The 270,932-nt window shown below is 40.1% G+C and overlaps 5 protein-coding genes and 1 long non-coding RNA gene across 15 annotated transcripts; 3 read left to right on the top strand and 3 right to left on the bottom strand.

Moving 5' to 3' along the window:
• Positions 1-3,820: 3,820 nt before the first annotated feature.
• On the top strand, positions 3,821-34,625 carry shmt2 (serine hydroxymethyltransferase 2 (mitochondrial)). The gene is made up of 12 exons (XM_074642407.1): positions 3,821-3,984; positions 16,753-16,944; positions 19,992-20,071; positions 21,634-21,834; positions 22,046-22,127; positions 24,316-24,438; positions 27,119-27,258; positions 27,812-27,974; positions 29,166-29,265; positions 31,007-31,162; positions 32,540-32,647; positions 32,881-34,625. The coding sequence occupies exons 1-12, from the start codon at positions 3,952-3,954 to the stop codon at positions 33,006-33,008; spliced, it is 1,506 nt and encodes a 501-aa protein (XP_074498508.1). The 5' UTR covers positions 3,821-3,951; the 3' UTR covers positions 33,009-34,625.
• Positions 34,626-36,789: 2,164 nt separating this feature from the next.
• Positions 36,790-47,898, top strand: LOC141771825 (uncharacterized). Its single transcript, XR_012594796.1, has 5 exons — positions 36,790-36,884; positions 37,055-37,170; positions 38,375-38,444; positions 44,952-45,038; positions 47,236-47,898. It is a non-coding gene; the product is annotated as an uncharacterized LOC141771825 (long non-coding RNA).
• A 1,871-nt stretch (positions 47,899-49,769) lies between these two features.
• On the bottom strand, positions 49,770-58,548 carry LOC141771809 (cytochrome c oxidase subunit NDUFA4). The gene is made up of 4 exons (XM_074642406.1): positions 58,286-58,548; positions 54,742-54,827; positions 51,047-51,110; positions 49,770-50,008 (listed from the first exon to the last, which is right to left on the bottom strand). The coding sequence occupies exons 1-4, from the start codon at positions 58,325-58,327 to the stop codon at positions 49,952-49,954; spliced, it is 249 nt and encodes an 82-aa protein (XP_074498507.1). The 5' UTR covers positions 58,328-58,548; the 3' UTR covers positions 49,770-49,951.
• Positions 58,549-79,503: 20,955 nt separating this feature from the next.
• On the bottom strand, positions 79,504-92,381 carry fam210b (family with sequence similarity 210 member B). Its single transcript, XM_074642404.1, has 3 exons — positions 91,725-92,381; positions 83,738-83,937; positions 79,504-80,565 (listed from the first exon to the last, which is right to left on the bottom strand). Exons 1-3 carry the CDS (start codon positions 92,208-92,210, stop codon positions 80,349-80,351), a joined length of 903 nt encoding a protein of 300 aa, XP_074498505.1. The 5' UTR covers positions 92,211-92,381; the 3' UTR covers positions 79,504-80,348.
• Positions 92,382-101,511: 9,130 nt separating this feature from the next.
• Positions 101,512-209,898, bottom strand: ppp1r16b (protein phosphatase 1, regulatory subunit 16B). 4 transcript variants are annotated; one of them, XM_074642385.1, is made up of 11 exons: positions 209,724-209,898; positions 175,638-176,063; positions 141,246-141,316; positions 127,174-127,319; positions 124,245-124,348; positions 116,800-116,924; positions 109,652-109,777; positions 109,492-109,567; positions 108,521-108,650; positions 107,941-108,088; positions 101,512-105,218 (listed from the first exon to the last, which is right to left on the bottom strand). In XM_074642385.1, exons 2-11 carry the CDS (start codon positions 175,999-176,001, stop codon positions 104,739-104,741), a joined length of 1,770 nt encoding a protein of 589 aa, XP_074498486.1. In that variant the 5' UTR covers positions 176,002-176,063; positions 209,724-209,898; the 3' UTR covers positions 101,512-104,738. The 4 variants fall into 4 exon arrangements, with proteins under 4 accessions (XP_074498486.1, XP_074498494.1, XP_074498501.1 ...); XM_074642393.1 differs by having other exon boundaries at positions 107,950-108,088; XM_074642400.1 differs by lacking the exon at positions 209,724-209,898 and adding an exon at positions 178,006-178,271.
• Positions 209,899-228,559: 18,661 nt separating this feature from the next.
• Positions 228,560-258,193, top strand: arhgap40 (Rho GTPase activating protein 40). Of its 7 annotated transcripts, XM_074642336.1 has the most exons (16): positions 228,560-228,733; positions 231,370-231,509; positions 242,047-242,279; positions 244,296-244,516; positions 245,136-245,214; positions 246,320-246,468; positions 247,253-247,418; positions 248,010-248,101; positions 248,641-248,718; positions 250,891-251,050; positions 251,705-251,787; positions 253,316-253,522; positions 253,746-253,889; positions 254,123-254,274; positions 254,639-254,694; positions 255,316-258,193. In XM_074642336.1, the coding sequence occupies exons 2-16, from the start codon at positions 231,466-231,468 to the stop codon at positions 255,420-255,422; spliced, it is 1,971 nt and encodes a 656-aa protein (XP_074498437.1). In that variant the 5' UTR covers positions 228,560-228,733; positions 231,370-231,465; the 3' UTR covers positions 255,423-258,193. The 7 variants fall into 7 exon arrangements, with proteins under 7 accessions (XP_074498437.1, XP_074498455.1, XP_074498445.1 ...); XM_074642354.1 differs by lacking the exon at positions 228,560-228,733 and having other exon boundaries at positions 231,366-231,505; XM_074642344.1 differs by lacking the exon at positions 228,560-228,733 and having other exon boundaries at positions 231,380-231,516.
• Positions 258,194-270,932: the final 12,739 nt, after the last annotated feature.

Genomic DNA, 270,932 nt, shown 5'->3' with positions numbered 1-270,932 from the left:
TGATGGAGTCGCTGCAACCCAGATTCTCTGGAGCTCCTCTCTTTGTGACACAGATTCTCTACGGTGGGTTGGTGAAGAATCACCGGACTAGTTGTTGTGGACGGATCCTCATGTACTCCTTAGTGTGTGGTCCTACATGTGATTGCATGTGTGTGTGAGTGTGTGATTCTGATTATCTGTATGCCTACAGTATGTGTGTTTGTCCAGGTATATTTCCTAGAATTAAAAAAACAACAACTAATAAACAATGAATTATAGTTATTATAGTAAGTGAATGACTTCATTAAAGGTCCCATATTATAAAAAAGTCAGATTTTCATGTTTTTTTATTTTAAAGCAGGCTTAAGTCCTATATAAATACTGTGAAAGTATCGAAACACTCAATCCACAGGGAAATACACACAGCCCGTATTCAGAAACTGCATTTGAAACAAGCCGTCCATTTGTGATGTCACAAATATACAATATTTAAACCCTTTACACAGATAAAACATAACCATTCTAAATGTGTCCCAGTTTATTCCTGGTTGCAGTGTATGTGAATGTCAGCAGCTGACAGGAAGTAAACATGGACCCAAGCTGGTACCTATAGCAACGCAATTCTGTTGCAATTTCGTCGCTATTCCGTTGAAATGCGCTGAAACCGAGCGTTTCAGACAGAGGGTAAATACAGGCATATTCAAGCCGACAGTATGAGAACAATTTTTTTTTTGAACATTACAGCATGTAAACATGTTCTAGTAGAAACACAAAATACAAGTATGATCCTGAAAATGAGCATGATATGGGACCTTTAAAGATTGTAATACTTCACAACAACACCGCTTCACTTGACACATTGATCATGTGGTACCTGTACATATGCAACAGTTAGTTGACTATACCAACTTAGATAGTGGAGCATAATGAGAGCAGCATTTTTGAGATACTGGGCCTAATAAGTTAAAATGGGTCCAAAATTGTTTTGAACAAAATTCAGATTTCAGATATGTTTGGAGAAAAAAAAAAACACACTGAAAATTATTAGTAAATTTATACAAACATGCTGACACTGTGGGCTGCACAGCAAGGGGGTCGCAGGTTCAAATCCAGCTTCGGGCCCTTCTGTGTGGAGTTTGCATGTTCTCCATGTGTTAGCGTGGGTTTTCTCCGGGTTCTCTGGTTTCCTCCCACAGTCCAAAGACATGCAGGTTAATTGTTGACTCTAAATTGCCCGTAGGTGTGAATGTGAATGGTTGTCTGTCTCTATGTGTCTGTGTACTGGGATAGTCTGGCAACCTTTGCCCAGTGTCAGCTGGGATCGGCTCCAGCCCCCCCTCCCCGCGACCCCGAATGGGATAAGCAGTTACAGATAATGAATGGATGAATGTTTTAATGACTTTATTATAAAGTTGACAGTAGATAGCTGACAGGAAAGGAGGGGAGGAGAGAGATGGGGAACAACACGCAACAAAGGGCCGTTCATGGTCGGCACCTTAATCCCTATAGGCCACCAAGGTGCTCCATTTATTTCTACTGTGGTGCTTTGCATTCATTGGGCAGATGGCAAAAAGCACCATGCACTAGAAACGAGTTTGAGCAGAGGACTTGACAAACAGAGTCAAACATGCAAAGTCACTTATTTTCAATAAATATGAATATGAGTGACTTTGCATGCATCAACTTGACTTGTGTCATGGTGTTTTGGGAAGCAGAGGGACACAGAAAGCATCCAAACTCCACTAGGAAGCACCAGGGTCTGAGATTCAAGCCGGGAAGCTCCTTGCTGTGCAAAAGTGAGTCAATTAAAATTGACTACTAAGCAGAGTAATCCGTAATCTCTTTCCTCTTTATTTACCTGCAACCTGGCTATTCAAGTGCAGTGGCATATGTCCATGAACAATTAATTAAACATCTAAATGCTGAACATGTTTATCTAAACATACTGTATATCAACAATGATGAAACAATTGCTTATAAGCAAGCAAGATAAAGGTTTTGCTTGAAATATTTTAGCTTTATCAAAGTTGAGAAGTGTGGTGTGCATTCACAACTGTCACGGGTGTAGACTTGCACATAATTAAAAATAAAGAAATGTATTGATATAAATAAATAATGGATGATAAATAATGTGTAGCCTCACAAAAAAAGTGAAAACTGCTTTCACTCAGTGTCGTCTGTAACAGACTCAGTCACCCTGTGAGCATGAAAATGAAATGAGTTGATAGAAGATGAATCAGTAAAATCAGTGGTGGAAAGTAACTAAGTACATTTACTGAAGTACTGCACTTACAAATTTGAGGTACTTGTACTTTATTTGAGTATTTCCATTTCCTGCTACTTTATAGGCTATATTTATACTCTTAAGAGGCAAATGTACTTTTTACTCCACAACATGTATTTGATAACTTTAGTTACTAGTTACTTTGCAGGTTCAGATTAATAATACCAAATATAATCAACAAATAAATGATGTATTATTGATAAGACTTTATTGATCCTCTGGGGAAAAGTAACAAGCTATACTCAGCAGTATAAAGTATTAAAAGTAGCTTAACCTTTATCAGCTACATCATTAAAGTAATGTGTGCAATAATAATGAAAATACATTATTGTGCAACATTATTCTGAAATGGACCATCCTTTACAAGTGTGTGATCCTTCGTTCCTGCAGCTGTCAGACTCCACAACCAGCACTGCTCCCAGTAGACCACTTACACACCAAAAAACTGATAATAATCTGATATTTTCAGGTGGAATTTAATTCATTCATTCATTCATTCATTCATTCAGTCATTCATTCATTCATTCATTTATCCATTCTCACTGTGCAATATCATTTTCCACTTGTGCAATTCTGTTAATAGTCTGTTTTTTGCACTATCCCCTTTGCTGCTGTACACTGCAAATTTCCCCACTGCTGACTAATAAAGGAATATCTTATCTTATCTTATCTTCCTCATAATGAGTACTTTTACTTTTGGTACTTTAATTAGGCTATATCTTGACACTAATACTTTACTTTAACTTTGTGTAAGTACAATTTTGAATTCAGGACTTTTACTTGTAGTATTTTTTTCACACTGGTGGTATTTTAGATTACTTCTACCTCTATTGGAGTTAATGAATGACAGATACAGTTGTAGGCCTAGGTCAGGGGTCTGCAACCTGCAACTACGGAGCCACATGCGGCTATTTAGCCCATCTCCAGTGGCTCCCTGTGGATTTTTAAAAAATGGAAATGAATTTTTTGTTTACATTTTCATTTTCATTCATCATTCTTGTAGGTCTATGGTACGACGGTACGACGGAGTATTAGGGCCACATTGAGGAAAAACAATAAATCTTAGATTTCGAGAATAAAGTCATAAGATTTACGAGAATAAAGTCATAGGTTTACGAGAAGAAAGTTGTAATTGTAATTTTAAGTGTTATTTTCTCTTTTTTCTCATAAAGTTATGACTTTATTCTCATAATATTACAACTTTTTTCTTGTAAAGTTATGACTTTATTCTTGTAATATTACAACTTTTTTTTTTTCATGTATAAAGTTATGATTTTATTTTGGAAATCTCATATGTTTTTTCCCACAATGTGGCCCTGATACTCCATCATACATTTGCACCTTGACCCTCAATGCACTAGACTTATATACTATATACTTAGATTATAAACTGTGTTTCCTTCATCAAAATGCTCAAATGTTTTGGGGCTCCAGACAAATTTTTTTTCTTTTTTTTTTGCCTAAAACTGCTCTTTTGATAGTAAAGGTTGCTGACCCCTGCTGTAGTCACACTGCTGTTTTAAACAAGGGGCCTACAACTCCCAGCAGCCCTTGCGGCAGGATAAACGTAACCATCCGTTGCCAACAACTTCAGCCAGCCTCTCTGGAGCCTGTCAGCGGTGAGTCTCCTGCTGGCCGAGCTGCGACTGCTTCTTCTTCCTCTTCCTCTGGTCCTGACTACTGGAAACATGCTGTCCTTCGCTCTCAGACAACTCACACGGGTACGTGAATCATAAAGTGATGTTAACGTGTCATTGTTTCTTATTTGAGTTGTTGTAACTCAGCTGTGTGGTTGAACTGTGTAGCTAGCTTAACGCCACTAACGACACTACAGTAGCTAGTAGGGGGTTTACATTACACACCTGTGCTTTAACAAGTCACCTAAAAGAAGAATATCTTCTGCAGGTAACTGCCAGCTATCGTTTCTGTCCTGTTCCTGTTGTGTATTGGACATATCTGTTGTTAGTTAGCTGATATAAGCTAGCAGGCTGTCAGTGTTACATAGCTGCAGCTGAGTCCACGTGATGATGCAACAGAGACTGCTCAGTTTCATCATGTGGGAGGACAACACTGATCATCACCAAAAGCTCTACATTTATACACCTCTCTTGGGTTATTTAGTTATGGTAACCTCATGACATGTTCTACAATTAATCCGCATTACACACGCCTTTTTTTTTGTTTGATTTGTTTTACTTAAAGGGTTTTTTATGAAGCCTCAGTCATGGTAACTTAGTGCATATAATAGATAGATAGATAGATAGATACAGTACATAGATAGATAGATAGATGGATAGATAGATAGATAGATAGATAGATAGATAGATAGATAGTAACTCCCGAGGGAAATTCGAGTTTCCAACATCACAGTTCCATAGTGCCAAACATGTTAATAAAAACAGTAAAAAAGTTAGTAGTGCAGAGTAAGAAGTACAAAAAAATATACCAGATATAAAAATACAAGGAGATGAAGAAAACTGTTAAAACTGAATATAGTGCGGGCTAACATCTGTGAAACAGGACTATTAAAAAAAGTGAATATAATAAAAATTAGTATAGTGCATTATTATGCAAGAGAGGGTCAGCTCAGCAGACAATGATATAAGACCCCCCCCTCCCCCCAATAACGTTCAAAGTGCAAAATGAGGATGATACATACAGCAGGAGCACTTAGAAAATATTAACCTCCTGCTTTGAGATAATTATGTAACAGATAAGGCTGTGTTTTTGTCAAATCAATAGTCATTGTTCAGCAGATTCTTGACAGCTGAAGTGTTTATTACTTTAGGTTAGCTTTGTACGCTTAATATTCCTGATATGGATATTATCTTAATGTATATGCTTAATCTAAGCTCAAAGGTCCACTTACCCTATACACTCCTGTTTATAAGGTAGCTAAACCTAATGATAAAACTCATATTTAATCTACTCTAGTTGATATAAATGGGTTGGGCAAAAGTGTTTGAAACACCTTTCAGTATAATGCATAACAATTCAACAGCGCCACAATCTGCAGCCACGAGAATGACCATAAAGTTGAATGAACACCTCTCTAAACCAGGTCCAACAACATCTGATTAAAATATGACCTTATACTTAAATGAACACCTTTGACACAGTCTTCATAATTTATCTTTAACATTACAGATGTGCAGAACAGAACTACGTTACAGTGTACAGTGGATTCATTATTTTTTTTTATACATATCTTTTTTTTAATTGGAAGAACGTTGCAAGGCATATAAATCACATATCAAATGAGTAGTCATTTTTTTTCATCCATTTGTCCGTCCCACCGCCAAAAGTAAGACAAATAAATGAAATAACCAATATCACACTAATAGCTAAAATAAATAAAGTACATTTTAAAAAAAACAATCAAAAAGAAAATAAATAAGGAGGCTCAGTTGCCACAACCACGCAGAGATTCAATATGGTTTAGGACAGGTTTCCAAGGCTTTTCAAAACAATTAAGGGAACCCTTAAGGGGTAATCGAAGTTTCTCCAAACCAATGGACAGAAACGGATCTTTCACCCACCTATTGAGAGTCAGAGGTAGAAGATGTTTCCATCTAAAAATAATAAGTTGCCTTGTCAACAAGGGACTGGTATCGTAGCAGTATTATATGCTACGTTAAGTGTTGAAGATCTCGGACCAAAATGTCATAACATACATTTTATTTATTATTATTATTATTATTATTATTATTATTATTATTATTATTATATGTTTTTAAAATCTTATTCCCTGTTAAGGTATTTGTAGACCCCCTTGATAAATACATTTTGAATGACAAATTGTTTGCCCAGTGATCTCATTTCAAAGTTATATGAAGTTTAATAGTCTGACAGTGTTTTTATTAAACAAGTTACTTGATTAGTCGAGACATCGGGGTGATGGAGGTGTTGGAAAAAACAAGTTGGTTGAGGGCTATTAATATCCTAATTTTGAACTTTATGAAGTGACCCATTTTGGAGATGGTGCGAATTTCATGTAGCTTCTCTGAAACAACTAGGCTATGCCAAGTTTGTGCCAAAATCTTGTGGCATGTGTTCAGACCTAGTTTTATAAGTCACTGCCGGTGTGTTTGAAGTCTCCCATTAAACCGACTGACTCACATGCTTGCATGCTTTTCCTATTGGTGGTAATTGGTTAAATGTGCATCTTCATTGAATTTGAAAAGGACTCACAAGACTCTTATTTCTTTTTTTGTTAAGACATACAGTGTCCTCACAGGATCTCTCTGTGAGAGAGAGATTTCAGGCCTTGTGCAGTTATTTCTTATTGCTGTTGACATACATTTTTTATGAGGACAGTTTTAGGATTGGTGTAAAGATGAGGGAAACCCAACTTTTGTGACTTGTATCATAAAGGAGTAGTTAATCTCTTGCTGTGGATAGTATTATCTGTGGAAAGTCGACTGCTTTGTTCATTATGGGGTTGTTGGCTCTTAAATAGGCCAGCTGCTGCAGGTAATGGAGTCCAAAGATTCCAGTTTGTCAATTTAAGAATTAAATAATCTCCAATCCCATTATGAAAAACCTTTCTGCCAGTACAGGAGGCCAAAAAAGCAAGGCTCTCTGCTAATGAGAGCATTTATTATAGATTGATCTTTATAGATTTTCATCTACTTTTCCATAAGCCTTTTTTTTATTTTATTTTATTTTATTTAGCATTTTTAGGCTGTGTTTCTAGTGCAGCTAATTTATGATGATGATTAATTTGTTCAATTTGAATCTTTGAATTCAACATATAAAGATCACTTCTCACCAAATAAAGAGGTGTTCAAGCTTGGGTTCACTGTATAATGGTGGGGAAACAATTCAGCTTTAAACTTTTTGAAGAACTTTTGAGTTCAAAATGACACAAATTTAAATTGTAAAGCTAGACCTAAGGCTAGACCTGTTACAACTAGATAGTTTGGAAATTCAACATGCCAATGATGTAACCAGCAAACTCGCATCCATTTACACTGAAAGAGAGAAACTCAAGAAAACTATTAACCTATCTACTCAGTTATCTTCTGGTTTTTCAGAAGTATCAATGCTGAACAAAACTTTTTTATCTGTGAAATTTCCCTCCTAAACAATTTATACTACTTTATACTACGTATCTTTAGTTATGTTGTGTACTCAAGTCAGTAACTTAGGGTTAGAGTTAAATATGATTGAAAATGTATAAATAATACTTATTAGTCAAAATCAATACTAAAAGTACACTTTTTCCGTGCTGCTGTATACTGACAGATTATAGATTTGTTTTGCAGGGCTTTGTTTTTAGTTGGTGAGAAGACTTGCTGCCCTTTTGCGGTTTGGTCAAAGAATGTATATTGCTAAGAAGTGAATGTCAGTTGTTCGTTCCATTGCAACGTCAGCGCCCAGCAGCAGAGCTACGCTTATGCCATTTTGGACTAAAAGCGATTACCGGACATCAGCAAAATGTCCGCCTACGAAGTGCTGTACAAAATTAAAACAAAATTATTTCTATTCTATTGTCATACTTTTAATGTTTCTATAGAAATTTTCTGTGTTGAACAATACAAATATTATAAATATGCATACTACTATAACTATTTACTTACTTACTTATTTATTTAACTTTTTTTGCCCAGCGGCTTCCCAGAGGAGCATAAAGTGAGCGATGGACATAAATGGATGTACATGAATAAAAAAATCCATCACACAGATTTCAAGAGCAATCTCAAACTTTTTCATGTCAAGGATTTCCAAAATATATGTACAATAGACCACAGACCATGGATGTATAAGAGGTTCAGCCCTGTGGGTTTCCCGTGCGCGATAGGAAATAGCCTTCAACTACATTCAATTCTGTTGATGTCATGCTACTAGCACTGCTAGCTACTGGCCGATAGCTGGTTGTTTGGGAACAGAGACGTTAATACATCCACCACGGTACAGGCTTACAGCATACAGCTCATGGGTGTATTATAAGATAATAAAAGTGATGAATTACATCCAATATATCCATAATTACAGTGGCATACAGCTGGCAGAACTGGATATGTCATATGAGCGTGCAGGGTGGTGCAGTCTCGTGGGTCTGATGCATGTTCATTATACCAAGGAAAATAACTCTGGATTCAGCTATTAGTTAATTTTACAACTTTTAAGACACAATGATTTAAATGAGGCCTATTTAAGTGTTCATTCTGGGAAGTTGATTTACTTAAAAAACATTATCCTCTGATTGACAGACGTCTTTTTATACATTAATGTCTATGGATTCATTGCCGTTTTCAGTCCAAAATGGCGAAAGTGTTTGGGCAGCGCCATCTAGCGTCTATTGTCAAAAAAGCACCGGAGTTTTGCTTTTTTGCTTCTACACTTTTTGGTTTGGTGCATAACTCCTACTCATAATGCTTTTGTTTGAAGTTCTGAGGAAAAGATTTGCAGCTGCTTTTCCAACTTTTCTCAGAAGTATAGAGTCAACAGAGCAGAGGTTGACTCGGTTGGACAAGAGGCAACGGCATTTTTGTTTTCATCTATATGTTGTCAACATAAACCAGCAGAGTGCTATTGGTGCATTCAGTAAGGGACCAAGCAGTGAAGCAACGAGGAAACAGGAGTTGTTGAACTAATTTGGGCTTTTTATTCAGCCAAAAAATAACAAAACATTATTAACCAATAATTGAATACCTAGGTCTAACAAAAAAGAGGTTAAAGTAATATAACAATACTTATTCCCACTATTAAACCAGATGTTAACTGAACAAAACTAACCCAAACAATGAACCATGAGGGCAGATATATATAGGGCTTAGCCAAACCAAAATAGAACACAAAGGGGTAAACAAGATGGACACAAAATATAATTAAATACCAAGCAGAACTAACTACAACCAAATCCCCCCCATAACATTGCAGCACTTGGTTTGGCCCAGTTTGAGTCCTCATGGCAGCACTTGGTTTGAGTCCTCAGCCACGCCCCTATCTCCACCAGGAAGTCAGCTCCCCCAACAGCCAACTCAAACAAAGAAACAAATGATTAATATAACAAATAATAATATGTGTAACCTCACAGTGTTAATGTGTGAATCTAAACTATATAAGGTTAAACACAAATAAGTGATGTTAATTGTAAAGGTATAGTTGGCTGCAAATTAAATGAACCTGTGTAGGTAGTAAACTAATGAGATGAGAGAGTGTGAATCGGAATGATATTACCCTGTGTGGCTGTGACCATCACAATTACCCAGCAATACGCTTCGAGATTTTTTTTAACCGACTCTTTAAATTGGCTCGGAAACAGTTTCCGGTGTCACCCTGAACACAGCCTGTCTGGCTTCATCACCTCCCACACCCGAACCACTAAAATTCCAATTTAATGCTTTTATACACATCAGTTTTTGACATACACTAACATGACACTGTCACAGTAGAGTTATTCTTTAGCTATTTGAATTCAGTTTTATTCATTTAACAGGAGCAGAACAGAAACATATTTTTTCAGCCCGGTGTCATGGCTTCATCCATTTTTTATTTTTTTTTTCAACAGCAATGTTTATACATTGCTTGGAGCTACTCTGATTCCATGAAAGATGACTGCTGCTTCCTTCAAAATTTTCAAGTGCTTCTCATGTCACGACCAGCCTAAACATGCATCAAACAAACAAACATCTGCCAGTGTCTTGGGATACCTCACACTACTGCATGTACCTCGTGCATGTTTTAAGCCTTTTTGCTTTAGTTTGCTTACATCTTGACAAACAAAAACTACACTTCTGCATCCAAATATAACATATGTATGTGTGTAGAGCAGTTCAATGAGTTTTTCAAAGGATAACAGCACTTTATGAATTATCATTTGAATTAAAAACACGTGCTTGTTCAGGCATCTCAAAAGAGAGGATGTGCTTCTTTCATCTGTCTTATATCATTGAATATTTAGCAATGTGAAAACGTCACATGGGGCTATGAGAAATTATGCCAGGCATTTATCACTAGTTTGTAACATTTAACAGACAAAATGATTAATGATTAATCAGTAATTATTGGCAGATTAATTGATAATAATAATAATAATAAACGTTAGTAATGCAATTAGTAATAATAAACCCTAGTTTAGTCAAGTTACAGCTACAATGCCAGACAGTCCTTTCCATTTTCTTTAGATTTAGGGTACAGTGGATTGAAAACCAACGTAAACTGATTTTCTCGGCTTTTACTGGTGGTATGAGAATAAAGTACGTTTTACGATTGATTTAGCTATATTTGGGCATGGCTCAACAATAAGGATTTCCCGCTTGCCCGTGGCAAGTAAAGTGCCAAGTCGGGCTAGTAAATCTAGCAACTCACTTGCCCGATAGGCCACACAGCAACACAAACGATAGGGCAAGTGGTAAAACATAATTAAATACACTTTTTTTTTTCTGAGCTGATGATAGAAGTAGCTAAGGAGTGAGCCATCTCACTTCCTTCACATCTCTGTTGAGAGTTTCACAATGCGTAATACCGTTCGGGCACTCCCGAGAAAATGGCGGCGGGTAAAGACAAAGTTCATGGGCTGAAGTGCAAGCGAGCATTTCACTTGTCCTGGAAACAGAAGTTTAGTGGGGTGGGTGAAAAACTGACTCCAGAAACTTCAGCAATGTATTACGCTGTGTGCTGCAAGTTTGAGAGCAAGGTGGATAAAACGGGGTCGTTCAAAGGCACGTCAAGTTTGCGAAAAAACTTCGCTGGGGTGATATAATAAGAGCCGACAGCATCTAGCTTGCATGGCATCTAAGAGTTATTTGATAACTGCTAATAAATAAAACAATTTTGAGTAAGTGAAAATTGACTTTGGGCAAGTAGATTTCTGACCCTCTTGCTCTACCGGGCAAGTGGGTCAGGTTTTAGGTGGCCGGAACAAGATTTTACAATGCAGGATAACCCAATCAAGAATCTTTATCTTTGATTTAACAAACTGTGCACTTGACAGGGACAATAAGAAGGTTGTGGGCATAGGCACTCCCAGACAATACCAGCAGTACAGTCCACAGCATTCATCTAGACTCCCTGAGGCACCAGGAGGCCAAGTGTAGAGCTCTTTTGACCATCATCACCATCACCACAAGAAGCATTGTGGAAAGATTACAGCATAAATATATCGTTCCACCGCCTACACCTCCTGAAGATTGGCTTTGTTGCCAGCATCGCTTATGTCTCTGATTGTCTCCCTGACAACCCTTTGACCCGAATAGAGTGGAGTGGCCCTGGACTCAGCCTCCGTCCCTTCACGCCTCTTCACCCCATCCAGATTTCTCAGTCTAGTGTTATCTAGACTGAATCACAGGGCAATTTGTAACGGACAGCCCTGCTATTAGTCAGTGACAGGGAAAGAGGCAACTACGTGTCACACTGACGGATGCTGCTGCCCTGTTGACACTTCTTCTCCCCAACCTTACATATTTCTTTTTTTTCCTTCACTGTTTCTCCTCTCTAGTCCCTTCTGTTTTGCTTCTGTTACCTGGCTGATTGTTGTTTGGTACAGCCACTGATGGACAGCAGTCATCTGTAAAATTGACTCGCCTCAGGAGCTGCTTCAGGAAATGGGCAAAAATAATACAGAACTAGGATTAATGAAATGATTTCCTTTCTTTCCTTTTCTTCTTCTCTGCCATTGGTCTTTGGGCACAGATGTTTGACAGGAAAGGTAAACTGCCAACAATTACCTTTATCATTGTCAGGCAGATGCAGTGCATCTGTGACTCTGCCATTATCTCGTGCTCGGCATCCACGTTGATGTGGCCTATCCCGCCCCTTTTCTCACAGCACAGTTTTCATCAAGTTCACCTTCAAACGACAGCATCATCTGTCGCCTAAAAATAGTCCCACTGTGACATATTTGGTGCTTGTATCTTGGCTCTCACTTTTCTTGGATCTGTTTATCTTGTGTTTATTAATTAATCTCCCGTAAAGATCAGGGCTGGGAAATGAGGCAGGAAAGCAGAGAGGCAGACCGCAGGGACTGACCTGTGTGTTGTTTGTTTAAGCCCAGTGCTGTCCCGTTTGGAGGCCATGGAAGTGATATCGATGACAAGTCGAACTAATAAAAACGCCACATGAGTGCTACTTGGCTGAGCGTGCTTAGCAGCTTAGGGTGACAGGACGAGGGTGGGAAAAGGAAAGCAGGGATGAAGATGAAGGCGATGAGGAGGAGGTGGAGGAGGGTGAGGCACCCTTGTCTGTTTTGCAGTCGTCAGTAGCGCTATAACCATGGCAGCGTTGGCTTGCGTTGGGTTTTTCTGCCACTGCTTTCCCTGGCCTTGGTGTGCCCCAGCAGAAGCGCAGACAGCGAAGGACAGTTCCCGTCAAGATTTAATGACCCGTGTGATTTCTCAGCAAGAAACTTGTCCTCAGAGGCAGCTCGACCTGTCTCCCCAGGCCCTCATCTCTTCCAGAACCCAGAGGGGGGGCCTTCTCCCCTTCTCCACCATCGACACTGCCACCGGTGACAGAAGGCCAGAGCAGAGACTGTTAGAAAGCGGCCATTAGTGTGCAAGTTGCCTCCCCTGGTGTGTCACCGCTGCCCCCTCTGCCACCCCGGGGAGCAGATGAAGAGGCGGAGTAGAGAGGATGGGCCTAACAGCGATGGAGTAGATAAACTATCTGCAAGCTGTTCCTGAGGATAAAATGCTCTTATAACTGTTTTTTTTTACAAAGGATGTTGAATTATGAGACTAAGGCCCAGGCCACACTGGGAACGTGAGCAGCGTGTGACGGCTGCGGAACCTGTTTTTTTTTTATTTCGGCGCCCATGTTAACAGATTAGAGCAGCCACACTGCCCGCGTGAGCAGCGCGGTTCAGGTGTGGCTCGGCAGTGTCTCAGCTGCGTCTCTTCTAGAGGTTCAAGGTCCCGCCTATTTTTTCTGCGTGCCGCGCACGGTTCACGGCAAAAATAGCATCATCATACCAGCAACATTACTACAGTTACTATGTTACTATGATTTATTTTTAACTCAACACTTCCTGCTTCCGTTTCAAAATAAAAGCCCTCAAGCGCTTTTTTCTGTGGACAGAATTCCTTCATTTGTTAACACGAGGCTTTTATTCTGAAATATTTACAGGACAGTGTTGTAGAAAATGCAGTGACTTGCACGGCTCCATGCATGAATAAAGTACCAGGTTTGAACTGTGGATTATTACTATTATTTACAAATGAGCTTCTTAACCTTTTTCTGTCTAAAATAAATATAAATGACATTTATAATGAAGTGAAATCGCTATTACAAAAGGAAAACTCTGTAGAAAGAAAGGGCTGGCAGCAGCAGCGCAGGAGCAGAAATCGCTGCCAGTTTGGACACCACAACCGTGAAACATACAGCAGTTAAGCGAGGCAGCAGTTAAGCGAGGCAGCCGCCACGCGCTGCTGTCATGCCCAGTCTGCCCAACATTAACATGCTTAATTTTTTGTCTTTAAAACATGTGGAAAAACTACATATTTGGTGTCTTTGCTAGATTTACAGTGCAGTAAGGCCGCTACAAAAGATTAATTACCCAAAACAAATTTACACCACATGGAATAAGCGTAAATCGCATTTTTTTTTTTTTTTTTATATGGTTGTCTTCAACCAGTCCTGAGCATTGTGTTAATTGCTTTTTAATGGCGCTATTAAAGGGAGGTTGTCCCTCACACCCCAGCAGCACACCTGTACAGATGATAACTATAGGTTGGCAGTGGGGGGATTTATCTCCACTCACAGTCATCATCATATTGTTGATTAAATGATGTGAGAGAGCCAATTTGTTCTAAATGCAATCAACCTGTCGTGGATTTATTTTATTTTTTTTCATTTTCTGAGTGTTCTCCCGCACAGTGTACTCCCTGTTGATTGGGGTTTAGTCGTTTGGTGCTTACAAAGGTTTTATATTATCTATGCAAAGAATCTACTGTATGCAACACCAAACCAGAAATGTAGTGTTTAATCCATCAGGCATAGTGTATAGAAGAGACAGGGTTGAAGCCAGTATAGGATTCATGCTTAACTTTAAAAAAGAAACAGAGACAGTGAAAATTGTATGGACTCTGCACACTCCCATGATCAGGCACTGCAGCAGCAGGAGAACTCGCCAGCCCCAGTCCAGATTAGATAAGCAGGAAGTGCTGAATCTGTTCTCTATATGCCTCCTTCGGTACACTGAGGCTGTAAAAGTCAGTCCCTCAGTTTGTAGAAGTGCTGATAGAAGCATAATTGAACAACCATGCTGATTATTGATATCATGCAAACACGCCAGTTTCTAATTATACCAGGCTACATATTGGAGTGTGTGAGGAACAGAAGAGGGGACTTGAAATGTCTCCTTATTTATATTGGACAAATCGGGGTGTTACCTCAAATATGTAAAATGATCAAATTATGGCTGTCAAAGTTAACGCATTGATGCAATTCGATCTTTCGGAGGTTGTAGCGGGCTCAGTTTTAAAGCTAAAGTATTGTACTGCTATCATATGAAAGTAGAAAACCTAAGGAATCCATTGGCTTGTCGCAAAGAAGGCTAAATAACACTCCAAACTTGCGTTAAATTTTGGTGAGAAAAACTGGCATGGTCATTTTCAAAGGGGTACCTTGACCTCTGACCTCAAGATATGTGAATGAAAATGGGTTCTATGAGTACCCACGAGTCTCCCCTTTACAGACATGCCCACTTAATGATAATTACATGCAGTTTTGGGCAAGTCATAGTCAAGTCAGCACACTGACACACTGACAGCTGTTGTTGCCTGTTAGACTTGAGTTTACCATGTTATGATTTGAGCATATTCGTTTATGCCAAATGCAGTAGCTGTGAGGGTTTCTGGACAATATTTGTCATTGTTTTGTGTTAATTGATTTCCAATAATATATATATACATACATTTAATATATAAATATATAGATAAAGTAAGCATATTTGTCCACTCCCATGTTGATAAGAGTATTAAATACTTTACTCCTTTTAAAGTACATTTTAAACAGATAGAAATTGTGTGATTAATTTGCAATTAATCGTGATTAACTATGGACAATCATGTGAATCATCGCAAATAAATATTTTATTGATTGACAGCCCTAGATGAAATACATTATGTAGAAAAATAATGCTCTGTGTAACGTCTCTTCATTACGTTCTGGTCACTCTTTGCGGGTGGAGCCACAACTAGTTTAATCTTCTTAGATAATATTATTCCAAAATGCATGTTGTTATTCTTTTTTTCCCCCTCTACACATCCACCAGGGTCTGACATTAACTTTTTTCACTGCCTGTCACTGTGGCAGGCAAGTTTTTTTTTGTCTGCCACTCAGAAATTATATCTGCCACTTTTGAAATATCTGCGCTTAATGAAGGAATAACATTTTAGATCTGATGTTATTCAATGTTCCAATATATTTTACACAATAAACATTATATACATGGTAAATTACAGTGTTTGAATTACATCGTAGCTTCCAGGGGAGCCCCTATTTTTCGGGGCAGAGAGGGTACTGTTCACAGTACTGTACTGTACTTTGTTATTGTCATCTACTGTCTAGTGGTTGTTTACATAAAAACACACAATTCAAATGATTCTGATTATTTAAATATTTGCTTTGATTAAAAAAATCTTGGCAAGCTGCTTAGAGCTAGTGTTAGGGAATTATGACCTGTTTAACTTCCTATCTATTTTATATTGCTATGAAAACATCTCCTTCAAACAACTGGATTTATTAAAGTTTCTCGACAATAACGTAATTTTACGAGATTACATTTGAACACATCATGATACCGTTGTAATTCACCTTCCCCCAATAGTCATTTTTCCTGAGCAGCGTTTGAACGCCTCATAATAACTCAATGGCACCTCCTTTAACATTAATAGCTCCATTATTTAGCCAAGCAGGAATGTGCTGCCCACCGCCTTCTAACATGTAACGTTACTAACTCTCCTCCTGCTGATTTCAACACAGGTTTGTTGTTCACAGTGAAGCTTTATCAGGGAAAAAAATTTAGTGGACAAGTAAGAACCCGTTTTTAACGGGAACCGGTTCTCTATTCCCATCCCTAGCGTTTCCTTGTCTGCCAAACCGGTTGATGGTTTGACGGTGTTACGCGCTGCTGCCAACAATTTACCCTGTGGCAGGTGCCAATTTCAGAACATGACAAGAACATTTAAAATGTTTTTCTCATCTTGCTAAATGTTCCTGATGATGCCAGAAACCTTGCAGCTGCAATACATAGTGTAGTCCTACTCTTTTACCATACTGTTATTAAAGCCATGGTAATTTGCTGTGCAGTAAGATTTTGGTTGAATAGTAAAATCTGCAGAATGAAAAAAAACGTGGCAACTTATGTCAGTCCTCATGAGACCCATTTTAGTGCAATGATACAGTATTAAAAGGTGTTCACCATAACTGTTATATCTGTATAAAACATACTTTTATTTGTTCCTTTTCTCTCTCTCTCTCGCTCTTTCTCTCTCTCTCTCTCATCATACCCCCCAAACCTGCTACTTCTCTTCTGCTCACAGCCACTGTGCCAGCGAGCCCCAGTTCGCCTCTGTGTACGTGGCCAGCACTCCCACGCCGCTACCCGTACGGTGGATGAAGATCGTCCATGGACAGGCCAGGAAAGCCTGGCTCAGGACGACCCCGAGATGTGGGATCTGCTGCTAAAGGAGAAGGACAGGCAGTGCCGCGGCTTGGAGCTCATTGCATCTGAGGTAAGACATCTCGCTTGATGAAGTGTTTTTTACCTTTTAAGTACATTCTACTTAACTGAATAGTTAACAGAGAAGGGAGGATGGTATAGACATTTATTTTAACCTCTTGATTAGTCAGCCAACGATGCCTTAAAAATGTTGGCACGGAATTGACATGCAGCTGGCAGATACTTTGAATTACAAAGTAAAAGATTTTTCATTGAGTCAGCCTTTAGTAGAATATAAAGACCCATCCCCTACCATCCTGTACTGATTGAGTTGACTCATTTTTAAAGAAAGACAGTCAATGTAAACACTTACTCAATGTGTGTTAGAGCTGGCAGCACCTCCCCCGTATGTTGGCAGTGCAGATAGCTGAGAACGCCTCATCACCTCTGATTAATGTTTTGGCAAAATGGATGAATGAATAGAATTGCTAGCTTCATGGATATCTATTCTGGTTGTATCTTTTTTCCCCCTCCATATTACTGCTGGTAGCATTGACAGAAAAGCCTTTATCAGTGGTTTATCAGGGCTCATACTCTAGATAAATACAGTACGCACAGCATATCCAGTACAACAAATTATATGGGTATTGCATTTTAAATTCATACACTGCAAGTGTAAATTAATTCTTTAATTATTTTTCACAATCATTCTGCTGTTGTATGTTTTAATATATTATAGCAGTAAATTTGCTGTTTTCAGTGGCTTGCTAGAGCAGAGAAACTGTGACCTTCCGGCTCAAACATACAAACCATAGAACAGTTATCATGAACTCTGACAAACGTAGCTTCTTTAATAGTGAAAGTGCTCACAGGATACTTTCTGTAAGCAAGAACTGCTCAGCTGTTACAGAAACATTTGGGTTATTCTTTGTTTTCATTCCAAGGCTGGATGGTGTGAAAATGAAAAATTTTACTATTCAAAAGAGTAAAGGTTTTATCTTGTATTGTTCTTTCTCTCTCCTCCTGTTTCTTCTTCGCCACAGTAGTTTTTCAGTGGAGTATGTCGGCCCCCTCTCTTCACAAAGCCTGACCGCTCTAGTGTGAGATAAAGCTGATATCTTCATTCTGCCTCCTCCCCACCTCACTCTGCGAGCCACATCACAGTAACGGCTCAGGCAGGCATTCCTTGAATGAAAAGACATACATTTTACCACACGTGTCCACACACACACACACACACACACACACACACACTTCAAGACACTGGGAAACAAATGCATTTCCTTTTGTAATATATGCAGAGTTGTCAGCATGACAGACGGACGCAGCGGAGAGCTTTTACTGGAGCTGTTATCTCCCTTGATCTCCTCTTGGCTTCTAGGTGAAGCATTAGCATAACCACACACACAACGTACACCCACACACACACACACACCTCAACGGGGGAGAGTGTGTGGAGACTAGACTGTACTGTTTGTTTGTGTGTGTTTTGTGTCAGACTTTATTACTAGCCAGTGTGATAATATACAGTAAGAGTGGTGTGTCAGGAGGCCACACCGAAGGAGGTATCCATAGTCCGTACAGAGTCAGGGTTGCATTTGTGAAGTACATCTAACAGGTACTCCAAGTTTATTTGTCTAGTTCAGTGTCATGGACAGTGTTTCAATCTGCTTTACAAGGTCTCAAGCAAATAGGGATATCCTAATAACAATTTTTTGCGGCTTCCAGTCTGACGACGGATAAGCCTCGGGGGGCACAAGGGGCTATATCTTTGGGGGTTTCAGGTGTAGCCAGTGGATATCCGCGGCAACACTTCCTTTTTTGTGTGCTGCTCATTGTTTACAGTCCAATTAGCTACTTGAGATGCAAGACTGGAGTTGAAGTTGAGAGTCAGGATTGACCGGATTATTTCACAAGTAGCTTACAACAATTAAAAAGTAGTTTACAAGCTAACTTTAAACCAATAAAAATGCTAAATCATCGTCAGACAATAGCCAGTGGGACTGTTTACCTGTATTCAACCAAGCCTGCTTGAACATGATTGGTCAATACTACTCGGACAACAAAAGGAAACCAGAACACTTCCGATGACAAAAATCTTGTCCCGTTGCCTACATGTTTATACTACTACAGTTTATAGAGATTAATGTTAATTTAACATGGTTTTTAAGCATAATTGAAAGTATTTTTTTTTCACATAATATAGCTGCCTACAGTAGGCTTACTTCAAAATGATGTTTTATGCTTTCCCTTAATATTCTGTGTAATGTGCCTTACTGTAAATGTTTGTGTAATAACCTTAGGGAGAGCAGCGAAGAGGAGAGAAATGACGCGTGGATCTCTGGTGGCAGGAACATTTGGAGAGAGGTTGAACAGCCCTCCTGCATCTCCAGCATGAACAACATACTTGTTCAATTAAAGTTTTCAACCAACAGCAACACTTTACTCCTCAAAAAAAGAACTGGAGGAAATCTCAGGAGAAGAAGTTCAAAGAGGTGTCATCAGAGGGGTAGAAGCTGTAGGTGGGAAATGATAATTACAAGATAAACAGGAAGTTGTAACAGTCAGCTTCATCATCGATCAATCTACCAATTATTTTCTTGATTAATCATTTGGTCCTTAAAATGTCAGAATTCTGTGACAAATTCCTATAGCCCAAGAGAAACCGAAAAGCCTCACATTTGAGAAGCTAGAGCAACGGCATGTTTGGTATTTTTGCTTAAATTATGACATAACAAAATATTTTAGGAAAATATGAATTAACATTGGTCTAGCTCTAATGTAGGAAAAACCTTTTGCAGCAAACCATACTCAGTAAAATGTGTTTTAATTGGAAAATGCATTGCTAAATGATTAAAAAAGGCCATACCAATGTTCTCAGCCTGTGCAGAAAAGTTTATTACATTATCTTGTATCCTCCAGCTGCGAGGCGATAAGCATTGTGAAGTGCAGAGTGTTAGTCTATGGAAGTCCAGAGGTTCAATACTGTAATGATTGCCTTTAGCTGGAGGGGGATTTCTCGCTATCACTTAACAGACTTTAATTTGCCGTCCTTGTCCCTTCCGTCCAGTCTTGCCATTGATCTGAGTGTGCGTTTGCTTGTGTGTGTTCTCACCACAGAATTTCTGCAGTCAAGCAGCTCTGGAAGCTCTGGGCTCCTGTCTGAACAACAAATACTCCGAAGGCTACCCAGGGAGAAGGTGAGTGTGTGTTTACTCAGCCACACCCCAGCTTATTAACACTGTTGATATTCTGTGCTTTAGGATATTTGTTACAGACACATAAACACACATAGACATACACTTATTTCTACTGTGTTCCCTAGCTTGCCCGATAATAGTGCATGCCAACCACACCGCAAATAATCCACAGCCTCTGCTTCGCCAAAGAAGATTCCTGAGGGGATACATTGGAAAATTCGTTGCCCAGGCTGATAGTTGCAGGTTCTCTATTTCCAGTTTTCCTATTTTCTATTATTTCCCTCAGATAATTTACATTTATCAGCAGCAAACAGAGAGCTGACCTGTTTTGAAATGCTTCTCATTTGATGCCTTTGATTCCTGGAATACAAGCCTACCATAAACCTCCCCCCCCCCCCCCCCCCCCCCCCCCCCCCCCCCACATCCTACTCATCTGCTGTTTGCACTTAAATGTAATGAAACAAAAGGATGATTTCATTGAATGAGTGTTTGGTACAGTAGCCATCTGTTGCTACTTCATCTGTAACTGAAAAGGTTTGATGAGCATTTTTACCTGAGTTGTCCCAGATCTGCTGTGGTAGCTTTGGTTTAACATCGGTCTAGAACAATCATTCCCAAAGACTGGGTCAGGACCCACAAGAGATTTTATTAGGGTCAGAATTTCGTCCATAGTCTTTTAACATTTACATCTGCAGTACATGTTTGAGCCACTTGAGGAAGCCTGAATGTTCATATTGTTCTGATAATTGTAGTCTATTTATAACATTTAATCTAATATGAAAGGCTAGCGTACATTTAGTTTATTTCGCTGATGACAGGAAAAAAAACGAGAGCCTGTTAACTCTGCCTAAATTTGTATTTCTGCATTTATTTAGTCTCATTTATAAAGTATTTAACATGCGTATATGTTTTCAATAAGACGTGCATGAAATGAAATTGTGATTTATGCAACTTTACTGTTTTTTTTCACGACTAGTGTAGTTTTCAGCCGCAGCAAGCAGGTGTTTCCAGTGAAATAAAAAAAAAAACCACTCTATACTACCTGCTCAGCACCAAACAGCAGACAAACTAGGTTAGTGACTAGCTGGTGAACATATTGGAGTATTTAGCAGCCAAATAGCCAAATATTTCCCCCAAGAGTTTGTAAAGACCAAAAAGAGATCTGAAATAGAGTGAATATTGGACTTGCGTTCGCCAGGTGGCCAAAATCACGACTCCAAATGAATGATAATATTGCTTGTATACACTGAATGTGTAAATAAGCAACTATTTGCTAACAAGTTTGCCATATCACCTTAAAAAGGTCAATGTTGTGTTCATAACTTGTTTCTGCTGCCCCCAAGTGGCCAAAAAAATCATTTATTGCACAACAATTCTTAGTTTCAGATGATTATACACTAATGAAAAAATAGTTATGAATATTATATTTTATATCTGCAAATAGATTCCCAAAATCCTACACACTGGACCTTTTAAAGCTTAATCCAACAGTTATTTGTAGGAGTGATGCATCAGTTATTAAATGGCCTGAGGTTATCTTTTTTTTCCATCCCCACCCTCAGATACTATGGTGGAGCAGAAGTGGTCGACCAAATTGAGCTGCTGTGTCAGAAACGAGCCCTGGAGGCTTTCGACCTGGACCCAGCTCTGTGGGGTGTCAACGTGCAGCCGTACTCCGGCTCCCCAGCTAACTTTGCTGTCTACACCGCCGTGCTCAACCCCCATGACCGCATCATGGGCCTGGACCTGCCCGACGGAGGACAGTGAGTAGTCATTGCTGCTTTGTTTTTATTCATCACCTTCACCCTACCACTTATCTTCTCTTACCCTCACACTTTTCTAAGCGGCCCTTGTTTCTTTGTTGGTCAACACTAGTTTGCCATTTGCACCTAAAAAAAATCAAGTTGTTTTCAAGGTAATGTAACTGAGTGTTTTTCTTTCCGTCTGTTTACATGTTCCTCTCTGTCCCCCCAGTCTGACCCATGGCTACATGTCCGATGTGAAGAGGATCTCCGCAACCTCGATCTATTTTGAGTCCATGCCTTACAAGCTAAACGTAAGTGGCGACTCCTACTACTGATATCAACTAACATGTTGTGGACTGTCTTGAATAACAGTAAACAGTATCACCAGTAAAATAAATGGGAATAAGACAACAGTATTATCAAAGCTGTGAGGCAGATACAGTACAGGTTCAATAATATTTAAAACTGCTTAATGTATAGTGTGTTCATATATTATTACGTTTTTCAAGGTCAGATGAGTTTTCTAAATTTCTACAATTCAATCCTTTATTGTTAAGATGATTACCAACAAGATTCTCAAAGTCCGTTGCTCTCTATGACTGACTTATGAACTGACCACCACATGAACCAGTACTGTTGGTCAGAAGTGCCCATGTTTCGGAGGCTACAGGCTTCTCAGATGTCCAATACTTGCCAGTGCAAAGCATTGCTTGTGCTGCTGCAGCATTCTGTACAAGGTCTACCATCTTTCAGTAGTACTGTTGATCATCACTGCTACTTTGTCAGTTTCTGCCCTCAGTCAGTAAGACATTGTGCTGGTATTCATAGACAAACCACACTAAGACTTTTGTAAATGTTTGTGAATGTCGTACAGTGTGTTGTGTGTAAGGTGTTTTTATTTTATTTTTTTATTTATTTTATTTGCACAAACATAAGACTTCATAAAATCCAGATAATGAAAAAATATAAGAAGTGTGACAGATCCCCTCTCAACAAACATAAATGACAACAAGAAGCATACAAAAGGGGCAGAAAAACTAACCAGTCAGAAAACAACAATCTACTAAAAACAAATAAATACATGAAAAACAATCCAGACAAGAAGAAAGAACAACAAATTACAAATCTTAAATAAACACAAATATCAACATTTTATGCTGAATATTTTTGTCTTGGTCTCTCTTTGAGAAACAATTTAATAACAGGATATAGATTTAAATAAACCGAGAAGAAGGGAATGTAAAAGAAAATGTAGGAGAAAAGCTGTGATCCCCTTTTTGGCAAATCGTGTTTGCTTTTGTGACCCCACAGGGACGACACAAGGCAGTGTGGGTAGGGATTCAGTGTCTAACTCAAGAAACTTCAAACTAACAAGCTCTTGCTGACAGGTCCTTGACGACAGAGGGCCATAAACGCAGCTGTTTGGCTGATATATGGCCTCTTCACTCACAATGCAAACCTTACAGTCCTGTTAGTTTAATATAATACGTAAAACATTCAGCATTGAAATCTGTACAACCAGGCTCCCATAGATGTGGGCGCATCGTATATTAGTGTATAGTATTATATTCCTGGGGTCATAGTTGTGTGGCGGTGTTGGTAGCGGCTGATGGATGGCCATGAGAGCCTGCGTGTCCAGACCTGCTGATGTATGGGCAGGCAGGACCCCTCTGCGAGAGAGATAATGGGAAATCGACAGGCTGGCCAGCACCACTGGCTCTGTCTTCACAATGAGCAGCTTGATGGAGTGAGGGGGCATCCATAGATGTGCTCTGGAGATGGGAGATTATCAGGTTGTCTAAATAAAGCTTTCCCTCCTCCTCTTCTCTCTTCTTTTTCTTGTCTGTGTCTCCTTTATTCTCCATCCTTTCTGTCTCCCACTTTGTTTTTCTGCTCCATCCCGCTCTCTTTCTCTCGCCTGTATCGTCTCTGACGCTTGGAGGAGGAGTAGAGGGGTGAAACTGGAGGTTCAGACACAAGACACACTGGTCATTTGACTGTTCAAGTCTGACTCCCATTTCATGTGACTCAGACGGACGTCCCCTGAACAATGGACTGTCTAATATATATCTCAAATTGCTTATTTAAATGAAAAGAGCTGATAAAGTCTCCAAACCAACCTCTGATCTGTTCAGCCTCATCGCACCAGTTGAGTGGATCCCTGTTGAATTAGGATAAGTAGGGGTGCATTACTGCAATTGCTCCATCTTCTCCGTTGATATGATAGGTTGAAATGTCTCCCTTTGACAAATTCCTTCCCCTTTTAAGGTAGCCAAAGTACTTCAAATGCAACTGCTTCAAATGAAAAAAAAAAAAATGTCTTTTCCGTGTTGATATGTTTGCTCTTGATCCCCAAGATATTTTAACTTTTTTTCATCCTCTCATGTCCTTTTTTTTCTTTCCTCCTGACCCTTACTCTCCCTCTAATATTCTCATTTCCTCCCTCTCTCTGCCTCTTTTTCCTCTCCTCAATCTGTCCCCCTCTTCACTTCTCTGCAGATTGCAACAGGACTCATAGACTACGACCAGCTGGACATGACGGCCAAGCTGTTCAGGCCCAAGCTCATCATCGCTGGCACCAGCGCCTATGCCCGCCTCATTGACTACACCCGCATCAAGAAGGTGCATGGAGAACCATCTCTGTATTCAAAACTCACCCAGCTTTTGTGTGTGTGTGTGCGTGCGTGTGTGTGAGTGTGTGTTTTGCTCTGCCTCATCCTCGTCTGCTACCTGTTTTCTCGTTCTGCATTATGAAGGTCAGACCAGCTTTGTCCCCTTATTTAAAACTCAGTCAACCTTTTCCACCACTGAACTGTCGCACACACCTGCTCCTCTTACTGATAGGTCAGACCTAGCCAGGATCACTCCCAACCATATCTTCACTAAATTCTGTCCCACAGTAGAGAACAGTGGGCAACCTTAGATTCAGAGGAGTGAAGCCAATGCTGAAGTGCCTTAAACTTGCATTCTCTCTAATAGCCAGCAGGGGGCGACTCCTCTGGTTGCAAAAAGATCTGATTGTGTATATATAGAAGTCAATGAGAAAATGACCCTACTTCTCACTTGATTTATTACCTCAGTAAACATTGTAAACATGAGTTTATGGTCTCAATCGCTATTTTCAAGTCTTCTTCAATACAGCATGATGTTCATTTAGTAAATTATGGTCCCATTCAGAGTCAAATAGACCATAAAGCAGGGGATGCTTTAGGGCGTGGCTACCTTGTGATTGACAGGTCGCTACCACGGCGTTGTTCGGTCTGGATGTTTTCCGGGATTTCGTCTTAGTCACATATAAATGTCTTATTCAGCATTAAGTTGTACTTAGCTCCACCCTCTCGTGTCACTTCTAGTTGCAAATAACCAAGATGGCGACGGCCAAAATGCCGAATTCAAGGCTTCAAATCGTTAGTCCACAAACCAATGGGCAACGTCACGGTGACTACGTCCACTTCTTATATACAGTCTATGGTTGAGACCTGTCTGCTCTAAATACGGAGCATTCACTTTCAAACTTCCACATATCCAAACGCAAACCAGTGTTTAGGGTCTTTCACACTCAACAGCACAGCTGCTTTCTCCTGCCTACTCATCCGAACTGGACGTGGACACTCGCACTGACTCACAGCAGCAACTTTTAACTGCACACTTCACTGCTCTCTATGGCAGTGCACAAGAGGCCCCTTTATCTGTTTTGTTATACCCACCCGCTGATTCACTTCATTCACTCCATGACTGCTTCCCTTTTGTTGTTGCAGAGCCCCACTTTAGCTAGTACCATCAGATGGAGTGTCCCACCATTACGGAGCTGTGTTTTTATTAAGCACCATAACTACTTTGCCACTAGGTCTGAAGTGGGGCCATATTTTCCCCCTGGCATGTCTCTGTGGAACTGTTCACTGTTTTATGGCAGAATCTGCCGGGCCGGGCTCCTCTCCAGATTTTCAGTGTTGTGTTACCTAGATTGGAGCAGGCTTCTTTTTTTCCATCTGAAATTTGTTTCACTATCGGCGTTCATCAGCTACCGCACATCACCCTCTTGTGTTCTTTACCCCCTCCAGTAACCCTGCCATATATCCTGCCTTTTAATCTAATAAACATGTGCTGATCCAGTTAAGATATCAGAGGAAGGGAGATTGTCATGATAATGAATATTAATTGGAGCACTAAAAAGATTGTTTACTGCTCTGATCATTCGCCAGCGAGTCATTTGCATGTTAGCAAGCTATTTATTGTTTGTGCCTTTTTCAATAAATGCTGGCAAGAGACAGCGAGGATTTATTGAATTACGCTGTAATATTTCGGGGCCTCTGAAGACTGACAAAGAGTGTAATAACACCCAGCTCCGATTTGAAATATCTGCCCTCTGAGAAGATAGGTGCTGCTTACAGATGTAGAGAGTTATCATCAAATCTTAACCGTGAGGGTAAAATGTAAATGTATTAGCACCAAGAGATTATATCTCACATTTGTTTTATCTCACATTTCAACATGTACAGAGCACAGTCAAATAAAATACACTGCACGGTTGGGTCACTGATGACACAGATTGATGCAAGTTTAAGTATGTAGTTTAGTTTTATAGTAACTATAGTTGTTTCTGGTAGCACTCTATATATCAGAAATAATATATGCAAATACAGTGCAGTTCATAAATATTTGGACAGTTCACATTTTTGCTCTGTGCTCCAGGACTCTATATCTGAAATTAAAACAGTGACTGAGGCTGAAGTGCTGACTTACAGTTTAGTCGGGGTGTGAGTTTGTTCACATATAAATTGGGTTAAAAGTGTAGGACTCCCCTTTTTGTACGTAGTCCCCCACATTTAAAAATACTGAACTTACTGAAAAGGCTATACTGAAGGCTTTCATGGCCAAACACTGACATGTTCATAACAAGCTAAGGCTGCATTCACACAAGATCAGGCGATGCAGTGAAAACATAGGTTTTTCTATCAATTTTGAATGTGGGTGGTGGTGTATTTGGGTTGCTGCTGCATGGGCCGTGGAAAAAAAACGCAGCAGCGGAAAAGAAGAAACAAAATCAACTTTTAGAGAATCGCATCCCGACGTCGAGCTGCGATGGCCAATCACGTAGCTGGCGATCCAGAGCTGTACAACCCAGCCACAAGGGGACAAAAGACGTTAATCGTTGCAGTTAATGGGCCATTAAAGTGACTCGCCGGACCAAAAAAAGTTACAAATTAAAATTAAAATATGATTTAAAATGTCCTGCTCCATGGTATAAATTTGAATCCTAATTTTGTGTGTGTTCCCTCTTTTCCACCTTTTCCACCCTCAGCTGTGTACCGACATTAAGGCCTACCTGCTAGCTGACATGGCCCACATCAGTGGCCTGGTGGCTGCCAAATCCATCCCATCTCCCTTTGATCATGCTGACCTGGTCACCTCTACCACACACAAATCCCTCCGTGGAGCCAGGTACATACAAGAGACATCTCAGTAGAATCCCTTTAGAACTGCTGCACTGAGCATCATGGATATTCTTGGTTATTTTTATTAATAACAGTCATAGTATTTTATTACACAGCTTTGTTGAATACTTGATTCTGATTGGTCAATCACGGCGTTCTACGGTCTGTTATTTCTTTAAAGCAGGCCGCTGCTGTGTAAAACAGACAGTTGCTATGGACGCAGTTCTGTTGTCGGACTCTGGAGGCCCATTTTTGTGACAAATTATTGATTGCTTAAGAAAGTAGCCGTCTAAGCAGGATAATGTGCGGCTAGCAAATTATTGTTGTGAAATAAACCCCTTCAGGGCGATGCGGCAACCCAACTTGCATCGCTCTGTCGGGTTTTATTTCACAACAATGACCACCTTGATGTACATTATCCCTTACTTGTGATGTTGTGATACCTTTCTAATCAGACAGCTAATTTGCCACGGATTGGGACAAATCAAATTCCCAAGGATGAAACCTTGTTGGGTTTTAGAGAAAAATACAATGGTAATAACGCTTTCTGTTCTGTCCAGGGCTGGCCTCATCTTCTACCGTAAGGGTGTTCGCTCAGTGGACAAGAAGGGGAAGGAGATCATGTACGACCTCGAGGACAAGATCAATTTCTCCGTGTTCCCCTCCCTGCAGGGTGGACCTCATAACCACGCCATCGCTGCTGTGGCTGTGGCACTCAGACAGGTCAGCACAACACACTAATACAAAAGTAACTAACTTTATTGGTATTGATTTAACACTTTATTACCTTGGTCTGCTGTTCCCTAATAAGAAGTTGATGACTGGTGAATCACATTTGACAGTGAAACTAAATTTTATCAGTGAGATGCTTTGGTGCAACTTGACTCAGGAAGTTGTTCCCCTAAGCTACCGTGGGCATCTGCTCCTTCTTTTGTGCTAGACAGCTATTGAAATTTAACCAATTAAAGGGACTGTTTGTATCTTCTTACACGTATAAATCATTGCGGGTCGGTGTCCCATGCGCGCTCGCGTGTGGTTACACTGTTCAGACAAGACTCCAACACAAACTACACGCAAGCACCAAAACCGCAAAGTTATATCTAGTGAAGCCCGCCTTGCAAAACAGTGTTGGCCGCGGTCGCGGGGGAGACCGTAGCTTTGGTCTCCAGGGCCGGAGTCTCTGCTGTACTCTGCTCCTCTGCCTGCCTGCTTGCCTTCAATCACACACCGCACTCGTTCTCGCTCTTTCACTCCACACTCACGTGCATGCGCGCACACTCCACACTGCAGAAGAGTTAGTTTAGCTCTGAGAATATCTAGTAAATGTTCAGTGGACGTTTGTGCAGAAATAACTGCTGCAGCTCCTCCAGACCAACAGAGGTTTCCCGTGTCTTGTGAAGTGACGGGGCTCTGCAGCGAGAAACGTTATCGTCTCCCACCAAAGCTCCGGTGTCTCCCTCCGGCCGCGGTCGGGAGGCTGAGGCAGGAAAAGCCAACACTAGGATCAGCAGTGATTCATGGAGAGACCTTCGTCTGGTCAGCTAACATTACTGCCAAGCAGCTGAAATATAGAGTGATATTGTGGTTTTAGCTGACGTGTGTCGCCTCACTGTTTTGAGCAATGCTCGTTCATGTCTATGTAGAGCGAGCACAAGTGCGAGCAACAGGACGCTGACTTTCATTGACTTAACGGCCACAGGTGTCGCTGTTAGCAAGCAATTTCTGATTCTTACAAACAGTCCCTTTAAAGAGGAAGGAAAGATTATGTTTCTCACTTGTATCAACATATATTTATATAGTAGAAATAGTTTTCTTGATATCTCGTGAATCATTTCTTGACCCCTAACTGAAAAAAGCTAACTCTAATTTCCGTACTTCTATGAAGCTCAACCCTTTTGTTATTTTTGTGTCCAGGCACAGACTCCCATGTTCAAGGAGTATATCGACCAGGTACTAAGGAACGCCAAGTCTATGGCTGCAGCTCTTCTCAGCAAAGGCTACACCCTGGTATCAGGTAATCTAACTTATTTAAGTATTCTAGTTTGTAATTCCCAGGGAAACAAAGGCTCAGCAAACAGCAGAAAGAAACATAGAAAAATACAGTCAATAAAGAGAAATGTCCTGTCACAAAATGCAAATTACACAACAAAAAAAAAACTGAAAGGCATTTAAATTCATGCTTTGTAAATGGGCTAAATGTCAGTGTAGCTGTCCTGCCAGTCAAGGAAATAAAACCAGATGAAAGTGGTCACTTTCTGGTTGTGAGCGAATGCTTGAATCTTGTACTGCATTTAATTCGCTGGCCTCAGCTCTTTTTTGATGTATAGCTTTCAATTGATACCCTAAAAAATACAGACTTGTCCTGTGCTTACACTGCATTGTGTGCATGCTCCCTTTTTTCAATCCCTTTGTAGATGTTTGTGGGAAAGAAAACGGGAAAAAGAGTGTCTATACTGTTACAGTCAATAGCAATCTTGTAAAAGAGTGTGTACTTACGCAAGAACGTTTGTTATATTAACAGCTAAAGGAAAATTTGTAGTTATGATATACACTTACTTGCCAGTTTATAAGTTACACGTAGCTAAAGCTAACACAGTCTAATACAACAGTCCTGCAATAAATCCTTCCTTCATGAAGGTTATAATGTTCCGTTTTTGTTGAAACTATTTCAGAGAGGTGTTGATTTAACTCTGTGATCATTTTGCAGGATGTAGTTTGTGTAGGATGCATCCTACTCTCACTGATATGAAAAGGTGGACAAAAGTAATAGAAACATTTCTGTGTATGATACAGTACAGCGCCATGAACTGCAACCTCAGAAATGTTGTATAAGACCGCATTACTAGCTAGATGTACCTAATAAACTGGCAACTGAATGTTTATTTGGTGCTTATACTAAGCATATACATATGGAAAAAAATACAAATGAGCATAGTATGAACTGTATAATATATCCTGTGAGTGAATTTCCTGCTTAAGTTGCATGAAGTACTTTTCACTTAATCATGATGGCAGTCAATTTTACTATCGGGATGAGTGACATTGTTTCCTATTTAGTTTTAATAGTACGTTTGTCATCATCACAGAACGCTCATTGAGCACAAAGCAGTCATCTTTGGCTCATTGTCTCAGAATGAAGTAAAACTTATCTACATACTGTATATTAGGGCTGCACAATTAATCAAATATTAATCGCGGTCAAAATTTCGGCTTCCAACAATTAAATGAAAACGACCGACCACAATGCTGACATTTAAAATGCGTGCTCCGCTCAAAGAAAACTCCACTGCATATTAAATAAAGCACTTCCTAAATGAGCAGCCAGCCACCAGGGGGCGATCGAGATGTTTTGGTTTCACTTTTGGGGAGCTGTCATGCCGCAGTGCACTGTTTATTTAAATGTGCAATAAAAAATATTTTGTCCTTAAAATAAATGAATAATCGTGATTATCATTTTGACCATAATCGTGCAGCTCTACTGTATATACTGTATACCTCTAACATAATACAGTGCTCAGGTGAATACAAAGCAGATATGCAGACAAATGCATGAAAGATGTGAAGCATTGGAAGCCCTGACAACGCCCTACCCAACAGTAATCTGGCTTCATCATTAACTACATTCAGTTTCATAACCTACTGCTGTTAAAATAAAGTTGAGGTGGTCTGATCAAGGGCTTAAGTTCGTGTCTACAAAGCCTCGGACTTACCTCCTCTTCAAAAGTTTTTTTTACTAAGAATGCTGAATATTTCAGACGGGACCGACAACCACCTGGTCCTGGTTGACCTGCGGCCCAAGGGCATTGACGGGGCTCGGGCCGAGAGGGTGCTGGAGCTCGCGTCAATCACAGCCAATAAGAACACCTGCCCCGGGGACAAGAGCGCCCTGACTCCTGGTGGCCTCAGGCTAGGTAAGGAACTGCTTCACATTACACTGCTACATTTAGCTTGACTCAGACAACGTCTTGTCATACTTAATAAGGATATTATCAGAAACCACATGGGGAAAATTGTGCCTATTTGTATATTCAAAAAGTTCCAAATCTTAGAATACCTGTAACTTTGTCATATGGTGGTCAGTCAGCTATTCAGCAATTTGTGTTCCATATGTAACTACAAGGAGAGTTTTGTTTTTTTTAAACAAATTTACTTTGCACTTAGTCTCCTCTTCAGTTAATCTGTTTCACTCACTTTTCCAAAATGTAGTTCAGCATATGGAAATTAGTCAGCCACCAATTAAGCCACAAGCACTGAGCAGATCATGATTAATTAAGTATGTTTGGGTTTTTAATCATCTTCCAGGAAGAGCTTCACATCGACACTGCCACATTTTTAGCATTGTCTTAAGGCGAGAAACGTCACCTACAGTACAACCTACTGCACATATTACCTTCTCATTTGTGTATTTTATTGAGATTTGGACCGCACTTTCAAAACTCATCAGCCATCAGCATCAATGTTGATTTGACATATCCGGAGTCTTTCAATAAGCTCCAGGGTTCTGTGTCTTTCCCCAAAGACCATGTGTTTCCCAAATAGAATAAAAAGCAGGAAAATTAATTAGAGACATTTGAACCTGTAAAAGCAAAAGGAAGTGATTCGTAGGGCTGCGTATTGGCAAGAATCTGGCAATACGCTACGTATCATGATACAGGGGTAACGATTAAATTTATTGCGATACTGTAAACACGGCTTAATTCTAATTTAAGGGAAACTTTCACACCAGAAATACACCATTTTAGAACAGGTGAAAATAACACATTTGTACTACATGCATTTTTTTTGCCCAAAAACTGCATGTGATTATCATAAAGTGGGCATGTCTGTAAAGGGGAGACTCGTGGGTACCCATAGAACCCATTTTCATTCACATATCTTGAAGTCAGAGGTCAAGGGAGCCCTGTGAAAATGGCTATGCCAGTTTTTCCTCGCCAAAATTTTGCGCAGGTTTTGAAGTGTTAATTCCTTCCTTCACGACGAGCTAGTATGACACGGTTGGTACCATCTGATTCCTGTGGGTTTTTAGTTTCATATGCTGCCAGGACATTCACTCTAGCTTTAAAACTGACCCCGGTTCAACCTCCAAAAGACATAATTGCGGCCGGGCCCGACGGTGGATTTTTAAGAGGTTAATTAAAAATCTGCACAGTGTTTTTGAGGATCAATACAGTATCACTACACATAATATCGCAATACTTGTGTATCGATATTTTCTTACACCCCTAGTGATTCCCAGTCATTACTTTGTTTTTCAAGCTGCAAATTTTGTGTGTTGTCCTCCATCCCAGGTGCTCCAGCCCTGACATCCAGACAGTTCAAAGAAGCTGACTTTGTGCAAGTTGTAGAGTTCATGGATGAGGGCTTCAAGATCGCCTTGGACGTCAAGAAAAACACCGGTAAGCCGACTGTGAGAGACGTGACAGATTACAATATAGAACATGTGCCTCTTATTTTTAAAACTATGTAGTTGTTAGAAAGGCAACAAAAGTGCACTATGCGGTGTGTTATGTTAAATTGTTGGATACTGAAACATGATTTTTAACACAAAAGCCCAGTGGTGATAAAACAAAGGAAGCAAAATGGCAATAAGGGGAAGCTGAGCCTTTCCCTTCTCTCTTCTCTTTTTTAGGAAAGCTCCAGGACTTCAAGAACTTCCTTCTTCAGGACCCAGAGACCGTGGCTCGCATCGCCAACCTGCGCCACCGCGTCGAAGCTTTCGCCAGGCCCTTCCCCATGCCAGGCTTCAACGACCATTAAACCAACCGATAGAGAGTCTGTGGGGCCACAACAGCCAGGTGGCAGAACGCTGGCTGGCGTACAAGGAGAGGGAAAAATATCATGGTAGTGAAATATGGTTGGTTCCCGTGAATCAGCCAATCAGATCTGGGAAATCACATTCTTTTTATACTTCTTTGCGGTAATCCATCAATCCGTTCTTGTATAAACTAAAGACACAATAAAATTTGAAAGATTTTGTAGAGCCGAAGAACCTATTTTCTATTGTAATGCGTAAAGATCTTTCTCAGTTGTCATGTCAAATCAAACGACCAACAGCTCTTGGTTTCACAGACTCTGTGACTTGATTAGTGTATAATTTTATAATAAGATACACTACAAGGTCTTAATGCTGTAAAGAGTCTTAACTAATGTCCCTATCGTAGATTATTATATTCAAATGAAGATGTGTGCATGATAGCTTTCTTTTCTGTTTATGTAACCAGGTACACAAGGAGACTTAATGAGGTGAAGGGGTGTTCCGCCATACAATGTTGTGTTGGCTTATACATTTCAGAAATGATCAGAAATTAACCCCAACTGTTGTCAAAATATCATTTATAAAAGTTAGCCTTTTGAATTTAGTAGAGATTTGTGCAACTTGTCTCTAAGGTCGGATCATACAGGAGGTGGACTAAATAATTGAATCATCTTTTAACATACTATAGACTAATAAAGCAACTCTACAACCTGTGTTCATCAATAATGTTTACACTGTTGGATGCTTTTTAAAACACAAATCAAGTGTCATAAGCTTCATAAAGTAGAATTTGATGGGGCTTTGTATTAGATTGCATGACAGGAAAATGTCCATCTCTATCCGAGGATGTTATTTCCTTTTGACGCTGTTGTGATTGCTTTTTTTTTTTCTTCCAGCATATCATTGTTGTCAGATTTTAATTGCTATATATTTTGTTACGACAGATAAATAACCAAATGGAATAATACGAACAGAAATGGCATCCTGGATTATTTTATACTTTACGTTAAGTGCGTTTACAAAGAGTATATACTTTTTTATGTCTTATTTAAAAAGAATTAACCATGTAACAGCCAACGTTTAACGTATATCTTAAGGTTTCCAATACCAGCTGGGTTGTTGTACGAGAAAAGGAGTATTTATAGTGCAGTTCACCTGATTTAAGTGTCATATATTTCGCAATGATGGAAACTGTGAAGCAGCTTGATTTTGAATATATTGTCTATCTGGCTCACAGATTGGAACTGTTGTCATTATCACTGCATCAGTGAGGAAGGAAGATTATCTGTTTGTGAAATGATCATACAACTCGATCGAGAAAAGGGCATTTAGAAATGGTGAGGTCACTTTCTTACTTTGCACAAAACGAAACACAGCTTCCAAAGTGAACCAAATCATATGAATCATCCACATCACAAGTTTCTGTCAGACAATAGACTAGACATTGCCAAAATATGCCAATAAGTATTTTACTATGTTTGTCTGTTGTCATCTCTGATATGTTGCCAGCCTTTGTACGGTACAACACAAGTTTGAGCTACCTTTCTTTTACAAAACATTTTTTTTATTAACATTTAATTTGTTTTAGCTGAGTCATAATAAAATCTAATGCAAGCATAGTTTGTGTCGTGTCATTGTTTTTAATACACATCACTAATCACACACACTGTCACAACCATGCACGTTTAAAAAAAAAAAAAAAAACATTAGTGTGGAGGAAGATGTCATTTTGTGAAAATAATGTTTATCTGGACTGCTGTAACAGTCAGGGTCGTGGTATTACTACAATGTCAAATATTGTAGAGAAAATGTGAGTAGAATAAAAATATACTATAGCTATTGTACTTTATTGATGATTAGAATCACTGGTATCAGAGGATTAGTAGTGTGGATATATGAAATTTATCTGGCAGGTTTTGGATAAGAAAATGCATCCATTCAGGCACTGAAGTAAGCACACAGCCATCCTACATTTTATCTCATCACTATTTACTGCATACTTATTAGTATTTTGTACTCCATTACATTCATTTGACAACTACTTACTTTACAAATACGATTTTACATATATTTTATTTGTTTATTTTGCACAAATTAAAACTACACAAACATTACTAATATATATATAAAATACACTGCAGGAAGAGGCAAAAAAAACAAACACTGGGCTTATTTGAAGCCTCCACCTAGAGACAAGATTAATATACAGAAATAATATGATTACATTATAATGAGGACAAACAATGAATACATACAAAGCACATGATCAGCTTATAAAATACTGAGTATTTATTTTTGTTAAGTTTTTAAATAATACTAATGCACTTTTTCAGTGCAGGACTTTCATGCGTAACAGAGTATTTTCACATTGCATTATTGGAATACTTCCTCCATGGCTGTTTGGAAATTACTTGCATATATCGTCCTTCCAGTGGATCCTTATTATTTTTATGATTGTTCATTTGTCAGTAAAATAAACTGGTTAAACCTGTGAGCTAACTAGATCAGAGATAGTTCTTGTTGCTGCTGCTTGAGTCACACATCACAGGAGCATATCTATGTTCCCAACGTCCTATTAACCCGTTTAATAGTCTGTTACAGATTCACAAAATTCGTATTCCATTTTCCGTTTCACTGGCATATGATATTAATTAATTAATTAATTATTAAAAAAAAACAAAAAAACGGTGTGCTCTCTCTTTGGGGGCTGTGTCCCGGGTGTTTGAAATGTCTAGAGACACCCCTGGTGCATGCTATTAAAGTCTGTGCATGCTACTGTTCATTTGTAACAATATCTCTGCATTGGTATTTGGGAATTTCTGCAATGAGATGTCAGTCACAGCTAAAAATAGGAAAAGGAATTCAAATCCACTAGGCTATAGATAAATGCAGAACAAATAAGCTTGGAGGCATAAACAAACTGGATTGAATCATGTCATGCTGTCCTGTTTTTATATCACTTAGAAGACAGATGTGAAGTGTGAAAGTTAGATTCAAAAACATGTATACCAAGCTAGTTTACACCTCCACTAAGGAAGCATTAAGCTATGACCTTTGGTGATTCCAGGACTCCTCCAACCATTTGATAAATTCCGTTCAAGTGTAGGAACAATTATACTGAGAGCCATGCGGTGGTGATTGGGAACAGAAATCCCCTTTGACAAGTTCCCACTATGGTTTCCTCTATGGTTCCCACTACGGCCCATGTGACCTAATACAAAGCAGGGGAACGTCTTTTTCAGATTCCCATAGAGTGCTACAGGAATGAGTCCGAAAACTCGGACATGAGTTAGCAATTTAGCACTTCCAGTTCCCTTGTCTGGAAGTCAATGGGTTTATGAATGGGTTTTTAGTTAGATGCCTGAAATAAGGTCTGTGATTAAACATAAAAAAAACATCCATGAACATAGGACCCTGGGAACTAGGAATGACCCCCACTTGACAACCTCTATAGCTGCAACACAAATCCAACACACCCTCTCTGAAGGGGCGGGACATTCAAACCTTTAAAGGCCCAGCACATGTTTGATTGAGTACAGCTGCTGCTGTTTCACAACTCAACCTTACCTGAACTCATGTAAAACACGTCTAACACACTTTGTGCCACCATTACTGCTGCTTCTGCTGCTCATGTAGCATTTTATAAAGAAGCTAAGCTGCCACCAGATGATATAGCCAAGCCTAATGTAGGGAGATGAGGAGGACATAACTGTGTTAGCACTGCTTCCTGCTGCTAATTGTTAATTGCTCTGTTCGACGACCATCAACATTACTCTCTATTGGAGAAGCTACACTGGACAACCATCCTTGTGGACAACATTGCTCTTTCCAGCGGCTTTACTATCTGCCAACATGTCGGGGGACCGCTGCTTCACCTGGTGAGCTCCAGGTTCTGTTTCTTTTCCCCAAAGACCATATCTTTCCCAAATAAAATAAAATGCAGAAACAATTCATGAGGGACAGTTGAACCTGTAAAAGCAAAAGGAAGTGATTACCAGTCATTAGTTTGTATTTCAAGCTGCAAATTGTGTGTTGTCCTCCGTCCCAGGTGCTCCAGCCCTGACATCCAGACAGTTCAAAGAAGCTGACTTTGTGCAAGTTGTAGAGTTCATGGATGAGGGCTTCAAGATCGCCTTGGACGTCAAGAAAAAAACAGATAAGCCAGTAAATTAATCATTTCAAAATGTACCTTAAAGGGAGATTTGTCAAGTATTTGATACACGTATCAACATGGGAGTGGGCAAATATACTTGCTTTATGCAAATGTATAAATATATTTATTATTGGAAATCAATTAACAACACAAAACAAGTAAGGGGATAATGTACAGCGAGCCGGTCATTGTTGAGAAATAAACCCCGACAGGGCGATGCCCGACGCGGAGCGTAGGTGTATCTCATCGCCCTGAAAGGGTTTCTTTAACAACAATGACCCGCTCGCTGTACATTATCCCGCTTATTACACAGCTACTTACTTAAGAAATCAATAATATGACACAAAAATGATCCGCCAGAGTCCGACATCAGAACTGCGCCCATAGCAACGGTCTATTATACATAGCAACGGTCTGTTATACATTGCAATGGTTTGCTATAAAGAAATAACAGACCGCAGAATGCAGTGATTAACCAATCAGAATCGAGTATTCAACAACGCTGTGTAATAATGACCTCACAGGTACTGCATTTAGCATAAAAAATATGCTCAAATCATAACATGGTAAACTCAAGCCCAACAGGCAACAACAGCTGTCAGTGTGTCAGTGTGTGATGTGATTATCATAAAGTGAAGTAAGGTGGCGTTGAAGCTTTCACCAGGCCCTTTCCCATGCCAGGCTTTAACAACCATTAAACCAACCAGTATAGAGTCTGTGGGGCCACAACAGCCAGGTGGCAGAAAGCTGGCTGGGCAAAAGTGTCCAAGGAGAGGGAAAAACATCATGGTAGTGAAATATGGTTGGTTCCCGTGAATCAGCCAATCAGATCTGGGAAATCACATTTTTTTTTATACTTCTTTGCAGTAATCCATCAATTCTGTTCTTGTATAAACTTGGCCTCCACGTTGAGGTCAAGAAACAATAAAATTTGAAAGATTTTGTAGAGCCGAAGAACCTATCTTATATTGTAATGCGTAAGGATCTTTCTCATTTGTCATGTCAAATCAAACGACCAACAGCTCTTGGTTTCACAGACTCTGTGACTTGATTAGTGTATAATTAGTTTTTATAATAAGATACACTACAAGGTCTTAATGCTGTAAAGAGTCTTAACTAATGTCACTAATGTAGATTATTATATTCACATGGAGATGTGTGCATGATAGCTTTCTTTTCTGTTTATGAACAACCATCCCTGTGGACAACTTACAGTGGGAACATTGCAACTCTTTCCAGCAGACCTACTATCTGCCAAGATGCCGAGGGACCACTGCTTCGCCTGGTAAGTGTTTGCTGCTTGTGCTAACATGACTGTTGATGTCTTGCTCTGTCCGTGAATGCCTCTTTATATCTGCTGCTGTTGACCTTCTTGGCTGTTGGCTCATCTGCTTTAAGTGACGTCTTGCTGTCTGATGCTTTTTGCTTATGCTTCTGACTTGACTTCTACCTACAGTATGCAGTGTATTTGCTTCTATATTAATTGTGAAATAGTGGTTGAAGTTACTTGTTGTTTGGTACCTGGATGTCATTCTGTGAACTAGTTGTTGTAATATGGATTTATTTGGAGTATTAGAAGTGTTGACGGGCTGAATTGTATCCTAATTCCCCCAGAATTATTGACTCAATGTTGTATGATAATAACACTAGACTCAAACTTGACTTCTTTTGTATCAGCTGAAACCAGTGTGTTTATGTGACTGCTTGCTTTGTTTGATTTATTTTTTCACTAAAAAGGATGTTCACTAAAAAAGATGTGTCCTATTTTGACTGTGACTTGGCCCAAACTGCATGTGATTATCATAAAGTGGACATGTCTGTAAAGGGGAGACTCGTGGGTACCCATAGAACCCATTTTCATTCACATATCTTGAAGTCAGAGGTCAAGGGACCCCTTTGAAAATAGCCATGACAGTTTTTCCTCGCCAACATTTTTGCGTAAGTTTGGAGCATTATTTAACCTTCTTCGTGACAAGCTAATGGGACTCGGTACCAATGGATTCCTTAGGTTTACAACCTACAACCTAAAAATTGCAAGTTGCGATAAAGAAATTGGTGACGTTAAAACAAATTTATCATCGCGTTAACTTTGGCAGTATTAACACTACCTTTTAAAAAAAACACATTGACTAAATATTTTACTACAAAAAGGGATGAGTAAATGTGATTTCTGTTGGACTTTAAAGTTGGGATAAATAGGGTCAGATCTGGTTCACAATAGGCCACTTCTCCCTGTGATAGTTGACAATCAGTATTGGACAATTCTCACTAATGGGTTCGCCAAATTTGTTATCGCTGGACAATATTGAATCAACAATTATTGTCTGCTGTACTCTATCTTTTTTTTCAAATGTGTTAATAATGCCTACTGAGAGCAAGAGCAATACCGTCTCTGTGCATCGAGGCACAATACTTTACCAGAAGACAATCATGCTTTCTTGAATAACGCTGTTAATGGAAACAAAATTGAGAAGCTACAAAATATATACGAATGAACATGAGAGCAAAGTTCACAGACAGCATCAAACTGTACTAAGTCGGGGGAATTTTAAGAACCCTTTGCAGTTTTTTGCTGGTCATTTTATATAATTGAGTCTTTTCCTCTTTACCCAGTTGGGGAGTTAAAATATTCCCATTCCTTAGAAACAACAACACAGATGAGCGATATCTTTTAGCAGCGGAACGGATCGTAAAATCACTCCGTAAAATGAATAGGTCCACAAGCAAGAAAAAATGCGATGAAAAAGTGCTCTTCAGTTGTAATTGTCATAATTGTACAGAGTATTACCCATCTGGTACATTTCCTCATAATGTTGGTCATATATCAAAGCCTTAAAACTCCCCTCTGATCTGCCCTCTGCTATTGTAGACGCACACACACACACACACACACACACACACACGCACGCACACACACACACACACACACACACACACACACACACACACACACACACACACACACACACACACATACACACAAACACACACTGTTTCAAATGAAAAGATGATAAAATTCAGTGCTCTTGGTAGCTGATCTGACAATAAATCATGTCTGTTTAATGAGCAGAGGGATAAATGACAATGTCAGCAATTAATTAGGAATGTATCATCAGTCTGTCATATCTGTCTGTGTGTGTGCACGTGTGTGTGTGCGTGTGTGTGTGTGTGTATAGCATGCATGAATGTACCTCTGTCACGTCAGTACCTGTCATAATTAAACCTGACAGACGTTGATATGATAGTAAAAAAGATCTAAATATAGCCGGGAGGAGCTGTCTGGGTGTAATTCCAAGTCATATTTAGCCATCCAAGCCACACTAATGCGTGGTAATTATCCCATAATGAAACATGAGTGCTCCTCGTAGTGTTAGAGGCTTCACTTCAGTCGGTGTGCGGGGTGTTGTCTGTCTGTACTATAATCCTAATCCACCGTCCTAATCCTTCCATACTGCACCTGCTGTTGCTACTACTACTGCTAATGATAATAATAAACCCTTAATTCCTGTAACACTTTGCTGTATCCACTGTAAACACAGTAAGGCATGCCAATAATAACGGAATGGATACAATGGAAAATATGATATTATCCCGCTTATTACACGGCTACTTACTTAAGAAATCAATAATTTGACACAAAAGCAGTCCGCCAGAGTCCGACATCAGAACTGTGCTCATAGCGACGGTGTGCCATAAAGAAATAGCAGAACGCCATGATTGACCAGTCAGAATCGAGTATTCAACACAGCCGTGTGATAATCTATAGTAATATAACACTTTTAAAGAAGTCATTCTGCATAATGATTACTTTTACTTTGGGTACTTAAAGAATATTTTGATGCTAAAACTTCTGTACCTTTACTTAAGTAACATCTTGAATTCAGTTTTACTTTATTATTAGACTGTGGCATTTCTACTTTTATTTAAGTAAAGAATCTGAGTATATTCCAGCCATGCAGCATCTCCGTACTCCAACCGTCCTTCTGACCCAAATCGCGGGTCTTGTCTTGTTTAAAGGCGCATGCGCGGATTCAAACACGCTATACTTTTAGATTAAAATGTACTTAGTATTTAAAGGTTCATGTGCAGTGACTATAAAACATTTAAATAGTACGAGTAAATCTATAATAAAAATACTCTTCGCACATAGTTAATTTATTACATGAATAAAATGGGTAAATATTAAAAAATGTACTTAAGAACTTCTAGTTCTCACTGAATCTTAATATTACCATGTAGAAATTATAACAGTAAATCTAATATATTTTACTATACCAAAAAGTCTGTTTTTTCAGTGTACTTCTTCCACCACTGGTAGCACTCCCCCTCAGGTTAACATTGTTACAGTATCTCTGTCTGCACCTTTGGCGTTGTTTGCCCTGTTAGCTGTGAGCCGCCAGCTTGCCTTCGCCATGTTGAGAGCTGTCGAGAGGCAATAGAAATGCTCCCAATCCCGTATTTAGTACCTTTAATTATTAACACCTGTCAAAATGTCTGCTGTGAAAAATGTCTATAATTTTGATAATTTAATTTAATTAACTGTTGTTGCACCTTTTGGCTTTACTTTTGGAATTTTTAGATGTTTTTTTAATTATAATTTTTTTTAATTATTATTTTGGTATTATTTTTTGTAAATAATAATGATAAAAAGTGGATGTTTCTTTATTTTTTCTCTCTTTGTATCTCCACTGTGGCTGGATTAATGACACTTAGTACTCAGGAGGACGAGGAAATCTTCCCCCCATCAATTAATTGTCTGACAGTGTCCCAGATGTGTGTGGAGAAACCAGATCTGACACTCACTGCAACGATCCAGGAAGCTGTATAAGTGTGTATGTGTGTGCTAATGCAGGCAGTGAGATTGTGCATGCCTGTCTGAAAGAGCCAGTTATACCCATTTTATACCCCAGATTTTCTTTTCTTTTTTTCCTTAACCTTAAGTAAACAAACATTTTGTCACACCTGCAGTAAACCTGCAGCGAGGAGCCAGTAATTGAAACCAGTTTTTTTTTCTCTCACCTCCTCTAACTTTATGGAAACTCTCCTCACTCCTGAACCGATGAGGGATTCCAGGAACAAGACTGCCAATGCAGCATAATTCTTTGTCCCGCTTTTCACACAGCACGAGCTATTCTCACGCTGTGTATTATAAACATGCCGCTGGCATATTTAGAAATTCATATAGGCAGGAGGATGTTACCTTGTGCATTGTCATATTTTTAGTGAGATGTGTTGTTGTTTGTTTTCTCTCGGCAGCTGTGTTCACAAGTGGCTCGCTTCTGTTGTGGTTTAGCGATCTGCGTTGGTCAGCTCAGAATACTTATATACTGTATACGTTCTGAATAAAACTACTTTACTAAAGCAATATTCCTATCACAACTGGAATAAAAAAACATCATGTCACTATATGGCCAGGACAGCAGCTGGAATCAGTTTCTAGAGCTGCAACGATTAATCGATTAGTTTGTGTAATTGTTAAAGAAAAAAAAAGTCAAAATTCTCTGATTCCAGCTTCTTAGATGTGATTTTTTTTCTTATTTCTTTACTCCTCTATGACAGTAAACTGAATATCTTTGAGTTGTGGACAAAACAAGACATTTGAAGACGTCATCTTGGGCTTTGGGAAACAACACTGATCGACATTTTTTACCATTTTCTGACATTTTATAGACCAAACAACTTATCAATACGATAAGATTATACGATAATACTTTATTGTCAGACAGGTCTGAAATTTGTTTTGCATCACAGCAGCTCCATTTGCAACATCACAAAAAGGACAAAGACAAGAAACAAGGATACGTACATTTAAACATTACAATCACAGAAGACGATACTCGGGGTCCTTCAACCTACATTTGATCTGGGATTAGTCTCCATATTTAGTTTGAGGATTGACTGGTGTACAAAAGAGTGCTTCAGTCTAACCTTATTAAATCGTGGAACCCTGTATCTCCGATTTGATGGGAACAATTCATATTCACTGTTCAAAACATGGTTGGGGTCAGAGACGATGGTGTTAGCCAGACTTATTATGTTATTATGATAGGCTGATTCATATAATTTCTCAAGGGGTTGACCTGCAATCTTTGAGCAGATTTTCATTTGGTGGAGCAGTTTTGACTTTAAAGTAGTGGACAAACTCTTGTACCATGTAGAATAACAATACTGTAGAACACTCATAATAACAGAAGTAAAAAACAAAAGATGAATTTGTTTACCTGATGCGGCGGAGAAAGTAAATTCTTTGTTTTGTCTTTTAACAGACAAATTCAATGTGGTCTTTCCAAGATAACAGATGGTCTATCATTACGTCCAAATATTTATATGAAAATACTTGCTGGATTTCTTCGTTATGAATAACAATAGGAACTTTATGAGAGTCAGATGGTGAACCAAATACAATTTCTTACAATCAATTAATCGAGAAAATAATTGACAGATTAATTGACAATGAAAATAATCATTAGTTGCAGCCCTATTAGTTTCATTACATTAATATTTAAGTACATTTTAATTTTAAATTTGTTTTATTTTACAACTACACAATCATTTGTGTTGTATGTTAACTTATATTACACTAAAAGTAGCCTGCTCAACTAACAACTCTTGCCATTCTTTTGTGCAATTTCATATATACTCCATCCGCTGATGAAGGCTATGTGATATGGTTGAAAGCTCTGGAAAAAGCTATTAAGTAGACTTTGGACCTCAAATCCTTTGCTGTATAAATATGGAAGTCATTCATTCCAGTTGAGCCAGGAAGTAACTCTGCAGTAAAATGCACCTTTTTATAACTGAAATGTTAGGTACAAACTTTTAACTTCAATATTTGATTTCACTTTCATATTACTGGACCTGGTTGCAACCTGTTCAAGCTGTTTGTACCGTTCGTAGCTTTACCTACGGAAATAATTGCACTGTAATTTGTATATAAGATATTCCTTTATTAGTCCCACAGTGGGGAAATTTGCAGTGTACAGCAGCAAAGGGGATAGTGCAGAAAAACAAGAAGCAGCAGTAAAAACAAAAATTAAGATGCAACACAGTGCACAGACATATAAAATATTAACAATTTAAATAGAAAGAATATAAAAATAGGAACAATATAAAAAAAGGGGAATATTAAAAATTGGAACAATATATACAGTATTGACAATAAACAGACTATTAACACAATTGCACAGGTGGACATATGATATGATATCCCACGAAATGTGTTTCTATGTAATCCACACAATTGTGAACCAGGAAGTATAAAGAGCGACAAACGCTGGGTAGAGAGGAGGTCGGGATGGATGTGTGGGTCAAAAAACACTAGACTTTTGTCCAGGAGACTAGTGTTCATGTCCCGTGTAAAACCAGAAGTCAACGTTGATTTATTTGTCACTTAACGTCCGTACTTAAGTTCCGCCACTTCGGGAGTTATTTTAACCCAAACCACGATCGTTTCCTAATTTTACTAAGTCAATCTTTCTAAGTAGTTTTGTTGCCTAAACGGAAGTTTATTTTGAAAAGATTATAGCAGAAATTGACACATGAGTCTCATGTTGCTGGACATTCATAGGAAAACGCACAAAAATGAAGAATAACTTTTTGTAAGATATCATACGAACCGTTGTACGGGGATTTGTTGACCTGGATTCCACGGTCCCAGTGGAATCCGTTTCCAGAATATCCACAGTATTGTCTGTACTTGCAATGTTATCATAACCAATGGCACATAATGACACATCTAATCACTTTGACAGTTATTCTCCAAAATGATTTGATTGTCTGACTTGGTCTGAAGATAGGGGGCGTTGCTCTATTGTGGAAATGAAACTCCACTGAGATGGTTTTGTTGGTGCAAACCTGTGGAAATGACAGAAGAATTACGGTATGTTGATATCATGCTCATCAAATGAACTCTTAAACATGCTACACCAATGTATTTCTCAAAATGTAACCTCACAACCTCTCCTTTACGAAACGTCGCTCCGTTTGGAGTTCTGGACAAACGCCGGTTTGCTTTTTGATTTTGATGTTCCACCTCTGGGAGAAAACATTAAAGGATGAAAGGCCTCACTATCTCCACTGGATCAGTGGATCTGCCCAAGGCCTCACAGCAACAGCCACGCTACCCCACCGCTGCCTCCTGTTTTGCGGCATGTCCTATTTACTTATTTATTCGTCCCTCCTCCACCCACGACTCACTTCTTATCTCACCCATTAAAATTAATCCTCGTCTAAAAATATCTACTCTTGCTCGTCAGAGAGGATGTAATCGAGGAGGAGATGGTCTCTCTCGATCTCCCTCCCTCCCTCTCACTGACAAGTTGTCTGAGAAAAGTGCTCTCACTTCAACTCATGACGTAGAAAAATGACAAACACAACCTGTGTTTGTAAAACTGAGATCCTGATCACACACTGCCATACTTTGTTTCCTACTGAGGCCTGATTGGGATTGCATGTCTGCTTTAGTGTTTGCTGTTTTGGAAAAGAACTGCGTTGGTTTGTTGACACAGACGCTAACTGTTGAAGCCATATGAATGTAGTAATTTAGTCCTATTTTATCGGTGGTAGTATGAGTTGGAAAAATGACTAAAAAGCAGGGAAGCAAAAACATGTTATTAGATAAAGAAAGAAGGGATGGTGTGTTCAGGTGATGTTTTATAAAACAGTTATATTTGAAGTGTTGGAAGATGAATGGATAAAATGTGAATGGCATAAAAGAAAGAGATTCAACATAATAAATAAAAAATATTGTACATCTTATCCTAACCAGCGGGTTACATCCGAGTCTGAAAAGTGAGGCCAATGCTGAAGGGCCTTAAACCTGCATTCTTTCTAATAGCCAGCAGGGGGCGACTCCTCTGGTTGCAAAAAGAAGTCTGATTGTATAGAAGTCTATGAGAAAATGAGCCTACTTCTCACTTGATTTATTACCTCAGTAAACATTGTAAACATGAGTTTATGGTCTCAATCACTAGTTTCAAGTCTTCTTCAATACAGCATGATGTTCATTTAGTAAAATATCATTTAGAGTCAAATAGACCATAAAGGGAATGATTACCTTGTGATTGAGAGGTTGCTACCACGCCGTTGTCCGGTCTGGGAGTTGTCTGCGTTTTCATCTGACAACTTTAACCTTTTCACAGTGTGTTTTCAGCTCATGAAAGTTAATTCAAACATTTTGATCGACTGAAAATGTCTTACTCGGCGTTCGGTTGTACTAAGCTCCACCCTCTCGTGTCTGGTTGCAAAAAAGCAACATGGCAACGGCCAAAATGCCGAACCGGAGGCTTCAAAACAGCAGTCCACAAATCAATGGGTGACGTCACGGTGACTATACGTCCACTTCTTATATACAGTCTATGATTCTAACTGGTAAATTGTTTGATGGCGAGCCGTTGGCGTGCGTCTCCCTCGGCCTTTCAGGTTTTATGCTGATACTAACACACCGAGGCAATGCGATCACAACGACCTGTGAAGCTGCTCAGGTTGGATAATAACTGTCCCCCCTCTGTGTGTGTGTGTGTATATGTGTGTGTGTGACCTTGTGATTATGCCCCAGTGTGATGCTTTGGCCCGGCTGATTACCTGTCAGCAGGTTTTGTGCATCTGACACAAACGCACGCATACACACACAAATCACCGCCCAGCAACAGACAATACCCACTGGGCAGGTCACCACACTGTTGCGGGAAGCATATTGCTGTTTAAAAGGAGCAGACGGGCACACACACACACACACACAGACACGCTCACACACACACATAAATGGACCCATGCAGGGTCTGGAACATAGATTGTCTATTAAGGAGTGTATTAGGAGGACCCAGAGGTCTGGCATTGAGACAGTTTGTGTGCCATTAGAGAGGGATTTTATGTTGTTGTCTGGTGTCCAGTGATACCTTGTGAGAGCACACACACTCCACAAGGCACACACACAGACACAAACATTCATCATTCAATGAACTCTCCAACACAGGAGAATTATGCCAGCAGGAGTCATATTTTGAGAAACTACTGATACTGTCATTTTCCTGCTCCATACCTAAAGTGAAAATAATGTTTTGGTTTTTTTTCAACAGAGGAGCAGTGATCAAACGGTTCAGTGATTTGTCTCCTTGGACTATATCTTTCTGGGACTGAAAACCGGTTTAAAAGAGCTCTATGACCCACACGGATACTCGTCTCTCATGATTGATTTCTATTTCGGTCCTCTTCATCTGCAACTTTATATCTCAGCATGTGTGCATGTGTGACTTACTTGTCCCAGTAGTGCTGGATTTGTGAAGTGATGAGCTCAGTAAATAATGTTTTTTCCCTTGGAAATTAAAAGCAAGGTTTGGGTTTTGTAGAGCATGTATGAATTCATTAACTCCGTCAAGCATAAATATTGGCAGCTCATGGTATGCATATAAATGTCACACACTTTTCTGAGTGTAACAGCAGACTTTCCATAACCTAAACTTTTAAGAAACTGAGAGACTTTGGCACTAGATTTGCATTTATGTCTTCATTGTACTATACAAACCGAGACACTTTGCATCAGCGACCGATACGGATGTGCGTGATTAGTCGACTAGTGGATTAAACCTTGCTTCCCCCGCCATTCGGCACCAGAAATACTTGGTTGGTTAAACTTATTATTTTATTAATGTATACATTTAAATGACATGTTGACATATGCTGTCTGAGCTGTTGCTGTGGAGAGCTGCCGCTCCTCCTCCTCCAGCAGCAGCGGTGCCTCTCTGTTCCAAAATAGTGGTTGGGTTCAGCAGTCAGTCTGCTTATCTCCTGATCAGCTACATTGGCCAGCAGATAAGGCTCTATCAAATGTAATTTTTTGTTTTAGGTTTGAAGCTTTGATTGAGGTTTTTGAATGGAGCTTCAAATGTCATCATGTCATATTTTAGGACGACATCACCCTAAACAATATTGAATTTTCTGTTATAAATGTATGCTAATTTATGATCCTGTTATGCTAGACCGCCTCCTTAACACAGGTGTGTGCGGGAGAGTAAACAGAAGGGATGCATCGGGTATCGGCCCGATACTGACTCAAATAGCTGGATCGGATATTGGCGACAATGGGGCGATCTATTAAATTAAATTATATACATATATAGTCTATATATCTATTATATATCTTTATATACTATATATGTTACAGTATAGACTGGAATTTTAGTTCTGCATTAAAAAGGTTTATACCGCAATTGTAATTCCTTGATTTTCTTGCCAAGATGCTAGTGTATGATTTATTATTTTAATAATAAATAATAATAATAATACATTTTTATGTATTTATTTGTTGCATTTTGTTTAACAAAGTTAAGAAATCAATGTTTAAGTCAAGCCTGTTGTTGCCTTACACATAAAAGAATGAGCCCAGTCACTTCCACACAGTGAGGCATACAGCTTATTCATTAAACACTGGTATCAGATCGGTACTCGGTATCGGCCGATACCCAAAGCCCAGGTATCGCTATCGGTATCAGGACTGAAAAAGTCGGATCGGTGCATCCCTATAGTTAAACGTTTTTTGACTGCAAAAAGTTGTTTTTGAACGGCTAAACGCCAACAAATATGGACTGAAGCACAATATTTCGTTAGATAAAAACATGTTGTGAATTTTGGAAAATGATTACATCTTTTCTTTCTTCAATAAATGTTGACTTTTGGACTGAGGACTGCGTCAATTTACATTACAGAGACGATCAAGGGCTGAATGCAGCATCGCTCGCTATGTGTGTTTGTTTGAGAGAGATAGAGGGAAGAGAAGTTGGAAGGTAACAAAACTAGCACACTAAGATACTACTGGTAGCCTATAACCGATGCCAAACCATTTCTCCTCATATACCACAGTCCCCGCTGGCGTTTCATCAAATATTACACACACCGGGTTTGTGAGGTGCATTCCTAACCGGGCGAACGGAGCGGACACTGGGAACATATTGATTTCAGCAGCATTTATTGAATAAAACTTGATTAACGATTTCAAATGGCTCTTATGCACAATGTTTAACATTGTGTGTTTTCTTACTTTGAGACTAGCCGACTAATCTAACTTTAAACTTCCGTTTAAACGTCAGATAAATTTGTCTTTAGGAACATCCCTAGCGACCGATGACATCGCTTGTGTGTCACCCAAGGGAGACATACCTGTAAATAAATAGCTTTACTCGACTTGAAGTTAGCATTGTTTTAGAAAGTCAACTCACCTCCCAATTCCAGCTGTAGGTTATACAGTGTGCAGTCCATCCAGGATCTCAACCAAACTGTTTTTTTACTCTGTTTTTTAAACCATTACCAAATAAAAAATTGGATCAGTGCAGCTTTAGAGAAAAACAGTGTGATTCACTGATCATTATAAACTTGCTTTTCTGCATCAGACCCTGACTTTTGACCTCTCAGTTGAGGGTTTCACATGGAAAGAGAACTAACAGAAAATATCAACACAGATATTCAAATATATTATCATTATTATTACTGTAGTCTGAAAAATTCAACATTCATTTTCATCTCCAATATCCACCCAAATTAAAATATTTCCTGATGAATTCGCAGCATCTAAATAATAGCATACACCCACACGAATCATGCACAGAAGAACCCAGCCTTCTGTCTCATCTTGTAATCTTTAATAGTTTTTGGTCACAGGGTTACAGTGTTAACTCAGAGCTGTTGTCGTGGAAGCGTGAGGTGAAACTGAGGGAATGTTCAAGAAGATGCTTCACATCACCGAGGCGACAGCAGGAGGTCCTGCCAAACTTGGCGACCCTGGAGTTGCCCGGAGGACCTTTAGAAGTCAGGGCCCTCTTTCTTCAGGTTCTTGTAGTCTGTGTTGACGGCCACAAACTGTGTAAGGCAGGAGGAATACATTTAAATCTGTTTTGCTTAAATTAAATTCATCAGTGCTGTCTTAAGGAGAATGCATGGGGAGGGGGAAAAAAGGAGGCAGGGGTGAACATTGTTTCCCCTCAAGTGCAAATATAGACTCACCCAAACATGCTTATGATGCTTTCCAGCTCATTTATTTTTTCAAATATTGTCTTGTATATGTCTTGGAATTAACAGTTTGCTTATGCCATAGATAATACATATATATATTGTGTGAGTGCATGCATGTGTTATGCATACATCACAACCGTCCAACCATGAAAAACACATTTTTGCGTCTAGCAGTGATCATTTTCTCCCCGTGTATTTTTCTTGATTGGTCTGCCATTAAAACCCTCGCCTCCTCTGTCCTCCCTCCCCCTCTCTCCCACTCCCCCCTCCTCATTATGATCATTGTTTGGACTTCAGTGGAATTTCGATGCGAGACCTTTGCCTCGCTATCGAGAATTAAACATGCCGTGTCCTGACCTTTTGTCTGCAGCGACTTTCATTCCACTGTCAAGCAGCGCAGCCTTGAAACGCTCAGAAAACGCTCTTTTCTCTGAAAAACACATCAGCCAGATCTCCTCTTCTGGGACTTGTCAGTTGGTTGTTTTTCTGCTCTATTTTGGGTCAGCGTTAATAATATTTTCATTAGTTTGTCTGAGGTTCTGGCCTTGTTCAAAAAGGTAAGGCAAATTATTACCGACCACTTAAAGCTCCCGCTTCCATCTGCCTTTAATTTGTTTTTGAAAGACACTTTGTTTTCCTTTTTTGTTTGAACAAATGTGAAGAAAGGCATGAAGCAGCCATATTGATCTGATTATTTTGCCAGCATTGGTTGATCCAGATCTATTTCGGTAGGTTTTTAGGCTGTTGATGACGAATGTGAGATTTACAGTGACTCAAGGGAAACAATGCCAATCTTGTAGTTTTCTGGCAGACATGATTGGTGTGAGCAAGCATGTGGTCGTACTGTGTGTGTGTGTGTGTGTGTGAGGGGCGTGCAGTAGCTACCTTGTACTGGTAGGTTGGGTCGAGCGTGCTCCACGGCTCAGGGTTGTTCTTCTTGTCCCATAGGCTGCAAATATGGAAAGATTCAGGGCATGCAGAATAAAGAGAGGAAGAATGAAGAGAAAAGACAGGACATGAGGATGAGCAAGGCATTCATGATGGAGGCAAAGCGCAACATAAAGAGTAGGGGGTGGGAAAAACATGTATTCACCTCCTGATTTCAATTTTTTTTTTTTTTTTTTACGATTTTGAAATATATTTTTTAATGCCAGAATCGCTTTATTTGCTTCATTTGAGTCTATGCGGAGGTAGAAGGAAGTTACCGCTTTTAATGTTGTAGTCAGAGTCCTGTGATGTCATATCTGTTCCGTATCCGTCAACCAAAACAAACCGCAGCGAGCTGAAACGATAAAGTAGAAGACGGCGGAGGGTCCGCATGGATACGACCTGCACCCTCACATTTTAAAAAGCGGTAAACACTACACATACAATAAAGTATGGAAACATTTTAGGTTTCACACATTGCCAGGAAAAGCAGAGCTACACATGGCTAAAGCTGCATGCTAACTCTGTCATGGACAGGAAACGTTATCGTGTTGCGGTAACGTGCGGTCAAGCCAGCCATCACTCTCAAAATGGTCAAAATAGGCCGACGCTACAACTGTAGAGCACCCATATACTGACATTTATGTTAAATGCATTCAAACGGCCCCGATGGAGCTGACCATGGATGTATAAAGAGAACGGAAGAAAATCGTAATATCGAATCGCAATACTTTAAAATCACAATACACATCAAATCGGCACCCAAGTATCGTGATAGTATCAAATCGGGAGATAGTTGTATCGTCCCAGCCCTAATAAAGAGCAGATGCACAGAAAAGGAAGACTTGGAGAAGAGAAACAGACCGAGATGTTAACAAATGGGAGGGAACAGAAGGACCGAGACAAAAGGAGATAAACACATAGATGTTGGATGGAGACACAAGTTGGAAATAGAGAGAGGTGATTATGAGATGAGGTGAACTCAGCCCAGTGACTTGGCAGTGCTCCTCTCGTCATTAACCAAAGTCTGGATTTCACAGCGCTCCACTGTGACTGTCCATCCCTCGTCCTCCTCGTCCCCCTCTGGCAGCACGTCGCGCCACCAAAGCACAAACAAAGAGACCGAGAGACTGATGGCAGAGCGGGCATGTCTCTCCCTCTCTCTCTCCATTACCACAAACACTAGACAGTCATCTGAGAGAGAGAGGCAGCCACAGACCACAGCACTCATCATCAGCTGGTGATGAGGTCAGGCTTTATGGCTGACCCTCAGAACAAGTGGTTGTGTGTGGCCCAAAATAGGACACGAACAGAGTCACTGAGTTCAGTGCAGATTCTGAGATTAGACAGTTGAATACAGCCAGCTTCGCTTGTTATAAACATTAATTCAATGTATGTTTTGATACTAGTATCAAATTCAGTGCTCTCATGTGGATGGCAGTAGAATTCGGGTTTGATTGCATTTCATCAAATCTGAATCAAATATCCGCTTATTAAATCCAAATATATTTCAAATCCCTTATCTAATTGTTTCACTTTCAACATTTGCCCAACCTTTAAATCAGGCGGCTGAAATTATATTCATCAGATATTTTGGCCAATAAGTAAGAAAGAAAAATGCAGTACAGAAATTGTTTTAACTAGGGCTGTCCCGAATATATTTTTTTGGGCTTTGAAGCTTTGGTGAGAAATATTTGAAGGTATTCGAAGCTCCGTGGCGTGGTGCAGCAGGCTAATGTCGATCTGTCTCCATCTCCGCCGATACAGTGCCGTTTACCACACTACCGTACACGCACGCACCTCTACACACAACAAACGGCAATATCCATCTGAGGATAACTAATAATTAATGTAGAATATGAAAAAATTAATAATGTTGTGGGCTATTTACACTTCATTATTACATACTTATATAAAAAAAACAAAAAACTAAGCATTTGAATAGTGATTTGGAGATCGATTACCATGGCAATGGTTGAAGCTTCAAAGCGTTCGGGTCAGCCCTAGTTTTAACTGTAAAATGTCATGTTCAATAAATATAATGTTTTCAAAAGTCTTAGGTAACAAATGTTTCCAGAATCATCTTGTAGTGTACTGTTTAGCTGTAAAATGAGAAAGTTTGTGACCCGGCAGCCATGTTGAGATCATTTGAGGAAATACCAAGCACCGCCCACCAGCCGGAGCACAGCCAATAGGAACGCTCTCTCTCTGAAATGACCTGTGATTGGCCAAAGTCTCCCGTCATGGGCTAGTTTTTTTAAAGCCTGAAAACAGAGCCATGAGGAGGTGCAGAAGTCTAGTTATCTCTCAGAACACTTAAATCACAATATGCTGAAAGGTTATTATGGAATTTTTGCCCAATCATGCCAAAAAATGGTTGCCTATTGCAGCTTTAATAAGATACAACTGATTATCTGCTGTCAGTGACACTTGTCATTTCTTCCAGTGAAAGACATGCCGATTAGACTGTTATCAGGCCACTAAATAGGCATTATCGATGGTAATAATCTCCACAGATGTGGGTCAGTAGGACTCTGCTACACCCAATGTTAGGTTTTATCATCTATTCACATGGTCGATCACCGAAAGAAGGTATAAAATAAGAGAACAGCGGCCTCTAGCAACCATAGTTACAATAGTAACTAGGACTGGAGCAGAACCAGAAGTCAGGCGCTGTACTATAGATAGGGTGAAACTCTATGGCCCTGTTCAGACCTGGTATTAACATGCGTCCTCAGTGATCCGATCACAAGTGGACAGCCTTAAGTACGTCTGTTCCCACCTGGCATTAAAATGCGTCTCCACATGCGTCTTCAGTGGCCACTTGTGATCCAAGGTAAAAGAAGCTAAAAGAATGTGGTCATCTGTGGCCCAGACCACCTCTGAATGTGGTCTGAAAGATCCGATCTCAATGCGTCCTTAATGCGTCTTGAGTGTGTTCACACCTGTACTTAGAGCTGTCCACTTGTGATCGGATCACTGAGGACGCATGTTAATATCAGGTGTGAACAGGGCCTATATGGAGTGGAAGTCGGGGACAAGGCTTTCACCCAGGAATCCAGGGTCCGCATCCCGTGTGAAACCAACAACGCGTAGTTGTCTTTCACTTTCACTTTTGAAACATGTTTTTTTTAAGCCATAACACAATGTTTTTCTTTAAACTTAAACTTAACTAAGGAGTTTTGTTGCCTAAACCTAAAGAAGCTGTTTTGTTAGTGTTCAAATCGTAACGTTTCATTCAGTTTTACGCTTTGGTTTTAAGTTTTGCTTTCACTTTCGCAACGTAGTAAGCGTATTAGGCCCCTAATAACTCACATCTTTTGTATTTATAGCGACCGATAACGCCTGTTTAATGGCCTGAGAATCCTGCTACCTGAATGTTTTGTGCATTGCTCTTTTCTAATAAGGCCAAGTGAGATTTTATTGCCTCCAAGCTCAGCGAATCTGGCTTTATTTCCAGCATGGACCCAGAAAAGGGGGGGCTGGCTATCGGGACCCGACTCTGTTGGCAGGATTAAAAGTTCTCAAATGATACCCAGCTTTATGCATCCGAGGTTTGGATTAAGCTGACAATAATGGAAAGTAACATTCTCTAAGTATTTAAAGGAAGGTAGAAGATTACTACTCCAAGATTAGACAGACAACCATCTTACGTAACATGAGGTCCTCTTGCCAAGCGGATCAGGTAGAAGGTGGCCCCGCAGACGCCCAGAGTCAGGAAGACAAATTGAGGGATTAACTGAAGAGAGGAGAGGAGGATGGCATTAGTCCCAGACTACAGAGACACACGAGGGTAAACAAACACATCCTATCAAGTGGTTGGCTGTGACATGCACCGCGAACATGCACCTGTGTGAAATACACACATACTGTATATACACACACATACACGGGTAGTTGTTATTCCTGTTTTTCCCTCTCCTTGCCCTCCTCCATATGCATGAGGCCCGGGCCATGTGTGAGGCAGCTCACTGTCAGCCTGGGTTGAACGGGCAAGGACGAGGTGGAAGAGAGAGCTGCTGCACCTCTGTGTGTGTGCCAGCCTCTCCTCCTCAACACTATACCTGTCAGCCTGAGCGACAGCATCACACACACACACACACACACACGAAATGAGAGCGAGACATATGCATATACTCACACACACACACACACACACACATATGCGGATAAATGAGCACACACACACACGGTCTGAGGCACGAGTGTGCGCACACCCGCACACACAGTTATTTGATGTGCCGAGCGGTGATGATGACAGGAATTAAAATAGAAAAGCACATTAGGGGGACAGGGGAATAATGTGATATGTCATCTTAAACACCTAAAGCTTAGCCGTGTCAATCCTCGCCACGCAGCATCTATTCATCAACACTACACTGCCATACATTTCCTGTCTACTTTGCTGTGTGATACTCTATGTATGAGACACAGAGAGGAGAGGGGGGGGGGGGGGGGGGGGTAAGTCACACCACTGTCGAACAGCTGTTCTCAGCCCACACAGATCTAGTCAAGCTGTAGAGAGATGACAGTTTGATCAGGTTGAACTGAAGGATGTCTCTTCTCAGCTGCATCTAGACATCTGTCTTCTGTCTGATTGCGTTGGCACTTGCCTTGTTGTTGATTAGGAGAATGATAACAATTTGACATTCACTTCCTTAAAGCTGCGGATGAGGAAAATATCTATCCCTTGGCTACATACTGGAACCACTCGGCACACAACTATTTAACAACTCCGACTCAGAGTATGGACTTCCTGCTTCAGACTTATACCCAAGTGATCAGTCTCCCGAGTGTCAGTTAGGGCTGTGTAGTGGCTAGAATCTGGGCGATCACGATACAGGGGTTATGATTCAATATATTGCGATATATTGCGATACTGTAAGCAAGGCAATACTGCCATTTTTTTGTTTCTAAATCTAATTTTAGGAAAACTGTCATAGTATAAATAACACACCACCATATGATTAAAATCTGAGTAAAAAAAGTTTACTTTTTTTATGCAATCAGAACAGTGGGATCTACATTTGCATCCAACATCATAGCACTTTGTACTTTGAGAGCACACATACACTGAGAGGGCACATTTATTTGCCAATGAAATAAAATATTGACTGTCTTTGCATGTAAATTATTAATTAAATTAAAAATCAATGCAACGTTTTTGAGAATCACTACAGTATCATAAAACATAATATCGCTATACTCTATTTTCGATATTTACTTACACCCCTAGTGTAAGGATTGTAAAGATTCTTAATAGGGATGCAACTGACAGTATTCCTATTGCCAACTAATCTGCAGATCATTTTCTCAATTAATCATTTTATCAATTGTCTATTAAATGTCAGAAAACAGTAAAATATCACAATTTTCCAGAACCCAAAGTGTGATCTTCAAATTACTGGTTTTGTCCAACCATCAAAATTATTTTCATGAAATAATGACTTAGACTCTGATCAGACGGAGCACGTTTTAGCAGCCTGGGGCGGCTTGTGATTTTGTAATTTTTCTCAATGAGGGTGAAGTATTTTTCGCGCTGTTGTTGTGTTGCTGAGCGCCTCGCGTTTTTTACGCAGTTCGCATAATCCGGTGAAATTCAGCACTAAAATGTATGTCATGCAAGAGAGCCAATAAAAACAAATGCAATGATCGAAGTTGTCCTATTGACTTTTAAGGTGTGTTGATTTATTCACGAAGTCAACTCATGCATTGAGTAACATGCAAGAAAACATTCCACCTTAAAAGTCGCCTGTAGCTGCCGGTAGCCTTTGAACGGCTCAGACTGCAGCGTAATATTCTCAAAATGATGAAACTATTCATAGAGTCCGTCCAGCATTTGACCATGTGGTCAGTTGGAACAGTGGTTACGTAACCTTTGAAATGAGCCACAACTTAACCGTGCATGTGCACTCCGATACACTCCACGTCATAAGTGCACTCCGATACTTAAACAAATAGCATTACAGCCCTGGTGCTCACCCAGCCTGGCTTTTATATTATATAACTATTCTACAAGTTGGTTCACTGAGAATTTCTCAACTTCCTCAAGTTAACCCTGGAAAAGAAGTTCATCGTGCACATCGAGTTTTCACTGCACACACACACATGCACACACAAGCATGCAAACATACACACACAACGCTGACTGCAGACGCTCAGCTTCGATCATTGAAGTAAACACAAACAGCCACGCACACACAAACACACAGAAGCAGGTCAGCTTTGATCGCTCTCTCTCTCTCTCACACACACACACACACACACACAAAGCAAATAATCAAGACGTGTGTGTGTGTGTGTGTGTGTGTGTGTGTGTGTGTATGTGTGAGCGTGTGCGTGTGTGTGTGTGTGTGTGTGTGTGTGTTGGGAGCTGTCCACTCCCTAGTGCTGATATCTTCATATCGTGCCACACAAGTGCGAGTTTCCCGTTTTACCATTGAGCCTGACCGATATAGGAAGTGTTTTATACTCGCTGGGGTTCGATACTGTTGCTGCCCTTATTACTTTTCTGGTGCACTGCCAAACCAACCCCGTCAATCCACGAATTTGGGTCACCCTCAGCATAGCTCTGAGGCAACAGCAGAAAAAACAAGCACAGACAGCTTATGTGTCTTTCTTTTTCTGTCTTTCTTCATTTTATTTCGATAGCTATGAAGCAAATTAACATGCCAATGATACAATGTAATCATGTGCAGCCACAGTACTGTACTTGGTTTTAATGATTTGTGTGATCAGATGAGTAATTCTAATTGTTTTAATGTGATGTAATAAAAGAATCTAAGCTCAAAGGTCCACATACAGTAGCTGTTCGAGCTTTCAGCTCCATCTCTCCATTTTTTTTAAGCTTTGTGTGTCCATATATACTCATATCACACATATACTTCACACTTTATAGAAATGTAGTATATATATATATATATATATATATATATATGTAGAGTATATTTATTTTCAAAGATAGATGTGTAAGTCTTCCCTACCATTCAGTGAATTAAAAGCTGATGACCTAAATGTATACAATTTGGGAAAAAACAATACCCAACATCCCAGAAAAGCCATACACAAAAAATAAACAATGTAACTTTTGTTTGTTTTTTTAAGCCGTGTGTATACATCAACATGTGACAAAAAGAGCTTGATAGTCATAGAAATAACCACAGAGCTCAATAGATACATAAATATGATACAACCTACCCCAGGATGTTTCTTCGCGTGTTGAATCATGGTCTTAATCATCTTTATTATTCTTCAAAAACAAAGAAGCAAATAAATTCTCCAAATAAAAACTAAACCATAGAAAAACTACACTAAAGCTAAAGTTTGACTATTGTATCCATGTGAATTAAAGTCATGTAGATTTCTAGAAAGATTTGTTGTTTGCTGCGGTATGTTGGCCAGCGCAGACAAACCTGTTGCCAATCCCCTCAGCTCTGTCCCTCACCCTCCCTCCCATCGGATGAATGAGAGGGTCAGCGAGGGAGAGACAGACCGTCCTAATCCTCATAATCACATCAGTCGAGGACACTGTGTGTTTCCACTGAGGTTCATTGAGTACTCAGTGTCCTAAAGTGTTTTGTTATACAACAACAAAACTGCAGGTACTTTTAAAATCAAATTTTTTACTGACACAACAGACACAGACCGACATTTTCCGAACAGTTCCTCCTGGAGTTGCAGCAGCGGTGCAGCCTGCTCCTATAATGGCTTCATATTTAGACCTCACACCCAGAGTGATGCCATTGTGTTGAATAGTTTCATGTTATATTGTTTCTAAAATGACAAGCCACTGTTTGGTTTATGGATAGCATCACTCTAAAACTTTAAATCACCCCCCAGTGGCCATTAAACACCGCTGCTTTTTTCAGAGCATCTTGTTCAGTGTTAAGAGGAGAGAAGTAGCGGCGTCCAACATGTCCCTCGGGTCAAGACCTTTGTACCTGGCACGATGGCGGCAATTGATTAGTCAGTGATGCAGCGCTTGCAGACCGTTCAGGTTCCTTAACAGCACTTTGCAACCTAATGTAATTAACGCCAAAATGCCACGCTGTGCAAAATGCACAGGTCGTTACCATTTCTAACTTCAGGTACCTGTTGTGTTCTCACCATTTATCATGCTTAAGTGGACGAAGCAAAGCGGTATAGAGTCTAGACTGACTGAAATATATCACAGAACTATTGGATGAATTGCTGTGAAATTCTGACATTCATTGTCCCCAGAGGATGAATCCCACTTTCTTTGATATCCTGAATTTGCGTCTAGATCAGGTCAATATTTTAATTTGTTCAGTACTTTGATTTATGATTAAATACCTGCAAAACTGACATTCCCGTCAGCCGCAGCTGTACTTGTACTGTGTTTAGTGCTTTTTAGAAAATGTTAGCAAGCTTACACGCTAAACTAAGGTGGTGAATATTGTAAACATATCTGCTTAGTGTCCGCATGTTAGCATGCTGACCTTAAAAATACCCTGTTACAAGGAAAAGTCCTGCCTTCAAAATTCTACTTGAGTAAAAGTACTAGCGTATTACCAGCAAAATTTCCTTAAAGTAGCAAAAGCAAAAGTCTTTAATATGCCAAATGACCCCTTCAGAGTATTTCATTATGGAAACTTCAAGGTCCTGAAAGATTATGAATTTTTTAAAATCTTATATACACAAGATAATAAGTTATCATTTGCTACAAGATCAAAAAAATGAGGGACTTCAGGGGCTCTCCCGGGGATGTGGGCCTTTTAATATATAACAATGCATCATATTTAATAAGTTGATCACATGTTTTGTTTGTAAAGTAACTAGTAACTACAGCTGTAAAATAAATGTAGTGAAGTAAAAAGTACAATATTTCCCTGTGAGATGTAGCGGAGTAAAAGTATAAAGTAGCATAAAATGGAAATACACAAGTAAAGTAAAAGTACCTCAGAATTGTACTTAAATATAGAACATGAGTAAATGTACTTAGTTACTTTCCACTAGTGGCTTAAGTACAGCCTCACTGAGCCGCTTGTGCGTAAACCACAGTTTTAACTTTCAAAGTCATTTTAAGATGTGAAATTTAACTATTTTCTACTGAATAAAACAAATGTTGCTTTAACGACGGCTCGCCGTTACTATAGTAATATAGTATGTTTAACTATAATTACTAGACATATGGATTATTGAATACACTTAATGAACACACGGAGGTATTAATTAATTAAAACAGTCAATAACATGCCAAATTTACTTCTGCCGGTTTCCGTTTCCCAAGGTGCGCGGGTGAAAGAGATCCCGGGGGACTCGCGCCCTATAAATAGTTCCAGGAGGGCGAAACCAGTGGGAAGTGGGTAGAGGGGAGTTCGGCGGGACTGTTTTGTGTGTATTTGTGAAAGGGTAATGTTTATGGATATTTATTGAAGATAGTTAGGTGTGTATGTATTTATTAAGAGGATTTATATGTGGGAAATGGCTTTATGTACATAAATGTGGATATTTTTGTATATTGGTGTGGTGTTGTGTTTGGGAAATGGTGAGGGCCAATTGAGGGGAGTATAAAAACCATGAGTTTGGGTCCATTTGGGGGAATACTACGGTGGAGGCAACATGTGTGACGGGTGTGAAAAGGAAAATAAATGCTTCTATGCTGAAATGCCATCCAGTTGTGGACTGATCCTCATTTCCTCCTTGACCGCTCGGGGATTCTAACAGTTGCCTTAAAAGTAATTAAAGAGGTTAAAAAATAAAACAGAACGTTGTAATAACTTTTTTTCTAAACCTCATTTAACTGGCTAAATACTAAACACACTGTTATCTCCAGAGGCGGCCTGTGGGATACATATTTCAGAGTATAAGGAAGATAACAAATCTGTCTACACCCATGTGCTTATTTGTGATGTGCAGCCATTTCCCCAACTTTTAACTTCCATTTACTGTATAAAATGCGTCCAATATTTGGGAGTGATTTATGCTGCGGTGCCTTTTCATCCTGCAGTCTTGTGAGTCACCATAGGTTGTTTTACCTAACGTTTGTCAGTGGAAAGAATGCTATTTCTGTATACCACATGACAAAAGTAATGGGTGCCATTTTTCACCCAGCAAGGATAGAGAGATTGATGAAGGTTGATGGGGAAGGAAAGGTGTTCAACAAAAGAGGATGGGGGGGAAATGAGATGCATTAAGACGAAAGAGGAGCTAGAAAAAGTCAATACATGCTCCCCCTCCCTCATCAGTCTACTCCATTGTTCCCCCTAACAGATTGCAGGCCGGGTGTTTAAAAAAAGAGGCAGAGTGCAATATCCAAATCTGTTTCCCACTGGCGATGTAGCTAAGAGGAAGAGTGGCTTTAATGAGATTTGCCCTGTAAGAATGGATACAGTAAGCTGGGCCCGCCCCCAACCAAACCTCCACCACATTCAGACACTAAAGGCCTTTACAAAAGATGCGAAAGCTCAGGAAATCGACCTTGTTTGGGGAAAAAAAATACGTCGCTTTTCGCTGCATAATATTCGTGTTCTGTGTGAAAGTATTCATTACAAATACAACAGTTTGAGAAAAAAAAATTAAGGTGTGATTAATCACACGAAAAAAACGCCCCCCCCCCCGGTGTATAAAGACTTGATGTCTTTCTTTGTTGCATACTTAAAGCAGCTGCAATCAATGTTTTTTATAATATATTTATGTATATATTTTTTCGATTTATGTAATGCTGCACTAATCAATATTTTCTCAGGCTGTCAATCGATTAAAATCTTTCTTCACAATTATCACATAATCGCATAATTGTCCTTAATTAATCATGATTAATCGCACATTTTTTATCTGTTCAAAATGCACCTTACAGAAAGATTTGTCAAGTATTTGATACTCTTATTAACATTAGAGTAGACAAATATGCTTGCTTTATGCAAATGTATGTATATATTTATTATGGGAAATCAATTAAAAACACAAAATAATGTCAAATATTGTCCAGAAACCCTCACAGGTACTACATTTAGCATAAAAAATATGCTCAAATCAAAACATGTCAAACTGCAGCCCAACAGGCAACAACAGCTGTCAGTGTGTCAGTGTGCTGACTTGACTTTGACTTGCCCCAAACTGCATGTGATCATCTCTCTAGCTTTCCTCGCCAAAATTTAGCGTAAGTTTGGAACGTTATTTATCCTCCTTCACGACAAGCTAGTATGACATGGTTGGTACCATTGGATTGAAAACTGGGCCCGCTACAGCCTAAAAATTGCATGTTGCGTTAATGCATTAATGAAATTAGTGGCGTTAAAACTAATTTGCGTTAACGTGTTATTATCGCGTTAACTTTGACAGTCATACTATTTAACTATAATTATTTGTAATTTAAAAGGGGTAACCTTTAGTGATAAAGCGAGAATTACCCGACTCTACAGGTCCACTCAGCTTTACGAAGACTTTTAGTGTCTTCCAGCTCATTGTTTTGTCTTGTTGTGTTTGTTTTCCCGCAACTTTACTTTTTCACTCTCGCTGCTCTTAAAAAAAGCTCTAAAAAAAACACTGTTCGCTACCTCTCCAGCAGACAACTAGCTTGTGCAGCATTTAGCTGTTTTAAGGAGCCAGATATTTTTATCAGGAGGTGGTGGAGACCAAAACAGAGCTACAAGGAGAGTGAATATTGGCCTTACATTCATCAGTTGGCCAGAATCACACTTCTAAATTAATGATACTGTTGCTCCGTGTCTGCTTGATGTGTAAATTAAACTGTTTGCTAACTAGTTCACCATATAAACATTAAATGTCAATGTAGTGTTCATCGCTGCCCCCAAGTGGCCAAGAAAAAATTTTTTATTGCAGATTTAACACATTTAGAAATGGGTCATTTCTATCTCCTTTTTTTCTCATTTTCTGTCTGTCTTGCTCTCCGTAACACACACAATCACACACTTGGATAAATACACACCTCTCTACAGCGAGGTCATGCAACCTGCTGAAATCCATCCCGTGACCCGACACACACACTCAGCACTCCTATACATTTTCAACAAGTTTTTCTTTCATTCCTTAGAGAGTGGTGAGTAGTCGCGAGTCCGCTCCGTGACACGACTTTGAAACATCCAGGGAATACAGCAACGTTATCCAAACTCCGCCTGCCCCACTGTACAAATAAGTGGTGACCCCAACGTGTGACCCAACCAGGACTGCTCCCGAATTATAGATGGCTGTGTTACGGATTTCTCTCCCTGTGATTGTGGCTCATGATCGTACAGAGATTGACCGTAACTGTGTTTATTTTGGAAAAAAAACTCCATTTCCACCTCTGATATTGGACACAGGACCAGGGGTGCCACTATTAAATTCTAGGTCCCAATAACAAGGTATAGGATAAGATATAGGCCCCCTACTCTGATGCATGTATTTTACACTGAATATACAAAATACTACAGGCACCTTCCTGACATTTTTTGTCTCAAAGCTTTATTTAAAACTCCTTTATTTTTTAAATATAATATAGTATGTAAATAAGTAAATACATTATGATTGGGAATCTACAAGAGACAATGGCTTTCTACCTGTACTAACTTCATGAAAGTGTAATATTCTTTTTACGTGAACCCCAAAGGATTATATCTCCCCTTGTCCTCTCACTACAGGAACATGATGTGTCTGGAGAAATTATGTACTGTAAGGTGTTTTATTTTATTTTACCTATAAAAGGTGCTTCATGTCCTAAATCTGCAATGTATTTCATTACAGACTAACAAAGTTTAGTTGTGAAGATCTTGCACTTGCACAAAGCAGAATACACAGTACATTACTGCAGGATAATAGAGGTTTGTGGGGTTCAGGTTGGAGTGGACGCGTTGTTCCATTCTTTAAGAAATACCCTGCTATCTGCGTGGTCTGTAGCTGTCAGTCTGGAGAATATACTACTCAATAAACTTTACAACAGGGCTGCCCAAAGTTGGGCTAAAGTTGACCTGCCATCAGGTTTGATTTGGCCCGCCAGATGTTGGCAAATTCTGTTTTTTTATTAAAAGACCCAACCGACTTTACTGTCATTTGGAGGCCGTACCAGGCTCGGGTTTATGATAAGAAGATAGTGGCATAATATGAAACTAGACAACCTAAGGACTCCATTAGTACCATATCATGTCATGTAAGCTTGTCAGGAAGGAGGTTAACACTCTAAAGTTGGGCTAAATTTTGGCGGGGAAAAACTGGCATGGCCATTTGTCAAGGGATCCCTTGACCTCTGACCTCAAGATATGTGACTGAAAATGGGTTCTATGGGTACCCACAAGTCTCCCCTTTACAGACATGCCCACTTCATAATACTCTTATGCAATTTTAGGGAAAACCATGCAGTTTTTTGAATGCAGTATACATTTATACAGTTAATATTTCTGCATACTGGGGTCCCTAAACAGTATTGGAAATGCATAAATTGCATGAATGAGCCTAATTGTATTCAGCAGGTGGTTTTAAGGGGCTAACTGTAAAACATATTCAATTAAGGGAATTTGGGATCCTAGTACCATTTTGCATCTTAACAATACAATACAGTAGGTGTTTAATTTTGGCCCGTGGCCCTCCATTGAGTTCCAGTTTTGTCCCTCCAAGGGAAAAAGTTTGGGCACCCCTTGCTCTACACTTTATATATGTCGAAAAAAATGCAACTGAACATATTTCCCAAATGTAAAACTTCCTTTGGAATGAACATAGTTTAATCTTGTTTGTCATGTTTTATTCAGGTTTAGTCTGAAGTCAGTAACTTTCCACAGAGCGTGATAGCTATTTACCAGTTTCAACATCTGTGGCCACACGCTGCATTGGATACTGAATAGTTTGAATTACCGTATAGGACAACAATAAGATGAATAACACGTAGAGAGTAATGCAAAATCCTCCAGTGGGTTTACCTTAGAAACAATGACTGCAGTGTGTATATAAACAGAGCAGAAGCTTGTGGCTTGTCAAAAGCACAACTGCAGTCAGAATGAGGGCCTTTTCAAATAGACCACCACACCAGTGATGGGCTCAGTGTGATGGGCTGAGGAGCTTGACATGACAGTGACAGTGACAGCGTCCTGCCATAACTAGATATATATTATCAGCTGATTTTAGCTTGTCACAGATACATTGATGTCCGTCTATATGTCAGCTGTTAAATAATAAAAAGCTTGCAGTGCAGAGTTTGTATGTCCTGCTGAGTACATCTTGGTCACAGTTCTTTTATAACCACATTTAAGGGATTGTTATTAACACAGTTTGTTTATGTTATGTGTTTATTTTAAAATAATTAATATTAGACCGGTAACAATTAGTTGATTCATCGATTAGTCAATCAAAGAAAATGAATTGGCAACTACTTTGATAACTGATTATTTCAGTCCATTTTCAAGCAAAAAATGGACATTTTCTGGTTCTAGCTCCTCAAATGTGAAGATTTCTTTCTCATATTGTAAACTGAATATGAATGGGTTTTGGATAAAACAAGCAATATGAATGTGGCATCTTGGACTCTGGTAATAGAGGTAATAATGGTTATTTTTTTCACAATTTCTTAACATGTTATACAAAAATATGATTAATAGGTTAATTGAGAAAATGATTAGCAGATTAAATGATAATGAAAAATTGTTAGTTGCAGCCCCGATGCAAATAATAGTGCTGATATATTACTATGGGATCAAAAATCAATATCGGTTTCTACCCTAAAAATCCAATATCAGTCAGCCTTTACTTTATCCATATAATAATATCACCTTAACATGTGACCCATCTTCAGAGAAACCCTCGTGTGTGTCGAGCGGAAGTAATAATAGTAGCTGTAGTAGGAACAGCATGAGCTTTGCTGCTTTAACCACACAGAGAGACAAACTTCTTTTTCCTTTATAGAGAAGTCTTGGCTAAGAATTACAAAGCAGAAGATGAGTGGAGTGTACGACATCTGCAGGGAATTGTCCATCTGCGAGTGATCTCATTTCAATTCCTAACCATCAGTGCACATGTAAGAAAGTCGTAGTTAGACTGTGGCCATCCTTATTTGCGATTTCTCCCAGCAGAAGGTGGAGGAGAGAGTTGTTCTTAAAGCAGACGGCATTTCAGCTAATAGCCATGTGTGAGTGTAAGTATGAAAAACAACCCAATCTGTTTCCAAGTTTTTCAAGAGGCATGAAAAATACCAGTCACCGCCACTGACAAATTGTTTCAGTACACAGTACGCACGCACACACACATTCACACATTTTACATCTAAACAGGCACTTCCTCAGAAATTACTGGAATCTGTGTTACTGCGGTCTGGCAGGGCACTTGTTTTTATTATTAAGTGGCACAGTAGCGCATTTCAAACCCTCCACTATAAGCAGCAGCAGCTCCCTTCCATCCTCACCACTGAGGTTTGGATGATGGTCACGACTTTGTGTGCCCAAAACCCAGTCCCACGAGTTCTGCAATTGCTTTGATGCATTTTTCAAAAGGGCTGTGACATGAATGCCAAAAACGCATAGCTTCCAATTCCTCCAGACAGCACACACTATCCTCACCATTTCTCCTTTGTCACATTTCCTTTGACGTACCGGAATTTTCCTAACAATACTATAAGTTCTGTAGCGAGCCCTATACTGTACCCGCACACTGCCAGCTGACAGAATCGTGGCAGTGCTGAAGTTCTGTTTTGGTACACTTTGTTATGAATCTCTCTTTCTCCCCCTCTCCTCTCTCTCTCTCTCTTTGTCTCTTTCTCTGTAATGTTTTGTAGGTTAGACCTGATTTTTTTGTTGGTTTGTGTTTATCCAGACCTCTGCAAAAATACAACCTGGAATACCTGGATATATTGTCTCATCGCAATATCCAACTTTTATTAACAGCAGTGTGTTTTTCCTTTTGTGATTTACTGTCATTTTTAAATTGCATTTCCCATCATTGCTTTATAGCTGGATGGATTAATTTAAAGCTGCACTAATCAATATCTCAATATTAACAATGGATCAAAGGACTGTGTAATGTGAACGGTGTCAAACCCACAGAGAATTATCGCCCAAGTACAGAGCTTTTTTAAAGCATTTTCTAACTATTTTTTGTTGTTGTTTTGGCTCAAACTCTGCTCTCACAGCTATTTCCAACAGAAAGCATTAATTAACTCACTGTATGCTACCTGGAGAAAAATTGGCCTGCTTCCAGTGAATTAATTGCTGCCCACATCTCAGATTTTTTTATTCAAATAGTTCTAGTGTGTGTGCTCATTGACAGCTGTTTTCCTAAAAAACAACTAATTTCTTACTTTTGAGATTGCACACGCACAGGTAGTTGCAGACCAATGTGAGCTTCAGTGCATCAGAACACGTCGCACAACTCTTCTCCAGTGCATCATGCTTTACCCACCCCAAACATTTTCACCATAGACTGTATACTGTATAAGAAGTGGACGTAGTCACCGTGACGTCACCCACTGGTTTGTGGAATACTGTTTTGAAGCCTCGAGTTTGGCATTTTGGACGTCTGCATCTTTGTTTTTTGCAACCAGAAGTGACACAAGAGAAGTACAACCGAACGCTGAATAAGATATTTTCAGGTGATAAAAGTGTTACAATTAACTTTCATGAACTGAAAACACGCTGTGAAAGGCAATCACAAGGTAACCACGCCCTAAGCAAAAAAAAAGCATCCCCTGCTTTATGGTCTATTTGACTCTAAATGGGACCATAATTGACTAAATGAACATCATGCTGTATTGAAAAAGACTTGAAACTAGCGATTGAGACCATAAACTCATGTTTACAATGTTTACTGAGGTAATAAATCAAGTGAGAAGTAGGCTCATTTTCTCATAGACTTCTATACAATCAGACTTCTTTTTGCAACCAGAGGAGTCGCCCCCTGCTGGCCATTAGAAAGAATGCATGTTTAAGGCACTTCAGCATTGGCTTCACTTTTCAGAACTGGAGGTTGCCCACTTTTTTTCACCTATTCTGTCCTTGGTGAGGTCAGTCAGAGATTCAAAGATCTGGACCCAGGTCTTGAAGGCAGGGTAGTCTAAAACATTTGGTGATTACTTTTTTTACCGTGGCATTGAATTCGCATCGAGAATCGTGGAATTTCACTGGTGTTGGTATCGACTAGTAAATTTAAGGTACTGTGACATCCCAACACCAAAACTGTTGACAGGAAAAGTTGGCGACTGGCAGGTGAACATGAAACAAGGTGGTGGACTCAAACAAAAAGGGAGCTAAAAGGACAGTGAATATTGGAAATATGATTTCAAATGAATGCTAATGTTGCTCTGTGCCTGCTGAATGTGTACAGCAACTGTTTGTATATAACATAACTTTTCCATAAAAACTTTACAAGGGGATAATATGTCAGTGTTGTGGGTTCAACTTCTTCCACTGTGTATAGGCCATATAATATAATACTTAACTTGCAAAAAAGTATTATCCAGAAGTGTGAAGAAAAAGGTGAATTCACACTTTCTAAAACGAAGAGTTTTACACCTTTTTTAGTTTGCGTGCAAATTCAACCCCAGCATGTGTTTAACGCCTGCTTTAGGTGTATAGAGGCAAAGCAAAAACACGTGTAAAAAGGTGGAGGGGGTGGAAAAGAGACGACATGAACTGATGAGATTGTTTTCCGTTCTCCCTACACAGCATACTAATTTGCAAACATTCACTTATCTATAATATAAGATGCCAACAAATAACGCAGTTTCTTTATTGTGTGTGAACACACCGCAAATTATTATCCCTCCACGGGTGCAGCGGGAAGCATGTTAAAAGAGTCTGGTATTGTCAGTGGGGGAAACTCTCCACAAGCATTATGGATTGACGCGAGTGTCATAAATTCTGCCAAATGGCCTAATATCATAATATTAGAGGCAACGTCATCTCTGAATATGAGAGGAATAATAGGTTTTCCTCCTTCTGTCTGCGGGTCTTGATGAAAACCTCATTTTATTGCCACAATCATAATGGAATTATCTCCAGGTGTGATGAGGGCATTTAATGAAATCATTACAAAGGATTACTTGCTCTTTTTCATGGGCTTATTAAAAGGGCCTTTGTGGTGCGAGGCTGAGTACGAGAGGCTGGGCTTTTTTTTTCTTCTTCTCTTTTTTCCCTCTCCACTCTGAGTGATTGCGTGTTTGTCAGTCTGGCAGTCGCACCATTTGTGGCTGGCATAAAAGCCTGCAGGGAGCCACCAGATCTGATTGGGAATCTTAGGGAAAAGAAGAAGGGAAAAAAAAGAAAAAGAAAAAATACATTGGCTGCTGCAGTGTTGTATTGATGTGTTTGAACATAGGGCTCTCATTTTCATGCCCTCAAAGCACACATAAAAATGGTTTTTCAATAAACGCTACACTTTGATGCATAGTTTATCTGTTCAGGCTATAATAATGGAGTTTCTCTTTCTTTCTCTCTCCCTCTCCTCCTCTCCTTTTTCCTCCTTTCTTGATCTGTCCCACTTCCTCTTCCTCTCCATTTCTCTCACCTCCCTCTTCTTCCTTTTTTTACCCCGCGTTGTATCCGACTACCTCTTCCAGCCACCTTTATTAACCATCATGTGGCTTCACCTCTCCCAAGTATTGAACTGTATTTAACCTATCCCTGTAAATCTTATTCCTAGATCGCCAGGGGGAAGACATACACTATGGATGTTAAGCTTAATGAGCAGCACAGGCAAATCACAGTAGTATTGCCATCCATAATTCTCTTTGATTGAGTCCTGAATTGTAAAATCAATGTCTTCTTGCCCCCTGTTCACTTGTAGTTAATATTTCTCTGTGTGACAAAGCAACTTAGTTTCTTCCCTCATCAACCAGCGGTGGCCCGAGGATCTCCCATACATCAGCGTTTGATGGCAAATATACTGAATAAATTATTCATCTTTATTGTTGTTATGGCATTGCTCTTATGTCAGTTTTTTTCTTTCCAGAAAGGAAAAGCGGCGCCCACCAGTGTTTTTTTAAATGATTATCTCTTCTCACTTGTACTAAACCTGCTCATTAATGTCTGCGTAAAGTAAAATCTGAGTTTCTAAACAAATACATCTTAGAAAATAAGTGATGAAAACTCGTGAAAAGACCGAACTATGTAGTACTGAATTGTGGTGTTAGACTGTTAAACTGTTTTTCTCCATTTTCGTGTTCAGGATTTTTTTGGGGCAGGCCTGAAATGGCCTGAAATCATGGCTCGATGACGCACCGGAGCCATTCTCAGCATAATCCCCTCCCCTAACACTACATGAGCGCATGGCATCAGTGGTTCTCCCGCTCAATCACGAGTCACATCACTTACTCACCACAGCATACAGTGGTGTACTGACCATCTGGCACACCGGGACAAATCCCAGTGGGCCATCAAAAAAATCCACGTTTTTACCGGCCGACCAGTCTTGTCTGTCTCCTACTGGCCCTCTCTGTGTGCCTGTCATGCAGGAAGCGCATGAGAGCGTGCTGCGTGTGTGTTAGAGATATCCGTAATTCAGTTCTGACTATCCTAAATAACAGTTAACTCAAATGTCATTATGACTAGACAGAATTGTTGTGCATGATGTTGCTCATGCAAGGCTTCTCATTGGATATTAGCTCAACAAAGCATCTGAACAGTGTTAGCAGAAGCTTTTGTAAACTTGGATAGTTTGGTAAAGATGGAAAGATATTCACAGATTCACACTTCCCGGATCAATAATCTTTTTTAACATTGTTAAAACACAAACGACGGCTCTTTCTAACTATAGTAAGGACGACAACAAGCTACAACCTCATTTCAATCAAAACCAGCCGTCCTCCGAGCTGGACACATAACATTGGTCTCTATGTGCAGTTGGCTGTGAGACGAGTGGTCCGGGACCGTTGTGGCTAAGATAGTTAGAAAATGCCATGAAAGAGAAAGAGCTCAACATCAAGGAATTTGTGGCCAACGAGAGCTTTGTTTGCTAGAGAGTTGTGGTAGAAATTTACAGCTTTTTGTAGATTTATTGTCTCCAGACACGTGTTATAAACCCATACGGCTGCAGTGCAGCGCCACAGTATGTTTGAATAGCTTCCGCCTCCCCCTTGCCGTAGCGGCTGACGTAATTACAGATTCCTGCAATGTAATTTTGCCTAGTCAAAACTCTAATTCAAGATATCTGTAATTACATTTTGACTATCTGTAACTTCAGTTAGAGATATCTACAACGTCATTCTGACTAGTCAAAATTTATTTTAGATATGTAAAAAAGGACAATGTAGATATCTACAATTGAGGGGGAATTAAAGATATCTTGAACTGGAATTATGACTAGTCACATTGTAGATGTCTGAAACTGGAATAACATAATGAGAAACCCCGTACACATGAATGGCAGAAGTAGTTTGAATCGTACTAGTCAAAATGTAATTATGGATATCTAAAATTAGAGTTTTGCCCAGTCAAAATAGAATCAGGGATATCTTGAATTAGAGTTCTGACTAGGCGAAATGACATTGCAGATATCTCTAATGAATATCCGCTTTTCAGAGCAGAAAATACTGCTTTTTTCCCACAATTTTGAAACCTAATTTTATATACTTGGTGATATTCATCATTCAAATGTGTCTGGCTGTGGTGTGACAAACTCTGAACACATTTATCATCTTGATCATTTTGAAAAATATTTGTTGTAAACGACATAATAGACCTTGAAATTAGCACCACCTACAACTTGAACACACGAAAGCATCAGTAAAAATATATGTCACATAACATAAGGTGCCAACATAAATCACCATATTTAGCATTTATAAGCAGTATATAAACAACATTTCACTAGTTGTAAGCAGATATAAATGTTAATGTATTTGTCAACTATAACTCCTCCTGTGGATACCCATACAGTACGTGGCAGCTCAGCTGATGTATAAAAAGATAGTGAATGACAAATATAGTAAAATACAGTTGTAATAATATGTCTATTGCTGACAAATACTTTACATTAATAACAACACATAAAATGACATAGCTGCATACAACTATATTATAGTGTTATAAATCAATTGTTAGATGTTTGTCTTCTGATTCTAAATGCTTTTTTTCTATATTTTTTAGAGCTGCATGATTTTGAAAAAAATGGATAATTGCAATTATTGTGACTGAAATTGCAATTGCGATATTAGAGGGATATTTTTAATTATTCTAATTACTAATTATTCTCATTTTCATTGAAAAACATATTATAACATAATATTTTGCAGGAATCAATGTCAAACAAATATGTTTTCTTTAGTCTGTAGAATATGATGTGTAGGTTAGGACATCGTGCAGCATGACGGTATTTAATTTCAAATGACACACATTTCGCTTTTCACAAATTCAAATTCCCTGAAATTTCAAAATTACAGTAGGCCATATTGCGATTTCGATAAAATTGATTAATTGTGCAACCCTAATATTTTTATCCTAATATTTTAGTTTAGTAGTTTATTTAAGTAATAATACTAATGCAGGCAGGACTTTAACTTGTACTTGTATTGTTTTACAGTGTGGTATACTTTTACTAAAGAAAAGGATCTGAATACTTCTTCCACCACTAGTGAAGTCACCAGCCCTGATACAGAAAAACAGAAATATATTAGATATTAGATATCAGCACTCACCGGCCCATGTTAAACAGCCCCAACAAAAAAAGAAATCAGTTTTAATTATAGCTCTAAATACTCATAAAACATGCTGTTTAAAAACTTGAAGTTATTCAGCAGGCAGCTGAGTGGCGGAGTCTTACTCACTTCAGCTGACACCGAGGGCGACCGATGGTTACGTTCACAGCTGTTGTCAAGCTGTGATGAATAGCTCCGCCTAACTACTCAGGAATAATGCTTAAAACAGAAAATGAATCCAAGTCGTGAATAAATGTATTAAACATTTGTGTTGTGCCTGGTCAGCACTGATTCCAGTTAGCTCAAGGAAGGAAGGAGGGAAGGCGAGGAGGGAAAAAAAGAAAAAGAAAAGAAGAGCGGGCGAGTGGTATAGTGGCACAAAATCAAGCACTCAGCAGCTCCACAATACCCCATTAGTCTTCATTTTCAGCAGGACATGCAACAGGGCCCTTACGTCTTGAGGAACAAACTAAAATTTATTGGGCCGGCCAGTTGGGGCTAATTGAAAGAAATTGTCTGTCTGTTTGCTTTCCATTAGGTCTGTAGAGGGTGGTGGGTCGGGGCGGGGTGATGATCTGGGGCCTGAGCCTGTTGCCCTTCGCTCAACACCGCGGCCTGGTTCCCTGTTAATGGTTTGATCCATGAGCGCCCTCCACTGAGCAGACAGTCTGAGCTGTGGGAATCATTTAAGGAGGAATCGTTTAAGGAGGATTTATGAGATGCATTCATTATGAAGTGTGTACAGGCAAACGGGCTTCGATCGGTAATGGCAGCTCGTTTGTGGTTTACGGTGCCGTTTCTGCACTTGCTGTAGTTTTGGTTCACTCCTCTCTCCCAGAGCGCAAACATACTGATTATGAGTGATCATCCGGGCCCTGTGATTTTGAAATATTGTTTGAGATGCCACACGAGGAACTTCGATAAATGTTGATTTGGGATTATAGCTGGTTTTTACTGCAGGTCATTAGGTTAGCGGTGTATTGCTCGTCATTGTTACAGTGGGCCTTAGCAGTTGTGAACTTTTTTGTCTGGAAATCTGAAGGTCAAACGTCCATCTTTGTCAAAGAGTCATTGAGCAAGTCATTATAAACCTACCAGATGCAGCAGCCAGTTCAAATGACCTTTGCCCTCATCTCTATCAGTATGAGCCGACATCTATTGTCCCTCTGTCAACTAGGAAGATAATAGGACAATATAATTGAAGATGGAACATATGCAGAAGATAATCACATATTTCAACAACTTGGGTGTTAATATTTTCATATTTTGTCCATCGTTTCTGTCTGTTATAATAAAAAAAAATTCACCAACTTCATTGCTGAGATCTTCAGACGAAGTGATGCAGTATTGCTTTTGGATGCACCTCCATTAGATCTTGCAGACCTACTTTCTAATTAAAATTTTGACCTAACATACTTGCCGTAGTTGTGTGCAGACACAGTTTTATATTTCAGCGCACATGTATAAGCAAAACAAAAATGGACAATTATGTTTTGACATCCAAATAAGTGGATTAGATAATAAGTTTAATTTAAAATTAAATAAAAATGTTTAATTTGTTTAAAACCAGTCTCATGATGTTTGCCGTTTTGGAACTGTAAAGGCGTACCAGGTTGTGAAAAATATAGAAGTATGTATGGCAACTCAGCACATCCCCAAAACAACATACTATAAACTAGGGTTGTAATTAACGATTATTTTCATTGTCGATTAATGTATTGATTGTTTTCTCGATTAATTGATTAGTAGTTTGGTCTATAAAATGTCAGAAAATGGTTAAAAATGTTGATCAGTGTTTCCCAAAGCCCAAGATGACTGAAATGTCTTGTTTTGTCCAAAACTCAGAAAATATTCACATTTTAAGAAGCTGAAATCAGAGAATTTAAACTATTTTTTTTTTAATTACTCAAACCAATTAATCGATTATCATAACATTTGCTGATTTATTTAATAGTTGACAAGCAGCTCTACTGTAAACTAATCCTAATATCGAATAAGAAACACTGTTTTTAAGTGTGTTTTTGCATTCATACTCTCTAGGGGATTTTTAAGAGGAAATGAGGGGGATGGTAAAGCCTGACACCTTCCACCAACACAATTCGTGCTTATTAAAAGCATCCTCATTGTTAATGAAGAGATTTCAGTGGAACGGTTGGGAGAAAATTATTTCCTGGCTCATCATCCCCATTGCTAAATGTCAATGTCATGCACTATGTACAGCACATGTAGGCAGGAGATAAGATCAGCCAGAAGGCAACACACTGCAGAACATCTATTAAAGCCATTCTACCTGGATGAGAATAAAACAAATCAAATATATGATAACGACCACCTAAAGTACCAATTGTGTGTGACAACACAATTGCGATCTACCAATTCTGGATGGAAACAGAATATGAAAAGACCAAATGTAAAAAAGCTGGTTGTATTTCAATTAACATTCAGTCTGGCACCTAATGCTGAATATGTTTTATGTTAATTGTGAGCAAATCTTTTGAGGAAACAAATCCCACTATCCCTTCAGCCAAATCAATATTTTCATGCCCAGTACGTCTGTGTACTTTAAACTGTGTTACTGTGAATCCACTGAAGACACAAAATGGAGGCCTCAGCTTGACTAAGAAGGGGGGAGTGTTAATTGGACTGAGAGAGGACAGAGGTGTTGCAGTACACTGCTGAAGTATTGCATTTACAAAAAGCGCAAGACTGAATGACCCGGCTGCCTGTTAGACGTGTGACAGGCGTTCAGCTAAGTTACAGTAACAGACAGTCAAAATCATAATCCACAACTGCCAGAAACATTTCTGACAATTTATGCCTTCTGCTTCCTCTCCCCTCCTCTTCTCTGTCACAGGCTGGATAAACTCTCCCAACCTCGCCTCCCTCTCTGCTCGAATATAATTGCTCGCATTTAACAGCTGAGCTTCTGAATCCCGAGGAGCAATGAGACTGAGGAGGACCGACGCACACACACACACACACACACACACACACACACGCAAAAAAATAAAATAAATGCACGCATCTCTGGTAGAAATTGACTGGCACCGGTGTTTAAAATAATAAGATGCAGCTGTTGATAGTAGCGACTGTCTCCAGGTTTACTTCCCCGTGGCCCCTGTGGCAGCAGAGGAGCCGTGATGAAGGCAGACAGCTGACAGGTGCTCCAGGATGATGCTGCCATCAGGTGCATCTGCTAAACTTAACTCGGAGACAGGGAGAGGAGAGATAGGAAGAGAGAGCGAAAGAAAAAGATGCTCGAGTGGGGGTGGAGGGGGGAGAAGGTAGAGGAGTGGCCAAAAAAAATACGAGGAAAAGAGGGTTAAAGGAGAAAAAAAAGAGAGGAAGACAGAGTATAGAGAGCATGCACGAGAGCGGGGGAATAAGTGTGTGTTTGTGTTAGATTGCGCGCACCTTGAAACTTTATGCCAGCCCTAACCTGTAAAGAAATTCACAGGATGTCTTTGAACCTGCGAGGGTTGACGGAATAGGTGTCTCTCCGTCTAGACGCTGACACTCTGGAGGACTAACAAGTTTACTGAGCGGGTCAGGAGATGAGGGGGGGAGGTAATAAGGGGAGATAATGAGCATGTGCAGAAAAAAATGATGGAGAGGAAATAGTGAGAAATAATAAGAATGAAGAAATTAAATAAAAGAAGGTGCAAGGGGGGGATAAAAAAGGCATCTTGTCAGGGAGCGAGTGTGTGTGTATGTGCAGTATGTGTGTGTGTGAGAAAGAGGGTATGTGTTGTTGCCATATGTTTATATATCACTGCATGCATCAGCACTTTGCAACTACTATATGCACACTTCCAACTCAGCCTGGGTCTGAATATACAGCCATAATGGATTCACTCCGTGTGCTGCTCTGACAGTGGTGACGCTGACGGTGTATCTGACTTTAATAAAAGGTGCAGCGGGCACAAGTCTGGGAGCTGAGGCAGGGATTTGAACCCCCTTGAATCCCCCCCCCCCAACTCCTCATGCTGGTGGTGGAGGAGGAGGGGCCCTTCATAAAACTTGAGGCCAACCAGATGAAGTGTTCACTCGTATCACGACTCAGTTCTGGGGCCGAGCAAAAGGTGACGGGGGAGTGTAACCGAGGAGTTGATCTCCCCCTCTCTTCCTTCTTTTTCTTGTGTGTGTGTCTTGCTTTCTCTACATACATACACACACACACACACACTCGAATACGCAAATGCACAGCAGTGTGGAAGGAGAAGAGCCTGACAGAGCCCAGTGCATTGCAGGTAGCCCCGACAGAGTGGCTGGGAGCGCTGTCACCAATTTGTTCCTAGCCATGGGGGACATGCAGGGGATGGAGAGGCGATGGCAGCTCCCTGTCCTCATCATGGCTAATGAGGCCCAGGCTTCTCCTTCTTCCTGTGTGTGGATCTGTGTGTGTGTGTGTGTGTAAGATCGGTTTGTATCACTTCGTGTCACAGTAATGCCAAAGCTCCTATTCCTGAAAAACCCTGGGTTGATATCTGGCACAGACCACCATGCACTCTCTTATACAACTCTCTCCTTGCTGAATTATTTACTGGGCCAAGAAACATACACACACACAGAGAGAAAGAGAGAAAGAGAGGAGAGGAGATCAGGTCTTGTTCACGGCAGCTACCATTCAATACAGTGCACATCTTCAGGGACAACACACCAGCTGAGGTTTGCTTGCTGTGCTGGCTGACCCTTCAAATAAGTAAAGAGAAAAGGGAGGACAGGAAGGTAGAGAGAGAGAGAGGAGAGAAATTGCATCATGCCTGCTGTGATCAAATACAGCCAGGAATAATGAATTCTTATGAGGACTAAAATTGGTCAGTGACACAACCCCTTAGGAAACATATGGTGCACCATCACGGCGGTGCTTTATTTAAACCTTTAATGATGTAGTTTTTTTTTCCAGACTGGTTTTTCAAGTTGAAGTATCATCCAGTTGTCTGTGACACAAGAATCTGTAAAAATGTTTTCATGTTTTGAGTAATCTCCCATTATTTGTACTCTTGACTTTATCGTTGCGTTGTAGACACCGATCTGTCACATTGAACAACACTGAAGAAGTTTGGGAAGCATTTTTACTACATCATTTCTGCGGGATGCACGAGGAGTGATGCTCCTTCGTGTGATATAGTGTTGATATCCATCTTGAAGACATTACAAGTACAAAGACATTCAATCTTATGAGAGATGAGAACTGTGTGATGCGGTTTTATCAGAGTAATGGAGGAAGAGCAGCACTGTTTGTAGTTCAGGAGCTCCCCAGTGTGGTAGAAAAGGAGAAGTGCAACCAAAAGGTGGCACCTCTGCATATATTAGGTTGAAAAGTAATGCAATGCCTTTGGGGGCCATTATTTTAGCAAAACGATTTGCAAATGTCTGTGGAGAGATGTGTATCTCAATCCTTGTGTTGGATTTGTAAATGTGTAAAAGAATCTCTTAAATGCATACTGAGATTTGTGAATGTGTACAGGAGACTGTAAATGTGTATTCAGGGTGCGTAATCAAATCTCCAAATGGTATTCAGATTGGCAAGTGTGTTGGGATTTGTAAATGTGTAGACGCAGATGTATGAACGCATCTACAGATTTGTCCACACATTTACAAATCTGATTACGCACACACAGATTCTGAATACACATTTGCAGGTTCCTGTACACATTCACAAATCTCAATACGCATGTAGAGATCATTTGAGACATTTACAAATCTAATAACGAACACACGGATTGAGATACAGTTACACATCTCTCCACTCTTTGCAAATAGTTTTTGCTACAATACTTGCCCCATAAATGTCATAATAATTATAACAGTTAAAAACCCTGAAAATCTGAAAAAAAAGTAATAATTTAATAATTCTTAACTTTTTTTCTATATCTGCTGGAACTTCCTGCACAAAATTGGAAAAAGTGCAAAGCTGCTTTGATATTCAAAATGTGTTTCCTCACAGATCAAAATGGGTTAAACCTAAAAGAAAATGTCCAAATAAGACTGGTTGTGTAAAAACGTCCTCTGCATTAATAATAAACGTCTAACACAAACCAGTTTGCTTCCATTTAAACTTTTGATATGGCTGACGCGTTGGCAGACAGGTTTTCATTTCCCTTCCTATTAAGTTAGAGTCGTTTCTGGCCAATATTCACTCTCTTTTAGCTCCATTTTTGGTCTCCACCAACTCCCGACGGAAATATCTGGCTCTTAAACTACTAAATGATCCACAGTGTTCATCAGCTAGTCTGTAATTGTACCTATCTGCAGTAGGGGTGTAAGAAAATATTGATACACTTGAAGATCACGATATGTTTTGTGATACTGTATCGATTCTCAAAAACACTAACGATTTGTAATTCATAGTTGACGTGCAAAGATTGGTGGCAGACAGTGGTTAATTTTGTGTTGTGTGTTGATGTTGCAGGGACTGTGATAAATGCGATTGCAGAAAAAGTAAACATTGTTACTCAGATTTTATGCATATGGTGGTGTGTTCTTTACACTACAACAGTTTCCTTAAAATTAGATTTTAAAAAATGTGTTTACATTATCTTAATACATTTAGATAGGTTAAAACATAACCCCTGTATCATCATACTTCTTGCAAATACACAGCCCTAATCTGTAGTTTGAAGGGTGAGGTTGAATGAGCTGAAAGTGTACTGCAGAGTCAGGTGATAATTCTCTGTGGGTTTGTCACTGCAAGCGACCCTACTTACGTTACACATAGTCATTTGATCCATTAATACAAAAATATTGATTATAGCAGCTTTAAACTAAAAAAGGGTAAAATAAAGTGGTCAAATATAACCTAATTGGCTGATGGTGGTATTTCATAACAAAACCACACCAAATATAAAAGAGAGCGTCCCTTTTAATAGTTAAATAGAGTCCATACAATCAGAAAAAAAAAAACCTGACAAACCAACATTCTTCATATGAACTACAATCAGCTTCACTCAGAGATTAATGTACTCGGCATTACTGCTTGGGCAGTGGCATTTGCTAGATTAAAGAATGAGAGGGAGAGAAGATCGAGAGGCAGGCACAGGGATATACAGAGTGGAAAATGGATGCCAGGAGAGGTGTTGAGGAGAAAAATAGCAGGGAAGCAAAACAACAGCAGAAAATACAAACAGAGCGTAGGAGAGTGTGAGCTAAGTGAGGATAGAGAGAGGAGCGAGGTAGGAGACAGAGAGAACCTGAATTATTCTGCTGATTCACACAACACCAGAACATGGCCTAGTCAGCTAACAGGGAACAGTGGAGGAGAGATCAGCTTTTTTCCACTTGTCCCCACGGGAAACCTTCACAGTATTAAGAGACAAACCCACCCACTCAAAGAGCTTAAAATCCCTGATCATACCTCTGATTGTAAATAAGTAAATTAGCTTTTTCAGCCTTTGTTTCTGTTTTTTGGAATGCACACATTGAAACATGACTCCAAATACAATTGTTTTTTCAGAGAGCCGTCACACTTCAGACTTTTTAATCCTACAATAACACAATTGAACACATTGATTCTACTGCAACTGGAACTGCAAATGTTTCACCTGAATTCACAATGGCAACTGAGAAAAGATGAGGCATTTCTATGTGAATGCAAATGAGTAAGGATATATGCAGGCGTTTTAATTATGGCTATTAACAGTCAGCATGTTTTGTTGCTTGATGAGGCAGCAGAGGAGTAGAGGAGGGTCATCAGGGTGCAGGTGTGGGTGGCTTAAATTGACCAGTCTTTCTGAAGTAGCGCACGATGAGAGGCACGGACACCAGAGTGATGCTGATGCGAACCGGAGCGAAGAGCTTGTGGATGGCGTAGGCCAAGACGAACGTGCTCGTCCCTGCTGCCATTTTAGACCGAACGACCGCCTCGCTGAAGCCCACTTTGCACAGCACGGCCGCCATATCGATCCCGCTGGGGAGACGGATGACACAGAAAACTGGTTAGAAGTACATAGAATTCACATGTTAGGCGATCACTCACACACTTTCTTCTTTCATTTTCTTGTATAAATGATTGGCAACAGACCATTACACACACACACACACAGATGTTTCAGGCTATAGCCTCCTCAGCGTCTGCGTGTGTGTGTTAACCAGGTATATCCATGATTATTTTTACCTCAACTCCACCCCTTAATTATCGCAATTCTTCAACACATTTTTCAAAATAATTATGACTTTCAACATGAGGAAGAAGGGAAAAACAAAACAAAAAAACACAACATGAAAAATTGAATAATTTCAAATGAAACAAAATAAATGTAAAATAAATCAATAGAAATCAATAAGAAAAATAAAGTTAATAATAAACAAAAGACATAAAATTAATTTAAACAAACAATAAAATAAAATATACATCCAACATTTTGAGAAATATAAGCACAATAATAATAATTAGGGCTGTATGATTTAAAAAAAAAATATATACTTGCAATTATTTTGACTGATATTGCAATTGTGATATGATTTCAAACATTAGAGGGAATGATCATTTTTACATCATTATTCTCATTTTCATTGAAAAACATTTAAATTATTATGGTGTTAATTTTGCGGGGATCTTAACCATGTTTTCTTTAGTCTGTAGAATATGATGTGTAGGCCAAGACATCTCTGCAGCACCACAATATTTAATTTAAAATAATATTTTGTCACACATTTCGCCTTTGACAAATATTGCGTCTCCTGCGATTTGAAAATTGTGGTAGATCATACTGTGATTAAGATACAATTTCAATTAATTGTGCAGCCATAATAATAAAAATAATAATTTAAAGACAACTTTTGGACATTCAGCAACTCAAAGAAAAATCAACATTTAAACTTGCAGGTGCTTTGGAGCCCAAAAAATCCTAAAAGTCCTGGCTGGTTGCATTCTCAAGGATTAAATATAAAGCAGGGTTCCTTCCTCCCTTGTGATTCTGCTGAAGCGGTTAGAAGTGCAAGTCACCTTTATCTCCACCAGAGGGAGCTGCGTTCAATAAAACATGTTGTATCACAGTTTATTTTGCTGCCTTTTGAACCCTTTGACATTAGCATAAGAAGCACTGCAATCTGAAGTGAAATCACACAAATCACAGAGGGCTTAACAGGCTGCATGTATCACTGCCTTTGTGAGACCGTTTTGTGTTGAGTTGAGTCGTGGCATTTTCATCTGAGCTATTCTGGGAGGGAAATATGTAAAGAATGTGGCTTAGAGCTGCTTCAATCAATACAGCATCTCTCTCCCTCTCTCACACATTAACAGCTTTGTTGCCATCAGCTTACACTGTAGTCAGCTAAATATAAGGGTCCATCTGCACCCTGACAACTATTTACCAGGCACACAGCGCTGCATTAGCAGGCCGCATGCCTGGGCTCTGTGGCCTCACCGTGATAATGCTCAACGGTTGTTACACACGGAGTCAGTTTTCAGTTCAGGGGTCATTATCGGCTACGGTGTATGAGAAAATGTCCACGCTGTCAGACAACCTCTGCCATGTCTGCCACTGTCTGTGTCACCATCAACAGGAGATTACACACAGTGCATAAGATAGTTTAATTTATAAATTCTGCATGTGTTGTTGTAAAGTTACAAGTCTAAAAGAAACGCTATGATGAGAAGATGGACTTATGTTTTATTCAGCATGATGTTAGTGTCTGTGTCTGTGTCTGACTCAGCCAGTAGTAGATTGTGGCTAGTAGCCAGGGCCGGTGTAATGTGGCTGACTGAGTGGACATTCTCAAGAGCCCGTACTTTGCTTTCTCTCTCACATAACGGATCCCATTTTCTGCCAATTTGCAGCAGACATTTTGCATTCCTCGATGTAGAAGCTGCCCACGGGTCAGTCATTTCCTGTGCACATCCTTTATAGGAAATGTTGCACTCGGATGCTCTCACCCTGCTAGATAATGTGTAATGATAAGTGATGTATAAGTATAAGTGATGTTTGATGCATTCCAGAGTTATTTTATATGCTGTCTGTTGTAGTCTTGCATTTTACTTTTTTGTAGTGCTCTTTCCCTTCAGCCTGCTTCATCTGCTTCATCTGCTTTTACTTCAGTCAGTTACATTTCCCAAAATACTTGTGAAAGTTTCAGAATAGGATGCCTTCAGCTGTAGGCTGTATACGATCAATGTGGACTATTATGATTTTGTCTTCAATAGAGGAATCTATCTTTCTCCTGCTGAGAATCAGTATATCTAGAAATATGCTCTTAGTCTTGGATACTTGAGGGAATAACTCAAAATGTGTTGTTTTGCCTTTCTGTCAAATTGTAGTCACACTTGACATATTGTGACTTTAGCAAAAATATTTATATTTAGGCAATCAAAGAGAGCAAGAAAATATTTGTTATGTTACAAAACAAGAACATGGGACCAGATAAGGTCAAGGTATACCCAACATGTTTTTTTTATAACAGTGTTTAGGTGTTTTAGGGTGGAGTTGGTTGATTTTGCACTTCAATAGAGTGCTACAGGAGTTATTACTTTTGCACTTCTGGTTCCCAAGTCAATGTTTTTTTTTTGAATGGGTTTTTAGTTAGATGTCTGAAATAAGATCTGTGGTTCACACAAGCTTGAGAGATTTTAACGTTTTGTTCTACGATATAAAATACATCAAGAAATTCCCCACTTGTGAATTTTGACGTGAATCACGCCGACTCGTCCGCCATTACAGCCTCGTTGTGTGTACTCACGCTCATGTGACCGTGGTGCAGTTTGTTTTTAGCCTTTTTACTTCTGTCAATTGCATTTATGCCTCAAAAATCATAAAAGTGGTGTTCATTTGTGGAGATTATCTTGCTGAACTAAACGTGTAAGTATCATAATTGTGTGTTTGCCACAGAGCTTATCTTCTGCAGTAATCCAAAACCCAATGGAAAAATCCCATTGGCTTTTTGCCAAGGGAACCAGGGCGATGCCAACTTCCTGGTTGGCCTACAAAGAAAAGTCATCCCTGGAGCACTTTATTCCTCATCTTCGTATTAAAAAAATGGGAATAAAGACTAAATAAAATACTCAATCCAGCTGCTAACAGGACCTACTATGTAGCCACTGGTCTCCCACCTGTAGAAAAAGCAATAATCTGATGTTTAGTCACCTGGATATGAGGAGGTAGAACATTCCCAGGGACATGAGGGAGATAGCGATGTGAAAGGAAACTCCCACCGCTCCATACTCCTTGAAGACTTGCTTTAGCTGCTGCGTCTTGTTTGGTTTTCCTCCCTCTGGCTCCGGCTCCCCCGGGGCCTTAGCTGTAGACGAGGAGATCGTAGACGCCTCCTTTAAATTCTGCTCACCCTGGACAAAAAAGAAGAGAGCAGAATTGGAGGGAGTGATCAGGACAAAATGAAACAGGAGAATGAAGTGAGAATCAATCCCTGGTGCTACAGGAAGCCGGGGAACAGAACGTGTCTGTGAGAAGACAGAATGTACGTCTAGACAAAAACAGAGGAGATAAGAATGACAAACAGGAAGTGGATTAAAATTGTGGGGATGGTTTCCACTTGGCATACAAAGTGGTGAAACTTTTCATGTTAGTATTCCAAAAGCTCCCTCAAACTACAAAACTGACAAGCTCCGAGATGGATTTTTTTGGATTTAAACACGCAAGGCAGAGAAGTTCAAACAACCAACCAATTATTTCCTTTAATATCCACTTGACATGAGTTGACAGTGTTTGTTAGGTGTTGGTATGAGTGTTGACACAGAAGCCTGACATCAATTTGGTTACTCTTATTGACAAGACTTAATTAATAGTAGGGCTGTCAATCGATTAAAATAGTTAATCGTGATTAATCGCAGGAGATTTGTCAAGTATTTAATACTCTTATCAACATGGGAGTGGGAAAATATGCTTGCTTTATGCAAATGTGTATATGTATTTATTATTGAAAATCAATTAACAACACAAAACAATGAAATATTGTCCAGAAACCCTCACAGGTTGCATTTAGCATAAAAAATATGCATCAAAGTCAAGCCCAACAGGCAACAACAGCTGTCAGTGTGTTGACTTGACTATGACTTGCCTCAAACTGCATGTTGGTATCATACAGTGTGCATGTCTGTAAAAGGGAGACTCATGGGTACCCATAGAACCCATTTTCATTCACATATCATGAGGTGGTAGGCACAAGTTAAGGTGTAAGTAGCCTAAGTTTGGAGCGTTACTTAGCCTCCTTTGTGATGAGCTAGACATGGTTGGTACCAATGGATTCCTGAGGTTTTTTTTGTAGTTTCATATGATGCGAGTATCTTCTCTCTAGCTTTAAAACTGAGCCTGCTACAACATAAAAAACGCAAATACAAGAAATTAGTGGCGTTAACTTTGACAGCCCTAATTAATAGCTTTACATGTGCAATATGTAGAAATTTCAATGACCTTTGACCTTAAAAGTAATTGACACTACAATATCCCATTACACAATTTTTTAAAAAACAAATACCAAAATTGCAGCAATGTTTTTTTCTTTAAATCAAGTCCAGAATTTCCTTTTCCTGATGTTCTACAGAATCACCAAACAAAGATGTGTGTTATGGAGACATTTTGTTCAAACTGACCTAAAACAAAAATGTTTGTTTTAGGTAAGATAGAGAAATATATGCATCATCAAAATATAGAAGACAAACTGTGTGCTGCAAGTGCGCGTCATCTAGTTCAAAGTTGAGGTCATACAAGTAGGTCTAACAAAGCCTGAACTTTTACAAGCTGAGTCATCTGATTAAACACAGGCTGGTGCTGCTACTGTGTGCTTTAGTAATTCACATTATTACTTACCCTTTCACACAGTCACGCGTACCAAGTCAGTCACATTCTCTCTTTACAAACACACGCACAAAGGGCCTCTCATACGTGCACAAACACACACATTACTCCGTTTGTGACCTCCAGACACACCACTCTCCAAGATGAACAAGCCCCAGACACAACCCAGCCGTCGTCTGACATGTAGCAGAGAGCAGGCAGGTCACTCCGGAGTGTGCTGGCAGGAAAACCGATTAGTGAACTACAACACACTCAACAACAATAAGACAACAGACTGCAGCGGAGCACTGGTGGTGGAGACGTGACTCACAGAGCAGCTAGGGAAGCAGGAGTTTAAAAAGAGAGAGAGGAGCCTGCAGTATGTTGACAGTACAGCATGTTAAATAAACATAATCCTCCCACTAACTAAAGCCTCAAGGGCTGCATTTTACTACGGCTGTCAGGCTTAATGCAGCAGAACCTGTAGCTCTTACACAGAAATGAAAGACTTTTTATAATTTGAAAGAAATGGATTTAAAAGCGTTGTGGTCATTTGGCTTAAAATTGTTGTCATATGTGAAAACCTTTCATCATATCCCCCCCTCAAAACCTAATTATCATTTTGATTTGGTTTAATATAGGGCTGTCGTGGTGAAGGAATTATTGCCTTTTTTTAATGCAAATTACTTCATTGATCCTGATTTTAGTGCAACATTAATAAGCTTTTTGATATGTGATTATTCCATATATTGTTGCTTTTTAAATGACAGTTTTAATACTAATTAAATACTTGTTTATTGTTAAATGCAGAACACAGAAGGGCAATGAAGCGCAGAGTTTTTTCAGCTGAGAAGCTTTGGTTGCATCTGGTTGCTAAGGTACAAAATAACCGCAGAAGTTAAAATGTTGGCACAAGGCAGAGTGCTTGCTCTGAATGAAGGGAAGGCCGAACCAAGTAGGGAGAGAGAGGACAGACCCGCCAGTCTGTGTATTAATTTCTCCTCCATTGTTGGTGTTGTTGTGGTAGCCTACATGTAGAGTATGACGATTGCTCTTTGTGGTATTTGTCCCGCCCCTCCTCCATTGTGATTGGACGGCTGGCAAAGAATTCAAAAGAAAAAAACGTGAACATAGTGGTTGTGGCTGTTTCTTGCCATCCCGTGTGGTTGGCTTGTCAACAGTGCAGTATTGCAATATTGCGGTTATTGTGAAAGCCCTAGTTTAATACTGGTTTCTCAGGTACTCATTTCGTCAGTGCTGCACCATAAACCAAAGACAAGTTCAACTTTAAAAATGTGTTACTTGAATGTTCTTTTACGAATTTAGGTATTAAAAGGGACCCAACAGAACTAATTGACATTAGTGTAAATTGGGTCATAATGAAGATAATCCAGAATTACAGATCATGAAAGCACAATACAGTGGGAGTTAGAAGAAAAAACAAAAGTGAATCACATAGAGATGCAGCATTCTTGACTATTTCAGCCCAGAGAGAGCAATCCAGCGGTAGCCCTGTGTTTAAATAAAAGTATGACTTCAGTCAGGAAATATTTGACCAAAGTATACAAGAAGACCAAGAGTCTGCATTCAGAGTTAAATTTAATACAGTTTGTACGCAGTGCTATGGACATCGGGGGGAAATAATTTCAGCTTAATTGTCTACAATTTACTTTTTATTTGATGATGAGGGCTGTTAAACTGAAATTGAAACAGTAAAAAGGACAGCTGACAGGAGGACATTGTGTCCAGTGGTTCCATCGGAAGCAAAGTTATTCTAATATTTTTTCTGCCGAGAGGAAACAATCCCTCCCTGAGAAAACAGGAAGTAGCTCGGGCATGTTAATGGATCTATTATTAGACAAAATATTGACACTTGGCCTACAAAGCTGAGCCAAGATAGAAAATACAACGAATACCACAGCGACCTCTTTAACAGGCAGTTTGTTATTATAATAGACTATCAAGTCAAGGTCAACTTGAGTAGTGATGAGGACAAAACGTAGGCTGATGGAAGATGTGATTATGAACATACTTTTCTTGATAATTCATCAGGCAGAAATGTGCAGATGAAAGAATACTAGAGGTGGGACTCACCAGAGGCCCCGCGGTACGATATTATCACGATAATTAAGTCACGATATGATCTTATTGAGATTTTAAACATTTTGCGATATGCTGAGTATTGCATTAAGGTATATTGCGATTTATTGCTTTTACAGTTAGTTTTCACTCACATACTTGAGGTCAGAGGTCAAGGGACCCCTTTGAAAATGGCTGAGCCAGTTTTTCCTCGCCATAATTTGGTGTAACTTTGGAGCATTATTTAGCATTCTTCCCGACAAGCTACCACGACATGGTGCCAATCAATTCCTTAGGTTTTCTAGCTTCTTATGATACCAGTATCTTCACTCTAGCTTTAAGGCTGAGATCGCTACGACCTCTGAAAGACCGAATAATGGCCAGGCCCGTCGTCGGATTGTTAAGACTTTAATAATTTATATAATAAAAGATCGATACTTGAGGTCCGCGTATCGATACAATATTGCCACCCCAAATACCGTGATACTATACTGTATCGATTTTTTCTTTCCCCCACCCCTATAGAATACAGAAATGACGATAATATGCATTAAAAGAGTAACTTTATGTCTTTATGAAAAATAATCAGCTGGATACAGTTCAAGCATGCAGCTCAAATATAAAACAAATAGGACTTCTGTACATGTAATACTCTCTAAAGGGGCTAAAGGGTTGAAGGACTGCACTGAAATGTGCTAAGTTTCAAATATGTATAACGGCATATTTATTGCACAGAACTCGTCCATTGATTTGAAGTTTGGTAAATTGATTTGCAACTTCTACGTGTTCAACAAAAAGTGCTGCGTACATTCACTGCCCTGTGCGATATTTGGCCTAACGTACAGTAACTTTCATTTATATCCTTCTACGCCTTTTTTTTGTTGCTGCGCTGACATTGTGCTTGCTTCAGACAGTCTTCCTTTGTAGGCCTGACTCAGACAATTAATCAAGAGGACAAAAACAATGAAGAAAGGATAAGGGAACAGGATCTTTTCTCTTCACTGCAATTTGTCTTTCTAAATTTTGTCCCAAGCCCCCTGGATGAAGCCATGGTCTTGGTGACGTAAACACTGTCCTGCCAACAATGGACAATAGAGAGACCAGAGTGGGCGAGGGAGCAGGCCTTTTGCCTCTCGGGCCGAGCTAAAAGTAAAGGCAGGCAGCAGTGTGGGAGGGTCATGTGAGCGAGCGGCCAAAGGGAGTTGTGCCAGGGAGGGTGTATGGGAGGGGAACAGTGGTACTGCTGTGTCTGATAACAGCTTTTCAGGGACATGAAAACACATACAAAGTCACAGTGGCATGCAAACACAGACCAAGACACACTCACATGCATACACAGACAGAGCCGGAGGGAAATGGTAAAGTGGTGAGTCCCTCCTCTTAAGAGGCTCAAGCAGAAGCTAAAACGTGACTAAGCGTTTGTTCTTGATAAGATAAAGTCAAACTGAAGCAGCAGGCTGTGTTCTGCAGCATAACCGTCTAATTTATTGTGTCATTAAATGGGAACATCAAAGTCTGTTTTACAGGTTTTGCACATGTGAAAAAGTTGTATAAAGCCTTTTGTGGCTGCAGAGGGAGCTGCACGAATTGCCTCAGGTGATGTCACTTGAGTTGGTGTCGGTTGGGTCTGGAGACTACAGGTTTGAAAATTAAAAAAAATCGGAGGTGAGCTTATCAGACTTGTGTGCCCGCTCCTCATCTCTGCTTGAGGTTAGCGGTTCGAGGCTACATTAGCTGCTACTAGTGTAACACACCTGAATCTCCGACCAAACTGTCAGCGGTTGAGATGCATTGTGGGTAATATACACGCCAGGATTTGACAAGGAAGAACAGTGCGTGGAATAAAAAAATATCGATGTACGTTATCTCTGGTGCATCAATTTTGATCACTTTTTTAAACTGTCCATTGTAAGTCCAATAATGTCAGAGAGTGCAATGCTAAATTGTGCTCTTTAAGGGACCCAGACTCTTTGCAAGAGAGAGAATCCACCTGAATCCAGTTTGCCCACTCTATAAAATGTGCAGTATGGTAATTTGGCTGCTTGCTTGCAAAGAGTGAGGATTTTATCAATAGTTACATGAGAAGTGCATATCGAAAAGAAGATGCATTTTCGCTATAAAACTATTTTTGGATTACAGTTAGACTTATGACCTTCTCTTCAAACCTTTCGGTTCTTTATGTTTTGGTTTTCCTGTAAAAGAATCGATTCATATCATGAATTGTCCCCACGCTTGGAAAAATAATCTAGATTTTAATTCTTTGGCCACATTGCTAAACCCTATATCTCAAACATATCTTCAGCCTTTATGTACTGCAATGTCTTGTTAATTGTTGTCCAACATCAGCGTCAATATGGTCTCTACAGTAAGCGGATATCAGTATCAGTATACATCAGTCTTGTCCTAAATGAAATGTTCACTATTTGCAAGCAAGAGCACCCACCCTCCTCTAGCACCACCCTTGACCTCTGACCTCAAGATATGTGAATGTAAATGGGTTCTATGGGTAGCCACGAGTCTCCCCTTTACAGACATGCCCACTTTATGATAATCACATGCAATTTTGGGTAAGTCATAGTCTGACAGCTGTTGTTTAATGATTTGAACATGTTTTATGCTAAATGCAGTACCTGTGAGGGTTTCTGACAATATTTGTCATTGTTTTGTGTTGTTTAGTTGATTTCCAGTTATATATATATATATATATATGCCCACTCCCATGTTGATAAGTGTATTAAATACTTGACAAATCTCTCTTTAAGGTACATTTTGAACAGATCAAAAATATGTGATTAATTTGGGATTAATTGAATATTTTAATCTACTGACAGCCCTACTAATTAGCAAATGTTGGCATGCTTATGGTGATGGTGAGCATGGCAAACATTAGACCTGCTGAACATCAGCCTGTTAGCATTGTCACTGTGAGCATGCTGGTGTTAGCATTTAGCTCAAAGCAACACTGGGCCTAAGGACAACCTCTCACAGAGCTGCTCACATGGGTGTGTATAGCCTCTTAGTCTTGTGTAATTATCCAACATAATAATTATATAATTCAGAGCAAATGACCTCAAACTCAAAGCCTGCATAACACTGTACGGAGTGCACAGTAGAGACATCTTTATATCTACTGCTGTTTCACAAGGTGTTGACTCACCACTAAAAGAGGACACACCAAAGTGCTGACTTTTGTGTGTCCTCTGACGTGTTATTCAAATTAAATGGGGTTTGGACAAAGTGACTAATTCTTACCATGACTCTCTATATACAGTAAAAGGACCCAGAATTAGTTTGCAGAGTCAGGTGTCTAGATAGATAGATAGATAGATAGTAACGTTATTGATCCCGAGGGAAATTCAAGTTTCCAGCATCACAGTTCCATAGTGCAAAACATGTTAGTAAAAAGGCAGTAAAAAAAGTTAGTAGTGTAAAGTACAAACAAATATACCAGATATAAAAATACAAGGAGATGAAGAAAACTGTTAAAAGTGAATATAGTGCAGGGTAACAGATGTGATACAGGACTATTAAAAAAGTGAATATAGTGCAGAAGAGACTGTTAAAAGTGAATATAGTGCAGGGTAACTCCAGTATCTTAGTCTATGAAAGTGCACTGTGTGCATCATTATGTCTGTGAGCCTGTTGAACAGTGAGTCAGCATGTTGCTCTCTCTCTCTCAACTCTAAAATAACACTTATCAGATCCACGTTGTGAAGACGGATCAATTATGCATGGAGTGCTGTGAATTTCCTGCAAATGTAGACAGCCCACACACAGCTGTAGCACGTCATGTGGTGTTGTATAACAAGCATGCCTGCTTTACAGGATCACTGAGGAGGAGGCCCAGGCAGCCAGGCGGGCAGGCAGGCAAGCAGGCAGGAGGGCAGACAGATAGACAGACAGACAGACAGACAGACAGGCAGACAGACAGGCACGCTGGCAGACAGACAGACAGGCAGACAGACAGGCAGACAGCCAGGCAGACAGACAGGCATGCAGGCAGACAGACAGACAGGCAGACAGCCAGGCAGACAGGCAGGCACGCTGGCAGACAGACAGGCAGGCAGCCAAGCAAGCAGGCAAGCAGGCAGCTTTATGCATATTTCATGGTTTTGAGTTCAATCCGGGCACCACTGGGACACAAAAGGGGTTTTCCCTCCACCACCAGTGGAAAACTCTGTGTGACACAGACTGGAAACATGTGCGCTCTTATTAACTTGGCTACTGGGGTTATAGACAAACGCTGACTAGTTTAAATTACCCCTTTGTTGTTGTTAGCAGTCTCCTCCTCGCTCTTCCTCGTGGATAAGCCTCTGGTCTGCATTGTCCCCGTGGAGAAAGAGAAGAGTGGACTGTAAACCCCCCAGCAGTCACCTGTAAACAAACCATAACCCACTTTCTGTCCTCCTCTGCTGCCAAGCTGCGTGATAACATCTACATGACCGCCTTCACTCTGCACGCGTCTGGAGAGATTCACCGCTATAGTAGACACCCGGTGGAAAGCACACGCTGAGTGGACAGGTTGCCGGTCCGGTTGTTGTTGTTGTTGTTTCTCCAGGTGCACAAGAGATACGCAGAAACGCCGGTAACTCTGGTAACGCAGCAACGCGTAACCTTTGTTGCGTAACGTCATGGAGACGTCCCTCAGTCTGTCTGCTCTGACCTGCTGCTCCAGAAACGAGCCGGTGGACCTGAAAGCCTGATCCAGAGCCGCTGCAGACAGCCTCCCAGAGCGGCACAGGAACATGGTGTCGACGACCGCCCCGGAACCAGCTTTATTAAGCCTCCGAGACAAAAAAAACAATCAAATAAAAGCGAGTAAAATCGTCCAGAGGAACTAATTGTGAGTGTTACGTAGCTGTAACCATGCTGTCCTGTTGAACCTCCTGCCTCCCTCCGCTCCTCTTGTTGACCGATTATCACCCACAGCCAATGAGAGCTGACGCGCAATCGCAGATAGTAGGAAGAGAAGGGAGGGGGTATTTAAAGGTGTAAACGTGGTAACTCCTACTATTCAGTTATGTCATGAAACGTCTCTGGAGGTGGAGCTGAATTAATCTAATGCATGTGTGTGGTTTTTTTTTTTTTGTTTTTTTTAAAGCCAGGCAACTGTGTTTCAAGTACTATTTTAATAAGTAATGATTCTCTGCAGGTCCAGAGATGCCAAAGCCCATGGGCTTTGGGTATCGGGCATTTTTTTACGACATGTTATGCTATTAGATTTTTGACAATTTTAATGACATACTATACTACTTTATGACATAGTATGTATTTTTTTATGGCATACTATACTACGACTAAGATATTTTTCATGGTATACTATACTATGACCTTTTGACATTTTTATGGTATACTATACTATGACTTTTTTTATAGTATGACATTTTTATGACATTTGTATGACATACTAGACTAAGAATTTTTATGGCATTTTTATGACCGACTATACTGTCTTTTTTATGACATAATATATGATGACCTTTTTGAAATTTTTTATGACTACTATATCATTAACTTATTTATTACACACTATACTATGACTATACTTTTTTATGATATAGTAAGGTATGTATTTTTTTATGGCATACTATACTATGACTTTTTGACATTTTTATGGAATACTATACTCTGAATTTTTATGGCATTTTTTATGACAGATTATAGTATGACATTTTTTATGACTTTTTTTTCGACATACTATACTATGAGTTTTTCGACATACTAGGCGGTTGACTCACTAGATAAAATGTGTAAAGTTCAGTACAAATTTTATCTTTTGGCAGTGTTTATTATTATTATTTATTTATTATTATTATTATTATTATTATTATTATTATTATTATTATTATTATCTTCCATGTCAGGTTACAGGTTGAGTCTTGAATATTGCTCCAGTTGTCCTCTCTGTCAGAGCAGATTGTAATATGATGTAAGATGAACCGATCCAAGCTCCACAATCCAAGCAAATACTTTATTCATTAACTTATTCCAACCAGGTTATATCACCGATCCGACTTCTTCCGTCCCGATACCGATAGCGATACCTAGGCTTTGGGTATCAGCCGATACCGAGTACCGATACGATACCAGTGTTTAACTAGAAAAAGCATTTCCTGCTGAAAATGCGTGTGAATGCTGACAGCTGAAATTGATTGCAAAGCATTGCTGAAAATGCAGAAATGTGAAATGACTTGCCTAAAAATGTTAAAGCTCAAATGCATTGCACTGCACTGCTGAAAACCCTAGGAGATGAAATGTACAACTGGCAGAGTTGGAAGCTGAACTGCATTAGCTAAAGAAGCTAAGAGCTGTAATACATTGCTAGAAAAGCTCGAAGCTAAACTGTAATAATGTCAAAAGTGGTAAATTTGAATTTTCCTGAATAGGCGGAAAGAAGAAATGCTTTTTATTTATATCAGACAGATGAACTGCATTGCTAAACACAAACAGAGACAAAGACACAGAGAGAGAGAGTAGTATTTGGGTGAAATAAACCTTTAAAACTATAAGTGCTTGGACAGAAATAGTATTTTCACTGATTGAACCTTTAAAATCTATAAGTTGTTACACAGAAAGTGGTATTTGGGTGGAAAGTAGCAGTTGTAGTTGTAGTAATAGTAGTAGTAGTAGTAGTAGTAGTAGTAGAAAGAGCAGGAGCAGTAGTAGTAGTAGTAGTATTAGTAGCAGCAGCAGCAGCAACAGTAGTAGTATTAGTAGTAGTTGTAGTAGTAGCATCAGCTAGAACTTTTAAAACTGTAAGTCGTTAGACAAAATATAGTAGATAGAGTTACTCTATAGAGATTTTTGTGTGTGTGCGTGCGTGCGTGCGTGCGTGCGTGCGTGCGTGCGTGTGTGTGTGTGTGTGTGTGAGAGAGAGACAGAGGTACTTTTAAATCAGAGAGGCAGAGACTGATCAGACAGACAGTAACTGTATAGACTTAAATAGAAATGAAACTTGTAGAGTTAAAAAGAGCTTGAGAGCAATGCACCAATCAGAGACAGGCAGAGACTGATGGAGCTCTAATCAGCCAATCATAGACACCTGTTTGTGTCTGAAAGTGCTGAGTCATGGTTGGGAATGACTGGTGAAAACACAGAGAAGGTACTACCTGAAAAAGACTCCCTCAGTTAAAAACTACCAGTTGTATAGCTGAAATCTCTTCAGTTTGAGCACCTCAAGACTTTGATAAAGATGTTGACGTGTCATTTGTGTGGATAAAGTTAAAAATGACTGATATAAGACAGTTTAAAAAGTCTCCACAGTTGAGTTTTTGTTCCAGACTTTTAGAGGTGAATTAACATTGCAGCGGATGAGAGAGAGGAAGGGATCTCTTAATGCTTTGAAGGAGATAAATCCCACACTGTAAGACATATTGCTTAAATGGGCACATCATCTGAAAGAAGACAAAAAATACCTACGTTTTGATGTATTAATTGTGTATGAGGAGTGGACGTTGTGGGCTAGGGAGCAATTTGTTCGGATAATTTTCAAAAGATTTTTAAGCTCTGCTCCACTCTAACGATGATGTCACGTGCTCTAGCCCTTAACGATCCACGCAATACACACCCAAATTTCATAAAACGTAAACTGCGATAAATTAAAAACTGTAAAAGTTATCAAAAAGCTGAATCATAGATTAATAGTTCAAAGACTTGTAACCCGTTTAAAGTTTGAATGAAGTCTGTAGGTGAAAGTATGCGGAAGCAGTAGCATTTCAAAGTGGAGTAGGTTTAAGAGGATTTGAAGATTTTCTCCATTGAGTTACATTGGGAAAAAAAATTGTAAAAAGCTTAATATTTTAAAAAGTATAAATAGTTGAAACAAGTCAAGATATAGCAGTAATGTCCTTAAAGAGCTGAATATTTTGATAGTTGAACGGTTTCTGTAGCTGAAAGTATGCGGGACTAGTTAAAGGCCAAAAAAACGTACGGAAGAAATAGTTGATTGAAGAAGTTGAATAAACCTTAAAAGAACAATGCTGGGAATGCTGAATCACCATTCTCACAATGAATAAGCTGTATGCTTCACTTTGTGGAAGTGACTGGGATCATTCTTTTTTATGTGTAAGGCAACATCAGGCCTGACTTAAATATTTCCTTCCTAACTTTGTCAAACAAAATGTAACAAATAAAAACATAGATAGAAATTTACTGAATTGTTATATCTTATAAAATTAATAAATTGTACTCCAGGAATCTTCAAAATTAACATGAATTACAATTCAGGTGTAAACCGTTTCAATGCAGCAACAAATTGGTCAAAACATAAACGGGAATTAAAATTCCAGTATATAATGTGCATAGTGTACAAACATAGAAGTGAATTTAATAGATCCATTGTGACAGATATCCGATCCAGCTATATGGGTCAGTTTCGTCCCGATATCGGATCCAGTATCGTTGCATCCCTATCTGTCTCTATAGGATTATTCTCCATGTCAAGTAGAGCAGGTTGAGTCTTGAATATTGCTCCAGTTGTCCTCTCTGTCAGAGCAGATTAAGAGATGAACCGATCCAAGCTCCACAGTCCAAGCAATTCCTTTATTCATTAATTTATTCCACCCAGGTTATATTCAAACATGCTGTTTTGTTTTTTACAGTAAAGACCAGATGAGGAGGAAGCAGGTCAGAGATGGAAGGTAAAAGATATCAAAAGTTAAACAATCAAAAGGAAAGAATTACAAATGACAAAATGTAAATGTATGAGCGCGCTGAAGGTAAAACAAAGATATCAGCAAATTAAAACAACACAATTACACATAATTCTTATGATAAACAATACAGAATATCATACTTTTCACTGTTGGCGCTTACCTGTGTTTTTTGGATGTTACTGTATGTTATGGGGAGATATGACTGTTCAACCATCAGAAAGAAAAGATATCAAAAATAATTTGAAACCGTTACCTTGATGTTTTAAAGCCGTCTACATCTCACTTGAAAAAATAATTAATCAAACTTTGTATTCTTTCCCTTAACTTTTTCTGTCTTATCTCCTCTTCTGATTGAGAAAGTATTTAGACATTTTACTAGCACTACCACACTATAAAAAAACATAATCACAAGTAAATGTCCTGTATTCATAATTAGAAGTACATTAAAAAAATGTATCACAATATACTTGAAAAGTAAGTAAAAGTATTCATTAGACTACAGAATAGCCCCTGTCAGTGTTAAATTATATAAATTGGTTATTACTTCGGTATTACTGCAGCATTTTATTATTTAAACTGGTTGAGGTGGAACTAGATAACTTTATATACTGTTGTTTAATCTATAAAAATGCATCGTAAGTTGGAAGATGATCATGTTTTGTATGTAAACTCTCGATCTTCAAATCAACTCTAGCTGTCAAATAAAGAGTAGAGTAAAAAAGTACATATCCCTCTGCAATGTAATGGAGAAGAAGTTTAAAGAAGCATAAAATGGAAATGGTCAAGTGAAGTACCTTAAAATTGAGGTTACTTTCCTTTATGTTTCTCATGTAAATTTGCATGCCTGTGCAAAACCAGACAGAAGTGTTAACAAAAGTCCAACCTCAAAAGGAAGTAGTGGAAAGTACAAGATACAAAATAACTCTTTCATCATCATCATCATTCATGTCAGAGGTTGCAGAATCATGTCGCTGATAAAACTTTCCTGGCTGCGACATTTACAATTATCTCTTAAACACACATTACAGTTTGAAATGCATCAACACAGAGACAGTAGAAGGCAGAGAAAAAGCAGCGAGAGTGAGTAGGAGGTGAGATAAAGAAGAGGGTGGGATGTTTGGCAGGAAGCCACGAAAAACGGCCCACAGTCAGCGCAGCAACTGAGCCTCTGACCTTTTCTCACAAAGCCACAAGATCAACATGTGGGCTGATTTAAAATAGCTATTACTTTTAAACCCCCTCTTCATATTTGTGGTTTGGTGAAATATCCTTTTATTAGTTAAACAATGAAACATGAATTTGCCAGTAGGGGGACATCACTGAGTGTTACAACGCAAGTTAGATGTACTGTTAATGTGAACTTCTATCGCCTCCCACAGCCAGAAAGGCGGGGAAGACGTTCACCCGAGTTCCTTATCTGTGATAACAGTTGAAGGTCGTACAGTCACAGAGAATAAAATGGAAAAGTTGACTGTAATATTCCACCGAAAAATGTAATATCTTTGGTCAGAATTAATATCTTTACACCTTAATGAAGATCACGTGGGTGTAAAGGTTCAGATGAGGCTTGCAGAAAGTTAAAGGTGCTAAGTTCAATATGCAGAGCATTAATATAGCATCAAACAACTATTTGCTATAGAGCATAAACCTGTCGTGAGCATTTGCTCAACTACACTATACTACTACTATGACTTTTCATGGCATACTATACTGCGACTTTTTAATAACATTTTTATGGCATACTAAATTATGCAATTTCTATGACTGGTATACTATACTATGACATTTTTTATGTCACACGATATCATTAAATTCTTTGTGGCATACTATACTGTGACTTTTTATACCATACTAAATTATGACTTTTTCACATATTTGCAGACGACACAACGGTCATCAGCCTCATATCGGCATACAGACGGGAGGTTAGAACAGCTGGCCATCTGGTGTGGTCAGAACAATCGGGAGCTGAACACGCTCAAAACTGTGGAAATGACCGTAGACTTAGAATGTATTTTTTTATGGCATACTATACTATGACTAAGATATTTTTCATGGTATACTATACTATGACTTTTTTTTGACATTTTTATGACATACTACAATATTAATTTTTATGGCATACTATACTCTGAATTTTTTTGGCATTTTTTATGACATACTATACTATGACTTTTTTTCAACGTGCTATATTACGACTTTTTTATGACTTTTTTGACGTACTATACAATGACTTTTTTACGACGTGCTATGCTATGACTATTTTATGATTCCTTTTTTGACATACTATACTGTGACTTTTTTTCAACATACTATACTATGACTGTTTCGACATAATACTGTATACTGTGACTTTTTATGATTTTTTTCGACTTACCATACAATGACTTTTTGTGATTTTTTTCAACATGATATACTATGACTTTTTTTCCGTCATACTATACTATGTCTTTTTTTTCGACATACTATACCATGACTTTTTTTCAGACATACTATACTATGACTTTAATGATTTTTCCGACACTGTATGATAACTTTTTTTCGACATACTATACAAATTTTTTTAGACAAACTAAATGCCTTTTACAATTTTTTTTCTACACTGTATAATGACATTTTTCGTCATACTGTACGATGACCTTTTTTCGACAGACTAAACTAAGACTTTTTTCTACTTTTTTTGACATAATATACTATGACATTTTTCATGACATATACACTGACACTCATGCCTGAGAGAGAGTAACTGACTTCAATCTGAGTGTAAATCCCTCAATCGATAGGCTTTTATCAGAGGTCAGACAGACAGACATCAACTTGCTCTACTTAGACATCTTAAATTCACGTCAAATAGGACACTGAAGCCCAGTTAAGTCCAACAGATCCTGGGAACCGGGCAGACGTTCTGACCCACTGAGTCATCCCACCATCCGTTCTTTATGTGCAGTCTTCTATCCGTCTTTTCACAAGCTGGCAGGACGGTCAATAGTTGTGGCTTCCTCCCAGCACTGGCTCACTTTCAGGCAGGCCATCCACCCTTCATTTGCATGTCGTCTTTATTTCATCAGTGCAAACATCCATTCTTTCCACCCATCCCTCCATCATGGCGGTCAGTGTCTAAGCAACGCCTGGAATCGGTTCATTTTCCTACTTTATCCTCCACACCCCCGACTGCTCCTCAGTGCCGTCTATCATCATCCCTCCATTTATGTGTCCGGCAGAGTGGTCAGTATGCGTCTGTATGCTCTTTCTGGCACTGATCCACTTCGCCCTTCAGTGAAGAGAGGACTGAAGGACTGGGACCTGAGCCAGCTGGCCTGAACTCAGTGTCGCTCAGGCACAATAGCCAGGCCACGCAGAGGAGGTCAATGCAGTCTGGATCATGTGTTTTCAGCACCATTGTGCTCCTCTGTCTATATGCCTAAGACATACTGAGGGAGGCTCACATAAAAGGGTGATTTCTTTATAACGTTTGCTCAAGACACGTCGAGGACTGTAACTCAATGTAGATGTTTGACAAATTAGGTAATGTTTTTAAATCCCTGATCTAACATATTAGCCCGTAAGTGCTGTTTAATGACGGCCTAATGTACTGTAAATACTGATAAGCTTCTCCATAAAAGACAGACAACTATATCAGTGTCAAAAGCTCACTCCCTTAAAATCAACAGCAATGAAAGGGATGAATACACAACCATGGTAGCCAGTGGGTGTTTTTTTTTTCCATGTGAGCTGTCCCTGAAGAAAATCTGAAAGTGGAGAAAGTACAATTAAATTGCATAAAAAAAAAGGTTCCTCAAAATGTGGCTCACGGTGAACTTTAAGAAACATAAAATACACTATTGCTTTTCTAACCTGTCTTCTTTACTTGTCTCTCTAACCCGACTGTTATGTGTCTGAAAAATGACTGCTGGGTTCAGCCTGTAGAAATATTGACCCCGCTGACCCGCAGCCAGTGAAAGAGGGGAAGTTCAGAAAAAACGAGAGAGGGAAAAAAAGACACAGAGCATCATTGAAGGAAGCAGTTGATGCCGGGCCAAGACCCTGACAGCTGTGTGGTGAAGGACGGTCCAGCCTCGGCCTGCTGCAGAACAGAAATGAGCTGTAGAAGTAGGACAGGGAAAGCAGACGGGTTAGATAAATTGTTAATAACCTTCATACGGCATGGAAACGTGAGCTGCACACAGCATAGTCATCTGACTTCGACAATTAAGTTTCTGAATACAGTTTTCAAGAAAATAACGGTGCTTTTAAAAGATGAGTACTAGTTTTTCTCACCATGCGAGTGATGCATCCACTTTTCATGGTGACAACTATGCACTTAAAGGTCTTATTGATAACATTTTTATGAAGACTAATATTTTTTTTTTTAAATAATACATCTACAGAGCCTTTAGAAAGGTGCCGAATAAAAGTATGGCTTTTCCTGAAAATTATGATTATGATTGTAAATGAATCATTTAAAAGGGACTTTATGTCAGTTTTACATGTATAAACATTCTTTAATCATTTTTTTATTACCAATGTGTGAACAGGTTGTAATTTAATCTAAAAAATTAGACCTTCCATGACTTTCTGGGTTTCTCCTATCAGCCAGTAGACTGCTTTTAATGTGAAGAATGCAGGATGTTTTTCTGGGAAAATCCAACAGATGTGGCATCATGCGCATGTGCATGTTCGGTTAGAAATGGAGTCCGCTAATGCCAACAAACGACAAGCCCCCACCACAACTCAGACTCCAACACAAAACACCCAAAGTTACATCTTGTGAAGCCTGATGTCCGGGGGAAAACTAGGATCAACATCGGCTGGGCCTTCGATTTATGGAGGGACCTTAGTTTGGTTTTGGGTATCAAAACAGACCCCGAGCTGGCAAAATCCCTATTGTTAAGCAATTTCTGATCCTTACATATAGCCCCTTTAAAAATGTTGGCGGGTCCAAAATGAATGTTTTGTTTATCTCTGAGAAAAATATCTGACGTTTGGTTCCCATTTCTAACATGGCTTGGGAGATAACAGTAAAACGACGTTGGTATCTCTGTGTCGTCAGTTAGCGTGGAAAAAACGGATAAATGGCTGAGATTGATGGTAAGTAATTGGCAACGACTTGTTATGAAGTGAATGTAATGGAACAAGGGATGGAGAATACAACATCTAGTGGCTGAATGTCATAAATAGCACCTTTAATCTACTGATTATTTTCTCAATTAATCATATCATAGTGTGGTCTATGAAATGCCTTTGTTAAATGTTTTCAAATGTTTTGTTTTATCCAACAGTTCGGCATTTTTGCTCGTGTCCAGGCCTGCTGGGCACCATCTTTTTAAAGCTGTAAGAAATCCATCGTACCTGACGGCACAAAAGAGCTTCACTAATTCAGAAGAGACCATATAAAATTCTCAAAATATACAATTTATTCAAAATATGTTAATGCAACCATCAATATATTCCAGTAATTACAAAATCAGTAGTTTTTCGTCTTTATAATCTTATCGTTATAGACAACGAGGCTTGCAGACAAACACAAGCTTTGATCTATACCATGAGGACACTACCATGAGGACTACTTTTTAACATGTGACGGTCCCTTTCTGGGTAATACCGAGTCACTGACTAGGTCATAGTTCAAAAGTACAATTGAATGTGATTCCTTTAGTAAGGAAGCAGAACGGGCATTTCAATGGAATTGATTGCAGCAGCTGCAGGATAACCGTAAACTGGAGTAACTCCAGTCACTTTCAGCTGACTCATCATAACAAGATGATGTCACTGCCTTTGACTCATCTTTTTAAACAAAAATGAAGGAACCAAAAATAGAGGATATACTGTAGCAATCTCTTTTGACTGTGACTTACATCTATGTCATGAATAACTAAGCATGTCAGTGATTCGTACTTCCTCAAATTGAGTTGAAAATCAAACTGCTTCTAAAAAACGGACCTTTGCAGAAAATTGCACAGAAAAAAAAATCAACCGCAGACGCTGGTCACGGCAACAGCAGGGAGAAAATACTAAGTATGATGATGACACCTGGGTGCACTCGTCTTTCCAGATAGATTTTAGACTGTTGGACTAATGAAGGGGGGGGGTCTACATCGACTCATAGTTTCCCCCTCGACAACCAAATGTCTGTCTGCTAACACTGTTCATCAATGTGGGTATTTGTCCTATATGTTCCTCAACAGTAACAACACAGACATGTAAATGCAGTTCATGGGAAAAGATACGGGGGATACTAATACAAACATATTTACAATATTTGACACTGTACAGGTGATGTTGTGGGGGCAAAGTGGTAGTGGCATTGTGGGTAATCACACGGGGTTGGACGTCAGAAACAAACAGATCTGGGCAAAGAAAGTCTTCCCCCCAAATTTTCACATGTCGTTATAAGTTGTTTTTTTAATCATGGAAGACTCTTTGGCACTCACAAGGAGATTAGAGGAGCTGTTATTAGATAAAATGAGTAGTTCAACATTTTGGGAAATATGTTTATTTGCTCTCTTGCTGAGAGTTAGATGAGACTGATACCACTCTCATATCTGTGTGTTAAAGGGACAGTGTGTAGGATTTGGCAGCATCTAGTGGTGTGGTTGCAGATTGCAACCAGCTGAGTACCCCTCCGCTCACTCCTTCTTTTCCAAGACTGCGGTAACGTGAGCCACCGAGTGCAAAACCGTGGTAACGCCGTTCAGCTCACTCAATGGTCATCCTTACCATGATAACACTACTTTAGGAGCAACAGAAGTTAGACGGGGGCTGGCGGTACCACGGTTTTGCACTATGCGGCCAACGTTACCGCAGTTTCACAAGCGTGTCGTAGAACTACGGTGGCCTTCAGGTAACGTAAAAACGTGAAAGGCTCTCTCTAGAGCCAGTGTTTGGTTTGTCCGTTCTTAGCTAACAAAAACACAATGATTCTTAGTTTCAGGTGATTATACACTAATGAAAACATAGTTATGAATATTATATTCCATTTATGCTAATAGATCCCCCAAAATACTACACACTGGTCCTTTAAATATGAAGCTCCTCATCTAACCTTCGGAAAGAAAGCATTTTTCCCAAAATGTCAAACTATTCCTTTAATTGCGCAGAGAAGCTACTTCTATTATGTGTTATTATATATTATGCTGAATCCATGATGCGTTCAAGGACATAATGGTGTGGGCTCACTACATACCAAATCCATGTGTGGATTCATGTTTAAATAAAAAACTGAGGCAAGCATACAATTCGATACTTACAGTAATTCATTACATAACATTTACAATTTCTGTTAATGCAACAAATACAGTGACTGGGAGAAGATAAAGCCACACAATGGCCACCAGAAAAAAAACAAAAAAACATAAACAAATAACACTGTTATTTGTAGTGACACAAATATGAAATCCATCTCAACAGAATGGTTTGTTTGTGTGATTATAATAACATGTACATTTAGAAGACAGTAACCCTTACTTCACTTGATCAGTTTTGATTTTCCATGTCACAAGGTGCTTTGCTGGAAGACTCCCCCAGCTCATCTTAAGTATATTGCATTCACGCTCTCCACACACCATCCAAATAATAAATACACTCAACTTTAGGAACCATAATATGTTTGTTTTTTTCTTTACACATTACATTAATTTCATAAATAAAGAAATGTATAGTCATTTTCAACCATGTTTGCTTAAATTATCTAAACAGAAGAGAGCACAAAGCGGGTTATGCATAAAACGGAGCATGACCTGTCAGTTCAGGTTTGATATGAGAGGACGGTGAGGTGAAGTATAGTTGACAGAATATATTGACACTTTCCAACACTAGTGCAGAGCTTTACTCTTTCCTGTTATATCTCGCTGTAGAAGTACACTTCCTGAATATTATAACACTGTTTTATGGCATTCCTTCCCTTTACTTACGCAGGCAGCATTTTAACACGACAGACACTTCAAAGGAGACGTCACAGATCTCTTTCTGCTATGCTTCACTGTTTCTGATATGTTGTAGTACAACATGAATATGACAACAAAGTAAAACAATGTGTTTGACAACAATGTGAGTTTGTCCTGAAGAAAATGTTGTTTCATTATACCATCCATATTTAGGGTAGAAAAAAATTCCATCTTCATCTCTGAGGGCAGGACATGCACCTTGAGATCCTCTCTACTTTCCTCATTTTTGACACCTTCTGGGTGAAAAGCTTAAAAAAATCTGTCCACACTTTGATTCTTAAAGGTGCACTGCAGGGCCGGAGCAACAGCGTCTCACACTCTGTCTCCATTTGTCTTGTAGAGAGACTCCATATACGGAAAGGAATTTGAATCCAAGTGACACCTGGAGGGAAAAAGTGGCACTGCTCCTGCCACTGTTCCTTTCCTCTTCTCTGCTACGATTGAAACATGCCTGCATTTGGGGAAAATGTCTCTTATTGTAGCAGGAGTCACATGGCAGGGAGGTACAAGGATTAAGTTTCTAAACCTTCTTCAGGCCTGCCATCTTTGGGAGAAGTTTAAAGGATGTTAAAAGACAGGAACACCCTCTTTGTCCTTCCTTCCTCTCATCCTACAGCACGTTCCTCGCTTCTCTGTGCAAACACTTTCTGTTCCGTCAACAGTCACGTGACCAGGCTGCTATGACACGCAGCAGCAGTTTCGCACCGTCGGCTGCTCTTCCTCCAGTGGCTGTTTCAGTTTGAGGAGGGGCGGCTCGCCGCTGGCTGGCGTGTAATAAACCGCGTTGCCATTGGAGGAGACCAGCGGCATGCGGGGGTCCTCGGAGTTGTTTTTGGCATCAGTGAAGGAGTCTGTGGAGCCGTTACCTAGGTGACCGTTGAACAAGGGGTGATTCAACAATTTGGCGGCGGACCTCTGTTTCTTGAGCTCAGACAGAGTCTGAGCGCGCTCTCTCGGCAAGGCTTCCTCGTGAGGTGGCGGGGTGGCGACGACCCCGCCCTTATCGGACGACGACGACGACGCGTTGCCGTTGGAGGGCGGTTGCGGCGGCGTGGACGTCGTCGTGGAGATGAGGCCGTTCTGTTTGCTGCCGCCATCTTTGAGGATGGTGGGCCGCTTGGGTGTGTCTGGCAGCTCCACAGCTACGACTGGCTTGACCTGCGAAACATCAATAAAGATTACTTTAATCCCTCAATAAGGCTTCTCTTTGAGATGATTAAATACATGCAGGCCTGACTCTGTACGGGGGGAGATCAGATATCTTTCATCTGGTGCCCAAGCTATCAAGCTCAAATAAAATGAGATGTAAAGCCAATTTATTTACTACTACGAAGAGAAAGTCTCCCCCATAAATTGTTGCTTGGCGTACCACAGGTTCTTTCGAGACAAAAGGTTGAAATGTGTGATTCTGCTTTAACACACTACTTCCTTTTCCACTTAAAGCCTTCTGATCATCTGTTGATAAAGTGCCTCAGTTTGCTGCAGTCAGTGTGTGAAAGCTTAGTAGTGCTTACAATAGTGGTTATAATTAGAGCAACATAGATGTTTTTTTCCAGTAGAGGAAAAGCAACTATTGCACTCAGATACTACGTGACTATTAAGCATACTGCCGGTGGAGGATTGTATTGCCATTTTTTTTTTCCATTGTGGGTTTCTTCCTGTGTGACTGTTTGATCATCAAGAGAGAACCACACATCTACACTGAAATCTGACATTTAGACTCCCTGATGTGTGGGAGAGGTGATTGTATTACTGCCTTGCTGGCTGTGCTAAAAATATCTAAGTCATGCCAGGTTGTATATATCTGGCAAGTTATGTGCAGGAAGTTAAAAAATACACCATCAAACAACAAAAATTGACTAAAAAACAGAGGCCATGACATACATTGACATTTGTATGACTTTTGATATAGTATAGTATGCCATAAAAATGTCATAATATACTATGGATTTTTTCATGACTTTTTTAAATGACATTTTTAAGACATACTTTAATATGATTTCTATGGCATTTTGAGGGTGTTGTATGCTGAACAGATTGCAAAGCCCCCTGAGGAAAATTTGTGATTTGTGATACTGGGCTATATAAATAAAATTGACTTGATTTGACTATGCTATGACATTTTTAATGACATCTTTTAAAGACATATACTACACTATTACTTTTTATGACATGTGTTTTATGACACACAATACAATTATGTTTTTATGACTTTTTGTGATATATTATGACATATTTATGACACACTATACTATGGCTTTTATGAGATATGATAGTATGCTATAAACTAGAATTAACGCCTCACTATTGTATGCCTCTGCAAACCAGTCAAGTTGCACTTTACATCAATGTCTATCCAAAATGTCATCACTTCATCATTTTATCCTATTAGACATTTGGGTAACATTGTCATAATTACAATATGAGTTCTTAAGTTATGGCCAAAAATGTGTTTTCTGAGGTCACAGTGACCTTGACGTTTGATCACCAAAACCTAATCAGTTCATCCTTGAGTCCACGTTTGTGACAAATTCACTCAAGGCGTTCCTGAGATAGTGTATTCACGAGAGTGGACCGGAGGGACGTACTTACTGATGGACAGACGAACAACCTGAAAACATGGTGGCGCCGGCTTTTTTTCTAGATTAATCAGAAGACGGGTTATTTTTATGCATTCCTTTAATGACAGATGTTAAGACCTGGATTTTTTTTAATCATTATTATTTCTTTATTCTTGCGTTTACTGCAGTCAGAGGCATTTATTTAAATCCAGTAACAGATGAGATGTTTCCGTCTGTTAGAATGAAGCGTCACTATGAAGTTTAGTAGTAGTAGAAAATCATCAGATGTCAAAATCATGTCAGAGCAGCAAGAATTTAGAAATCCTAACGCATGATGCAACTGTAACCAGTTGGGACATTGGGTGAGACAGTGTCCTAACCAACTGTCAACAGACTGCTCCGCTTGTTTGCACTGTGTCTTAAACAGTTATTGTAAAATGTGATGCGCACACCTGGATTTTTGATAGCATGTCCCTAGGAAATGACAGGGTTGACACTACAGCCAAAGCAGTAGTGTTTCCTCTGATTACCTTGTCGTTAAAATTTGTGTTTCTACTGCTCAGAGCTGGCACTGACATGTCTGAGCGGTCTCTCTGGTTGTCAGCCGGTTGTGTTTTAACTGATTGGTTGCGGAACTCCTGTGACGGCCGTGCAGTTGCTCCACGTTCTGTACTTCCTCTACTGGTCCTGTTAGACAGGATGTGTCTCACAGGAGCAAAGAAGGAAAGGTTGCTGTGATAACCAGACATTGGTTTGATCCTGGTAGAGCAATAGTTTTTGTGAACAAATTTGTCAAAGATGATGTAAGACCATCAGCCCACCCTCCCCTCTGGGGACCCTTTGGAAATACACAAATACACTTTATACAAATGACAAAATACTGTAGATTTGAACATGTTTTTGTAATTGTTGATATATGTTTGAAATGGACTGAAGCTCATGGTATTGTTAAAATGTTTTTAAAGGTGCTAAATGCAAGATTGGGAGCATTTCGCCTTCGCATGGCTCTCAACATGGCGACGGCTGAGCCGACAGCTTGCAGCTAAAGGTGCGAACAGTGAAAACAACAATAGTGCTGACAGAGCTAACAGTGTTAACCGGGAGGAACAGGGAGGTGGGTGTTACGCTAAACATTTAGGATGCTCTGGCTGCTCCAAACACCATGAAAAACTCCATACTTCCATACTGCGTAGGGACCCTGAAAGGAGGAATTCTCAATTGCTACTTTTAAAACTGTGTATGTACTGTATATCTATGCAGAGGTCTAATTCTGAAAAAAATAGCAACAGGAGTAAAAGATAAATAACCTGAAAACTCACATTAACTACCTGGGTGTTCTCCTGATCAGACTCTTTCTCTTTTTCATCCTCCTCCTCTCTCCCTCCCCTCCAGACGATGGCCTCCGTCTCGTACTCTTTACGGCACAGGTTGTGTCTGTCCGACAGGCTGGCTCGCCGCACCACTTTTCTGTGAACACAGGGGAGTGAATGAAGCATTTTTAAGTGCAATTACAATTCATACAATACTCATTTTCTAGATTATACTGTCTGGAATTGCTTATACTTCTTACATTTTTCATTTGAAGATTAAGGGAGGCTGTTCTGCTTATCTAAACAACAGACTTTAGAGCGTGCACGTCAAAAAAACATTTACAAAAACAAAGGCAGAACTCAATCTGCACACTGTACTGACAGTTCCCTTCACTGACAAGGATTTCTGTAACGCTGCTCTGTTAAATTATATTTAGTGGGAGCTATCAGTACAGAGCACATGATTTTGATCTGATTTGCCTCGATCTGCTGATCTTTCCTGTCTCTTTAGGGGGTGGGGGGAAGAAAAGTAAATAAACATGAAATACTATTTGTAGTAGCAGCAACACCAGCAGATGTCAGCACTTACCCACGACTGCCTGCGCTGGACGTTCGCCTGCACAGTGAGGTTTTGTGTTTGAGCTGTGACTTCATGATGGTGTCGTGTTTGTGTTTCAGGTCCAGCAGGATGGCTCTGAACTCCTCATCCTCGCACAAATCTTAAAATGAGAAGGATGAAGGACAGGAAATGTCAGCTCCTTTCAAATTAAACTGCACTTTAATACACGGCTGTGTTGAATACTTGATTCTGATTGGTCAATCACGGCATTCTGCTGTCTGTTATTCCCGACCCCGACGCGCAGCAAAATCGCCCTGTCGGGGATTCTTTCACAACAATCACCGGCTCGCTGTACATTATCCCTTACTTGTTCAATCAGAGCCGAGCTGGAGCCTGCCGTCTCTGAGCAGATGTCAATCACTCGCGAATGCCGATCAAACGGTCAAACTAGGCAGCGCTGATCAAATATGAATCAATATTCTGTTACTGTTATGCCTATTTCTCTCCTCAAATGTTTTCAGAAACATCTTATAGTGTACTGTTTAGCTGTAAAATGAGAGAGTTCGTGACCCGGCAACCATGTTGAGATCAGTTGAGGAAATACCAAGCACCGCCCACCAGCCAGAGCACCCTTTCTCATTTTACAGCTAAACAGTGAATTACAAAATGCTGAAAGGTTATTATGGAATTTCTGCCCAATGATGACAAAAACATTCTGCCTACTGCAGGGTAAAGTCGTAAAACTTCACCATTTTACAATTTACCGACCATCAAAACTGCCAAAAATGTAAAAGCTGACATAATTAGTAATGAAAATAGCACAAAGCAGGTTTAGATTTGCCTTAACACGATTTAAATCAGCATTTAAACAGAACAAACTCAGGATTTAAACCTTGCATTGACTGAACAATTTGTCAATGAGACCCTGCTAAGATAAGTCATTTGTTTTCTTAACCCCCCCCACCAGGTGCATTGATCAGAGTGTTGGGGTGTAAATATACCGATGGGGGTCTCATCTAGGAAGGTCTTGGCATTGAGACTGGCTCCATGAGACACCAACAGCTCTGCCACATGCATCTGAAACAACAACAACAGCAGCAAATTAATAGTTTCAGAAACCTTTGTGTGTGTGCGCACTTGTCTGTTTCCTGTTTCCCATACCTGACCCCAGCATGCTGCAGCGTGAAGAGGATGCCATCCATCGGTGTCTCTCAGGTCCATGCGGCCTCCCCCCTCCAGCAGCAGCTCTGCAGCCTGCACGTAGCCGCTCGCTGCTGCGATGTGGAGCTGTGAGGGCAGAGGAGGTACAATGATTTGATTTTTCCAGTGCACAGGATAACAGATATGCTTGGATTTCACACTAAATCCACAATTTAGATGACAAAGAAGAATGTGCTACTAACCCAAAAATGCTGAGCATATACAACAAGACATCACACTACACCTCTAAAAATATACGTCAGATATTCACTTGTGTCCAAGTTTGGGGATGTGGGTCCATAACATTGTAAAATGGCTCTGTCATCATTTCAAGCTGATGGGGTCCAGCAGGAACAGCTGTTCTGCGGTTTGTAAACTGAATTGCAATAGATAAAAACTGATCCTGCTGGCCTGAGATGACCCTCTCTGCAGGTCAGAAACTCACTTGTATGAGGAAACAATAATAACAGGAGCTGAGAAGAATAACTGCACACCTTGACTGATCGTATTCTATCAGGATATTAACTCTAGTCTTAGTATAGGTATAAGAAAATACTGAAACACTTGAGTATCACAATATTATGTTCTGTGATACTGTATCAATTCTCAAACACCCTATCAATTATTAATAGTAGTAGTTTAAAAATGTATATACAGTATGTTGTCTTTTACATTTTTTTAGGGCTGTCAAAGTTAATGCGATAACTTGTTAACGCAAATTAGTTTTAATGCCACTAATTTCTTTAATGCCTAAACACAATTAATATTTTTAAAGCTAGAGTGAAGATCCTGTTATCATATGAAACTAGAAAAACCTAAGGAATCCACTGGTACCAACCACGTCATACCAGCTTGGCGCGAAGTAGGCTAAACAACGCTCCAAACTTACGCTAAATTTTCACAGTAGTGCATGAGATAGGTAATCTGAAAAAAAGTCATTTGTCCTCCGGTGCTCCTAACGGCATCTGCAAGATTTCACAGGAAAACAAGCAATCAGAGCCAAACTCTACTTTACTGTAATGCCTATATCTCTCCTCAGATGTTTTCAGAAATATCTTGTAGTGAACTGTTTAGCTGTAAAATGAGAAAGTTTGTGACCCGGCAGCCATGTTGAGATCAGTTGAGGAAATACTATGCACCGCCCACCAGCCGGAACAAATTTCTCATTTACAGCTAAACAGTACACTACAAGATGTTTCTGTTGTTGAGTGAATGACAGCTGTCTCCGTTGAATGAACAGCCAATAGGAACGCTCTCTCTCTGAAATGACCTGTGATTGGTCAAAGTCTCCCGTCACTGGCTAGATTTTATAAAGCCTTAAAACAGAGTCATGAGGAGGTGCAGAAGTCTAGTTTTCTCTCAGAACACTTGAATTACAATATGCTGAAAGGTTATTATGTAATTTTTGCCCAATGATGGGAAAAACATTCTGCCTTTTGAAGCTTTAATCATAAGAATAAGGTTTTTGTTGGAGTTTTCAATGGACATTTTCTTTTTTCTAGCCTGCAAATCCCTGAATCTGTCTGACAAACATGCACACATGAAGTCAATGCGAGCCTTCATCTCATCTGTATCAGGGATGAAGCCTAATGATTTCTCAAGCAGGGTAATTTGGTTGCTATGTCAATAACCTCAGACACCTCCAATCAAACTCTGACTAGCAAGAAGAAATACATCTTGGTCTGGACAAAACTGACTTTGAGCAACTGGTGACGACGTGAGCTTGTACACATTGGAGTGTTGCTGAAGAGAGAGAGAGAGAGAGAGAGAGAGAGAGAGAGAGAGAGAGAGAGAGAGAGAGAGAGAGAGAGAGAGAGAGAGAGAGAAATGCACACAACATAAGATCCAACATTATTGATCTTCATGCGGAAATTAGGATGTACTGTAACAGCCAGGGGAGAATCCCAGCCGTGTGGACTGCAGGGACTCACACATTATGCACTTCATATAGAGATGCTTCTTATAAAGAAGCAACGGCTCACTGAAATAAATCGAATGCTACTCCAATGGGAGGGATGCGAAAGGCCAAGAGAAACAAAGACTTAAACGAAAAACAAATGAATTCATGGAAATAAAACTGTGACATAAAAGTCAATTACAGGCAGCATTTTCTTTCTTTCTTTCTTTCTTTTTACAAACTGAAGCACTTTTAGTACAAAGTTGTTCTGTCTCTGTCTCCTAGAAAGCAGGAAAGGGAGAACAATCCTACATGTATATAGAGAAAAAACACTTAAGAGTTGCAGCAATTTCCATGGCAATTCACAGTTTATAACTCTACAGCAAAACATCCAAATTAGAGCTGCAAACATTAATCGATTAGTTCTCAACTATTAAACTAATCACCAACTATTATGACATCGATTTATCGGTTTGACTCATTTCTTAAGAACAAAAAGTAAAATTTTCTGACTCCAGCTTCTTAAATGTGAATATGTTCTGGTTTCTTTACTCCTCTATGACAGTAAACTGAATAGCTTTGAGTTCTGGACAAAACAAGACATTTGAGGACGTGTTTGGAGGCGCTCCACCGCAGCCCCACCCTCAGACAACCCAGCCCTCCACTTCCCCAAGGCCACCTCCAAGGCCCAGACACACCAACCTGACGTCAAAGAACTAGTGGCGACTTAAGGCAAGTAAGGCCTACAGGTAGGTTCCTCCAACCAGCCTCATTCTCACAGTCGGGACAGCATCACACCTGATCTCTGTAGTGCAGGATAGAGCATTCATTATGGGTCCTTTAGCATTAATGTCCATTCTTTGCTTTGGATCCTGTTAACTCTGTTTCTGTTCCTGCTGAGATACACTGGTGACATACCCCGTGACATGTGGCTTGGAAATTGGACTGAATTGGATTAATAACTGGAAGGATCATGTACAAAATAATCAAAAACAACAGAAGGGACCTATCTACAGTATCAATGTTGGCTCTGTTCCCATCTCTGGATCCTGTTGAACCCCCAGCTGTCCGTGTAGAGGGGACCTCTGTTTGAATTGCCTCTTCCAAGATTTTTCACTCCGCCTTCGAGTGTGGCCGTTTGGATCAAGTATAAACACTTGATATATACACTTGAGATGTCTGGACCAAAGCAGACAGCGGACTGACCGACATTGCCATCCCTAGAGCCACCCCGCTAGCATCAGAAATATCAAAATATCACAAGTTTCGTAAGGTCTGCAAAACGTCCTTGTGTTTGCAACAATTTCCTCTGAGCCTTTCAGTTTCCTCACACAGTATCACTGACACCCTGTCTGGGGTGCACCCTGCCTCTTGCCCGAAGCATGCTGGGATAAGCTCTCGCTGTCTTATCCAGTTTTTTGGCCAACAGCCTAAAGACATGCCGGTTAGGTGAACTGGAAACTTTAAAGTGCCAGGAGGTGTGATCGTGAGGGTGCTTGGGTCCGTCCGTGTGTGTTAGCCCTGTGAGGGACTGATGACCTGTTCAGGATTTACCATCTTGTCCAATACAAATGCATGTTTAGAGGATGGATCAATTATTATCCTACAAATAACCACAGAAACCACAGTAACTTCCCTTAAAAATGACTCATTTGTAATAGTTTCAATCATTTTTTTATTTCTTTTAAAATGGCTTTGAAATGTCTCTGTGTGCCTAATTAATTCTGCTCGTCAGTATGAATCATGTTCTTCTGTTACCTGTGAATGTTTAATTACATGAAATTAATGCAACAACGGGAATGACAGTCTTAGGTTTGTAGTGATTTGTTTTAATTCATTAGATCATTTATTTTAACATTCTCATTTTACAGTGTTTTTGATGTGAATTGATTAGATAAATTGGTTAGTACCTTGTTTCACGCTGAGTCACACCAACATACTGTAAGTTCTACTTTTATCATTTGTTTGCATTCGTTGAATAAAACTGAGATGACTTTATGAATTAAATAAATTGTCTCCCGTTCGATTGACCCATTTTTAACCACAGGGGCTGAAAATCATTGTTCCTGCACATCAAAAACAAGGACACCAAATGTATTTCAGTGGATAACAAAGGATTAACCTTACATAACTTCCTACCGGTTCCAGGTCTCTTCCTCTCTTCTTTGGCAGAGATTTTAACAAGGCATGCTCTAGTTTGCTCCATCATGCTCGAATGAAGATTAACGGGACGCATAAAGCAAGAGGACAAGCAGCTCAATCAGACAATCTGTGGTTAGACTTTAAAGCTTAACAGGGTTATTTTGGGCTACTACCATGTAATGTCCCCTGGCTATTTTCATCCAGTGATCTGTCACGTTGTTTCCCCTGCATAGACAAATCCCTAATACATAATAAAGACTTCATTAAGACATGTGACTTTATACGCTATAACAATTTTTTGGGTCCTGCTTGACTTTTTCCATTCATCAGTGCACTGAACTTCTACACAAAACCAATTCAGCGACCAGCTTAGTAGATTTACCTCCCCAATTATACCAAAACCAATGACTTATACATGAATGTGACTCACTATGATTTCTTCATATCATTCCCATGCATGCTTGGGTTCTCTCTAATGTATTAAACATAATATGCAAGAAGGATGATGTACCATGAATGTATTTTGTCTAAATGTGTCTCACTGCTCCTCAGCCAGGCTTTTATTATTGCTCATAGTAACACAGACATCTTCATGTTCTTTGCTTTTTATCTTTTTTGCTGCCATATTTGTTAATTCATGAATCATCATGTTTGAAATTTTAAGCTTTTGTTTCAATGCATTTCTTATTAATGCACATATTTTGTTCTTTAGGTACACGCTTTTTGCTTATTTATTAGGGCTCACTGGGTTTCATTTCAGATAGCCGAGATTGTCTAAATTTGAAGTACATTTCCGATCCCACCTTTGCATCCGTTTATGTATTCGGTGGTGGAATTTTGCTTTTATGATTCTCACTTCTCATAATAATGTACTATTGTTTTCCTTAAAGCTAGGGTAGACACTTTACTTTAGTAGCTGCATTTTATTTACATCCCGACAACAATTAATTAAATCAAAAGAGAAAAAGAATCTGGTATCTGTTTCTTGCAGACCTGTAATAAGCCCATCCAATCATTTAATTTGGCCCACATGAATTTATTGGATGGCCTACTTGCCTGTCTACCTACATGCACTCTGACAATGCACTCATTGTGCGTGTGGAGTCTTCCACAAGGCTAGGCTGTTTGCTGCTGCTAGCTGTGAGTACTAACAACAGTGATGTAGTCAAGACCACATACAGTAAACTGAGACAAGACCAAGACCAGACCAGTGCGAGTCCCATGCTGCGTGACACATTATGATAAAATGTGGAACATGCAAACCATAGGCAGATACTTTCCAGCTTTACTGCATACATATTCATTATTAAAGGATTTGTCTACTCTGCCATTACATCGGTTTTAAAGTATGACCGCAGGTGTATTCAGTGCTCACGAACAGATCACTTTTATATCTGCAGAGCGTTTTGAAATCATACAGCCGATTTGCCTTTAAGAAGAATATAATGAGTCTCTAAAAGCCTGATTAGCGTTAAAGGTTTTATGGCCTCATGAGCCAGCGTTGCAGAGCACATAATCATTAAAAGGAGAAACTGATGGTCCTCTGAATATTTACACACCCTTTCCTTTATCCTGTCAGTGCAGACCTGTGATGTTTGATAATTTGATAAGAGGTGTGTGTGTGTTTCTGCAGCTTAAGCTCTTAACAGAGTCTACTGGCTTGGAGGCGGATATGAAGGAGTGATTTATAGCTCTGTGGTGTTTAGTCTCATATTTCTTTTTTACAGGTGCAAATTAATGATCAATGATGTCTACAAAGTTATACCTCCCCAAACAACTTTAGGATCGTGTCTTGTCTTACAGCCATATCATTCATATGCAAATGCTAGCCGGTCTAATAAATCCCAGTTTCTGTGGCAACAATAACAGTGGTGTCAGTGCACATAAACTGCATGAATCTACTGTTTGGTGTCAACACAGGCTGTGGCTGTGGCTGTAGCTTTGAATGCCACAATCTTTGTTACTGACCAGTTGAGTCAACATTTTCCTTTTTAAACCTTTTTCAATTCAAAACTTAGATAATTTTTCATAGATAAAAAACAATGTATTGTTTCAAGACCAACAGCAGTGTCGGTTATTGGTAATGCTTTAAACCTGCAGTAGGCAGAATGTTAACCTTTCAGCATATTGTAATTCAAGTGTTCTAAGAGATAACTAGACTTCTGCACCTCCTCATGGCTCTGTTTTCACGCTTCAAAAAATCTAGCCCGTGACGGGAGACTTTGGCCAATCACAGGTCATTTCAAAGAGAGAGAGAGTGTTCCTATTGGCTGTTCATTCAACAGAGACAGCTGTCAATCACTCGCAAACTCGATGGATCAAATGGTCAAACTAGGCAGCACTGATCAAATATTCTTATTTTACAGCTAAACAGTACACTTCAAGATGTTTCTGAAAACATTTGAGGAGAGAAATAGGCATTACAGTAACAGAATATTGATTCATATTTGATCAGCGCTGCCTAGTTTGACCGTTTGATCGAAGTTCGCGAGTGATTGGCAGCTGCTCAGAGACAGCAAGGCTCCAGCTCGGCTCTGATTAGTTGTTTTCCTCCGGTCTGTGAAATCTTGCAGATGCCATTACGAGCACCAGAGGACACAGAGGAACATGATTTTTTTTCAGATTACCTGTCTCATGCACTACTACTCATCCAATCTTGCCTACTGCTGCATTAAGCCAACTCTGGTACAAATGGTAACATTTATGTATATTTATTGTACATGGCCTCTTACAAATAAACAAAAAAAATAAATAAACACATATAATGCTAATCATGTTGCATCATTTGAACTGCTACTTTGTACGTATTAATAAGTATGTATGTATTTATATCTTACTTTATTTTTTCAACCGTGTCGTATGCACTTTTTGAAAAACAAACTTTTATTGTACTGTTTTTATATTTAGTCTGATGTTTTGACAGTTTTTGTATACCCTGGTCCTAAGAGACGAGACATTTTGATTCAGCTATATTTTTTTAGATTTGAAAAGACGATAAATTTCATCGTCAGCTTGTTTTAAATTGAGATTGGTCGGGAAAAGTCAAAACGAACTGAGCACCAAGTCTTACCAGAGTCGCTCCCTGAGAGTCCTGTTGGTTGACCTCCTCTCCCTGTCTCAGCAGTTCCTGAACGTCTCCCAGCATCCTCCTCTCCGTTGACGCCCTTGTCTCGTTGATCATCTCCTGGGTGATGCCTGTCAATCAAATACACAAGCAGAACTACAGCGTAAATCGCAAGGCGGGCAGTTTTATTCCTGACAGCCTTTAATATACAGCCGCAGGATGCTGACGGGGCCAGTTCATCACTGATCTGAGGCTCATGGAGGGACAGAGAGGAACTCGGGTATAACGGAGCAGGGACACAGCATAGCGCTTGTACATAAAGCAAACTTCATAAACTCAACGTCGTAGAGAAAAATTCATTTTCTAGATTGACAGCGACATCTTTTTTAAATTACACTGGAGGTTTCCTACAAGCAACGGTTCATGGGGTCCACAATAAAAGCAAGTATTAAAAATTGAAGGTTTCAAGAGAAGAAGAAATACATTTTGATGGGGTAGCAGCAGACACTGACTTTTGTTGTGTCATAGTGATGTATAATGGCCACAATGAGCCGACGGGCCAAACTTAGACAACTATAACATTCTGAATGAAAAAGGGAAAATAATGTTGAGGACATAAATTCACTTTCAGATAATTATTTCAAGATCAATACAGAGCTGCCTACACTACAGTATTTGGATGTTAAATATTTAAAAGACATGAAATGACTGTTTTGTCTGGGTGGGAAACAGTAGTTTACTTTCATGCTGCCTTTCCTACCATCTCTTGCCAAAGGGTTTTGTGGTGTTTGGCCCAGTTGAAGCTCAGGTGATTCTGTCTGTCACAGCCGCTCTAAATTCCTCCTTTAATCCATCGCCTCGCTGCCAGGTACGACTCAATACTGTGACCGCCACACTTGACTTCTTCCCCCACAGCACAGCGGTAATGAACCGTACTGTCCAGCAAATGTAAAGAAATGTCAGATTGACAATAATGAAAACAGCCTGTCAGTCACAACTGTGACTCTTATATTCTCGCAGTGTGACTGAATTAGATCTGAGTGATTCACATAATCACTAAAACTAAAATAAATCAAGTGTTGTGGATGCAAATAAGATTACAATCCTTAATTAAAAAAAAGAGACAAACTATTTTAATGTATGTCCGTTGAAAAAGTCCTTTAAGTGACAGCAGCTGGCAAAAAGTTGGAATATCCACAGGGATAAGTCATTTAAAGATACAAGGGCTGTCAATCGATATAAAATATTTAATCGCGATTAATCGCATGATTGTCAATAGTTAATCACTTTGTTTTTGTGAAGCATGGAAGATAATCCTGTGAAACTGGCCACATTTATTTGAAATAAAGAGTAGAAGTAGACAGGCGTCACCTGACTGCTAATGTTATTGTCAGTATTTCCGCCTTACGACTCTCCTGTGACACTGAGTTCTAAATTGAGCCTGGTGCGAGTGAAGCTAAAGGCAAATTTATCCACTCCACGCCTGCCATTTTAAAATCAACCTCCTGCTTCATTGTCACACTCTTGTTTCAGCAGCGTCCCACGCCGACGTGTGATGGCCAGTGATTCTGAAAAATGGTGAGGAGGCGAACCGTTAAACTTTTTCTCTGAATTCAGAATCACAGCCTGAGGGTGTTTAAAGGCGCAGGAATCAGGACAACGACAGTTCCCTTTGTCAACTTAGATGAAATGAATCCTTCCAGCTATTTTCTTCTGTGTTTTCTGTTGTTTCTGACAGCAAGCATCCATCTCTTTGGTTTCTGTCATGATTTGATTTAGCTACAGTGATGCCCTACAGCTTAACAACGGCCCAAAGGATTTCAAAATGTACAATACAACAAACATTCCTCATCGTCATACTATAACAAATGTAATTAACAGAAAAAAAACTGTCAATATATCATCACATAAATAAGAAAACAAAAGTTTTTCTTAAAACTGGAGCTGTAACTGATCCCAGAGAAAAAAAAGAAACTTTGGTATGTGGACCAAACCAGTTTGAGCTAAACGTCAAATAATTCCAAACTTCTCTCTCGAAATATGCATTAACTCTGTTAAGATTAGAGCTGCAACAATCAATCCAATTGATTAGTTGTCAGACATTAAATTAAATGCCAAATATTTTGATAATCGATTAATTCGTTTGAGTAATTTTTTAAGAAAAATAGTAAATATTCTCTGATTCCAGCTTCTTAAATGTGAATATTTTCTGGTTTCTTTAATCCTCTATGACCGTAAACTGAATATCTTTGAGTTGTGGACAAAACAAGACTTTTGAAGTTTTGGGAAGCGCTGATCACCATTTTTCACTATTTTGTGACAATTTATAGACCAAACAACTAATCCATTATAAAGAAAATAATCAACAATGAAAATAACCATCAGTTGCAGCTCTAGTTACGATTTTAAGTCTAAAATGCGGTATGTTTTGGGGGACTCTCACTTAATCCCATATTAGATTAGAAGATTGCAGTTCCATAAAAGACCAAAATGGCAGAGAGAAATAAATCCAAATCGAATTAGGACTGCATCTACGGATTATTATGATTATCGATTAATCTGTTGATCCTTATATCCCTTTATCTACTTTGAGCCTGATGTGATGTCTGCAAATGTCTTGTTTCGTCCAACCAGTCCAAAATTGAAAAATACTCAATTTACAATAATATAAAACAGAGAAAAGCAGCAAACCCTCAAATTTGTACAGTTGTAAGCAATGGCACAGTTTCTGAATACGGGTTGTGTGTATTTCTCCATGGATTGAGCGTTTCCATACTTCCACAGTATTTATATAGCCCTTAAAACTGCTTCATAACAAAAAAGTATAAAAACCCCAAAAATACTTTTAGACCTAAATCAAATCTTTTTAAAGAAATGCAGAAACATGTGGGTGATATCATCAATGCTGCGGCCTTGTTTATCATCAGTCTCTGATCTTATTCTTCAGGTTTTAATTTGATTGGGGATCCAAAATGACATCAGCTGTGTGGTTCGACTGCTCTGCATCCCCCCCCCCCACACTCTATTTCACCGATTCAGTTCCTGGTAGACGTTTCCCCGTTATCACTGCAGCTCATCACAGATGAACTGGGCTCTACAGGGGAGGATCAAGAAAGAGTCAGATCAGTCGATGCTGCATATTAAGTGTGTGTGTTTGTGTTTGTGTGTGTGTCTCTGTGTGTGTGTGTGTGTGTGTGTGTGTGTGTGTGTGTGTGTGTGTGTGTGTGTGTGTGTGTGTGTTTTTGTGTGAGAGAGAGAGAGAGAGAGAGAGAGAGAGAGAGAGAGAGAGTGCTGGTGTGCCCATCCCTGCGGCATCTCCGGGGAGTCTAATCCAGCAAAACAGTGCTGTGAACATTACGGGAGCAATTAGCAGCGCCGAGCTCCCTTTGATCGGCTTAATAATCATTCTTCTCACCTACTGTACCGCTATCTGCATTCTGCGGCTCCAGAGATCCCATTGTAAACTGAGAACCTCATTTTCAGCGGTCTCTGTTTTCCCTCTCCCAAGCCCCCAGCGTCTCTCTGTCTCTGTCTGTCCCAATATCGTCTCACATCCAGGATGCAACCCACTCAATGTGGTGTCATCATGTTCCCTATTTGCACTGTTAAACGCATCAAAATCATTAACGCCGCACTTGTTTACAACACAATACTAATCATAACAGGGCTTTTTCTGCCTTTAAGTGTCCAGGGAAATATGACAGCAGCCCCCTGCTTCTACACACTTTTCACCTCTATACCAGCGGGGCAGCTCCACTGAAGCATTTAGGATTTACTTTTATGCTGAAGGGCACCTTGACCGAGCAAAATTCCAGTATTTTTCAACCTTCTTTTTCCCCCCACTACTTCTTTCCATGCTAAATCGACAGCAACCCACAGCCGCGCACATGTAAACAAACAAGATGAATAAGACGCTAATTTGCTTAGCCACAAGTGGATCCCTATAGAGCGTCAAAGTGAAACCGAGACTTCTGGGTCCTGCTCCAGAAGACAGAAAACCTCATTCTGGACTGACATTTGTAACAACGCTAATAACTGCTCAAATACAGGAGTACATTCAGTCCACCAAGATGCACTACAGAGCCACAGGAAGTCATTCCTGCCTTTGGCCATCAAACTTTACAACTCCTCCCTCTGAGTGTCTGACACACTGAGTCAATAGACTGGACCTGGACTTATTTCACCCATCAGCTGCTATATACTATACTGACTTAACTCAACTGTACAATCATTCAACTGTGCAATACCCTGGCATTAATACTGCATGTATACTGTGCATTTCAAGAAATATTCGTACTTAATTCTTATTTATACTATTCTGCATTTATATTTAACAGACTTAATAGATCCAACTTCTCAGCATTTTGTACTTAATTATTTGCATTGTGGTTATATCTTATATATTGTATGTCTTTAATGCACATATTTGTACATATTTCTTATATTCTCATTTTTATTTTGTATTATTTACTCATATTTCTCTACATATATTGTATTATAAATTGTAGTATGTACATAATTTATATATTACTTACTCCTTTCTTTGTATTTCCTGACATTTCTTTATGTTCCCAATTTCTCCCCGGGGATAACTAAAAATACAGCCTCAGAACTGAGCCTTTCTCAACAGTATGTCGTGTGGCTCGTTTCTTATGTCTAGATAAGGACAGTAGTTTTTTCGAAAAATGATCTAATACCGTTTTTTATTTAATATTTCTGGTTTTAGAGGAATTTAACGGATGGCATTACCCATAAGCCTCAGACCTTTGCGGACTAAATGTCACTGCTCAACGAAAGAGGCGAGTCGAGAGGCAGCGGTTAGTTCACATTATATCTGTAATGACAGCAGGATTTAGAGAGCAGAGATAACAACTAAAACATTAAAGATATGACAGAGCTTTGGTGAATTTTATTGATATGGACAAAACCATAAACATGGGAGTTGGATTTATTTTGTGCTCACAAGGTCACAAAGGTTTCCACTTATAGTAGGAATGGTGGATGGTGATTTGTCTGAGGAGTAAACCCCACAAACACACTTTTTCAGAACGACGATGAAAGAAATGCTGAATGAGAGATTACATTTAATTACAGAGGCTAGTGGACTGTCTACGAAGTTAGCTACAATAGCTAATCCAGAGGGCTAATTTCTGTGTTTACTTTTGGTCGGACTCAGAGGCAAACGATTAATGTAAGACGGAAGTTTATTTGGAACACAATGAACACAATTATGAGAATAAAACCCAGGTTGAAAGAATTTTGCTCACAAGAATATCGATACAAATCCCTAAAGCTTACTGATTAACACGTTATGTCTCATTTGTTAAATCCGTACAAAAACCTACCAAGAAACAGTCCACATAACCTCCTGTAAAACAGCTAATAGTGTTTTTGCACTGCAGTTTTTGAGAGTGATATCACTCTATCTCATCTAACACTCCACTGGAGAGCGAATAAGCATATTTCTTAAAATGTTGAACTATTCCTTTAAATATTTCAGCAGCCATGCGGTGCATTCACACCACAGCATTTCTCTACACTTCAAACCCCCCCAAACACAGATTCTGCTGCTTTGTCCCCAACTGTGTGTTCACACGTCTGCCTGTAGATGTAACTGTTTACTGGAAAACAAAAGCTAAACATTGACAAGAGCTTATGTTAAGAAGGTTGAGCGTGATTTAACTCCAGTGTAAATAAAGCTGTCTGTCGCCTGGCTCTCTCTTTGTGTCAGTCTTCGTATCACACAAACACAGACTGAAATGCAAACACCTCTAAAGACACAGCGGGAGTTTCCCTCCTCTTCACCCGACTGTCGGCATGTCGGGGCTGATCTCCTTGAACTCTCTCTCAGTCACGTCACACAGACAAACTGTGCAGACTGAGTTTGTTTACAGTGATGCAGCATGAATATACAGTATCCCAATCTGCATCCCGTCGGGAGTGAGAGAACTGTGAATATCTCACAGCTCCCTGAAGTGTCAATGCTGAAACTGTGCGGGACTCTAAGTGCTTTCTGAGGTCACAGCGCTGTTGCCATCTTCCTCAGCAATCTGTTCCGGTGGTTGACATACTTTTAACACTGCCAGAAGCTACAGACACTCTCTTATATAAGGTTAAGGAGGCTTTAAACTTTTTGTTACAGGTATGGAAAGGGTTTGCGTTTCAAAGACTATCAAAAAAACAGAATTGTGCAATATTGAACAGTAGCTAAACCCCTCCACAAACATCGACTGTCCAATAATAGCTTAGCAATCATAACTTAGTAAGTCTGATCTTACATTATTTTAGTCATAATAATAAAACTCAACTAGAGGCTGCATTTTCAAGAAAACACTCATAACGTTAATTAACTAGCTAGTTACAGGTGATAAAACCTGCCAGTGATAGGTGGCGATGCTATAAATGAGAAGACAGCTTCTATCTACCTCTTCTCTGAAAAACAGGACCTATATTTAAAAAAATAATAATTTTGAGTGGTAAATATACCATCGTTATTGTAAACTGTATTATGTGCTGAATGAGAACCAAGCCCAGGAAGAGCGCTGGGCTTTGAAGCAAATTTTACGTAGTAGCCAAACGGTGGAATTACACCTGTCGTGTCCGTCACGTGATGTCATTGGGCCCAAAAATACTTTTTTCCCATAGACTTATATTGGGAAAGAGATGCTGTAACTCGGCATATAATTTTTTATGCTGTGAATCAACTTCCCAGTATGAACACTTCATCATTAAGTTGTAAAATGCACTAATAGCCGAATCCAGAGTTATCTCTCTTTCTCCGTTCATGTGAATGAGCCCCAGACCGAAGCTGGGAGGCAGGATTAAAGGAAAACGCTACTGCGCCTGCTCTATGGACCCAATGGATGTGGAAGATCTCCGGGAAGATCCGGGTACTTTTATACTCGGAGGTCAAGCTTCATTTGTTTCATGTGCCACTGAGCAACTTCGATAGGAGTGAACGGGGCCCTGCCTCAGACGCTGTATCCAGTTCTCTTTATACATCCATGATGAGAACGGAAAGCCTGACAGGCGTAGCAACAGTAACTAAGGGGGGGCGGAGTTTAGCAATGATTAGATTCACATGCAGTTCTTGGGTGCATGTGGTTATCCTTGACCTGTCTTACAGCAGTACGACTCAGCTTCACAATAACATATTGTACAAGAAGTATAAATGTTAAAGAGCCTGTAATGGTAAAATGATAGTGGTACAAGGTAGATCTAGACGCGGCACACTCCCTCCAGAGGCATAATTACTGTACAAGGAGAAACTACATTTCACACTTTATTTAATCTGTTCAGTCTGCAGACATTGTGAGGCTAATATAAGTTCACAAACTTGTTCAAAGAAGCACAATAAATGGGCTTCTCAACTGCGAGCCACAGCTTAAAGATTCTGTCCACGTTACCCTACGTCTGTGGTCGTGCCATCTCGTCAAATATTTATACACTACCTCTGTTGGCCATCGCCGTCTCAATGATGTCCAGTGTTGGGTCGTCTTCACACAGGTCGTACGGCATGTTCCCATCAGAGTTGACCGCCAGCAGATCTGCACCGCTGTGGGAGACGAGCAGATAAATGATTAACACCTTTAGAATATTAATTTTTATAGGCAAATAAATGTTCTAAATGTGCAACATTTAACAAGGCGACCATGAGGACTATATGTTGTTTAGTAAATTACATTCAAGGGCATCACCTGCATCTAAATGTGCATTGTAAAAACACTGAAAAGCTTTTAATCCATTAAAACAAGACTAGACAACAGCTAAATATAGATTTTGTGTTGTTTTCAGGTAATTGGTTTGTTTACAACAGCAATACTTTCAATCATCATTGGCCTGTATTTCATATTCTGACCAGTTAGACCCATGACGTGCCGAAAAAAAGCTGATCCGTAACTCAAATGAGAAAATAAATCTCAGTTGGAGAACTAATTGATGATGCTAATTAAATTCTTTCAGTCCAGAACAAGTTGGCCTGCATTATTCAGCAGTTTTTAATCAGCAATTCCACTGTGGATAATGAGTCCGAGTGATATGATGAGTGGCTTGACAACTCCTGCATGTCAACAGATGGCAGCAGTGTGTCTAAATATGTTGCGTGTGTACGTGTGTGTTTCTAGTGACTGCATACAGGCTTCATTCATAGCCACAGGCAGAAACGATGGAGTGTGAGCACATACAGTCTTCATCTGTCTGCATCTGTGCGTGTCTCTTTGTGGGTGTACATGCCTTCATCTCAGAGGATCTAATTAAATCAAACAATGAGTATGTAACTCTATTCCAGGTGTATTTAACGTGTCAGAAGGAAAGAAATCAACTACACATGAGGATATTTTTGCCTCTGGGAAACCTGGGTCAGTGTTATTGAATCATGAATTACATTTACATAACAAAAGACGGCTAATAACAACTTTGTTAATCATTGCACGTCCTAGGGCTGGGAGATAATTAAATATTACCCTTTATTGACTATGATGATATTATCACATCATGTTTTACCCAATTCTGCTGTCTGGATTAATGACTTGTAATTAAAACTGTAGCTTGTCTGATGTAACACTCGAGTCCAATTAATTGTAATACTTAATACGTGATTTTCCCACATTTGCCACATTATGACATGTACTGATATCAGTAAAGTATGGTTAAATAATATACTGATATCTTCCTGCCCTAATAAATTATGTCCTCTGTGCTTCTTTCCCACAACTGGGAAAGTTGGATAATGCAATTTCCCCACCGTGGCTTACATTTTCAAATCATTTTCTTTATTATAATGCTACATGTTTTTTTCTTGCTATTGCTATTAGTGTGGTCTTCTTGGCGTTGCCTCTGCTCTCTAGGTGCAGTGCCATCAATTTCTGCTCCTCCAGGTTGCAGCCTCTGTTGTTTTTGGAACAGAACACCTCATTTCTCTTTGCCCAGAACGCAATTAAAAAACAAATCCATAGCTTCCTACAAACTACCTACAGTGGCCCACTGGGGATAGTGATCGCATTTATACCTGAATATTTGATAGCACAACAAAAAAATGGCTGTTAATTTCAGACTGTGGTGTGTGTGTGTGTGTGTATACAGTTTTCCTCTGGATATTGGTTAGCAGAGGTGGTAAGCGCTGCCCACCATTCAGCCATAGATGATACGAGTCCAGCTGATCATTAAAAACGTTAAACTAACTTGATGCAGACTCTTTGGGGTAAAATGTGCGTCCAAGTGTTGATTATCAAACGAAGTTCTGCCTGGTGTGTTTTTTTTCTTACACATCAGTACCTGATTTTGACTTATTGGGATGTTTGACTTTACTTTTTTCAACTTCTCAACAAAAACTCAGATGTAGTTACTAGATGATGGTTCAAACCGCCGTTCTCATTTAATAATTCTTTCTGACTTAAAGGTGCATCAAGCGGTGAGGTTGCACATTGCAACAAACTGAAACTTCTCCCGTGTGCCAAGCGCATAGGAGAACTAGGGTGGAAAACGTGAATGCAAGTCCAATCCAAGACGAACGAAACGAAAACACAACAATTTCATATTTTCAGGTTATTATACACAAAAGAAAACATATTTATTAATATTATATATATTCTACGGCTGTCAAAATTGACGTGATAATAACGCATTAACGCAAATTGTGATTTTTAGGTTGGTTTAGGTTGTAATTATAAAGCTAGAGAGAAGATAGAGGATGAAGCTAAAAAAAACCTAAGGAATCTATTGGTACCAACTATGTCATACTAGCTTGTCGGGAAGGAGGTTAAATAAAGCTCCAAACTTTCAAAGGGATCCCTTGACCTCTGACCTCAAGATATGTGAATGAAAATGGGTTCTATGGGTACCCACGAGTCTCCCCTTTACAGACATGCCCACTTTATGATAATCACATGCAGTTTGGGGCAAGTCATAGTCAAGTCAGCACACTGACACACTGACAGCTGTTGTTGCCTGTTGGGCTGCAGTTTGCCATGTTATGATTGAGCATATTCTTTATGTTAAATGCAGTACCTGTGAGGGTTTCTGGACAATATCTGTCATTGTTTTGTGTTGTTAGTTGATTTCCAATAATACGTATAGACATACATTTGCATAAAGCAAGCATATTTGCCCACTCCCATGTTGATAAGAGTATTAAAAACTTGACAAATCTCCCTTTGAGGTACATTTTGAAAAGGATAAATATGTGAGATTAATCACGATTAACTATGGACAATCGTGCGATTACATATTTGAATCGATTGACAGCCCTAATATAGTCCAATTTCTACCAATAGATCCCCCGTAAATGATACATACTGTTCCTTTAAGCAGAGGTGCTCTTTATTTCACTCCCACTATTAAACGCTGCAAGAAACCCTGGTGTAGCAGATCTGCACGTCTTACTGTGAAATGAGTATCTTGACCAGTCCTGCGTGGCCACAGGTGGCAGCGGCGTGCAGCGGCGTCCACAGCTCGTTGTCCTGAGCGTTGACGCTGGCTCCTCGGTCCAGCAGGATCTTCACCATCTCATCATAGTTATCTATACAACACTGTAGTAAAAGAGAGGGGGGAGGAGAAAGAAGAAATGTGTTTAATTGTTGATATTGTAACACTTGCTGGTGTAATACCCCAGATCGAGTTAGATGGAGGGATCCAGTTTCCTCTTGTTTGGAGGAAAAATGGAATGCTGGCTGAAAAGGAGCTCTACGTTTTATTACTTTGAGTCTGATGTTGCATATAATTCATACGGTGAGTACTCAGCTGTGCTGCATTGATGCTGTATGCTTCAGCACCTCAATCATCGCAGGAAAGGGATGAAAAGAAACTCATTTGTTCACCAAGAGCAGAGACGAACAAGAAGTCCATTACGTAGTCAAACCGTATCTCCGACAAAAGTGCTTTAATCGCATATTGCAGAGTGCAAAACTGAGAACACATTAAGCCAATTTGGACACAGTCATTCTGACATCTCGCCCATTGTGTGGGTTGCTCCCTGGAAAGCTGGAAATGCACCCATAACTCACACCCATCCACGGAGACGGAGAGACAAAGACAGAGAGGGACAGAAAGTATTTTCCTTGTTAAACTTGGGTGTGATTATAGGGTGGGGAGGAAAGAGAATTTTTCCGTGTAAACCATCCTCCAATCTCGCTGCTGACAGCAACAGCAGTTTTCTCCATCAGAGCTAATTGGTGTGAGTGTAGCAGTGCTACGCCGCTGAACAAAGACAAAGACGAGAGAGAGAAAAACAACGGAGCGAGAGAGTGCAAGGAGCAGACATGATGTCAAAGACTGGGATTACATTGTCACAGCAGGAGGGACAGATATAATCAGAAAACGGAAGGATTCAGAGCAGAAGTGAAAGGGGCAGCAAGAGACAATGTTATTATTCGTGCTGGTAAAGTTGTGGGTCTGAATCTGATCCATCAAATGGTATGTTGGTATTCCCCTCCCCTCCCCTCACTCCAAATGTACGTATAACATATCAAAGAAGAAATGTCATAAAAATCCGTCTTTGTTCCCAGAAGCAGCTGCATGTTTTTACCAAAGAGCACCTTCACTTGAGTGAGAAGAAGCCACTGGAGTGTTGTCAGTTCTCGACTCTCTGCTTTGAAATGAAAATGAGACATCTGTCATGAGGAAATGTTAAAATCTGCTGACTGCTGTGAATCCCGTTATGATTCTACCCACTGAGAGATTTAAACAAAGAGAGGAAAATGGAAGAGAAAAGGGTTGGTAACAAACAGAAACAAAATGGGGATCCCAGCATGCATTGTGAATAGGCAAGGTACAGCCTGGACACGGGGCTAACACACCAAATGATTCCTTTAATGCCACTATCTGTAGAACTTTTATGTAATTAGCTCAGAGCGTTAGACTGAAGATCTAAAGGTTCCTGGTTCGATCGGCAGCCAAGAGAAAAATGTGAAAATAGAAAAATTAGACAATTCTGGTGGCATTGGTGAAGTCTACATCTTGTTCTAAGCTCATCATCATTCTGTGTCTTCAGTTTGCTCAAATACACAAATAAGATGATGCAAAGAGTAATATTGTACTTTTACACAGTTTGTCAAACATTCAAACTGATATAAATCTACATTACACAAGCTAGAGCTGAATCGATTAGTCAATCAATCGATTAATCAGCAATTTCTTTGATAATCGATTAATACTTTGACTTGTTTTTTAAGCAAAAAGCTCAGACATTGTCTGGTTCCAGCTTGTCAAATGTGAGGATATCCTGCTCTCTTCTGTTTCATGTCATTGCAAATGTTGGGGTTTTGGTCTGTTGGTCGGACAAAACGGGACTTTTGAAGACATCACCTTGGACTCTGGAAAAATGAGCCGGGTATTTTTTTGCTGAAATGATTAATTAAGAAAATAATGAGCAGATTAGTCTGTAATGAAATTAAAAGTTTGTTGCAGCCCTAGTTTACACTTATTCAGGCAATACACAACGTGATTATATGAGGTCTGTGCAATTAAGTATTATGCAACGAACATATTTCATGATTGTGGTTGTATTTTACTAGTTCAACCAATGAGATACCGAGGACAACGGGATGCTGTAGTGATCAGGAAAAGCCTCTTTCTTTTAAATTTCTGCTGCAGAGAACATTTCCCTTTAATAATAAAGTATTACATGGTTATTCATTTTATTAAAGGGGCAATAGTTAACCTGTGTCATCTTACAGCATCTAACATCTACAAGTCTCCGCTACAGCTACAACTGACTTTAAAAAAAGTAACAGATAATGCAAACTAAGAAATTGGGAAATCAAAAATTGATGTGCAATAGAACACAAAATATCACATACGATTGTGATACCATTATTTTCCTTTTCTTTTTTGGCTAAATAACAAATCATGTATACTGTAATGCCAACTGCATCTCTTTACACTGTCCTCCATCTTTGGGCAGTTGATAAGCAGCAGAGTTTGTTTTCTAAAGCAGAAAGGACGAGCTGGACGTTAGATACCAACAACATCAGCATCTGGTCAAGTAGCAGCCAAAGTAGCTGAGTTACAGGCATTAGTAGTAATGCCTTAACCTGAAAAGTCTATGAATTTAAAAAATGAAGTGACCCGTAAGAATTAAGGAATAACACGAATCACTGATTCACAAAATTGTAATTAATAAGAAATAACGTGCACGGATGACTGAATAGATTCACTGGAACTTATAGAGCAGTATTTTCCAATCTTGTCCTCAAGTAGCTCTTGTCTAGGGGCGCCTTAATATTACTTGAGACCCCGGGGCTACGGATGTTTGGAGGCCCTCCTCTCCCTTCACAATATGCTGGGCAACTATAAATTCAGAACCCCCCATCAATGGCGTGTGTGTCCTCCTAATGAGTAAGCAGAATATGAAAGTAATCAAAATGAACACTTATAACACAGGCATCAACAGTCTTATTGTACATATTCACTAACTACCTAACGTTAGCTATTTGGCACTCAGTTTGTGTGATGAACATCGTTTTATCGGTGATTATTGGCTCTCATCGCCGATATTATGTGCAGATTTTGCAGGACGTGAACACTGTATTGATACAACATCCTCGTTCTCACTAACATTTTAAATTTGTGCAAGGTAACAACGTGCGAGTCTAAAAGGGGCTTCTGTTCTGACTGGTTTTCTTTCCTGCCAGGTACAGTAGCTGACTGCATTCACTTCGAAGCCCAAATTAATTTAGAGATGTTGTTACACATCTGCAGGGTTGAGTGATAAACTTCTTTTCCCTAAAAATAACATTTCATCTTTTATACTACGTCTTTAAATATTCCACCACACCGCACATGCTCACCATAGAAACCTTGAGAAGCTGAGGTGTGCAGAGCAGACTGTTTTTCTTTTCATGGATTTACATGGAGGAAGAGCTGAAGTGCAATCTCTAGAGGTTTCTAGTATCTGAGAGTAAGAGCCAGAGCAAGTCACAGTAATACAGCTAGAGAGGTACAAAAATGAATATTAAGCGACAGGGTGGAAATGCCAAGAAAGAGAAGGGGAAGGCAGATTAGAAGACATACAAAATTCACTTTGGAAAATATACACAACAGCTGCAGACTTTCTCCTTCAGCATCCCGCAGACATCATTTAGACAAAAGGCTAACAGCAACAGACCGATGTATTAAAAATTAACGAGAAGATAATGACTAACTGTATTTCAACAGAACATTACACAGCAATTAAATAAACTACTCTGTCAATACATTCCCTTGTGGTAATGAGTATCGAGTGGTTTAGTGTAATCCAGACAGCAAGAACTGAGAGCAGAAGCTGTGTGTTTTTCGTGACAAGGCGAGCAGATGTGACTGAGAGGTGATTTAATGGTCGAGACCGTCACCTTTGGTAACACGTAAATCCCTGCCGGCCTTAAAACAAACCCTCAATCTGTCTTCTCAGTCTTCTGTACTCCATCTCTGTCTCTGCCTGCCTACAATCTGGAAAACAAATCTTAATCTGAATGCTTAAACAACAATAGATAAAAAAAAAAAAAGACCACTTTAACGTAAGAGAAAATGAGCTGTGTGCATTCTCTGGAGTTTTGCAGCTCTGACTGCCAAGGCTACTCAGATAAGGCGGCTCTGACAGGAGTGTGTGGGGGGAGTACAGAAATTAATATACAACACAAGAGAGGAAATGAAATTAGTTTACAGATGCAGAGGACAGATAGCAGGAAGGCAAATAAGAGGTGAAATAGATGCATAGAAATCACAAAGGCTGACTGACTGGAAACACTGGCTGATAAACACATCCTGTGAGCAACGTTTCAGTCACAGTGAACAGCATGTTGCGAGATTACCACATTCAAGGCCTTTCGCAAACAGTTGTTGACTGAAAACATTTTCACTTGAGAATTGTTGTGCTTTTTTCCCCCCGAGACAGTATTTTTTACATTATTTATGCAAGCTAAAATCTAACTGACCAGTAAAAGTCATAAGAAAGAGAGTCAGATCATTTTAGTGTCAGGATTCGTGGGACGAGTAGAAAACTGCAGAAATACCTATTGCACCTATAGGTAATATGTTGCCTGGTTACACACCTCTAAATCGCGGCCCATATCTCAAATTTCAAAATAGGTTTGATGCTCATTGACAACGGCTTCCCTGGTTGGAGAAAACAACCGAAACAATCAGACGTTTGACGGCAGGATTATGAATGTGGACGTTACATTTTTTTGCCAGAGTTCAGAAAATGGGCACAAAAATTGGTGACAAGCATGAATGAGATCAATGTAGTCAAAAATGCTTGATGAAAATCAACTAAAAACAATAATAACTCTTAAAATCAGCATATTTCTTTAAAGGAACAGTGTGTAACATTTTGGGGGATCTATTAGCAGAAATGGAATATAGCCTAATATTCATAACTATGTTTTCATTAGTGTATAATCACCTGAAACTAAGAATCCTTGTGTTTTTGTTAGCTTAGAATGAATCCTTCATATCTACATAGGGAGCGGGTCCTCTTCACGGAGTCCACCATGTTGCTCCGTCATGTTTCTACAGCAGCCCAGAATGGACAAACCGCACACTGGCGCTTAAGAGAGCCTTTGGTGTTTTTGCGTTACTTGAAGGTCACCGTATTTATCAGACATGCTTGTGAAACTGAGGTTGCAATCTGCAACCACACTGCCTTTAATTGGCATGAAAAACGTAAAGTTAGCATGAGACCTTGTAACCTTTGAAAGAAGACACATTATTGCTCTTACTAAAAGAAATAAAAGCAGCAAGTAGTAAATGTCACCCTTGCAGTATGTCAAAGATAAACCTGTCCAATTTTTAAGTGGAATATGTTAAAGGATTTTTGGAGAAATCTATGTGATATGTATATGAGGAGAAAAAGAGCTACACGAGCATACAAGAAAGACATGAAGGCTACAGTATGAAGATCCAGGTCGCAGTCACAGAGCACAGCATGAGGTTCACTCACAGGTTTCTCTTTTTACTAAATCGTTTCTAAAGCGCTCTGCACCAGACTTGATGCGAGAGGTTCATGTGCATAAAAATCCCACCTATAAATTCAGTTGGCCTTTACCGTCAGCGATGCTCAGATAAGAGACAGAATGAACGAGCGAGAAACCGTCTATAAGACCTTCTTCCACAGCACCCAAAAGCAGAAGTGGTACTGCTGTATTCGTGTCAACTACTTCCGGTGTCAGTGATGTCAAAAGAGCAGCAGTGACAACAGATTCAGGGGAAAATTCAGAAGAGCATGAGTCACTAATTTCCTTATTTTACCATGTGTGCGTCAGTGTGTGTGTGCGCACGTGTGTGAAGGCATTAAACTGGCAAATTCCTCCTCTTGTTACACGGAGATGGTAATTCAGAGAGCAAGTTATGGATTTCATTTTCTGTCTGAGTCTGGTAATTGGCAAGTTTGAAGATATAATTCAGGGGAAATGAGCACTGAGCAGCCTCATAAAACTGACAAGAACAAGACTCTTAAGAGACATACAAGCTTGTCAAAGACATCCGATCCACTGATGGATTAGTCTAAAGCTCCAGCCTGCAGCGGCGGCGTGACAGATGTCATCAGGAAAAACCCAAGAGGCTGCAACCTACACACCAGCAACAACTAGGCTAATCTCCTAACCTCCTTCTGCATAAAACCCACATACTTCAGCCCACCTGCTAGCTGACTAAACTAATCTCTTAGCTTTTCAAAAAATAAATCACATACTTGCACCCACAAGCTAACTAGCCACTAAACTAAACTCCTAGCCTTCCCCTGTAGGTCCCACCAGCCTCCACCCTTCTGCTCTTGGCAGCAAGACAATGAGGCCAGCAGGGAAATAATGTGCCTTTCATGAAAACTATTCACACAAGGATGGCTTATGTGGCTGGAATACAACAGCGACAACTGTTGCTGGGATCCGTCCGTGGGCTGAGAGGACTGTGGTCCGGGTTGAGGAGCAAGATGACGAGGAAATAAGGCTGACACTGTGACTGATGTTTTTGTCAGGGCTAGTGCCATGAGGGCCGTCGGTGACAAACTGAAATACTGTCAGAGGGGTTAAGTGAGCAAGACCAGGACAAGGTGGCTGCGACTGCAGGAGGTTAAAGGATAAAAAGGGCTTTAAAATTTACCAGACATAATAGGACGCATGCAAATCCTGAAGAGGGAAGGGGGGTTTGTGTGCAGAAACTTCAGCTGTTGAGAATTAAACCCAAAAGGCTAAATGAATTGAATCCAGGCTGTGACGAGCAGCCGGGCCGTCAGGAGTACGGTGGATGATTTCTGGGCTCAGGTACAGCTTTAACCACTGTTGTGTGTCATTTTCTGACCTCTCCTGTCACTCTCTTTCACATCAGTGGGCTAACCTCCAGGTCTGAGAAGTGAAGCCAATGCAGACGTTCCTTATTGTATAGAAGTCTATGAGAAAATGAGCCTACTTCTCACTTGATTTATTACCTCAGTAAACATTGTAAACTTGAGTTTATGGTCTCAATCGCTAGTTTCAAGTCTTCTTCAATACAGCATGATGTTCATTTAGTAAATTATGGTCCCATTTAGAGTCAAATAGACCATAAAGCAGGGGATGCTTTAGGACGTGGCTACCTTGTGATTGACAGGTGGCTACCACGGCGTTGTCCAGTCTGGGAGTTGTCAGCGCTTTCGTCTTATAACTTTAACCCTTTCACAGTGTGTTTTCAGTTTATGAAAGTTAATTACAATGTTTTTGGTTGCCTGTAAATGTCTTATAGAGAGGCAAAGTCCCGCCCCTTCTGGTGGACCCCATGGGACCTTATTTTGGAAATAAATGCGTATGCGCCATGAATCACAAATATGATGTTTGTCAATTTAAAACATAATTTTGCAAGTCAAGAAAGTCGCAGTTAGTCGTAGGTTTGTCAAAGTATTATTTAGCTTTGTGTGAAACTGCTCGGTGAACTATATCTCTCGTCTCGTACAATATACGTCACCAGCTGTCTAGCTAACTTAGCTATGTTCCACGCACCAATGAAACGTTATCTTACCTGATGTGTTTTATCCAGCGACTCCTGTTTTTTTTTTTATCAGCCAAGAAGAGAAAGAATGAGCGAGACCCGTTGCTGGTGTGAGTACATCCCGGTAAGAAAACACACAGACATCGTAGCTTCAGCGAGAGAGACGTCACTTACGCGACTTTTGGGCGTGTAATCTTTCTTATTACGTATTTTCAGTCTTATACTTCAACAGTTTTACAACAAATTAAGACTTTCTTGACTTGCAAAATGATCTTTTAAATTGACAAACATCATATGTGTGATTCATGGTGCAATTCAAAGAGGATAAAAAAAATATTTGTCTCAATGTTGACTACCGTTCATATTTTCTGCCGGAATAAGGTCCCATGGTGTTCCACCGAGGGTCGGGACTTCACCTCTCTATTTAGCATTTAGTTTTAGTTACTTGTGTCCCTTTTGGTTACAAAAAAACAACATGGCAAAAGACAAAAACCAAGATGGCAACAGCCAAAATGCCGAACTCGAGGCTTCAAAACGGCAGTCCACAAACCAACGGGTGACATCACGTGACTACGTACACTTCTTATAATCAGCCTATGCTTCACATACGGTCTAATGGGGCGTCAACACTGAATAACATCTTTCAAAAAATTATTGAAAACACGATAATAACAATAAGTACAGGAGACTAGAGTTCCAGCTCCAGGGTTATTACTGGATTTGGGGAGCTGAGTGGAAGAACATGGTGCTGAAAGGCTGGCAGGTCTGTGTTCAAGGTCCTCAAAGGCTGACGTAATGAAGAGCTGAATGACTGATGAAAAGTCTGCGACCACACAGGGATCAGGGATGCAGTCTTATAACTTCACATCTCAAATCCTGCACAAGTCAAAAGCCCGCCTCAGTCATCTCTGCATAAATATTTGAGTGGTTGAATCACTGAAGTAAAGTGTTTTTAAATGTGACTCCAGCAGTCTGTTGATGTTCTGGGTCATTGTGCCACACCGAGGTCCTGGAGCAAAACACAAGAAGGTAGAGCCAGATAACAGCGGTGACTCAACCGAAAATGGGACAACACGAGTCGGGTGTGTTTGAAAGCATCCGCTGGCAAGGATACCATCTGCCTCCACCTTGAACGGTGTTCAGACCAAAAATAGCACTGAGTTAAAAAAAAACAAATGTGGCTGGGTTGGTGTGGGATTGTTACTACCGATATGTTTTAATCTGCAAGTCATGAATTGGACCACATTGGGCCTCACAGCAGGTGACAGCCACGCCGACCCACGCTGTTGTGCCCATGCTCAGTAGCAAAGCCATCCAGGGCCAACACGTGACGATCTCCCTCAAACTACAGCCATGTTTGATCGGCTCAACAGGTGCATCCGTGCTGGTGGTTAGACAGAAAGTGCTGTCGATATTTTGTATTTTGTAACTGGATATCTGTGCTTTGGAGATTAGTTTCAGTCCTACGTTCCTGCTCATACTTTCAGCCACGTATTACATTAAGATACTTTCAGCCATTTAAGTCACTACTTATACACACCCGCTGCTTCACATTATAAGCTGTCCACCAGCAAACCATCGGGGGGCTTTTATTGTGAAGCAGCCATATCATCTGTAATGTATTTGTAGTGTAGGTTACTGAGCTTTTTTAGCACTGCTATTCTTTAATAAACATTGCACTTACCAACAAGATATTGATGTATTCTGCAATATAGAGTTTTAAATATTGCATGGCAGAATAGTGCAAGAAGAAACAGTAAGTTGTTAGATCAAGAGCTCCAGGCAAAAGGCTCTACAGCAATTGTTACAACAATAAACACAAACAATACAAGCAGTGAAATACAACCGCCACACACTACAGGGAAATGAGCACTATATCCAGTTAGTATGCAATACAAAACAACAGCTATAATGCAGTGAACTATTTAAGAGCAATCACATTGACCAAGAGGGCTATTTTCCCAATCCTTTTAAATGGACATAAATTCCCCCCTATAGTAATCAGCTCTGACAATTTCAGGTGCGTATGTACGTCACTCCAGGAAGAAGCAGCGTATTTAAAATCTTTTTAGCCTAGTTGTGCTCTAACCTTTGGGACCAACATTTGTAGAGTATTGTAAGAGGGCAGGACATATTGATTTCGCATTTATCCTTCACGTCATCCCAACGTGATCCAGCCGGCTAACTGTGGAACATTTGATTCGTTCTCTATCAGAACTGAAGCTGTCAAGGAGCTTTCATGAAACATTAACTTCTTCACGAGGGCTGGCATGGTACTGTAAATATTGAAGTAAGTGTATGTGTGTGTGTGTGTGTGTGTGTGTGTGTGTGTTCTGGCAGATAGAGCGCCCCTGAAAACCATCTATTGATTAATGTCTCCTATCAGTGAGGCGAGACCAACCCTAGATAGGTATGACATCTCATTTAGAGAAACATCACCACCGCTTCCCTTTATCTCACCCTCTGCCATGTGACGAGTGTGTGTGCATGCATGAATTCCCCATGTGTGTCTCCATTTGCCTGTGTGTGTGTGTGAATGGCGGTATTTGTTGTAGCAGGAGTGTAAAGGTCTCATCTTGAAGACAGCGAGCAGGCTGACCCATCCAAATAGCAGATTATCGGGTACACACACACACACACACACACACACTCAAAGCCGAAAGGTCAACCTGACCTTCTTGGCAGCTTTTAAAACACCAGCCACACCGGTGGTGACTGATGGACTTCAATTTTCTCTTCCCCTTGTTCATTTCGCTGCCTCCCAGCAGGAGCCAGAGTATTAGGCTGTGAGCAGCCGAGGGGGAAAGAGAGAGACGGCCGTGTTAGCTGAGGCAGAGCGAAAAGAGAGGACATAAACTGTCAGAGGTAGGGTACTGTAGAGAGAGAAAAATGAGAGGAGAGGGGCCAGGAAGGATGAAAAGCAGAGGACAAACTGAGGTAATGAACGAGCATCACATCCTTTTGAAATGCTTTAAGATGTCAGGAAGTCACATTTGTTTTTATTTTACTTTGAAATGTGACATTAGAGGTGAAGAAAACTTGGTGTCATTTAAATTATAAACAATATCTCCTTTTATGCCCATAAAGATGTCGTCCAGACCTTGATGTGGGATTGGGGGACAAAAATAAGAGTTTACTCTCTTTACTCTTCTCTAGTATTTGACATTTCAGTGTACGTGGGACAAACAAAATGTGTTCATGCTTGTTTGTGTTTACAGGTTGGGCTTTTTTTTCCCCAGCGTCTCTCCAAAAACCTGTAGCAGGTGAACCAAAGTACTAAATCCTTTGTGGCCGGTACGTCCAGAAGAATGTGTTCTTAAGTTCAGCTCAAGGATGTGATATGTGCCGGGGCCTATTTCACAAAGATATTTTAGACTGGTCTGTAGTGTTATGTCAGAATTAAATTTTGCTCTTAGGTTAATCTAATACAGGTTAGACAGTTTCACAAAAAATAAAGACTGACTTATTTTAAGCCAAAATAGTTAGCCACCACGCTAACCCAGACCTACGAGCCATGTCTCCATGGTATCAATAAGTGATACCTGCTGACTGATGGCACCAAATGACAAAAGAAAGAGCAAAAAAGCTCATCATTTTTAGTTTCCTAACATTTTTTAAATGAGAAGAGAACGTTTTTAGACAGCGCAGGTACCTGTTTGAAATATGGAGCAGTTAATTTGTCCAAAGAAAACTACTCTGAGCCTGACAGACGGGTTTGCAGAAGAACTGCCGGTTCTGTCGCATTAAGAAGACACAGTGTGTCAGCTCTGCTACAGGTCTGCGCTGCACCGAGACTTTACAGTATATTACTGGAAGTCTTTGGTATTGTTACACTTTTGGCTGAGCTTTTACAGTAAAATGTCCTTGAATTCTTCCAGAAGGCAAACATGTTCGGCTGGAGTGAACAGAGCTGAGCAGTTTGATGCGGTTGCTCGGTCGGCCATGTTTTTTAGTTTGAAAAATTACCTTTTTTTAACCCAGAATTTGTTGCAAATTAGTCCTACTTAAAGGTCCCATATTGTAAAAAATTATTTTATTATAAAACAGGTTTAAGTACTTTATAAATACTGTGAAAGTATCAAAACGCCCAATACACAGCAGCCCATATTCAGAAACTGTGCCTTTGAAACAAGCCATCAGGATTTCTGTTCATTTGTGATGTCACAAATCTACAAAATATATTCATATAGAGCATTTCACAGTTTTAAACGTAAATATTCTAAGTGTGTCTCAGTTTATTTCCTGTTACAGTGTATGTGAATGACATCAGCTGACAGAAAGTAAACATGGACCCAAACTGTTGCCTAGCAACGCAATTCCATTGCAGTTCTGTTGAAATGCCCTAAAACGGAGCATTTCAGACAGAGGGTAAACATAGGCATATTCAGGCAGACAGTATGAGGAAAATAATGTGTTTTTGAACATTACATTATGTAAACATGTTCTAGTAGAAACATAAAATAAAAGTATGAACCTGAAAAAAAGCATAAAATGGGACCTTTAAGATAGCCAACACACTACCTGGAGTCTAAACAAACAGTCTATTGCACTGCGGTAAAAGGAAATGGCTAAGTCAGATGAATGAAGGGGGAAAAAAAATCTAACCAAAAGACAGACTGATTTGTGATTAAATGAGACATGTAATGAGCCATTATTTACACAGACAACTGAGCAGTTTTGTGTGCGAAGTGATTTGGAGCATTGATTTGGAGATGAGGTGGAAACTTTGATTATCATTCCAGTAATGGCTCTAATTAGCAAGTGAACATGGGCCTGATCTCCTCCATCAATCTGCTGCATCAAAATGGACTAATTTCCCCAATACTGAACTCATTTCCTCACTATTAAAAATCATTTTCTCAGTGTCAGAAAACTTCAACACTCTAGTCCGCACAAGGCACGCTAATTCATACTGCTGCAAACTAATCAAACCGGGAAATGATTTAATTATATTTCAACAAAGACTGAGATGCTAATGGTAAAATTGGTCTTGATTAATACAAGCTTTAAAAAGAGGAGAGTCACAGTAGTTTACTGCTCCACAGAGGCAAAACAAGGAGGAGGTTTATTAAGTCTTCATTATTTTATATCAAACGTAATGTTGAAATTGAGCCGTGTGTCAGTCTTGAAGAGAAAAAAAGTATTTATCCAATGTGCACCAAAATACAGAAAATATTTTCCATTTTATGTTCTATTGCCTTCTTTACAAGGAAATCAATATTTTGTTTAGCAGAATAAAAACTGGTTCTTTTAGTAATGGATGCTGCATAAAGCCCGAGCTTGTTAATCACATAGGAAACATTTAAGTCAGTCAGTTACTTAGGAGAGAGACGGAGAAAAACACTGTTGTAAAAGCAGTTTGGTTATTTCGTCTTCTGGTATTTGGTGCACAGTTTATTAGACATGTACATTAGGCCATGTTTAGCTGCCTAAGGAGATTATAATTGAATTTCAATTGGCTTCAAAAAACATTTAAATTAGAGTTAATTTAAGAGGATACATCATGCACAAGGTTTCCCCAAAATAACAGACTGCATTACTTTTATTTTCGGGAAGCCAGCATATGCTCCATCCTCAATAAGTGGCTGTGGTATACTAATATGTAAGGGATAATGTACAGCGAGCCGGTCATTGCTTGGCGTCGAGGTCACCTCCTGCGGCCAAGGAGGTCCTGCATCACCCTGTCGGGGTTTATTTCACAACAATGACCGGCTCGCTGTACATTATCCCGCTTATCACACGGCTACTTACTTAAGAAATCAATAATTTGACACAAAAATGGTCCTCCAGAGTCCAACATCAGAACTGCGTCCATAGCAACGGTGTGCTATAAAGAAATAGCAGACCGAAGAATGCCTCGATTGGCCAATCAGAATTGAGTATTCAACAAAGCCGTGTAATAAATGTCTATATTATAAGATAATTATGAAAACCCAGAATCAATACGTATAAGTTAAAGTAGTAGAAGGTATCCCCAGATGTGTTTTCAGTCCTGTTTGTCTAACCAAAGAAAGACACAGTCCACTGTCTTATGGGCCACACTCACTTGTTGACAGCTTCACTGAAAAGGGTATGCTGTCATTTTTGCTAAAACATAGTTTTTGCCTTTACTTGACAGTTCAGAGGCAGAGACTGGAAAAGTTGGGAGAGAGACGGGTATGACATGCTACCAAGGCGCTCCACATAATCTATCATTTATAAAGAAAGTGGGTCTAACCATCAGGAGAACATTGGGGCTCATTGTCTCGCTCAAGGACACTTTGGCATAAAGACAGAAGAAGCCGAGGATCGAACCGCCAAACCGGTGATTATTAGACGACTACCTGCTGGTGTTACCAGAAGACATCTTGCTCTATTTGTTATGCTTGACACGCAGCTAACCCTCTATCTATGTACTTAACATAATTTATTATTTTCAGTTTGAGATAAGATGCCATCAGTGCCACAGTTTCAGAGAAATAATCAAAACAGTAAGAAAGACCAAAGGTGGAGAGAGACAAGACAGAGTTGGACGTTCTTACCTGATGCAGGGCGGTGAGGCCGTCTTCATTGCAGAGGTCTGGACTCACATTGTTCTTCAGCAGGTAGCGCACTGGTGGAAAAGAGATGGAGAAACACATAAGTGAATGTGGAAGTATTCAGTTTGCTGTCACAAGTTGCGAGTTAAGAGGCACACGTGTCGCATGGTGATACAGATGTTCAGTTATGATCAATATTTCAGAAAGAATACGCTGTTCTGGATGGAGGATAAGGGCATGATGAGATTCCTCTTGATTGCTCACGCAGCTTGCAGACGCACCTTTACTTAACCTTTTGTTACCCAGTGACATCACCAATCAATCTGCAATCCATTAATCCCACCGCATCATCGTGATGCATCCCTGCAGGAACTTCAATCTCTCAAATTATCAGCCCTGCCAGGATGTTACCAAACTGACCTTGGAAATATGGATGAACGACGGGTGACAGCAAGGGGAGGGTTGGTGATGGAGGATGATGTAATGACGCTTGGGATTACACTGTTTGTCTGCCTCATAGTCCCAACAGATAAACCCTCTGCCCAGACCCTAATTCACAAAATATCAGCCATCACAGTCTGCACACTGGACGGCTGCCTGACTGCTAACACCGCTAAACCCGCTGGCCTGAGCAGGAAGTGGCGGTGGCACAAAGGGCTCCTCTCCACGCCAGCATTATTCCCCGTTTTTTGGCAGTGATGCCATCTGCCTTTATTTTACAGAGACAAAAAAACAAAACAGAGCAAGTGGATAAATCAGGTTATGATGCCGAAAAGAGAGATGAGGGAGATTTGGGATGATAATTGTCACATTTGTCCCTCAGACTGCCAGAAAAACTGTCACACACACACATGAAGTAGATATGCGTATAAAAACACAGTAGAGGCTGGAGAAACATGCAATAAACGGCAGCACAGCACAGACATGGATGTCTACATCGCTGTCAGAAGTTTTTCCAACACCCCAAAAAGTATTATATTCATGAATAATGATGGTAGAACAAAAAACAGCTGATTAATCGATTAGTCCACCTACAGAAAAATAACTATTTTGATCATCGATTGATCGTTTTCAAGCAAAAATGTCAAGCATGACCTAGTTCCAGTTTATCACTTGTGAGGAATTTCTGCTTTTCTCTGTTTTATAGCATTATAAACAGAATAATTTGGGGTTTTGGACTGTTGGCTGAACTAAACATGGCATTTTGAAGATGTCACCTTGGGTTTCTGGAGTACTGTGATAGGCTTTTTTCACTATTTTCTGACATCATTAAGCCCCAAAGATTAACCAATTAATCAAGAAAAGAATCAGCAGATTAACAAATAATGAAAAATAGTGAGAGCAAAATGTTAGAGCAGCAAGATGCTTTTGAGCAAAGTACTGAGTGTAGGCCACCTGCGTTTTGACTCTTCAGGTCAGGTATATAAATGATTACACTACACACTCCTTACAATCCTTTTCATTTATATAGCTCTTTGTTCTCTCTACAAGCATCACACACACAGTAATCAGGACAGGAGTGATAATTCAATGATAAATGATCGTCTTTCAATGGAATCGTATCGTGTTGACGTCATATATCGAGATATTGTGACACACAATTGCGTCGTCTGACAATAACAAGCACATAATAATAATAATACATTTTATTTGGTGGCGCCTTTCTAGACACCCAAGGACACCTTATAAAGGATCAAATTAAACATAGACAGATAAAAACTACTGGACATACTAACTCAAATTCTCAGAGAATCTGATCAAACTCAGTTAAATCAAACTATTGTCTTAATCTGATTACTATTAGTATTAGTGTGCATGTAAACACAGTCAGTGTAGAGCTTTTCTCTATAATTTCACATATGTTCATTTTGCACTAATGTTCTTAATTAAATGAGAAAATACTCAGAACATTTCATTCGTCAAGTATTTAATTCACACATGTGGTTATTTCATACAGACTATTTATTGAGTTAGAAGAAAACATATTGTGATATATATCATTATCAATATACAAAATGACCTATATCGGGATAAAAGATTTTGGCCATATCCCCGAGCCTCAACCCTAATACACCAATTTCAAATGCAATTTGTATGAGAAAGTCAATGACAGATGAAAAGCAGGTTCTTTGGGAGGTGCTGCACATGACATCTTTGGCTCAATCGCTCTTGAGTTAAGAACGGTTCGAGCTTCTAGAGGAGAGCCCGTAATATGAACTGCATTTTGATGTGGCAGCTAATAAAGACGATGGAGGAAGGGAGGTCGTGACAACAAGATGTATATGGAAGAAAATTGACCAGTAGACAGGTCGGTATTTATGCACAGTGGCTGTGTTGCAGGAGTTTCGTCTAAGTGAGAGTCAGATGTTAGTGCTGTTTGACGATAATGGCAGCTGGTCATCACGGAAACGCATTGTGCAATCCACAAAATGTGGCAGAGGGAGTGCTTTTTCTACAGTAAAGTAGATTGATGGAAGTGCAGCCATCACCAGCCCCCAACCTCCATTATCCCACTTCCTGAATCCTGCAGCTATTAGACCTCAATTAGGCTTCTGATAAGCATCGCTGTCAACATCTAACTGTGATATTTGTCTTTTGCCAGAACATTTTTCAGTATTATGTATTATCACAACCATGTACACAGGGAGCTCAGCAGCAGACAGATCCCCAACACCAGCTGCCTTTAAAAACAAAGGACACCAGACGAAATGAGCTGCTGCCTGCTTCTCTGTTCCTGCTTTCCTGGAAGAGGTAAGCGAGGAAAAAAAGAAATATTACAGCGAGTGCCGAGAGAACTGGACCCAAGGTTATACAGTGCAAGCTCAGGCTGACATCCAATAAATGTCACACACCGTATCTGCTCTCCACTGTGGATTCGCAGTGCTGTGTTGTACAACCTGGATTGTAAACAACACATCTCAGAGGAACTACAGAACCAACATCAGGCCGGCGGCCGACATAAGCTGCATCATCCGTGATTTTCTTGTAATTACACACGCAGGTGTTTTTTTCAGTATTTCAAAACCTTCAGGGGACTTTCTAAATGTCATGTTTAGCTGCCTAAGGAGATTATAATTGGATTTAAATTGGCTTGAAAAACGCATTTAAATAACACTATTTAGGATGCACTGAGCACAAGGTTTCCCGGAAAATAACTGATTGCATTACTTTTATTACCTTATTCCCAGAGGAGGCCAGAGGAAAGTCATTTTGTGACTCTCAATAAGTAGCAGTGGAATATAAATCCATTTGTATTATAAGTATAAGAAAAGCCTGAAGCAGCATATATAAGTTGCTGCACTATGAGGTACTTCACGTTTTTCAAGCAAAGCAAGCTCCATTGAAAAGGGTTTGCCACAATATATGCTATAACATAACATAACATAACATAACATAACATAACATATAGGCAGCTTTTTGTAATACAGTACATTCAGAAAGTATTCAGAAAAAACTGAAATATCACATTGAGTATTCATACCCTGAACTGAAGACTTAGTTGAAGCACCTTTGGCCTCGATTACAGCCTTGAGTCTTCTTCTACTTTCTGAATGCTCTGGGCATATCTGATTTATGAATAGCATAATCACTTCTAAAGAAATATATATATAAAAAAAATTACATCTAAGCAACTAAATAACTGAAAAAAAGCACCACTGCTAAGGAAAAAATGCAAGCCAAGAAGCAAAACTGACAAACATGCAGTATTTGTCTGTTGTAATAGAGTAAAAAATAAAGCTAAAGAAAAACTCTACAACACCATAATGTTAATTAAACCTAATGTCGGTAAAATAATTAAATTTGCATAGAAGAGGTCTAGGTTCTGATATTAGCTGCAGTGACAAAGCCTGGTCAGTTTTATAGGAAGAATATAAGCTATTTTTTTTTTTCATGTGAGAGACAAAAAACAACCTTTGAAACAATTTAATAAATCCAGATTTAACTGAATGCAATTAGAGCTGCAATGATTAATCGATCAGTTGTCAACTATTAAATTAATTGCCAACTATTTTGATAATCGATTAATCGGTTTGTGTAATTTTTTAAGAAACAAAAGTCTAAATTCTGATTCCAGCTTCTTAAATGTGAATATTTTCTGGTTTCTTTACTCCTCTATGTCAGTTGAGTTGTGGACAAAACAAGACATTGGTCAATATTTTTCACCATTTTCTAACATTCTCATATAAACCAAACAACTAATCGATTAATAAAAAAAAATCAACAGGCTAATCGACAATGAAAATAATTGTTAATTCACTTTTTAAACGTTTTTTTAAGCTTTGGCCCGAGACCTCACCTCACCCCTTCATAACACCACCATTATCTATTTGTGCTTTCCTGATTCTTAATTTACCCTAACAAATGATTTACTACACCGATGAGTCACAGTCTTGGTGCGACTACTCCAATAGTTGTCATGAGAGGATTTCAGAAGGTCATGAAAGGATTTATTCATTGATTTTTTTCAGAGTAGACATTCACCTCTTTCTTGCCCCGGTACGCTGAGTTATCAGAGTTCAGCTGGTGGGGATTCAGTGCTTTGTAAAAGGACACTTCAATAAAACCGATACCCGCTATAAGAGGAGTTTGAACAAAGTCTTCTGGTTGAACACCTGATTGAATAATTTAAAGTTTTAGAACCTCTTTTATAAATAATGTTTTCAGGTGTCGACCTTTTCATCCACAGGAAGATTTATTATTAAAGACATGCCATCAATCACCTGCCTGTCAACCAGCATTACAGCTGCAGACACAGGATCAAGGCCCTGTACTATATTATATGCATACACAATACTAAAGACATTCTCAGGTCTGTAATCCACACAAATGAAAAAAGAGCACATTTCATAACAAAGTGTGGACATGTTGCCACGTTGGTCATTGATTATACGTCAGCTAATAATCTCGTTATGACGTTTTAGACACGGCAGACCTGTCAAGCTGTTAATGGGACCGTAGTAGTGACGGATAAGAAGCCATTTAATGAGTTTTGAGAGTGGTATATTTTTTTACGCCTCACCAAATCTATAGAAACAAGAGCAAAAGTGAAAGAAATGAATTAACTGCTCTAACGTCAGATGCATTATCCTAACTAGCTTTCAAAACATAAAAGAACATGTTGGAAAGACAAAGCAACAAAACAGATTGAAGACAGAAAAACTCAACAAGTGGTTGCAGTATAATTACAGTAATACTGCACATTGTTATCTAAAGCAGAGCTTCTCAATCTTTCCCCTTACAAGATAGAGAATAAACCCCCTCATGTGCACCCCTTCATGAATGTCCCTTGGGATTATTGGACATATAACCTATTTTTTACATTCTATAGTCTTAGTTATGTGAAATAACAACACTAGGGTTGTCCCAAATACCATATTTTGGGCTTTGAAGCTTCGGTGAGAAATATTTGAAAGTATTCAAAGCTTCGCAACGCAGCATGGTGCAACGGGCTGACATGTTCTTCTGTCTGTCTCCATCTCACTCGTTTCAGTGCCCAAGACAGCGCCGCTGCCGCACTACTGTACATACATACACGCCTCTACACACAACAAACAGCAATATCTGTCTGAGAAGAACTAATACTAATCAATGATGAGTATGAATAAAGAATAATATTGTGTGGAATTATTCCTTATTTCATGGGCTATTTGGGGATATTACATACTTGTATATAAAAAATTCAATAAAATGTAAAAAAAAGAAGCATTCGAATAGTGATTTGGAGGTAGAATATCGCGGCATCGGTCAAAGCTTCGAAACATTCGGGTCAGCCCTAAACAACACAGAAAGACATTAGACGTATTAAACATATTTGAAGATTCTAAGAGTTATAGATTTGTTACATTAGAACGTAATTTATTGACTATACTGTAGATTTAAAAAAAGTTTAATATTATTTGTTGAACTGTGAAGCCTTTAGTTTAAAAAAAATTATATATATATATATAAATTATTATTATTATTATTATTATTTAAATGATTTAATCTAAAAACTTTTCATGGACCCCCTGTGAGAGTGCCACAGACGCCCTGGGGGGCCCCGGACCCCATTTTGAGAATCCCTGGTCTAAAGTGCCAGAAAGGTTGTGGGGATCTAAATAAAGTCAAACCTTAAGTCCAATCCATCCGACATCTCGCTAATAAAAAAACTAACCACAAAATGTATGAATAATCTCAAATCCTGGTCTGGAAAACTTTACTGTGAATAAAGCATTTTTCTCTGATCAGATAACAGAGATCTGATTTCTGTTGCATTCAGTCAGACTGAAAACAATCCAGTTTCATGATAAACAATACAGTGGTGGGAAAGTGAAAAAGGGATGAGCGATAGAGTCTGCGTGAACAGCAGCACTAGATAAACATAAACACTACCCTGTCACTGTCTCCTTCCCCCGCTGGAACACCCAGCCATTAATCTCCATTAAATACTGACTGGTGGTACATACTGTACATAAAGCTCTGCTGTCGTATATATATATATATATACACACACATACACAGAGTATGTGCATGTGTACGTAGGTTAAGACATTATTGTTTTCATGTTATTCCTCATTCACGTGGGACCCCCCTTGTGTTTGTATTCAACATACTGCACACGGCGATGTATAACACTTTTTGTTTTCGCGTTGTTCGAGCAGGAAAAGTAACCGGAAGGTGACAGTTGTGTGTAATGGTGTCTGTCGATCTGTCGGTGCCCGCTCTTCAGGCTGGAAATTACACATTTAAAAATAAAAAAAGTGCTGGAAACCAGAGTGAGACTGCCAGATGCACATGCAGGCAGCAGAGACACACTCATCACCAACACCACTGAAACAGCTTGATATTTCACTGGTTTTTAGGCAGGCATGCACCAAAATATATACAGTATATATATAATATATATAATATGCATTGGTGCTGAATTGCTTCCTCTGTGTGAGAGGGTGTGCGCTGAGGCATTAGTTGAGATGAAATAGCTTTGAGTTGTGATGTGTGATGTATCTGAAGATGAGAGATGTTTAAAGAGCTAGAGGAGGAAGGCAGAGAGATGACTCGTTTAACATTTATGAATGTTTCTGTTGCTCTGTTTTGTTTCTTTTAATGCATATTTTATGTTGTGTTTTGTTGTTTGATTTTTTTCATGTCTGGGTGGAATATTTGTTTTTTGTTCTCAGTCTTTGGTCTGTCTGAACCAATTTGTGTAAACAATGTTAAATAAAGTGCTTATGAAATTCAAATGCTCTACCATTTAGGCAATATACTGCAGTTACAATATGAAGGTGGTGCGTGAATGTGACTATAAAGCGTGCATATGACAATGTGAGAGTGTCTGTGCAATGATGATGGCCTCCTTTACCATGTCATACAGCGATGCACACAGTGATGTATACAAATGCATCAATGCTGAGGCAAAATCTGGATCAATTTCTCTCTGCTGTCAAGTATTCTTTATTGTTACTTTAAAATGGAAAAAGAGCAACAAACTACATTTTCTTATAAGATCTAACCACAGACGTTTCTGCACACTTTAGATGATACAGTATCTCTCAGTTAATGCAGTCAGTTCCTTTTCAGGTTAGTGAGAATAGAAAATGCATTTTCAGGTTATATTTTGTTGTTGTTGCATTTCAAATTTCAGAGATGCATAGATAAACAACAGTTTTACATCTACGGCAGAATGTTTGATCTGAATCGATTCGAGTGTGAACGGTGATAGTCAAAGTGAAATTCTGTCTCTTTTTGTTTGGAATATATATACTGTATATTGGGCCCGATAAATTATCATCAGATAATGGAACATTTATATCATTATGTATTATTCTGATACTGAACTTATCAGCTGATAATATGAAGCAAAATTGCCTTTATTGACTCAACAAGTGCAGCATCTACACACTCTGATACAGTAGAATGGCGGTATGCACCTTTAAAGTTGCTTTGCGATGTGGATGTTTTTCAGTTGCAGAGAAAGACAACACAATTTGAAGTAAATTTTTTAAGATGAAAAAATAAAAGAACATTTGAAAAGTCTTAGAACTGTTCTTTGTTTTTGTTGTGTTGATAATAGTGATGTCAGTTAGATTTGGTTATGTCAGAGCCATGGAATATTAAATCCTCCATCTTAGCCTTTCTTACCCTCGGGTGTGCATAAACAACAGCTTATTAACTTCTTTTAAAAAAAATACAAAAATATTAAATTATCGATTATCTTATCGGTCTCCGCCATGAGAGGCAGGTAATTATCGGTTATCGGTATCAGCTGAAATAAATCCATATCGTGCATCTCTGCTATAAAGTTATCGCTATGTTGTACCTCCAAAGATAACCTCTAAGATGTGATTCGTCTCACACACGCACACACACACACACACGCACACACACAACAGTTCAAACACAATCCCTCCCGGCCGAAAGATCGACAGCTGAAATATTGTTGTTTTCAGATAAAAAGAGAGAGAGCACATTAACAACAAAACAACAACGACACACAAACAACTCCCTTTTAGAAGCATTAACTAATTAACATACTGTAATTACACCGGGAGGAGAAGAGGAGAGACAAAATAATGTCAAAACCTCATAAATGTGACTTTAACTCAGTAATTACAATTATAAACACTGTTAAAATGTCAATTAGCAGAATTTATCAGCTATAAAAGAGGTCTGGCATTAGCATATTGATTATGTGATAACTAACAGAGTATCCATGTAGCGTGCTGACTAGCATTTAGTAGTTAGCACTGAATAGCTAATGCTGACCAGTATGTCAGTATTCTTGCAAATATTTTGTCATAAAGTATTGGACAATTGAAATGAATGTCTGAACCACATTTCATGGCATCTGTTCAATGGTTAGAAAGATATTTTAAAAAACAAATGTTGACCTGCTGGTGGAGCTCGAGGAAAAGTCAGGGGATCACAAATGTCTGCACAAGATTTCACGCCAATCCATCCAATAGTTGTTGAGATATTTCGATCACAGTGACCGACATTGCCATCCTTTGAGTCACTAGCAGGCTACAAATTAAGAAAACCAGCAAAAATTTGAGATGCTGGACGAAGATATTTTTTGGCATTTTTGGTCGATAAATGACTTAAACAATTAATCATTGTATCCATTACTTTCTGTTGATCGACTAATCGATTGAGAACTTGAGTAAATTGGTCAAAAACACCTACCTTTACAGCAATATTTGCTATGCTGATTTAGTGACTTCAGTTCAAAGTCCTGTTTCATGAACAGATAGTGTTACTTTTCATCTTGCATGTCTCATTAGCAGCGTGTAGACTCAGCCTTAATGACCGACGGCACTTGAAAATGTGCAACTTCTTTACTTTTATCTCACCCGTGGCATACGAGTTTTATGATAAAAGGAAAAGGGATCTTAGAGAATATATCATAGAGCAACCCTGACAGGGAAGTGCCGGAGATAAAATGTTGTTACACATCACACGGACAGATACATTGATACAAAGAGATGCAGAGAAAGAGAGGGGGGGAGAAAGTCAAATAGAGTTGGAGCTACACAAACCACGAATGGGATTCCTATCTGTCTGTGCCACCACCCAATGCGGCCGAGCGAACGCACACACAAACACAAAATTCTTTAAAAAGAAATCCCTTACATCGAAGGGTCACCATGGTGATTATCTATACCGCCACAAAAAAAGTCAGTTACACAACGCTGCAGAAATCTCATGCATGTCTTCCTGGGCAGGTCCCATAAATTCCCATCGAGGGAGGAGACGGAGCTGCACGAGATGCTTCCCAAAAGATAAAAGATACATCAACAAACAACAGCGCAGGAACAGAAAAACACCCTTCCTTCCTGTTATCTTACTGTGCCTCCATGTGTGTGTGTGTGTGTGTGTGTGTGTGTGTGTGTGTGAGAGAGAGAGTTGGAGATGGAAACAAATCCCAAGTGAATGAACTTTGACTCTACAGGAGTTATTTAGGTCAGAAGTTTCCTGAACTCGGATTATTGATAAGAGATATTCACAAACAGGAATGTGTGCTCCAACGTGAAGCCAGCCAAGTTCATGAATATCATGAATACTAATATGTTGTAAAGTTTCTTTAGTTTTTTATGTGTGTTCTTATTAAAACTGTAAATCCTTTTTTACTGCAGGGAACATCTAAACAAAGCTAAAGTGACACTTTGAGTAGGTAGGTTGCCTTAATGTACTTTTATGCATCTGTAACAGTTTCTACACGAGACCCTGCATGTATTAGACAGGTCATGTGTGATGGTTGGTCTGGCCTCAGGTTAGGATACAGTAAAAACTATACTGAAGCTGAGGTTTTGCAGGAGGCTTTGCTTGATGTAAAGTGAGAGGAGCCACTTGTTCCACAAGTATTTTTCCTCACTCTGAATTTCCATTTCATCATCTTTTTCAATGACATCCTCAATGTTACTGAACATAGAAGCACAGGACTCTCTCGGATAAACGGCCCTCTAGGTTTATGTTATGGCCACAAGTTTGAATTATTTCATCTACATTCCTTAGAAATTATGTTTTTTCTTTCAGTTTGATGCGGTGGCGGCTCTAAATTCGACAATACCCATGAACCTTGGATCGCCGTCGCTACGGAGAAGAGACTAGTCAGAGGCGCAGAAGAGAGCTGTTGCAAATTCAAGACGCTTTGTCATTGCAATTGTAAGATGCAGATTATATTATTATTTTTCTTGTAAAATCTTCATCACCTGCAAGTAACAGAATTTTAGGCTCCTTGATTGGGTATTTCTTACCAAAAATGCACCTTGGAAGTCGGAGTTAACCTCTCAATTTACGTTTTTACGTAAACATTTATTAAAGAATCATTGCAAAAGCGATGTGCCAGTTTTAAAAGACACTTTTCTTTCAATCAATATCCAGTTGTTAGGACAGCTGTTGCCTTGTGATCGGGATCCTGCTGTCCTAATTAGACAGAAAGTTGACATAACGCTTAGGACAAATAATCCTGCTCCAAATGCGCATCTGATGCAAACAAACCAATAAGAGAGCTGCACACAGCATCATCTGCTGTTATAAATCAACATCAGACAACGTTAATTGTTTAACATACTATATCCGTTAATGTAATTTTAGGTTTATTGACAGTGAGGTGTCATACAGTATTATTCAGATTATCTCAACAGAGCGGTCTTTAAATTTCCACAGTTTGAACAGTGAACAAAATAAATTGAATCAATGTCAAAACTTCAGCAGGGTTTGGTATGTATTGTATTGTATTGTATTGTATTGTATTGTATTGTATTGTAAGCCCGGCACCCCGCAGGGTTCAAGCATCGAGGAATTATGTATTTTTAAGATGTTTTTTTTAAACTAAAATGTGTTATACAAATAGCAAACTCCTTTAAGGAATAACTTGAATTGGTTGTATGCTTAATGTTAGCAAGTGCAGTCGAGAGAGAGAGAGAGACAGAGAGAGAGTGTATGGGTGTGGTGGTGAGTGTGAAGTTATCAGTAACGTTTTGAACGTAGCAGTGCAGTGTGTATGCAGTTTAGGTTGTCAGTGCATAAATAAAAAGCCATGTTCCCGAGTCCTGCTGATTAAAGTGAGCGGGTTAGCCCAGAAGTTAGCCAAGACTTTGGCCCAGGCTCACTTAAGGTGGAGCTATCCTTATTGTAGTGACAAGCTTGTTCCTGAAAAGGCACTTGGCCGCCGGGCCTAACAACTTTTCTGGCGGAAACCCTGTTCAGAGATTGGATTTAAAGTAATTGTCCTTTTTAAAAGCCCGGTTTGTGCTGTCATCTATCGCGCCGCATGAAAAAAGAGCCCTCATAAATCATATCAGTTCACATTGTGAAATTGAGTCGCTTGTACAAGTACTATAACCTTCCGTCTTTGCAGCTGCACAGATGAGGATCTCTCGGAGTTCATTTCAGGATTCATTTTTATGAGCCTACTTATTCCTGTTCAGGAAATCCCTGGCAGATAATTGATGTGGGAGCCTCACATCATCATCATCACAGCATATTGCATGGCACGCATGTCGAGAATTTAAACACATCTATAACACCTGCATGCCTCTTGTCATGGAAGACCCTTTTGTATGTACAGTAGAGTTAATAGCATCTTATTGTGAGGGTTTAGCCCAGGATGCTGACTCATAGCGATCCCCCTGCAGGCTCATATCTCACAGCCAGTGATCACTGATAAGAGGGAACGGCCGTTGAAGTGAGGATCAAGTAAAGATTGTGATATGAGACGGGCTGTGTGAGTTCAGACGCAGAAGGAAAATTGATTTTCTCTCCAAAGTATTTCTCTTTGCTGTATCGAAGGGATAAATATTTATTGTGAAGCAATAATAGCTGCCACAGAATCCCTTAAATCTCACACACTAGCTGATACCTTTGAGAGAATGGTTTATGTAATAAACCTAAAATGTCACTGTGGTTTATAATCCCCCTGAAACAGTGATATGCCGGTGAGAGGTCAGAGTCTAATGCACTGCAGGCAACACTGACAGTCCCACGTGCTCCATAAAACATTCAGAGATGGGGTCAAATGAAATACAGAGACAAGGGTGGTACACTCCAGGCTGCTCCCAGCGAGTTTGCTGAATTCCCCCTACTTTAATGAATGTTTTTCCATTTGTCACAAGAGGATAAAGCTTGTTTTGGACGTATTTTTGGCATCATTGACTTAACTAAGGTCCAGTTTTACAAGGAAAAGCAATGTCATATTTGTGGATATTCAACAATTGGTCCCATCATGTTAAGTTTTCGTTCCAATTGACCGATCCTACGTCCCGCCCCTTTTCACTCAGTGCTCAAATAACAGTTGAGTTAGCTTGAACCCGGCAGTCAACTTTCCCCTTTCCTGTTGGGTTATACATGTGCTATATGCTACGTCTGTTCAAAGGTAACATCACTATGTAAGTCACATTACAGTGCTGTCACAATCTTAACAGACACTTTACATTGTATATAGTCACAGTTACTAAGAGGTACTTTCATATTGTGTTGTTTCGATGGTCCCTGTGGACAAAAGCGGTGGTAGTTCCAAGCACCAGAGTCCCTTTAGAAAACCTCTCATGTTACTGCAGCAGCAGGGTCTAACAGTCTGCCCCGCGCCGTCCTGGTTCGGGTTCTACCGTGCCTCCCTTCCCTCCAGCGGGCTCAGCCATACGGTCTGGGCCTCCAGCAGTGTGGTGTCAGTGTTGGCTGACTGATTTTGTTCCATTGTTTATATTATCTCTGCTTCATGCTGAAGTATGTTTCGTTTTGTCAAGATTACCGGACGTAGCAACAGTAACTATGGGATCGTCAATTGGAGCACAGAGCAAAAAGGGGCGGGACTTAGGAAGGGTCAATTAGGTGCTACTGTGTCAGTCAGTACCGTATTCAAATAAAAAATATTTCCTCTTTCTGGTAATTACAATTTTGATCAAATAACTCAAAACAAACACAGTTATGTTTTGTTAAGATATCAGTCAGCCTATCCAAGGTAATTCTAGTTGAACTTTAGTGTAGGGGGGCAAGAACTGAAGTGGATATTAACCTTCACCGTAACTATATTATTATTATCAAAGTAAGCCTCAAAATGTATAAAAAGTTATGAAACTATTTTCCATTATATATTTTTTCCTCAAGCTAGTAGAAAGAGGGTTTTCTGGAGGCTTTTAATCCAAATACAATACATGCAGAGAAGTATTCCCAGATGCTCACCGTGTTCGTTAAGAAACTCCGCAGGATATTTAATCAAACATTTTTAGTCGTGAAACTCACAGTCAGAAGAAAATCAATTACACAGTTCTCAATTAGGTCTGAAAATAATAATAATAATAATACAAAATTGTAGGTTGGCTTAAAATGAATAAATCCTATCTTACATTAAGTTAATGATATTTCCAGTTCAATTATTTACAGCGTGATTACACCTTTAAAAATGAGCTCTTTCTCAGCATTCTGCTACACGGCCCGATCTAGAGGCCAATCTGTTCTTTGAATATTTCTCATTCTGCTCACAACACGGAGGTAATTGATCAAAATATTGCTAGTTTTAACTTCTGTCATCATGCCACGACCCCGTTTCATTCGTTTTTCACAAATTCGCTGCAAATGGAAAAAGGCTGATGTGGCACACATACTCATCAGTGCGCATCAGTTCCCACAAATTAGATACTTTAATCTCAGAACAGTCAAATGGCCCTAAACATCTCAAACAGTGCGGCAGTTTGCAGAAAAATAAGACATTACGATCCTAACGCTCTTCAGGCAAGGTGGCCCTCTCTGCTTTCCTGTCGGCTGCGCAGAAAGTAGGCCACTTGGCACGTCCATAAGTAGCAGCTAAATGACATTGGTTTTAGTAGGACGTTAGGAGAGGAGATCACTGATATAATTAGCATTCCACTGTGTGTTATAATTATCCTCCACATGGTGAGCCGTTAAGGGACTTTAATTGTATGTTACACTGCTTTAACAGATGTAGTTAGACGGCACACAGCCGGGAAGGCAACAGGAAGACACTACACGCCGATGATTGGGATGCAGAAGGTGTTCTCCGGGTCGTCGTGAGCAAATTAACGTTGAAATAGAATAAACATAACATACTCCAATGATCTCAGGTTTCGATTTGAAAAGATGATTGGACCTCGCTCTAGAAGTCAGACACAGTTAAAGCACTCTAATGATGTAATTAACAGGCAAATCCTTCAAGTGGCCCGCTGACACTGTGGACATACTGACAAATCCCCGGGCGTCGTCATGTTGTTCACAAACATTAGCTGACTTCAAAGCTCACTGCGTCAGATTAACTCCAAGTCCATAAACTCATCTCAAATAATGGAGCCTTTTCACAGTTTATTTCCTACTTATACACTGCCAACATTGTCTGGGTTCCTTTTAAAAGGGGAACTACGCCCATTTTCAAAATTCATACATGTTATTCCTATGAGCTAAGACGGTCCAAAAAATATTAGTAACCATGAACAACTCTCTCCCAAATCCAAAAACTAGAGCGCTAAAACTTGTGATGTCATCAAGTATAAAGTGTGGAGCTGCTCCGTAGACAATGAACAGAGAGAGATGTTATAGATGACACTGAGAGCACCCAAGGGAGTATATGGGAACATTTTCTGTTTCACAACTGACAACACTACAAGAGAATAAAGCTCATTTGAGTATAAAAAAGAAAACAAACATTCTGTGGGTCACAAAATCAGCCTCCCATTTATTGTCTATGGAGCATCTCTAGACTTTATACCCTATGACATCACAAGTTTGAGACTTCTCGCGGTAGTCAGTGTTACCAGCGTTACACGGTGGTCAGGCACACACCGATTACATTACGTACCCACCGCCCCCCACCGTCGTTTTCCTATTTTCACAGAAATAAAACCTGTTTAGTTCATTTTGGCGTATCAGCGGCGTGTTATCTATGCATTGTCGGACGTCGGACGCTACAAACTGAAAGTGAAAGCGTCTGCTCCATACGTAGTCCCAGCTCGGAGTAGCAGGTGTCATATTTCACACACAGGACGAGAGAGAGTTGACAGACCCGAGCGATGGCAGAGGATTTGGTGTCGAAGCGAAAAGCAAACGCACCTATTTGGCAATATTTCAGATTTAAACCCAATGCTATAAGGAAACCATAATGTTAATAAGGCAATCGCCGCGAGGAGGACGGAGCGGCAGCTGGACCGGAGAGGCCAGACACACACACACCAGACGTTAAAGATCAAAGTAAGCACGCTACACATATTGACGTTATCTTTTCTTGTAAAATGTCTGGTGTAATCAGTAACACCGGTGTTGTCACAAGTTTATTAACCGGTGGGAAATTTTCATCACCGTCACATCCCTAGTTCACACATATTGATTGAACATTCCTAGGCCGTGGAAATAACCTAAGCTGATTCCCCATCTTCTTCCCCATCTTTTTCCGGCACCCCCTGCAGCCGCTGCAGCACAAATTCACAACCCCCATTCAATATGAATTGGGAAGACTGGCATTTTCTCCGCAATTTGGTGTGAATGCAGCCTAAACTAATGTTTAGCAAACCAACATTGCCATCGCTGAAGACGTGTCTCTAGTGTGGCTAAAAAAATATAGAAAACAAAATAAAGGTCAACGTTTATTGAGCATTTATTGTAACCGACCTTATCTGAGACGCTGAGACCAGGAACCAATCCAGGCTTCATAATCAGTCATACCAGTGCAGAGTCACATCTCATCAGGTAGAGAAGCAGATGGAGAGGCAAAAGCCATTTAAAAAACATCCCTTTTACCAAAACATTTCAATTAATCCTCTTCCCCTCTCTAGCAACCTTCCAAACCTGGAAAGCCAAGCTGCCCTAAAATACCACATTAGCTCTTGTAATTGAGTTTCAACTGCTTCTTGCAGATTTTATTTTATATTAAAACAGGATTATTGACATAATAAATAAACGTTTTGCCCAATTTTGCAACCTAAATACAATTCAAAAGTAATGTTCCAGTCTGTACATGCTAATGATCTACAGGAGTTAAAAAGAAAGTTTAGAGACAAACATCAGTACTGTTTGTCTCAGTAATACTCTGGATTATGCGGCATTGATCCATCCAATTAGCTCCAGTGTGCGTACTAAAAGGCATTAAGATAGCAGGCTTCCACCGATTACAGTGAAAGAGAGGGAGGAATAAAAAGGAAAGGGGGGTCAATCTCAACACGAAGACCTGTGCTCACATGTGGGTCTAGTCTTGCGGCGTACTACTGCATATGCCAAATAAAAATAGTATAAAGTCTTTTGTGGCTCCAGAGGGAGATGTGTGAAATCTGATAAATCGACTCATGTGTCACTTGAGGCGGCGTCGGTTGGCGCTGAAGACTACAAGTTTGAAAATGAAAAAAATAGGGGTGTGGATGTTAGAAAGAAGTGAGCTTATCAGACCTCTGCAGCTCGCTCCTCATCTCTGCTTGAGGCAAGCGGCTTGAGGCTACATTAGCCGCTACTAGCATAACACACCCCAATCTCTGTCGGCGGCCGGGTTGCATTGTGGGTAATGTAGGCGCCAGGTTTTGACACGGAAGAATAATGCATGGAACAAAAATAATTCTCTCTCTGGTTCTGCTGTATAGATTTTGATCTTTTCTTTTAACTATAAAAGTGATAAATCAGTACTCTTTTAAAGGACCAGTGTGTAGCATTTAGGGGGATCTATTGGCAGAAATGGAATATAATATTAATAAGTATTTCTTTAGTGTATAATCACCTGATAATAATAATTGTTGCGTTATCGTTACCGTAGAATGCGCCGTAGTTCTCCTACACGCTTGGCACACAGGAGAGGCATCAGCTGGTTGCAATATGCAACCTCACCGCTAGATACCACCAGGTCCTACACACTGCACCTTTAAAGCCAAAGTGTCCTCAGATGCAGTTCCTTTAATGGCCACTAGATGCTGGTACCAAAACACTCTGATTGTACTGAAGTCAATGTAGAAACTGACAACTTTTCTCCAAACAAACAAAATCAATCAATTCTCAAAAGCTAATTTTACTTCTTCTAATGTGTCTCAGTGTCAATTTTGAAAATTGTTGTTCTATCGGGGGTATGTTGAGGCTTAAAAACGTAGCGGTATATTTTTTGACTGTCGTGTGCCTTGATTGATAACTCCTCAGGCAGCTGCAGCGGTTGACATGTGTTCATCCCAGCTCAGCTCCACTCCGCTGCCCCCCCCCCCCCCCCATTTGGATTTCAGTTAAACTGATAAAAATGGCAGAGAGTACGGTCGAGGTTATTATTGGTATTTTATCAAATCTGAATCTAGTATTTAATCTGCTTTTCTGACCCGGAGTTTAAATCCCAAATCACTTTTGCTTTAGGATAGTTTTCAGGTAAGTCAAAACATTTTAAAATGTGCTCTCACTCTACATTAAATCCATCCAGGCCACAGGTGTTTCTGGAGTTTCAAAACATACAATTAAAGAGGTCACTCACTGGGCCTCTAGGGGTTAACGTGATCAATCTAAGTGTTGTTAACGAGACCCGCTGCCCCGCTTTGGAGGCCTAATCCTCGTTGGATAATCCAGAATCCTATTGCAGGATTTACTGTATGGTGGAGGGCTTTTCATTCACTGTGATGAAGGGGGGGAGGTAGGTGGGCAGGTGGAGAGACACTGGAAGACATTACGAGGTGGTTTAGAAAGAGTGGGGGAGCAGCGGGGTGCTGATCAGGCAGTCGGGGGATTGGCAGCAGTGGATCAAGCCCGACTGCCACTTGGAACAACTTGGGCAGGCCAGCGTGGCAGGCAGGTGGGTTTTAAACACAGACGCTGATACGGACAAAGCGGTTTCCTCCGTTTGCGTAATTAAGTGAGCACTGAGCATTTGCTCATGTGATGCACACAGTTACTGGATATTTTTACAAATCCAGTTCAACTTCCTATGATAAAAGACAGAGAGAGGGCACCTTAAATCCTACTATTTTTTAAAATATTATTTCCAAAAACAGTTATTTTCTGACACTTCCAAAAAAGTAAAAGTAATCTAAATCAAATGATTCACACTCCCTCCGACATATCTGACGTCTTTGATGAATGGCTGTAATAAAGAAACCTGTGTATCCGTTGTATTGTGTTTTCTTCCACATGTTTTGCTAATCATTATCACTTAATGGAGTGCTTATCATGTAATATTTGATGCCAAACTTATTCTCACGTGACTTTCCCAATATCTGTTTGAACCATTCCCTTCCCCCATGACAGTTTTACTTGAGGGCGAATTAGTCCAGCGGCCACAACCACATCCGACAGTCTCTCACATACCATCTCGTGCGGCGGCGGCAGCAATGATGAAGCACAATTTGTGTCTGTGCAGCTGAGTCGCTCTGGGCCACGGCTGCCTGGACCTCTCTGTGTCTGCCTCGGTTACCATGGAAATAGGAGTTAACTTGAGAGTCGGGGCTCTCCCAGGATATTTGGCTGATGTGGAAGAGGGGAGGAGAGGGAGGCAGACTACCGCTTAGTGCAGCACAGTTCACTAAAGACCACAGTGGATAATAACAATAATAGTACGGCTCTAAGTGAGCAGTTTGAAAAGACGCTAATGCACCAAAAAGACTTCGACATGAGAAGAAGGAAACGAGGGCTGCATGAAACTAGAGAACACGATGAAGCAGAGATAGTCAGTGAAGTGCTGAAGTTCAATAAATGACCTGTTGTTGTTGCGTGACAGTTACACGGCCAAGAAACGTGTTCAATTAAGAAGCTAAATACGCCAAAACCATGATAATTGCACGGCTCAATGCATCCTGCCCTTTCAACTGACTACAGCAACCCCCCCCTAAATACAATATCAAACACATTTATTAGGCCTGGTACGATAAACCTATCTCCTAATTTGATACTATCACAATACTTGGGTGCCGATTCGATTTGTGTTGTGAATTTTAAGTATTATGATTCAACAAGAATTGTGATTTGATATTACGATTTACTGCGTTTTTTGTTAACTTTTTTAACACTACAGACCATGGGAAAAAGTTGAATCATACAATTCTAGGGACTTTTACTTTGGAAAATATCTAAATTAATTCAGTAAAAATGTTTGATTTTCAGCATGTATGTGGTCAGAGATATCCTGAAATCAAATACTGTATATTAGTCATTGTCAGGCACTATTTATTATTTTTTTTCCAGCAATCCAAAATCAAAGAATAAAGCCATTTCCCTCACAAATTAGTGGTATTTTAACTTCTCCAAGTCCGTCACTAGCTGTTACCGTCAGCTCCGTTCTCTTTATACATCCATGGTCAGCTCCATCGGGGCCGTTTGAATGCATTTAACATAAATGTCAGTATATGGGTGCTCTACAGTTGTAGCGTCGGCTAATTTGACCACGGAGATGCGAGTGACGGCCGGCTCGACCGCACGTTACAGCAATACGATAACGTTTCCTGTCCGTGACAGAGATAGCATGCAGCTTTAGGCGTGATGTCTAGCTCTGCTTTTCCTGGCAATGTGTGAAACAAAAAGTGTTTCTATACTTCACTGTATGTGTATTGTTAACCACTTTGGATTTGGAAATGTCAGTGTGCGGGTCGTATCCACGCAGACTCTCCGCCTTTTCTACTACTATCGTTTCGGCTGATTGCCGTCGACTGCGGTTTGTTTTGGTTGACGGATACGGAACGGATATGATGTCACGTTACTCAGACTACAACATAAAAGCAGTAACTTCCTTCTACCTCCACATTGACTCAAATGAAGCAAATATCGATACTGGCATTAAAAAATCTATTTCAAAATCGTAAAAAAAAAGGGGGGGGGGGGGTGGGGGTTTAAAGATAGATTTTTTTTTCCACCCCTAACATTTACACACATTGTACATACTTGGTTCAACCAATCACACTGCTTCCACTTCTGTATTTTTTACTCTTTTTTTTTCAAGAACTTTTTACCGCAAATGATGTTGCATGATCGGGATGAGTCAGTCCCATCTGCCCAGGCACGTGAACTATGGTGGTGGGGAGGAGACAGCAGAGCCAGTGTGTACCAGGCAGAGCAGCAACGGCCATAGACAGACAGAGCAAGAGGACAGCAAAAGAGACTGGCAGAGAGGAGAGAAAAGGAGTTCTGTTGACCTGAACGCTGCCCTCATCACAAAGAGTTGACAGGAAAGAAAAGACAGAAGAATATCGATAGTGACATCAGCAAAGGTGAGGACGACAGTCTCTAAAATCCACTGATATCAGGAGAGTCAGACTAGTCCTCCTAATCACAGAAGCATTCAATAGATACTACCCACACAAGGATATATTTTATCTGTGGCTCTCAACCCTGTCATTGTCGCGGCTCTGCTCGGGGGCACATGAAGTGCCAAATCCCACTTAAGTAATCAACTGCTCGGAAATGTCACATAAAATCAACGGTGATCGCACGAGAGGAAAAAGCAGAAAAAGCAAAGAGCCGGTGGTGAAGGAGCCTTGATTTGGCCTTAAGTGAAGCGGCTTCATTTTAGTCACCAGGAAAGAGATGCAGGAGTAGTAAAAAATGGTTGCACTTATCTTCAGTCTGATGAGTGAATGAATAAAACATCCAGAGAGAGCCATGTGGCGTTACACGTCAGTAGATTAAACGCAGGAAATGCAGAATTTTTGCTTGATAGATTTAATTGAGATTTGAGTCTCAGATCTGAACGTGAACGTCTGAGCTAATGGCACAGCAATCTGACTGAAAGACACCGTGTCATGGTGTCAGACGTTATTATTGAAATCCTTTGGTCAATGGTCAATCACATGCAAGTATAGTGGGTGGTATAATCTAGGGCTGCAACCAACTATTATTTTCATTATTGATTAATCTGCATTACATATTTGCAAATAATCATCAAGTAATTATTCAGTCTATAAAATATCAGAAAACATCTAGCCCATATGACATGTATGTTGTTCAAACAACAGTCCAAATCACCAGGATATTCAATTTACTATCATGAAAGAAAAGAAAACCATAAAATATTCATTCAGGAAGCTAGAGCCAATAAATATTTGGCTTCTTTGCTTAAGAAATTACTTAAATGACGAATCGATTATCAAAAATGTTGCTAATTAATTTTTCTTCTATTCATCGGCCAACTGAATAATCGACTAATTGTTCCAGCTCCTGTTTAATTGTACAAGCACAAGACGACTGCAAAGTTAAAATTGTTTTGAATTTTCAATTAGTTTTCATTTTATTTTAGTTTTCACTCTTCAATTTAGTTTGAGTTAGTTTTCACAGTGTGTTTAGTTTTAGTTTACTTTCAGTTTTCAGAAAGGTTTAGTTTTTATATATTTTGTTTAGTTTGTTTTTGTCAGGTATGATGTCTCATAAGTAGCTACATACTGTTTACAAAATGCATGGTTGGAGAACTGTGTAGGAATGGCCATAATGTTTAATCTTTGCGCTACTTTAATGTCCGATGTGAGGCAATTGCGGCTTGGAAGTCTGTTCAATTTCAGTGGTCATGAGAGTTGACGGAAATTTATGCTTTCTCCTTTTCCCAGTAGTGATATATTATAGCTACCAAAGATAAAACTGAAGTGAATTTATGTTCATTTTAATTTATTTTTATAAGTTGTTTTTTTTTTCCAGGCAATATTGTTTCAGTTTAGTTTTAGTTTTTCTTAGAGGATTTAATTCTTTTTATTTAGTTTCAGTTTACTAACAATACTTTTCACTGCTTATTTCCATTCTAGTTTCAGTTTTAGTTGACGATAATAATCCTGGACGACAGAAATACACAACATAGTTTAACATCAAAAAAGTGCATCATCTCAAATAGTGATATCTGAAAGAGATCAACATACTGCAACTTAAGAAAACATACAAATAGACAAATGAAGAAAAAAACAGAAACCCGCGCGGAACACAATGGAAATTTGGAAATAGTTAGTTTAGTTAGTTAACAGAAGTTTCAAGGGGACACTAAAAAGTGTTGAACATGCCCGTCTTATCTAGTGTCCCCTGATAATTCTGTTGTTTTGTAGCTCATTTCCGTTGTGTTGTGTGCGACCTGCGGCGTTTCTGTAGTTGTCTGTGATGTCTGTGCATTTCTGTGGTTGTGTTTTCTCACCATACAGTGTTTTTTTTCTAAATGCTGCACGTGTGTCGTCTTGACCTGCAATTCATTTGGCTCCCGGAGCCACCGCAAGAGACAGAGCCATAACCATCATTTCTAGAGATCGACACACACACACACACACACACACACACACTTGTGTCCTGATACACTGCTCACCCTTGTTGTGATTTGTGTTAGGACACATGATGCACGACAGAGACTAGCCAGCTTACGCTACAGTTGTCAAAGGTCAGAGGTCACATCGGCTTAGCTGAGCATGTGAGTAAACAACCTCCTGCTACGGGTCACTAGTTAGTTCTGAGCAAAAACACCTAAAATAGGTCAATCCTCAGTCACAAAACTAATCAAACAATAATTCTCAGAATATATTCAAGGCCTCATAATCAATAATCATTAAATAGAAGAAAAGGACAAGGAGACATAGTTCACATTAGATTCTGCATGCCACAAAATGAGCCCCTGAATCACATCTCATGTAACTGGTCTTTACAGATCAAATGTTTTACAGTGTTTGAAGGCATTTGAAAGAAGTGGTGGTGCATAACAAGCTTTGGGCGGCTTTTATTAGCTGGTAAATCTGGTTCAAAAGTCCATCCTTTTAAGTCTGCAAGTGCAGACTTAAAAGGATGTTTACCAATTCTCTTTTGTGTTGGTCCGACATTACCGTTGCAATCTAAACCAGAGAGCAGTAACACTGATCTCGATGCAGAGCGATCATCACTGCATGCACGGTTTGATTTTAATATTGTGACCTGTGATTAGTTTCATGTGTTCAGATCATTACTCTTGTTAATGACAGCAGAGAAGCTGTTTAAGGTGCTGATTTGTCAACGGGGGGTAATCTCGTTGCATTATATTGCATTCATTTGGCAGATGTTTTTTGTCCAAAGAGACTTATAAGTGCTGTCAACCAAAAATTGTAAGTGCATCCCTCCCAATCAAACAAGAGGATCTTTTTTTTTTTTTTTAAAGAAATGAGACATCGGGGGTTTTGAGATGTAGTGGAGCCACAGCACAGACATTTAATTGACTACTATAAATCATTTTCTGTCTATTAAATGTTGCAGCAAAGTTTATTTTGTTTCCACACCCAGCTCTAATGAGGCCGGCTGTTCATAACACTAGAGTCTAAAGCTCTATGAGGCTGTACATGAGCACAGTGTTGCTTTGAGCTAAACGCTGATATAAACATGCTAACATGCTCACAATGACAATGTTAACATGTTGCAGGCGTGTCTTAGGCTAGTGTGTTAGCATACTAACACTTTTTTTAAGTTTAAATATTGTACTTTTTACTCCACTGCATTTATTTGACTTAAGTTACTAGTTACCTTGCAGATTGAGATGGATAAAACAAAATATAATCAATAAATAAATTATGATTTAATATTATAGATTAAGATAAAACTTTATTGATGCCCGGGGGAATTCACAAACTATAGAGTATATAAAGCAGTTAAAATTAGCTCCACTTTTACCAGCTGCATCATTAAGCTGCAGATGCGAACTTTGAGTAAATATGATAAAGAATATTTTCTATAAAACTGTCACTATATCATCTATATCTGACATTGTGACCCGTCAGCCATGTGGAAAACAGTCGAGCCAAAACCAAGCACCGCCCACCAGCCGTAGCAAACTTTCAAATTTTACGGCTAAACAGTACACTACAAGATGTTTCTGAAAACATATGAGGAGAGAAATAGACATTACAGTAACAGAATATTGATTCATATTTGATCAGCGCTGCCTAGTTTGACCGTTTGATCTGATTCACGAGCTTCTCGAGCAGTGATTGACAGCTGCTGTAGAGAATCCTCGGCTCTGATTGGTTGTTTTCCTCCGGTCTGTGAAATCTTGCAAATGCCTTTAAGAGCACCGGAGGACACAGAGGCACATGGTTTTTTTCAGATTACCCTTCTTATGCACTACTGTCATGATATAGTGACATTTTCATAAAAATAACTTTTCTTTTATTATATTTGCTAAAAGTTATCGACCTCAGGTTTAAAGTGATGAACATATTAATGCATCAATAATTATAATCCAATAATATAATCTACATTATTCTGAAATGACTCATTCTGCATGATGAGTACTTTTACTTTTGGTACTTCAAGTATATTTTGATGCTAATAATACTTTTGTACTTTTACATTTGAATGCATAACTTGTAGTTGTAAAAGAGTATTTCTACACTGTGGTACTGATACTTTTACTTAAAGGTCTCATATTATGCTCATTTCCAGGTTCATAGATGTATTTTAATGTTGCACTAGAACATGTTTACATGCTGCAATGTTCAAGAAACCCTTTATTCTTCTCATACTGTCAGCCTGAATATGCCTGCTTAGAGGCTCTGTTTGACAGATCCTAATTCACAGCCTGTCTCCTCCCACTCTGCTCTGATTGTTCAGCGTTTCTGTCAATCAAACGTCCTCAACAACACAGCGTCACTCTCTTGATGTTTAAAAGACATGGAAAAGTGCATTTTGCATAATAGGTGACCTTTAAGTAAAACACTTTAGTACTTCCATCACTGTACGCTGTATAGTGTGTTCCTGAAGTCCAACCACCTTCAATCAATCAGAAAAGACTTCTTTACTTTTACACAGAGGTCAGTGACACAACGGTCCTAATGACTGTCTGTGCTTTTCAGTCTCATTTCTTATCAAACTCCATGAGAAGAGTTGATTAAATCTCCCCACTGGCAGGTTAAGGTTAACCAACATACTGTATCGTTATGTGTTTCCTCTTATAAATAAAACGCTGAAGTCAGAATGAACTGAGTGTGAATGAAAGGGAGAGAGAGCGTTCATCAATACCTAAGGTCAGTGTCTTTTGACAACCAGTTGCATCCGATGTGATGTATTTTTGCTCGTGTTGCACTCGTCTTCTTCTCACTCTGCTCTTGTGTGTCTTTTTAATGCCACTCTGTTGCTGCCATATGCCTGAGAGCAGCTAAGCCTATCTGTGGCCTCTGAGGAGAAGGCCTTACCACTCTAATAAGACAGCAGAAGAAGACAAAAGCTCCTCCGAGACCTAATTTGCACACAAATAACTAGAAAGAGAGAGAGAAAAGAAAAGGAGATAAAACCACTTGCGAATTCTCCTTCCAAGAGGCGATACTCTCTGCTGGAGTTATTTTTCTATCCTGAAATCTAGAGTTATTCCTCCTCTGCATTTATATGGTGATGATATGGCAGGGGGAAAAAAGCGGTGAACCAAAAGAAAGCCACAAGGCTAAAAATGGAATATGGATTTAAAGCGTGGCTTCTCAAACATCAAGTTACAAGTTATGATTTTAAGAAGGGAATAAGTGGTAATTACTGAGCTGGGTGTTGCCACGTGAGTTGGTGAATAAATAGAGTCCATGGGTGGGAAACACACGCAGACCGGGTTCAGGGAGGGGTAAGATACATTATCACATTGTCACAACAGAGGCCCTGTTCAGACCTGGTATCAACATGCATCCTGGGTGATCCGATCACAAGCGGATAGCTTTAAGTACGTCTGTTAACACCTCGGGCCATTACTACGAAGCAGGATTTGGGGTTAGCGAGGTAACTTCAGGGTGAGCCCTTCAGAGTTTTCCATCCTACGACGACGGTGGTTCACTTCTTACCGGGGTAGATCAGATCACCATGGTAACTTATGCTGAACACCTAACCTGCACCAGAGCAGGTTATAAAAGGTTATAAAAGCACCGCCTACTGACCAATCAGAGCTTGGGTGCGTGGATCGTATGGTAATATTACACAAATACGAAGAAGTTAAAGTCTAAAAACAACACAGTTTAAACTGACAAATACAGGACGGACAGCTGGCTGTATGCCGTAGGTGCTTACCGCTTTGAATTATGTTTTTATATTTATTTTTTGACTTGCTCTCAAGTCCGTCTCACACCGCTGGAGTCAGGGACGCAGCTGAAAGAAGGCTGAAAGTCAGACACGCTGTCTCATTACCTAAGGGCAAAAGAAGTGAAATCTATTCATCCATTATATTCTGAAAGTTTTTTATAATATCACTGCCTCGTCTAGACGACTATATCTGACTTTTGAGTATTCCATTAAATCTGAGTCTGTTAATTTGAGCATTCACACATCAGCATTTTTTTATTTTGCCAGCTGTCCTTCCTGCATTTGGCAGCTTCAACTGTGTTACTATTAGTTTGGATTGTGTGTTTAAATTCTTCGTATTTGTCTAATATAGTTTGATCTTGGTATGTAATCTGTCGCTCTGCTGACAGCAGACTTGCCCATGTCTGTGATTGGTCATATACTGCAAACACCGCCCCTTTTATGTGAACAGGGCTCGTAGCCAGATTGAGAAACACTGGATTGATTTACCGAGTTGATGACCAGCATCGTAGGACCGCTTAGCGTGATCTCGTTTGTAAGGGTTAGTTAAGCCAGATAACGAGAGGATACCCTGGGTATGTTGAACTCGCTTCGTAGTACAGGCCTCTGGCATTAAAACGCGTCTCCACATACGTCTCGAGTGACCACTTGTGATTGGATCTCACGCTCGGGAGGGGTATGTTTGGGTGGTGGGATGAAACCCACGCGAATACGGGGAGAACATGCAAACTCCACACAGAAAGGCCCTGCCCGGACCAGGGATCGGACCTTCTTGCTGTGAGGCGACAAACTACTGAATCACCGTGCCGCCGATTTAAAGTGTATGAAATAGAAACATTAAATTAGAAGCAGTGTAAAGCAGTTTATGGCACCAGTATACTCAATCAGAACTGCTCGTCAGATGATCAATCCGGAGCACCTCAGGGTTCAGTGTCTTGCTCAAGGACACTTTGAACCACAGTCAGGATTTCTGAACGACCTTTTCATCCATGCTACTTTCACTCACGTATAGTAGGTCTTCGCAATTAATCGAATCTTAATCGCGATCCCTATTTTGGCTTCCCACAATTAAATGAACATGCCTGAGATACTGACGTTTAAAATGCGTGCTCCGCTCATAGAAAACTCAGCTGCATATCAAATCAAGCGCCTCCTAAACTAACAGCTAGCAACCAGCTGGCAATCAAAGTGTTTTGGCTTCACATTTGGAGAGCTGTCAAGCCGTTGCGAGCGCTCCCTACAAAGGCAGCCTGTGAAAAACTTTCCAGGATGTTGCGGCTGCAGTCCAGAGTAGAAGAGTAGCCTAATTCACTGTTTACTCATTTTGTCCCTATGAACTCTGGGCTTGTCTGCCCTCAGGGATCCAACTTGACGGGACCTCGCAGCCTGGGGTCAGCCATCCGGGGTCTGTGACAATGTCTGCAACCCACCCAACTCGCCTTGAAACACGGAGCCTGTCTCGTTTACCACGCTTTGTGAGTGTGACTTTTTTGCTGTGTCATCACCATTCATATCTGTACAACCAATGTGTTGATTAAAATGGTTTACAAGAGCACAAACGTGTTTATCTAGTCTCTTAGTTTTGCTCTCAAGCGCACCAGATTGAAGCATTTAACTTTAAAATGTAGCCTACAAATTTTTTTCCAACATTGTGTGGCCCTACATATGAACATTAACAGAAATGTAGCACAACATGGAAGTGAAAGCAGAACTCAGTGTATTTAAATGTGAAATCAAAATTGCTAAAAATCAATGAATGAATAACCGTGATAAATAATCGTGATCTCGATATTGATAAAAAAATAATGACAATTTGCTAACTGACATGAATGTGAACTTAAATATTCATTTTGTAATATATCTTCTTTCATGTGTCGTGCATGTAACATTTGTAGAATTCAACTTCTTAAACACACGTTAGTGGTTCATACTTTTTACAGAGTCTTGACTCCTTTAGTGATATCTGGGGTGTTTGACAACTTCATCAGATAACACAGCGCTGTTAAGAGGAAATGTCAGGTCAATCCACACTGTGTATGTGTGTGTGTGTGTGTGTGTGTGTGTGTAATGACCGTCCTCTCTGACCCTGATAGCTGCTCCTCTGCAGGATAGCTCGTCTCTGGAGAGGAGAAAACCGATCAGTCTCAATAGCCAGAGAGCCGCACAGAGATACACAGAGGTGCTTCACAATAATTCACAGCCATCAACCCTCAGCACAGCGAGGGGGCAGAAGGGTTCAGTACGCTGGCAGCCGGAGGGCAAAGAAATGGGCTCAGAGTCAGGATGCATCCTTTTCCATCCCATCCTCCCCTACCTACTGTTCCCTCCTTTCTTATCTCCTCACGTCAAAGCCTCCTCAGTGGGTCTCTGAATAGAGCAGCACACATACAGACACATTTCTCTATGGAAAAACACACACTGAAAACTTTATTTACATTCATACAATCTCAAATATTCTCAGTTTTTCCTTTCTCCATCACAACAGCCACCACAGACCACCACAACAGCATCTTCTGCTGGAGTACACTTTGTGTACTATGTTGCTTTACGATATCTGCATCTCCTCACGGCCCGGTGAGTCCGCTCCCACAGCTTCCAGTGAGGAAGTTATAATGACGAGGAGGGAAAACAGAACTCACACACTCACACATGCACACCAGGGTTGGAGCGATATGATGGTATATACCATGCAACGGTAGAAATGTGTCCACCTGGTAGAGATTTGGCAATACCATTTCCACCACTGTAGCAATTCTGCGTGATACACGCGAGATCGTGCATGATCTTGTGATTCGCGCGATTGCGAATCCAGCTTCCTCACAAGGTAACGTGATTTGGGCAGACATGGAGGAGGAGAGTGAAGTTGTAAATACAGAGCTTCCCAACCAACCAAAGACGAGGAAGAACTCTGGTTGCACGATTACCAGCGAGTCTCGCAAGAGTTTTCGCAATTTGAGAGATACCTTCTAGACACGACCTGTTCTGTCAGCTTTTTTAAATGAAAAATGAGCAAATCCTGCAGGATGTCAAGTCTGTTTTTTTCTTTTGGTATACTATACAATACAAATTTGTGTGATTTTTATATCACTGACTGAAGTCTGGCCGGTATTTATTTGCACCTGTTAACCTTAAAACCTGTAAAACTGAACTTAATGTTCTCAGGAAACTTAAAGCTTAAAACGCAAGTCTTTTATTTTCATCTCAAGTGTTGTCTCATGTGAGGCAGCTGTTTTTGTTTTATATGTAAGTTCCAAATAAAAGAAGAAAACAATCAAATGTGATGAAGTATGGTATGATTATTTTAAACCATTTCTTAACTGAATTTACAGAACAATTACTGTATCGTGATATAAAATGACATAAGCCATGATAGAAGATTTTGGAAATCGCCCACCCCTAATGCACACAGATACACACCTAAACACAAGCATACAATGCACAGCACACCTACATTGTTCACAGATCCTAGTTTCAATAACACCATCTACTGCTCAAGATGCAGTAAAGCTTACAAAGTACACAAAAAACAGTAAATACTCCATCCATAAAACATGAATACTAATGAAAACACACACACACACACACACACACACACACACACACACACACAGAGATTTGTCAATGTGTGCTCGCACACATACCCTCCGGTCAACACAGTGCTGCTCTGGCTGCAAACACACAGAAGAGAAATCAGTGAAAGAATCACAGGAAACATCTCAGTCGATCCAGCCAATCAGGGATTAAGCAGGAGTCGGTCCAGCCAATCCAACCTCTCATCTTATTATGGCCTGGAGGCTGCTGGAGTCAGCCTCAGGTCAAAGTCAATCTCAGCCTCTCTCTCTCTCTGTCGTTGTTTTTACTTCTCCCTCCCTTCCTTTCCTTTCTTTTTCATGAAAAAGAGGTGATGGATGGCTCCTTTTATTCCTCGACACATCTGGAACTTTCCACTACACATGTTGCCGTTGCTAGTCACTGTTCTTGCAGATTAGGGGGTGATATATGAAAATGTATCTTAATGTGAAAGTCGGTGTCGATGTGCTGTTTTTCTAAGATACTGAAAACTAATTTCCATCATCATCATTTTCTATTTTTACATAACCTTCTTCTCTAACAAGAAAATAAATGACACTGTCACATAGTGCTTTTGTAAAGGAAGCCCGGAGCCTGTGTGCATTGAGCAGCATAGCGTGTGGAGTCACGATGCTTGATCGAGCATTTGGGGACCAGAGGGAATGAGAGAGAGGAGATTATCAGACTCCTGAGCTAGCCAGCTGCCAGTGGAGCTGTGTGGGCACCGCTACAACCTGTCTCCCTTCCTTTTTATCTCTCTGCCTCTTTCATGGTCACCCTCATTAAACAGCACTGTTGGGAAATATTTCTACACCCAGGCACCGTCAGCAGTAAGGAGAAGTGACAAAGCTTCTGCAGGCCAGTTATCAGTGATGCTCAAACCAAAGCAGGAGAAATCTGCTCTCAATGTGTCCAATGCTGCACACGGAGAGACGCTGGCCGGTAGATTTATTCAGATGCGTGAAAATTACATCGAATGTGAACACAGTTGTGCTGAACACTAACATGCAAAAGTATGTTTATTATTCACATTGCTGGGCTTCACAGATACGGAGGTTGAAACTATACCTGATACCTGATGGCATCTTTAAAGTTGAGTGAGTGATAATGGACGAGAGCTGCAACTATTAATCGATTAGTTGTCAACTATTAAATTAATCACTGACTATTTTAATAATAAATCAACCAGTTTGAGTAATTCTTTAAAAAAAAAAGTCAAAATTCGCTGATTTCAGTTTCTTAAATGTGAATATCTTCTGGTTTCTTTACTCTTCTATGACAGTAAACTGAATATCTTTGAGTTTTGGACAAAACAAGACATTTGAGGACGTCATCTTGGGCTTTGGGGAACACGGATCAACATGTGTCACCATTTCCTGACATTTCATAGACCTAACAACTAATCGATCAATCGAGAAAATAATAAACAGATTAATCGACAATGAAAATAAGTTAGTGGCAGTCCCGAATGGACTGAAATTATGTTATGTTCATATTGAAATATACAGTATGATATGATATACAGTATATATATAAAAAAAAGCAACATAAGAACAAAACAGAGTTTACAGCCATGCAGGCAGCTTTGTGCGGCTGTAGTCGCTCACAATGATAATGCTAACATGTAGCAGGTATAAGGTTTAGCGTGTTCACCCTCTTAGTTCAGCATGTTAGCATACTAAGATTTGGTTATTAGCACAAAACACAAAGTACAGCTGAGATTGATGTCATTAGTTTTGTCAGTATGAGGTCAAAAAATAAATTTAAATTGTAACTGATGATGACGCTGGAGGAAAACTTGGGCTCACCAAAGTTATCACAATTCAATAAATGTTGAAATATACAACAAAAGACGACCGACTGACATCGCAATCCCTACAACCATTGTGCTTGTGTGGCTGAAAATGTAAAATACTGTATCTGCTATAATTGCAAAGCAAGTTCACTGCAAAATGTATAATAAATCTACAGCAACAGTCTAGTGTTATTTCTACATTTGTTCATCCTACTGTATCAATATGCAAAACCCTGACCTCACACTAAAATATACAGTGTGTTCCAATACCCATACTACCATGCTATTTAGTATGCCAGAAAAATATGTATTATGTCCCAATACATAGTATGCATGCCAAATAATACCAGGATGTCCTACTACATCCGGTCGTATTTTGCTGTATGCAAGCCAGCATGCTTCTCTGGCTATTCAGACCCACAATCCTCTGTGCAGTGGATATATGAACAAGAGGGTCAAGGTTAAAAGCGCAATGTTATGAAGAAGTACTAGGCCTATGTCCCAATTGTATGCATACTGCATGCAACAGTACATACTTTGTAAGGGCAGCTGCAGTATGTACTGCAAACAAAAACAAAAACAGAAAGTATGTGATTCGGAACGTAACCAGAATCTCTAATATTGTTTGGTCAAGGTTACAGACTGGACAAACTCAAGTTGAGGTACTTGCTTTAAAGCTGCAGTGGGTAGAATTGGAGCAAAGTTTGTGACCTGGCAGCCATGTTGAGATCAGTTGAGAAATTACCAAACACCGCCCACCAGCCGGAGCAAACTTTCTCATTTTACAGCTAAACAGTACACTACAAGATGTTTCTGAAAACATCTGAGGAGAGAAATAGACATTACAGTAACAGAATATTGATTCATAATTGATCAGCGTTGCCTAGTTTGACCGTTTGATTGGAGTTTGCGAGTGATTGACAGCTGCCTCCGCTGAATGAACGGCCAATAGGAACATTCTCTCTCTCTGAAATGACTTGTGATTGGCCAAAGTCTCCCATCACGGGCTCTCTCAGAACACTTGAATTACCATATGCTGAAAGGTTATTATGGAATTTTTTTCTCCAATGATGCCACAAACATTCAGTCAACTGCAGGTTTAACGATGAGGTTTAGTCATGAAAATATTTTCATTTTATAAAACGCCAAATATGTACAGTCAAAGAAGGGATGGCCTTCTTTGAGTGTACAAACTCAAATATCTTTTGTCTGTCCTCACAAAACTGGAAAAACGGCGCATAAAAGCTGCCCTTTTTCATTTTTACTTTGCACCATGATTCACGAATAGCTCAACGTCTTGACCACTTATAAATCTGACCTTGAATACATAGAATATATTTCGAATAATTACAGGAAGTCTTGTTAAATACACATTTCCTGAAACTGACATTAAATGAGTAGATGTTGCATGTCCCCGGCCACCTCGTGTGGTTTTTCAAACTAAAGGCTTACATGAACGCCAACAGCCACAACATCCTGGTTCAAAGTCTAATTGGCTCAGCAGACTTTCTGGGAACTACAGTCAGCCCAGCAGCGTACGACAAAAATCCCTGTTAATGCTATTGAAACCATTTCCAAATTCGCTCACACAACACCACCTCTCTCTGTGTCTAATGAGGCAGCAGGAGCAGAATCAGCAACAACGACAAAACAACAGATGTACTTTTTTTTCTAGTATGGAAAGAGCCAATTAGATGATATCCTCTTATCGCCTGCTGGTTTTATCAGATCTTCATTTAGGTTACACGTGATAAAAATCCAGCAGGTCGTCACGACAACACAAATCACAAAACGTCCACCGACTCTTACTCCAGCGGGAGCTTATACATGCAAGTTCACAATCCATGTGCATATGTGTGTATGTGTGTATACACGTAGTGCAGAGCTGCGTCTGCTTTTGTACATCAGCCTTGTGGCTGTTTCCATATCTGTAACGACAGCTTGCACAAGCAAAGAATGTACAGTAGCACAGCCATGGGCTGTATTTACAATGATAAAAGAAGCTCAATCTAATTTCAAGTTAAAGTGTTAAATTAGATGTCGTATCTGGATGATAAGCAGCCTGTTATCATTCCTGCATCACTGACACACTGTTAGCACTACCACAGCATAGTGGGACTGTTTGTACTGGAGGAAAACAATTATTATCTCCAAATAGGGGGGGCACCATCCGTAGAAATTTTAATTAAAAGACTGGCAGAGTTTCATCTCAGTGTGACAACTCCATTATTTCACAATGATAAAACAGTCTGCGAGCAGAACAAATTCAGCTCGAACTGAGTGAGATCCACTGGCAGTTTAAGTGGGCAGGCCCGGCTAATCGTTTCCCTGACCTTGGCATTTTGATATCCAGCTGAAGTAGCGAGGTTAGGCTGAAATTAGAGTCATTATTCAAATGTGGCGTCACCGAGCTTTGTGCCGGGTCTGATTCTGATCTCATGAACGAAACCCCCGGCACATATTTTCAGTGCGTTGCCTCGTTACAGTGACAATAAATCTACCGTGGTTAGATTTTGTGTTGTCAGGAGCACTTGTGTAATTTATCGTTTTCACTACACCGTGCACATCTCCTCTTAAATCTTTTATTTTCTAATTTGCACACATAATAAATATGCTTTACTGCCCCTTACCTTCATCTGGATCGTTCCTGGCCGACGCCTCCAGGAGCGCCACGCTGGCGGCGAACGACACGTGCCTCTTGGACTCTTGCTGGAGGTTGCTGGCGTTGCGTCCCTTCTTGTCGGCCTTCCGCTTCTTGTTTTGCATCTCCTTCTCGTACACGGCCCATCTCTTCAGCTGCTGGGTGCGCCGCTTCTGGGCCGTCCGCAGCCTCTCCAGACTGGGCACTTTGTCCAGCTGCTGCAGCTCCTGGATCAGCTCCAGGTGGTTGGCCATGGCGCCGGAGGGGGGGACGGCAGTGGTGGATGGATGGCGGAGGGGTGACTTTGGGAGGGGAGAAAGTATGATTCTAGCGAGGGCTGCACCTTCGGCCATGGCCTCCTCCCATCATCATCATCACCACCATCATCATCATCCTTTCAGCAGCAGTAAACGTCCTGAGTGAGGAGAGAGAGAAAGCCACAAACTTTTACAACCTGAAACTTTATTAAACACATCAGCAAAGTAGTTTGATGCAGCTTTACACTTCTAATAAATCTTTGGAAAGATGCACTGGGGAAACACCGACATTCAAAAGAGAGCATTGATCCGATGCACCACAGCAAAGTGCACTGAGATGCATTTTGGTGGCCTAGTTAAAGAGACCCAAGTTCAAAACACCAGGAAACAATATACTAACAAACTCCTTTAATGCTGAACATAACGGTTTTGTTGTCACATCTTTCCATTCTCTATCAGATGTGAATAAAATCAGATTTCTGTTCTACCAAACACTCTCCGCTTCACATCAAGGTGAAACAAAAACGAGAACAATATTTCATCTCGTAATCGCTCCATTTTCTTTCATTCATTTGCATGATATACACTCCATCAAGACGATGCCTTTAAAGGGGTCAGAAAAGGGGACAAATATACCTCTGAGACAGGAGGCCAATTTTTCCATTTGTATCTAAATGACTGGGTTGCAGTCTCAATTTTCCATTTGCTTTGTACTCCGTTACAGACCTCTTAGACCTCAGTCTGTACCATCCTGCCTCAAGGTTAACCGCTTCCTGAAAGCTACTGAGTAGACGCCGGTATGATGAGAAACTGATAAACAGAAAAGAAAAAAGTGCTAGGGCAGTGAGTTGAAGAGGGGATTTTTCATGTCATCATAACCGTGATGCCTGTTAACATGAACAAAAGTCTCTTGTTGACTTGAATTGAATTGAAAGTTATGCTGTCAGTGAACCAACAAAAAGCAGCTTCAGATTATTATCGTTTTTACCAAGAAAGCAGCTCACTATACGTATGGATATCTTTACAAATGATCGTCTAGAGGGGAAAAATTAACTTCTATCAACAGAACAGGTCAAAAGCAAAACCATACACTAGGACTGTCAAAGTTAACGTGATAATAACGTGTTAATGCAAATTCGTTTTAACACCAATAACATCTGTAACGCAGTAACACAACTTGCAATTTTTAGGTTGTAATGGACTCAGTTTTAAAGCTAGAGAGAAGATACTGACATCATATGAAACTATAAAAACCTAATGAATCCATTGGTACCTATGTCATACTAGCTTGCTGCAAAGGAGACTAAATAACGCTCCAAACTTGCGCTAAATTTTGGCGTGGAAAAACTGGCATGGGCATTTTCAAAGGGGTCCCTTGACCTCTGACCTCAAGATATGTGAATGAAAATGGGTTCTATGGGTACCCACGAGTCTCCCCTTTACAGACATGCCCACTTTATGATAATCACATGCAGTTTGGGTCAAGTCATAGTCAAGTCAGCACACTGACACACTGACAGCTGTTGTTGCCTGTTGGGCTTGAGTTTGCCATGTTATGATTTGAGCATATTGTTTATACTAAATGCAGTACCTGTGAGGGTTTCTGGACAATATTTGTCATTGTTTTGTGTTGTTAATTGATTTCCAATAATAATGATATACATACATTTGCATAAAGTAAGCATATTTGCCCACTCCCATGTTGATAAGAGTATCAAATACTTGACAAATCTCCCTTTAAGGTACATTTTGAACAGATAAAAAATGTGCGATTAATCACTATTAACTATGGACAATCATGCAATTCATTGCGATTAAATATTTTAATCGATTGACAGCCCTACCATACACATTTAAAATAAACCTTAATAGAATTAAATAGAGTAAATACAGACTAAATACAAGCATACAGTAGGTAGGAAATCTACAGTGATTGAGCTCATTCAGACTTCCTCTAAACAGCGCTCTTAATGTACAGACATGTTATTCCCGCAGCAAAAGAAAAACTCTAATGAGAGTCCAGCCAAAACACATACAAGAACAAATTACACTTTACATGGTTTCCATAGCTTTAAAAACAAAATATGTGTTCTTACTTACTATTTCACAAACGCTGATAAACATTTCTTCCTGTCTGCAGCCCTCTACTAATGAAACCGGCAGCATCGCCTGATGAAATGCTCCACAATACACAGTGCTGCGACATCTAGTCAGCACGCCACCGACCGTATACTACATTTCCTTTGCAGCTCTACAACAGCTACCTAACTGCTAAAAACATGGACAGGAAACAAGCAGTATAATCACTTCCTACAGCAGCTTCACTTTCAGTCCTCAGTTTGCCAGCGCAGCATGTCCTTGTGTGTGTGTGTGGGTGTGTGTGTGGGTTTGTGTGTGTGTGGGTGTGTGTATGTGTGTGTGTTTGTAAGTGAACAGAAGTTGTCCGTTACATTTTCAAGCGGATATAAAAAGACATCCGAACACTAAATGAAACTCGGAGCTAAACCTTGCCACTCTGACACCTTCAGATGCATAAAACTCTCCAGCACTAAAATAAATCTTCCCTCTATAACAGACACTATTTACCAAATGACAAGCGAGACTGAGAGCTTCTGTGAAAGCTGGAAATGTCTTCAACACAGCAAACTGGTTTACAGCAAATGATTCGTAAAGACTGGGTCAGCATCCAAAGGTCGATCACAAGAGGATTAACAGCAGGGTCTCAAATTATTCTGGTGGATTTTCAAACTAAAAGCTGTCAGCAATCTTTTTTTCTCCTAAGTCTTTTGAGGAAGACAGACGGCAGATGCAGAAGTGCAGCAGGTTCAGTCTCTAGGTATGGTTGAATTCGTTGGTTTGCGTGATAGTCTGTACAAATAACAGACTGTTGTGGTGTGAAAAAAAAACGTGGACCGGCTGAGAAGCTGTCGGTTTAGTGTTGGTGGTAGAAAAGATAGATCTGTTATCTGTAGTCTGTGATGTGCAGTGCCGTGTCAGTGTCTTTCACTACTTAGCAGGACTTGTTAAGACCTTTCCACATTCGGGTCATTATATGAATATGTATCCTTTGCTGTATTTTAAAAAGGTTTATCATCAACATGGCTTGTTTGACATTTGAGGTCAATATGCATTTTTGCTCTTCATTTTTTATGGATGTAGTTTATAAGTCTTCAGCTTTTGGTGCGTATTTGATGCTGTTGTGTTCATCCCAAGAGCCAATCAGATCCCCTTATTGGTGAAGTTATTTGGAATCTATATATTTGTTAACATAATTCACTAATCTAAATAAAGTTTTTTTTTATCACAGTAAGTTTATTTTGAATGTAAATCACAGTGTCTCAATTAGTAGTAGGCGATATGACTTAAAATGTATATCACGGTATTTCTTTTGGTTTGTGACGGTATTATATCACGATATTACAAAGTTAAAAGGGTTACTCCACTCAAAACATGATTCTACCTCTTTCCTTTCTATTGGCAATGTAAGGGGATATATCTTAAGTACGTTTTCAGTTGTGAGTGAACTGTAGCTGACTGTCGAGTAACCTGGATCTCAGCAATAAAGAATATTTGGGAAAATGTTTTGTTTTTTTCACATATTTACTTATTAAACTGGGAATTACATTACATTTAAAAGAATGTACATCTTTGAAGAAGACAAAAGCTGACATAACCTATCACATCTTAACCCACATGAAGAAAGATTTTGATAATATAGAGCGTAGCAGATGTTGGACCAGTACTGTACAGAAGACACATGGACTGTGAGCAGCGCGGCTCGACTGCGGGCGGCTCATCTAGAGATTAGCTGTGTGTCCCCTATTTTTTCCGTAGTTCTCAGCAAAAATACACAACGAAAATGATCTGTTGATGGCTTGCAGTAGCATCTGTCTGTGTGAAATGCTGTCTTTGTGAAAACCACACACGTACGAGCCGCAGCAGTTCAGCGGCTGCAGCCGCGCCGCTATGCCGGTCCGTATGGCTGCTCTAACCTGTTAATGAAAAACAAAAGTTTCCACAACGAAACGGAACTGTGGTAGCCTGTACATAACCATAGTAAATCACAACACCAAAATGTGTGTGTTTATCACGGTATTGACGGTATTTCCAGATCCATGTCGTGGGCGCATGGACCGGTGAAAGAGAAGATAATATCAAATTTATAAAAACACAAATTTAAACAACTAGTATGTTCATTGTTTATTCACAGAAAAGGCTGCAACTACACTCCACAAATCATTTGACTATCCATCAACATAATAGCTGTGATTTTTAAGAGTGGTGTGTGACATTCAAAGTAAACCGTACCACGTTTTAAAGGAGTAATAAATGTATTAATCTGTATGGCCGTGACACCTGAGGTGATAATGATAATATTTCTTTGAACATACTCTGAAAGCACCACTAGTTATCCCCAGAATAGAGTGGTATTCTCAACTGAGGTCATACATATTGAGTTATTGTTTGTTGGGTCATCTGCTGCTGACACAATGTTCCTACTGATGGAGGCACATCTATTCAAGTAAGGACATGAAACAGACTCATCTGAAGTGTGTGTCAGCGCTAAAACAGGAAACGCATCACGCTGGGTAAAAAACAGACATAATAAAGATAAAGGCTATGAGCGAACGCCACATACTGCTCATGTCTTTCCTTTTTAATCTTAGGAATTTTAAACAAACTGCAAACGTAATTGTTTTGCTCATATTATACTTTACAATATACTATGAAAAACATTTGCTTTTTATTGCCTTATTTTATATGTGAAATTAACGTTCACTCGGCTGAACTGATAAAGTCAGCCGTCCTTCTCCGGTTTATAGGAGCTGAGTTCAGTGAAGGAGCTGATGAAATAATAAACGCTCTACAGAATCAACAGTGGAGGCCATTGCTGCAGAGTTACACAATAAAAAACAAACATGGTCATGGAAAAAAATAAGTTTTTGATTGTCGAAAAAGGACACCAAATAACAAACAAAGAAAAGCAGTGAGAGTGTCCATGGTACATACGGTGATAATACACTCGGAGGTGTCCTCTGTACATTGTGGTGATTGCCGTCTCCACCTTGTCCCTTATTTTTGTATATAAGGAAACATCTGAGAGAATAATTGTCCAACATTAATACAAATATCACCAATTTCTTTCCACTGGGTTCATTAAAGTTTTAACCGACCGAGCCACATACACATACAGTGGAACTGATCCAGGAAAAAGGCCAACGGGCGAACTGGGTCTAACAACAACTATGACCCTAAACTGCTGACATCTATAAAATATTTTACATAAAATGCTTTATTTTACAACATGTTGAGTTTTACAAGGTAAATGTTTCCTCTGATGCTCTGTGAATGCTTCCAAGTAGGGCTGCAAGATAATGGAAAAAACTGAAATTCTTTTTCTATGATATAGATTGAGTGATTGAGTGATTGAGTGATTGAGTGAGTGAGTGAGTGATATTAAGATCTGAAAAAATACGGAAATATTCACCCTAAATTTTGTAGGCTACATTTTAAAAGGTAAATGCGTCAATCTGGTGCACTTTGAGAGCAAAATGAAGAGGCTATATAAACAATGTTGTGCTCTTGTAAACAATCTAATCATAAACACATTGGTTGTATAGATGTGAATGGTGATGACACAGCAAAAAAAGTCACACCCACAAAGCATGGCTAACAAGACAGGCTCCGTGTTTCATTGGTTGGGTTTCCAACATCGCCACGGACCCCTCACACTGAGGCAGTCTGCCCTGGTTGACAGTTGCGCCGGGAGCCCGTCATTCCCTGCAGGGAGAAAGGGCGCAGTGAGCACTAAAGCTGAAGTTATACTTTCCACGTTTGTGATGGTCCTTGAGGGTCTGCTAGGGTCCGTGTGACGTGATGTCATCATCACAGGATGTACAGTACAGCTCTGTGAGATCGTCTGCGTACTACAAATTGGTTGTGACCGTGCGGCCTTGTCCTATAACTACTGCTCATGTGTGGAACGCGTTCTCCAGACGGACAGTATAAACAGAACTACTACGCGTCAGTGGTGTCCACAGCTGTCAATGTACTCGTCCGTTTGGGATTATAAAAAAGGCTTCAGTCCACGGCCCTGGAAAGTGACGAGGTCTGGGCGAGGGGTGCTGTAAAGCTCACGGTCGGAGCCGCGAGCAACCATCACCCCGGGCCTTTCCAAGCCAACCTACTATAGCTAGTAACGGCACACATGGAGGCACCGCGGAGAGGATCCTCCCACACCGGGCGGCCAACTCTGACCCACCAAGTTCAATCCCCCAGGCAGCCATGGACCCCACCCGTTGACAAGTGTATTAATATATATACGGTTCATTATGAAACTGTGGCAGGCCTACCTAGACCGAAGGTAATTAATGGAAAACACTGGATAGGCGTGGAAAATGAGAACCGTATTTTCTTTTGTATCAAGTAGCGAAAAAGTTGTAGCATAATGTGTTTGATTTAATTTGCTGACATGGCAGGTCCTGCAATGTGACCACGGCGCATGTGCGTCGCAATGTTGATGCTGAACAGATATATATCATGCAGACCTACTTCCAGGTACAGCATACATCACTGTCTCTCTCTTGGTGAGATGTGAGTGCAGCGGGCAAAGTGAATTAACTTCAGACAGGATGTGTGACAAACAAGGAACGTCCAGTGTTTTCTTTAGCTGTCTTTGATGGTCAAAGGCATCAGTGAAGGGAATATGAAACCCAGGAGCTACTGTTGATCAAATCAGGGGAATCAGAGCAGAGGTAATTATATTACTCCTCCACACACACAAGTGAAAGTATAACCAGAGACAGAAAAAACAACTAGTGACAAAAACAGACCCAGACAAGCTAATAACTTCTGCATTAATCGGCGACCGATAGCCATTATCATTTTATTATGCCTTTTATGTCTGCATATAAAGCACTTTGAATGGCTTTGTTGTGGACGGTGCTTCACAAATAAACTTGCCTCGTCTTACCCAGCCCTCACAACATTGGATTCATGTAAAAGTTTAAACATACAGCATAGATTAATAATGAACAAAGGCGCCATTTTCACTGGGAATAATCTGACTTTTCAATATCGTCCTTTTGTCCCCAATTTTTACAGTTTCAGTTTGATTTCCTCACTGAAATCTCTCTAACAGTGTCGTCCGATACGCTCATCTGGGTCGCCTTTATATCGTATGTTAATGAGTGTTAACAGTAGTAAACTTTACAAGCAGCACCAGTGGACTTTATGGATCTTTTTTGTCTCGTTTTTTTGTCTCTCAGACTATTTACAGGCTGTGCTATGATGGAGCATGTCTCTAAAAAGGATGTTAAAAACTAGTTCATGTGTATGCAACTAGAGCGGTAACGATTAGTCGATTAACCGATCAGAAGAAAATTAAATGTTAACTATGATGTTAATGGATGAATTGTCATTCTTTCAAGCAACAACGATAAACTTGTGATGATTTGAGGTTCTCAAATGTGATAATTAACAGCTGCTTGGTCTTACAATATAGCAAATATAACATTTTAGGGATTTTGGACTGTGGGTCTGTCAAAACAAGACATTTGATAATTTCACCTTGTCCTCTAAGATATTGTGTGGGGCAGAGTTTCACCATTTTCTGATGTTAAAGGCCCTAAACACACCAAGCCGATGGTCGGCAGTCAGACAGTTTGGGGCCGTCGGCTACCGCGCTGTCGGGAGAGTCAGAGAATCAGTAATGAAGAAAGCAAGCCGAGTAGAGTCAAGAAGGCACACACCGAAGGCTCTTCTCATTTTTCTTCTTCATCTCATCTGATCATTCCAATACGAAGATATTTTCACAACGACATGACCATCTGGAATGAATATAAGGGGAATAAGTGGTGAGTGAGAGTGGTGTGAAAATGGTCGGCAAACGCCACTTCGTTTCTTGTCCGTAGCACAACAACGGCTTGTATATCCGCATTGCTCGGTCTTGTGGTTTCGGTCTTACGGTTCCCGATTTATCAAGGAATTTACATATCATTTCATTGTTGCTGGATTAACATGATTTTGGTAAAAGCACCTTGTGTTTCCCAACTTCTGAAACCAAACCTACGCCCTTGATAATGATAATATTGTCATGTATACAGCAGTATGAGTCCGTTCTTTGCCTTTCTTCTTATTTCTACACTCTAATTAACTACTTGATTATTGCCCATTCGTGGAAAACACAAATCACTGGGTGGAAAGGATGTTGCCAAACTAGCATGAATTCTTCCAAGAATACCACAGATTTTTAGACTGATAAGCATTTTCCTACCGTCTCTCGAGCACCCAAACGCCCCGAAACCACATGAGTGAAAAGGACGGCGAGGTGCCTGAACAAGAAGAACGCAGCGGTTTCACTGCTCATCACGAGTCAATGCCAGCTTAACCTTTTCTCATGCATTACTCTGTGGGGGATATTTACAAAGAAGTTTCCATTTGACATCTCGTCTGAAGGCTCTCTCACGGTTGAGACAAGTTATGAAACTGAAGAGCCCCTCATGCTGATCTGTAGTCTTGTTTCTATAACGTTAACAACAGGTGAACAAGAACATGATACCGGCTCAGCCTTTTGGCACTTTTTAAACAGCTGAAGATAGAAGAGAATAAGTCATTTGCTGCCCCAAGGGGAGATTGACTTGCACATTAAGAGCTTCGGCAATGCATGAAAAACAGACAATGTACTTGGCACGATGTCCTCGCAGCAGGCCAAAACAAACTGTTTGAAGATATGTAAAACTCGGGAAGCTGTGGGCGACCGTAAGCCCTCTGATGATATCACAGCCGGTCCCCGGGGCCAAGGCAGCAAATCACAGATTGACCTCAATCAGCTCTCCGGCTGTAAGATAAGAATGTTACACTGCACTCACACTTCCTATTTCACTTTTTTATGGAAAAGACACAGCCGAGCTTTTATACCGATTATATTTATATAGTCAGACAATGCACATGAAGCAGCTGCTGCTAAACAATATTTATGCCCAGTAAACCACCACCAGAGTGACATTACTAACAACTCTTCCAGTTTTGTCTCCGTTTGTATTCAGGTTGTTGTTTTCATAAATTGCCAGCTGCCTACACATCACCAAACATCCCGCTTTGTTGTGATTACAAGATCGCAAAAATGCAAACCACACCGCTCACGCCCTGAAACAAATATAAGTGGTCTGGACTTTCAGAAAATGTTCTTTCTTTGCCTAAAAAGACTCGAACCATAATTGACTTTCTTGTAAAAACTGTATCTGCTGCTGACCTGCCAGAGCAGAACATTAATAAAAAGGTATATTATGGAAGCAATAAAAAGAGACATAACTTTAAAAAGCACAATATGCTATAAACACAGCCCACGTTGTCCGAGGTAAATATCTTAATGTATTGTTACAAGCTGGGAGCCATTTACTGCATCTCACTGGGTTCGCTGCACAGAAGAAACAGGGTAGTTTGAATATTTGGCCTGTCATGGCAGCCTGACGGTTCAGTACAAAGGCTCTGTCACTGAGCATTCTGGTCCATTATCTCCTTTTCATCACTGACAACGAAAACGCAGCTGTGTGTGTTCACGAGTTTCCACACTTATGAGACCCAAAACGTCCTCTCAAGGACAGAAACCAAAACTCAAATTATGGATGTTTTAAGAGTCCTCACACTTGATAAAAATAGATGTAAGATTACACTTAAATTAAATGGTGTTCAAAATTCAGGAAATTAACGCTTCCAATGACGGCCTAAAAATATAGCATCACAAAAGCGTGTGCGTGCGTGTGTGTGTGTGTGTGTGTGTGTGTGTGTGCGTGCGAGCATTGAGCAGTGCTGACATCAGCTTTAGTTCACTAATATCTCCACAAACCAGCTGGATTGAGGTCATTATGGACCTTCCATCATCGTCATTATGAAGGTGATTTGGCAATAGACACACACTATAGATAATGGCAGCAAAGTACAGCACATAATGCACCACAGGCAGGAATTCATCTTAATGTCTTATTAATATTAAATGACCTGCTAGAATATTTTCGAATTTAGAATATTTTCACTTCTACTTTTTCTTGCATCTTTGTTGCAGAGCTGCAAAGATTAATCGATTAGTTGTCAACTATTAAATTAATCAACTATTTTGATAATCAATTAATCGGTTTGAGTAATTTTTTAAGAAAATAATAATCATAATTCTCTGATTCCAGCTCCTTAAATGTGAGTATTTTTTCTGGTTTCTTTACTCCTCTATGACAGTAAACTGAACATCTTTGAGTTGTGGACAAAACAAGACATTTGAGGACGTCATCTTGGGCTTTGTGAAACCATTTTCTGACATTTTATAGACCAAACAACTAATTAATCAAGATAATAATCCACAGAATAATCGACAATAAAAAAAATAATCACTAGTTGCAGCCCTTCTTTGTTGCATATGTTTGACAGCAGCATGGAGAAATTAACATTCAATTTGACAAAGAACAACTCAACTCCACTAACTATCTTTTTCAGGAGCTTTAAACAATATCACACAGTCTTTATAAACAGTTTGCTCAGACATTGAGCTTTTAAAAGCTGTAACATGTTTACTAACAAGCTTGGAGACATATCTCCATCGCCCTTTTCAGACATGGAATACATGACTGCTGCATCATCCGTTAAAGTGATGGTAGTTTGTCAATCAGACATTAAGGATTTTTACGTTAATGTTCCTTAAGGCTTCATTCATGTAACCAACTCCTTGCTGTGGAAAACTACTCGCACTCGTGTGAAGCATGAAATCAGATCGCAGTTCAATTATTTTTTGACAGACTTCTTTATTAAAACAACACGAATGTCACTTTTGGCTGCTCAAGGAGTTATTGTTGTTGTCATAGACTGCATATAAGAAGTGGACGTAGTCATCGTGACGTCACCCATTGTTTTGTGGACTGCTGTGTTGAAAACTCATGTTTACAATATTTACCTAGGTAATAAATCCAGTGAGAAATAGGGTCATTTTCTTATAGACTTTTATACAATCAGACTTCTTTTTGCAACCAGAGGAGTCGCCCCCTGCTGGCTATTAGAAATAATGCAAGTTTAAGGCACTGCTGCATTGGCTTCACTTCTCAGACCCAGAGGTTGCCCACTGGTTGTGGTATTAAACTGCACTTGTCGTTACCACCAGGAACCACAGATGTTTTCAAATCAACCGGTATTTAAATCTTTGAGACAAATGAGCGAGCTGCTTAGTAATTGCTTAAAAAACTGCAAAGTATCATCACTAAGGAAGCAGTGGTAATGATGTCAGAAGTTTCCCCTCAGACATCCCCACACTGCCTGTTTTATCTGTAATTAAAAGGCTGCACATTCTCTAATATTAATAAAAAACCCTCCACCATCCATCTACACAGAGTACAGTCATTGTGAGTTTGGTTCATGAAGAGTTGAACAAGTCAACAGAAAGTTAATTCCCAGCGCTTGAAGGCAATGCAAGGTAAGCAGTCTTATCTAATTCCTTCAAATTCAAAACTGCATTTGAATCCATTTGAATTTTCAAGCTGAAGTCCGTCACTTTCTTGTGTTTAATGTTTTTTGCCAGGAGAATCAGTGTCTAAACGCGGACTCTTTAATTAGAGAGAGAATACATTAAAACTAATGGACATAAAGCTCGAAATGAGGCCCGGCGGTCAAACACCAAAAGGTTTCACATCTTCCCCCTATAATCACCTCTACCTCCTCTCATCACCTCATCAATACAGTTTAAAGGAGACGTTTAAACATCCGTCTTCACTTCCTTTTATCTCATTTACATTATGAGAGGAGAATATGACAGGAAGAATTAAGATTACACTTCCGCTTCAAAGGATGCCACCTGACTACAAACACTGTTGGATGACAAAAAACGAATGGAAGTCAAAAGATTTCCAGTTAAAAGTTTTGTTCCAACGCTGAACGTTGGCACCTCTCTATTCAGTAGCCGACAAAAGATTTTAATAATACTTTAAATGAAAACCATATCTTTTTAAAGACTTCCCATTCCAGCACTTTCATCCCTTTATGAATGTCTAATGTCTTTAAAAATGCCCCCGTAGCCCATTACAGATATGCCTCTCATAACGACAGCGGTAATGTTCCTCAGGTGCTGAACAGATCATCTTGACAACCAATTAATTCACCTGTTTTATGACTGGGACAAAGACGAGGACAAAGAGGTGCACAGTTTCACAGTTGCCCTCTCGGCTAGAACGGACATTTATAGGAGAAAGTTGCCAAAATAAGAAGACTCCGCTCACCGAGGCTGACCCCGTCAATCAGCAACACAGAAGAAGAAGAAGACAAAGAAGAAGAAGTAAGCAGAGCACTGGACCACAAAAGAGTGAATGTGTTTGTGTTCTCGTGCTGCTGGTGAATCCTGCTGTACTTTCAGTCTCCCCTCACAGTTCATCATCTGCTGTTATGAGGATTCCAGCTAATGCTGTTATCAGTCTCTGCCTGGCACGAGCAGATGCAAAGACAAAGACACACAACCAGGCAGCAGCAGAAGGCAAACACATCTGGGAAAAGAGGACGTCTATAGTAAAACAGAGTAGAGCTGAAATGAGTAGTGGAGCAACAGAAAAATTTAAATTGGGCCGGCCACAATTTTGAATCAATTCATGGGCAATTTTTCAAGCAAAAATGCCGCAAAGTCTCTGATGGGTTTCCTACTTTCTCTTTGTTTTATATGACAGGTAATCTTTTTGGACTGTTGGTCAGATATAAGAAGCTATTTAAAGACTGTCACTTTGGGTGCTGTGTTTTTTCGCTTTTTTCTCAAATATGATTGACGATTCAACATCGATCATGAAAATAATCTTAAATTGCAGCACAAAAAAACAGATTTCAGTATGAAAAGACATAGTGCTGAAATCGATTAAATAAGGCTGTCAAAGTTAACGCAATAATAACGCGTTAATGCAAATTCGTTTTCACGCCACTAATTTCTTTAACGTATTAACGCAATCGATCTTTCGGAGGTTGTACCAGACTCAGTTTTAATGCTAGTGAAGATACTGGCATCATATGAAACTATGAAACTTAAACTTAGTGTCCGCGACACTACACACAACACCGTGGCTGTTAAGTTAACACTCCCGGACGGGACTCACGTCAACAAATATCTGTTGTGCTCCTGCAGCTGGAGCACCGCTGCATGCGAGGCACAAATGTTGTCGGTTAACGGTTAATATCGGTTAACGAGGGTCGGTTATCGGTTAAGAAAATGTTTCAAAATTAGCGTCTTTAATGTTCATACAATAACAATACACAGCTGCCACACACACACACACACACACACACACACACACACACACACACACACACAAACACACGCTGCACTTTGCATCACCAATAATGTCTGTAACAGTGCATGACATTTAGCAGCGAGGAGGCGTGTGCTGTGTCAGGACGCTCCGCATGGAGACACAGTGGCGGCAGTGTCACACACAATGGGCCAGTGTGTGTGTGACAGTGTGTGTGTGTGTGTATCTGCATTTTATCTCCGTGTGTGTATTCATGTGAGCTGTACAAACCCCTCTATGTCATGAGAAAGTGTGTGTACACTGTGTTCGCATGCCTGCCTGCTTGTGAAACTGTGGCCTCAGCTGAAGGACATAAAACTGTGTCCCTCACCCCCCACCCCCTATCCCAACCCACCATGTCCCTGAGCCCCACAGGCCAACGCTAATGTCTCCAGGTCCCGCTAATTCATTTAATCACCTACTAATACCAAAGGCGGGTCAAGCTGATTTATAAAGCCCACCGAAACCCTTCAGCCAGAAAGTAGCAGGAGTTACAGCTGTTGGACTGGTGACACATACCATTATTCACTGCTCAGATACAAGCACTTCACCTCCTGAAACCTGCTATCACTCCAAGATCCTTAATCAATAGACTGACTTGGTTTCAGGGTCGTGAAGTAGAGGAGACAATTCACTATTAATTAAAAAGAAAAAGTTAAATTCATGACAGGATTTCTTCAAGGCCTAGCCCTGGTGGGAAATACAAGATTGAGTGTTGTGAGACTGTGCAAAGCTTCTCTACTACCACTTCTGGAAGAGTACAATGGGATTATTTTATTAAGACATTTGCAATGAAAGAGCTCGATCCAATTTCATCAAACTATAAAGCAAGGAATCTGTGTCTGTCTGTACGTCCTTCGCATATCTCGACAGCCGTTCATCCGATTTACTTCACACTTGGCGGGTGTGTTGCTGGGGACCCCACGGAGTGCTGTGTCGAATGTGGTGCAATTTAGACACGCAACAGATTCAATATTAATACACTCTGAATAAAAAAGCAAGCAGCGAGGCCGGGGCTTTCTGGGCTCTGCGGACTGAGCCAGCAAGTCGTCCGCAGTGAGCCTGACTTAAGGCCCAGACACATCAATCCGACATCGAAGAACTAGCGGCGATGAAGGCCGACTCATTCACGTCGCCTTTGTCTTGACCGACAAGTTTTACTTGAACACACTGCAAAGACTACAGCCAACGGCCGACTACCATGTACGCTCTGCACCTGCATGAGATAAAATAATCACCAGGTGGCGGTAGTCTGTATTTGTCATTCAAAAAGGGAAACTGAAAGACCGAGGACTGCAGATATACAAGCCGTTATTATGATACGTACATGAAACAAAGACAACTCCCCAGTCCCCAGTTCACCCGAGAGTTAGCAGCGACGATTGTCGTGGACACATGCAGCCACTTTCCCAGTAAGTCTCCACAGCATCATTAAGTTTAGCTGCAAGGTTGTCAGCTGTGAGTCTGCCTGTGTACTCTGTCAGCCCGGTGTGACGATAGCGAGTGTCCGACAGACCGTGTGTGCTTGTGCTGCGTTCGCAGCTGTAGCGTTGCTGGTGGCTTCGTGCTCACCGTTGTCACACACATAGGGTCTGTTGGTCTGGCGTAACGTTAGAGAGTGTCCGCCAGACCGTTTGTGTGTGACGATGGTGAGTACTAAGTTATCAGTAACGTTATAGCTGTGAACATAGCAGTGCAGTGTGTGTACAGTTCATTTGTCGGTGAATAAATGCTGCAACTCCATAGAGTGACAAGCCGCTCCTCTGAGTTTACTATTTCTTTTAACTGTTTAACTGATAGCATGAATCGGTAGAAATTCTTAATGCCGGTTACTTATCATCATCCCTAGTTACTAACTTATAACACTAATAATGGAACCGCCAGCAAAATACCCCCGCTAATTAAATCCATGCTCCACTTTATAACAGCAGTGGTTATGTCAAAGCAAACGACTAATACGTCTATTTGGAAATTACCTCCGCTGAGTGTATTTCACTGATGATTCTGACCACGATTAGCTGCGACTTGGGTGTGTGATATAACTACCTCATTTACAGGTGTATTGCTGAGGACCCAAGGGGAGCGCAGTGTTAAGTGTGAAGTCGTTTGTATGAGCGGTTCCAAGTATTCAGCCCGTTCTGAACAGGAACTGCGCTAGTGTTTAAAATGAGCGATACAGCCTCTTGGAATGAAATGACTTCTTCTCATTTCATGATTTAGCTGAACCATAAAGGCTTTTTGCAAAGTGACAGCCTGTTCTGATTTCATAATTGAGCCTTACCACAGTGTTAAGGTCATCGGAGACAAAACCAAATCCATAACATCAGACTGCGTGAGCAGTAATTTTCAGCAATGCTGTCTGTCACTGGTGAAAATGAGACAGCTGTCAGCTGGTATTAGAGAAATCAATGCACAGCCCGGTCTTTGCATACCAGAAGAGGCTTGACAATGTGTAGCATTTATCACATGATAATGTGCTTAAAGCACAGAAATTATCTGAACGTCCAATGTGTTTTACTCAGGCTGATCAGGACTCATTTTCCAAGCCAGTGACTTTTTACATGAACCAGATCTATATGATTATTTGTTGTGTGCTGCCATGAAAGCTGTGGATCTAAGATGACAAATACTGCTTTTTATTTAAACAATAATTCTGGTTTATTTCAACTTGGGTCTTACCTTTCTAGTTAAGGCCATCATTTTATCAATTATTGAGATATAGAGACAGAGCGACGGTGTTCAGATGATCAGACGGGTTGTAAACAAGCCAACCGTTTAGTCAGATAATCTAAAACCAGTGATCCCCAGCCAGGGACAAACCCTAAAATGACGTGCTGCGAATTCAGAGTAGGAGAAATAGATTTGCTAAAAGAAATTGTCACATCTAGCATCCAACTTTTGCCACTCATAACACTAGAATTGACAGAACCTACAAAAAAAGGGGCAAAATCCACTTCTAGTATGAAGAAAATATTGTAACAATATCCCCTTTTATTAAATTTACAGTTTATAATATATATATATAATATAGTATATTATATATCTCGAGCTCATCTGACAAGGCTGAAATACGTCTGGCTGAGAGCCACTGATTTAAACCACTTTATCTGAAGGTAAAACCGAAAGTGAGCGCACCTGAAATGTTGCTACAGGTCTCCCAAGTTGTAATAAACCTGAGTTATCGTTGAAGGATCAGACAGTAACAGCGGCTCATACGCTAGCCATTAATTTGGGCCCTGAGTCAGTGTTGAAGAGACGCTGCAGCACAAAAGGCTAATGACACAGCACATGGCCATTAAAACAGGAAGCAGTTGGTTCTGACTGCTGCACTGAGATTTGACATCTGACCTTTCTGACAACCGCAGCCATTAGCCGGAACAAGACCCCTGGCCGTGTCAGACTAAAGTCACTGAAGTCAAACTGACAGAACGCAGGTCTGTGTGTGGACACACACACACACACACACACACACACTGTTACACTTTTAACACAGAGGTAGTCGCTGTACACTCACAGTTCTCCTCAGGCAATCAGACGCTGATATTTCTATTCTTGTCAATGCTGTGTCATTTATTTCATCGCATATCTTTTGAATTATGTACTCAGCTTACAGTATATTATTTTTTTTTTAATTGAGTTTTCTTTTTTTTTATATATATATGTGCATCAGTACATTCATCCCGGGGCGATGGAATGAGTATATGTTTTAATCATGAGTATTATACATTTCTGTGTCCTCCAATATCTGTCATGTAAAACCATGAGTTACATAATGTCTTGATGCTATAGTATACATTATTATGTATTCTACATGTTGATATATTAATCAGGCTTTATGTTGCTTTGCTTTAACTAATCACCTACATAGTTTTCATTAATTTCTGCCTCACGTTCCCAAGTTTAAAACCACGTTTTTCTTTAATTCTGTCACAGAAGAAAAGGGGATTTCATGAAAATACCAACTTTTTAACTATTTCGGACAATTTCAGATTTCTAACAAATGTGTTTTTTTAATTTGATTCTCTCTCCCACTATGTTGTGTTGGACATCTGTCTCGGCTCCCTCTGCAGCGACAGCAGCAGCTTCCTTTTGAAACAAAATAGAGTAAAAATGAATCCTTCTAATTCAGTGGCAAAGGACAGCACAGGAGTGGGAAGAAAAAAGCAGAGTAGCAGCTGCTGCTGTACGTAAACAGACAAACAGAAAACAGGGCAGGCTTCAGTGAGCCGTGGAGCTTCTTGAACACACGCACACATTTGGTCTCAAGGACTCAGATCTTAAAATAAGATACCGTATGCATGTTTTGAGTCAAGAAACAGTTACCAACCAAACACCTCTAAAGCTCCTTATAATTAACACGGTTTATCGGGTTTGTTTAATTCATTCGTACAAATTAAGCTTGAAAACAGCAGCTGACTAAACAATGTTTGTTCTGGAGCTTTTGACTGAATCACATGGTCTTCAAGAACTAGCACAGTGCCTCATGAAATGTGTAAAAGTCTAAAATATTTAAATCATGAACTATCTGATCATAGAATAAGTAAACACGCAAACAGCTATAAATATTAGGATTATTCCAATCGCCTGGTAGACAAACCCAGCAGGGAGTCAGTGCGCAGATTTAGGAACATGCTGTGGAAAAAAATCTGCAAATATAATGCAGCAAGAATGGATGCAAAAACATGTTTTTCTAACAACTTTGTTATTTACTTTCCATGGGACTGCTCCGATCAGAGTCCCATGAGATAACTTGTCTTATGTCAAATAGCGTGCTGTTGTTGCAACAGTGCACCACTTCTCCATCTATCCAGTCAACAATCCAGCTCCTCTCACCCTTTCTTTCTTAGTCTATCACGCCTCCATCCCTCTCTCCCTCGGCGTCGTCTAAGAGGACAGTTTTTATTCTGTCTGGATTACTTGTCCTAGTTGGCGCTGGGCGCGCTGGTGAGGAGAGAATTTATTTCCTCCAGTGGAGCCTTGATTCAAAGCACTCAGGTCAACTAGATTCTGGGTCATTGACTCCCCTGTCGAAGCGAACCAGGGCAGAGGTAGACGGCAGCCTGCATGTCGACAAAAGCAAGGTGCTGGGGAGCTACAGGATGCCACAACTGGCCAGCTGCATTCCCAGCTGAGCCTAGAAGCATTGACACTGTTTAGGTGACTCTACTTTTTGTGCCCAAATGTAATTAATTATTCCACATTGATACACATGAATAAACTCAACTCAGCTCATTTAAGCACACAAACGACATTAGCTTAAGTCCACGTAAGCTGTTTACTTGAAGTAAATACTATGACAGCAATCTTGCAGTAAATCTAAATTTGTGTGTCAGGACTGATCCTGCAGGGCCTACTGACCAACATATTAATCACTGCAAGCCTGCTGGCTCTACGGTCATGCAAAGTCCACATTATAATTCCTGTTAACCTAATTCATTGTACTTCGTCCTGCCTGACACAGCCAGGTCAACGCTGCACCAGGGCCAACAGTCCCACCATTGTACTGCCTTCAATCCAGTATTTAGCCACGCTGGACAAAAGAACTTACAATAATACTACTTAATAGGGGTGAAGGAAAAAAAATCGATACAGCATTATTGTATCTACTATCGTGTAACTATTGATCTTTTATTATATAAACTATTAACCTCTTAACAATCCGATTGGCCGCTATTCTGTCTTTCAGAGGTTGCAGCTCATTCTTGTTGGGAAGCTCGCTAAAAAGCTCAAAAATTACGCTACATTTTGGCGAGGAAAAACTAGTATGGCCATTTTCAAAGGGGTCCATTGACCTCTGACCTCAAGACATGTGAATAAAAACTCTGAGATGAAAAGAGCAAAAACTCTATGTTATTAGATAAAACAGATGTTGACAAACTGCGTAATTTGCAGTTGAGAAAAGGTAATAAATCGCAATATATTGCAATATACACTCACCGGCCACTTTATTAGGCACACCTGTTCAATTGCTTGTTAACACAAATAGCTAATCAGCCAATCACATGGCAGTAACTCAATCCATTTAGGCATGTAGAGGTGGTGAAGACGACTTGCTGAAGTTCAAACCGAGCATCAGAATGGGGAAGAAAGGGGATTTAAGTGACTTTCAATGTGGCATGGTTGTTGGTGCCAGACGGGCTGGTCTGAGTATTTAAAAAACTGCTAATCTACTGGGATTTTCACGCACAACCATCTCTAGGGTTTACAGAGAATGGTCCGAAAAAGAGAAAATGTCCAGTGAGCGGCAGTTGTGTGGAAGAAAATGCCTTGTTGATGTCAGAGGTCAGAGGAGAATGGGCAGAGTGGTTGGAGATGATAGAAAGGCAACAGTAACTCAATAACCACTCGTTACAACCAAGGTATGCAGAATACCATCTCTGAACGCACAACACGTCGAACCTTGAAGCAGATGGGCTACAGCAGCAGAAGACCACCCGGTACTAGCACCGGACACTTTATTAGGTACTCCTTGTACCTAATAAAGTGGCCGGTGAGTGTATCTTATCGCAATACTAACTAAAATGTCTAAAATCGCAATAAGATCGTATTGTGACATAAGTATCGTGATAATATTGCATCGTGGGGCCTCTGGTGATTCTCACCTCTACTACTTAATTATTTAAAGAATCTGCTATGACACTGGAACAGACTAAATCTGTTACTTGTTTGACGTCATTACATTTTTCCACTTTGTTTGTTGCAGCATGTTTTTATATATTTAAAATAAATCTCTTTTCTTAGGATACCCGATGTGCCGATACTGACTCAAATAGCTGGATTGGGTATCGGTGACAATTGGGCAAATCTAAGCAGAACACAGAAAAATGATGCTAAATATACTTCATCCTAACAACCTGAGCAAGCCAAGACACTTTGGCACTCCACTTTCATTAAGTCCCATAATGCATCTGAATGTTTGACAGCCCTGTCTAAAGGACACCTGCAGGTGTCACCAATCATTACTTAGGCAGGCGTCCAATACAGCACCTTAACTAAATAGACATTATGGTCACATGGCAGCTGGATCAAGGAGGAACAAAATACTCTTGTAGTGGGATAAATTAAAAAAGGAGTCAAATTAATTAATTAGAATAGAATAGAAATATGCAAAAATATTCATAAACAAACATTTTAAATTAAATTGTGCAACAACATCTAGATGGACAAACTTTTACTAATATGCAAACCTGCTCTGCCCTCAAATATTGAAACTTGCTGAGATACGCCATCAATCTGCTACATCGTTTTTGGTGCGGTGTGAATAAAAATGAAGCTGTGCAATGAGGAGGAATACAACAACAACAACACTTAGTATGCTCTCTGTACATTCTTGAGCATTCATATTGGATTCAGAGGATGCATTTCCCCCCCCACTTCTCACTTCAAGCTGATTCATATGCGCCTCACAATAATCCATCTGCCCAAAATGGAAATTATGTGAGGAAGGGCCGATGTAGACATGCACCCAAACAGCCACACATGGAAAGCCCAACCAATCACATGACATGTTAACAAAGCGCAGCAACAGACTGTACACATTTTGGACAAGTTTTGACAACCGGCGTCCAAAAACTGCAACAATCAAGGTCCAATTTGGCACCATTTGCCTGTGTGAAGACAAATTCCTATTTTGTTTGTACATTGTAAGCGAAGGTCTCTTAAAATTACAGCACAAAAGGGTTAAGATCTGCACGCTTTTCTTTGTTTAGTTTAGTTGTAAATAATCATTAGTTAACTGAATAGTCATTTTACCACTAGATCTTCTATTTGTAGCAGAGACACAAGACTATGCCAACTGACACATACATACAGAGACATTTTCCATCCCTGCTCAAGCCCACCAGCGTGTCAGCAGCAGGTCAGAGGGAGGCTGCAGCCTCAGATTACCCAGCAGACAGTGTGTAAACTGAAGGATTTAGAGCACTCTCACTGTACACCTCGTAAGCTTCTTGTTTATCTTTGCTAGCGTAGACTGAGGTTTCTTGTTGAAGCCTTTTATTTTGAGCGGTGCGTGTATTTTATAATGCAACGTAACAAAAGCAGATGTACTTCAAACAGGACTTGAGGTCAGAATCAGTTCTAGAAACTCAAAGGATTAAACCTCATCACAAAGAGGAGAAAACAAGACCGCGAGTGAGATTGACTCTCAAACCCAAGATGACCTAACAGATTATCTTTATCCCTTTCACTATTTCTAGATGTGAAGTGTTTGGTGACGTGGTTGGTGATTCTCAGCCTCTTTTGCACCTTATATGTGTTTTATTTTTGCTTCATGTGGAAACAGGAGCTGAATTTTTTTATGCAAGGCGCTGTAACAACACCTAGTGATATTACCAGCAATCTTCTTCCACAGCGCTGGTGAGAGAAAAGTGGCAACATTCCCGGACAAAGCACGCACAAATTGACGGTTTCCTTGCATGATGTTTTGAAGGAGAGAAAGCAAGATAAAAAAGATTCCATGAGGAGTTTCCTTGCAATCTTCTATATCATAAAAGACTGAAGGCCTTTGAAATAATAAAATAAATACAACCTCACGTTGTGTCAATTACGTTTACCACAGTTTTCGGAGCAGGGTCAATTTTCTGCATTTTTTTTTGCATACGTCAAAAGCAAAAAATAACAAAAGTTATTTGACCACTCAGAGCAACCGTCCGAGCAAACGTCATCATCCAAAATGGTGTCTGATAAACATTCACTGTGTCTCCCAGCACAAAGCATTTTATGATAAAGAAATAAAATAATACAGAGATGCAGAATTTAAAAAGAGATTGTGGCAGGTGATTGCAGAACAGCTTGGAATAATTAGGGATGTTCGTAACACAAAGGAAGTAGGAAAGATTAGACGGATTGTGCTCTAGGCAGCTAAACGATAGCTTCTTGCTAATGTCATTCGTTCATTAGCCCCGTTTGGGACTAGCGCTATCCATCGCACAGCACCCACGCAATTAATTCAGTTTTGTCTTGTATTACGAATTTTCACAACCAATAGAGTAACAAAGCAAAAGTGAGCATGGCTCACATACCCCTGCTCACTGCTTGACCCCTAGGGCCAAAGGTTTTTGCACTTTTGGAGAAATGTCAAACATTTTGGGCACCCTGGACTTCAAACCCCCAAAAGGCACAACTAGACCACACTGTCAACCATCATTCCAAATTTGAAGTTCCGAAGTTAAATAGTTTCCGAGTTCTGCTCCGGAAACGAAAGTGTGACACGCTAACGGACGGAAGGACACGCGGAGCGCTATATGTCCCTAACTACGTTGTCGCGGGGGTATAATAAAACACATCGGACTCAGTGTGCAAGGTTTCTGTGCGTAGCGATTTTTATCGGATGACGGATTTAAAAAACGCATACGAAAAATACAGACATGGAACCAGGGAATAGTTGGAACCAGAGAATAGTTGCCATTTTTAACGATTAATAAATTATCAAAATAGCCAAAATGCCGATTTCTGCCAATCCACTTATCAATTAATCAACTACTCATTGCAGCTCCAAATGCATTTCCTTCCTCATAAAACATTCGCAAACATTTTTTTTATATCTTAAATCATGCATGGGTTACATCCATGTTTGCTAGCTTAGTCTTCTTCTTCATTGCCTCTGCAGGCGCTTTACTACTCTTCTTCGATCACTGTAATAGCATGAAACCAGCGGCAGGAATAGTCCCCCGTGTGCTCACATGTACATGATACTAACCAAACGAGGACCCTCTCATAAAACACGGCCTCATAGCGCTTAGTGGTGAAAAACTTCACAGGGTGCTACATCTCTTGCACGTGCACTGCATAATCTATTCAACTCAGACATTAAGACATGACACAGACTTTTTCCATCTACAGTAGAAGACCCACGGTTGAACTCCTGAACTATTGTGAGACTCTTCCTCGGATAATTTAACAGAAACGTTGCAGGTTCCCTGAGTGTAAGCAGCTTAGGTCTTCTCATCTTGACTCATCTGTATTCCTGTCTTACAGTCCATTAGGCTAACTTTGAAGGAATACAATTCTCCTCTTCTCACCAGCAGGCACTTTGCAGTAAAGATCCAGGCCCTGCCATGTCCAAAAAATATTTTATTCTTCTCACTCAGCTTTGTTGTTATGTGAGAGTCTGTAGTCTCCATTTGCTTGTCATCTCCGTTATTCTGTGATGGCTCCTTTTATTCCTTGAGATGTTTTTTTTTCCTTTTTTTTTAATAAATGGACGGCTTTTATTTCACCTGCCCACCATGAGCCTATTGTGTTCTGTTACATCAGCAGAACAGCGTCCATGTTTACAGCTTTTAAAAAGAGATCAGTCAGACCCTCCAGTCAGAGTTTTTAATCGTTCCTGACAAGACACAACACTGATACTCTTACTGCAAGTCAATTTTGAACTGGGCAAATGTCTGAACTGGTTGTTTTTCTGCAGATTTTCTTACGTAGAGGGTTTTTATAAAAAAGGCCTCAACATCAGTGCAGGAAAAAACTTGGCCTGCAGCCTCTCTGCTCAACAGCAGCAGCCCATGTTTAGGGCCTGCTGTCCTGTCCCGGTCCTGGGTGGGGTTATTCATCCATCTGCTTCACACTGACACGAGCGATTCATGTTTATTTTAGACCAATCTGTCTGTTTATTTATAAAAGGGTTTGACCAAAGCACGCCCTGGCCTCCAGGTTCTAGCTACCCCTCTCGCTGAAGTCATCCAGTTCACTCTATCTCACGCAAATTCAGGAATACCCTCCAGTTTTTTATGTTTCTTTTCTAAATTGTTCCTCCTACTCGTTTTCCCTCTTTAGTCTTCTCTCTTGCTCTTGCCTGTCTGAAGCTCTGTCCCGCTGTTGAGTCATTTCGCTGCCTAATGATGGTTTGAGTCTCCGGCTAAGACCCAGCCAGAGTAAACAGAGCTTAGACTCAGCCAGCCTGCAGTAAGTGTCACTTCTAATCCACTACTAAACCAAGATGGGTGCGCAGCGAGCCTGCACTGTCCCAGTAACTGCGGGCATGGCCAGAACGAGAGCTATACATGTTGATTTCTCATTTTACTACACGGCAGAACAAAGATCTGTCTGTATCTGTTAGTTTCAGATAAAGCCAAAGGCAGGCGAAATAGATGAGAGTACAGTTGATCTCTACAATCTGTTCTTCCTGCCACAGTTTACATAAAAAAAGGACGGTTGAATAAAAAAAGTGGCAGTCATGCAACAAACACTTTGATAACTTATACTGGATGAAGAAACTACTTTCTTCAGGTTTGTGAATTTCTGATTTAATGCAGTTATAACGTTCACACTGCTAGTTTAGTTTGAATCTGGGACAGTTAATCCTAATATATGAACACTATTTTTCCAATCTCGTGCACTAAGAAACTGAACACCTGAACGTGGTCAGAGATCAGTTCCTGTAAGATGAGTGTGCGGTGAGTGTGCAAGCAGAATGCAATCCCAGTGGAAAAAAACTCATGTGCATATATCATGATGACGTTATTAGTTATAGCACTGTTTGCAAGAAAATGCTTCACTGAGCACAGAATAACATGCTGGCCCATCTTGATGCCACACAATATTATCTTCCAAGTAGGGCAGTGGAAGTCTTCTTTTTTTCTCTCTCTCTCTGTGCTCCGCTCAGTAATTCTCACATCGCTCCACTAGCCGTGCACTATTGTCAATTTTCCTAGAATAATTCAAACGTACCGCAGATTGGAAGAACAGGAAATAAATGTAAAAAAAATAGCAGGATTAGAGGGAGGTGGGACAATCATACTCAAGTTTAGATTAAAAAAAAATAGTGTGAAGACAGTATTTGGGGAGTTGTTTGAAGGAAATAATGGAAACAACATAAAGGTGAAATAAAAAAATAAACATTGGTTCTCAGTCGATATTGGGATCCAGATTGACGTTGATTTTCTATTCTACCAGGACATTTTAATGGTGCCAGCAGCTATGGATTACTTTAGTAATAAAATATTCTACCGATTGTTCTATCGATTAATCAGATTAAAAAAATCTTTTGATTTATTAAGGAACAATAGTAAACATACAGAGGAGAACATAAAAAGGAACAACTAATTGGTTTCCTTTTTAGAAAAATCTACATTTTTATTGCTTAAATTGCATGCAATAATATTATCTGTCAAGACTAAACCCATTTAGTGCATTTAAGTGCCATATTACATTCTGGGTTTCAAGGCTCCAGACTAAGACGCCTTAATTCACAATGTTAAGAACCCCTTTTAGAAAAAAGAGCAGAGCCACATCAAAACCCACTTGTTCCTGTATACTAAATTTCTTAGTGGAGATAATTAGATAGCTGGTCTAAAACCCAGCAGGGACTTTGACCCTCAGCAGCAGAAAACTGACCATGTCATTGTTTCAGAGCTGGTGCAAGAGAGGGCCACATCTACCCACTTCTTCTTTAAGTCAATGCTGCAACTGGTGCTGATCAGTTTGGACACCAGCCGCATCATGTCTAGACACTAATACATTTAAAACACTCAGTCTCTTTGGAGGATTCCTAAAAGAAAGCTTTCAGACAAACTTGTGCTCATCACTTCTTAAAGAGATCCAGCTGGTCACACTTCAGAGGAATCCTGCACTTTGAAAAATCAGAGTGGAAAGAGCATCGGTTCTCGCTACTTTATAAAACTTTAAAACCTTAATGGGAGAAACATTAGTGGTTAACAGAGTGTGGCGTGTGTGTGTGAGCAGGAAAGTGTGTTTGTGTATTGAGGGTTTTCAAGCACAGTGAGCCATCGTCCAAGAAGAGTATAAAGAGAAAGAGAAGAGAGAATCGACAAAGAGAAGAATCAACACCAAAGGCACAAACACACACACACACAACCCTCAACTGCAGCCTTGGCTCTACCAGGCACAACCAAGCACCAGAGTGAGCAGTCAATTTTAGACCAATGGTTGTAGAGCACAGACAGACAGAGATAGAAGACAGAGCAAACCAGACATTAAAGACCCCATCTCAAACAGCAGAGGCAGAATTCATAAACGCGCACACACACGCACACGCACGGACGCACGCGCGCACACACAATTTCAATAACACTTCCAATGTTGGCTGATTTTTGTCTTTGAAGTTCAACAGCTGTGTTCGTCTAATCTAAGAGGCATTTTGCTCATCAGGAGAGCAGAGTGAAAGCATGAATCTTTATGAATAGTGAATATTTTTAGAGACTGTATAAAGAACTGTTGGAAAGCACTGCTTTTCACAAGAGGAGAAACAATTTCATGATTTCCAAGACACTCCAAGAAGAAAATCCAATTCAAGAATTTCATGTACACATGAGCAATCATGTGCTGAATTCAAACTAGACCAGAGAGGCTTGCTGCTCGTGTGCTTTCCACAACAATGTGAGGGAAAAACCTTCACAATGTGCAACCCCTCGGTCAAAACGGCTTCCTGTACACAGAGTGCAGGCCACAAACTCTATGAGCTCACTTCCTGTTCACCACACTTCACTGACTCTGATTGGTCGGTCTGCTTCTAAAAGACACATTCTGCACGAGATGTTGGGCTTTAATACAGAAACACACAATGAGCTACAAATGCAGCACAGGGTCAGAAAAAGGATGTAAAAACTCAGTGAGTTATAAAGTACATTTAATATGCATAAAAGACTATAAAGACAATGTGTTTTACTTTTGTTTTAACACACTGGTTGCTCCAAAATGTAAACCTTAAATAAACTAAGAAAAACAGCCTTGTTTTAGGCTTGTTGACGTTGCATTTTTTGAGATGATATAATGAGGCTTTGTGTGTGCCAGATCACATCAGAAACTGGCAGAGCAAAATGTATTCATTTATTCATTCATTGGGCCTGATGGGAGGAGTTGGAATGAGTTATGGAGGAGGTAAGAAGGGTCATGTGTAATGAGGGTTGTTTTAAGTCTAACACAGTGGGTTTAGAGATTTGATTAGGGCAACTAATGAGCATTTTAATTCCCGATTAATCATTTGGTATATACAATGTCAGAAAATAAACCCAAGGTGACGTATGCAAATGTCTTGTTTTGTCCGACCAACAGCCCAAAACCCAAAGATATTCAGTTTATAATGATATGAAATAGGAAAGAAAACTAGAAGGCCACTCGGGCCATTCCCTTTATTGCAATGTTAATGACAGTGAAAAGTAATTTGTACAGTATATCAGCCCTGTGTTTTGGATCCGCTCCAAAATGGGTTCTTCCTTGGCCCTTGCTACATTCGGCCACCAAGTTTAATGAAAATCGGGCCAGTAGTTTTTCTGTAATCTTGCTGACAAACAAACAAACCAACAAATAATCTTATTAATAATTCAGCATGAAAATAACTAGGGCTGTCAGTCGATTAAAATATTTAATCGCGATTAATCGCAAATGAATCGCACATTTGTATACGTTCTAAATGCACCTTAAAGGGAAATGTTTCAAGTAATTAATACACTTATCAACATGGGAGTGGGCAAATATGTTTGCTTTATGGAAATGTATGTATATATTTATTATTGGAAATCAATTAACAACACAAAACAATGACAAATATTGTCCAGAAACCCTCACAGGTACTGCATTTAGCATAAAACAATATGCTCAAATCATAACATGGCAAACTCAAACCCAACAGGCAACAACAGCTGTCAGTGTGTCAGTGTCCTGACTTGACTATGACCCATCTTCATTCACATATCTTGAGGTCAGAGGTCAAGGGACTCCTTTGAAAATGGCCATGCCAGTTTTTCCTCGCTTAAATTTAGCTGATGTTTGGAGCGTCATTAAACCTCTTTTGCAACAAGCTAGTATGACATGGTTGGTACCAATGGATTCCTTCTTTTTCTAGTTTCATAAGATACTACACTCTGGCTTTAAAACCGAGCGCGCTGCAACCTCCAAAGGATCCATTGCGTTAATGCGTTAAAGAAATTAATGACGTTAAAACTAATTTGCGTTAAAGCGTTATCACGCTAACTTTGATGGCCCTAAAAATAACTCAAACGATTCATCAAATATCAAAACAGTTGCAGATTATTATTCCAATGATCCGATTCTTCGATCAACTAATGGATTAATCGGCTAATTGTTGCGGCTCTAGATTTGTTTGAAAGTTTTGATTCGGTCACATGTCGGGGGTTGCTTTTGGAGTTCGTAAAACGTCAGCACCTCACATTTGCACATTAAAATCCACCAATGTTGAACCTTTACAAAAGCACCACAGAAACTGACTTCCCTTTTGTGAGCAAATCCACTGAAAAAAAAGATTTCAGTCTTATATTGACTTATATTTATATTTTGTATTATCTTTAAATTTATATGTATTTCAGATCAGTTATAAATAAACACTGGTGTGACTGAGCTCCTAAGAAATAGTGGAGGAACCTGGTTTTGACTGGACAGTGACCATCTGCAAATTAAGAGCCACACAAACAAACGCAGCGCTGATCGATTGGGATGACATGATGCTTAATCTCTTCTCTACAAAACAATGATGCCTGAGGCTTTATCCTCTCAGTGAGGGGTCACAAGAGGGGTTGAGATATCCCAGCATGCATCAGCAGGGGATCCACTGATCCCATAACAGCTGAAAAACACAATCTGAAGAATACTAGTATAATTCACATGCCCACTGGTTCTATCTATTTTGTCTCACACTAGAACCAGATCACAACCCTGTCAGTGCAAATAGATGAATACACACCTGAGAGAAACACAAGATATGGGAAGATGCTAATGCTTTCTTCTGGTTTAACTTATTTAGGAAATGTGTGTGAAGCCATATCTGAACAACTAACACACAAGTATTAACCCTGAAGCCAAACCTGCATATTCAGATCAACATCCAGGGAGGGACAAGGTCAACAGGTGTGTATTTTTTAGAAACTTGATTACAGAATGATCAAGAGACGGTGCTGTGGACTTAAAAGGCCTCTAAGCAGCCTTGATAGCTGCCCTGAGATTTGCCTGTCTCAGTATTAAGACCACAGATTAGCAGACAGCGCCTGGTTGGTAGCTGTAATCAGAATGCTGATCTAGTATAATCGCTTCTCGATAGTGATCAAGCACATTGGTTTCAGGCACGGCTCAGAGAAGACGTCTTACGCAGCAGGAGGTCAACGAACAGATTTTCCAAATCAAACATGAGACTTCCTGTGAGGACTGGGAAAGAGGAAATTGTACTTTATTTAAGCAAAAATGTCATTAAACATCTTATGTGATGGTCTGTGTTGACTTGCTTTGATGTCAGTCACAGCCTAGCTCCACTCCCGAGTTGTATTTAAGGATAAAGTGAAGCCGGTGTCTTTCAGTGCGCCTCCTGGGCCGCTGTTCTGTTTCAATATTTTATGAGCAACAGCCAAATCACCGTGTCGGAATAATTAAACATCAGTTAGGTTACAAAACTACAGAGAATATATTATGGAGGCAGCTCATCAGTGGAGAGGAAGTACTGAAGGAGAGCAGTGAGGCTCCTCAGAGACCAGAGACGGCTCGCTCAGACACTCAGAGGAATCTAATTTTGACATTACGCCATATACAGACTAATGATTTATCGTCTGAAATACCAGAGGAACTGTTGGCTGTAATGTGAAGGAGGGCATTGCTAATGTAGTCATGTGTGCATTTGATACAAACAATAATGACAAGAAATCATAGTGGTATTTGTTTGTTTTTTTGTGATATGTTTTGCAATGTATGAAACGAACCATAGACTGTATTATATAGATGGATGACGCGTCTCTACTTCCTCCCACTGTACAAAAGTAAAGCCATAATATCCACAGTCTGCGCAGTAGTGATAGGGGGGCTAAAACCACGGTACCGAGGTTCCGCCCACACGCTCGCCTGAGCCAATGACGAGCCAAACACAGCTTGTTAGCACGAGTCACCGAGCTTCTACGTTAGCACCACGGTAGCCGTTTGGCTAGAAAGACACAACAACTAACCATAATTCTCTATAACTACATTTATGATCAAATTGACACATGTTCTATAGCACAGACTCGTGACGGTTATGGAAAGTTAAAGTTACATCTCCTCTCTCGTACATTTCCCGAGCCTCCGGCTCCACGACTACTTCACTCAGAGCAGCTGTCAATCATGACGTCTGACCCCCTTTTCATAGCATCAAATAATTAATTCAAACCAAACTTATCAGAAAAATGAACACTTCAACATACATCAGCGTGATAAGAACTACCTAAATTGACAGAAACCATCTTTGGGAAAAATGTATTTAAATTGTGTACTTTGACTTTTTAGTTTGGCTCATTTCCAATCCGCTAACATGGAGGGGGCGGGATTTATGACCGATCCTGCAGCCAGCCACCAGGGGGCGATAGAGACGGTTTGGCTTCACTTTTGGGGAGCTGCCATGTTGTCCATCTTTATATACTTATCTACCTATGATCAGGTTGACGATGTGCAAACGATGTTACCTTTTATTTAAAAAGTAACATAGATGAGAGCTGACTATATAAGCAGATCAGGCTGGTGTCAAGAAACACGAATAACTCTTCTCTCTAATTGATGTCTGGTTCTTAATCATCATCTCTTAAATAGGTCAATTGCCTCCTCGCCAAAATTGTCTTTGTTAGGTTTTGGGTTGTTTATTTCCCTGTGCTTTTCTGCTGCCTACCACACATGGTGACGTAAACCTACACTACACTTTGCCTCTGTGCACTGTGCCCTGCAGCTCAACCTTACAATGAGCACAGCTCCTACTGCTGCTGATTATGTGTAGAGAGCAAGCAGCAACCTCCGGTGCTGAGAAATTAAGCCAATGCGGAAGTGCCAAAAACTGCAGTAGAACTGCATCGATTAAACGATTAGTTGTCAATTATTAAATCCATACACAAGTTATTTTGATAATCGATTGGAGTAATTTCTTAAGAAAGAAAGAAGTCTAATCCTCTGATTCCAGCGTCTGAAATGTGAATATTTTCTGGTTTCTTTACAAGACAAGAACAAACAAAACAAGACATTTGAGGACTTCATCTTGGGCTTTGGGAAAACCGATCAACATTTTTCACCATTTTCTGACATTTTATAGATCAAACAACTAATCGATTAATCGAGAAAATAATCAACAGATTAATTGACATTGAAAATAATCGTTAGTTGCAGCCCTAAACTGCAGTTCATCAAATGGTTCCAAAAGCGAGTCAATCCCCAGAGACCCCCACGTTAAAAGGCTCAAACTTATAACAGAAATAATCATGTTTACAGCCTGGTACAAAAAAACGGTTTTGTTCTCTATAGCTAATATCTCCGTTCATGACAACTGGCTGTGTCCTCACTGCCAAGATGACGACGGACGGAGCAGCCCACTTTGAGCTTCAATAACCTATAGGTGACGTCACGGAGACTATGTCCATGTTTTATACAGTCTATGGTAGAGAGCCAGGACAGCTTAGTGATTAAGATGCCAAACATGAACAGCAATGTCCCCGCTTTGAGTCCAGCCAACCTTTGTTGCATCTCTTTCTCCATTGCTTCTTGTCATCTTACCTTTTTTTAAATACTTTTAAAATGTGTAGAAAGCCTGAGAGTTTAAGCTGAAGAGACTTGCTTTTACGCGTCTTCTTTCAGTGTCAGAATTTCACTTAAACTATGCACATGATATTCAGCCCTGAGCCTTGTGTGCATTCAATATAAGGTTTGTGGAATCAAACATTACAGTCCGGATGCGTGACTCTGATGTACACCTGCAGCTCATTTTCTGGTACTTGCATGTTTGCATGCACAGATACACGCTGTATGTACAGTAAAGTGTATCTGCATGAGGGCAGATTGCACCGTCTCACTCTCTACCGGCCCATTTCTAACATGAGCTGACAGCCGGTGCAGATGCTGAGAGGAACAGCAGGAGAAAAGGAGCACACATGACGTCTCTCCACACATCAAACATTTAAAAGGCCAATGCAAACAGGCAGGTATGAAGTCAGCTACCTTAACAAAGTGTACATCTGGCACAAAGTGACACTAACAAAGTGAGCATGTTGAACAAGAGGCAGTGACAGCGAGAGACAGAGCCTGTGAATGGTCTGATGTCATCGTGGTACAAAAGGACCTCATAGATATTTAATGTGTCTGTTTTATAGTGGTGATGATTGGTTGTTGTCAGCAAATAAAACAGCAACCACTTTGATAATTAATCATCTTCGTCATTTATACGAGGAGTTCTCGCTCTTTTCTGTTTTATATCATCGTAAAGTGAACATTGTTTTGTACTGATGGACATTTGAATATGTCACCTTGGACTGGAAAATGTGAAAGCAATTTTTCAGTTTTCTAGCATTTTATAGACCAAACAACCAATCAAGAAATAATCAGCAGATTCATTGATAATGAAATGTATCGTTAGTTGCAAACCTTCAAGCAAATAGTTGGTTCCAGCTTCTAAAATGTGATTTTCAGTTTTTTTGTCAGTTCATAGTATATTTGTGTAGAGCTTATATTGAATACACTTTTCCTGCCTTTTAGTAAGAGATGTTGTGAATGAGGAAATAGAGTGATTTAATATGACATTTTTTTTTTTTTTGTCATTGCAAATTGAATATTTTTGAGTTTTGTAGAGCTGATTGGATTAAAATAAGCAAATGTTCACTATCTTCTGATAGTGAACATCCACTATCTCTAAAGCAAATTAATTGAATATGTCACCTTGGACTGGAAAATGTGACAGCAATATTTCAGTTTTCTAGCATTTTATAAACCAAACAACCAATCAATAATAATCAGCAGATTCATAATGAAATGTAGTTAGTTGCAAACCTTTAAGCAAATAGTTGGTTCCAGCGTCTAAAATGTGATGATTTTCTGTTTTTATGTCATTGCAAATTGAATATGTTTGAGTTTTGTAGAGCTGGTTGGACAAAACAAGCAAATTACTTATTAATAATTATTATTATTATTATTATTATTATTATTATTAATAAATCACTATTTTCTGATATTTTCTAAAGAAAATTAATTGAAAATACAAGTTAGCAGCCTCCAACAAATCTATTTCTGAAGGCTAAAAACATGTTGAACATATGGCAAAAACTGAAGGTCTCCACATATTTTCCATTCAAAAGTTGTTAGACACTGCAACCTCAGATAACAAAGCACAGCCTTGGTGAGCTGACCTCACTTCAGTAGACTTATAATAAAGTCACAACAAAGTGAATTCCTGCAGCTCTCAAACTGTGTGCAAGTGGTAAAGTGTATATATGTATATATGTGGTGCAGACATGCAGTAAGCCATGTGTGTAACAGTGTAACAGCGGTGTAATGGTCTAACAACATCCCGGAGGAGGATGTAGGAGCTGCTCTGCTGATCTCACACCGTGTCGCTCAGTTCACCAGCAGCAGGAAACGACGCTTTTCACCGGTTTAATCTCACGTTACTGAGGCGTTTAGTGCCGGTAGAAAGGCGGTAAAGTGAGCTAGCTGTAGCTAAAACTGCTCCAAGAAGAGAGTCGGACATGCCTCTCCTCCTCTTCCTCCTCTACTGAGAAAAACCCCCCTTCTCGTTTAGTTTCAGTCAAAAAAACTGGCAACTAAATGTAGAGCACTCACCTCAGTCCGGGTCGAGATGTTCACACGGAGGAGAGAGAGAAGAAGAGGAGAAGAAGAGATATCCTGGAGGGTTAAACTTGTCCCGTTAGTAGAGAGACAGACAGACAGACAGGGCTGAGGAGGAGGACAGCTCAGTGTGTGTGACTCTCTGTGTAAATGTGTGTGTGTGTCTGCAGAGTCCCTCTCTCTCTCTCTCTCTCCACCACCAAGTCTCTCCTGCAGGGCGGGGCTGAGAGGAGGAGGAGACTGAGGAGCTCTGGGTATGAGCAGGGGTGCACTAAAGAGGGGTACAAGACACCACCAGGGCCACCACCACCACCACCACCACCACTTCAGCAAAGTTTTGTTTTATTGAATGGAATGCAATTTACAAGAGATTTATTTTTTATTCATTTTATTTAAAGGAACTGTTCAACATCTTGTGTAAATACGCTCAGGCACTTTCTTTACAAGCACATATAACTGTATATAAAGTGGACGTAGTCACCGTGACGTCACCCATTGGTTTGCGGACAACTGGTGCCTTCAAATGAAACTCGTGAGCTCGTGTTGACAACATGGGAAGTCGTGTAAACGATATGCTTGGCATTCAAGAAGAAGAAGAAGAAGAAGAAGAAGAAAGGCACTTTATTAATCCCCAAGGGGAAATTTTATTTTTTCACTCTGTTATATTTTACATATTACATAGTGCACACAGGCCCGAAATACACACACATGCACAAACAGGACCTACATGCATGAAATTACAATATATTCACTTATTATGTACCGAAATATGAACGTCCATGGCCTCCGCCATTTATTGGCAACGTCAACAAACACGTGACAACTCCTAAACTCTGAGCTTTCAGAAACTTTTCACCCACGGTGTTGTGAATACAACAAGAGAGGGGCGTTCATATGAACCCTTCTAGTGAATACGGAAAACACGACCCCATTTGAAGGCACCATACGGTTTTGAAGCCTCGAGTTCGGCATTTTGGCTGTTGCCATCTTGGTTTTTGGCCATTTTGTTTTTTTGCGACCAGAAGTGACACGAGAGGGTGGAGCTAAGTACAACCGAATGCTGAATAAGACATTTTTAGGCAACCAAAAAGCTATAATTAACTTTCATGAACTGAAAACACACTGTGAAAGGGTTAAAGTTGTAAAGCGAAAACACGGACAACTCCCAGACCGGACAACGCCGTGGTAGCGACCTGTCAATCACAAGATAGCCACGCCCTAAAGCATACCCTGCTTTATGGTCTATTTGACCCTAAATGGGACCATAATTTACTAAATGAACATCATGCTGTATTGAAGAAGACTTGAAACTAGTGATTGAGACTATAAACTCATATTTACAAAGTTTACTGAGGTAATAAATCAAGTTTTCTCATAGACTTCTATACAATCAGACTTCTTTTTGCAACCAGAGGAGTCGTCCCCTGCTGGCTATTTGAAATAATGCAAGTTTAAGGCACTTCAGCATTGGCTTCACTTTTCAGACCCAGAGGTTCTGTTTGCAAGACTGAAGTCAACCAAATACAGAAATGCTGCAAGTAGCATAGACGACAACAGAAACTGTTTCCAGGGGACACTAAAATGTGATGCACACGGCTGGGACATGCTTGTTGTTGCCATGGTTTATGACTGATTAAGTTATTGAAGTCAGCTAACCATAAGGGGTTTGGAAAATGAGCTAAAATGATTTTCCGGTGGGACAAAAAGTGTGTCCTGGCCTGCACATCAGTTTTTAGTGTCCCCTGGGGACAGTTTCCGTTGTCGTCTGGGCTATTTTCAGCATTTTTCTTTATTTAGTTGTATTTTCTGTTTTTGCAGCATTTTTTCTAAATTCTGTGCATGTCCTGTCAAATTGTTGAATTGTCTCTCCCCCATATATTCAGCTTCATTGGCCAAGTATGTGCGGACATGTAAGGAGTTTTACTCTGGTTCTAAGTTGCTCTCAGTGTATTATTACAGATAGTTACAAGAACAATTCACAGGAAGATAGAAATAGACAGCTGAAAACAAGGACAACAAAGCTGAGCTAAGATAGATATAAATAAACATTATGTACATACAAGTATATATGTCTATATACACGTCAAGTGTGTCTGTTATTACTATTATTATCTGCCTTGATGGTACAATAATAGTTTTGCATGAGCCAGCGGTTAATCATTCAATCACTCAAACTCTTGTTTTGGAGCTCTCAACATAAGGTTACTGTATATTGGGGACATATCCTGATAAAACTATATTTTTCCACAGACTTCCTATTTAATGTATTATTTAGGAGTATTTTTACTTGTCTTAATGCTCATGAGGTGTCAAAAATAAACTGAAGCTGAAAATAAAATCAGTGCTTTGTCTGCACAGCCTCTCTGGTGAGAAGTTGGTAGAGAGCGTCTCTCTCTGAGTCTCTCAGATTTCTCCCCCACTCTTTGGGAGTTCCTCCTTTACTTTCTGTATCTTTGCCTACTTATGTCGCCTTTCCTTTTTAAGTCTCTCTTCTTGTTGTCTTTCCTGTCTTTCTGTGGTCATACCTCGAGTAATCAACCACCCACCACATATCTTGATTCTAGTACAGAGATCTGCCCATTGGCACAAGATAATGGTGCTCATACATTTTGCTGCAAATGAACATTTGAGATGAAGTGACTCTTTGAGATTTGATGTTTTTCAAAGGAAGAATATTGATAGTTCAGATTTGAATGTTTTATGTGTCTCGTGCTCATACAATATGCAAAGTGAAATGCAGGATGGCATACTTTTCAGGCTGTGCGTAAAAAGGCTAGTGTGCAATAAAGAATAATACATAAAATAGGAATAAAAAATAGCCTACATATATAAAGGATACAGATGGGTCACCGATGTAAGACAAACAATATAATAGCATTTGGTACATGCTGCAAATGTAAAGGGTTCAGAGGACAGAGGCAAATATGTTTTGAAATAAAGCATAATGCCACAGGAGCAGTTTCCAGACCAGTTCATGATGCCGCCCGTTAGGATGCTCTCCAATAGACTGTCTTTAGGAGCCCCAGAGAGACTCTGAATATCTTATGCTGTCTGAGGTGGTAAAGGTGCTGCCTCACTTTTCTTTCCTATTTTCAATTATTAATCATTCAATGATTCAATTACTACTATTGTCTAGTAAAGAAAAAACTGCTGTCTGCCCTGTAGACTCCTGGGGATTCCTCAGGCACGGAAGAATTTAAACTTCCAGCCATGTTGGCGATCAAAGTGCTCACTTCAAGGCACTTTAGGTCAAAGATCTCAATATGAAGACGTCACCAAGCTTTTGAAACATGACAGGTAATCTACTGTTGGGAAAGATAATAATCATAAGGTTTTATTACTGCATTTGTGCCTCGAGATTTACAGTATTTACTGAAATAACATAATATCCAAACTTGGCAAAAAAGCAAGTATGCACATGTTGACAAAGACACATGGAAGACAAATATTTTAAAATGGAAACACACTGTGATCTGAGAATCTGGGTCAGCACTAATAGTTGATGTAGTGAAGTATTTGTTCATACGCTCCCCTTTCTCCTCTTAACCCTAATCTTCATGGTCCCATGGCAGCTGGAAATGACGGGCAGGCTTAAGACTTCACCCTTTACATATTTTATGGATTTGCACTTGCCCCACTTCTTTCAATGAACAGAAAGGGCTGGTTGTTTTGTTGGGAGTGGCACGACTAAAAACAAAGACAGCAAAGTAACGGTTAAGCATGAGGATTATGTCTTCAAATCCTTCAAGTTGGCACTCAAGTTTATTCTGGAGCCGTTCAAAACTCCAATGGGAAGATGCCAAGAATTAGATGAGATGATTGATACTACTCTCTTGTTCATGAAGTATACAGCCTGCAACCATAGACTGTATATGTAGATGGACGACGCGTCTCCACTACTTCCCACGGTGCAAAAGTGAAGCCAAAATATCCCATATACGGGAACTGCCATCTTCAGATTTTGATGTCATTTGGAGCCAAGTCTGCGCAGTAGTGATCGGGGGGCTGAAACTGCGGTATCAAGGTCCCGCCAACACAACCGACCGAGCCAATCACGAGCCGAGCACGGCCGGAACTTGCTAGCGTGAGCCACCTAGCTGCTACATTAGCCGTTTGGCTAGAAAGACACAACAACTAACCATAATATCTATATACAGTAACTACATTTATGTTCAAATTGACATGTGATCTATTACACAGACTCGTGACAGTTATGGAAAGTTAAAGTTACAGTACAAGTCGAGCTTCTGGCTGTGCGACTACTTCACTTAGAGCAGCTGTCAATCATGTGTACTTTGACATCTCCCATCCGTTAACATGGAGGGGGCGGGCTTTATGACCTATACTGCAGCCAGCCACCAGGGGGCGATTGAGATGTTTTGGCTTCACTTTTGGGAAGCTGTCATGTCGTCTATCTTTATGTATAGTCTACGCCTGCAACTGGTTAGCTTAGCTTAGCATAAAGATTACAAACAGGGGGAAACAGATAGCTTGGAAGCCCAGGAAGTCACTGCCAGAAAATAGTCTGCCCCATAACACCATGTAAAGATACAGCATGCTAATTAGTGAGCTTTAGAGGTGTGGGTAGGTGGGTTTTGTTCCCTTATGGAAAGACCCAGGCTAGTTGTTTCCTCCTGTTTCCGGTGTTTATGCTAAGCATGTTCTTACTCCAGCTGTATGTTTAATGGACAGCTATGAGAGTATCAATCTTCTGGTATTAATCTTCTCATCAAAGTCGTGACAAGAAAACAACTATTCCTTTAGCTTTGTCCAGGACAGGCGTGAAAATGCTGACTGTAATGCGCTTTGAAATGATTGATCTGATCATTAAGCGCTAAATTTGAAAGTGATTTTTCAAGTCAGAAGCTTTCCATCATCAGTTTTTATGGTTTGCAGGCAGACAAAGAGACACGATGTTGGTGATTAATGAGACGAGAACACATATACATAAAATATCTGATGCTGCTACAGCTCTCTTCTCGAAGAAGCGTTGCAGGAAAGACAATCTTTCTCTGTGCGATGCAAAAAAACTGTGTTATAAATCTGCTCCGATGACAAACAGCATGTCTCTCTGCCCTGCATTGATCCACTTCTCTCCCTTATCTTCCTCTTTATTCTCTCTGTGGTGAAGACTGGACCACTGCCAAGGAGCTGCTGTGAGCAATGGGTCCAAGTTGTCAAGTCCCACCATTAAGATATTAGCACATCAACGCAGACGGACTATGCTCTTATTATCAACCACTTTAAACGTTTTTTTTCCAGAATCAATTGTATAACAATCAGACTGTTATTTATCACAATGCAATTTAGTTATTAATGCATTGCCCTTTTTTTTTTAAAGTGCGCTGCGGCTTCTATTATTGACTGGTGTCCTGTGGTTAACAGCACTGAGTGAACAGACATGGCTGTCAATACCATAATGGGCTTTACACTGAGGATGCTTGAGTATTGAAGTGGATGTAATGTTTCACCAGTTTCTTTCTGTCTGTAACCTCAGAAAATACTGCATAGATGCTTCTTTATACTTCACTATATTTCAGAGAGAAATATTATACTTGTTACTACATTCATTTGACCGCTATAGTTACTTTGTAGATTCAGTTTTTACATAAAAAAAACGTGATCGGTTCATAGAATATGATGGACTGTAATAGTTTAAACTACCTCATAGAATATAAAGTTGTTATACACCATGAAGATCCTGCTTACACATTAACCCATCAGTATCAATACTCCAGTAATAGAATACATATTAATATAACGCCATTCTGCTGCATAATGAGTACTTTTACTTTTGATAAAGTACATTTTGCTGTTGATACTTACATTGTAAGATTTTGAATGCATGACTTTTACTTGTAACTATAACAGTAATACTTGAGTATTTTTACATTTTTAGTATTATTGTTTAACGGTACAGTGTGTAGGGTTTGGCAACATCTAGTGGTGTGGTTGCAAATTGCAACCAACTGAGTTCCCATCCACTCACTCCTCCCTTTCCAAGACTGCGGTAACGTGAGCCACTGAATGCAAAACTGTGGTAACATAGTATTCTACAAACAATGTGCATTATTATTCTGCACTTCAGTCCATTTTTAAAAAAAAAACTCTCTACCTCAGTTCTTATCCGCAATATACTCCATATTTGACATTTCCTAATCCCCCGGTCTCTATATCTCCTATATTTTATTATCCAGCACTATATCACTTTTTGCACTCTATTCACATTTTTAATAGTCCTGTATCTCAGTTGTTACCCTGCACTATATTCATTTTTAACAGTTTTCTTCATCTCCTGGTATTTTTATATCTGGTATATTTTTTTTTATACTTGTACTTCTTACTTGTGCCTTTTTACTAATACGTTTGCTTTGCACTATGGAACTGAGATGCTGGAAACTTGAATTTTCCTCAGGATCATAAAGTTACTATATCTATCTATCTATCTATCTATCTATCTATCTATCTATCTATCTATCTATCTATCTATCTATCTATCTATCTATCTATCTATCCATCTATCCATCTATCGCCATTCGCCTTGCTCAGAGGCCATTCCTACCATAATAACACTACTTTAGGAGCAGCAGAATACAGACGCTGATTGTCCTTCAGAATAATGAATATAGTCTGGGCTTTTGTATTCTCATAGACAGATGCCTACGCAGTTGTCATGCCTCTCTTTCTATATGTCTGTTAACATCCTTCTAGTGTTAAACTCTGCACATACTGTACATTATTCTGCACTATAAAGGTCAAACAAAGTGAAGTAATAACAAGCGAAATACATTTTTGAGTGAAGAGGGACTTTAATGTGTGCATTAACCCTCAAAGCAATGCAAATGTAACAGTTGGAAATGACACATGTTGTCTCTGAGTTCGTTCAACTAGCACATAAGAACACTTTACAGGCATGGAAAATTGAAATAGTGTCTGCTGCTGAATTGCCTGTAAGGGCTCCGGAGGGGGTTGTATCTCCTGAGGACAGCAGCATTTTTCAATAGCGGACAGCCTCGAGAGATTTGAATGAACTGTGAAAGCAACAGTGTGGAGTGTGAAGGGAGATGAATGAAAAAGGAAATAATTGTTTGCAACTGATCTCTCGTTTTTGTGATAACTCTCACAGACTGATCTGCAATCTGCAATGCTCAGTGATAGAAAATTATATTTTTATTACTATTCAAAATGGTTAAGGTGGCTCTGCAGAATCCAGAGAATAAAAATAAATCACCACATTCACTTCACCCAAACTGCTGTAACTCTTTTGGCCCTTCTGAAAATGTCTTTCCAAAAGTGGAAAGACATTTCACTCCACACATTTTTCTACTAAAGAAAAACTACATCAGCCATTGACCTACAAACCTGATCACCCCCTAAATTTTTTTGCAGTCTCAAAAATCTGAATGTGGTAGATTTCTTTTTTTTTTTTCCTTTTGCAAAACTTCTGCTGTGCAAGCGTTACTTCTGAGAACTGAGAGGATGGTGTCATCATTATGGCCCCAGGAAAGATAATCCACAATAGTGTGTTTCCTGGGAGCACTTACTCTGGGTTATTTGCATATTGCTGATGTCTCAGTTGAAGGGAGGAATCCTGAATTTAGCAGCTGGAACAAAGCCATGGAAACACATGAAATGTTTTGCTTTGTTTGATTTTTTCCCTGTATTCTATTTGAAGCACTTTGACGTGTTCTGATCCACAAATTTATCATGACAGTTTCTAGTGAATACAAAGTGTCACTATAATCTTTGGATATGTTTGCAGTTTTGTTTGATAGTGAAAAGAAGTACTCAGATTTTTTACTTGAAGGACCAGTGTGTAACAATTAGGGGGATCTATTGGCAGAAATGGAATATAATATTAATAAGTATGTACAATCACCAGAAAACAAGAATCATTGTGTCTTCGTTACCTTAGAATGAGATGTTTATATCTACATACAGAGCGGGTCCTCTTCACAGAGCCGCCATGTTTCTACAGTAGCCCAGAACGGACAAACCAAACACTGGCTCTAGATAGGATCATTTTGCGTTTTTGCGTTTTTGCGTTTTTGCGTTTTTGCGTTTTTGCGTTTTTGCGTTTTTGCGTCGGCCACCGTAGTTCTCCTACGCACTTGACATGCACTTGGTTGCAATCTGCAATCCTACACACTGCACCTCTAAGAAAAAATAGCAATGCAACCATGTAAAAATGCAGTAGTAAAAGTAAAAGTATTATCAGCGAAATGTACTTAAAATTCAGCAGAAAAAAATGCCACTTTGACTGATATATATCATGACATTATTAGATAGTTTATATTGTATTGTAGCATTTTACTGTTAGGTAGTCGAGTTGGAGCTAGTTTTAACTACTATATACACAGTTAGGTAGTCAAGTGGTTCCCAACCTAGGAGGTATGGCCCCACCAGAGGGTCACAAGATAAATATGGGGGGTCATGAGTTGATTAATTAGGCCTGTTACACACATTTATATTCATTCTTTTTTGACATCTGGATCTAAACGCTCTGTTTTTGCTAAATATTGGGCCTTTAGAACTCAAACAGTGATTTGAATGAAACCATCTGAGAGGTTTAGAGGGTAAATGTCTCTCAGGTGGAACTGCTAACAACTGATAGAAAACGTGACAAGGGGCTCCAACCACACACTTCTTTTTTGTAAAGGGTCACAAGCCAAAAAGATGGACAGCAACTTGTATAATCTTTTGCAACGAATTGGATTTATAAGCTTATCATGTCTTTCCATGTAAAATCTTGATTTGAAAAGTACAGCTGTCATGTTAATGTAGTGAGGTAAAAAGGGTGTGTTATTTCTGTAATAAATGTAGTGGAGTAGAAGTATAAAGTAGCACAAAAATTGTACCTAAGTGCAGTACTTGAGTAAATGTACTTTCCATCACAGCAGACCGGATATTCAATCTGCGTCAGTCACTCAAACAGAGTAGTTTATAGATCTCCTCTCCATCCTGTCAGAGCAGCCAAAGATTACCACTCACACGTCATGCTGAGAGGAACAATAATGCAGCTCTCAGTTAAAACCTGCAGGTCTGGCTGTTCTTTTGGAGGATTTGACAGTAAACCAGATTATACTGTGACTCCTCTGTGGCAACGTTGTGTCATTCTCTTTCATCTGAACTGGCAACAAATAAAAAGAATATCTTCTCTTGCCTCTTTCTCTTCTCGGCATTGTATCGCCGTCGCATTGCATATCGTGCCAGTGACTGTGCATGCCTAAAATGTAAATCTATGTATAGAATAGATCATGATCAAGAACTCTTAACAGTTTCTGGCAGTTTACTGTACAAAAGTTGCTGTTTCTATTTCTGCGTGCGCAAAAATGACACAGCAGGTTTCCAAATCTTCAAACCCCCACTAACAATAACAGCAGAGGGGTAATTGTCTCTCTGCTGGAGGCGTGCTGCGGTCTGACTCTGCAGCAAAGCTTCTGTGGGAGCCCCACCGAGGTTCGCAGACACTGACGGTGCAGTTTTAGTGAAAACTTTCTTTTAACTCTGATAGAGTATATATATACTATTGCTTAAAAGTAAGGATGAGAGAGAAGAAAGAAAAATCCCTGCAATCCCTAAACATACCAACTCTTTAAATTCCTTCCAGCAAGGCAGTCACTCCCAGAAACTCCAAAAAACTTCCATCTGGTGCAACGCAACACTAACTCCCTCCCCAGCTATTCCTGCAAGACATAGCTGCACCTTAAACATGTGTTTGCACTGAAGTAATGCCTTTAGTAAGCTCTAAAATCAACCAGTTTACAAATGAGTCTGGTCGGCCTAAGACTCCAGAGTGTAAACAGCTGCACTTGGAACAAGATCAAAATCCGTTTGAAGACTTAAATCTCTCTAGGATAGATCAAGAGAAAGCACTCTATTTGAAATAAATGTACTGAAAAGCACTACATTTATTCAGATTAGATGGTGAGAGTTACTGCAGAAACACCTCATTGCAGGATGTGTAAAGTGTAGTAACAAAAGGATGCCATTCACACTCATTTTCCCCCTCTGCTGCTTTGCATACAGAAAGACAAGAGCTCCCTCTAGTGGCCTAATTACTAAATCACATATAAACAATGATAAAAATGCTGCAAACAGTTGAACAACATAATTTATATTGTCAATAATCATGTAGTGTGCCATGACTTGTACTTAACAATCTGAGTGCCTTTATGTTCTGCAGTTTTTTTTTAAAGTGTCCTAAGGACTACAAAGTATTGACACTTCTGTAGTTCCCACATTATGACACAGAGAGGCACTGGTGTGGTGTTATATACTACAGTCCCTCTACGCACATAAACAACACAGTGTCTCTGAGGGTAGTAATACCCTCTCATAGTTTCTACTTACCTCAGCAACTGAGTAACAGCTATTACAGGCTGCTGAATAAGAGAGAGCGAGGTGGAACTGCAGCACTGCTTTCCACTGCACCATGCTGATTTAACACACCGTATTAAAGCTGCAGTGGGTAGAATTGGAGCAAATCTAATTAAAAACAGTTATTTTTATAAAACGTTCACTATATCTTGAAAGTAGTACATGAGACAAGTAATCTGAAAAATAATCATGTGCCTCTGTGCTAGAGCCGAGCTGGAGGCTGCCGTCTCTGAGTAGCTGTCAATCACTCACGAACTCTGATCAAACGGTCAAACTAGGCAGTGCTTATCAGATATTAATCAATATTCTGTTACTGTAATGACTATTCATCATGCATCTTGTAGTGTAACTGTTTAGCTGTAAAATGAGAAAGTTTGTGACCCGGCAGCCATGCTGATATCAGCTGAGTAAATACTAAGCACCGCCCACCAGCCGGAGCAAACTTTCTCATTTTACAGCTAAACAGTACACTACAAGATGTAAAACAAGAGCTAAAACATGCAAAAACACTGGTATGATTCTTTGTATTTGGTTGCATGGTGTTTCTGCACACACTATAGACCTTTTCAAACTTGACAACATAAACATTATAAATGGGTCTCTTTGTATTTCCTGTTCCAATGTGTGTTAATGTAGTAGCTGACAGGAAGTAAACTTGGACCAAAGCTGTTGCCCTAGCAACAGAATGGCAATGAAAAGGTCTATATTTCTTAATCGCTATACTAGTGATACATTTATCTAAAATAATGTGTTTATCCATTGGAGTGGAGAGAAAAGATGATGTTGGACTACCACAGAATATGTATGCTACAACAAAACTGTACAGGTTTCATTAATATTATTACATATATATTATTATTCATTTAATATTATATCATTTTGATAAGACTATTTGACAAGAAGTGAGTTGGAGCATGGAGTTCATTTTGAGTTACGAGAAAAGGGTTATCGTCCTGATCCCGGTTTTAAAATGCTTGTCTAATTATTATGCAATTATCTTTTTCTCTCTGTTTCTTTCCCCATTTCTCGTCATCTAATTCCCCAATCAGACGTCATTGCAACTCGTGCTGCTGAGCTCACATCCCACCATGAATACTTTGTTACCCAGGTAAAACCAGCGTTAATCCTAAAGCAGGATATTACCATGAGTGAAAGTGGTTAAATATAGCAAGCGATTATAACCTTGCTTGAATGACGTCCATTGTCTGGGAATTTATGTAATCGCCCCACTCATGTTAAAACCCTTCTTTGTAAACTAACAGCAGGAAACAAATCCACACTTTAAGTAAATAAAAGCTGCAGAATACATCTGAAATGTATTAAATGACAAATATGCACATCAATATTAACATGTGCTGTCAATACAAAGAGGCAGTAATGAATAATATTGTTAACAATTTATTTTGTTATTTTACTGAATGACATTTCTTTGTATTTTAAGCAAGAGTCTTGTCATTGTTGCTGCTTGGTGACATTTTGCAACCAGAAATATTATTTGAAAAGACAATTTGCCTTGTTGCTACTTAGTTATGTGCAATATAAATGTGTGAAATGCTGCAAGCTCATTAAAATGACTACATATACTCTTGAGTCAGTCTTTAACACAAGCTTTTCTTCACAGCATAATCCACTAGAGCAGATTTCACGTGCTGTTGTGACGTGAGAAGACAGCGAGTGAGTAAAACAGCAGATGTCTAGCCCCTTTCCCACAGGTGTAGGCTAGTAGTGTAAAGCAGCTGAGGGACTTAAAGAATTTAGCAATCCAGCTTAATGCACACAGGTCAGTGTGGAAGCCAATGTAAAAGAAAAAATACCTGAGCGTCAACATTTTTTCTGACCGGTGCAAATAAGTCTCTTTCTGGCTTAAACTGGATATCAACAGCAAGAGTTCATATGTGTGAAAATGCTCAGTGGAGCTTAGTAGCTCATTGTTAGAGGGTTCCTCACTGCAGACAGGGGTTCAATCAATCATGTGTCAAGCTTGTTATGAGGTGACGCATGGATGCACACACACACACTCCCATGTACAGGTAGAAATATGCATGCAAGTGCCAAAGACATTCAAACACTCATTATGCAAATTCGTATAAAAGCAGTTGGAGTTCTGCCATACAAATGAGGTCACACACCCATCCTATAGTATAGGCCCACTTGTTTTACACTTGTCCCTATCTCACATTGTCGGTGCGTTCCAAATCGAATACTTTGGTTGCTTCCAAAATTCCATGTTAACATGGTATTTAGTACACTAAAACAGTATGTGAGCTATATTAGTATGTCCAAAACCTTAGTATAAAACCAATAGTAGGTGAATTGCATACAATTTCCGGTGAAATATTGCAATGCTGGACACTACGGCGGAATAAATACCCCACAATGCAATGTGGTAGAGACGACAACATTCATAACAGACGTTGAAGGACAGCTCTGTAACATCAATAACGCTGCAATTTAACTGTAAGTATAAGATTTTACTATGCTATGCGTAATATATATTTTGAATTAATTCAGAATTTGATTCACATAAACTGTAGTTTTGGTCGCATGAGGTTGGCATAGGTTACCATGGTTACACGTCTCCAACCGGCAAGGAGGCTGTCAGGAAGTGACGACGTAAATTACAGCTCAGTGCGTCCGAAAAGACACATACTACTGTTTATTCACACAAAAGTATGTTGAGCGATTGTACACATATTGAGTATGTAGTACAAAGTATGCGGTTTTGGACAAAGCTTTTTTCTTTTTACTTTTAGTACATACCGCAGCTACCCTTACATGGTATATACTGTTGCATGCAGTATCCATACAATTAGGACATACTACTTCTTCATAACATTGCGCCTTGAACTTTGACCCTCTTGCTCACATATCCGCTGTTGTCAGGCTATTAGATAGGTGTTTTCAGTTGCTATAAGCCCCATAGATGTGGGTCAGTAGGGGCCTACTACAGCCACTATCAGATTTTTTTTATCTATTCACATGATAGACCTCTAGCGAGTGGTCTCCTCCTAAATTTCCTCTCTCCTCCCTCCATCGCTGACTACTTATGGATAGAAAGGGGCAAAGGCCCTGAGCTATCTACCAGGCTCACAACCTACTGCTACTGCTCTAGCGACTGTAGTAGTTATGACAGGAGCAGAAGCAGAAGTCAGGCGCTGTAGTGTAGACAGTGAGAAACTCCATAATGAGTGAAGGTTGGGGACGATGGATGAAAACACAGGGCTTTCACTCAGGAGACTGGAGTTTGCATCCCTTGTGAAACCAACATGTGTAGTTGTCTTTGTGTTCGTAGTTAATTCAACCCAAAACACAGTTTTTCCCTGAACTTAACTTAAAAAGTGTTTTTTTTTTTGCCTAAACCTGAAGAAGTTGTAGTTTTGTTGCCTAAACCTAAAAAAGCCTTTTTGTTTGTGTTCAAAACGTGACATTTCATTCATTTTTATATGTCAGAACGTGTTGCTTTTAAGTTTCACTTTCACTTTTAATATGTTGTAAGTGTAGTAGGCCCCTAATGACCCACATCTATGGTGCTTATAGTGATAACGCCTATTTAATGGCCTGATAACAGTCAAATCAGGTCCAGCCATACTATGTATTGGGACATACTAAATCTTTACTGGAATACTAAATAGTATGGTAGTATGGGTATTGAAACACACAGATAGTTGCAAACCACACGAAGTAATGAGGGGGGAAAAAAGCATATCTATAACATTTCTTAGCTGACACCACACATGAATTGTCTCCATGTTGCTGCTCTTTCAACAGTCAGACTTCCAGGTCGTTCTGTATTACTGCCTCCATGAATGCCTTTCAGCAGGGGGTGCAATCATCTGCAGGCATATTCTCTGTCTCCATGGAAACGCAGAGCAGCAGCAGAAGGAGGAGGAGGAGTGGGCCAACGGGAGGGGGAGCAAGCTGATGTCCAGGAGGCGTAGCCTAGCCGAGCCTCATGTGGGTCCCTGAGATGAAACAATGGCAGGAAGAGAGTGGGCTGCTTTACGGGCCCTCTGTGCTCTCTATCGCTGTGTCTCCCTGTCTTTTGTTTTTTCTGCTTCTTTCTGTCTGTGCGTGTGTTTCCTCCTCACATTCTCTCTCTCCCACCCACACACATACTCATATCCACACAACCCTGGAATGAACTGGACTGTCTGCAAGAAACCTGAGAGGAAAATGAAAACAAAAACAGGATGCCAGAGAGAATTTATCTGTCCAGGAGGAATGATCTTTCCACCCAAAAGCTGCAACGGGACACACTGCAGGGGTGGACTGGATGTGTCAGGCTGCGTTTACAGTATGTTAGGAATGAGATATCTACAAATAAATACCTCCTGCTGCAGAACTGTGTGGACAGCATGAGGGATTTATTTAGTGACATTGAGAGCTGTGAGAAGGTCGATTTTGTGTGTAATACATACACGTTGACTATAGGCACACCTCATGTTAACATCTTAAACACAATGGAGATTAAATTTCCATTAGTCGTTTGAAGTGTATCAATTTACTAAACCCATTCAAAGCCAAATCCATAACCAATATGAACATTTCATCCAGCAACCATAATCAAACAAGACTAAGAGCCAAGCTATTAGCTCTGTGAGACTGTACTTAAAGGTACAATGTGTAGGGTTTGGCGGCATCTCGTGGTGTGGTTGCAGATTGCAACAAACTGAGTACTCCTCTGCTCACTCCTCCCTTTCCAAGACTGCGGTAACGGGAGCCGCCGAGTGCAAAACCATGGTAACGCCGTTCGCCTCGCTCTGAGGCCATCTTTACCATATTCTGCCTTCAAATGGAGTCGTGTTTACTGTGTTCACGTGAGAGTCCATATGAACACTCCTCTTTTGTGGTAGTCACGACCTCATAAGTGGAAAGTTTCTGAAAGTTTCGAATTCTCTGTGGTTTCTAGACGCCGACAGCAACGTTAATATTGCCTCATTTGAAGGCACCAATAATAACACTACTTTAGGAGCAAGCAAGTAATCACAAGCGTGTCGAAGAACTATGGTGGCCTTCAAGTAATGTAAAAACATGAAAGGCCCTCTCTAGAGACAGTTGAGAGTGTTAGCATGCTGAGAGTTGAGAGTGTACAGCTGAGGCTGATAGTAATGTCATTAGTCTTGCAGGTATTTGCTCATAAGCCATAGTGTTTGACAAATTCAAATTTTGACCTGATGGTTTTGGTAGATGAAATCAGTAATAACAATTCATACGGAGGGGAACATGAATGTCGGTACCAATTTAATGGCGATCCAAACAAACATACAAAAAATGTGTTACTAGTACATTTTGAGATTTCATGATTTTGACCTGTTGGTGGTGCTACAGGAAAAATCAGGGGACATGAGGATTAATCCTCTGGAGACCATGAATGTCTGGCCAAATTTTCATCTCAATCCGTCCAGCAGCTGCTGAGATATTTTAGTCCAGATCAATGTGGTGGACCAGTTGACCGGCTGACTGCCATCCCTGGAGTCCCGCTGCTAGCTTTGCTAAAAATAACTATGTAGCATTTCTACACAGCTGTGACTGAGTTTCAGGAAGCCGTAGTCTAAACTTGAGTCAACTGGGGCTTTGCACGGGCTTGTGCCATTTCAAATATAGTTGATACAATATTGATGTGAGCTTGAAGATGTATTGACCTTGGAAAAAGCAGTCTGACAAATACATTATCAGCACAAGGTGCACTTACTGGAAATGATCTGACCTTTAGCTGCATCCTGAGGCCGTCCAGTATGGATTCAAGTCCTATTAATATTTCAAATTTGTGACATTTGCTCCTGAGTCTCCTGTCAGTATCTGCTTAGCTTTACACTACAGGGATAAGTGAAGAAGATTTTTTACAAACTGACCCTTTAAAATGCCTCACCAGAGTCTGTCTTGCATACATTTATACAACCTTCCTCTCGTAATGTAATATCACATCAGGGTGATCCTGTATTCCTTCTCTGTGGTTTACCCCATGCCACATTAGACTAATGCAAAGCTATTAGTGGTTAGGCTGCTCTCCAACTAGACCTTTGTATCATCAAGGGTTGTTAAAAAAAAAATATTTGACGGTAAAATGCTTTAACCTAGCAGTCAGAGAGGCGGTATTATAAATGCTGTCGTCTGCCTCAGCCATAAAAGCCCTTTATTAAGATCTTAACACACCTTATCTGAGTGCTTAAGCTCAAGTTTTTACTAGGTAATAAATGTCAGGTCAGTTTGGATGATACCAGGAGAATCTATTGAGCAATGAGTCACACACAGAACCAAGACATCCATTATTATCATGTGTTTTAAAAATACTTGAAGACATACTACTTAAACTAACATACAATTATTATTACAAGTGCATAGAGCATTTACTTTCAAATTTCTTTAAATGAATGAAGCATTCATTTTATGTATGTATTTCTTATTATAGATAAGCTTAAAGCTGCAGTGGGTAGAATTGGAGCAAAAATGATTGAAAAGAGTTATTTTTATAAAACGGTCACTATATCCTGACAGTAGCGCATGAGACAGGTAATCTGAAAAAAATCATGTGCCTCTGGTGTCCTCCAGTGCTCCTAATGGCATCTGCAAGATTTCACAGACTGGAGGAAATCAACCAATCAGAGCCGAGCTGGAGCCTGCAGTCTATGAGCAGCTGTCAATCACTCGCGAACTCTGATCAAACGGTCAAACTAGGCAGCGCTGATCAAATATGAATCAATATTCTGATACTGTAATGTCTATTTCTTACCTCAAATGTTTTCAGAAACATCTTGTAGTGCATGGTTTAACTGTAAAATGAGAAAGTTTGTGACCCGGCAGCCATATTGAGATCAGTTAAGGAAATACCAAGCACCGCCCACCAGCCGTAGTAAACTTTCTCATTTTATAGCTAAACAGTTACACTACAAGATGCATGATGAATAGTCATTACAGTAAGAGAATATTGATTCATATTTGATCAGCGCTGCCTAGTTTGACAGTTTGATCGGAGTTATCGAGTGATTGACAGCTGCCTCCGTTGAATAAACAGCCAATAGGAACGCTCTCTCTCTGAAATGACCTGTGATTGGCAAAAGTCTCCCGTCACGGGTTCGATTTTTTAAAGCTTGAAAACAGAGCCATGAGGAGGTGCAGAAGTCTAGTTATCTCTCAGAACACTTGAAGTACAATATGCTGAAAGGTTATTATGGAATTTGTACCTAATATATGCCAAAATATTCTGTCTACTGCAGGTTTAAATGAATGAAGCAGATTAATTATTATGTACATATTTCTTATGATTGATAAGCTTAAGAGACTCAAAGTAATTTCTGTATGGGTGTACAATTTACCAAATGAAATATGCATACTTGATCCTGTTCAACAACGCACAGCATTCGGAATACAAAAGTAAAGAAATATCCAACATAAGAGACAAATCAAGAGAAGTAATACAAAAGGTAGGTAAGCATGCAATCTACAAAAGAGGACAGAAGATAAATAGGCTATAGGTTAACTCCAGGTCCCATTAGAACTGACAGATGACAGACTTTTAAAAAATGAGATTATGGGTTGCAAATGGGAGTTTAGCTGAGGATCCTCTTAATCCAAATTATTATTTTTAGAGATCACATAACCAGGATTTTGCATGCAGGTGGTTGGGTCATAGCTGAACAATAAACTGGACTGGACTGATAACTCAACTGCACTCTACAGGAAAGGAAAGAGCAGACTCTACCTGCTCAGGAGACTGAGGTCTTCAGGATTGCAGGCGGCTCTCCTGAAGACCATTTATGACACTGTAGTGGCATCAGCCATTTTTTATGGAGTGGTCTGCTGGGGCAGCAGCATCTCGGCTGGAAGACACTAGACAGAGTGATCAGGAAGGCCAGCTCTGTCCTGGGATGCCCCCTCGACACAGTGGAGGTGGTGGGAGAGAGGAGGATGATGGCTAAGCTGTCATCCATGATGGAGAATGACTCCCACCCCATGCAGGACACCATCTCAGCACTAGAGAGCTCCTTCAGCGACAGGCTGCTCCACCCTAAGTGTGTGAAGGAGCGCAACCCAGGACCTTCCTTCCTGCAGCTGTCAGACTCCACAACCAGCCCTGCTCCCAGTAGACCACTTACACATACACACCAAAAAACTGACAATAACCTGATATTATCAGATGGAATTTCATTCATTTTCACTGTGCAATATCATTTTCCACCTGTGCAATTTTGTTAAGTCTGTTTATTGTCAATACTGTATATACTGCTCCTATTTTTATACTTCCTTCCTTCTATTTAAATGGTTCATATTTTGTTACACTTTGTATAGCTCTTTTTACTGTGTTAGCTGATGCATCTTGTTTTTTGCACTATCCCCTTTGCTGCTGTACACTGCAAATGTCCCCACTGCAGGACTAATAAAGGAATATCTTATCTTATACAGCACTGTTACTATTGACGCACGACGTGATGACGTCAGGAAGGTGCTGCTGATAACGTGGTGGAGGAGAGTAGCCTCCCTCGTCTCCTCTGTTCGGGCAGGGCGACTCCTCTCCCGCCATCTGTCTGTTGTTGTCACCGCTCACAGTTAAGACTCATCACTGCTGAAACTACATGGAAAAATCATCTCTTCCCGTTCAGTCGAGCCTGTCCACGGTGTTTCCCCAGGTAAGTTAACAGGTAGATCTCTTTGTTTCCTCTGTAACCTTTTACAATAGAGCGTTACCGGTTGCTAGGGTATCCGGAGCTGTTGCTATGGGCGTTTCTTCTTCTTCCTGCATGTGCTGAGCTCAGCCTTGTCTGCTGCACATTATCACAAAGGTGTTTCAATAGATTGCATTGCAGTTTATTGCTGTAATGTTATGCATGGTGGATTGTTTTAACAGTCCTCATACTGAACATGACCTATACTGGCTTTCTGAGTCCCATACTGATATTTAGTAAAAAATAATTACTATAATATTAAAATATACCTACCAATATTATTTTTCTTTACACATCATTAAAGGTGCAGTGGGTAGAATTGGAGCAAATTTAAGTTATTTTTATAAAACGGTCACTATGGTCCTGGTGTCCTCTGGTGCTCCTAACGGCATCTGCAAGATTTCACAGACCGGAGGAAGACAACCGATCAGAGCCGAGCTGGAGCCTTATTAGCATCAAAATATACTTGAAGTACCAAAAGTAAAAGTACTCATCATGCAGAATGGGTCATTTCAGAATAATGTATATTATATTATTGGATTATATTTATTGATGCATTAATATGTTCATCACTTTAAACCTGAGGTCGATATCTTTTAGCAAATATGATAAAAAAAGGTTATTTTTATGAAAATGTCACTATATCATGACAGTAGTGCATGAGACAGGTAATCTGTGTAAAAAAAAATCATGTGCCTCTGTGTCCTCCGGTGCTCCTAATGGCATCTGCAAGATTTCACAGACCGGAGGAAAAACAACCAATCAGAGCTGAGCTGGAGCCTTGCCGTCTTTGAGCAGCTGTCAATCACTCACAAACTCCGATCAGACGGTCAAACTAGGCAGCGCTTATCAAAGATGAATCAGTATTCTGTTACTGTAATGTCTATTTCTCGCCTCAAATGTTTTCAGAAACATCTTGTAGTGTACTGTTTAGCTGTAAAATGAGAAGGTTTGTGACCCCGGCAGCCATGTTGAGATCAGTTGAGGAAATGCCAAGCACTGCCCACCAGCTAAACAGTACACTACAAGATGTTTCTAAAAACATTTGAGGTCCATAAATAGGCATTACAGTAACAGAATATTGATTCCTATTTGATCAGCGATGCCTAGTTTGACCGTTTATAGTATATAAAAATACCGGGATGTCCTACATCCAGTCGCATTTTGCAGTATGAAAGCCAGCATGCTTTTCTGGCTATTCTGACCTACAATCCTGTGCACAGGGGATATATGAGTAAGAGGGTCAAAGTTCAAGTCGCAATGTTATGAAGAAGTAGTACGTCCCAATTGTATGCATACTGCATGCAACAGTACATACTATGTAAGGGCAAGCTGTATGTACTAAAAGAAAAAGTATGCGATTTGGAACGCAGTCTATGTTTGATTTTGCTGCAGACAGGCATTTATCGCATGCGGCATAAGGAGCATGCAGATATGTTCAGGCTTTTAGGAATCATGATAGTATTGCATGTGGAGTTTAACCACACAGTACTCACTGTGTACATTGATGAGAACACATGGACAATATGATTGTTTTAGGTCAATTAGAAAGCTACATGGTACCCTGTTATAACACAATACTATAAGAGAAAGGGCAAAGGGTGTGTGCTTCCAAGTCTAAACAGTAAGAGTAAGTCAGTGCAAAGTACTACTGCTCTTGTAATCCACTTTTGCTCCATATGGTGACTCGAGAGAAGAAGATACTCCAGCTTTCATTGCTCGTAGCTTAAGCCCTGCACAGCTCAGGTATAGGCAGCTGTGGTACGGTTGTTTGGGTTGACGCAATATGAAATCTGCTTCTAAAAGAGAGAATCTGGATTCACACAAACATATAATTACTGTATGTCAAAGACAAAATAACCTAAAGAAAATAAGTAATAGTTGCTGCCATTCAAGTCAAAGAAGTTAGATTAACCATATAACTATAGGAGAAATATGGTTACAGATCATGTTTCAGACTTTTATCACTGTTTTTACGATCTTGAGAGTTTAAGTCAGACGTCCATTTATAGCTGTGCAGGACACGCTCACCGCCTGCTTCATTGCCTGCCTTTTAAGTCATAAAATTATACTGTGCTGATAATGTCAAGTAAGGCGTGACAGTGTGCTGCATGAGCAAGGAGTTTATAGTCGTACTCTATGAATTTGAGCTGTTGCCAAAGGTGGTTATTATCTTTCTAAACTCACCAGGCCTGTATATCTTCCAGACCAACAGTAGTCTCTTAAACTATAGTCTCAATGTAGAAGCTGAATCTGTGCGCATGTGGACTTTTCAGTCAACAGTTGGTGTTAATATTGAATGCTGATCAGTTTGCTGAATGTTGTATTTTTCCTCACACTATTAAATTAATTCATTCCACAGTCCTCAATGAGCTCATTTGGTAATAATTTATACATTCAGCTCACTGAAAACAATTTCAGGACCTCCGCTTCAGGTGGAATCGTGCCATAAGAGAACATTTTTGACAGTAAGAAAACATCAGTGATGCACAGATATGGGATGGCCACTGGGAAGTTATTACACCCTTTACTAGGACATATTTTCAGTGATGCAATGTGAACAGATAATTGAAGCTTTCACCTCCCATCTGCGCTTTCAGAACAAGTACAGCTACACCGCCCAGATGAATCAGTGAGCCAAATTTTGCAACCATAAATAACAGTGAGCGGATACACCCATATTGCTTTGGGGCGCGATGCAGGAATTTGATCACTACAGCACAGTCCTGCATATATGTAGGTATGCTGTAAGTTTATGCAAATCACACGTGCATGACCTGGTTTTTCAACTTGTACAGATATTTTGTCCTTGTGACTAAGCTGTTCGCTGCAGATTTGCACGTTGCTTTATTTTTGGTTGGTTTTGTGTGGGATAGTCTTGTGGTTATTGTAGGGCTGTCCTCGACCAAGGAAATTCTTCGATTACTTGATTTAATCGACAGATCTGTAAAACTGAGTTTTAAGCACCACTTTAAATCTTGAGTTTACCAGAGATGTGCTAATAAGGTTTTTGGAAATAAGTCATTTAGCACGAAAAAAGCATAAAACAATGACTAATTGACTAAAGAAATCTTGGTCGACTAATGGACTTAAGAGGGGGCAGCCCATAGGTCATTGGATTGGAAACGAACTTGTATCAGCTGCATCAAATGAGCTCCAGCATTTGTTCACCACAGTTCATTTTGTTTTTCCATGTGTCTGTACACGTGTGAGCGAGTACAGCATGTTGCCGCGCACGTTTTTAATGTGTGTGTTGTGAGGTATTGGTATGAGTGACAGGCTGTGTCATTCTGGCTCTGTGTCACCATTTGCTTGTTAGTCAAACCATCTAGAAGTGTCAGTGACTGTGCCTCAGCCTGAGTCACATTTTCTTCTTTTCTCCTCGATTCGTATTTGCATTTTAAACATTTAGCATAGGCCAACAGTACTAATGTAATGAAACATGGCGTTGGGGTTTTCGTCCATATTCCTCCACTCTTCTCCATCCTCCTTCCTCTCCTGTATTATCCTCCTCCCTCAGCATTTGTCCTCTTTTTGTAATTTTCCTCTCCCCTGTATATATACGTGTTTCTGTACAAGGTCATCGCAAAGATGTGTGCGCAACTAGGGGGCAGAAAGCATGGCATGTCTAACGCAGCCAAGCTCCAAAGCACGAGAGTTGTTGCGCAGTAAACTGCACCAACTGCAGAAAAGATAGATTGAAAATGTTTAATATCCCGAGGAGATCACATGCCTTTGCTTAAAACAGAAGGAGATGATGGATCCAGGCCTGGTGGGCAAAAGCATTCTAGTCACACAGCGCTAGCAAAGCAGCAGGTGGTCATGGCGAGCTGTCATGTTCCACAGACGGATAAAAATGGACTGATCCACAACAGGGTGATCCACCCACACACTAAGGAAATATCTACATATATTTATCGACTATGCCTTAAAACTCAAAAGTGATGCAAGACTTCGTTATGGCTTTAAATTGCTGTAACGTTACGCGACTACAGCGGGGGGAAAGCTCACTCCGGTACGCCGTAACGTTACATTTTGAAGGGAAGACGTCTGGTAGTCACAACAACAAGCGGCCGTGGAAGCTTACGCAAGCTAACGTTTGTTTGAATTTGAATCGGACATCCATCCATCCATTATCTGTAACCGTTAACTGTTGTTGAGGAATCGCTAACGAAAAAGTGTCTGGCGGCGGCGGCCATCAAGAGCGGCTCACGTAACTTGAATGTCGATCGGAGTGTCAACCAAACAGACCCTGGTCAACCAAGTCAAATCACACTTATGTCTAATCTAACGTTACCAATTTCATAACAGGTGATAATAATAATCAAATCTCATACTAATACGTCATATGATAATGGTATCTGGTGGTCGGACTCTGCAGGGCTCTAGTATAGTAAACAATAATGTACAAATAATGCGAAATCTACGTTGCTTACAACGGCTGCCAATGCAGTTTTGCCCCCTGCATGTGCACGCACCCTGTAATGTTTGTATACAAGAAACCCGTCTACTCTACTCTGCTCCACTCTCCTGTTCCCCCACCCGCCCCTTTCCCTCGCTCTACTTGCCAAGAGGTGGATCAGCAGGCCATGAGACTGAGCTGGCTGTCACATGCCATCTGCAGGGTCACACGGTGACATGCCATCACGTTCTCCACTCTCCTTTTCCTCTAGGCATATCTGTGAGCTGAGCGGGATTGTCAGCGAAGGTGAGAAAGGGCTTAACTTATCAGGAACAACAGTCAGAGATGATTCAAGGGAAAGGAAAAGACACATTTTAAGGAAGGATGTGGCAAGAGGGAAGTCACAGTAGAGCAGATATGGTGGTTTTACTGGACCTACATCAAGGTGAGAGTGAAAGGAGTAACTAAGGGACACAACACTGGGGATATCTCAGAGACTTCTTCATTGTTTTAGACTATGGGGGAGTTTCTGGGAGGAGCGAGGAATAAGTTATTGTGAGTAGATAGAGAGCTGGCGAGGAAACAAAATCCCAAGAGGGATCCCCGTGGTCTCCCTAATCTATGTTGATCTGGTTAGAGACAAAGTGAGTGTAAGGCGTGACTGGGCTGACTGCCAGAGAGCTGAGGCAGACTACTGATCCCACCTGACACAGTGGAGAGCCTCATTTGATTTCAGGCACACCACATTAAAATGTTAATTGATTCTGTATTTAGTGATAATAATGGAGTTTGTTTCCGAAGGACAGTGGATACATTTTGCAAATATATTATTACCTAAAATATATCATTCTATGTCTCCCCAAAACTGGCAACTTGAGGTCCTTATTATGTTTTCGGTTTGGTTTGTTTGTCAGCAGAATTACGGAAAAACTACTGGCCCGATTTTAATGAAACTTGGTGGACGGGTGTAGCATTGGCCAAGGAAGAACCCTTTCAATTTTGGAGGGGACTGGCCGTGGTGGAGGCCTGCTCTCTGAGTGCCCTTCTAGTTGTCCTTTAAAGCCAGGGTCGGTAATGCTGAGAAACTAGCAAGAGTATGCTATATTTTTAAAATGATCCAACCCCAAAACCCAGCTCAGTGCTGCCAACTCCTTTCCAATGAAGGTAGCTCGCAGCACAAGCTCCAAAAGTCCCTAAAACTAGTGAGAAAGTTGCCAAGTGTTGCTGACTTGGCAACTTTGTGTCCCTCCAAAGCCACTCCTCCAAAATTATCATTATGACCGCAATCAACAAACATGGCTGTTGTTAATACTCACAGCTGTCAAACTAGCAGCTTGTGGCAGAGTCCGGTGAAGCACAATAAGTGCACGGGCAGAGTGAACGCAGGCAGGCAGGTAACCTGAATCAAATGATTGGACGGGTTTATTACAGTCCTGCGGTAGCAAATGTTCTCAATGTCCCAGCAGTTTTAAAAAGCTTTTGCTGTGAACAAAGTCTGAAATGTCACATTATCAGATTCACACCATTGAGTAGCTCACATATGTTCCTAAAAACAGTGGATAGATTTCTTATAATCTTAAGATTACCCAACACTGCTGTGGTTCAAAGTCCAATCCTTAAAGCTGAGCTCTCAAGGCTCTCTCCTAATGAGACAAATTTAGTAAATCTCATTGGAATTTCACTTGGACGTCGATTATGACGTCATAATAAACCCAACATCTGTCTCAGCTCAGTTCAGCACCAAGTAACCTTTTGTGCACCGACCAACCCACCAGAAATCCAGCTAAATGACAGAGGTCAGGTCAGAGCCACTGAATTTCACTAAGAGGGTGACCTTCTCTGCCTCTTATCATCTTGAGTGTGAAAGTGCCCTTTTCAAATGGCAAATCCAAATTATTTTTCTTCAAACATTCGCTGTATCTGACAAGAGAATGCAAGACTAATTTCTGAGCACATTTCATGCACAAAGGCAGTTTAATATGTTTTACTTAAAGTATATAAAGGCATTTATTGATAAATAAAATAAAATAAATGATAAATGATAAATGATAAATGATAAATAAATAAACAAATTAAATTGCATTTCATCAGTAATACTCAAAGTGCAATTTTAAGTAGGTTAAAATTGTAATAATTTATTTTGCAGTTTGTTCTATCTGGAGGGTTCATATTATAAAAGCAAGTCCAATAATTACATTTTGGCCTTAAACCGTGTCAAACCATGTGATGTCCAAACGATGTAACAGAGGACACACGTTGTGTTATGGGTTGTTTGTCTCCACCCTACTCTGCCTTGGGGTTCCTCCCTCTTTTAGGCCTGATCCGAAGTTCAAGAGCTACTGTCATTTCATTCCTGCCTTCAAAATTGTCTGTGGACAAGCTGAGACCGTCCTGCTATTCATTGATATGCAGCCCTGCTGTAAATAAGCGACAGTAAATTGGATCACGGCCTCCAGTTACTGACGACAACCATAAAGACAAAAGACCAGAGGTCAAGTACATTCTTGTGTTTGAGTAAATCAGTAAATGAATAAGTGAGCATGTTGCCACTAACACAGAGGATGTTTTCCACTTTTCTTTGCTCCACTGGTGGAAATAAAGAAGCCCCAGCATAACTTCATCCATACTGTCAGTTAAGCCGTCCAGCTGGCCAGCCAGTCAGTCAGTCAGTCAGTCATGCAGCTGTTGTGCCCTCTGCTCAAACAGCCATTAAGACAGTCTCTCCCCTCCGTCTGTGTCCCAGCCCCAGTCAGCTATTCAACCACTCAGCTCCTCTCCTTGCCGGCCCCATGCAGACCTCCTTTCCTGCCCCAGGATGCGATGTCGTGACGTGCATACCAGCGCAGTGAGACCGTCCTTGTTCTAATGTGTTTGTGCACTGAAGAGATTGCAAGGAAACAGCTTGCCAGGGGCAGGCAGCTGCTGCTTCCTACAGCTTGCAGCAGTTTGGGGGGGACAACAGCAGGATGCCGTGGGGGAGAAGTGGCTCGGCGGCCCTGCTGCTGCTCTCGGGCAGAGCCATCGCGTGGGCCAAGGCCAGGTAGGATCAGGCCTCTGCTGCCGCTGTGGTCTCGGGGACTGTTTGGGACTTGAACCTCATGTATGGATTAAGCTGCTCCACTAAACAGTTTTCTTCTGTGTCTCCACATTTTTGACTTGGCCAGTCAGTGCAACAGTCTGATTATCATTTTTAGGTACCCATGGTTTTGGCTCCTTCTTGATTTTTTAGGGACTTTTGTAGAATGTAGATCTCATGTGTTAACCATGCAGATCCGACATGCTGTGACAGGGTTTGACAAGAAACGCTTTCTCAAGGCCGTGTGAGAAAACTGTTGCATTCTCCGCAAGCTAAGAGGCTTGCAATGGAATTCAGCCGCGAGGATTAAACACTGGGTTGCTGCTTTTCAAGTGGATTACCGTATTCCTTGACCAGAGTTTGCTGGTTGGGGGGTTACTCTGTGTTGTTTCCCACAGTGTATAAAGTTTCCCACAGTGTACGGAGTTTCAACGTAAGACAACAGTTTGACATTTGGTTCATTCTTCTCTCAGAGTGGATGGTTTCCTGTTGATTCTCTGTATTTGTTTGGGGCCCATTCAATAAGAAACAATCCCAACACCCTGACATTTTTCAGTAGTCCCTGTTTGCAATTGTCCTTTACAAAGTAGCATGTGTTTTGTTTTGTGGTTGAGCTTTATAACTCGCTGGCATGGTGGAGAGTATTATTAGCAGGGTTAAAAATAAGACAATGCTGCTTTTGCTCTTGGTTCTTGAGGCAAAACAAGGGAGCTTTCTTCTTCTTCTCTTCATGGTATGTCCTCTGAGAGTATTCCCTGAAGCGGTTGCTGGCATTTACTTATTTTGAGGTCATTTTATTCCAGATACATTTTCAGATAGAAAGCCGAGTCGTGTGAGAAACTGTAGAAGTTGAAGTATCTGGTTTTCTCGCTTTTCTCCTAATCTCGCCGGGCAACTGGTTGAGTCTGTTTACATCCTCAGCTGATATAAAGGTTATCATCAGCATGACAAGAGAGAGTGAAAAAGCAAGGATGAGTCAGTGAGGGGATGAGGGGTTGAGGGGTTGCGGTGCTCCCGCTCACAGACAATGCCGACGGACCTGTTGCACTTGAGGAGCTTCTTGAAATACTTTCTTTATGTCAACCGTTTAGTCGAGAGCTCAGGTATGAGGATGGACTGGGATGTTAGCCACGCATGTCGCAATAAGTCGCTATCTTCGGCATATAAGGCATTATTTGATTTAACGCACCAACGTCATGAGCTGTCACGCCATAAGTATGTATGCTATTTGATTTGAGATTACCAGTTTGGAATGCAAGCTCGAGCACAGAAAAGAAGATCTTCATGCTTCGATCCGTTTGATTAACTTACAATAACAGCAAATCAAAGAGGTGATAACATGCCTCGTCTTTTCAACAAAGACCCCTTGATTAATTAGCTTAAGTAAAGCTTTTACTAAAAGGCCAATAAAGTGCCTGAGGTATACATGTGAGTGTAGTCAGCTTTCACCTATTAGACCTGGACTACAACAAGGGTCATTGTTAGGTTACAGCCCAAAGTGCGTTTAACTCGTCTTTAATAGGGTCAAACATTCCTGTTTGAAGCAGACTTGACAGCCACCATGAGGCTTGCAGGTAGGGTGTGTCCCCTCAGGGTGGCGAGGGAGGGGACAGGTGTGAATGATGTGTCGATGTGAGCAGTGCGTAGTCATCACTCCCTCCTGCATTCCAGCTCCACTCAGCTCACAAACACGCCAGTCATCCCCAAGCCCTCAGCAAAAGCCTTACGGCAACACTTCCTCCCAGAGCACAGAGAAGCCAGAGCAGTGGACAGATTGAAACCACTCTCACATGGTGTCCAACCACAACAGGACTGGATAGGTTTTTTGTGTCGGATTGTGAATTCTGGATTCCGTTAGCGTTTTGGATAATATGGGTGGCAGAGAGGAGGTAATGCTGAGCAGGCTCGGGACCACCATGCAGTTCCCACGCGCCAGGTTGAACCGCTTCAGGCTTCGTTCCTCCCCAAGCCCAGCGAGGAGCAAGCGCGTGAAGCCATCCTCCCTGAAGAAAAAAGCCAGGTATGTGTGATGAGATGGGGCTGGAGCTGGAGCTGGATTCAGCAGGGTCAAATTCATAAATGTTTTGGTGAAAGTTTGGATGTTGTCTGTGCTTGAAGTGACGTTGTGTAGATGGCACACCTTGTTGGTATGACGGTGAAGACATTATGTCATTCAGAAGGCCTGCAGGTGTGGTATGTGTAGTTTATGCTGTGGAGTCTGTGCTTCCCAACTTTCTGAGATCTATTCTGACATTTGTCCTAGCATTTAAAACATATGGTAACTGTACAGTAATTTGCAGACAAACCTTCATTTGTGGGATAGAAAAAGTCATTTTAATGTCAAAATAATTCTCAGATATATTCACATCATTTAAATCTAGTTTGCATTTCCCTGAAATTGAAGTGGATCCAGCTGTGAGTCAGCTGTCTGCAGACCTCTGATCTCTCTGGCTTGATGTGTTTCATCCATAAGAGCAGCAGGCTGTGTGCACATGTTGTGGCGTTGGACAGCTGTGTGTGAGAGATGTCGTGAGCCAGATGTTGTATGAAAATAGCAGCCTTTATACATATCTATATTCCTCATAAAGGATGCATCAATGCCACATTTCTCTCCCCATACTGATTCCCATATATAAACTCAAGTTATTGGCTAATGTTGAGTACTAATCAGTAGGGCTGTGTATTGGCAAGAATTTGGCGATACGATAAAGGGGTTACGATTCAATATATTGCGATACTCTAAGTAAGGCGATATTTTGCAATTTTTTCATCTAATTTTAGGAAAACTGTCATAGTATAAAGAACACACCACAATATGCATAAAATCTGTTTTTATGCAATCACAACAGTGGGATCTGCATTTGCATTTATCACAGTCCCTGTAAAATCCAACATCATAGCTGTACTTTCAGAGGGCCCATACACTGAGAGGGCACATATCTTTGAAAATGAAATAAATTATTGACTAAACTGTAAACTATTAATTAAAAATCAATACAGTGTTTTTGAGAATTGATACAGTATCACAAAACATAATATCGCGATTTTCGATTTTTTTTCGATATTTTCTTACAACCCTAATAATCAGATAGTAAATACTATATTTTCTTTTCCTACTCAAAATCTGTGTGGATCTGACGGAGATGCTTCTCCTCTCTGTCTGTAATTCACTTCTTATGTATAAGCGTAGACATTCATACAACAATGTCCATATAGGTTTGTCCAAATTTTAATAAAAGGCGGTTTATACAAATTGTGTTGTTGCAATCTAAATGAGACTAGAGATGCACTGATACTGGATCGGATATCGGGCCGATACTGACTCATATAGATGGATTGGATATCGGTGACAATGGGGCCGATCCATTCAATTCAACTCTATGTTTATATACTGTATACATTATATACTGGAAATTTAATTCCTGTTAATTTTGAAGATTTTTTTACCAAGTTGCTGGTATACAATTTATTATTTTAATGATAAATAACAATGAAATACATGTATATCTATGTATTTATAGGTCACATTTTGTTTTACAAAGTTAGGAAAGCAACGGTTATGTCAAGCCAGATGTTGCCTTACACGGAGCCCAGGTATCGCTATCGGTATCGGGACTGAAAAAGTCTGATCGGTGCATCCCTAAATGTGACTAAAAAACAAAGTGGATCCATCTAGAGCTGAAACAATCTAGAGCAGAGGTTTTCAAAGTGGGAGGTGGGCCTCCCCGGGGGCTTCCAAGCAGTTTCAGCGGAGGCTCAGTAAATGGAAGTGAAAAAAGATTACATTAGTTATCAGAAGAAGATCACACAGAATAGCCTAAATGTGTGTGATTTGGTTAAAGAGAGTTCAGAGATACAGTAGTTTTGGGAATTTTACTGCTTTTCCCACTGTCCCAGAGTCAGAAACTAATAAATGCCTTAGCACAGACCTAGCGTGTTGGAGAGCTACGGTGGCCAACGCGAATGTCCCTCTCTAGAGCCACCTGGAGCAGAGCCAGTGCGTAGAGTGTGTGTGTACGAGGGAAGTGAGTGGTGAAGCAAGAGAGAGAGGTGGCGACGGGAGCGATTAACGTTATCGACTCTGGCCCAAGCAGAAAAAGTTAACAGAGTTTGGTTTGTCTGTTCTGGGCTACTGTACACCCATCATACATCCCTATGGACATCAGAGAGTCCAAATCCTCCCTTCAAAATGAAAGCACCATAGAGTAACTGTGTAGATGGCACACCTTGTGGGTATGACAGTGAAGACATTATGTCATTCAGAAGGCCTGCAGGTGTGGTATGTGTAGTTTACGCTGTGGAGTCTGTGCTGCCCAACTTTCTGAGATCTATTCTGACATTTGTCCTAACATTTAAAAGATATGGTAACTGTACAGTAGTTTGCAGACAAACCTTCATTTGTGGGATAGAAAAAGTCATTTAGATGTCAAAATAATTCTCAGATATAACTGTTTCTTAACAGGAAGCTCAGGATGATGTTTGTTTTTCAAATGAATAGCCCCCAACTCTCACTGTATGTTAACAGAAAACTAGGAGTGGACCTAATGTTTCAAAATAAAATTTAATTCCACTCAAATACTACTTTCTAGAAGTCTATTCCGCATTTGCCTTTAAGATTTCTGTATTTTCAGCAATGCTTTGGGCAAGGGACTCCTTTTTCCTAACTTTGTTTGAGGGGAGGCACACAGTTGCAAACTTTGAAAAACCCTGGTCTAGAGCTGAAACAATTGGTCGATTTACAGAAAATTAGTCAACAACAATTAGGATAACTGATTGAAATGACAAAGAGGCTTTCGATGAATTAAGTATCTATTGAAACTCACATCTCCTGACTTCACAGGAGTGAGTGAGTTTCAATAGATACTTAATTCATGACATAATTGAAACTCACATCTCCTGACTTCACAGCCCCCCCCCCACACCCCGTCTCCTCTCTGAGATGCCACATGGTTTAACACACCAATACCTTGATGTGGAACTTAATCTGATCTGGCTTCAACTCACATGTACTGTCATCGGTATGGCAATCTACCAGGCACATCTCGATCATTGCATCACAGCTGAAAGCTATTTTTGGCTCTGATGCATCGGACAACTATGATTTCATTGTCTGGGCATAATAAGCCATCTGTCATTCCTCAGAAATGGACGAGCGTGGTTTGGTATGTCTCTTGAGAATTTGCTGACTGGAGGAATGTGACTGAACCACACAGCGATAGAGTTACTCAGCTCGCCACTTCCTGTTTCTGTTGATCGCCAAGTCACATTTTAGTGCCAGAGGGTGCAGCTGAGTGTGTGCCTTTGTTGTTAGAGGACAGTAGTACCCTTTGTTGTTGAGTCCCGGCTGCATTTTTCCTGCTTGTTTTTGGAAAACACTCTGGGATGATTTAATTTTCTTAAATTGTATTTCATTTAATTGTCTTCCATTGTTGGAGGGGATGCAGTCCTGTATCTGTTTCAGTAGATGGAGGGGTGTGACCCATAGGAAAGCAGATCTCACATTGTTACAGTGACATCTAGTGGATCTTCAGGGTACTATGCCTCCAGGCCACATTCTGCAAGAACAATAGAGAGAGGACCCCCCTTTGTGTCCGCTCTCGCCATCGCTCTCCTCACTCCGGCCCTCCCTCCTTCCCGCTCCTTTTGTCTCTCCATCTCTCTGGGCTCTCCCGGCTGCTCCATCCTCCCCGCGTCGCTTCAGCCTTCATTCCTGCCGTGTTTGTATGCGTCTTTGTGTCTCTGCCCGTTGGTTTGCATGCATGCGTGCGATTTCTTTACGTGTGTGTATGTCTGTGCCAGAAATCCCAGCCCCACCGAGATGAGCGTGGAGCCCTGGGCCAGCCCGCAGGACCAGGCAGCCGCTGAGCACGACGCACACAGCACGCACGCGCCCTCCTCCCAGGATCAGGAGCAGGAGCAGCACCCCGACAAACTCTGCCTGGACTCGTTCTGGAGTGAGGTGGAGACCATCCGACAGGGGAGTGGCTACTCAGACCTGGACTGCAGCAGGAGAGACTCCAGACAGTCAGAAGGTAAATACTGCAAAATCCTGAGTTGATAGATTAAGGATGGATATAAAGAGAGCTGTAGTAGACTACAGTAGTCATCATGATGTCTATGTGGTAGAATTACACACCAGCAGTGTTTAACAGCTGCTGCTGAGATCCGCCATGAAATGATGCATTCGCCATGGCAACGTATCAGGTTTCGCTCATGCAGCAAAGGAGCTCTCTCATCACCATGACAACACTATCAAACACTTTGTGGCAGAGAGTGTTTTATGTGCACAAGAAGCACAAAGCCATTCATGATGGGGATGCTCTTTTATTATGTCCATTCATTCAGATTGTGTTAATTCTGCCCTTTAATGGATCTTTTGATGCTGTGTTAAACGGAAACACTCTGGTTTGTGGTGTGTAAGTGTGTCTACGCCCCATTATTATCATTTTGAGAGAGTAAACAATTATATGCTCTTTCTCATTGAATTCAAACAGATTACTAACTATTATATTTAATGCACCAGCTCTTCATGAGTTCAGATTTAATCTGGTTATATCACATAAAGTGGAGATTTACACATCACTTAAGAGAGATTAGTTGTTACTAAACATTTACACTCATTAACTGCCAGGTGTAACTGTTGCGAATCTCATCGGATTAACTGACAAAGCTAACCTTAGCTTGCTAATGTATGACCCGTTTGGAGTGAACAGGTATAGAGATGAGATGGAATAAGGTTAACACATCTGACCTGACACTTGTTCAAAATGCGGTCGAATGACAATTCACAAAAATAACACAACATGCCTCAAATAACAAAACTTTATGCCACTTTTTGCTAAATCACCTAATAACATCACTAATGTCATACTTCTCACTCTGAAACACACATACTGTATTTCTCCATCTATGAAAACGTAAATAAAGCAAATTCACCTACTTTTACTTAAAGACTGGCAGTTATGTTGAAAATAGGGCTGTCAATCGATTAAAATATATATATAAATATATATTAATCGCACATTTTTTATCTGTTCAAAATGTACCTTAAAGGGAGCTTTGTCAAGTATTTAATACTCTTATCAACATGGGACAAATATATCAACAAATATGCTGCTTTATACAAATATATGTATAGTATAATTATTATTGTAAATCAATTAACAACACAAAACAATGACAGATATTGTCCATAAACCCTCACAGGTACTGCATTTAGCATAAAAATATGCTCAAATCATAACATGGCAAACTGCAGCCCAACAGGCAACAACAGCTGTCAGTGTGTCAGTGTGCTGACTTGACTATGACTTGCCCCCAAACTGCATGTGATTATCATGAAGTGGGCATGTCTGTAAAGGGGAGACTCGTGGGTACCCATAGAACCCATTTCCATTCACATATCTTGAGTTCAGAGGTCAAGGGACCCCTTTGAAAATAACCATGCCAGTTTTTCCTCGCCAAAATGTAGCGTAAGTTTGGAGCGTTATTTAGCCTCATTCGCGACAAGCTACGCTTGGCACCAATGAATTCTTTAGGTTTTCTAGTTTTATATGATACCAGTATCTTCACTCTAGCTTTAAAACTGAGCCTGCTACAACCTAAAAATCACAAGTTGCGTTTAATGCATTAAAGAAAACAATAGCATTAAAAATAATTTGCTTTAATGCATTATTATTGTGTTAACTTTGACAGCCCTAGTTGAAAATATTGTTTACCCCACTAAAACTGTTATATTTGGGATGTTACAGCCTGTGATGCGACAGTCACTTCCTGTTTACGCAGTCCATCACTTTTGATTGGACAACAGATGTTTCCTAGCTAGTTTGAAACTAGCTGGTAGTAGTTACCACAGACTGAAGAGGGATTTTGTGGACAAACCAAGTTGAGTCATCTAGTCAAAATATTATATATTACATTACATCAAAATGATCATTTATATTTAGATAGTAAAGTTCAGCATCTTAAGTTGCATTATATCTCCATGTTGTTGCTGTCGTCCCTGTGTATTTACATGTTGCCTGTTTGGATCTTTCACTTTGTCTCAGAGGGAGAACAGGAGGAGCAGTGGTTGGCCGATGCTGGTTTGTCGACCCTCATCAGCGAGGACAGCGAGGATGTAGACAACGCGTTGCTGCTGTCCACTCTGACCCGGACCCAGGCCGAAGCCGTCCAGCGTCGACTGGACTCCTACACGCTGTCCCTCCGCAAGAGGAACAAACCGGCGCCGCGCGACGTTCGCGAAATCTTCCACTCCCCCATCGCTCAGGTCAGCACTTTGAAATATAAAATATCCATTTCCCTGGTGACTGTCAGGCCTCAGTGAGGGACTTTCTATTGTTCCACTGTGTTGTTCTGTCTTGTTCCAGCTGACCAGTGACAATAAAGACAAATCCCATGTAAAGGCCATGCATTGTCTGTCTGAGCAGCCCTGAGAGGGGAATAGAGACACCGTTCCTCTGATCTGTATCAGTACTTTATCAAAGGAAACACTCTCTGTAGCCATCTCCATCTGCTCAGTGGACAGTATAAAACATTACCTCTATTCCCAGTGGTGGAGAAAATATTACAGGACGGATATTTTTAACTAAAGTTGGTCCTTAGAGAAAGTGTTGTCAAATGTGCACACAGGACATCTATTGCATGTCCTGGGAGAGAGATCCCTCCTCTGTTGCTCTTCCTGAGGTTTATTCCTTTTTTTCGAGTTAAAGGGGCTTTTGGGGTTGTTTTTCCTTCTCTGAATCAAGGGTCTAAGGACAGAGGATGTCATATGCTGTACAGATTGTAAAGCCCCTTGAGGCAAATTTGTTATATTGGGCTATTTAAAAAAATTTGATCTGACTTTGAGATGTATTTGTGACGTGTCAATAAATGCTCTCTTTCACCAGTCTCGTCTGCCTGAGTCCCAGCGTAGTGACGACACGGCCCACCACAGCATGGCATCGGTTGGCAAATCACCACTATCAGGTAAGAGCTACACATAGTAGTATTACAGTAAAACTAGCAAGTAACTAAAGGGAATAAAAACAATTGTGAATATACACGCATGGCACAAAAAGCAATGGCTGCAATTGTTTTAATAATCTAATGAGTGAAAATAAGACTTAACCCCATAACTGGTAGATATGAACAAAGTACCACTTGTACATAGGGCTGTCAAAATATCAGATTTTCACGATAACGATATTATCGCCATACCTATAGAAAATAAAAATGATAATAATAATTCTATCAGTCAAATTCATCTTTAACTGTTTATTGTGCATTTTGTCAAATGAATTATACTCAAAATATGAGTGTAGAGAGGTGGAGAGAGTAATCATAACTGTATATATAAAATGATTTAAGAGGCGCTGGATTATGTACACAATATTATCATATGTATACGTCGTTAATACAGGGTATATCGCAACCCTACTTGTACACTTCCATTATTTTATCATCCTTCCAACTACTCAAATATTTAGCTACAAATGAACCGCCTTATATGTCTTTAAAAAGACATTCCTGAAGAAGGAGTCAGGTGAGCAGCAGATTTGTGAGGCCCCGATCAAGGATTGTCTGTCGGGACCAGGCCACGGCCCCGTCATCTATCTTCTAATTGGTTCAGATTAATCCCCGGATAACTCCTCGTCTCTACATGCAGCTGCTGGAGAAAGTCCCTGTCCTCACAGTGCTGACTTCACCAGCCAAATCTCAAAGTTATTGAATAGTATTCAGGTTTTTTAACAAGGAAACTGTCATTACAAAAAAGTGGCTCATGTGCTGCTTTCAAGAAATTTACTGAGAAGTAAATCTTGTAAAAATATCTTAGAAACAGTGACGACTCTAAAGGATACTTCTGCCAAAGTTTTTTTTTTCTAATGTATTGTTCCTCTGTTCTTGGGAGATAGAGTGTGTGGGTACATTTCCTCATATCTGTGGACTTTTTGTTTTACCGGTGTTCTTCCTCTTGTTCCCTCGTGTAGCGTGCTTTTAAATTTTATTTTTTGTGACTTCTCTACAGTGGACTTCCTCAAGTGAACTAATAGATTGGAGTTTGTTTGTTTGTGTGTGTGTGTTTCCTGCTCAGCTGTGACGCCGGAGCATCACAGAGGCGCTCCTAAAGAGGAATTCTTCATAACCGACATAGCTTACTGCGAACAGGCCGTCATCTTCCTCAAACAGGCCAAACTGCCGCAGAACAACAGCCAGCGCAGAAAAGAGGACGGCACCCTGCCTGTAAGCAATCAAACACTTTCCCCTCTCCTACTGTAGGCCCCGCTGCCTGCAGGAAAACTCTGGTATTAAGTTTGAAAATGTTATTTCACATGGGGAACTTTGTAAATGTCGCGGTGGTGTCGTGAAATGGGAAGACAATTTGCAAACGGGGCATAAAGGGGAAATACTGACATATGTTTCACTCATTTCTTTTAGTGGGTGTGAAAGTACATCTGAAATGTATTAACAGAAAACAGGACATGAAAATAATTACATAATTTTTGGGAAGGCAAGGTACATACATGATAAATGATAACCTCTGTTAACAGTTTGGTTTATGTACCTGGATGGAATTTATATTGTTGGTAATGGAGGAAAAGTAAATTGGGGCTTTAGGGCTCAAGAGGTTTTCACTAAACGTTTCGCACATATTTGGGGTTTTGGGTCATTTTCATATAAACCTGTTAAGACACACAAATGTTTATTGTGAGCTAATATTCTAATCAGCCCCACTGTTGGTTGGATAACAGGCTTAAGCAGAATAAAAGAATGAGGGAATTAGCTCGAAACAAAAGAGGAGTTGTTGTGTCACAGAGTCCTTATTTTTCTATTTCAGGCTAAATACATTTCGAATTAGTGGTTTTATATCACAATGAGTATTATGTAAATTATTTGACACTGTTGCCGTTTTTTTCTTCTTTATTTCATTCTCTCTTCCTCTGCTATTCTTCTTTGTCTTTCTTTACCTTTCCAACTCATCCCCTCCTCTCCTCACCTTTCTCTGTCTTCACTCTCACCTTCTCAGCGGGTGATCTGCCCCAAGTGCCGTCTGGGAGTGACTCGTATTCAGGATCTCTCCCACTCCGACATGAAGAAGGTGCGTCAGTTGGCGCTCATCGACATGACGGCGCTGTGCGACCTCTTAGAGCTGGAGGTCAAAAGGCACAAAACCAGCAAGAGAAAAATTCCAGGTATGGCAGCACTCGCGCACAAAGAGAGCACTGTACACACACACACACACAAGGAAACAGGCTGTTTTTTTCAGACAGTAACATTTTAACTATGTGCAGTGTTTATTTTTTTTGTCTGTTCTCATATGTTTCTGACTGTGAGCCAATCAAATCAAACGAAAACAACGACTCAAACTAACACTTGACTGGTTGTCTGCAGCTCTATTTTTACACAAACTGGCAGCTTTCTAGTCTTTCTCCTGTTTCTCTGCAGTCTGGAATTTGAATCTAAAAATACTCTTTACTAAATATTTTACATGGTACCTGTCTCTCTAGACTAAACTATGGTGACGTCCGTTTGTAGTACATTAATAAGTAATCCGAGCATGTTTTTAGTAGGCCATTGTTTGACGCACTGCAGTTACTTGATGTCGGCACACTCATATACACAGAATTACTCGAGCTATGACGTGGCAGTATGGATATGGACACACACACACACACACACACACACACACACACACACACACACACACACACAACACAGGAAAATGTCCCCCTAAATGTCAATGTTAGGCAGAGGATAATTGAATGACACTTTTTCTTTGACAGAAAGCACGCTGTACGGGGTGCCGCTGGCCACGCTGCTGGAGAACGATCAGAAAATTAAGCCCAACACCTCGACTCCTCTCTACATGCAGGCGGTAAGAACCCCAAATACATCTGTGTTTGTATATGACCTTAACAAATCAATTAAAGAACAGTACGAATTCCAGATGTTTTTTAAATGGATTTAGCCGTTTCAGATATCTATCTGTGCTGTATGTGGGCTTGAGGTGTTAAATTAGCCCATTATCTAAACAGTCTCTGAAATCATTTGAGCTTTGGAATGAAGCCTAATAGCAGATATCAGATCTGCTATTCTCCCCTGTTCTGACACAAGATGACATTTTGCATCTTTTTGACCGTATTTTGTACACTGCACGTGCACCATGTACTCAGATAGAAGCACATGAAACAACCTCAGTGTCCTCTGAATGTGAAAAGCTCTGACCACGCCCTGCATATAGCAGCAGTTACTGAGAATGACCAGCAGAGGTGAGCAAGAGATCCCTATCTACTGATTCTCTGCTAATGTCTCTCTCTCTCTCTCTCTCTCTCTCTCTCTCTCTCTCTCTCTCTCTCTCTCTCTCTCTCTCTCTCTCTCTCTCTCTCTCCTTCCTTTCTCTCTCTTTCTCTGCAGTTGTTGTCATTTTTGGAGAAGAAAGGTGTCGATTCGGAGGGGATCCTGCGGGTTCCAGGATCTCAGTCCAGAATCAAGGTACAATATTTGGATCCGCACATTTATTTCTGTCACACAAAGCTGACACAGGACCAAATTATCATACGCTTTGCCCGTTTTTTGTAATCTTATGTTTAAAGCAAAGAAATGGAAAAAAAAGAGTCACTCACAGCCTAAAGGGCAGCCAATATATCGACACTGTTAAATGTCAGAAGTGCTTGAAGAGCAGTGAAGAAAATCAAACAGCTTCACTGAGTTTAACTATAGTTGACATTTAGAAAAGTCCAATGAGACAAAATCAATCATGTTTTTTCACCTTCTGATACTGTATTTAATTCAGCACAGGTGCTGTAGACGGTGAATCAATGAACCTAAAGCAGACAGAAGAGGGCGCCATTTAGCATCAGGACAGATCACCGGGATAGATCAGTCAGGTGCTTGAGACAGATATTGGATTTGACAACAGTGATCATTTAGAGAGAGTAATATTTTGGTAATATTTTGGCACTAACTTTTTCATCTTAACATCTTTATGGTGATATCGGTGGACCAAAGTATTACACCATCATAATAGTATTTCTTGTTCCCAAAATATTTTTTTTTAGAAATCAAAATACAAATTTCCTAAAAAGAAAATTGTTGAAGTTAAATATTTAATAAAAGTTCAACTATCGATGTACTATAGTTCATAGCTCATATCTTCTTTCAGACTAGTGGAAAGAAAACATCCAGAATACACATTTAGGTGTTTAATTTACTATACTTTGTCTATTTGTGTCAGTAGATTTCTCCTAAATTCACCAAAAGTAAGCATTACAAAATGCCTCATTTGCATATTTAAGCATCAAATAACAGAAAACTTAATGTAAGTAATCAATTGGGGAAGTTTCATGGTGGTATCTACAAGTTAAACATTTTACCCTATTCACCTGGGGTGTCTCCCCTTAACAGAGCACAACTTTTGGTAACACTTCATTTTACAGGTCCACAAATTTCATGGTAATTAGGTGATAATTAGCAAGTAACTTATTTGAAATTTCTTTGGAATTACTGCCAAATTACCCCAATATTTACCTCAAAATTGATAAAAAATTACTTTATTCTAAACATTATTTAATAATTATATTCCGCTATTTCCCAATAAGCAATAATAAATAGCTGGTAATTTATTTAATACATTTCCAGGAAAAGAATACCACGTTAATTGATATGCTTTATTTCCATGTCTGCTGATAAATAGATAATGATTAGCAAATAACTTCTTTGATATTTTTTTAAAAACTCCCTGAATCATTACATTAGCCACCAGGTTACATTTGTGTAGACAATAAGTCACACAGTGGTGAGATTTGTGCTGATCAGAAGTGTCTTCTATTAGTTTTAGTTTTCCACCTCCGATGAAGAGCAGCGCACAGCCGCTTCTCAAGCCGAAGGGCCCTATTTTAACCATTATATGCTATTTTAGCATATAATTATTAAATCATGTTTATAATTAGGTCATTTTCAATACATTTTGAGGTAAATATTGGAGTAATTTGGCAGTAATTCCAAAGAAATTTTAAATAGGTTACTTGCTAATTATCACCTAATTACCATAAAATTTACGGACCTGTAAAATGACATGTTACCTGACTTTCTTCCTAATTTTAGAATCACTAATAGAGGCAGAAATCAACAGGAGTCTATGCTTTTAATCCAAACCTCAAAATCCTGCCTGAAGTTCTTATAAAGTATTTTTATGAAACGTAAGAAAGCTGTGGCCACCTCTGTTAGCAACAGGCTGTAAAATAAGAACCAGTAACACAAGATAATAGTGCTTACTGTATATACTCTTATACACGCCTAAGACACAAACAGAGACCGATAACACACTGACAAGCAATTAGTTCTGACCTCATGCCTGTGTTAATTTGATACTAATGTGTTTTAAATAGCTGCTCCAGAGCCATGTCAGCCCTGTGAATGAGTCTCCACATCTTAAGAATTCAAAACGTCACTGAAAATGTAACATTTGCAAACACTGGAAACTTTATATATGACATTTAGACTCTCGAAAGCCGTTATTCATCAGCCATTCACACAAAAATGGTTGACTACAATAAAATAATTGAAAAGTGTTGCATTAACTCGCTTGACATTTGTAATGTCGGGGTATGTGGAACAGATCGTCTGTGTTGTTCTGAAAGCATCTCATTGTTTTCTAACCTGCAGCTGCTGCAGCAGAACTTGGAGACCAACTTCTACTCGGGGCAGGTCAGCTGGGATGACGTGAGTCCCAACGACGCCGCCACGCTGCTCAAGAAGTTCATCCGGGAGCTGCCCGCTCCTCTGCTCACCCCCGAATACCTCAACACCTTCAGCGCCGTCAGAGGTCAGTGTGCACAGCAGGCCAGACCTTTGATAGATCATACAGTGTATCAGGATGCAGATGGGTGTGTCTATATGAGTGACTTTATTGTGCTTGTGTTTTCTTATCCAGCAAGTTGCATATTCACTTTATAAGTCAGGCATACCCAATGATTCCTCTTCTCTTCCTCTACATGACTAATGCTACATGCTACATGGTAATCTGCTCAGCAGGGTTCACATCATAATTACCTGAGTCTCTTCACTGTGATGCTCACCTTTTCTGCTCCGGCTGAGCATTAAGATGAACAGGTTGATAGCCTTTTTAAGAGGCGTCCCTGCACGGTGACAAAGCAGCTGTAAAAGATCTGCTATTTTCACATTAGTCTCACCTTAATAACAGAACGGGACTGATATTAATACGATCTGATTGATGACTCACTGATGTTTAGTTTGTGAGTGCAAAGTGATAAACGACATGTGACCACAGAGACATAAGCTAACAGAGCTAATGGCTGCCTGTCACAATGTCATTAATCTTTAGATATCCCATTACTCTTAGAGGAAATGAAGAGGATGTGTGGATGTGTGTGTGTGTGTGTGTGTGTGTGTGTGTGTGTGTGTGTGTGTGTGTGTGTGTGTTAGCCCTGTCTTACCTTGTTCTTCCCTCTTCCTTCAGACATCACAGAGCTCAGGCAGAAACTCCATATGTTGAACCTGCTCATCCTGCTGCTGCCTGAGCCCAACAGGAACACACTGAAGGTACACACACACAAACACACGTACACAAACACACACAATGCTCGATTTCTACAGAAGAAATTTGCTTTGGCCACGTGAACACTTTTTGTTTAGATTGTAATACTTCCTGGTTCTTATGTGCTTCGTCCAGAGGTGGAATATAAATAAACACATTAAAGGGAACATATCATGCTCATTTCCAGGTTCATATTTGTATTTTGGGTTTCTACTAGGACATGTTTACATGCTTTAATGTTCAAAAAACAAAAATGTTCTTATACTGTCGGCCTGAATATATCTGTATTCACCCTCTGTCTGAAACACTTTTTCATTACGTTTTAGCGCCTGTCTCTTTAAAAAGCCCGGTCTGCTCTGATTGGCTTGTGAGAAAAATAAGGTGCACCTTTGTAAAAGTAGTTCTCAAACCGTGGGCGGTATATACTAATGAGCCTGTTGTGACATAGGAAGGGGAGCCAAATCTGAAGGGCTTGTTGAATCACATGTTTTCTGATCTTGGCAGCCCACAAAAAACTGATTGGGTTGTCTTATTTCACAGTTTGTGGGTTGGTAGGCTCTCCAGATACCCAAATGTATGTGGACCTTTAACTCATATACTGTACTTACACTCATTTTTTTCCAATTTGAGGTTCTTTACTTGACTATTTCCATTTCACGTGGGAAATATTATACTTTTTTTACTCCACTACATCCATTTGACAGCTATAGTTACTTTAAAAATTAAGATTTTTCCACACAAAACAGGTGAACTTTGAAAATATGATGCATTGTTGTAGCTTTAACTACCCAGCAGTATATAAAACATTTAAAATGAACTCCACTGTCACAAACTACAACAGCAAAATGCTCCTTTGCACATGGTAATAAGGATCTGAATATTTCCTCCACCAGGCACACACTTGATCTCCAGGCACAATATAGGTTTGGATATTTAGCTACTAGAAGGAGTAAAAAAAAACTGTAATTTTACAGGATCTATAAATGACCCTAAAGTGTTGAACTAGCCTTAAAGCGATGTTTAGCATTCTCCACACCCTACATGCTCTTAAGTTTGTCAGAAATTCATCCCAAATTCCTGAAACTGGACATACAGTACTAAAGCACTGTTTCATAATGCGTTACTATGTTGTTCTGCTCTTAATCCACATTTTAACACTCTGCTCTGATCTGTTATATAACAGCTTGCTGCGTTAACCATGACTCATTTGTGTGCCGTCAGCTCCGCTTATAGCATCCAGGAGCATAAAACCCACCTGAACTAATTACTCTGACTCCAGTGGAGGCAGCTGAAACTTACTGTGCATTAACATACTTCTCAGTGGAGGCGTTACGGATGATTCAGACACTGTGATAATTCACTTTACTCCATTTTGTGCTTCGGCGTAAGTGGCCCTCTCAACGTTCACACATTGCTCAGTTGAAAGTGAGCGAGTGTTAAAACTGGAATGTTACACCTCCAGGTTACATGTAATATGAAAAACAGATTTGATTGACGTATCGTTTTGCACGTCTCCATCCATGTGTCCTTCAGGCTCTCCTCGAGTTCCTCAGTAAGGTGGTCTCCAGGGAGAAGAGGAACAGGATGAACCTGTGGGCCGTAGCAACCATCATGGCTCCCAACCTCTTCCTCCATAAGGCCGTCCCCAGCAGGCTGACTGAGGGGGCAGAGAAAGGACACGCGGAGAAGGCGGCCGATGTCATGAGGCTCCTCATCCGCTACCAGGATGTGCTCTGGACGGTAGGAACACCCACATATTCAACCTTTTTTACTGCAGAAACATAATAGTGTCATTATTTGGAGGCCATTTTCTACATGTTCTACAAGTTTTTGAACAATTTCTCAATAATAATCATAAGTTTCCCTTATTTATTTCTGGCTGCACAAAAATCATGTTGTGTTCATAATCCTTGGCATGAAAATCCGTCACAAATGTTGCGTCATGCTCTCTTTTTCTCCCCAGATACCTAACTTCCTCATGAGCCAGGTGCGTAAGCTGAATGAGAACAGTAACCGGCGTTACCAGTTCTACGATCGCCGCATCAAGAACCTGCTGAGGAAGATCCACACAGACAGCCGCGACAAACCTGATAAAAACACCTCAGAGGTGAGCTGGTTAACCCTGTGCTGCTTCACACACACACACACACACTCCGTCGGTAACAGCAAAGTTCAATAAAATATACGGTTTAATTACAGCCATACATTACTACAACAAATCCCAATTCTTGTGGTGAAAACTCCTCACATATGGATTATATCTGGAAAAAGGTGTGCGGTGTGGAAACGTCATTGTTTTACTATCCAAAGTTAATACGGTGGTTTCTTTTTGCCTTGCAGCATTGCCGTACGGTTAAGATCCAGGTCGGGGATCTGGTGAGCGGCACCATGGAGTTCCAGCTCAACATCAGCTCCCGAGCCTCGGACCTGCTCGCCCAGTTTCACCGCCAGTCCCCCCGCAGCCCCGACAATGGAAAGGGCAAAATGCGAAGGTACAATACTGCACACAGTTTAAATGAACACATGCTAATGATGACTCTTAAAGCAGCAGTGGGTAGAATCGGAGCAAATATCATTAGAAAAAGTTATTTCAAGAACACTTGAATTACAATATGCTGAAAGGTTATTATGGAATTTTTTTCCGATGATGCCAAAAACATTCTGCCTACTGCAGGTTTAAGCGTAATTTTGTTACCTAACATGCACAGCCATTAGGTTTAAGCTTTTTTTTCTCATAGTAGTAAAGGTGTCACTTTGTCACCTGATGAATATTTCCCTTTAGAAAGACATATTATGTGCTTTATCCACCGTTATGAAAACAAAAGTATGCTACATAGGTGTTCTATGTCTCAACAGAAATGGCTCGGTGGCGTATCCAGACTGTGCCCTGTACGAAGTGGGAGGGAATATTGGTAAGTCGGAAGTATTTTCTCCTGCCGTGGCAACGCTGACATTTGCATGTCTTTCTGCTTGTTGAGCTGATGAGGGTAGCGAGGTCTTACGTAATGAACTGTGCAGGCGCCAAAGAGACATGAGCAGCAGTGCATCTGCAGTTATCAGAGCAGACAAATGCTTACCACACATGTCTGTGCGCTCACAGGAGAGCTGACACAGTGAACGGTAAAGAATTAAACGTGTTCTTGCATAACTTCTGAATCTGATTATTGAATCACTGTTTTGATATAAACAAGTCCTGAATTGATACTCGAGCTGAAAAGAATTGAACCATTAATCGAATAGTTGATTGACAGAAAAGTTATCGGTAATTCGATAATTGATGCAACATTAAAGTCATTTTTCAAGGAATAATTCCCCAAAAAGGGGAAAAAGCTTCTTAGTATTAGTATGTTCTTACATTAAATAGGTCAAACAATGAATCGGCTAATTGAGTATAATAATAATAATCGGCAGATTAATCGATAATGAAAATAATCGTTGCAGCTGTAATTGAAATGTAAAAATCAACCCTATTTTTAATATTTAAATTCCAACAACTGGAGCTTTTAGTAATTGGTTGTGTGTGTTTTCTGCAGGTGAGCACTGCCTGGATCCCGACACACACCTTCTGGATTTGTACAACAGCAACTCTGGAGGAGAGTGGGTCATCAAGCTGAGACCCAACGCCAGCAGAGGGCTGTGAAGGATGGACGAACAGCTCGGGGAACAGGTTGCCGACGAAGGACAAAGGCAGAGCCTAAAAAAAAAGATCAAAACCACGCAGCCCTCTCTTCTCGTCCTTTTCATCCTTGGAGCAACAAGGGAGAAGGAGACAGATGGACAGATGGAGGGAGCAGGAACAGATAGATGGACAATCTGCCAGGAGCAGAGCCTAAGAACTGTCTATGATCAGATGAACACACTTTGCCCTCCTTCTCTTTCCCTCTACCTTTCTCTCTCTCTCTCTCTCTCCATCTCCCTCTCTCTTTTTCTGTCTTCCTGCAACGCTGCGAGCAGAAAGCCGCTGACGTGACTCATTACTTCCGACAGAGAACCTGCCGCATGGAAAAGAGAGGAGAAGAGAGAGAGAAAGAGCGGGTGGGCAGTTTGGTTCGCCATCTTTTCTCTCAAGGAATCACCTCCAACTATGAGCGAGCAGATGGGGATGCAGAGCACCTCTGGCTACAGAGACCACAGGTCCGACCCCCTCCTCAGGCCAGCCAGACAATGTGTTTTCAAATCATTGGTTCATTCATCATTCTTTTGAAGACGTGATACAGGAGCTTTCTGCTCATATTCTTGGCTAAACTGGCGTCCAATCCGGCATTGGGCACAACATTTTGAACACGTTTTATACAAGAGAAAACAACCTTTATTTTTGCAATTGCAAATTCATCCTCGACCTTGGAAACAGCAATTGCCCTACACCAGTTACGGAAACCAGGATTCCTGTTTACATGTTATTAAGTAAATCAGTTTACTGGACTGTAACCCGGTCACCTAACTGCATATAAACACAGTGGCTGTAGTAGATATCCACTTGGCTTATGATATGGACAGAAAACTACAGTATCACGTCCAGCTTTTTTAATTACTGATGATTAAAAACCAGCAACGAGACAAAAAACATATTGAAAACAGAAAGCTAGTGTGGATCAGAAGCTAACCTGGAAACGGAGCGGGGACTCCAGCTCTTTGTAAGCACACAGCCACAAACGGATCAATCAGTTAATCAACTGACTCATCCCTCTCCATCTGCTTTTTGGCTCTCCGCTGACCGTTCTCCAGCTCCGACGTTTTGATCACAAAATAAACAAAGAACGGGGGATTCCTCTCAGTATTGGCTCCGTTCCTCGTCTGTCTGTGCCATTCAAAGAGATGAACTGATATCTTCTTATCTGTGAAACCCTGCGATCTCCTTGGCCACATAAAAAAAAAAAAAAATCCACGGACTTCCAAGGACCCCTGGTCTGTACAGAACAGTGCTCAAAGAGACGTTTCTTTTTTTTTATATATATTACCAAGGGATTTGGTGTCACAACCTCAAGGACAGTGATTGCACCTCTAAAGGGAGTTGTTAAGGACACAGTGAAGCTGGTCTTCAGTTTTTAAATGAATGGAGCCGAAAGTGCTGAAGTGACTCTTCAGGGGGTGAACTGGGATTATTGTTGTTATTTATATGAATGTAATGCCATTGTTGCTTCTGTATTTGATGGATATTCTGTAGGCTAGAGAGACTTTAGGATAACGTGGAGTTTGCTGCACTCAGTGTAACAGTATGTTGTGTTAAGTCGCCCATACTCAGTGTGGGAATTTGCAGTGTTCTTGTACATATTTCTCGAGTTGTTTTTTCGATGGATCCTAAACAGTACAGTGAGATAAATGTCATGTGTAAGTATTCATTCATACAACTCAGCTGTGAAGAGCAAAATCACTGCACTGTTGTGACACAAGCAGCAAATGAATGTGTTGAACATGTTTTGCGCTATAGATGCGAATCATTTACTCCCTCGCAGTCGGAGCCATGTTGGGTGCTCCGCGGCCATTTTGTGGGGAAAGTGTCTCGCACTCAATAGATGGAGTAACGACAGCCGGGCCCCGGCACCGACATCCATCAACACCCTCCGCTCCATCTCTGTCACCTCCCTAATAATGGACCATAATGGCGTGTGTGGCGCATGCATCAGAAACACGCCGAGGAATCACATTTCTTTGATAAAGGAGAAGCTAATAAATGGCTGTTATAAATTCTGCCGCCCTCCCTGGACCTGACGACAGCAGCGGTGTGTGTGTGTGTGTGTGTGTGTGTGTGTGTGTGCATGCATGTGTGTGATGAGCTTCATTACACAAGTCCAATTGGCCTGTCCCAGGGTCCCGGGCACAGTTCAGTGCCTCGGCACAAAGCGAGCTGATGAAACTGCCTTCTGCTGACAATCAGGATAAACTAGGTCACCTCTGAAGCAGCATCCCAGAGGGCAACGCAGTGTGCGAGTTCAAACACCCCCGAGGAGGCGAGCACACGGACGCGTATTGTGTAAACACACATGACAACACACAACACGATGTGGAGTCACCAAAACAGGGGGCACGAGTTCACACCGGTTTTTCTGTTGTTTGTGTTTGTACATAATGTGAATGTGTTTGTGTGTGAGAGAAAAAGAAGAAGACGCTTCCTTTTGGTGTGGATATCTCTGAAACAGTGTTATCGATATCATCACCCAGGGAGACTAAATGAAGGATATTAATGTGATCAAAGTGTGGTTGTGGACCTCTTATTGTCTTCATCACCGTCCAGCTTTTATTGTGGTGAAGATTTTTAGACGTCAGTCAGCAGCCGACGTCCGAATGTATATTTATGCCCTTTATTACACGAGTCATTGTTTTTTAATACTTCTGTGAAAATAGTATTTGCTGTAGACAGGAAAAAACAACTTTTGAAAAATGTTTTTGTCAATAAATGTGAATCTAATGATGTGCTTAACGTGATTTATTCTTCCAATATGGGGTAATGGGTGTGGTAGAAAAGATGGTATCAACAAAAGGATCATTCATCACTCTTTAGTGAATCTGCAACTGCATCACACAAAGAAGCAAACATACACACCTACAGTATATATGTGTGTGAAAACAGAAAATCTGTAGTGAAGTATTCTGCTGTAATCAATAGAGAGATTAACCTTGTAATGTGTGCGGGTGAAGAGGCCAGCGCTGCTCAGTCTCTTGATTAATCATCGCCACCGTTCCTGGAAAAACCATTCGCAACTAACTGCCTCATCAACTTTGATTATTCAAGGTCTCGGCGTGTCCAAATGGCCGCCTGAAAGACAAAAGGGAGAAAACTGACGTGTGATATGGCATTCGTTGTGTTTTCTTTCACTGAATTAGAGTTTCGAGCTATGCGTTTTGTATTTTTATAACACACACCATGTGGGGAAGTAATTATGGCTGTGATATAAGTGTTTAAAATATCCAGAACTAGATATTAATTATTTGAAGAATTGATGATTATAAATTGAATATGTGATCGATTTAATATCTTTAGACTTAATAACAGATCTGCTCTTTTGAAATATTGAGAACATTTACAGAGTGCTATAGGAATGAGTCCTAAAACCCGGCAATGAGTTATCATTTTAGCATTTCTGGTTCCCTCATCTGGAAGTCAATGGGTTTTTTGAATGGGTTTTTAGTTAGATGCCTATAAAATACGTCAGTAAATATACCGCTTGTGAATTTTGAAGCCTTTATGTGTCTTAAAAAAGGCGGTTGCTAAAAAGCAGCTAAATGAGACTGCAAAACGTCATCATGCCGACTCGTCCGCCTTCACCGCCTCGTTGTGCATACTCGCGCTCATGCGACAACGGTGTAGTTCATTTGTGGCCTAACGTTAGCTTTTTACTTCTAGCGATTGCATTTAAAATTCATAAAGTTTTGTTCATTTGTGAAGATTATCTTGCTGAATAAAACGTGTCTACGTATCATAAATATATGTCTGCCACAGAGCTTATTTTCTGCAATAATCCAAAACCCAATGGAACAATCCGATTGACTTTTTGTCGAGGGAACCAGGGCGATGTTAGATTCCTGGTTGGCCTACAAAAATACGTCAGCCCTGCAGCACTCTATAGAGCACCTTTAAAAGAAAATCCTTCATATCATATTCTCCCATCTTCCAAGACTTTCTCTCAGTACAGAAAACATGAATCCCACCTTTTTTTCTGAGTGTTTGGGAGTATGTTTTTATGAGTAAATACTGTATGTTTGGTTCTTTTTCCAGCCTCATTCACTCCTTTCTGACAACAAAAAGAATCACTAAGCAAACCAAACTGCAGCCCCCCAGACAGAGCAGCAGCACAGCCCGCCTGCCAGACGTAGGCCCCTTTGGCCTGCTGCAGATCTAAATTACTGTAATCAGTGGATGAAAAGCAATCAGCAGCCTTGTATGAGCTGCTGGCAGAACGCCTGACCCCCGGCTCTCTCCACCAATCAGGCCGCCGCGTCCCATTCACAACTAATCACGACGTGCACTCAGAGATCACCGCCTCCCTCACATTTGATGGAGGAAGCGCTCTTCTCCTGCTTTTGTCTTTTTTGTGCCGGGCTGACCGGAGTCGACCGGATTGATGAGGGATGACGGTGCGAGCTGAAGCTTTTTTCCGGTGCTTACATGGTGGCAGCCATGGTTTCCCTCTTGGCACCAGCTAATAGAGGCTCCTCCACCGATGAGTCAGTTTGCACAAAAGTAAAGTTTCACTTTCAAATTTAGACTCTAATCTCTGCTGCTAATGATGTGTTCAAGTGAGGCAGGAAACGGATGGGAGAGAAAAACATTTTCTGATGTAAATTTAACAGATTCTGACCTGAGGTAATCACTGATGGAAATCATGTGGGTGTCTGAGCGATTACAGTGTTTGTGCCAGGATTACCAGGTTTAAAGCAGTTGTGTTACCCATGTCAATGGTGGAGTATTATTTTTGGTAATGTGGGGACTTTTATGAGCTGAGGAGGACTAATTGGTGCACAGAAGAACCTTTTTCCAACCGAGGCACGCCCACTTCAAACGAGCAGAAAGACAAAAAGGAATACAGAAATCTCTCGTGAAAATCTGTTTTAACTTTGGCAAAAAATGTTGTGTTCATTTATCACTCCACCACTCTGATTGAGAAAATGTTTTCAGGGCCTTTAACCTTACACAGAGAGCTATAGTTTAACGATAACTTGTTATGTTAAGAGCCATTCCTTTATTGAGAAAGAGTGTGGAGTCAGGTGGCAGCGTGGTGAAGACTTTTACCTGATCATCAGACTGAGTGGCAATTTTGATTTACTTCATTATTCATAGCTGAAAAAAAAATCTGAGATAGACAGAAATTTTAAAGGCCTGGAGCCAGACAGGTGACGGCATTGAAACAGCATTTAAACCACCTTTAAAGAGGGAGCCTCGTATGCTTTTGTGCTTTTTCCCTTTCCTTCAGTGTTTTATATTGTTTTTTGTTCATGTAAAAGGTCTGCCGAGTCACAAAGCCCAAAGTCCACGCCAAAGGAACTTACTCTCCCCCAGAGAAACACTGCTCCTGAACTGCCTGAAACGCCTTGATTGAAGTCCCGCCTTTTCTTCCCTGATGTGGTGATGTCACCAAGTAACACACGTTTCCTTTGCTAGTTTGGCTCACCCTCAAACTAAGCTACTTAGAGCGGAGCTTAAACAGAGTCCGAAGGGTTAGGTTTGGTTGACCAATCACAACAGTGGGCCAGCTGACCAATCAGAGCAGGATGGGCTTTTCGGGAGGGGGCGGGGCAGGAGCTCAAACAGAGCGTTTCTGACGGAGGGTGAAAAGAGGTGCCGCAGCACAGCCGATATGAGAAAAACAAAACATTTTTTGCACATTAAAGCATGTAAACATGTTCTAGTAGAAACACAAAATACAAATATGAACCTGAAAATAAGCATAATAGGTCCCCTTTAATGTCCCCCTCCACTCAAAAATGACCAACTTTTGTGAATAACAAACAAGAAGACAAGAGGGTAGATGGGGGATGGAGGAAGGGAGAGCTTATCTACCATGAACGAGGATGCCCCCCCCCCTCTCCTCTTATCTAGACTCTCCCTTTCTTACCCTCTGCCTCCCCCCTCACACTTTCCCACCTTCCGCTCGCCGCCAGGGGTGGATCCCAGCGTTTATCTCTACCATCCAGCCCCGGTTGTCTCCTAGCAACGGCGCACGGATCATTTAACTGCCCCTGCATCCTCTGTTTTATCCACCCAGTTACATACAATATGCCAACCGCCTTTATTCACATTTTCTGTGCTTTTATGGCCCCGAAACGACCCACTGAGCCTGGTTGTTGGTGTTTTGTTTTTTTCTAGGCCTACTTGTCTCTCTGGCTTGAAGCACTCAAACCATATCAGTGCCACACTTGAGGCAGACAGACAGGCAGGAGAGGCTGTTCTGTCAGTACGTGTCACTCCAGGATCCAGCAGGTGCACAAAACACACACACACACACACACGCACACACACGCACGCACACACGCACACACACACAATCAATGGGGGAAGACAGGACTTGGCCCTCGGTCTGAAAAGCCCTCGCAGAATCAATTAGCATTTAAATTAATGAAGCGCGTAATGAAGAGAGCGCTATCTCTCCTGCAGAAAGCCGACAGACAGGCGGAGAGCTGATTGTGAATCTGCATCAGGAAGACACACTGAAAGGAACATCAAAGATATTCAAATAGCCACTTCGTCCCTTTTTCTTTTCTTTTTTGAAGGAAAAGTGCCAAATTAAAATCAGGGCTGCTTTAAATAAACCTACAATATGTATGTTGTGTTAATATAATCACATTTCCATATAAAAAGTGCCATTAATAAAGCACATAATTAAAGATAAAATGATAGCATGGAAAAGGCTGTCTTTATCTTTCAATATCCATCAGAGCAAATATGCTTAAAGGAGGCTGCTTCCGGTGCAGATAACCCGAAACTGATTTACTCAGGCAGACGGGAATTTGAGCTCATTTCAGCCATTCAGGATGTATTTCTCAATTTAGAACAGACTATATTTGATTTTTACTACTAAATTAATATTGTGGTAAGGAGGTGAGGGAGACCAGCATGGAGCCCTGAAACTGACCAAATAAAACAATAAAAGATTATCAGAGAGAAAAGAAATACATTGCTAAATAAGAGTTGCTTTAACCTGAAAAAGCTGCCTCTCAGTGTGTTTATGATGCACGCAGACAATGTGAGGACAACGTGAAGAACAGGAAAACCTCCCGTTATTCCATCTTGAGAGTGTTTTCTCACATTATTTTAAGATTGCTAACCTCCCTGCTAATCTTAAAGGTGCAGTGTAGGAAATGGTGACATCTAGCGGTGAGGTTGCAGATTGCAACCAACTGAAACTACTCCAGTGTGCTAAACATGTAGAGAACTACGGTGGCTGACGCGAAAACGTGAAAATGCGAGTGTACCTATTTAGAGTCAGTGTTTAGTTTGTCCGCTCTGGGCTACTGTAGAAACATGGTTACTACATACTTATTAATATTATATTCCATTTCTGCCAATAGATCCCCCTAAATGTTACACACTGTACTTTTAAAGTCACATCATTTAAATATATATTAGCTACTTTTGTGGTATTTGGAGCAGGTTGTTAACAAGTGAAACCAGATTCAAACAGTGTATATATTATTTTTAAATTAACTGACTCAAGTGTTGATATTGGATTGTATTTAGATGTAATTGCCAGTGATGATGATGCTTTGCAGACATTTTTACCAACACTTTGTTGAGGCTTGCAGTTCTTTTCACCACGTGGAAGATATCGCTGGTGTCAGAAATTCTCAATATCTCCATCTAGGAGGCTAACATTAACAATTTTAACAACACAATTGCTCGTAAAACAGTTACAGTAAATAATATGATATGAATATGTCCAAATGTGGCGCAAATTTTAACCAAATTTCCAGAAAAATGGGAATTAATGCATGTTTCTTCTACTGTTATGGGAATATAAGCAGTTGGCCACATCGAGATAAACAGTTGGTTTCATTTTAATAAGTGAATTCTCCCGCTGGGTGCCATTAAACCATTGCAGACGAAGAAGGCAAAACAAGATGATGGAATTAAAAGAGCACAAGTCAAACGATGGAAAACCATATAGTTTTAATGTAATTATGTGAGGAGAGTTTCAGTCTCATTGGTCCGCACAGAGCTCAGGTTCTCGCCGGACATTTTTTTTCGTTGCTTCAGTGACTTTTAAGTCGCATGCTTCATGTACTGTACGTCATGATTTACTAATTAAGTATTGTTGTGTTTTTTATCATTTAGTTTTTATTGATACACCAACTTTTAGACTTTAGACCTCAGTCAAGTAAAAGCTTCTTTACTTTGCAATATTTTGAGGGACATTTGTTTTTTTTTGTTTTTTTTTCAATTTTCCAGCATTTCCACTATTTTTGTTTGTTTTTTTGTGAAAATTGAAAATGTGTATAAAAATAGGTGGATGGAAAGCCAGTGTTTCAGGTAAGTTCACTGGCCACACAGTTTTATTCGATTGCACTAGTCTGTGTTCACCACGGATGTTACGTACTCACAAACCTTGGACCAATCACTGCTCTGGACAAACATAAACACACCCACCTCATTATCAATCTATTCTTGTGGAAAAATGGAAAATCAGCAGAAGAAAATAAATGATTTGCAACTAAATACAGAATAAATTGAAGAACGAAATTTATGTCATCAACCGCTAAAGTTGAAAAACTTATTGGAGGTTAAGGGAAACATGTATATATTTTTTTACACTACATTTTAATTATACGTGTATTATTTATGGATGTATTCAGTCTTACCTCTTTTTTACATACCGCCACCACCCCCCTCTTTGGAAAACTAAATTGAATTTGTTTTCATTCTTTTTCAAATGAATAGCCACCGTATTAACGACATATAAACAAATAAACAAATATCAACAATGACAGAAAACAACGAGCTGACAAACCTAGAACAGAGACATATATGATAAGGCCCCCTTTTTTTAAATGTGTAAAATGGGGTATAGGAAAAGGGTGGGATTGTAATACGAAGATGATAGTAGTGACAGGGTGGCATTTCAGTTTTAATTTTGACTCGTCTGATAACCTTTTACTTCTTTTGTCAGTTTCGGGACTCTATACATATCTCACTGTGTTGTGGCTGAAAAATATTGTTAATGTGTTTGCGGCTGCAGCAGCTTTTGTGTTTGTGGCAACTGATGATGTTTGTGACACAAACACACACACACACACACACTGCTGGCAGCTCTGCCTCGCTGACAACGACAGACGCTCCATCCCCTGGGTCACTACCCACACACACAGTGACACTTCAGACTGACAGCATGTCTCACACTGAACAAATGTGACTGCATGTAGCACCAACGGATGCTTTCATACTTCTGAGAAGAAAAAGGGAGTTTCTGTGTGTGTGTGTGTGTGTGTGTGTGTGTGTGTGTGTGTCTGCATGCCTGCGTACACATGCTGACAGCAGCTACTGAGCGGCACACAAACCTTATCGCTACAACATGGTGACAATAGAGAGCTTTCTGCCTGCAGCGTCATAAACCCCACTGAGCGAGGGATGAGGGCTGTGCTTCCCTTCCTCTACATGATTCATGGATCAAGTCAAGAACCCCCCTCCTCCACTCCCCCACACACACACCCCACCATGCGTCATGCCATCAAGGCCCCCGCCACCCCCCAAACACCCTTACACACACACATATCAAACGCACCCCTGCTTGCCCCAGATACTGTACATCATTATGACATTTTAGAGCAAGAAATGGGAGGAGAGGATGAAAGGAGAGGAAGAGAGGACAGAAAGGAAATGAGAGGAGGAGGAGGAGGAAAGGAGACAAAAGGAGAGGAAGATGAAGAGAAAAGGATTTGAAACAACATGAAGAAATGAGAAGAGAGCAGAGGAGAGGAAACAAGAAGAAAGGAGAAGAGAAGAGGAAAGGAAAGGAAAGAAAGGAGAGGAATAGCTGCACATGCTGCTCTGTCCTTCAGATGTGCCCTCAGATGTCTAACAGCTCCTTTGCACTAAAGTCACATTTGTTCCAACGTCCAATAAAGAGCCACAAACTCAGCACCCACCCCACGACACACCACCACGTCACCACCGCATTGTCCCGGTTGCTTCACTACTGTACAGCATGCGTAGTAAAGAGAAACACCCACGCTGCACCACTCCCTCCAGGGGGCTTTCTCCTGACCTCAGCATGAGGAGGGAGGAGAGAGACGTGGGTGGACAGTAGTAATGATGACAGTGGGAAGCCTAGCAAGACAGTCACGAGTGTGTGTGTGTGTGTGTGTGTGTGTCTAAGTCAGGGCACGGGACACCCCTGTGATCTCAGTGTGTCAGAGGATGATGATGATGATGATGATGATGATGATGCTGTGTTGTGACAGAGAGACGAGACAGAGCACTTCATTCACCTGACAGCAGACATACACAGAGGGTTACACACAGGGCTGAGAGAAAACACAACTCAGACTACTAGTATCTCATTTTTTTAATAAATAAAAGTATTTATAAATCAGAATGGGGTGAATTGTATTCATCCAACTTAAAGGATAAGTCTGGTGGTATTCCATATTTTTCCTATTGTCACACAAAAAGACCAAAACCAACAATGAATTGATACTAAACTGCATCCTCAATTATATTTTGAGGGGAAACATATTTTCTCCCGGATTAGAGTCGCACTTTTTAACAGTTTTAAACATGTGGTTAAAGCAGCAGTAGGCGAGTTTGGAGCAAATATGATTTTAAAAAGTTATTTTTATAAACCGGTCACTATATCCTGACAGAAAGTATCCTTAGAAAGTTTGTGATCCGGCAGCTATGTTGAGATCAATTGAGGAAATACCAAGCACCGCCCACCAGCCCGAGCAAACTTTCTAATTTTACAGCTAAACAATACACTACAAGATGTTTCTGGAAACATTTGAGGCGAGAAACAGGCATTACAGTAACAAAATATTGATTCATATTTGATCATATTTGATTTAGGAGACCAGGCTGCAAAATGACCCTTTTTATAATCAGAATTTGATCCCAAAAAAATTATGAATGTCTAGAAGCACCCGATTCGACTGTTATCAGGTCATTAAATACGAGTTATCATTCACTACAAGCATAGATGTGTACCACCATAGATATGGGTCATTAGGGGCCTACTGCGCCTACTACGTTGTAAAAGTGAAAGTGAAACTTAACATGTTCTAACATGTAAAAACTGAATGAAATGTCACGTTTTAAACACAAACAAAAAGGCCTCTTTTGGTTAAGGCTACAAAACTACAACTTCTTTAGGTTTGAGCAAAAAAAAAATTGGGGTGTTAAAATAACTACGAACACAAAGACAACTACACATTGCTGGTTTGAATGCGAACTCCATTCTCCTGGGTGAAAACCCTATGATAAGTCTATACTACAACGCCTGACTTCCGCTTCTGCTCCTGTCATAATTACTACGGTCGCTAGAGGTCGCTCTCATATTCTTTTATACCTTTTTCGGTGATCTACCATGTCAATAGATGATAAAACCTAATATTGGGTGTAGTAGGCCCCTATTAACCCATATCTATGGGGCTTATAGCAACTGATAACAGCTATTTAACAGCCTGACAACGGTCTAATCGGCTGCTAGAAGAGCCATATCATTAAAGGGTAACTTAACACCTGAGATGCTTACCTTTGCTGACCTCTTGTAGTTTAATTTCTCACCTGGCTGCAGTGATGTAAAGGTGGACTCAGGACCCCGTGACATCACTGCAACGGAGGTGAAACAGGTTTGACCCTTTCAACTAGAGAGGGAAGTAAAACACTGCTTTTCTGCCTGGTGTTAAGTTTTTCTTTTTAAATTTTTAATTTTTATATTGTATGCCATGTAGGGTGCCAGGAGCAAACAGGAAGTCAGTCAGCTCGGCAAGAGGAAAGCCTTTAACATGCTTTGCATCACGACTCAGCACTCGTCAGCAGCTGGTAATGTAGTACCGCTTCCTGCTGCTAGTCTGCAGTGTTGCCTCAAGCCGCCTGTTCTCAAAGTCAATCATTGTCTCTTTCTTTTCTTTGTCTGTCTGTCTGTAGACTTGAGACACCATCACACACACACACACACACACACACACACCTCTCTCTCTCTCTCTCTCTCTTTCTCTCTCTCTCTCACCCAATTATTGTGACCATAACAACTACCTTTGAATATGGCCTGTGGATAAATTCACTATTACCAGGTCAATGCCTTGCAGCATATCTGTCCCCCTCTTGACACACACACACACACACACACACACACACACACACACACACACACACACACACACACACACACACACACACACACACACGCACGCACGCACACACACACACACACACACACACACACACACACACACACACAGACAGGCTCTTTCTAGCCGCTGTCGACTCTAATCATCGGCCGCCGAGGAGGCACAAAGCTTAAAAAAGAGAGGAGGAAAAATAACCATGGCAACAAATTTGAGGCAATTTCAGTAATGATATGAATTAGACGCCAAGCTGAATGCAGCATGTTGGGCAGAGAAGAAAAAGCTCTCAGCTCTGCTTTTGAAGTGACAGGAATAAGAAGATGCTGCAGTTTGTGTTTACATTCACAGCAAAAAGTGAGTTTTATTTTGTTTTTCGAAGAGGCTCCAGTGATCAGACTTTGCTGCGATGACACTGTTTCTATTTTAAGCTGGATGCCACATTATGCTGGCCAAAATAGGACACACAGTCACTCACACAGAATGAATGTCTGAGCATAAATGGCAGCTGGCAAAACAGGCTTAGCCAAGCGTGAAAATCAACATGAATTCCCACTCGGCTGGAGCTCGATGCCCTGATGCGGCGCTCCCTGCGACCCGTGTCCACGTCCCCAGACACCCCTTCACACAGTGGAGTGGAGAGCTATGATGCCACTCCACGAGGCGGAAATAATGTCAGTTTGAGAACAGAGCAGATCTCAGATGATCTTAACACGACAGTGTATTGGAGATAATGAGCCAAGATACTGAGACCATTTCAGATACCATGTCATCTATTGGGTGTGGGGTTTTCTTTTATACCTGAAATACTGAATTCCTTCTTTTTTTAAACTTTATCAGTTTTTTTTAATTGTTTCATATTTTTCCTGAACTAGTTTGTCAGCAAAGATTAAAAAAAAAAAAATGTAATTACCCTTTAAGATAAAATCCCAAATGTATGTGCACATCTAACATTTGAGTGTGTTTGACATATTTCTTGAGTTTGACTTGTAAATGCAAAATACTCTCATGTTTTATTTGTCTTTCACTTAGTTTGCAAACGTCTCTAAATAAGGAAATGTTTTAAGTTTCTAAAAAAAGGGAATTTATGTATTTGTCTCTTTAATCATTTGCAGCTGTCAAGTAGAAACATATTATCTCCTTTTTATCACTGTAAATGACACCTGGTTTGACTCCAAGGCTCAGACCAAATCATTGGAAATATTTTGTAAGATGACAAACATTTAGGTACCCAAATTGAAAAAAAATCAACCACCTCCAAAGAAATATGATAGTATATGTACACATGACTCTACATGGTGTTGCTCATTCACAATTTCTCCTCTCTTTTGTTAAATGATGCAGGTGAGCAACGGGGGGATGGCAGTCAGGGTAAACTATATATAAACTAACAATTCAGCCATCAAACACACACGTTGCATATTCAGTCAGGAGCAGAAGAAAACAACAGTTCACATCAGTAAGTCATTTGGTGTTGTTGCAGACATGAGCAGCAACACTGTAATCGAAGCACATTGAAAGCTGCTGAGCTGTTGGACCATTACTTTTTAACCATTACTTGCTGAGAGAGCATATAATGGTTAAAATTGGGCCTTAAGGCTTGAGAAGCGGCTGCTGTTCATCGGAGATGGAAAACCAAAACTAATAGAAGACACTTCTGATCACCATTGTGTGACTTATTGTCTACATAGTTGTAACCTGGTAGCTAATGTAATGATTCAGGGAGTTCTTTTAAGACATTTCAAAGAAGTTATTTGCTAATTATAATCTAATTACCAGCAGACATGGAAATAAAGCATATCATTTCACTTTGTATTCTTTTCCTGGAAAAGTATTAAATAAATTACCAGCTATTTATTACTGCTTATTGGGAAATAGTGGAATATAATTATTAAATAAAGTTTATAATAGATATAAAATAGTAATAATAAAAGTCCAGAGTCAAGTCCCAAGTCAAGACAGTCAAACAAAGTCATTTTCGATCAATTTTGAGGTCAATATTTGAGTAATTTGGCAGTAATTCCAAAGAAATTTCAAATAGGTTACTTGCTAATTATCACCTAATTACCATGAAATTTGTACACCTGTAAAATGAATTGTTACCTCATATTGTAGTATTGTAATTGCAGTGAAAACCAAGAATCTCCACATTTGGTGATTTTTTGCAGAGAAACTGATGTAAATGAATTGGCTACTTCTTGAAACTAGATAAACAATTTAAAAACCCCACTGGATTATCTAAGAAAATAAAACTGAAAACAGCGACGTTTCTTAGCTCATGGAACATTTTGGATGTACATGGTTTTCACAGGACAGCAACGATATGCTGGAGAGTTGAAAGCTAAATTTGAACTGAACTGAAAAATAATATAATCCTGCACAGCATCATGAGGCTGTAAATGCTAATTAAAGACAAACTGTGTGTGATCCTGTTATTTCAAAGCATTTTACGCACATTACTATCAAGCAAGTAATTTGCATCAGTGTCTTTCCCTTGATGTTAGTAGAAAAGGACAGGGAGTCTGCAGGTTATAGCCTGGATCACTTTTGTCCCCCTTTCTTGTCTGGGCCAAAGCAAAGTGTTTTTGTTCACCTTGCCAGTGTGCCATTTTACACACAGATTACTGCAAACCACTGCTCCCCACATCATGCTTAAACTGGCTTTAATGGAACAACAGTTCAGATCTGTCTGTAAACAAACATTAACAAACGTTCTTTTCTTTCAGAGCATTTCTATTGCTTCCACACGGCTCTCAACATGGCGACGTCTGAGCCGGCGGCTTGCAGCTAAAGATGTTAACAGTGCAAACACCGGTCACAGTGCTGACAGAGCTAAAAGTGTTAACCTGAGGGGGAACCGGAGGGTGGGTGCTACGCTTTTGTTGCGAAGCCGTCAGTTGGGGCGCTGTTATCAGCTGTAACTGCCATATGACAGCAGCGCAAAGCGGCGGCCGTGAGCGAGCCAGTGGGGCACGCTCAAATGCACCAACATGCATTAAAAGACATGCACGGCCGGCCCAGATATGTAAACAAAGCACAGAGAAGCTCTGATTACAACACACACAGAGGGACAGTGACTTCATTCTCTGCTCAGGTAGACATTACTCCTCTATATCTTTACACAGCACATAGTTGTTTGCTGATATATTAACACTCTGGATATTGTATAGAGCACCTTTAAAATTGTATAAATAGTTGAACTCTGAAGCCCATTTTCAAACCAAAGAAATGTGTAAAAAAAGGAACGATCAAAAGGGGGACACTTTTTGAGCCAACTTCATCTGTGACATGATCATCTTCTCCTCCTAAAACAGCCTATAATTTACAGCCGCTGTTCAGCAAATCCAAAATGGGGCATTCAAACGGAGCATTCACCGTT

The sequence above is a fragment of the Sebastes fasciatus genome, chromosome 1 (assembly GCF_043250625.1).
Source record: "Sebastes fasciatus isolate fSebFas1 chromosome 1, fSebFas1.pri, whole genome shotgun sequence".
NCBI classification, from domain to species: Eukaryota; Metazoa; Chordata; class Actinopteri; order Perciformes; family Sebastidae; genus Sebastes; species Sebastes fasciatus.
Note: the sequence above shows the minus strand (reverse complement) of the source record. Positions and strands in the feature narration are given on the sequence as shown.

Bases quoted from the DNA above. Each gene is read 5' to 3' on its own strand.
- shmt2 (XM_074642407.1), top strand. From the start codon at position 3,952: ATGCTGTCCTTCGCTCTCAGACAACTCACACGG. The intron at 22,128-24,315 runs GTAAGTGGCGAC...ACTTCTCTGCAG, and splicing joins CCATGCCTTACAAGCTAAAC to ATTGCAACAGGACTCATAGA. The intron at 29,266-31,006 runs GTAATCTAACTT...TGAATATTTCAG, and splicing joins AGGCTACACCCTGGTATCAG to ACGGGACCGACAACCACCTG.
- LOC141771809 (XM_074642406.1), bottom strand. From the start codon at position 58,327: ATGATTAAGACCATGATTCAACACGCGAAGAAACATCCTGGG. The intron at 54,828-58,285 runs GTAGGTTGTATC...TCCTCTCTTCAG, and splicing joins ACGCGAAGAAACATCCTGGG to TTAATCCCTCAATTTGTCTT. The intron at 50,009-51,046 runs GTAGCTACTGCA...TGCCTTACACAG, and splicing joins ACCCAACCTACCAGTACAAG to TTTGTGGCCGTCAACACAGA.
- fam210b (XM_074642404.1), bottom strand. From the start codon at position 92,210: ATGTTCCTGTGCCGCTCTGGGAGGCTGTCTGCAGCGGCTCTGGATCAG. The intron at 83,938-91,724 runs GTAATTTAAACT...TTTTTTGTCCAG, and splicing joins CTGCTAACAACAACAAAGGG to GGTGAGCAGAATTTAAAGGA. The intron at 80,566-83,737 runs GTGACTAAACAT...CCGTCTCCCCAG, and splicing joins TTCTACCTCCTCATATCCAG to CGGGATCGATATGGCGGCCG.
- ppp1r16b (XM_074642385.1), bottom strand. From the start codon at position 176,001: ATGGCCGAAGGTGCAGCCCTCGCTAGAATCATACTTTCTCCCCTCCCA. The intron at 127,320-141,245 runs GTAAGAACGTCC...CTTTTACTACAG, and splicing joins GCCTCACCGCCCTGCATCAG to TGTTGTATAGATAACTATGA. The intron at 116,925-124,244 runs GTAGTGTATAAA...TTTGATTGACAG, and splicing joins GACGGCGATGGCCAACAGAG to GCATCACCCAGGAGATGATC.
- arhgap40 (XM_074642316.1), top strand. From the start codon at position 238,119: ATGGGTGGCAGAGAGGAGGTAATGCTGAGCAGGCTCGGGACCACCATG. The intron at 246,469-247,252 runs GTAAGCAATCAA...TCACCTTCTCAG, and splicing joins AAGAGGACGGCACCCTGCCT to CGGGTGATCTGCCCCAAGTG. The intron at 251,788-253,315 runs GTACACACACAC...TGTGTCCTTCAG, and splicing joins CCAACAGGAACACACTGAAG to GCTCTCCTCGAGTTCCTCAG.